This window comes from Dromaius novaehollandiae, chromosome 5 (genome assembly GCF_036370855.1).
Source record: "Dromaius novaehollandiae isolate bDroNov1 chromosome 5, bDroNov1.hap1, whole genome shotgun sequence".
In the NCBI taxonomy this organism is placed as follows: Eukaryota; Metazoa; Chordata; class Aves; order Casuariiformes; family Dromaiidae; genus Dromaius; species Dromaius novaehollandiae.
The window spans coordinates 71,797,234-72,035,852 of NC_088102.1; the positions used below are offsets into that span (position 1 = coordinate 71,797,234).

Sequence of the window (238,619 nt, forward strand, 5' to 3'; positions counted from 1 at the left end):
ATGATGCACTGATGCAGAAGTCCAGGAGCAGAAAAAGTCACCAAAAAAGAGCAACAGAGCTTAAATAAGTCACCAGCAGGTAAAAGCTGAAGCCAGATATCCATAGCATGCCTGTGGGGTGCATATGTGTGTGTGTGTGTGTGTGTGTGTGTGTGCGCGCGCATGTGTGTGAGTAAGGGAATCTGTACCAGCAGCTGGAATGGGGCTGCAGCCTTGCGGCTCATATGTCCAGGGGCCAGCAACTGGGGAGACTGGGAATCCGGGGGAAAGCTACTGGGAATACTGAATATATAAGCTCAGCTACTGGAGGGACCCACATTGTACAAATGTGTATATATAGATGTGCCACTAATAGACCTTCCTGCTGATCAGCCAGTGAGGGGAACAGGGTGAGGCTGTAGGCACTGTTTGTTTTTGTGTGAATGATGAGTGTTTCTGTCTGTGTTGCTCTGTGTGTACCAGACTGTGTATATGTGTGTACCATATGTGTGTGTTTGTGTGCGTGCCTGTTGGGAATACATGCACGGCCTTGCTACCAGTAGGACCTGAGGACATGGAGCTGTAGCAGCCTTGCCTCCACTGGACTAACGGATTTGACAACTCCTAGCACACACAGCCCCAAACTCGCACGGCAAAATAGCTGCCTCTACCTGGCATCAGTGCCCAAAGCAGGTCCCCATCCTCACTCGCTCTGCCCCCAACTCCCCTGGCCCCAGCACAGCCACAGCACAGCACCTACCCCCAGCAACCCTGTGGGCTCCCACAGAAAAGTCCCTTGCATGGACCGCAGCCAAAGATTCCTTGGGAAATACAGAGATTAGGGGAAGATGGGGAATGGATGCTGGAAAGCATCTTAAAGCCAGGGAATTCGTGAGCAGATGGCCTGTCAGGAACACAGGCATCAGCAACCTGCTGCAGGGCCCTGAGCAGAGCTTGCAGGTGAGGCAGGACAAACAGGCCACAGGTGACACCTGATCCTTGCCAATGGCTTTGGCTCCTTTCCGAGTACTGACAGCACTGGCAAACCTCTCCGAAAATGCTGGGGGTTCAAGTTGTTGGGCATCAGAGGCTCATCAAAATCCCCTGTCAAGCAAGTCTAGTCCCTTCAGACAACCCAGCACTGCGGACAGGTTCCCCCTTCTCCCCAGTCTCTCTCTCCTAAAGAGATGCTGGGCTTCCCATGCTGTCTGCATGGCCTCCCCTCTGGCCTGTCAGGCCACACATTGCCCTCTCCTCCTTCTCTGCACAACCCAGCAGGCAGATGGAAACAGAAGACGTTTTATAGCTTTCCATTGAGGAAGTAGCTGTTGTCATCCCTAGCCTTAATGACCTTCCTGGCAGCAACGTGGCAGGCGGCACATCAGACGCTGTCCTGCTGCCCTTCCTTCTCTCCATCAGAAGGGATCAGAGGAACTGCCTTCTGCTGGAAACTGTTCAGTTCTGTCATTGCTCACAAGTATCACAAAACAGTTTTCTGGACAGGCAAAAAAAATGATTTTTTTTTCCCTCAGGTGTGTAGAAGGAGGAGTTGGAGAAGGCAGTCCACACGAAAATGGTCTTCAGGTGTAAAAGTGAGATGGAGGTTGTGCCTACAGTAATCCCAAAGCTAACAAAATGCTGCAGGGAATGAGGAGGGGAACAGTAGCTGCTTGTTTGGCGACACTGCTGGGAAAATTGCTTGGGGTACTTTTGTGGGGAGAGAGAGGAAAAGGACCCCTTCCCTGGCACATTTGGGAAGGGAATTTTCTCAAGGTCACCTGCTGCCACCCATGGCTGCTGCCACACCGAGGATTGCTGCTAAAACCAGGGCATACGGCCACTGAAGAGGAAATTGGCTAAATGCCATTGCAGAGCCCACCATCCCAGCTCTTGCAGATGCCTTACGCCTCCAATGTGAAGATGGCATATCCTGTGAGCCTGTCCCCAGGCTGACATTAGGGCAGCAGTTACAGCTGTGGGCAAATGCTTGGCCTGGCACCAAGCCCTCCAGACCCAGAGCACTTCTGTAACTGCAGCCATGGTCCCCGCAGGCCCCATGCGTGCAATCCTCCATCACTGGTGTCCACAACTGCTCTTCCAGCACCCGGGTAGGTGGAGGAGCATCTTCCCCTGCCTGGACTTTGCAGGCCTAGGTTTGCCCAGCTTTGAGCAAGGTGATTTCTGCTCCAGCATGCTAATGGGGTGGCTCTAAGGGAGTTGTGCATGCATGTATGTGTATGTGTGTGTGTCCCTTCATCACTGTGGTGGTGTCGTGTTTGGTGATGGCTGGCGGGGCAAAATTCATTGTGCTGCTATAAATACTAGACCTGCACTCCCTGGCTGCACATATCCAGCCGTGCCAGGACTGATCTGTGCCTGCCTCGTGCCCCTTGCTTTCCGTAAACACATCAGTCTGTGTCAGCCTCTCTCTCGGAGAGGTTTTTCTCGCTTCATTAAAGACAGGAGGGATCTGGCAATCAGCAGTTCTCCTTCCTGATGCCAGTCAGTTGCTTACCAAGCTGTTAGACCTTAAAAGAGTTCAAAGCTCTTTATAAACAAATTGAGGCAAGACTGGCCGGTTGCAACCTACCTAACAGAGTTGTGGATAAAAATAAGTGGGTTATGATGAATGCTGGTCCATGTTGCAGAAAACTGAGTCAAAGAGGCTGGTGAGCACCAGGTTGCTTTTATCTGCACTTTGCTCCCTCTCACATGCGTCCTCTGTCCGTTCCAGTCCCTTCCCACACCCATATGGGTTAGGAAAACACTGTGATGTGTCTGTTCCCTTTGCCTGCCTGATGGAGAGTGCTTGCTCTTGCATGAGTGTAACATCTATTTCTCAGTTCAGTTTTCTCCTTTGCTTCGACAGAGATCATCCCTTGTTCCATGCAAGCTACGTCAAGCACAGACCTGGGGCACAACCCTGCGCTGGCCAGAATGATCCCTAGAGGAGTGCCCAGCACCACTTCACACAGCACCGTCACAACTGCCAGTCCTTGGTGCACAAGGCAGCGGCCTGTGTGTTTGGACCTTTAGCCAGACAAAGTTAAGAAAAAGTTAAGAAAGCGAGTGTCTGGAGGGAGTCAAATAGAAGCTCTGCAGTTTCACCCATTGACAATCCTCCCTTGGGTAGCACCAGCTTGGAGAGCAGGCTGGGCTCTGGACCTTCGGTGATGGCTGAAGACATTGGCCCCAGCACTTACTGGAGAGTTCTCACAGTCCCATGGGAAATGTCTGCCTGGGATCATCCTGAGCTGCCAGAGGAACTGTGCTTACACAACAAACACGCGGCTCACTCCCCACCCTCTGTTATCAGACAAACTGCACTTGTAATTACTGGGAAAATAGCTTTATTGCAATAACAAGTAAAGCTTTCCACATCTCAATCTCCACTTTCAGCAAAAGTGCAGCTTCCGAAGTCCACATAGCAAGGGCAGCTCTCCACACGAAAGGACAGCATAGCTCAGCACTAGCAACACCAGGAAGGGGAGATCTACAGAAATAAAATATAGGCTGGGAGGAGCTAAGGCATCCTTGGAACTGGTTGTCCTGTGCTTTGGTGTATGTGTGGATCCCACCAGCCACATTTTGGTTTCACTTTCTCAGGGGTTTATCTGGAGTAACTCCAAGCAATATGAAGCTTGGCTTCTAGGGTAAGGGCAGTATTGTTTGTTACTGTTGCTTCTGTAGAGGGAGACTTACCTTGCTGCAGTCCTGTGCTGTTGTGCTAAGCTGAGCAAATGAGATAAACACTAGTGACCCAGACTCCTTCTGACGCATCCTTGTATTGGGCATTCCTGAGTTTCTTTATTGAACACTGAGCCCTCAGCAGCCCTTGTCAGCACTGTAGTTAGCCCCAAAATGGGAAAACCAGAAGCAGCACAAATTTTGTGCTGATAGATCATAGGGTGCAAATGCACACAGCCATATTATTGGCCAGTGGAAATCACTCCAGCTTTTGGTTGCCAGTGGGGGGATACTGATTGATAAGAGGTGTAAATCTGGACTAGAGCATCACTCGGTTTATTGTCCATGCTGCCTGGAAGTGGTGTGCCCACTTTGCTGACTTGGGGCTTCATGGTGGGACCGTAATTGAAGACGAGACTGCTGCAGGATGAGGGAGGAGAGTTCAGTCAAGCTATGGTGCTGTCATGCTGTGAAGTCAATCTGGAGACCAACAGGCTTCCTCCTAGCTCACGTACGAGCCAAGGCAAGCACAGCAGAGCTGACTTGCTCTTAATGAACCACCTCTGCTTTCCATCTCAGTTCAGCTCTAGGTGAAGCTCAGAAGGCAATATTTCACCGGCAAAAGAGCCTGCTAGGCTCCTCATGAGTGGAGCAAGGTGGGAATGCAAAGGGGTCAGTGTCCACATGAAGCGGAGGGCAACGAAATGACAATGACATCCAGCACTTGGAGGCAATGCTGACCTCCACCTTCAGTGGCAATGGTAAAGGGACATCTTGGACCCTGTCAGACATGGGGAACAATGGGTTCCCTGCTGACCCACATGCAGCACCCCCTGAAATCACCCCCATTCCTGCCAAAAGCCCAGAGAACTGGAAATACCCCTGGCACTTTGTAGGCAGGTCCTGACAGGAGCCCTTCCTTCCCCCCATAGGTAGGAATCAAATAGCCCAAGAAGTACAGGACAATTAGCAGTTTTATGGCATAGAAGAACAACTGATAAAACCCTCCAGGAAAGAAATCATGTGATCAGTTCTTGCTTATCAGTGATAGAGGAAACAGCAGCTCCTGAGCACGTAAACAAGCAGCTGGTGGCAGGATGGGGACCAGGGGCAGCGTTCCTGCAGCTTCTGTTCCCGTCAGCTGTCACGTGAGCCACTCGTGCTGGGAGCATGGCCTATGGTATGGCCGAGAGCAGAGCCTAGCCCTGAAGGAGCTCCTGGATGCAGTCCTATGAGCAACTGCAAGGCTGGGGTGACCTGTGCTGCTTTTAGTCCCAGCAGCTGGCTTCAACCTGCAACACCCTAAAGGGAACGGCCGAGCTGTCAGTGCTGGCTAATTCACCCACCAAGAAGAGATGAATACTGAGCTGCCATGAATAAACTGCAATTAGGAGCTGAGATAACTGCTTTGAAGTCAGTTCTGCTATGCCCCGCTGTACCTGCAGCCAGTTTAGGAAATGCAATGGAAGGGGGACCCAAGTGGCAATAGGCAGGAGGGTGAAGAGATGAGAGATGTGTCTGCCCACCCCAGAAGTCTTAAGTGACATTTCAAGGTATCATTAGAAGTTTGAATTAGCTCTAATCTCTTCCGGCTTTAATCTCTGCATTCAGACAGGCAGGGCAGGCACCTTTGTCCTCCTGCAGACCAGTTTTTCTCCTGAGCAGAGAGGTGGGCTCTGCCTTGGCAAAGTGGCTGAGATTACCCTGTGTTTTTTGAGTGGGTGCAGGCTTATTTCCATTATAAAAGCTCACTGACATCTTCTGTTGCTGCATCTGTGCCAGACATGTTGATTTTCACTTCCACATCTGGGGGGAGTTGGCTCTCGGGGGCAAAGGACACCTCCGGCCTTCCATGGTAACTGTCCTCATTATAATCTTGTTCCTCCTCCTCATTTTTCTCCAGGTCTTGGTCACTGTCCTCATCATCATCTGCTGCTGCATTGTCCTCAATCACTTCAACCCCATCTCCAGCATCTGGATCCACATCAGTCTTAAACCACACGGCTTTGTAGCCATTGTCTGCCGGATGCCTGTCTGTCTTGAGGATAGACTTCACCTCTTTCTCCTGGTTGCTCTCTTCTTCCACTTCCTGCTCCTTCTCCTCTTGGTCGAAGACGACGGTGGAAGCTGTGGAAGCCGTTGGGAGGCCATCAGTTTCTGCTGACTTGGAAGAGGGTGAGGGAAGCGATGGCTGCTCTAACACAGATGTCATTGACTGGACACTGCTGTTTTCTGCCGTCTCATGCTGTTTGGCACTCACATCCGGGTGTTCATCTTCCTTGTAAGCTTGGTTCTGGTAATCATCAGGGTGGCTTTTGGAGAACTGCAGGAGGAGAGACACCTTGTGATTGTAATCAAAGGAAAAGAAATGGGGGGAAAAAAAGCAAGGGGAGCTGAAGTGCCTGGACTGGTCTCTGTCTGATGTATACCAGCAACACCCTGTTGATGTTGGTGAAGGTACATTTACTTGTACCAAGTGAGTCCCATGCTGCTTACAAGGCCCAGAACAGATTTTCTTTCTGGAAGCAACTTTAATTTTTCCTTGTGTATTTTTTACACTCCCTCTCTTTCTGTAATGAAAATGAAAAATTTAACAACAACAACCCCTCCCCACCAGTCTTGAACAATGGTGTTCTTTCCTTGCAGGTAGATCAGGGTGTGACAGATTTAGCGAGTCTAGCAAATAAACGTAACAGCTTCTCTGCTATGGTCCTCCTATTCTCTGTTCCTCAGGAGAAAATCAATTTCAAAACTACTCTAAAGCCCAGATAGCATGGAAAATTATTGGGACAACTGGTGATGGAAGCACTGTCATTGCCTGTCTATGTCTAGCGGAACAATTCCTGCATTTTAGATGTTCAAGAGTGTTTGCTGGGATCCGTTTTTTCCTATTGTAACTATGACTTGGCCAATATTTTCCGTAACAGAAGTTTGCACCAACTGCTTGAGAGGCAGGTGCATACTGGAGGGCAGCCAGTCCCTGGTAGACAAGGGACCTCTATAATGAGTCATTTCCCACAGTTTGGAATTCTAGTGCTCCTTCTTCCAAGGCATGCTCCTTACAGCTGCACATAAACTCAGCCATACACAGTGCTCTTGGTCAGAAAGCTTCAGCTTCTTTTGCAGTTCAGAACTAATTGAGGCCTGGAAAAGATTAAGCTCCCCAGAAAAGCTAGTTTTTATTGTCTACATTTCTGAATCCTTTCAGATAAGCATGGGCATGTTTTCCAGGAGAGCTGAGCACCAGCAACCTTTACTAATTCACCATTCATTTGAAGTATAACCATTATTTAGGACTCTTGTCAGTGGAGTCTAGGTCCTGCAGAGTCCCATCCTAACACAGAGGCAAACATCTGGTCAGATGAATCATGCCCTGGGCTTCAGAATAACCAGATTACCATGGACTCCAGGGACTCAAGGCTGAATAGCTCAGGTGGATACAACTATATCATACATGAGTCAAATTAGATGAGACAAATCCCCTTATAGGTCCAAAACCTGGCTGTCTAAGTCCAGGCTTTAGGATAGGATATAAAGGGTCCTTTTTCTCCATTGTCTATAAAGAGGGGATGAACAGTGATTTATAGCATGGTTTTCAGAGACCACCTCTGATACCTGTCACATTTGTCTTAGATTTTGTGCTCCATGGTGGCATGGTCCTCTCCTTACCGTGTCTGCTCATCTACCACATGGCTCCAACATCAGAGGACAGAAGAGAACAGTAGCAAACAACACCATATTGATGCTACTTTTGCCAGCATTGGCTCTGATATGATTCATCACCTTTGCACAAATGTATACAGCATTTGGAGAGCCCGTCCATACTTTAACCCTCCGCAGACCTCACTTCTTACCTCTAAGAAAGTGTTAAAGTGAGTCAGGTACAAACAAAGCACGCACTTACTTTTTTTCTCACCAGATAGTTCACTGGTTTTCCATACTGTTTGTATATCATCAATCCAAGCAAGACTAAGGCAATTAATAGCAGTGCTGCTAAGGTACCACCTAAGGCACCCATATCCTGTGCAGTGTATCTCTTGTCAGAGGAAGTATCATCTACAAGAAAAACAAACGAGTGTTACGAGGTCTAAAAATGCCAGTTAGCGTTTTAACACAACATTCATTTTAACACAACTTCATTGTGGGAGAAAGTGCCAACCAATTTCTGAAGGGCAAAGAACCATCTAGTGCTGCACAGTCTGACAGTGACAAATTTAATGTCACAGAAGGCCTTTTGTTTGCTGTCCTGTAAGCAGAGGCTTTTTTTCTTAAGGTCATCACTCAAAGAATATTGTAACTTCTAGTAAGCTACATATAAAACTATATGGAAATAGCATCCATTTACAGGGCAGTGATTTTTACCCCATCACACCTTCATTCTTGACTTTGTGATTTAACTAAATGAATAAATACATGACTATATTAGGCAAGCAAGTGTTACAGGGAGTAGAGCTGGATCCTGCCTGTTCCTGCTTCATCCATTGCTACCGGCATGCAAAAATGAGGTATGTTTGTTTGTATGTGTGTGCAAATGCAAAGCTTCCTTTAATCTGGAGCTTCACCTCTGAAACTGATGGTCAAATTAAAATAGGGAAAGAAATAGGAAAAGAATAGGACTGTGCTCCTTGGGAGGGGAGGATTTGACACTGGCGTCTGTATGAACAGCCAATGCAGGTCTGACTTCCTTATGTATTAATAGATGAGGGTGTGGTAACATATCTCTGTTATGCTGATAAAGGCAAAGATAATAGCAGTGATCCTTAGGGCCAAACAGCTGCAAATTGCAAAAGAAAAGGGTTACGTCATGACGGTGTTCATCAGGTTATTTTGCAGAATTTATTTTTGTAATTTCTTTCTAGAGACTGATTCCTGCCCCCTAACCAGAACTGTCAGCCCCTTTCGGGACAGAGGGAAAGTGCCTTCCCTTCCCAAGTGGACGCAAGGCATTGCAGACCTCCCCGGGAGCTGTACTTATTCCATAGACCAACAGGAGCGAGTGATGGAGCGGCAGCAGGCAGGGCTCCCTGGCTGTGCAACCAGATGGGAGCCAGCAGCCACTCAGCATCACCTGATCTCAACGAAATCAAGGGTCTTTCATTTCCAGGCAACACCCATCTGCCCACAAAGAAATCTTTCAGCTTCATCAGCAAACGTGAAAAGTGTTACAAGGTCCAAAGGACAAGAAAAAACCTTTCCTGCCCTTTTGGTAACTCTGGCAGTATATACCAGCTTTCTCAAAGAGTAGGTTATGCTCTCTGCAACGGGTCAGTACAAAAATGTCTGTACGGAGATCAACACTATAGCTGAGAGGCAGTAACTTCCTCGGGGTTCATCAGCTTTGCTTGCTGTTGTCAGTGGCGTTCTTTATTTCTAAGTTTTCCAGCTTCATTTTGTACTGTGAATTCATCTCTTCAAAGTTTAATGATCAATGAAACATGGTTTTGTTCTCCTGCTGACCTAGCTATAACAATGGACTTTGAGTATTCCCTCCACATTTGACTGCTCCCTTGGTTTATCATTAATATGTTGGTGAGAGTTTGGAAAATCAGTGTATTTTTACTTCTTAATCATGTCTCATAGGGAGCCTCAGCCCACTGCACTGGTGTGAAACTTCACCACCCATAACTCCTCCTGTGCTGTGCAGTAAATAGTGCCTCCGTTAAAGCTAGCTCAACCTGGGGGAAAGATTCATGCAGAGATCAGATTGGGCTGGCTCCGGCAGCGATGTCCCGGAAGCCAGAGGCCAATGTACAGTTACTGCTTCACAGGAGGTGAGTATTTTAAAAAGGACTCTAATTTCTCCCTGGATATTAAGTCATTCAGTAACGTGCCCTCCAACACATTGCATGCACACTCCTTGGCACCAAATACTACACCAACCCTCCAAATACTACAGTAATCCTCCTTTGCCATGATAAGACATTCTATCTTAGTTTTGGCCCACAAAACGCAACTCTAAGTAACCCCAGACTTAGATTTGGTTTATTAAAAAGAAAAGACGCTACAATGCATGGCACTATTTAAAGCCTGGAGAGGCTGTTTGAGGCATGTGGTGACCACATCTTAAGGATGTCCTTTGAGTGCTCGGTCTGTCATAATCACCCTAGGACCTCCTGTAAACATGGAGCTGGCCTCATGCCAGGCCCACAGACTGCCGTGGGTGACCTGTCTTTGCCAGCTTGCCCACAAAACTGTAAAAGACTTCCCAGTCACTCCCGTGAAAGAGAGAGCAAAGAGATGCCCAGCCTACCTGTGGCAGAGACGACTTCCACCACAATCACAGTGCGTGCCTCCTGCAGGCTTACTGTGTCTTTTCCAAGAGCCTGTGTGAACATGGGAATGAGACAGCTTAGGGACTTCCTAGATCTCCAACTCTTTCCCAAGGGACACGATGGGCCCTTTGGGGACACAGTGTCTCGTCTGTGTCCTTGCCTATATCTGGCCACCAAGGAAGGAGAACAGCTCTCTGGAGGCCCTATCCTGGGCCAGAACTGGGTGCATCCGTCGTGACCTCTGCGTACCGCTTTGCGGCAGCTTTGCAAGGCTGCGTTCACATAGCGAGGTAGTGTAAATTAATGTCAAGCTGGTTCAGGTATCTGCCCAGGGCATGGCATGCAGGTACCAACAGCAGGACAGCACAGTTACTAGAGCTTGCTGTTGGGCACCTCTTACAAGGGAGCTCTGAGTTGCTGGATAGAGCTGTTCCTAGGAACACAAAACCAAGGACAAGCACCCACTGTTTAACTTGGCACAGGTCCATTTGAGACAGCCACTCTTGAATTTCCATCATCTCAAACAGAGCAGACCCCTCTCCCTGCCTCCCCCCCTCCCAAAATCCTGAACTGTCCCTGCTCTGTCCTATGAAGTTTGCAATGTCTCTTAGACAGTATGAGTGGGGGAAAAAAATTCCAATAGACTTCCCTTTTTAGGTGGAGATTTGGGCATGTAAACTAGATGTTATATTTTCTTGATTTTTTTTCTGATTAAATGTGGAGAGGCTCCCAAAATCTCCCCAAATGACCTTTGGCTTGTCTCCCATGATCTTTTCTACAAGAAGAGAGGACAATTTTACAGCTAGCACCAAACAATAGCCTGTGTCATACAGGATAATTTTACTATCACTTCATCTCCCTCCAACCCTATATGTTTATGATGCAAATGGTTGGGGCAAGCAATGTCTCTTCATTACGTCCCTTAGCTAATGCAATTCCACCCATGGTGTGTCTCTATTAGAAGCTCCAACTTCCTTCCACTGCCCTGGTAAGGTTATGAAGAAAGTTCTCTTACCTCCATGGTTACAATCCCTGGTGACTGTAGCATCACATTTGTCAGGATGAGTCCATCTTTGCTTGCAGTGAAATCAGTGCTGTTTGTTATGAGATACTCAATGTTTGGGTTGACTTTCTGAAAATCCAGATGAGTGAACAAGTAAACCACACTGACTGTGCTTTGCATGCATCTTTGTAACAGCCCATCGGCTGGGCTTGTATAAATATGTCTGAAGTATATGCAGGTGCATAATGCAACAAATAAATTTGGACGGGGAGGCAGGAAAGGTTGAACTCAGATGTGTTCACCCTGTTGCTCGATGTTCAAGAACGTATCCTAAAAGAGTTGCCTTCTAAGAAACCTCAAGTCTTATCCAGTTTGCCTTGGGTCTTTAATGTTTGCCCTAGCAAAATACATCTATGCAAGGGACCAGGCAAATTTCATCAGGTCTGCCTTTAATACAGTGCCAAAGTGAGATGTACATGGAGAATAATCCTTGTGCTGAGGGCTGCACATTATTTTTACTTTGTCTTTATATTGCTATTCCCCTCCTAGGTCCCTAATCCTGTTGCAGAAGCCCTGCCATCAATAAAACTGGCAGCCTCTTTCCTTTATGGAGTATAAGAAAGAAAAAAGGAAAAAAAAAGCCACATGGCTAATCAGTAAATCTCTTCCCCTTTCCTCCTCCCAGTATTTTGTACAAGAATGTTGCTCTCAGAATAAGTCATTAAAGGAAGGCCAACAATTTTCAGCCCAGACTGCAGGTCCTTGCTAGTCTGTTGTTTCTGGACTTGCTCCTCTTCCTGTGTCAGTCCACAAATAACTCTCCTGTATCCCTGAACTTTTCTCATGACCACCTCACCTGGCCCTAACTCAGGTCTGGACTCATTCACAGCATTTGCTAAACCTGGGTTTACTCAGCATGCTGTTTTGCAGTGGATCTGCTCACCTACGTAGACCTACGGCGGGGGGGAAAGACTCCTGGAAGAGAGGAGTCCAGCGCTGTCTCCAGATTACATATAAGAGGGGACACGAGAGGAAAACATGTCTCTCCCCCCTCCACCCCCCCCATTCCTCATGTTTGCCAATCCTGCTTTAACCTTGAAGTAGTGAGGAAAGATTCAGGACATTTTCATTTCCTTACATCAGTGAAATCATCATCAGCTGCTGTTATCATCAGGGGTTTGGAAGGAGTATCAGCTTCTAGGACAAAGCTTCCTGGGGCCAGACCAACAGATACTGTCCCTCTGTAGATCTCGCTGTTGAAGTATGGTGCATAGTCACTTTTATTGATGACCTTAATCTCTACACTGACTACGGAGTATTTCTGTATGTTGTTGACTTGGGAGGCCTGGAGAGAAAAAGAGACGGTGAGAGAGAGATGCTACTCTTTTTCCTGTTAGTGGTGAGACGTAAAAGGATAGGCTTGATCCAAAGCCCTTTGCAACCTATGTGGTTCTTCCCTTCAATTTCAGTGAGCTTTGGATCAGCCTATCACAGGAGGCTGGTGGTTTGAAGTTCTAGTGATTTAGCCTTGTTTCTGCTCCTGGCCCTCCACATGATCTTGGTCTAGCCCCAAAATCTAGATGTGATCCTCCATAAGGGTCACCTCTGGACAAATTGCCATGCTCAAGTGTAAAGCAGCAGGATTCCAGCACCAGCAGACAGAGTCTGATCATCTTCATTGGGGATTTTGGTCAGCCCAGTTACAGCTTGAGAGTCCAGATGCTGCTGGGCATATATGTGCAAGGAGTGCTTTTCAACACCTTGTTTCCTCTTGAGCTGAAAGAGGAGCTCCAATCCTGCCTGCAGAAAGCCTTTCAGTTATGCTCCCTAATACTTTCAACCCAGCAGGATGTCCCTCATGGGTTAACCTGATTTAATGGTGCAGCCCACACATAAGTGAAAATGCCTTTTGACAGCTGCAGGAGCTTTGCATGTAAATTGGTATAAGACACCAGTCAAATACTGGATCCTTCCAAAAGAAAGGGTGCAACCACGTTAGTCTGAATTATTAATGTAATTGACTATTGTCACATCAAGACTGATGCTTCCTAGAAAGCCAGCTCTGCTGACTTGTCATATGCAATGTCATCAGACTTACCATGACTTGCAACAGGAATGGGTCTGAGGAAGTTGCTGCTTTGTTCATAGTTAGATTCCCTGTATCTGCATCCACTGAGAACACTTCATCCGTATCCCCTAAAGAAAACAGAAAGATTATTTAATCATTGAATGCCTTGATAAAGTGACCTGGAGCTCCTGTGACTCACTCGTTTCACATGTTGGAGATGATGACATCACTACAGCATGATGCTGTTGTCCTTGCTAGCTGGCTGCTCCAAATGCTGGAGGTGCAGGCCATCATTTCAGGGGGACTCAGTAGACGGAAAGCAGTGAGAAGACATGCAAATCTGACTATACGAGGAAGGAGAGCAAAGCTTTGCATTTTTAGTGCATAGGCCCAGATACAGTCAGCTTAAATTCTACCGCAGGCCTAGAGCCATCCAGTAATAAGCACTAGGTCCAGGTCCGTAGCTGGGGCTATAAACACCTGGGTCACCAGTGGACCCCAGAACCCCACAGTGCTAGATTTCTCCTAGTTCTTCATCCATCACAGAAATGCCAGACCCCACCTCAAAGACTGGACAGCAAAGATTTCACAGAATGTTAAGCCTTGGCTCCATGCCCTCATCCTCAGCCTCTGGGCTGAGCAGGACTCTGGAGCAATTTGAGGCCTGGAGGTCTCCAGTTCCCTAAGATTAATGCCATCCTGAACCCTAACCCTGCACTACAGGAGATGCAAGGGAAGGCTTATTCCTAGTTTAAAGACAGGGAACCAAGCTACACAGTAAGTCAGGTGGGGATTCATCTAACATACTCTAGACATCTAAAGGTCAGACAGCTCTACCTAAACTAGCTACCTAAACTCTCTTTAGCCAGTAAAGAGAAGAGGGCATTTTAGCACATGATTTATCTGGCTTATTGTTGACACTGGCCTCAAAACGAGCTGAATTTAGCCCTGAAAATGCTTATTTCTCTCACCTGTCTACAAAAGGAGCCTAGACACAAAAACCTTCTTGTGTTGATATAGGGGTAGAAATCAGCCTTCTACATCGCCAACACACATTTGAATCACAAAACCGTTTTTCCTATGTTGAATATACATTGGAATATGAGCACAATATTTGGTTGTGGTTGGTCTTCCTCACTCTGAGATGCTACAGGCTGCATTTAGACAAAGACCCTCAGTCGGGGGTTCCCTATTAACCGTGGGGGATGGGAACACACTACATCCAAAATAGTGGAGGATTTTAAGGCTCTTTAATGTCTTTATTGCTATGAGGATCTTCACAGGTGTGGTGCTGTATGGAAGAAGTAAAGGAAGATGAACAATTGATCACTCTACCTGACTGCTATGATCTGCTTTGCCTTGATAGTTAATCAAAAAGACCACTGTTGTTAAAAAAAAAAAAAAGAGAGAGAGAATAAAATCTTTGAATGAAATAAACGGCCCAGTCAATGACTGGGCAATCAGTTGATTATATTCAGGTCATCTTTTTGAAATCAAGGCTAAAACAGGATAGATCAGACAGTGGCACTGCGCAGGGGAATAAGAGCATAATTCATGGCAATGAATGAAAATTATGCCGATGATGAGAATTTTTGGTTCAGCTCAAGAACTGAATGAAAGTAGCAGTGTGGCAAAAGCAAGTTTAAAGCTTAAAGATAAAGTATGTCTCACTCAAGAAAGAATAAGGTCCCTTTGCAACAGAGTTCATGGTCCTCAGCCTCTGGGAATATAATTCTCTTTTCTTTCTTTCTGTGAAGTCTGTCTCTTCTAATTAATTCATAATTTTCTGTGGACCTAATTACAGATCTGTGACAGAAACAGAGGGGCAAATCCCCTACCCCTTGACTCTACTGCTGCTGAGAATATCTCCTTTTAAGAGGTAATGTAGGGAATGTCTAAGCAATGCAGTCTGGGGAAGGCAACCACTTCTACTCACCACCAACAATGCTGTACACTATTTTTTCATTTAAAGTGTAGTCAGGATCGATAGCGTAGATGGGCCCAGGCTCCAGGGTGAGTGGTGTAGTCTGCAATTGCAAGGAAAACTGTTAGATACAACCCCAGAACACCAAACGCTAGCATTTTTCCGGCACTGTCCTCCGTGACATGCTGCAGGATCAAGGACAAATAGCGCTGCTCTGGGGAGGAACCCCCACTTGCCAGGACGATGAAGGTTCACCGTCATTCTGAGTCATCTGCTTTTATGACTGGAGACGAGCGCTAGCTCGCAGAAATTAGTAGGCACTGCCCACCAGGAAGAGGAGAGGGTCAGAGATACTGTTTGATCGCTCCTGCTTACCGACTTCTCGGAGATGTTGACCCTACCAGTGTAGGGGCTGCTGATGCAAATGTTATTGTCCGTGTTAATGAAGGTACAGGGCAGGAACCAGGGTGGTTTGGTGTCAGCTTGTTCAATAGATATGCTTATTGTTGCAGTAGCAGTGTAGGTGGTATCGGTGCTGTCCACTGGCCTGTCCTGTATCCAAAAGCAAAAAAGTACTCATTAGACAGAAGTTTGACTGCCAAAAGTGGATCCCATCTGCAAAGAAGCCAGTGGCCCAGGTCTATAAGTTGATTCTCTCTAAGGCTTAGCTGTTTTTGTGAAATTAGCTAAAGCAGCGAGTTATCTCACTCTCTGCTGACAGAAGTAGATCAAGTACAAGGCTGGGTGCAGTCACTGCGTGATTCAGCAGGGAGGAAGGACTTCATTGCCTCCAGCATTCACCCTCTCTCCCACCATCCGAGTGATCTGCCCCTTGGACTTACCCTCAGGCTAAGAGTGGCTGTGGCAAACAAGACCTTTTGTTCCTCCTGAAGAACTTACCCTTGCATACAAGAGCAAAGTTGTGAATTTGATTTTATCATAGTCCAGTGCTTTTTGCAAATAAATTTCTGGGTTATTAACTCCTTTTATGGCAAAATAACCATCTGTGTCCTGGGAAAAAAAATGGAAAAACCCTACTAGCAGACTTGATGACAGACACATGCTCTGAAATACTGTTCATTGCTGAATTTGTCATCCCAATCAGACCTTCAAGCCCAGAGAGTTATTGGGGGGGGGGGGGGGGATAGGAATGTGAGAGCTATTTAATCTTTTGGAATCATACACTGGAGTTGCCTGGCTTGTCAGAAAGGCTCATTCATGTCCCCATGAATATTGTTCTCCAAGATCCCCTGCTCGACCTGCCTACCTGCTCAGCAGGTACTGGAGGAAATCTTCTACCTCATTTCTTTCCTACACTCTACGGGTTGCCAACAATTCTTGATTTTGGGTCCGTGACAGCCAACTGATCTCACATCCATGAGCAAAAAATGATGAAGACTCCTCAGCCTATGAAAACTGGCAAGATCACTTGCTTTAGCCTAGCACAGTTGAACTTTGGAAAGAACTGTAAGGCCAAACTGGGAACAGGATTTGTTGCATTTTGGTCTATAACCTTCTGCACTTGCTTTGGTTCTCCATCACCCTTATGTCTTGACTAGTGTCCCTCCAGATTTTCACCAGTGCAAGCACAAAATCTGTTTCCAGGGCTAAAATTGAAAACCTGGTAGTTGCTGTTCACATCCTTTAAAATCCCTGAGGTTACACTAAACTGAGACCTGGAGAAAGTGGAGTCTGCCCTGAGCTTTGTGAAAGACTTTTTGTGTGATCTTGGGCAAATTGTGTTATCTTTACTCTGCCCAGACACTGCTGGCAAACAGGAGAATAATCCCTTCTTCCCCTACCCAGCTCAGTGCCACCCTGAACTCCGCAGAGTGGAAAGGTCTCTCCTGATATGCTCACAGACCAACAGGACTTCCTGGGAGCACAGGACTTAAAATATCCCTGTACAGTGTAATAAAAGTGTGAGCAGTGGAAGAATTCAATACTTGCAGTGCTGATTGCTCTCTTCTGCTAGCCAGACCATCGCTTGATTTTTGCTTTACCTTTCTGGAGAAGTCGTATTTCTTCCAGAAGCTGTCAGTGAACTAAATGCAACTCAGTGACCTCAGCCTCATTTTGGAGCTTGTCTGAATTAAACACAAAGACTTCTCTAGAGCTACCTCTTCTCTCCCAAAGAGCAAAGGTACTCACGGGCACTCTTGTTGTAAGTTCATAATAAATGGTGTCCAGGTCAGCGTCAGTAGCACTTAGATCTTCACGGGATATAATTGTAGCATTCACTTTTGTGTCCTGAAACAAAGTTGTCGCGGTTGCTCTCTCTGCGAAATGGGCTTTCCCCCGGCAACTCCTCCCTAGCCCCACAGCAGTGGGTAACCCAGTGCCCTCTTCACTTCCATAAAATGCTTACCTCAGGAACTATTTGGGTGAAATTCGTTTGCTTAAAAACCGGGCTGTTATCGTTCACGTTGACAATGGTCACAATAATTTGCAGAGAATTGCTCTGAGGAGAGGGTAAAGGCAGAAAATCACTGACACGAACTAGGACCATTAGGGGCTGGTCCCGACGTGCAGATGTGAACAGAGAGGATGGTGTGAGGAGCACAGCTGGATGGGGGCTGGATGGGGGCTGGGTTCACAGCCAGCCCACCACGGCGGGGCATTTGGGGGGTTTGCTCCCACCTCCTCCCCATTTGCAGCCCCTCGGCTGCTCTCGCTTTAACCATGAGAGGGGTTTATACGCCGGCAAAGAGGGGACGGCTCCTCACACCATGCAGTGGATGAGGAAGAGCGGGGGGAGGTACGTTCTCTTCTGCAGTACCTTTTAATAGGGCTGAGTGTTTAGAAGAGCACTCACCTGCCCAGCAGTGTCAGTGCAAAGCAGGTAGACTAACAGCAAGGTGTCCTCCTGTGTGCAGAGACAAAAACCAAGCGATTTTAGAAATAAGCCAAAATGTACAGGCACTTTCTGTGGTAAATGAGGCAAATCAACGCATTGCTAAATCAGAACTGCTGCCAGGGCTCTTGCTTGTTTTCAGGCCTCTCTCTCTCTTTCTTTCTTTGCTTTACAGCCATGTAGCAGTGTTGGGATCTCGTTTCCGCTGGAGCCAACGCGGAGTGATGCCCCGGCTTCGCTCCCTGTGATTCCCATGACATGGCAGCAGAGCTCATGGGCCATTTCCTCCCAGTTTAGGCAAGTTCAAATGGAGATTTCTTTTGAAACGGAATAAAACAGAAATGTGCCATGCAGCAAGTACAGTGTTGCCTGCGGGGCCTAACTATGTCTGCCATTCTTTGCTCAAATGTAGGTTTTTGCATTAGGAGAAAGGCAGATTAAGGAGACTCTTCACTGTGTACAGAGCCCTCCAGGAAGGTAAAATAATGTAGCAGCAACCTAGCTAAACTCACTAACCTTTTATACTGCTGTTACAGTCCACCCAAGATCACCTCACTGCTCAGGGCTGTGTTTTGTACAGGCAAAGAGGGACCATTTTACCTAGTCCTGGAGAGCTCTGTACACTGCAGTTGTCGCAATTTTGTTTTAAAGCCTTCCCCTTGCTCTAATTCCTACAGAGTCGTGGAAAGAAGGGGACAGCATGTGTACCATGCATCCCCCTCCTCCAGATCTTCTCTTGCGTGGAAGGGCAGATCTCCCCAGCAGTAAACTTAAACCCAACTGCAATAGGCTTATTTTTCAGAATTATTTCCTATATCCTTTACAAATGGGCCACGAATCCCTGGAAGTCCAAGAGCCCAGGTTGAAACCTGCTGCACCCCAGCATTCTCCATCCCACCCTTACAGCTTGCCAGCTAAAAGCTTACCTCATAGTCCACACTTTTGGTCAGCTGCAGCTGGGACCCCTGTATGGTGAAATAGCTGGCATCAGGGGAGGAAGGATCAATGCTTATGGTGAAGCCTTGTTCCAAAGTGATGGTGGCCACTACATAGGCAGGAGGGTTATTTTCATTGACACTTGGATTCTGGTTATCCACAGAACATCCTGGAAAAACATGCAAGTGAGATACAAAATCGCCCAGGGATGTATGCCATGACAGAGCTGGGTCACACCTGAGACCCCTTGAGTTGGAGAGAAGGTCCTTGAATGAAGCAGTCTTGGAGGAAGGGTGTGAAAAAGCCATCCACCAGCTTTAAAAGTGCAATCTGCTGCTGTGAAGGTTATTCCTCTGTGGCCGTGGGCTTCCTGCAACAACTTACCGTCTTGCTGGGCCAAAACGTGCGTTACGGAAGGCAGCAAAAAGAACACAGAAGTGAGGAACAAGTGAGAAAGGGCCATGGTGAGCTGCAGGCAGTTGAAGAAAGCCTTGTTTCTGACTAAGCTGATCCTCTCGTCTCCCTATTGCTCCCAGCGTCTTGTTGTGCATTCACTGCTTCAGGGAGGCAAAAAGGATTGGCTCTTCTGAGCGAATTGCTGCAGTTCAACCTTTGCCTCTTTGCCCGATTGGATGACTTATCTAAAGATACTTAGTGGTCATGGAGTGTGATAAGGAGGAAGTTGCATTTTCGATTTTCATCCTGGGTCTTTCTGATCTTTAACTCTCTCTAGGGCCAAGGAAATATTTGGAGCATTTCAGAGCTCAAAGCCAGGTCCCTGAGATGAGCATAAAGGAGGACAAGGGCTGACATTTGGGAAGCTGCCTCTATACTCCAGCCTCTCCTACCAGAGGAAAAGTGGGCAAATTTATATTTCTGATACACCAGGGATACAGTCTGTGTTGGTGAGACCATTTCCTGAAACGTGCAGTAGTGATGCTAATATACCCCCTTCCCAATGCCTGCATGGCCCTCGTTTGCCTTTATAACAGGTTTTGTTCTCCAGCCCATGACCTCTGGTTTCTCTCTTCTAGTTCCAGCATGTTATGTTGTTCCCAGAGATGGACAAGCAGAGCACGACTGGTGGTGGTGGTGGGGGGGGAGGTATCAATGCTCCTGTTTATGTTTTAGTGTTTTCCAGTGCAGAGGGGCTATTTGTGGGAGAGGACAAAAGGCTGGGGCTGCTTTGGATGACTAAGTGCTCAGCTGAGTCCTGTTGCTTGCTCAGAGGTTCTGGTTTTACGGTGAAAAAGAAGGGTTAGAAAGCAAGGTGGTGCTGTGCAGAAAGCACCAAGCTGACAACCAGTGCAGTTTAGTGCCTTACTGTGCTATCATTTCTATAGGTGGGACTTCCGTTAAACTGTTCAACCTTTGTGCCTCATTTCCCTATCCACAAATGAAGGGCCAGAACCTCCCTTTCTCTGTTTTATTTCACTGTACGGGGCACGGCTAGCCCGTTCCTGGGTAAGCAGGTAGTGGCAAGGAGAAGGGACGCCTTGTTGCCAGGTGGTCACAGAGAAGCAAATGAAATAACTTCCCCTGATCCCTCTCTTGCCTTTACTAGATGGAGACTCGCTCACGTGCGACAAGCCCTTTGGCAGAGGAACATGCCTTTGTGCCACAGGCCGGGATGTCTGCACGGCTTTCCCTGTCCCTGCTCGCTCAGCTGGCACTGGTGCTGTCAGCGCTCCCTCCTGCGACACAGATGGGGAAGGTGTGTGCCGCAGTCTTTGCGGGAGGAAGGGTTTTCCTCACTCCAGAAAGCTGCCGTTTTCTGGGGGAGGATCTGGAAGGAAGACGGCCCTGGTGTTTATCCCGTGGTGTGCTGGGCGCTGCACACACCCAGCAGCGGGAGTATCTGCTGCCAGAAAGGCTCATGTTCAGGGCAAAGAGAGGGGAAGGGGAGGCATGTCACAGTCCCACCTTAAAAATGGTTTGGGAGGAAGAGACATAGGGGTGATCTGAAAGGTCTAGGAGCATTTCCTACCGAAAGGGCAACAGGGGCCCTCCAAAAGACAAGAGTGTGCAGAAAGCATCTGCTGTCCTGAAAAGGACTTCTTTTTTTTTCAAATTAAAAAGCCAGCCCTCAAATGTCTTAACCTTATTTCTGAAAATGGCAAAGGTTTCAGTGCAGATCAAGCTGTCTTGGCTGCTCTTTCCTTTGGATAGCAAAGGAAGGAGCTACATCCTTTTTAAGTCACTGGGGCTGAGTTAGTTGGTTATCATTTCTGAGATAATCATGCTATTTCCAACCAACCAACAGTACCCAGGCAAGGTGAGTAGAGCAGATCTGGAGATGGTGACCAAGGTCAGCCACAGCCCAGTGATCACCCAGGAAGGCTGTAAGGATGAGGCAGGTCCCCTTCAGCTAGTAGCTCTTTGCTGGGATGCTCCCTTGAATCTCCATCCAGGCTCCACCTATTTGCACCTCAGCAGTTTCCTGAACCCTCAATAACATGTTATTCCATCATCTCGCCCTGCCTATTTCTGAGCCTGTGTGAGTGTTTCCAAGACAAGTATCATGCGGCAAGGCATTTGGTCACCTGCTGTGCAAAGAGACACTGTTGTTTTGAACCCGCGCCTTGTGTAGGAAGAGGAAGGTGGTAGCCATTCTCACTGTTCCTTTTAAAATCCCAGTTGCTCTGGAAAAGATCTTAGATACCGCATTTTAGCCAGGTGGCCATTATGGCTTAATAAAATACAGACCGTCCAGACTCCCTCCATACATCTTCCCAGAGGTCTCTTTCCTAGCAGAGATTTCCTATGGGCCAAAAGAGACAAATGCCGAGGCCCATGAGATGGGGGAGCAGCATTTCAGCATCACAGTAAGGGAGTGGGATGAACATTTGGGACGGGCTGATGCCTTGCAGATGTTGGGTACTTCATACATAGTGAAAACCTGGAGATGCAGAGCGGACTGAGCAGTTTCTTGGTAGGCACACATGATCGCAACTGAAGATACCTTTTGTTTAGAGCTGGTCTTCAAAATGCATTGGTTTTACAGGAAAGGTGGAGTCCCTGCTATATCAGAGTAGGGAATCTGTCAGGCAATGTGCCAAAGGGATAGTGTACAAATCTCTTTAAATGGTGGGTGAAAACTCCTTTCAGTGGTGCTTTGTCTTTACCGGCTATGAGAAGGCTGGATCGGTAAATATGAGGGCAGAAAGAAATGGGAACAATATATGCAGTGCATCTCTATATTGCTCAGCCCTCGTATTTCCTTGCAGTAAAATCAAGCACCTGGCTGAGTTTCTGCTAAATGAAAGCACTGATGCTGACTTTTTTGTATAGGTGAGTGTGCCCCTATTTTTCACCCTGGCCCAAATAAATGTGAATAATGGGCACATCTGGGTACCGCTTGCCTATCCATTTCCCAGCAATGGAACTGCACAAAGAGACAGGTTCTCAGCAGACATATATCCCAAACCCATCCTGCTGACACTGGTGGGCTGAGCCACAGCCACCAAAGATGTGGCCAGAGCCTTGCGTAGCCCTAACATGCCTCTGTACGTCAGCGGGGAAAGCATGGCAAAATCCTTCTCCCTGCCACCTGGCATTTCTAATCATCCAAAATCTAATAATCTTGGTACCACCCTCATTACTGTTCCCCAAAGATCAGCCAAAGCACAGGCATAGCTAACAAATCTTTATTAGTCTTCAGAAGCAGGCAGCCAGATGCTAACACACGGTGGAAGTGATGTGCTTCGTTCAGGCTCCATCCACTGACACCAACTCACACTAACATATATTTTACTCTTGCTTACCTAAGTGGTTTCATTGTTTTTTGGCTGCTTTCCAGAATTTAATGTTATTTATTTGTTGATCTCAAGAGCCTCCCCTAAGCAAAATTCAACAACTTCCTTGTTTATTTGCAAGGCTATGTACATGCAAAGCCGTATCTTTGGCTGTTTTTGACACCTCTAGTCAAAACTGTCTGCATCTTCCTTCATCTCTGCAACCAGCTGCTTGGAGATGGGACAAATGTACTGGCTGGTAACTGCAGCAGCTTCCCTGGCATCACTGTTTGAGTGGCTGTCAGGAGGGAAAAAGACGGGTGATAGTTTGTTATTACCAGGAGACTTCACTGTGGAAGGTGTGATGAGGTGCCTTGCAAAGCCCAGAGATGACTCTAGGGAGCAGACATTCGACAGAGGGACCCAGATTACAGCTGCCAGCTGCCAGGTACCATACAAACTCAAATGCATGGGAAAGGCTGTTGATGTTATCATCCCTGCTTATTCTCAGGGCAGTGTGGACCACAGGCACTAAGAGCTGGCTTATTCCTCCTGATTTTAGCCATTTAATAGTGAGGTGTGTAATTGATAGCAATTAGTCACTGGGAAGAGATGGACATGTCCAGATACTGGGACAGCCCATCCTGAGAGGTGTATTTAAGAGAAAGGGCCCCTTTTTCTCCTCCTGACTAGAGCAGGAGCAAAGACAGTCCCAGACTGGACACTTCATCATACACTGTTAAAGTTAGGTGGGATACGTCCCACCTTGAATATCTCCTAGAAGGGTTCTACGACCCCTCAGGAACTGTCTTCAGGTATCTCAGTTCTCAAAAACAAGCCCGTCTGTCTACTTCTGGAAGAAATTAAGTGCTAAACAGAAAAACACAATGAAATCATTACTATGGTAGTATGGATGGCTTGATAAATTTGAGTGATAGAGCAGAAAAGTAAATTCAGTGTAACTGAATCAAGACAGGGTAGCAAATGCTTTCTATTTTAACTGTTAGATCAGGTTTCCTAATGCGATGCACCATTGTTTTCATCCAGGCTGACAACTTTGCAATTAGAAAAAGATCTTGTTTCACCTCCCTGGGTTATATTATTTTTAATAACTAGCTTTTATGTGGTGCTTCTTACCTGCAAATCTTAATGTCAACTTTGCTTTAGAGAAGGCAAAACTGAATGCCAGCTGTGCTTGGCACACAGGAGTAGAGATTACCCTGAACACTGGCATGGAAATCAAAAACTGAGATTGAGCCACATGCCACCTTGCAGTCAGACTGTAGCGTTTTCTTTGCTAGCTGTGCAAGCCTGGGAGTGCGGTTGTTGGCAGAGCGTCAGTAGACACAAAACTGCCTGATGGAGAGCCACATTTCAGGAATGACAGTCCCCAACACAGCACCAGGTGATGGGGGAGGAGGCAGAAGGGATCTTAAAACATGCACAATTTTCTAAATCTTCCACCCTGGCCCTTCACTCAGCAGGGCAGATATTTTTGAGGATGCCAGCTGAGCCCTTGTGATTCCCACAGCTGTGGCGCAAGGATCTGCAGGCACCTGGAGTGCTGCATTACATAAGGCTTCTGCACTTGGGGCCAAAACTAGGCATTAACAAGTTACTAAAAGTCCTTTTCTGGCTTCAATACTGTGGCAGTGAGGGCTGTAGAGGTATGAAAGTGTCCCACCTACCTGGTGTTCAGAAAGCTCTGGTACAGCCACATAAAACAAAGATCCTCATGGCTGTTGTCCTCCTCTCTCCCCAGCACATCTGCATTGACTGGGCCTGGAGAGCTGGTTTAGACAAGGAAAAATTAAAAACAATAAATAAACCAAAGAGCGTAACCACCACAGCTGTAAAGCAGCACCGCTGTCTGGAAGGCAGGTTCACCTGCCAATGGCCTGCTCCACGGTCATATGGCCATGCTCTGTTAACTCGCTGATTGTCACTTCAGCCCTGCTGGAAGAAAAACAAGTATCCTCTTCAAATCAGGCTCAGATGCTCTTTAAGTACTTTTTTTGTTTGCATGCCCGCGAATCACTTGTGACAGCATGTGCAAGGTAAGTCATGGACTACCCTCACTGGGTTAGCTCAAGCTCAAGAAACCATCAGCTTGATTTATTCTGAAGACCCAGACTCCAAGAAAGCTCCACTTTCCCCAGGAGTCTGAGGGAAACTGCTGGCTTTTGACCTGTTGCAAATATTGAAAGCATTTTAAAAAGTTCTTCCTTCCCACTTGGCTCATGACAAAGGGACAGATTTTAATATGCACTTGCACGCTGCTTTGTTAGCCGTTATGGACATGCCCTTCAGCCCGTGGATCTACCCCTTCTTCCAGCATCTGGAAATTAAAAATCTACTGCATCTGCCAGGATTTCCTTAGTGGTGCATGTCCCAGAAAATATCAAAGCACCCTGCACAGATGGGAAGGAACCAATGTGCTACATCTCTACCTTGAAGGAAGGACCAAGCCTGAAGGAGACCTTTCCAGGCAATGTTATCCCTTCATAACAGATCAGTAGCAAGGAGAGATGTGGATAATAATATTGCAATGAGTGCCACATGATACAACTGATGCTGTGCTTGCATGTATGGCTTCTGCGGGAGCTAGTCACCCTGTACTTTGGCTGGTTGAAAGATCCAGTCTGCCATATATATAATTTTGTCTAAAGCATGACCAGTTGGGCAACAAGAACCATGGATGGGGACTATGAAACTCAGAGCTCTTATGCATTCTGCTATGGTGCCACTTTTCCCAAATGCTTTATTTGAAATGGGTAAGTCACCTGCACTTTCTCTGAAAAATTAAACCAAAATGCAAACAAAAAACCCCAATGTGTGATCTGAAGTTCCATCCCCTGCAGATAAGGCTCAGTACCACCATATACAATAGAAAATGTTGCCTTATGCTAAGAAGTAGCCTCAGTGAGAAGGTCTGTGTCCTACTGCAACGGGCAGGGCAAGCTGGTGGCACATCTCTGCTATTGCACAGCAGCTCACGGCACAGGCTGGCAGGAGGAGACCAAGCCCCAGCCCTCTTGCTCTTGCCTTGGATTTCCCAAACCACTGGCCATGCCACCCTCTTTCCCTGGAGATGAGAACTCTCTCCCTGAAGCTTGTGTGGAGGCTTTCTCAAGGGTGGAGGAAGGCTGAACAGCTCCAAGTCATGTCCCCATTTCCCAGGAGGCAAAGGTTTTACCTGCGCTTGCGGCCCATGAGATTTTGAATGAACTTCTGAACCTGAGCCTTTCCTCTCATCTTGCTGTATTCACTGGTAAACAGCCCATCTGAGTGCCTCTGGGACCTGCAGTGGGGAAAAAAAAGGGTCATAAGACCACCCAGTGGCTGCTCCCCCCAGCCATGAGATGTGGGACCTGTCCCAAGGCTCTGGTATCCCTCCCCTGCTGTCTCTTCTCATCTTGGGCATCCTCCAGATGAGGCCAGTGCTGGGGCTGGTTCTGGAGCTGGAAGCAGCTCAGCCCCATGAGCATCCCCCTTGGCTGAGGTCACATCTCCCATTGGAGGTGGCCCTGCCCTGGGAGGGTGGGTTTGGCTCCTCCTTACCTCTCCTTGAGGCCTACTAGGTGTTTGACTAGCTGCTGCACATAGGCATTGCCATTCATCTTGCTGAGCTCGCTGTGGAAGAGCCCATCAGCATGTCTCTCAGTCCTGGGAAGTTAGAAGAGGAAAAACGGATGGGCATTTAAAACTTCACCCTCAAGGAGGAGGGTCCTAAGCAAGGATTGGCAAGAACTAAGTCAATTTGGCAAAGTTTCACAGAAAAGCAAATCCTATAGAGGTTTAACCATCATATAGCAAAACCACCTGAATCTCCTCTTACTAAAGTCATTACTTTATCATGAAGATATGGGAATGTGAGGATGTCTGGTCAACAGCTGTTTGGTATAAAAACTAGGACAAGAGACAGGAGAAGTAATTAATTAAACACCCTCGGATACACAACCCTTGAGTAACAGGTAGTTAATGGTGACGGTACTGAACAGCAGCACTCTTTGGTAACTGATGGGCCATTGGAAGGAAGGCTCATAACCTTGGTGAGGTTCAACCAGAGCTAGCAAATTGCAAGTCAGACTAGCCCAAGAGTAGGATAAAAGGTCTGGGATCCAGCTATTGATCTGGATCAGCTACTCAAGAGACCCCTTGCATGCGTGTGTGTGTGTGTGTGTGTGTGTGTGTGTGTGTGTGTGTGTGTGTGTGTAGGTCTGCATGGAGAATGGGGTGAGGGCAGCCGGGCCAAGCACTGGTTGCGGCTGTGGGAGGGCTGCAAAGGAGTCTCAGCTCTGTCCTCCTCCTGCCTGACTCCTTTAGTCTCTCTGTGTTTTAATTGCTCCTGCACAAGCAGGAGGAGAAATGAATCCTGCTTAAGATTTACATTCAGCCTTGTGAGCTGGTGGACTAACAAGGTTGTCTATTCGCAGTTACTTCTTTGCAGGACTGGGCTATTTGAGACAGAAACATCCACCTCTACCAGCCTGCATAAACACCTAGTAGGAAAACAGGCTCAAAAGTATCTTTTTTTATTGTAGTCTGATCTGTTTGGTGGTCTTGTTTTTTCTCCTGGATGGAAGATAAAAAGCTGGCTTTCTAGCTAGCGGATTCTTTGAAGAGAAAGCCATGGAGAGAAAGGAAGCAGAGGCACGAGAACTGCTTACCTCTCCCAGGATGGAAGAGATGCCGAGAAGTGCGATAGGACAATCATGGGAATAATTAGCCTCCACAGACCAGTCATCACGGAAAGCATGATGTCTCCTAAATCAAAGCATGCAGTTTTATGAACAGTAAAATGAATGACCTTGCTCTTTGCCAGCTGTGGTTCATATGCCGCATAGAAGGCATGGCTAGAGAAGTAACACCAGTGTAACTAAATCAGGCAGGAATTCCTGCCAACAAAGCTAGTATTTCTTGAAAAATATAAAAGATGAGCCATTCAAATCCATCATGTTGCCATGAAGTTCTAAGTTGTTTGCAGCTGTTATCCCCTCACAACACTACCAGCCCCAGAGCATGGGCCTGAGGTCGCCTGTGTAAGATGATGTTTGTGCCGGAGTATTGCTGCAAATCAGTATAATGTGCCTCAAATATGCAGGGAGGTATCGTGTGAGTTAATCCATGAGCGGCACAATGCCATGGAATAAAGCCCATTCCACTGTAAGCCTCTGACAGCTGAGCCTTTGGGGAGAGGATTTAAACCACTCATCAAAACACCCCACACAGATAGGCTTTAATATACCTAGAAGATGCCCAAAAGAAATCTGTTCTTTTTTTTTCTCTAAACTTTCAGACAAAAAAAATTGGCATGTACCAAAAAATAATTCATCCGCACACAGGGGGAGGGCTCTTGCATGTGCTGATATCTATTTATCCTCAAACCTTATTTTCAAGAAGAAAAAAAAAAGAAATAACACACAGCTTCAGTAACAGCAAAATCTCATATTTCGTTGTTCTCTTGTTGAAATAAAAATAAAATTGCATTTTGCCTATCATAAGCCATTGCATATTTTTCACTTTTATTTCCCAAGCTCTTCTTGCTCTCTTCTTCTTGCCTGCAGAAATGCATATGTGCCCCTATAAGAGGGTGCTCACGTTCCCCCAGGAATTACACAGAGGTCATGCCTGTAATTGATCATACTCAGGTCTTCTGCTTGTGAAGAGGCAAATCTTGCTTTCTTAGTTCCCATCCTGGAAACCCCCATATTGCACTTGGTAACCCAAAATCAGGGTCCTCCCATTTTGGTTTTATTCTAGTCTGAAACCAGGCAGTTCGAAGAGCATTAAAGGACTTTCAGAGTTTACTGAACACTTTCTAGCCCTACAGGGACTGTTTTCTACCCTAGAGATACTGCAAGATAAGGAGAGAGAGGCAGAGGAATGACAAGAGTGGGGGATTTATACATAAATGACATCACTGTAAGCCATGGCACAGCTGTTTAATGGAGGCTGCAGGGCAGAGAGGAGAGAGGTTTTGCAGAGAAGTTCATGGTGAGGGAGCTGTAAGCTTCATCTAACAACCACTTCTGATGCTTTTGGTGTTGTCAGTCTTCCTGCCTGCTTTGGCTTGGAGGGGGATTAAATTAATAAAAGAAAAATAACATTTCAAAGGTCAGTTCCTTGTTGGAGTCTGGACAAAACAGGCTCCACAGTGCTGCCTCCTGCACTTGGGAGAGACGAAACCAGCCCCTGAGTCCAGAGCATGCCAAGCCTCAGAGAAGTGAAACCAGCCCACTGAGCCCGTCCCTCAGTCTATAAAGAACCTGTCACACAACGCCTTGGCCCCTGGATCTCAAACTGGTGTTTTTGGCTTTCCTTGTGCCAAGCCAGAGCTTGTGGTCCTCCTGGAGCACCATGGATCCACCTTCCCCCTGGAGATGGGCATTGGGAATCAACCTGTGTCTGCAGGGATTTCACTGTGGCCATGACAGTTTGTCCTCAGAAACTGTATTTAACATCCCATTTAACATCCCAGCCCCAGCTCTAGCCTCTCTCCTGATGGTCTCTAGCCACTGACCAAGCAGATCAACTTGTCTTTTCCCTTTCTGCACATAATCTCTTCCATGTGCAGATCAGACTTGCTTGGTGTGAGCAGTGGCTTTTGGGGAACTTCTGCGTGTCACTAACGATTGCTTTGTGCTGCATTCGTGCTGCTTTCCAGCAGACGAATCCGACTACTAAAACATCAGCTTGCACCCAAGGCCTTTGTCAGATCAAGTCTCCCAACACGCTGAAGCAACACTACTGCCAGGAGAGCTTCCTGAAACGCGTGCTGTGAGCCCGACACACCTTCTTGCTCCTGCCCATCTGTTAGGCTCTCCCTAAAACTAAGGACCATGTATTTCTGGACACACCTCTGGTCCAGCTGCTGTTTGAACTCTGTTCTTTCCTCTGGTTGCTCTAGAGGAAGAAAACCCCACATATTATCAACACTGCTGTTCAGGAGATGGATTGCCTCATGGCAATGGCTTGGCGGAGTATGACAGAGGCCCAAAATCCACCACCCAAACCTTGAACCTAGGGAGAAGGCAGCCCATCCAGGCTGACTGTGTCAGCATGGCAGTACTCACCACGCCGGGGTCACTCAGGGCTCTCAGCTGTCTCACGGCTGCGATGCGCCACTGGCCCACTCCTCTCCATGGCCCCCTATAAATCTGCAGCCCTTATCAGAAGCAATTACTTGGGTAAAGATGGTAAAACGAGTAATCATGATTAACAGCAGATAGTGCAGCCGGGTTCAAATCTCCTTTTAATTACTCAGTAAACCTGTTCAGGTCATTCGCAGCAATTCAATGGACCATATTTTTGCTGATGTGTAATAATGTCTGTGCGCATAATGACAGTAATTTGCTGGACAAACATCCCTGGACCAATTGATCCATTATGATTGTCATCATTATCTCTCTTCCTGACTTTAATTACCTCTTGATAGGAGTTTAATCTTCTGTTCTTCTTTTTTAATTCTGGCTCGGGGTTTGTTTGCAATTACCAGAAAGATTGAATGAGTGTATGTGTGTATCTCCTATTTGGCAAAACAACTTGTGGCTTTTTTAGGACAAACATTGACTGATCAGTAGGACGAGATGCAGCTCCTGCGTGAGGGGACAATGCTTTTCAAGTTGCAGTTTCATGGTGAGGTCTGGTGAGACCAGACCGAATCATAGCTTTACAGGAAGAAGCATACATAGACCTGCATGAGAAACACACTGAATATACTCCCTGCCTTCACCGGGCTTTAGAGCTGGCTGCTGTCAAGCACTTCTGCTAAAGGTGATGTACAAAGGGAGGGAGAAAATAGGATTGCACCCTTTCTCTGCTTCTTTATTTTGTATAAAGTATCTCAGAAGGATTAATCATTATAAATAAATCTGCTTATCTCCCAACTGGGGAAATAGGAGCTATATTGCACTTTTTCTTGTCTACTTATCTTTTCTCCTCATGGGAGCGAAGGGTATCTCCACGATTAGAGGGCTGGGAGTGATGTGGCTTTTCCACATCATCCTTCCCTTAGAAGAATAAAACATGCACCGATGAGTCCTGTAGAACGTTGCCCTTATAACTGTTTTCTTCAGCAGTATTAGCACTGTCATTTCTCTTGCAGACCCCTCACTAACTCTCTGATACACTTTTTTGTGTTGATATGGCCTCATTCAATGTATTTTGTCCTCTGTAAAACCAGGTGCAGATGTGTTGAGTCACATGCTTCTCCCACTGCAGCTGAAAGCTCTTCTGAGCACCCAGCCCAGCTTTGGAAGCCCCCCCATAGCGTTGGTGACGTCTGCAGTCTTTGGATTTCTATTCTTAGCATTTAAAGCCTTCCTTCATATATGACACCAGTACAGTGGTGACAGGCTTCGGCTGGGGCTCCTAGTGTTGCCCAGTGCAAACATCCGCAACTGAGAAAGGCCCTCGTTATGGAAATTAGGCTTGTCGGCCACCATAACAGGGCCCGACCCTAGGTTCCCGCAGAAAAGTCCATAGCCAAATCAAAGCAAATTAAATAATTAAATTTTAATGACGTGCATGCAGTAATTAGAGCTCGAGCTAAGTGCCTCCGAAGAGGGACCCCGAACAAAGAAATCCCTGGGCAATTATAGCTTTTCCAAATTAAGTTTCCCACCCCTCACGTGGTAGTTCAGACCAATACTAATTTTTAGGTCTGGGGTCTCCTGCTCCTTATTGGGTCTCCTCGTTGTTCCTAGGCAGGCTGTTTTTCTCCCTCACCTTCACTGTTGCGGTTTCTGCTGACAGTTGTACCTTCGTTTCTTGTTGGGTCTTACTGTTTTCTCTCAAGGTCCTGAGGAGGAGGAGGTGATTCTGCATCGTAACAATTAACACTGCCCCAGCAGTGAGCTAAGGCTTTGTCCCTCAAGGTCCTAATGCCCTGCACTGCTCTTATTTCAAAGCCTTGACGTCCTCCCTTTCGGAGCGTGAGACGCGGGAATGCAGATTGCTTGTAACTTCCTTATCTTCCCAGCTTGAACCAGCTCTCAGGCCCTTTTCTTACTGACCTAGGTAAAAGTTCATTATTTTATCTAAGTGCGGCCTAAGGCTGCAACAAGTTTAGCTACTCATGCTAAGCAAGTTTTATATAAGTTGTGCTAAGCAGCTACCTCTAGACAGTTTCAGTTCGCTATTCCTTAACACCCTGTAGGGGCAAGGCAGGGAGGAAAAAAAATTCATTAGAAAGCCAAACAACATACAGGGAGTTAAAAATGACCAACGTGATTTGCTTACCTTTACAAATAGCCTCAAAGGGGCTGCCAGACTCTTGGGGAACTCACTTTGCTGGGAATGCCTCGCTGCACCTGGTAAGCGGCTCACAGGAGAGGCTGAAAGGATGCTGGATGAAATGGCCCCACGATGGCAGCAGAGGGTGGGTTACAGGAGAGAAAAAGCATTTGGATACGGGAAGGAAAAGTGAAGTAACCTGACATATATATCTACCTCGTAACTAAAAATGGTTTTGCCTTCTAGCTGCAGCAGAGGGTGAAAAGGCTCAGGCTGGCAGGGTGGAGAGGTGGGAGGCCAGGCCTGGCATTGCTGCAACATGGCATGGACAATGACCAAGGGCTTGAGCTTAAGTGAAGCTCCTGTGGCCCCTGACGAGGAAGTTTAGAAGCATACGAGAAGACCCAAAAGCTTTTGCAAGCTGCTGTTTATACCTGAACAGGAGCTCAGAACAAATCCCCAGGCCAGAAACAAGTTTGGTTCTCCTTTAACCAGAATTAACATTAAGCTCTCATCAGCCTCAGTGAGAGCCAGTAAGCATTGAGACAGGAGTGACAAAAGATGGGACTATTTAGTAATACCAGGTGCCTGGAGCTTTGTGAATTTGCACCTTGTTTTTTTTTTTTCTTTTCATTTTCTGTTTGTGTGAGCATGCAAAGTGGGAGTGGAGACTTCCCTTGCTAGCAGCCAGCAGCAGGCACAAAGGTGTGATTAAATCATCTGTTAATCACTGTAATCTAACCCAGCATTGCTGTGCAGCATCATTGAAGAGAAAAACTCCTAGTCACTGACTGAAAGAATGACAAAGGAAACAGAAATTGTTGCCCTCACCTGATCCCTGTCTCACCCAAAGCTGCAAAATGCCAGGGCTGCACTGATCCTTGCCTTCGGTTGCCAGTGATTTACCTGGGCCTGGACCAAACCAAATGCATATTCCCCCAGGCTCAGTCTCTGGCTGGGAGAAAGGCTGGGGATCACCTGCCTGGAGGTATCACAGGGGAGTTTGTGGATGCTCTGCTTTGAGAAAGGATGGGGCCTGTCACAGGGCTAGCTCAAGCCGTGGCTATCTGCATGCTCAGGGAAAAATCTCTTTAGCCAAAAAGCAAAAGAAATGTCCCAGCTGCTCTCACTCAGCTGGGCACAAAATGAGGAGAAGATGGTTCAGGGGATGCATTTGGCTGGAGATATTTTCATGGTAGGCTAGAAACAGCCAGGGTTAGGGAGCAGGGCCAGCTTTTGTGCCTAAGGTAGAAGCAAGCCAGGTTGGGCATGAGTTCATTGAGGTTGGGACGCTCTCAGATGTGGTCCAAGCCTGGATGCTTGTTACACACCTCAGGTATTTATGATTTCTGGGAAGATATAAGTCGTAAACCGTTCGGTTGGGGGTCATCTCACATCACTGCAGGTGTCCCCAAAAAGCTGGAGACTGGAGCTCTGTCAGCAGTCAGTTCCAGGTGCTTCACCGCTTTCTAAAGCAGGAGTCCAAAGCGCTTCCTGAAATATTCCTTCCCCTTTGTCCGTAGTGTCCTGAACTCAGCAGGACCTCAAGGACACCCTGCCTCAGCACGTTGGTGAAATCCTAGAGCAGCCCAAGGCTCTGAGCAGGCAAACAGCACCAAATAGATGTGTGAGTCACTGCCCTCTCCCTACGGACCTGAGCACTACAACGCAGCAGCATCTTTGGGGCCATAGCACAGCATTTGTGGGACACAGAACAGCATTTGTGGGATGTAGAACAACATTTAAGGGCCACCTAAGGAGCTCTGAGGCCGTGCATCAACACCTCTGGAAGAGCACGGAGAGAGATGTTCTGAGGCAGGAGGAAGAAGGGGCCTGTGAATCTTGGCATCATCCCTAAGCAGAAGGTGAGCTGCCCTGAGGACGTCCCCAGGAGTAAAGCTGCTGGGAGCTTTGCGCAGTCACTTGCGCTTAGGCTTGCTGCTGACTGACACGCACAGCACGGAGAGACCTGCTGTGAGCAGCATTAAGTAAATCCACTGGCCACGGGTGCAAGGGCAGTGAGCAGAGCTATTCACGGCTCCTGCTCAGCCGTGAGTAGCTGCGTGCCACCCCTCCGCCGGGGACATCCTCGCGTACGGCGGGGAGCAAGCATTACGAAACGGGAGTCCATCCCCACTTCGACACTGAGGCTGTGCAGGACCTTGGCCAAGATGCTTAGTCTGCCTGCAGCTTGGTTTCACCATCCGTAGGACTGAGCCCCATTTCCAGAGACGACAGTGAGCAGCTGGCACAGCACTGCTTGGAGGCAACCAGCCCGTGGGGGTCCTGACCCCAGGAGAGGCAAGCTGGACCTGCGGACAACGAATAGGAGCACTAAAATCACCCGAAGGGGTACCTAAATGCTAGCGAGCACAAGCTGGACCCCCCCTCCCAAAGGTGTCAAAGCTGAGACTGGCATAGAGGAAGGTCCTTTTACTCCTCTCTACAAGGGAACCAAAGGGGCACCAAACCCTCAATGTGAAAGGCAGGATCCTATAACTATGTTAAATATGTTGATGAGATGGGCACAGACACATAAGAAAACTCTAAAAAAGCTTACGCAGCTGCAGGGAAAGGTAAAGGAGAGATTTTGCCTGAGGTGTCTTCTAAGGCTCACTGGAAAAATCATCATTTGAACAAGGTTTTAGAGGTCTTGCAGGTTTTGAAATGCTGAGCCATCATGGCCAGGCTTGGGAGCTGCAGGACAGGGAAATCAGAGAAAGAAAACAGCCGGCTGGAAATATGGGTATCACTGTCACTGGAAACGTGCAGGGCCATAGTGGTCCTGCCTCCCCACCTGTACCTGTCTTCTCTGCAGGACAGAAGGTGGGTGGTCCATCAGCAACACCATGGCCGAAGGTGAAGCCCCAGCCATGGCTCTGGCTGCAGTTATGAGGACTGTCTGCATCCCGGGGCTCGAGCTGCATCGGACATCCTCAGGAGAAAACTGCACATCGGTGAGATGGGCAACGGGATGCTTAGCTTGTACAGCTTCGGAGCAGCCCAAACTGCAAAGGCAGGGGCAGGACAGCACGTGCCTCAGGAAAGAAATTCAAAGAAATTCAGGCATCTCTGGAAAAAATCAGGCACCTGGAAATGTGACAGGGCTGGTCAGGGCTTTTGGGCTGGTATCTGAAGCTACTCCTAGGGAATTTTGGTCTACAGAGATCAAAGGGAAGCCTGTAATCATCTGTCTCCAAGGAATTATCATCTCCATGCCCATTAAATCTACTGTTGGTGGCAGTGTCTGCGGCTGCAGGAGTGCCACATATGCTAGAGCACCCATACCTACAGGAAACCTTAGAGGAACTGCCCAGCAGGGCCACATCAAAGTGAATGGGTAACACTTCCCTTGAGTGCAAACTCTTTAAGTAGTTACTGCTGGAGGACACAAGAAACGCCCTATCAGGTCAGGCCACTGGTCTCTCTAACCACAAATTTGGCAATATTTGAGGAGAGCATATGAGCCCGGCCTTTTTCTGTGGTGTGGTCCTGTAGGGCAAGGAAAAGGCAAAAAGATTTTGGAGAAGAGAGGATGTTGTCATACAGCTAGATGTGGGGCCAATCCTGACCCTGCACCCTAAGAAGGATGCAGGCGGACTATCAAAAATCACAGCTCAGTGCTCCAGGGTGTTGTCCTGAGCTGCGAAGGGGAGAAATTTCCTCTCACCTTTCAAGGAAATCTATGTGGACATCAGAAAAGACTTTTTGGCTGCAAGAGCAGTGTGGTGAGTCAGTCTCCATCCCCAGAGAGCTTTAAGGACAGGCCAGGTAAATGTTGCTCAGGAATAATGCGGACACCACCGCTCCTGCCTTGCAGCAGGAGAGCCCATCCAGCCCTCAGGTTGTTGTTTATTCGTGGCAGCCCCTGCTGGCTTCTCCGCTGCCCAGCTGTGTTTCTGCAGCGATTTTTGGACTACCAGGCTGCTCTTCTTCTCAGAGACACCTTGCTTTGCCAAAACACACACCCCAAAACGCCTCTGCAGCCTTTGTGCTGCCCTCATTGGGATCTGTGGCTTCAAGGTGGCTATGAGTCCCGAGGCCAAGACGGGCTGAGAAGGTCGGGGAAGGACCGTCTCATCCTCTCATGGGTCTAGCAAAGGCGTCACAGGTCCCGATGAAGCTGTCTAGGTGCAATGACCTGCAGGGAGCCCAGGCGCAGGCCAGGCCCCATCCGATGGTGGCACCCTGATGGCATGGGAGTTTATTGAGGTCAGATGGTACTGGGAACTGCATGGCTAAATCCTTCCTACGTAAAAGTAAAATACCCTTTAATCAGCTTATGGGGTGTTCAGGAACTTCTACCTCCCCCATTCTTTTTTTTTTCTTTTTTTAATATGTATGTGAGGCCATGTGTAGAGTGGGGGTTTTCTCTTTCGGATTTTCAAGTGAGCCTCCCTCCACATCAAGAAGTTGACGGTGATGCTGCTGTTTGCTGAGAGCAGATTGGAATCATTTTCTTGCACCACCCCCAAATCTGTAGGAGAAAGGATCCTAATTGGAATAAGGGGATTGGGGGATTTAGCCTTCCAAATGCTCCTTTCTTGCACAGGATGGTTTCAGGAATGGCTTTAATCTTTGCCACCTGATTTATAACTTTGGCTGCAAAAGGGGAGAGTGGGATGGGAAGAAGTGGAGGGACAAAGGCAGCTGCATGTGGACTTGGGAAAGGAAAATCACAGATCCGTAGGGCTAGGTGGGACCTCAGGACACCACCTAACCCACCCCAAGCCCCAAGGTGGGCTCGGTTATTCCCAGACCCTGAGCAGGGTAGGGAGTAACTCTTGCCCTGAATAAACCCCATCACAGAAGCATGCCAGCTCCTCATGGCCCTGCCAGAGGTTTGTGCTTTAAGCAGTGCACAAGACAGAGGGGGGGAAAAGCCATGTTTCTTCTGTATTTTGTTAGCTTTTCTGTGCCTCTGTGTATGCAAATGGGCTGTGTCAAAACCTAGGAGGGGTTCCAATGTGAGCAGGGAGAAAACTCCTTCCCATGCCTGGTATTACAAGATATCTGGGATTTGCTCAAGTCACAGCCTGGGAACAAGCGAGCCTCATCCTTGAGGCTATGCAGCCCTCCAAGGTAGCGTGTGATTTAGCAAGGGGGAAATTACTCTAAGCAAAGCAGGCACCTGGATCAAGGGGTCACCAGCAGAGAGGGGCAGCTCCTGCTGACCTACCTGGCAGCAGATATTTTTCAACTGGGCTTCTCCAACCTTGGTGTGTTTTGCAAGGAGCCCCAGCATGTGCTCAGAAAGGAAAAGGGGGTCTGGCTGGCATCGGAGGGACAGGCAGCGATTTCCAGGCTCCTTGACTGAGCCTGGTGGATGCAATACAGCCATCATCAATGTTTTGCTCTGCCAGTCTCCTGCCAAGGTGGCAGAGTGCTTTTCCGGTCTCCAGATGGGCTTTTCCATCCACCTGTGCTATGCATGGGTAACTCTCTGTCTGTCTGTCTATACAACATTTAGCTCCTGGACATTTAACTCCAACTCTTGGACTTGTTTAGGTTGCTTACGTCTCTCCTCTGCTTTGTTCACCAGCAGATTCCAGCAAGGTGGATTGAGGATGTGCTTGTGTACACAGCTTTGCTGCAACATTTGCCACCTTTCTGGATTTCCATCAATTTATCTCCACCAAGAAAGTTAAAAAGCAGGGGGAGACAAGGAGGAAATCCCTAGCATAAAATCTCTGATTCCTGAAAGTGTGCCTGCTTGCTCTGAAGTCCAGAAGATACTGGGCACAGTAGTTACCACCACTGCCCATGGGCACAGGCATCAAAAACTTTGTGTTAGGAGTTCTGGGCTCTGCTAGAGCAGACCTCGGCCATTCAGCTCAAAGTCGTGTCTGCCTCCTGCCAAACCCTTTGGTGAAATCTGCAGTGACATGTGGCTTTTTTGCAAGAAGTGATTAAGAAAAAAACCTGGTGTTTGGTTCACATTAGAAAATGCTGAACCCTTAAAACATTTTGCTGAGAAGCAAGAGCAGGGAAGGGAAAACCACCCAGAGTGCAAGTGCTGGCAAGAGCTCTGTGACTCCGTGAGACAGGATGAAGGAGGCACTTTGGAAGCAAGCTGCAGGGTCTCTTGCAAGGACGGGCACTAGGGTGGAGGGACAACACGTACTAGCTCAGGGACAGGTCTGGGTGACAACTTCCCCAGGGTTGCTCTGGCCCATTCTCACCTTCCTGGCCCAACCTCGCTCTCGGCCCAGCTGGAGAGGACTTTGCACCTCAATGCAGAGGTGCGCCAAGTGCCATCTGCCCGCAGCAGAGCTGTGGGCTACCGGTCCCCGCACGCCTGGCCTTTTCACAGCCCTGATTGGCATCAGCGGCTGTAATCTCAGCCTCCAGCTGTTGGCTGTGTCTGGGGAAGAGCAGAAAGCACTTTGGGGAATTAATTTTAATTATAGAGGGGACATGCTCTGCACGCTGGCCGGCAGGCGGGCCCGGCCCAGCTGTTCCAGGTGTGCGGTGCCAGCACCGTGCCTGGCAGCTACAGGCAGCTACGCAGCCCCTTGGGCTTCCTTTGGGCTGCGTCCCTCTACCACCCGTGCCAGGGACCTGAAGGGATGTCCCTTCCGGGTGAGGGACAACAGGCTTTGCAGAGATGAGCCTGGCAGGAGATCAGTTTTTAGGTGTTTGCCGCTCGCAGCCATTCACAGCTTCCCATGCGCCTCTCCACATGTGTTACCTCGCCCTTCTCCTCCTCTCCAGGAGGTTTTCTTAGCAAGTGGATCCAACAAGCTCATTGCTGTTTTAAAACCAGGAGGGACCCCTGAAGTATTTTAATGTGCTCTCACCTGTGGCGCAAGCCCTTGTATTTCACCAGGTCACTCTGTGTGAGAGCAATTATGTGGGTAAGTCTGAAGCCAGGCATCCACAAAACCGTCTGGTCTTGATTATAAGCTACAAGAGACAGCAAATCCACCCTTTATCTTTGTAGTTTCATTCCTACAGCTAATCACTATTAAAAATGCATGAATTTTCACCTCTTACATGGATTTATCTTAGCTTGCCAGGATTTTAAATGTGACATGATCTGTTCAGCGTATACATAAATCCCTGCGGCATCTTGCGAGGGGGACTTGGAGAGCCTGGAAAAGCCAAGGGAGAGTCCTGCCATCCTCTTGCCTCACTTGCAAGGGTTAACCTGAAAGGCGGGACGCTGCTTCTGTCCCTTTTCTTGGAAATGCATTACAGGCAGATTGTAAAGCAGGATGGCTTTGGGGCTTTGGATGATACGTTCACAGAGAATTGCTCAGCGAAATATGTCAAAGAAAAGGAGCAGGATTGGCCTTAAAAGCTCTTTATGTACCTCCCTTTGTTCTGAACTTGAAGATAGTGATCTTTCGCCCAGCTATCAGGACACTATTCAACAGCCGGGTTGAGGCACATCTGTGCTGAAGCTTTGGCAGGTAATTTTGTTCTCCTATTTAAAAATTCAGTGCTTCAGGCGCGGAAAAACTGTGATGATGAAAGTTCTGTCTCTTTTGGGAGACGCTGACAGATGTCTCCCTTTGCAGCCTTTCCAGTCCTTTGAACTGGCTCTCCAGCCAACCCTCCGTTAACTCAGGCCAGGCAAGTCTCGGGGGACACCTTGGGGCTCCTGAGCTGGCTGCTGGGGTCCCGCAGGTGGGTGAGTCTGGGGGCTGCCCCGTGCGAGCCAGCGCACCAGCTGGGGGGCATGCGGGCTGTGAACGATTGCCAGGGAAACTCAGGCTGCTCCGTTTTGTCGGTTTGCATCGGAAACGGGTGCTTTCCTGGTGCTGCCGTGAGCTGGTGCCAAGGTGGCCAAGCTGTGGGTGGCCGGCAGGCAGTGACCGTGGTGTCACGCTGGGGAGCAAAGCCTTTGCCTGCCACAGGCTGCACTCGCAGACGCTTGGGGTGGAAGAAAAGACCTGTCCCAGGGTCCTCCTCCCCCTCCAGTAAGTTGGCTGGGCTACTGGTTCCCACTGGTGAAACTGGGAGACAGCTACAGGCAGGGCTGGGCTGGAGAAGGGGGATGGCCAGCCCACTTGGGCAGAGGGCCAGGGAGATGCGGGGAGATGCCTCGTTTTCCCATATTTGACCAGAGCAGGTCTGGGTTTATACCGAGACTGTATCCCTGGTACAAGGGATGCTTTATTGATGGAGTGGCTGGGGAAGCAGTCTGCCAGTTTAGAAGGGGGGAAACTGAGGCATGGTCTTATGTGAGGCTGGGGGGGAGGTCCCTGCTGGCAGAAGGTGCTGCTGTTCACCCCTGTGTGTCCTTTGCAGCACCAGCCCAGGTGCAGAATAAAACATTTCTTTTTCTGTTAAAAGAGGCAACTGTAGGTGCCTTTCAGAGCCTCTACATCTAAGCCAGCAGGCTACGATGGTGCAACGGGTGAGGCAGGATCCTTCACAGCCTGTGTATCTGAGCAAAAAAAAAGGGTTGTGCAAAACCAACGGCCACCTCAGATGCTCTCCACAGGAGCTCCTAAACACTCACTGTCCATTGCTCAAACACTCACAGCCCCAGCATGTAACGCTCCCTGCTTTCCGTGGGGGTGACAAATGGCTCTGTCCCTTATCATCCTTTTTTTTTTTCTTTTTTCTTTTTAGAGCTACATGGGGTGACTTCTGTGGATGTGGTGATGTGTTACAGCCGAGGAAGAGGGTCTGAGGCTCAGACCTGCTAATGGAAAAGAGGGTGCTTCATTGCTCCCCTGGAGATGCTGTCGTGCAGCGAAGCGGCTGAAGTCAGTCAGCACATGCCGGCTTGCCTGGACCCGGCCTGGCGGGATGCGCTTTACGGATGTATCTGCCAAGGGATGCGGGTGCTCCACGGGCAGAGCGGTGGCAAGAGGCACAGAGGAACCACGCGACTCAGTGACAGAGAGAGCCAGAGAGTAGGGCTTACAGTGGGTTTGTGGTAGAAGAGCTGTCCTAATTAGTGCTTTGCGTGGCTGCTCTTTTCTGGAAGTCAAAAGCCTTATTTCACGTCAGTTTAATCCACTCCAGGATTAACTGGTCTAGGATTAAGGCACAGTTAGTCTGGAATAAGGGCTTCCACACTGAGAGTTAAGAGCCATTCTGCACTAACCCATGGGGAAAATAAAGATAATTAATACAAATTAACTGTTACAGTGGATTAGATAAATGGCATTAATCCCTGTGGGAAGGCAGAAGGCCTGTGGTCACAACTCAATCCTGATCCCTTTGCTGCTCAAGTTAATTAAACATAAATAAATTATGTATGTTCTGTCCACATAGGGGTTCAGTGCCGTTTAATTAATTCACTTCAAGTCCCTCCTTTAGCTAATCTGAGTTGATTTCTTTGAGTAAAAGGGTTATAGCAAAAACTGGTGCCACTGAAGCAGCTCTCCATTGACCAAAAGCTGTGACAGCAGTGGGTGTGTGGGCAGTCAGTTTTCAGGACTGATCACCAGATCAGAAAAACTGTGATTAGGTGATAGAAACCACCAAGCTGATGTAAATTCACTCTGTTGAGACATATGAGTTAAAAAAATACAGATGGGCTCCATATCAGAATCACAGAATGGTTGAGGTCGGAAGGCACCTCTGGAAATCGAGTCCAACCCTGCCGCTCCCACAGGGTCACCTAAAGCATGATGCCCAGGACCCTGTCCGGATGGCTTTTGAATATCTCCAAGGATGGAGACTCCACAGTCTCTCTGGGCAACCCGTTCCAGTGCTCTGTCACAGTAAAAAAAGTAAAAAAGGTTTTCACCGTAAAAAATTTTTCCTTATTATTCAGAGGGAACTTCCTGTGTTTCGGTCTGTGTCCGTTGCCTCTCGTCCTATCACTGGGCACCACTGAAAAGAGTCTGGCCCCATCCTCTTCACACCCTCCCTTCAGGTATTTATACCCATTGATATAGATCCCTCCTCAGGCTTCTCTCCTCCACCATGAACAGGCCCAGCTCTCTCAGCCTTTCCTCGCATGACACATGCTCCCGTCCCTTCAGCATCTTAGGAGCCCTTTGCTGCACTCGCTCCAGGAGCTCCATGTCTCTCTCGTCTCGAGGAGCCCAGAACTGCACACAGCACTCCAGACGTGGCCTCCCCAGGGCTCAGCAGAGGCACAGGATCACCTCCCTCCACCTGCTGACAACACTCTGCCTAATGCAGCCCAGCATACCCTTGGCCTTCTTGGCCACAAGGGCACGGTGCTGAACGTGGTGTCCACCGGGGCTCCCAGGACCTTTCCAGCAGGTCAGTCCCCAGACTGTACTTTATTGAACTTCATGAGGTTCCCCGCTGCCCCATTTCTCCAGGCTGTCAAGCTCCCTCTGCTTGGCAGCATGGCCATTCATGTTTTACTCCTCCTCCCACTAACTGTTTAATTGACACGGTGTTCCATGTCCCTTCATGAGATCCCGCTAACGTTTTGTCAGCAGCACTCACAGAGCAAGTGATATATCGTGACACAAGGCTGCTTGGGGTGGGAAGCACTGCATACTGAGCACTGACTCCTTGCTTTTGTACCTGGACCATGGCGGCTAATCAAAGAGAAGTTTTAGCTGTGTCAGAGCACCACGCAGAATTGCCCCTCTTCTCTATCCCCTGCTGAAAAAGCATCACAATGTCTGTGAGAACTAGCGTTCACCATTGGCGATGCAGGAAGTGACCAAATCCTTTGGGCAGAAAAGCAATGCACTAATTCCCGACTTTTTCAGCAAAGCACTGGACCAATCCTACTCACCTTGGCTACGGGAAGGGCTTGGTGACTTGGAGAGCTTGGTGACCTGAAGAGCTTGCTGACAAGAGAAGCTTGGTGACATGATGAGCTTGGTGACAGGGAGAGCTTGGTGACAAGAGGAGAGCTTGGTGACAAGACAGGCTTGGTGACAAGGAGAGTTTGGTGACACTGAAGAGCTTAGTGATACGGAGAACTTGGTGACAAGATGACCTTGGTGATAAGGAAAGTTTGGTGACATCGGAGAGCTTGATGACATGAGATTGGTGACAGGGAGAACTTGGTGACAAGGTTGGTGACAAGGAGAGTTTGGTGGCATGAAGAGCTTGGTGACAGGGAGAACTTGGTGACAAGGACAGTTTGGTGACATTGCAGAGCTTGGTGGTGTGGAGAGCTTGGTGACAAGAGGAGATTGGTGATAAGGAAAGTTTGGTGACATTGGAGAGCTTGGTGACAAGATGAGGTTGGTGACAAGGAGAGCATGGTGACATGAAGAGTTTGGTGATGGGGAGAGCTTGGTGACAAGAGGAGCTTGGTGACATCGGAGAGCTTGCTGACATGAGCTTGGTGACAGGGAGAGCTTGGTGACAAGGACAGTTTGGTGACATTGCAGAGCTTGGTGATATGGAGAGCTTGGTGACATGAGCTTGGTGACAGGGAGAGCTTGGTGACAAGGACAGTTTGGTGACATTGCAGAGCTTGGTGATATGGAGAGCTTGGTGACAAGAGGAGATTGGTGATAAGGAAAGTTTGGTGACATTGGCAGGCTTGGTGCCAGGGAGAGCTTGGTGACAAGATGAGGTTGGTGACAAGGAGAGAGCTTGGTGACATGAAGAGCTTGGTGATGGGGAGAGCTTGGTGACAAGAGGAGATTGGTGATAAGGAAAGTTTGGTGACATTGGCAGGCTTGGTGACAGGGAGAGCTTGGTGACAAGATGAGGTTGGTGACAAGGAGAGAGCTTGGTGACATGAAGAGCTTGGTGATGGGGAGAGCTTGGTGACAAGAGGAGATTGGTGATAAGGAAAGTTTGGTGACATTGGCAGGCTTGGTGCCAGGGAGAGCTTGGTGACAAGATGAGGTTGGTGACAAGGAGAGAGCTTGGTGACATGAAGAGCTTGGTGATGGGGAGAGCTTGGTGACAAGAGGAGATTGACGATAAGGAAAGTTTGGTGACATTGGCAGGCTTGGTGACAGGGAGAGCTTGGTGACAAGATGAGGTTGGTGACAAGGAGAGCATGGTGACATGAAGAGCTTGGTGACGGGGAGAGCTTGGTGACAGGAGGAGCCTGGTGACATCGGAGAGCTTGGTGACATGAGCTTGGTGACAGGGAGAGCTTGGTGACAAGGACAGTTTGGTGACATTGCTGGGCTTGGTGGTATGGAGAGCTTGGTGACAAGAGGAGATTGGTGATAAGGAAAGTTTGGTGACATTGGCAGGCTTGGTGACAGGGAGAGCTTGGTGACAAGATGAGGTTGGTGACAAGGAGAGAGCTTGGTGACATGAAGAGCTTGGTGATGGGGAGAGCTTGGTGACAAGAGGAGATTGGTGATAAGGAAAGTTTGGTGACATTGGCAGGCTTGGTGACAGGGAGAGCTTGGTGACAAGATGAGGTTGGTGACAAGGAGAGCATGGTGACATGAAGAGCTTGGTGACGGGGAGAGCTTGGTGACAGGAGGAGCCTGGTGACATCGGAGAGCTTGGTGACATGAGCTTGGTGACAGGGAGAGCTTGGTGACAAGGACAGTTTGGTGACATTGCAGAGCTTGGTGGTATGGAGAGCTTGGTGACAAGAGGAGATTGGTGATAAGGAAAGTTTGGTGACATTGGAGAGCTTGGTGACAAGATGAGGTTGGTGACAAGGAGAGCATGGTGACATGAAGAGCTTGGTGATGGGGAGAGCTTGGTGACAAGAGGAGCTTGGTGACATCAGAGAGCTTGGTGACAGGGAGAACTTGGTGCCAAGGACAGTTTGGTGACATTGCAGAGCTTGGTGGTGTGGAGAGCTTGGTGACAAGAGGAGATTGGTGATAAGGAAAGTTTGGCGACATTGGAGAGCTTGGTGACAAGATGAGGTTGGTGACAAGGTGAGAGCTTGGTGACATGAAGAGCTTGGTGATGGGGAGAGCTTGGTGACAAGAGGAGCTTGGTGACATCGGAGAGCTTGGTGACATGAAGAGCTTGGTGATGGGGAGAGCTTGGTGACAAGAGGAGCTTGGTGACATCGGAGAGCTTGGTGACATGAAGAGCTTGGTGACAGGGAGAGCTTGGTGACAAGGACAGTTTGGTGACATTGCAGAGCTTGGTGATACGGAGAGCTTGGTGACAAGAGGAGATTGGTGATAAGGAAAGTTTGGCGACATTGGAGAGCTTGGTGACAAGATGAGGTTGGTGACAAGGAGAGCATGGTGACATGAAGAGCTTGGTGATGGGGAGAGTTTGGTGACAAGAGAAGATTGGTGATAAGGAAAGCTTGGTGACATTGGCAGGCTTGGTGACAGGGAGAGCTTGGTGACAAGATGAGGTTGGTGACAAGGAGAGCATGGTGACATGAAGAGCTTGGTGATGGGGAGAGCTTGGTGACAAGAGGAGCTTGGTGACATCGGAGAGCTTGGTGACATGAAGAGCTTGGTGACAAGGAGAGCTTGGTGACAAGGACAGTTTGGTGACATTGCAGAGCTTGGTGATACGGAGAGCTTGGTGACAAGAGGAGATTGGTGACAAGATGAGGTTGGTGACAAGGAGAGCATGGTCACATGAAGAGCTTGGTGACAAGATGAGGTTGGTGACAGGAGGAGCCTGGTGACACCGGCGAGCTTGGTGCCAGGGAGAGTTTCCTCAGGAAGAGGCTCGGGGCAGCCTCCGTCCACCGCCGCGGCCGAGCCCCGTGCTGCGGCCAAGCTACCGCATCCCGCGGCTGCCGCGCCGGCGGTGCCCACCGGGGCCGCGCTCCGGGGGCGGCCGAGGGTCCCCCGCGGCGGGGCTGGGCGGGAGCCATCGCCCGCCGCCGGCGCCGCCCCGCGAGCCGCTCGCCGGAGGGCGGCCGTGACCCGCTCGCCGCCGCAGTGACCGCGGTCGCCGCCGGGCCGCCCGGGGCCGCCGGGGCGGGCGGCGGAGGCTCCTCCCCGCTCGCCAACTTCGGGGCCGTCCCGCGCTCGCCTGGCCGCGGGGCCGGTATGGCCGGCGGCGGCGGGGAGACCCGCGGCGGCGGGCGTTGAGCGGGGCGCGGCGGGCGCCGGCGGCGGGGGGGTCCCATGCGCCGGGCTGCCGGGGCGGCTGCCGCCGCGGCGCCATGGGGAACGGCAGCGCCGGGGCCGCGGCAGCGGACAACGGCACCGGCACCGGCACCGGCACCGCGCCGCCGCCGCCGCCGGGCCACAACGTCGCCGCCCTGGTGCTGGGCATCGTCCTCATCCTGCTCATCGTGGGCGGCAACGCGCTGGTGTGCCTCAGCGTGTGCACGGAGCGGGCGCTGAAGACCACCACCAACTACTTCATCGTCAGCCTCGCCGTGGCCGACCTGCTGCTCGCCCTCCTCGTCCTGCCGCTCTACGTCTACTCCGAGGTGAGGCCGCCGCCGGGGGCACCGGGGGCTGCGGCGGGAGCGGGCAGGGGGTGCGCGGTGGGACCGCGCTGTGCCCCGTCGCACTGGGCGTCTTTAAGGGGGCGTTTGTGCCCGGAGGTCCTGAGAGTTACAGGGTTGGGGGGGTGGTGCGATCCGCGAGAGCCCTGATATCCAGGGGTAACAACCGCCCACCTCCCTTGCTGCAGCCCCCTCGGGCAGCCTCTGCCCTCCCGCTCCCCTCTCCTGCCCTGCAAACCCCCGCGGCTTCCCTTTTTCTTTTTTTCTCTTCCTCGTGCCATCCCTGCTCATCTGCAGTGGAAAACCTCTGAAGGACAATTAGTAGCAAAAGCCAGGCTGGAAGAAGTTCTTGTTCCTGCCATCACAGCGCTGCATGGTGCCCGTGTCCATGGGCGAGGGGGCTCCCCCTCGTCCTTCTCTGAGGCGAGCCGTGATGCCGACACGACTGCCGAGGTGGCGAAGGAGAAATAGAAAACCTGTGGGCTGGGCGAGCAGCTCTGGGGAGTCCTCGGACAGGTCCCAGGCTGGGGAACAGGTTGCTGGTCAGCGAACATTTAGGAAGGAACAGAGAGCTCCCGTACTCTGCGCTGTCTGGTATGAGGTGATGGGCTTTTGGGGATAAAAGCTAGGAAACAGGTTGCCGTGCCAGGTTGAGAAGGAGAAACTGCTTTTTTAGGGAGCTAGTCGGTGCTCTCCTTGCTTTGAAGAACTACGTAAAGGCTGCTTTGGTCTGCTTGCTGCAGGACTCCGGCTGGCTGGATGTGCTCTTCTTTGCCCAGCCCTGACCCCGTGTACGCAGGTGGCTGTGCAGGGGCACTGTGGACTTTGGGGGACTTTGGGAGAGGCCTTCTCTCCACCTCAGAAACTGCTGCGGCTGAGGGAGAGGTTGGAGCCAGAAACAAGGATGTGCAATTCGGGTTCTCCTGAGGTTGGGTGGTTTTGCATCTCTTTGCCTGTTTTCTCAGCTGTGAAAAGGAGATACGTTTTTACTCCCTGGGGATTGATAATACCTTGAGGTTGCAGGGGGATTTGTTGGATCCGGGTGGGGAGGATCGCTAGAGTCTGCCTCTTCGTACCAGCCTATGGCTCTTTCCCTGGTCTTGCTGCAGCCCAACCTGCCCCCAGAGGTGAGTGGATGAAAGTCCCCGTAGGCCAAAATAGCATTTTTTTGCCTCTGTCTTCTGGGTTAGCTGGTAGTGTGGAAGAAAGAGGAGTCCTCTTTTTTTCCAGATGTGTGGAGAGCCTGGTGCAGAGGCTGAGCTGTAGCCTGGGGGGCTCAGAGGGGGAGTTCAGTCAGACTTTCCGACCCTGTATTTGGCGACAGCCACGTAGTTTGTAAGGTGGTTTATTAGGTACTTCCTCAGGGAATGAAAGGGGCTGTCCCCATTCCCTAGCAGAGTGGCGTTCCCAACGTTGATGCCTGGGCCAGGATAAAACAACAGCGTCCCAGAAGTGTTCAAGCAATAGCATTTCCCCTTCTCTCCCATGCCAGGGCTGCCGTTCATCACCTGACTGGGCCGGGCCTATATTTTCTTAAGCAAGGAAGGCTGCGGATTAGAGCTTAGAGTGCTCTTAGCCTCTCTACGTGGTCCTAGGATTTCTCAGGACATTGTGACCCCTCTGGAGACAAAGGCTTTCTAGAGGGACAGGCTCAGCTGGGGAGCCGTGAGAAGAACCAGTGAAGAACAGGAGCAGTAGATTCCCCTCTCTCTTCCCACCGCTGATAGGAGCCTCCCCCTGTTGCTTGTTTTGGGTGGTTCTGCTTGTCCCATGTTGTCTCAGTTTTGGGGTTAGAAAGCTGGAACCCGTCTTTCTCCATCATTCTTCTCGGCTACTTCTTGCTAATTGGAATTCCTTCCTTTTTGTTTTGGTTTCCTTACTCTTTCTGTTGTCTCTCCATGCCTCCTGTCCCTGACCCTGTGGGCAGATACACACAGCGAGGTGGTTTCCTCTGGCCTGCAGGCCCAGACCTTGCTGGCATCTGTAAAATGCTGGTTCCCGTACTTGGGGGTACCTCTGGAAATGCTTCCAATTGGACGTGCACGCTTTGGGGGTTTCCTTGGGTATCACAGAACATCCCACAAATACCGGATTCTCAGACAACAGGTGTCCAGCTCCGCCTAAGCCTTAAAAACCTGGGCTGCCCAGCCGGTGCTTGTGCTGCGACGATCCTTTAAGTGTGCTCCTTTCCCTAGCTGTTCAGAAACATCAGTTCTGGGGCTCAGTTCTCCAGTGTCTCTGCAGCCACGGTATTAAACAACAGGGCACGGAGGAGGCATATGGCGGAACTGTCCTTCCCTCTGAGTCCTGCGGCTCCTGCAACAAGGCAGGTTTTCAGAGCCGTGAGAGACCTCGTGAAAAGGCAGCACGCACCAGGATCTGCACCCATCTAATAGCCACTTCAGATCACCTCACAGAGTGACGGTGGAAGGTACTGTATGGGCATAGAGTGAAAGGCAGCAACGTATAGCAAGCATAAGCTCCTTGAGCAGGCATTGCGGTTTGGAAATATAGGGCAGCTTAGCCTGTTTGTCAGTGCTGAAAAACTAGTTTCCTGCCTTGCAATTTCTCTGTGGGCTCAGAGTCCACAGCGCTTGACGCTTATTTTTAATAATCTCCTATATATTGGGTGGGGATTTGCAGCTCGCTACATTGTGAAATAAGCTAAGAAAAGGTCAGAGTGGCCATTAAGTCAGTGCCAGTGGACAGAATTTTTCTGGTTTTCTCTAAGAGGCCAAAGTGAAAACAGGAGATCAGAGTCAAATGCTCAGTCTGCATGTATAAATGCAAATGCATCCCTTGTCATGAAGGCTAGGACAGAGGCAGATCATCCAGTTGTTAATGAGGACAGGAAAAGTGACCTGGGCAGGCAGGACAAGGGGCATAAGCTATAGTGACCACTACCGCTTGAAAGTAGCTTGATTTCAACTTGCACTCCGTGCCATTCCATTTAGCCACTCCAAATGTGGCCTGGACAGTCAAGAGGCAGCTCCTGAATGTTTAACATTTGTTTTTTTTTCTCTTTCTTCTCTCTCTCTTTCCTTTTAATGCCACTTCTGACAGTCCAAGTGGACTTTTACCTATAACCATAAAGTATGACCACTTCTTTCAGCAGGAAAAACCTGGTCACCTTTTGCTTTTTCCCCTGTGAGATGACTTCTTGTGTCAGATTTCTAGAATCGTCCCTCCCAATCAGGGCTTTAGAAGACAGCCAAAGGGATTTAAATTTGAGATGTGACATCTGACATCCCTACAAAACGGCAAATCTCCCATGGGCTTCCGTGGGGCCAGGCTTCCCTCCTGTGCAATGTGGATTATCTCTTGCTGTTGTTCACAAAAGCCTGAGCACAGTGGGAGAGGCCTTGATCTTGGCTGCTATTTCTAGTTGTTAAGAGAGCTTATTGCAGTGTGTTAGCAGCCGTTGTTGACACATATTGTCCTGTTCTACTTCTGAAAGAGCCAGCATAACTTTTTCTCACAGCTAAACTCTTAGTTTTAGAAGTGGCTGTGGGAGGCCAAATTGGGTGTTAGTTCTCTGTGGATGTCCCTTGCTTGTACCTGCAGGGTTGGAGGATTGCTGAAAGCACTGGAACATTGCTACGTGCAGACACAACCGTTTCCTTTCAACACTGTTGCACCATCACTGCAGTGTTGCCTGGGATAAAGGAAGGGAAATGGGGCCATGTAATGCAAACTTTCTCCAGTTTTATCCCCACTTGTGCAGCTTATGGGAGAAGCATCACAATGACGTGATGGCTTTCTGATGGTGAGCAAGAGATGGGTCTATTGTTCCTGGCCAAGTCTGGTTTTGTTGTACTAGGCTTCCTCAGCCAATAAAAAGAAATGGCCAATCCTTGTCTGCAAGAACCTGCTTTGGGAACAGGCCAGCAGTGGTAGGAAATCAATATCTCCCCCTGAACTGGTGCCATGTGGCTCTTTCCAGGCATGCAGGAAAGCATTCACGCTGGGTGTTGAGCACAGATCCCTTTAGACCTCTTCTCCCCACATTTGTGTGAGAGAAACATTTGCCCCTGAGTCCTGCCCTGTTCTAAATCTCTCCCTTGTGTTCGCTGTGCATTGATGGGAGTTCTTCAGACTGTATTTCTCTCCTCATTAATTTGCCCTGTCAAATTTATCTGCCTTAGCAGCTCAAGTTCACACTTGGGGCCTTAATGAGAAACTGGGGCCTTAATGAGAAAGAGTGCTCTAACTGATGTGAGAAGCTGCTCTTTGGTAAATCCAAATGTTGCGGTGGTTTGTGCTTTGATCTTCCACAACCTGATGTGACTAAGAAGCATCCTATGGATGGGGAAAGGAAGAAACATCAGCTTTCCACCGTATCAAAGCACCCATTTCCCAGCTAAACAGTTTCTGAGACTGTGGACGTGAAGTGAATTCTTGCCAGGGCAGTGTTTACAGCCTTCTCCTCATAGCTCTTCTGCAGAAGCACACCATGTTTAGAGAAAACCAGAAGCACTTCTTCACTCTGATGATTCTTGATTCTCTTTGGAGTGCTGGTTCAGGATGGAGATGGATCGACAAGCTGAGGGCAGAGGAGGTGGATTAGTGCTGTTTGTCATCTCTCTCCCTAGCTGCTACGCTGAGACAATGTGCAGGTAAAAGTAGGTACCTGTGCAGTCATATGTCAGATCACAGTCTAGAGATGCAGATGTGTCCAACACTTTCCACTGAACTTCTTCAAGCGCCGCAAAGAAATGTTCTAGTGTTAGCCAGCTGTTAATTACCGCACAACCATCTGCCCTGATATGCAGAAGGTATTATATTCTAACTTGCTTGGGTATCCCAAATCTTAGGTCTTTAGTCATACTGACGTCAGCAGGAGCTCTGCCTCAGTAGGCAGTATGGTGGGGAGAGGTAAGAACCCATGGGAAAGGCAGACTGCTCTTCTGCAGCATCCTTGTCTTTCTGATGGGAATGTGAGTGTTGTGCTCTCCTGGGAGTCCACTGGCAATAAGACAAGGATGATGGGAAATGAGGGGGAAGGAGATGGCCTGGGGCATTCCCAGGGCTCCAAGATAATTCCCCAGGAGCAAAGCCCAACTTTTGTGTGAAAGGAGGCAGGGGGAAGATGACATAGTCTGCCTGGAGCACTGATAGCACTGAAGATGGGGGTTATTGCTTCCCTGAAGCAGTGAGAATGCCTAGAGAAAGCAGAGCTATGAGGTGTCCTGGAGATACTGCGGAATATTGTTAGGCTCCGAGTGCTTTTGCCCACTAGAAATCTGCAGTTAGGGAACTGCATGGCTACAGACAGAGACTTGCCTTTGTGTTCAGCTGCTTCATCAGCACCAAAGCGCTCTGTGACAGCGGCAGGTACTGCAGTGGTCTTTCAGTTAAATAGTCCTGCCTCAGTTAAAATGAACGGGAGACATTCACAGCTATTAGGGCAGGAACCAGACTGGGCAACTTCCACTCTTGTACTCCACTGTAGAGCGTACGTTGTACCTGCTCCTCTCTTCAAGCTGTTTCTCTGATCGGCTCTTGCCTTAATCCATCCTGAGTGACTGAGCTGTGAAACAGATCTGATCCAGGAAGCTGCTGGCAGGCACCTTGTAGGGCATGGTTATGTAAACATCTTTGCTACTGAGATCTAATTGATTAAGAAAAAGAGGAGGCTATTTTAGCAGATCTGCCTGTTTACCCTTCTCCTTCTACAGGTCAGGAAAGAGTTTTCTGCCAGCGTGCATTTTGCCATGCAGGTCCTCAGAGCCTTGTCTTGGTGAGGATGATGCTGTAGCTTCTGCGTAAACTTTTCAGGGTGTCAGTGTAGCACTGGTACAGAAAGACATCTCTTTCTTTTTTGCAGTGCCTCTTGTATGTGTGTGCCCGTGACGCAGTTCTGGTGAGAGATGAGGTCTACTCTCCTCCAAATTTTTTGTATCTCTCTGTGAATGCAAGTCATTCTGTTTGCAAAAATATTCGAGATTAAAGTCTTGCTGGGAATCATCAGCTTCATCTGGAGTAGAAGTTCTTCTCGGCCTGAGTAATGTGTGAGCTTCGCAGTCTCTGGACAAAATAATGGGGAGGTGATATAGCCCAGCAATTATAAACCAGTGCGAAGGATTTTCAGTGACCAATACTATGAGGAGGTCTTTGTATTTTGGGCTGTTATAATGTTTCAGGGTGGATGGTCAGACTTGCTCCTTGTTTCTGAAAAACCTTGGCCTTAAAGATTTAAGGCAGGAAAGGACTTTAGAGCAGACAGTAAGGCCACCTTTGTCTGGTACCCACTCCTTCCTCTCTCCTATTGTGTCTTCTAGACAATGCAGTGGTCAGCATGGCTCACAAAAAAGGCCCAGAGTCAGCTTCTTGCAGGCATGTGGGAAATTATTTGACTCTGGTACTGGACTTTGCCCATTTGCAAGGATTATTATTCTTCTAATTAGTGCCATATCCTTCTTGGCAGGCCGGGGCTCTTAGGATTATCACTTCCAGGGTCTCCATGTTATGCACTTGAACCATGGCCTTGCTGAGGGCAGCAATGAGGTGCTCATTCAGAAATTCAGCTGGGCATCTCCTAATTCACTTGCAGGCTGTATGCTGCTGTTGCCTCGGTCTCTTATTTCTGTTGCTGTCACCACCAGAAGTTGAAGGACTGATTTGTGCTCTCTGTTTCTCAGGGAGCCCATTTGCAGGGCTGGCAAGAGAGGCAGACACAAAGTTCCCATGTGGTGCTGTAACCAGAGCTTTTTTTCCACAGGAAAGAAGACTGAAGAAACCTTTGTCACCAACCTGTCTCATGCTGTTAGGATTACCAGCAGTATAAGAGCTCTTCTGATATGAGGCTTGTTTGTAAGAAGGCAGATTTTCTCTTACAGACTGGCTGTACTTAGGAATAGGGCCATCAAGATGACCTGAGCTAGGAATGCAGTCTGCTGCAAGGGCCTCTTGAGTTGTCAAATCCACCTCCTACCAACCTATAAAATCTTTTCCATAACCTCTTTGTATTCTGTGTAAGAGGTAGTTCTGAGTTGCTCCTCCTCTGCCCTTAGTCGTTGGTCCAGACCTAAGTGCCATTTGCAGTGAGATACTAACTAGTACCTTGTACGAGACCTCAGTGGCTGCATGCAAATTTACTGGTGTTGCCAACCTTGGTCAGCTAAACTAGCATCCAGTCTGCACCTGGAATGCTGCCTTGAAAGGAGTTGGGCTTGTGTTCAGAAAGGGGATGCTTGTTGTCTTCCTATAAACCTTCTTGTCTGCCACAAAACACTGAGCTAAGGGTAGAACGTGACCCCCCCCACCAACACACACACATAGTTTTCCATCTTCTTCCAAGAAATGATGCTTGGAGGTGTCAAGTGTAGTGATTAACACACCTATCCTCATGCATTTAGCAGGCTTATCCTATATATGGTTCTTGCCAGAGCTGTGCAGACAGTGTCAGCAGTTTTATACAAGACCTGATAGGTAGGTTGGCTTGTGGGGCTTTGTTTGCAGCTTTGTTTTATTTTGTTAAGGGGAGACAGCTTGCCTGTAGAGCGTCTGTTTTGCTGTGTAACTAGCTGGCTGTGCCTTCTCAGCATCAAAGCCCCTGATCATGTGTTGCTGGAGAAAAACAAGGGGCCTTGCGCTAAGAAAGCAGAGAATGCAAAAAAGCTGATGGAAGTGGAGTTGCTCGGGAGCACTATTTAAGGGCAGCTTGAGCTGTTTATGATCCCTAAAGCTTTACGCTGTACCTTGATGGGCTAATCTTCTGCAACCTACTGTAATCAGGTACCAATTAATCACATGACCCAGCAAAGCCAGCTAGGCATCTAATCCAAAGTCACTCATGCATCGGAGAGGTTCTTGGCGCATTTTGCTAAGGTGGGCAGAAAAGCCACACGGTACAATAATAAGTCCTCTCCCAGTGCTTTCCCCCAAATGAGAGTCTTTAAAAAAAAAGAAAGAGAAAAGGGAAGGGCTTGTAATATTTTCTGAGTGCCCAACTTCAATCTTCTGACAAAGGCTGTGTCCTCTGAAGGTGCTTAGCTGCTGCAGTGTGAGAGCTCTTCTCCCTTTCAGAATCAATTAGTTCCCCAAAATCCAGTTTTGAAAATTGTGGCTCAGAGTCAAATTCTTTCTCTCATAATCTGAACTGAACTTGTCAGGATCCCAGTGAAGCTGGCAAAAATTTGATGGTTCGTTTTCTTGATTTACCTCCCAAATTCAGTTTGGAATGGCTGGTCTATGTGAAACAAAGGCTGAATGAAGCATTTAGGTCTGAATCCAGCTCTCTTTCGGAGGTTTGGGTTACCTCTCTTCTTAAGGAGATGTGTATATAAAAATAGCCAAATAGTTTCTCCAGCGTCTGCTTTGGCTTTACCGCTCCACTAATCATAATCCTGTGCATGACATCACTACTGCCTAATATTAATCCTTGGAGAGCTGCCTGCCCTGTAGACATGTACAGGGATGATCGTGAATACAGAAGACCATCAGGTTGGTGCAGGTCACTGCTGATGCCCAAAATTCAAGAGGAAAACCAAAGTGCTGGTTGGAAGTAGACTTGGAAACATTGCCCTTCAAGCTAGGGAAGATCTAATGTTCTGCTCCATGAGGCAATTGCAGCCCTTATCTCAGGGACTCTTCTTTCTGCTAGAGGACCAGACAGAGATGTGTGACAGCCTGGGCCAGAAACATGTGGCATGTAGTACCACATGGACTTCAGTCCTCAAACGCAGAAAAAACCTGTTGCATTGTGAGATTTTCTGTCCCAGTTCTACAGGTTGCTGACACTTTGACTTTGCAGAAAACTGAAGAAAGAGCAAACCTCTGTTTTCCAAGTGCAGTTACTCTTTCGTCAAAAGGACTGAAAACTGCTGGTTCTCTCCCAGTTGCTCAGTAAGATGTGCCTAATAGTTGCCACAGGGCAAATGTGATTCAGGAGGATTCTTCTCCTCCGGACCGGTCACAAACAGTTTCTGCGTTGAGGTGCTCATTTGCTTTTGCTCCTTGCTTGTCTCCTTCAGCCAGTGGGTGTTGTTGCTTTGCAAGGGCTTGTGCACGCTGGGGATTTCCAAACCACAGTACATATCTCGCTGCCTCAGAAGGTGAGGCCCAAGCTGGAAGTGATTCCACAACGCAGGGCGTCAGGAGGCAGATGGAGGAGGGGGATGGTTAATTTTCCTGTGCTGTGCGCAGTAGAGTTTGGTTCAGTGGACCTGTTCCTGACATGGAAGAGGGTTTCTGCACTTGCCCACTGTGATGCGGAGGGTGTTACCCACATGACTCCATTTTGTGTGCTAGGATGAATAAAACTAGAGCCTATTGCATTATCATTTATACATGAACGTCCAGTTCCTGAACCATGCAGAAGATCAGCAGCGTTAGATTATATGAAGGCTGCCAGCAACATTACCACAAGCTTGCTTTGGACAAAAAATGGGGAGCAGCCATGGAGTGGAAGTGGAGATGGGGGGTTTATCCCTGGCACAGCACCAGGCAAATAGGGCTACATACTGTGGGTGAACAGTGCTGTTCAGAGCCAGATGAGCACTGCTATATTGCTCCTGCAGTGCAGGCATCTCCCTGGGAGATATGCCTCCAGTTTGCTGTCCAGCCTTGGTCGTGTTACTAGCAAGGTTTGCAAATGCTGGGATGCTGCAGCTGCTCCCGGGATGGCTTTCCTTTGGGTTACTTAGACTAGACTGAACAAAAGCACTTTTCCTTGCTTTTCATGTTGGTTAAGCAAATACAACAGTCTAATTATTTCTCTTCTTGGCTTCATCCCATCACTCCTCACTTTACACTTGCAAATCAGTTGAACTTCTCTCCATCTTCCAGGCACTCCAGCCCTTGGTGTAACTGCTGCTGCTGTCTTCTAGCCAGATTCTAGGCATTTAGCTTTTTCTCCCAAGATGCTAAGTTGCTTTCTTTGGCTTCTCACCATGAGTTTTTAACAATTGCCTTCTCAAGCTGGTCAATATTTTCCTGGTAACAAAGTGCTTGCCGTGGAACTACTCCAGCAGCCACTGTGACAGAGGAGTTATGTTCCTTAGCTTTGCAGCTGTGTTTCTCCACTTGGGGGGACAAGCACAGACCCCCCCTCCACACCCCCTTCCCCAGGTTGCTTCTGTCAGCAGGGCTCCAGAAGTCTTCATCAAGCTGAGGTCTTTCCAAGGTGCCTGAAGTAGCTCATCCACTTGTGTGCCTGTGAGGGGTTGTATCATTCCCCAGGACTTTGCAAAGGGATGTGCTCTGACACAAAGGGGCAATAAATAGGTCACATGAGCAAGGTTGTTAAGCTCTGACAAGTAATTGCACAAGAATGCTCTGGTGCTAGGGTGAGAGCTCATGCAAATGCAGGCAAACAAGTCTGCACTATGCCCTGAGACATTTGTGAGTGAGCTTAACAGTCCAGGTTTGAAAGCGCGGACACCAGCAGCCAGAGAGAAGTGGTCTGGGCAGTGGTCAGCTTGAGGCAGATCTGATCACCTCTGAGGTGGGAAGCTTTTTACTAACCTTGTAAGGGGAGGGGTGTGGAAACTTCAAGTATAAAGATGAGAGAGACAGAAGACTCTTCTGGGCCGGAATGAAAACTGGGGGAGCTGGGGAACATGGTATTCAGACCAAGGTTCATACTTAAAAGCTATTAGCCTGGCACCCAAGGAAGATGCTTTGATGACCTGTGTTGCAGCTGTCAGTCTGAGCCCTTTCTGTCTAGGAAGGAATCAAATGGGGAAAAAGTGCCTGGCCAAAAAAATAAAAGCACATCTTCCATGGAGAAAAGGAAGGCAAACAGTGCTGCAGGGAGGGGAGGGGAAGGGCAGTGCTGCTGTGCAAATACAGCGCGGGTATGCTAAGCAGTTGCTGGTTCCAGGCAGAGATGTTCCGGTGAGTCAGTGTTACTTTTTGTGAAGGCTTCAGCTCTCTAAATTCTGTAGTAGGTTTGCTTAGAAGGCTAACTTGTCCACAAGCTTATCTGTTTATACGGCTTCTAAAGAGTATGAGGTAAAGCAAAGAACATACATATTTATGTGTGTGTGTGTGTGTGTATATATATTGCTGAATGACTAAGTGTCGGTGCAGTAAGGAATGGATTTGCAAGCTACTGTTAAGGCTTGTGTTTGAGTCAGGGATGGCAAGTGATCATTGCTACTGAACTTTTTGTTTTAAAGCTAAACTCATACCTCTCTATGTGACATGTTGAATAGAGGGTTTGGGTTCTTAAACTAACCTCTTTCTGCAGAGGGACCCAGAGGATTATGGAATTTGCCTTGCCATCACAGAAACTGGGAGGAAAAAGTTCTCCACTGCTTCAGTAGGAACAGCTCATTGATGGCTTTTGATTTGACTTTGTAGGTACGAGTGTGTTGACAATTGTCAGCGCTGAGCAAAAAATAATGGCATGTTGGCATCGTGCAGAAAAGGGCTTGAACTTTGCTGTATCAAATTTAAAAGTGTGCTCAAATAATAGGCTGGCTTTACAACTGGGTGAACTAGTACAGTGTTGGTGAGATCACTGCTAGATTGGGACAAACTTTCACAAATAGTTTCTGGTGGCTGTGCTGGTTTAAATTGTTGCTGCCCTTCCTCCTGTTCCCTGCCTTACGCTGTGCAAAAGTTTGTGCAGCTGGCTAAAAATGACTCAACTGAAAACCAGAAAGTCTCACTGTGGCTTTAGTGAAGTTGTAAGTAGCCTTTTATGAGCATCTGATGCCTAGCCCCTACTCAAAGGTGCTTAGTGCTCAACTGCTTTGGGAGTGGAAGCACCAGACTGTCAATGCAAGGAGAGCTTTAGATCTGGAAATACCTTTACCTCCTCTTCTAGCGAGCAAGTGTAGCTGAGATGAAACAAGTTGGTGCTTAGGAAGGACATCACCGGCTTGCTATAAGAGCTGCACAGTATGCAGCCTCTCAAAATACCATTTCTCTGAACCCCCAGGAAGGAGGATTCTTTGCCTGGCAAATGAAATGCATGTTTAGTTCCAGAAATACCTTCAAGCATCCATCAAGAGAGCTTTTGCACTTCTTGCTGAGATGATCTGGCCCACACCATGCCCTGTTCTCTCAGCCGGGACTACTGCTTCCTGCCCTGCTCCTTATAGAAACAGTACACAGGCCTAAGACATTGTAACACCTGATCCGAGAAGCTCTGTTTGTTGTGCCTGCAACTGAGTGTTTTTTGCCAGAATATAATTCGGAGTCAGCGCTTGCAGGCAAATGCACAGTGATACAGTCTTTTGAGTGCTGTGAAGATCACAGAGCATTATATGAGTTTGATACAGGGGAACAAGGGGTCTTTTCCTCCCCTCAACTCAACTGTTAAATTAGGGTGGAGAAGGGGTTCAGGTCGACCCAAGAGTGAAATGTTTTAGGTCCTTCTCTTACTGAAGGGGAAAAACAAAAAGGCACCTTCTCTTGTTATACTAAAACTGGAACTTAAAGGGCCTCTGTTTCTGGTCTTGTCCAAAAGGCAATAATCCCACATGCCAACAAAGCAATCCTGACATTCAGTTTATCAGCTTTCGATGCAAGGAAGACTGGACAAGTGTTGGTGCTATGTTCTAAAGAAGAGTTTAATGAATCCTGACTCATTTCTGTACTCCCTGAGCTTTTCCTTCCATTCCCATTTTCCAATAACCTGGTTCACAACATACCGCTGAGCAAATGTTCCTGTTCCGCAAGCCAGTTGTGATGAACTGCAATCTGTTGGGTATTCTCTTACTTCGCTGTCTTGGCCTAAAAGTGTGGAGTTAGGAGGCAGCATGGTTGGGGGAGGAAGGGATGGTAAGCAAAAGACTTACCCAACCCAGAATAACGCATCTGCCTTTTGCACTGCTGTTAAGTTCCTTGCTCAGTGATGTTACTGGCTGCCAGCTTGTGAGACTTCTTTTGATTTTGTTGTTCCTTCTCTCTAAAGAGGTGGCAGATGGGGAATAGTTTGGAGTGCACTAGCAAAGGTTTTCTTAACTGATCTCTTTTGTAGAGCCCATTCAACACTTCCAGCTAATATGGACCAACCCCACATGTCTGGTCATGTCCTCTTGCTGACAGTACTTCTGCTCTGCCCTGGGTGCCTGAAATGGTAGAGAGAGAGGACAAAAGATGCTGTAAAAGATACTTTTACCAGCTTGAACATAGTCTGAGGAGGCTGGCCTTGTGCCTAGCATGATGGACTGAAACAGTTGTGTAACACACAGGAAACTATCTGCATTCATTTGCAAACAGGACCCTGGAGCAGTTTGGAAACGAAAAATGGAAGAGGGGCTTTAGGCACTGTGAATTGTCTAGGAGGCTCTCCCGGCTTCCCCAGTGACTCGCATCTAGAGAGCGCAGACTCTGCCCAGCTAATGCTTAGCCCTACCTTACTGGGGAGATTTTGGGGGTGAGTCTGATGACTGCCACTCTGCACTGACCCAAGGCTATGGGCTGCCCTATGTCCATTATTCTGCCCAGCATGATTTGCCTGGCAATGCCGACCATCTGTGGACTCTATTCTCTAGCTAGGACATAAATGCAAAGCCTTAAGGAAGCTGTGAGCTCTCTGGCACCACTGCTTTGCTGAAAGGGAGTTGTGATGCCAAAAGGACATTACAGCTTGACTTCAGGCTTCTGATTTGATTGGAGGAAAACCTGAATGGCTGAGGTTCCTGCACATGGAGTTGCTCCTTCCTTGCATTTGAAAGGCAGTCAGACATAGCATCCACTGACCCGGGGATCTCCTCCTTCAGTTCCAGGGAGGTGTGTGGTCTCTCAGCACTGTGCTGTGTGATGCCCTGATGACCATGGACGTGATGCTCTGCACAGCCTCCATCTTCAATCTCTGCGCTATCAGTGTGGATCGGTAAGTGCCTCTCTCCTCTTCATGCCTTCCTTCCCATGCTGGAGGAAGTGGATCATGCAGGTAGTTCTGTATCCTGGCACCAAGCTGCTTCCATATGTGCCCCTGCAGGAATCACATGCAGAGTGAGAACAGGGCCAAACAAATCCTGTCCTTTCTCTGCTGCTGTGCCCTTTGGCTGCAGAGAGACTGGGTCCTATTTTCTCCCTAAGGAGGATGTTCTGCACTACCATTCTCCTTCGTTGCTGGCTTTGTGTCCCATCAGTAGCCTCACGGTGGCCAAGCTGAAAGCACAGTTGTGTGACTAGGACAGAACTATCCCTTAGGGTGCTCTTCTAATGAGGAAGACTAGTTGTAGCCCAGACCTCAGCTACGTAAGTAAATTAAAAGGGGGGCTCATTGAGCAGTGAAGGACAGTGGCAAGCAGTTTTGGGAGGAGTCCCTTATGTCCCCCGTGGTAACACCACCATCCTATCGCTGACTCACCTGGGGTCTGTGCTGGCAGGTTTATCGCTGTTTCAGTCCCACTGAACTACAACCGGCGGCAGATCGACCTGCGGCAGTTGATCCTGATCTCCACCACTTGGATCTTCGCCTTTGCTGTGGCATCCCCAGTCATATTTGGCCTCAACAATGTCCCGAACCGGGACCCCAGCTTGTGTCAGTTGGAGGATGACAACTACATTGTGTACTCCTCCATCTGTTCCTTCTTTATCCCCTGCCCTGTCATGCTGGTGCTCTACTGCGCCATGTTCCAAGGACTCAAGCGCTGGGAAGAAGCTCGGAAGTCCAAGCTGAGGGGCAGCATCTATGGGGGCAGCAGGAAGCTCTATCACCCCTCGCCCTTCATTGACAGAGAACAGGCTGGACTGGAGCCAGATGAGTGCAACCCTTTCACCCACTCCGGCCCTCCCCTGTCTGGGGACTACGTGATGAACAATGGGGTCCAGACTATCTCCTACCCGCACCTCAAATACCCACACCCGGGACATAAACAGAAACAGGCCAAGATCAACGGCCGGGAGCGAAAGGCCATGAGGGTGCTGCCTGTTGTCGTTGGTGAGTAACAGTCTGCCATGGTCAGGAAAGGGTGGGAAACATGCTGCGTTGACTTAAAACAAATTCAGTCTGACAGGACTTGCTTGAGCCTGGGTAAGTGAATACAGGTTGGGTTTCTTTGTAGACTCCCCTACCAGGAGTCAGACTTCCCAGGCATGGTTGCTTGTGCAGCAATGAGAGCTGTCACTCTAAGAACACACTGAGTTTTTTCATTGCTGGAGGAGGTGAGGGTGGGATAAAGCCACCTCCCTCTTACTCCACTGCCCAGTGCCAAGTCTTTGCTGCTGCTGCTCCTCCTCCCTTTGACACGTGGACTTGTGTTTTAACACCCATCTTCCCCTTGCTACTGTGGAACAGTCTGGCTGCAGCGTAAGGCAGGGAGACGTGCCTTACCCATCTGTTGTTGTGACAGGACAGCTACAAGTTTATCAAGTGAACATCTCAGTATCCCTTTGATCCATAGTGTCAACAAACACTACCCTTAGGAAAGAACGTATGTACGCTGCTTATAATTTGACCTTTTCTGCAAAGTAAACTTGTGCTTCCTGGTATCTTAAATGCAAATCCAAAATGATACATAACTTAGACTTATCTTTGTCAACTACTGAAAGGGCTTCTCTACACATCAGCATGTCTGCTGTTTTTTCCCCTAGCACTCTGAACTGTCTGCATTCTTGTTTGGCCCAGTTTGCATTTCTTGCTAAATTAAACCCTTTCATAATACTCATGTGACTTTTTCTCTCTTTAATATCCTTCTGGCAGGTGCTTTCCTCTTCTGCTGGACACCTTTTTTTGTCGTCCACATTACAAGGGCTCTCTGCAAGTCCTGCATCATTCCTCCTCAAGTCACCAGCATTGTCACTTGGCTGGGTTACGTCAACAGTGCTGTCAACCCCATCATTTATACAGTTTTCAATGCAGAGTTCAGGAACTTCTTCCGCAAAGTCTTGCACCTCTTCTGCTGAGTGTACTGGAACTGGACAGGAGAAGGAGAGACCTGGATATTTTTTGTATAGTTCATTAAAGTTCTATTTCTGCCTAAGGTCTGCTCATGTTGTTGGGGTGAAGGGAAGGAGGAGAGATGGCAGTTAAAGGATAATGGTTGCCAGCTCTTTGTCTCCACTACAAAGAGTTACAGGTAAGTACCAGTGGATAGAGCTTGGATACTCTCCCCATTGGATACTGCTTGTGTAGTCAAGTTTTTAAACACTTGGTGCTTGATGTAAGCAGCAGGAGATGCCACAAGAAAGCATGGATGTTCTCAAAAGAGTTCTTGCTTTGGATTCAGCTGTTTCTTCTAGTTTGGGCTCCTCTTAGCACAAGGGCAGTCACTAAGCAAAATACACACCACCCCACAAGCCACGAAGGCAGAAAAGAGCTTTGAAGCATGCACCTGCTCTGGCCCTGAGAGTCACAGACATGTTCACTGCTCTCAGCCCCTGCATGGGGGAAATCCTACCACCTGCTGTCTCAGGAAGGGTTACTGAAGAGCCATCTGGCACACAGCCCTCCCTTACTGCACTCCACCCTGGCAAGGCCCCTTTCCACGGATTCCGTAGGAATTAAACTGCGAGGAAAATCCAAGCTCGTGGCTGCAGAGCAAATTCAAGCCCTGTTGGAAGTGCGCTAGGAAACAGTCAGTGTCTCCCAGAGCTGCTCTCGGATGCTGGGCTGCCGCCTCCACCCTGGTGAAGAAGGTCCAGAGGGAGCCCAAAAGGGCGATTGCAAGTTATGGACTCCCCCTCCCCACAAGTCTATTTTAGTTCAAAACTGGCTTTGGGCAGAGCTACAGCAAACTTTTAGCCTGGCACAGGTGTTTCAGGAGGGCTAAGAGGCTGTTTCCCTTAGTTAGTCATAAGCCATGCCAACTCTGGAGCGATGTCCTGTGTGCTGTGCGAGGTGCATTCAGCTGTCGCTGAACCTGCCGTGGCCTCTTCTGGCTGCCTGGAGTGCTGTTGGGGCTCTTAACAGGGCTTGTGAGGTACCTTCTCAAGCACAGTCCATGGACAGGGCGCTATGGAGAAAAAAAAAATTAATCTGATTTCCCATATGGTCACGCTGCAGATGAGGGTGTATCTACCTGCACATCCTCCCCTCCCCCTCCCCTTAATACTTCTAAATTCAAAGGCCAATTTTACTTGTGTTTGACAAAGGGATGTTAAGGGCCTACAAAAAAAAAAAAACCTCAAGATAAGCAACAGTCAGATAAAAACCAAAGAGCACCTCTTCCATGCTGATGCTCCCTCTGAAGGAAGGGCAGCAGAGGAGCTCGGCCAGCTGGCTATTGGCCATGAGCACCCACGTGTGAGAACAAGCACCCTTCTTAGGCAGCAGAGAAGAACCACTGTCATTTGCTTTGCTGCTCCTGGAAGATGTTTTCTGATATTTATTGTTCTCCACAGCCAAATATAAATACTGGCATTTGGGGCAGTATGATAAATGTAAAGGATTGGCGGTATCAAAGACGGACAACCAAACTGTCCTCAAGGCCTGGCACGTGACAGGGAGGCTTCTTCATAGCTCAGAAAGGACATTTGCCGGGTAGGTGTGAATTTAAAGAGCAGCAGCCCCTTCTAAGCACCCAGCTTTCAATTGCAGGGAAACTCTAGCGGGCTGGAGACAGAAGCTGCATTTACATCTGCATTGGTGTTTCACATACAGACATCCCAAACTGACCTGCTCCCCCTTCTTTTCATATCACTTTGGGCAGGAATTTCAGCTTGTGCATGTAACAGTGGCTTGACCCCCAATACTCCTAACACAGCAGGAAGGCCAGCCCCTGGCAGAGAAATGCCAAAATTTGGCAAAGACCTGGAGAAATCGGATGGCAGAGGGATCGTCCAGGTCAATGCTGTGCTTCTAATACAACAGCTTTAATTGCTTTGGGGCAGCAGGCTCTTGCACACACGCACACACAGAGCTGATGTCTCCAGTGGCTTTTCCAAGCGCATTGGCAATAATACGAGAAAGACCACCTCAAGACAAGAATCATTTATGCCTCCCAGCACGCAGCAATGCGTGTCTAATTAAGACACTGACGGCTCCCAGCCACTCTCGTTACAAGCTCACGAAACAGAGCTCTTGCCTTGCTAATTGTCATGGTGTCCCGCTTGGGAATGGTGATAGCGCTCAGGCTGCTGTAGCGCAGGACCTGCAGTCCTAGCAGGGATAAGATTTACAAAGGTCCTCGTAAGAATATCTGCGACTGCCTAGTAATAGTTTTAGATACACACATGCCCAAATGCACAATTATGTTATTGCTAGGCCTCCAAAATTACTTATCAAGCTGAACAATACATGCCAGAAACCATTCCTAGCCTGCTGAAAATCCTTTCTCCCTTTTGGTAAACCTGAACACAGTGACGCCAAGGGTAGCCCAAGGGAGGGGATAATGCTTTCCTCTGAGGCTCAGGAGGGAAGAATATTATTATTGCACAAAACAACAGTCTTCCGACTAATGATTTTTAGATCTGGTTATTATCTTTCCAATGGGTAATTTGTTTGCTTGGAAACAAAGAAGAAAATTGTGCAGGGAGTTCTTAAGATTTTCTTTGACTAAGGGTAACAATTGTTCAATCAATTTATCATCTACAAATAAACACAATTCCCACAATGATTGTATTTTAAGTTTTCAAGTTCCACATTTTCAGTCCTTTGGTGGGGACAGCTGCCCAGGATACCAGGGCTCTGATGAGAAACTCTGTGACAGCTTTAAATGTAGATGATTGATGCCTACAATTTTTCAGGTACAAATTTTTCAGGCATCTGTTTGCCTAGGACCTGGAGGGAGTTTCTTTGCCTCCCTCCGAACAACCCAGAACTCCTTGCTGGTAAACATCAGCAATGGGTTTCTTTTTAACCCATTTTCAAACACAAACCATTCCCATTACACAAACATGAGACTTGGTAAGTTTGGATTCATTATCATATCCCAGCTCACTTCTTTATGTAGTTATAATCTTCCTTGAATCAACACAAAGTTCTACTTCTCAAACCAGCAGTACTGTATAAAGGCATTTCTCTTCGGAGGACACAAACCAAAGGGGTGAAGCAATGAAAGTAACTATTTTCCAACTGGAAGTAGAGTTTTACATTAAAAGTGAAGCTTTAACACTCCAGAGGTGCTACTTTTGAACCAGCCTTCCCTGCATTGTAATGCGAGATGCTGTTATCTTGCCTTATTTTGGGACTGCATCAATCCACAGACTCACTAGATTGCAGCTTCACAGCATTCTCTGAGAAAAGCACCTCTACTCAAAAGAAATCAACAGTGCGTGGAATTTGGACTGAACTGAAGAACAAAAGAAGAAAAGCACATTACTTGCTACCCTTCCTGTTCAGTATTGGTCAGGCCACACCAGCAGCCTATTGAATGACCAGCTCACTAATCTTGGGCTTAAACATGAACACATATTGCTCAACTGAAATGCATCTATGCTAAGAGCTTTTCACCTACTCAAAGGTGCTGTTGAAGCAGGTTGCTGTGAAACAAGTTTGCTTTTTATCCAAATAGCAGCATGAGGTGTCTGACATACCACAGTATTTCATTTACTCAGAAGCAAAACCTTAATGGGCATGAGATGGAGGCAAGGCACCCTGTAGATTACAGTTGCATTACTGAGGGTTCAGTTGAGACCATCTTTTCAAATATAATTAACTAATTTTCTTTAAGATTTAGAAAACAGACAAACATAATGTAACAATGTAAGAAGAAGCTATTAGAAATACGGAAGTAATGCTTCTGGGACGCTGGAGGAGGGAGTATCTTAACATGGTAATCCAAAGAACTGCGTATTCTCTCCCTCCCAGGAGTTTTACATATGTATTTTTTTGTCCTCATTCTGCCTCAGTTTGTGCTTGGTTTTCCATTAGAGAATGATTTTCTTAATAGTAGACAGGCACACTTCTACCTTTATTTTACAAACCCTAATTCTTCACCTGCAATAGGCGGCAGTCCCTCCTTTCAGCAGTACTGCCTTTGCCCATTAAGTTCTGCAGTAAGAGAAATGACTTTTCCAGTAAACAGCCAACCATCAGAAAAAAACATTAATCAACTGCCACCAACCTGTGCTGGATATCAGTAGTCATCTCTCCGTGAAGAGGTCCAATCTGGTGCTTCTCAGTAGCTGGAGCAGCAGTCAAAAAAACCCCTACTGAATGGTCTTTCTGAAGAGAGATCTCAACAGTACAAGAGACTGGCATAACGAATGATAAACCAGTTTCCACCTCCTTATAACAAAAAGATTTTGAGATTCACAGTGGAGGGAATGGATTTATTAGAAACCTTTAGTTTAAGATAAAAGATTTTCCATCACTTTTTTTCTCCATTATTACTTTCCTGTAATGCTGGATGAAAATTTTCTCCTTTTGATAACATTCATGATGCTGGATTGGGTCACTCTGTGATTCAAAGGTGGCACCTCTTATACTGTAAGATAAACAATAACTCTCCTTCCCCAACGATACTAAATTGGAATGAATAACCAGACAAGATAAGTACATCGCTCACAGTTGTTATGCCTGAGACTGAAAAAAGAACCAAGGAAGAGGTGTGGATGTTTATGAGAATCCTCAAGTTTGATGTGTTAATCTTAAAAAAGAAATAAAGGAGCACAATTAATCTAAATTATTAAAGGAATACATTAATAATTAAAGGATTTTGTTACCTTAACCACTGTAGTAAATGAAGCAAATAACTTCCTAATGGCTCATCACTTCTCTAATTAGCAGCTACTAAATAGTAATGACATGATAACACTCATTTATATATTCTTACTTTGGGTTCGATCAGATCTGATTTTGGCCAGATGGCTGCTACAAGGTGGCAGCTAAGGCAGGCCAACATCATGGAATGTCACCTCCCCTGCTGCAAAATCTACATCCAAGCCATCTTTCTATATGAAGACAAAGAGAAACACAGACAGGTGTGTGTACCATCCTGTAACCACAGCTGCATTCCAGTCATACCACTCCTAACAGCCCTGTCTGCTCAGACTTTCTGCTTTTATTAATAGACTAAAGTGCTGCAGTGGGAATTAAATAGAACAGTAGGGTGGTCGCATGCTTTCAATGCATTTTATTTAACAACACGTTATTTTTCACTTATATTCAAGTGCAGAAGCTCCAATGTGTTCCAAATTTGCCCAGCACAGAAGGAACACAGGAAAAAAAATCCTTCCAATGGTAAATTAGAGTTTATACTGTCTTTTTCAAGGCAAATAAACCAAATGAAGGATCACTCCTTTTTTCATATGAGAGGTAGGGAGGCACAGGGAGAAGGAAACACTGGCAAATCTCATTGCAGCAACTGCTTTAGATCCATCTCAAGAGAGATGATATCACTGTAATCCACATGGTGGAGATTTCAGTCTGGCAAGGTCAAAGCTTCCTTAAACTGAAGGTGGCTCCCAGCTGGTAGACTGCAGATAGTAGTTTTTTTGTTTTTTGTTTTTTTTCCCAGATCAGATTTTCTCAGTCTCTGCATTATTCAAACTTTTGGAATAGGCTTGTGAGTAGGCAAATGCTGTTGCAGTATTAAAAAGTCTTTCAAAAATGAGTTTGCTAGTGAGAAGAGTCTGCTTCCTAAATGACAGACCATTCACATTTGGCTTGCCGATCCAGCCGGCCACACTAGATTGTTCATGGAAAATGTAGAGGTAGGTTTGTTCAGACCGTGACTTTCTCCATTACACTGTCCGTGACATGCACCTCGTCTGCTTGTACCGTCACCGTGGCTGACTGACCACACATATGCTGGTGATCCTTCCAGTCCTGCAAGGGAAGTGGAAATGAAAAGGTCATGGAGGAAAAACTGGCCCAAGGAAACTATACAACCTGCAAAAGCAAACTCAACACCAACAGAAGCTGTATTTGAGAACTGCTTTCTCCAGCACAGATGGGTTGCAGCAGGTCTCTCTAGTGCTCTGCCAAACAAGACTAACTATGCATAGGAAAGAAGGAAGCACATATTGGATCAATACTAGAGGGGGAACAAGCTAAGCTGAATGCTGGTTCCTAGTCCAGAAACTTGATTCGGCAAATCAATGTCAGTTAGGGCTTAGAAAATTTAAATAAAGCAGAGTCAGAACTTAACTTAAACCTACTTCTGAAAGACAGCTCAAAATATCTCTAGCACCATGCAGGATGTCTTACTTCAGTAATGGTAAAGGAGAGGAATACAATTCCTAGTATATCACTATTACCTCCCAATACATTCTTTCTTTACACACTAGTGTGAGCTAACCAAATACTGATGTAACTAACTTGCTCAAATCAGAGGTCACAGATCATAGAACATAAATACAGGGGGAATCTCAAGGATTCAGTTATCGACAAGTGGCCCAAACTAGCCCACCATATTAATTTTCAGAGCTCTAGCTATGGGCACAGGGAGATGTTATCTTGGAATTGAAGAGCTGCCTAGTAAAAAAGGCAAAACCTGACTACTAAATGCCATTTCCCAGTATGTTTTGTATTGACAGAACAGTATGGTAGAACTACTGTCCCTGAGATCCTTGGGTAGATTTCTTAAGGTTTTTACAAGCAGCATTTGCTCTTTGGAAATTTTAATCTTTTTGCTGCACAAGCAGACAACTCACCATTACACCTTGTTACAGGAAGCAGTCGAAATTAATCGATTACTTAATACACGTGGTTTCAGCTGATGAAGACTGAACTTGGACAAACTGCAAAATCATAACCTTTGCTAAACTAAATTACCCTTGCCTCTCAGGCAAGAGGTGCCAAGAGTCTTTGTGAAGAACCTGTAGGAAACATGAAGCAACTTCCTTCAGGTAACAGGTATTTCTCCCTCCTTCAAAATCCTATAGGTTGTCTCAGTTTACCTAATTCACTCCACGGTCAATCTCTGTAGCATCACAAATAATGTAAAGCACAAGAGATTTGTGTCCTCAGTGACATGGCAGGACCATATGTACTGAGGAGTATTTAATTTACCAGGAAGTGTTAGGGAAGGGTTATAAAAAGTGTTCTATCTAATTGGTCCCTATGCTCCCCACAGTTCACTTAGTGAGATTCCCAGACCCTCATTTCTGGTTTTACTCAAATTTTCAGATGAGCTTTAAGAATGTATATTTTGAAGACCTTCCCTGCCTATTGCCATGAACAGGTATGAGGCCACATCATCAAATGTGATCAGAAACAAACTTTTCTGGTTTACATGTGTACCACCATTGATGGAGCAAGATTAAGCACGAGATTACACTTTTATCTCACACCATGACAGAGAGGTTTCCCTTGGCAATTAGGAGATAGTAGAAGTTCCTATTGTCCAAGTGGAGCTTGCTGTCAGGGCCCAGAGTGCATTTCTTCCCCTGTAGGGGTTTGACTGGCTGCACAAAGCCAGCCCTCTGGTAAGAGCTGTTTGAGAAAGAGCTAAAAGGATCTTTATCAGGTGCTTCCCCACTCCTTCACTAGGGAGCTGCTTTTAAGCTGAGGCGCTCACCCTGACCACGTACCCTGTTGATCCAGACCCTGACCATAACCTGCAGAGCTGCCTCATCACTCCGATCTTGCCTGGCAACCCCTGGACTTGTGGGCGACCCTGATTATTACCATCAGACCTGCTCTGCTGGCCATGCTTGTGTACTGTGGGACTGCATCTTTGGCCTCCATTTGCCTTGCTGTGACTCTGGGCTCCCTTTCCTTTTGGAGCAGCCTGCCCACGCTGCTGATGCTTGTCACTGACGAACAATACACAGCACAAGCAGTAGAACCAACAGAGCTCTCCCAGCTTCCCCCCTTGCTTCTTCAGGCTGACGTGCTGCTCCTTATTGCTTCCTCTCCAGTCTCCAAATGGCAGGGCACGTTCAGGATGCTGAGTGAAACTGAGGCTGTTGATTCACGCAAGACTTACAGTCTGACTACCTGCATTACGTGACAAGTTTTGCAGCCCACTCCTCTTGCCGTTCTTACTCACAACATTAGTCAGCACACTACAGGCCCCCACATTCATTTCCCTACATTCACACAACACTCTTTGGACAACTGAATCAGCAATTCATGAATAATCTTTTACCTTCCGCTGACAGAAAGTGGAGCAGTAGTTGACTTTATGGCATCCTGTGCACTCATTCGTTGCCTCACGACCACAGTTCACGCAGGACTGCTGTGAAAATGAAAGGCAAAGTGACCATGTCAGAGATGACAACAACAGGGAGATCATTAAAGAGTAATACAGGTCCTATAATGTGATGTAATGCAGGATTGGTGGCAAAGGCAGACAGACTGAACAGAGGGGCAGAACTGCTCTGAGTTTTTCTGCAGCATGTAACTGCAAATGTACTTGACTGGTGTGAAGATGAAAGCTGAGGGATTACAGCCCCCTTTGTCCCTGTTTGCCAATAAATCCTCAACACATGAACAAAAAGCAGATAGGCACAGTGGCTTCTTGGTACACTTTCAGACCTCCACTCTCCTTGCCACTGGAGCTGGGATCACTCTGGAAAAAGAAATGTACCTTTGTTTTCCTTTCTGGAGGGCAAGAAGCCCTTCAAAACCATGGGTGATACAGTGGGTTGTCACAGAAATCTGTCCACAGTGAAATACAGATGCCTCCCTCTGTACAGGCAATTTATGTCAGCCACTCCCAGCTTAATACAGACCTCAGCAGGAGTCAGTCTTAACCAACAGCAGGTGTATTCCAAACAGACAGCAGTGTATAGGCTATGTGTAGGCAATCCATACCTGAACTCTCCCTTTAATTCAAACTTAAAAATTCAAAAGACAGGTTTGTCTGGCAGCTTTTCAGGTTTACAGTCCTAAATGTGTCTGAGAACAGGGTCTGGGGAAGGAGAACAAGAGTGGGCACGAGGACAGTACCCTTCAATTTTACCTCTCCCTGTTTTTTGAGAGGGAGAAGGGATCTAACCCTTAAAAAACTATAGGTTAAGCAGGCTTGCTTCCTTTGCTAGTAAGCAGTATGATTATATAAGCAGTATGGCAGTATGCTAATGGAGAAATAGAGAACAGAGGAGTAAAATTTAAAAGACTGTAACAGAAGCACAGGACTTAGCCCTAGAAGTAAGAGAAGATGGGACAGATGGATTATGGGATAACAAATCACACTTGGCTTTTAAAGGATGTTTTTGTGTCTAGCACTTTAATCTTGTATCAGTGCCATCAGTTAACATAACCTGTATGTTTAGGTGGAAATGTCATTGAACTGTCACAGGAACAAACACTTCATAGAGCATTCAGTTTCCAACTCATTAAATTACTGACAAATCATTAGCAAGTCAGAGCAGCGTGAGGCCATGACAGGAAGCATTTCTTGGCTGTGAAGGTACTGTTAGCGTGGCACATAACACAGGCAATATTTAGTTCCATTAGCTCCCTCCTTCTTTCGAACACAACTAATCTAACAATGCCCTGATTAACACTGAGTTCATCACACCATGTGCTCTAATCTTATCGCTGTACCTACAATTAATAGTTGGTGTGACTGAACTCTATGTGTATTCCTAATGTACAGCCATAAACTCAGGCCACCAAAAGGAGGCTTAAAGCTGCTCCAGATTGCAAAATCTGTCCCATAAGGATACTAGTCTGCCCATAACTTACACAGTACTGCAAAATGTTGAAAATATACAGTATGTGCATTTGTACACAGAGATCTTAGAAAGGACTGTTGAATAAGGCATAAAGATATGAGGTCTTAAATCATGTGTCCTGAACTAGAAGTTTAACTTATATTCCCATTCTGAAAGTCAGAGGGAACCATGGGGCTTTGATAACCAGCTTGCAAGACAAATAAGAACAGAATTTCCTATCATACCTTAGTGATACAGATCAGTTAAAGCTGCAATACCATGATTCAGAAGTGACTCAGATTGATTAAACTGGCCAGATGATGATAAAAGATTGTGAAGACACAGAAGGATTGTGAAACATGGAACACAACGTGAACACGACACACTTTGCTAGAACAGAGCATTAGTACAGCTAGGGAGAGCTTGCACCTCTGCTAGAAGAAAAGGGCAGATATAAAATACATGACTTCCGTAATAATAATAGAAAACTGTATCTTTATTTGGAACAAGACAAAGAACAAGATATCCCAAAGGACTCTTCATAAAATATGAGACATCCTCAGCTTACCTTGATGATGATTTCTGTTTTCCCATCTACATCTTCTGTTTGTTGAAATAACTGGTTCTGATACTGCTACAATGAAAAATACACAAGACTTGTTATTCATAGCCAGCATATGACACAAGGAGTTGAAAAGGATGAACTACATTGAGGATCCTACCACAGAGCTTGCTTCTGTCAAGCCCAAAACTATATATGGAAGAGCACTGAAGGAATCATTGAGCTGCCTTACAACAAAGAGACACTATGCCATTATTTGGAGACAGATGAAGAAGCCTTCAAGAATAAGGTCCATTTTAGAGAAGCAAGATGACAAACCATCGGCTGAATGCACCATTCATTCAAAACCCACTCTCTCACTCCATCAGGCTGAGCACTCTAATTCTTTAAACAGGTGGCTTAATTGTGTACAAGAGGACTTCAACCCACACATGAGAGATTGAGAAGTCAGCAAAGAAAACTGGAGGAAAATTCCATGGCAACAGAGCCAAAGTGCCACCTTCTTGGGCCACTTTGGTTCAAGTCCAGTGATCCTAACCCTCTAAAAGGCAAAAGAGAGTCTGGAGGATGGAACAGCCCAACAGACATGGGATTGGATTAGGAAACAAATGGACAAAATTAACATACCCAAGACTTTTTAAAGACATCATCAACCATAACCATTATTCTTCCTTTTAATGAAAGGGTAAAAGCATACAATAAACAGTCCTCTGAAGTGAATTTTAAAGCTGAAGGAATTTAGTTTGCTCTGGAGCAGAAATACTGCCAATCAGTCAGTCAGTCAGTCCAACTTCTCTCTTCAGAGTACAGAGCACCTAGGGATTTATGCTCAATCTTCACAATTAAAACATTAGGCAAATTCAGTGGGGTTGGAAAAGCAGCAGTCTTTCAAGATAAGCCATAACTGGGATTCTGTTTCAGGAACATGTGAATTTGCCTCCAATTTATTACTGGATAGTAACTGAGTCTGTACCAGTTCACACCTCAGATATGTTGCACCTTTACTTCAAACAAGTTCACGAGTCCAATCAAGTGCTCCTCCACCATGAGTATTACCATGCTCAACAGCCAACTCTGCTGAGAAACAAAGATCATAGAACAAAGGAATTCAAAACTGTGCCCAATTTGATTACATACTAACCCTGTTCTACTGGGAAGAGTTAAAAAGGAAAAAAAAAAAAAACCAACCCACACCTTCAGGCAAAGTAGGTTGACCCAGGAGTATGACCCAACATATAAGGAGATTAAAGGCTTAATTTCAGAGTGTCTCTATGACCTGACATCACAGTATTTATTCTCCTGTGAAATCACAACCTTTGAAACCTTTATGTTACCATGACACAAAGTTAAATTAAAAAACTCTCTAGGGAGATGAAGAAGAAGGCAGAGAATACTCCTGTTGTATACAAGAGCTATGATTTGGTTCTGCCATTATTAGACTAATAGGCAAGACCAGACTAATTAGCAACACAAACACAGCATCCTCAGCTCTTCATGTATTGGGCAGGTAAAAGTTAAGTGTATATCATGTGTATTGAAATTTCAAAATTATTATTTTGACGCTACTCTTTGAAAATCAAAATTTTGTCCAAGCCAAAAGCATTCTCATTAAGACAGGAAATAGACCTGCAAGCTTGAGATGTGGCTTCTGGCAGAAGAATCAATCTTCTTATGTCTTAGGGAGAAAATGACTGTGATTCTTGAGAGGATATTACTATTAGTGAGCATCTGGAGCAGAGAAGCTGGGACTCAATGCTTTGTGCTGTAGCATCTGCCCTCTGCCACTCTTCCAGTCACTTCTCTGCATCTAGGCAGAGAATCGGGCTGGGAGAAAACAGCAAATTCTTCAGGAAAGGTTGAAATGAGCTTTCCATTAGCAAATGAAAGACAAATGACCCACACTTAGAGAACTGGATAGAAATGGTCTAGGAAAACTACAAAATGCTTCCAAACTTCTTTTTGGTGAGGAAGGTAGAAATACGGATACCAAAGCATGAGGTTAGATGGCATTTAAATACAACTAGAAAATCACTGCATACGTAGTCCCTGCCAGTAAAGTCCTTTCTGCAATAGCCTGTGCAGAGCCACATGCATGTCAATGAACACACCAAATTTTAGTTCTGAGAAAGTGCCATAGTTCCAGAATTGAAACTCTTTCCATCATCAGAATCCACTTAAACCTCTATAAACGTGGCTAATCCTGTTTTCTTGGGAGATTTCCAACAAGAAAGAGATCAAGAGGAAGTTCAGCCATCCACTATCCTTGTCTGAGCCACAATAGCTCCTCCATCTCTGCTCCCAATCCCTGAAATGTACTGGTGGAAACCACACATGTACTTAACCTTCTTCTATCTTCTTTTTATCCATCTGAGCAGTGAGTCCTCTGGTTATGCAAGACCCACAGTGTGAAGAATTCAAGGCATTCAGAAAGTAAGGAGAAGGAAAAGGTATGATCAGAGGAAGGATTAAGCCAGACATGTCCAGATCTCTCACGAAACCATCTCCAGAAAAACTCTTGCCAACATCCAATTCTCAACTGGTTTCACTGGTGCTTTTGAGAGTATAATCTGTTATTTGCCTACTGGAGCTACATTTCTTAAATGCCCAACCCTTTTTAGGTTAATTTCGTACTCTCTAGCCCTGAATTGTTTTAATCTTTCTAAAAAAGAATTCAGATGGTCCAGCTGTTAAGCGATTTAATCTTCTACCTTGTTTTCAAATGGACAGGGCCCTGTAGACACCACCGCATTAAAAAAGAAGACTATTTCAGTTTAAAAAAACTGTCAGAATTCAACACCAATTATTTTTAATTTATACAGGAACACTGTTTAACACATTTCCTGCATGTCTTTATTATCTTCCAGCAGTGTCTGCTGGCGCATGATTTGGTGAGTTTACATATTTTCCCCTTCTTAAAGTTCATCTGATATAAATGATGGCTTAATGCACTCTCAAAAAAATTACATTTTCAAAGCACATAGGCTTTTGTATAAAATACTGTCTTTAATCCATTCCTTTTGGGCCAATCCTGCAAGTGATCAAATATCTCTTGTAAGAGACACTGAGCCTTTGTTGATCTGCTCACCCTCTCCATAAATTTTTTTTTAAATCAAAAAATGTAGTAAAACTAAAATTAAGACAATACCCAAAGGATCAGATACACTCATTCACAAGTTATTTAATGAGGCTAGCAGAGAACTTTCTATGAACAGCTGAATGAAATTCTGACAGAGCAGTTACATTCAATGAAAAACATCTAAAAAGCTTTTCAGCAATATTTTTGGTAATAAGCATGATTCATTTTAAAAAGTTAGTATTATCACAGGACTGCAGGGTTTATGGTGGAGGTTTTTTTCAGCATATCACCTCCTGAGATTTCATGTAACACAAATATACGTGGTGACTCTGCAAGCAGAAAGCCATACATGGGCAGAGCACCAACTGCACTTGTGCCTAATGCTTGTATATGGAAAGCACATGGCTGATGGCCACTAAAGTTTTTTAAACAGGATTCATCTTCATATCTGGAACTACAAGGGCTCTGCTTTTTAATTAAGGAGTTCTCACCCTCTACAGGCACATGGGATACTGCACACAGTAACAAGACAGAAAAGGTCTTTTCAACCCCTGCCTTGGAATCTATGAACAATTCTGTTTCAAATGTAATTATTGAAAAACAGATTATTCTCATAAATGTTGGAACTGTAATTTTCAGATTTACAAGCTGTCCTTATTTTAAGGTCTTATATTGTTGACACTTTGTACTTTTACAAAGCCTTTTACCCAGATATCCTACCACTTTGCAAAATGGTAGACAAACCCTCTGTGAAGGAAGTGCTATTCTTAGTTTAAATAGCAGGCTCTGAGGCCCAGAGAGGCCAAGGACTTACCCGAGGGCACCTAAGTAACTTGTGGCGAAGCTGAAAACAAAATCTGGAAGAGATCCTCAGTCTTGAAGTTTGCCCACCAAACCATGATCCTTAAACAAATTTACAGAAACTAAAAGGACAAAGATGGCAACCGAGTGCATTTGAGGACTTCCAAATGACAAAATTATGTGTGAGAAAACTACGTCAGTGAAGCCTTCAGTTCCAGTGCTTGGAATTTGTGACCTACAGTTTCTTCAGGATAGGTAAGGATAACACAAAACCCTTACACAAAGCATTGTGTAACTGTAACATTCATAATACTAGTAGTGAGGCAGAGTAAACAAAAACTTCATGTCAGATATAAGAAAAGAATGAAAGACAGATGTATTTTCCAATATTTTTTCTAATTATAGATGAAGATATACATTTATATTCCATTACTTTACAGCTCAATGCTTTTTTTTTCTTTCTAAATTCTCAGTGTCTTCCAATTCAGTCATCCTGTTAATTTTGAGTACTTCGTATCCAGGTATTGCCATGTGTTTGGGACTGCAGTAAGGGATTCAATCTTCCTGCAAAATTCATATTAGACATACCACCTTAAGAAAGAAATCTGACCGTAGATGCTTCCAATTTATATTGTGCTCATTATTTTTTTTTATTTGCTCCTTTTAGCAGATCCTCTTCCTGCCAAAATTCCTCTCTAATGTTGGCATTTCCACTTTCAGAAATTCTATAAATAAGGGGAATAATATATTCCTCAGACTCCATTGAATAGTCCTGGAAAATACCATTAGCAAGCGTGACCAGAAAGTGCAATAGTGATGTCTGCTCTTTGACTTCACACATAACAAACATAAGCTTACAGTCTGTACAAATCCCTCCACTGCTCTAAGAAAACTAGAAGTAAAAGCCTGCCTCTCACAGTTAGGAGTTCTGTAGATCCCACAAGCACATAGCACTGCTCAGTACAGAGTACAACTTCTTGTATTTTAAGCTTATATTAAACCGCTGCTATATGGACGCAGTTTGCTTTGTTTGTGATGCTTAATGAGCTCCAAAGCTCATTAAATAATAAGTATAATAAAATAAGTGAAATGCAATATAATAAGTGATACACAATATACAATAAGGCATATAACTAAGTGATAAACAATTCTTAACGCTTCTTAATTTATTGTTTTCTAGGAAGACTAAGACAGAAGTAGCACATAAGGAAGTTTTCCTGCTTGCTCTTCTCACCACTTGTTCTCTACTCTGCTTAAACTTGGGGCTGCTTCAGGCACTCTCTGAAGGGCAGGTAAAGACACTGCTGTCCCAGTCTCTTTGCCTTGCTCCTCTGTTAGACCTTATAGGCTATCTCCCTCTTTAGCAGGGATGCTAGATGAACAGGGCCAGAGCTGGCAGTCACTAGATCAAAAATGCTTGAACACTAGTTCAAGAGACAAGGTGCTGAACTGGGGAAACAGTCCTGCACCACTGTAGGAAGTTAAGATACCTGTTATTTACAAACACGGCAATGAAGTTTGTGTATGCGGTTGGGAACTAGCAGATTTCTTTAATCCCGCTATGTATTAAATCATTCTTCCAGGAAGAGCTGAATCTACAGCTCTATTATAATTTAATCTGTTGTACAGCCTTTGCTCTACAGCTCTGACATAATGAAACAATCTTTCATTTCTAAATACGTAGGAACATAGAACACAGAAAATCTGCAAACTGGTAGTACTCTTACATGGAAGTGCCCACACTGCTGCATCCACTGTCCCTGTTAATGCAAAGAAAAAAGGTGGCAGGTGCCCTCCACCTGTTCATTAGCCCTTAGGAGTTCTGTGGACATAACAAATACAAAATACTGATAAAGCGCCTATTTCCTTTGTATTAAACTTGTCCAGCAAAAATCATCAACAAAAAAGGTAGGTTTATTCCTATTCCCCCTTCTCATATACCTAAAGTGTCAAAAAAGCAGTCATCATCAGAGACAAACATGGTGGGAAAGAGACTTGTGTTACAAATCACGGAAACGCTCATGAAATCAGAAAAGCACCTTTAAGCAACACAAAAGCGGACAGCCAATTATTTGACATTTATTATAGTTACTTCAAATGCCAGTCCTGTACCCAGAAACCCAGAGGTTTTTCCAAAAATTGAATTTTCAGTGGATGGTATTCAGAAATAGCTACCTGCAGTATACCCAGATGGTTGCAAATGCTGGCACAAAGCAGCATGCTTGACAATTGTTATTTGGATACAAAAAAATACCATCATCACCAAGAGAGTTTATCAAAATACTGAGCCATTGAGGAACCAAAACAGGTTTGGTACAAAATAGGAATGGTAAGAGGCATAAATCGTTTAGCTGGGGATTCAAAAGTTACTGAGAAAAGGACGTCCTCTGGAAACAAACACATGCTCATCCTTGCCTTGTAAAGCCAGCACTTTAATCAGTACACAGGAGTGATTTTAACTCCCATTCCTGGGACAAGAAGAAACTATGAGTACACTGAAGTAAGTACACTCTGCCTCAGCTGGATTTGGATCAGAGGGGGAACGGACACTGAACAGCTGTTCCAGAAACCACTGTAAGGATAAACAGAAGGGAAGACGGCATATAAACTGGAAAAGGAAGCAGAGAGCGAAGTTAAACAAAGTCAGATTTTCAGCTATAAACTGTGTCAAAGCTTCCAGTTTTTCAGTATCCCATGTTCTACACAGCTTTTTAGCAGCAAATGGCCCAAAACTGGACAGCAGCACGAATACCCATTCTGTCCAGGTGGAAGGCAGGGAAGAATTAGACTCTCAACATATCACACACCTGCACATCAAGGATGCAGCGTACAGAAGAGTTTAGCAGAGACAACGTGGCAAAGAATATCAAAGACGCTGCAAGGACTGTCATAGGGGTTCTCAGCTCTCAGCAAAGTCTTCCCACACACATTTCTTCAAGGTCTCTTGCTGCACACTCATGCCTATGAATTCAGTGGAAAGCTGACGTTAGCAATAACGCCACTGGCAACAGCAGACAGTGTGGTGTAACGGAAGGGAGTTCATCAGCTACTGACAATGGAACAAATTTACAGTAAAACTGCCCCCTCTTTCTGCCTCAAGTCCACACCAGCAGCTGTGGACCTGCAGGAGAAGGGGAATGCATTCAGCAGTGCATGGAGCTGGATTCTGGGTGCAGGCATGAACTGGTATAAAGAAGAATCCAGGGTCCCTACCACGCATTAATTTAAAAGAAGAAAAGCAAGGAGAACAGGGCAATCTCTGTAGATGATTTCTTACAGAGGAGAGAAGGGCCCCTGGGTACTAGCCTGCAGGGAATACTCTTGTAGTCCTCACCACTGCAGCCTGCCTTGCAGTCCTACCACAGGACTCATGTGAGATCAGCTTGCGCAATGCTCAGTAAGACACCTCAAAATTTTACTGCTTATCTTCCCCATAAACTCCACAGCTTGCTCTTCTTTTCATCCCTGCACGTCTTCAGGCAGTCAGAAGCCTCTGATAGCCTTGCTCACTTGACATGAAGAAAGCATCACCTCATGGCTGAACATTCAGGATCTTCCCTGTACCAGGGTTCATAAGAATTCAATGTCCATGTCTCAGAAATTTATGGATGCCTGATGCAAGAGCTCAGGACTTGTAACACCAAACTGTTCATACGACTAGCCTGCTACCCTCAGCTACTGGAATCCCAGAATGCCCTATTCCTTTCCTCATGACATGAATAACTCTGATTTGTCTAGATAGTACCGCTAGCAAGGAATTAAGAAACAATTTCTAAGGACTACCACAGTAACAGCCAGTGAAAAACAGCAAGGTACTGCTCTGCTCATCATTCAGCCAAAAAGATGGCCTTGGCTGAGTCATCTCACCTCCTCTGGCATCATTACCTCTTTCCTCTCCACATCAGCTTGAATTTTCGCCTGCGTGACAGCAGCCTCGCGGAAGGAGGAGCTGGCCTGTTTAGCCTGTTCAATGAGAGTCTTCAGTTGCTGGGCTGTGTTGAGCAATGAATTAACCATCTCTTCCAAGTACAGCCAGCTTCGCTGCTCGGTCACTTCCAGCCCATTCACCACCGAAGGGGATATGGCTTTGGTAGGGGTAGTGGGGGGCACCGCCAAGGCAGGGAGTGAGGTCAGCACTGAATATAAAGAAAGCAAAATAAAATATATAGAATTAGAGCATTCCATTTCCATAAAGTGCTTCTGTTTACAAGCTCTATCAAAACTTCCAATCCAACTAAGTTTCAGCTAAACAGACCTACCTTCTGTGAATCAGAGCTGTGCAGAGTAAGCCCATGGGTTAACATCAAATCTAGAGGACTGAAGAACACGCATCCTAACCCTATTGTTCGCTCTAGGAAGGAATTAACGCCTTCTAGCACTGCTGCAGAGAGGCACAATTAAGTAGTGAAAATAAGACCCCCAACAACTTGTCTGCCACTATCATCATGATGTTCCACCTATGTTTCCCTTAACTATCGCTAAAATAAGGTTATAATAAAACCATCAGTGACCTAAAATACCAAGTGCTCCATAGTATTTTTGAAATCAGGAGTAATCACAGTTTCCCAGCTCTCTCTTAGCTTGCATACCTATTTTATTACTCCATATATCAGACTAGAAGACAGAATACAACAGCAAATCTAGATCTGCAGCACCCACCATCTTAATTCCAAACCCAGCCGTTAACCTTGAACAAACACTTTTTTAACACTCTTCAGCCTGAAACTCTCCTGACATCACCACACAGGTATCAACTCTCAGGTTGTAAAATTACAAAAAATAGGCACCAATCCACACTATGCTCCCCTATGTTTCCCTATGGAATTCTCATCTTAACAGTAACCCTGAACCAAGACTCAAATATAAACAAGACAGTTATCATCACCTCAAAAATACGCAGATGACATAAACACACTTTCCACAAACACTCTAGAACCGCAACAATTGTTGTTTCTTTGGACCCCATCATCGTGGATTCTAACCATAAAACAAACTATAAGCATAAAAATACACATACCACACTCAAACACCAAAAGGTTTTAAAAAAGACCTTCACAGCTATCTGTATCTATTTCAAATGCACCAGCCTGGATTTTCCAAACAGCAATGTTCATTGCACCTCTGAAACCTCTCCTTTCCAAATCCCAAAGATGGGAGTGAACATACACAGTTTAGATGGAAATTTTAACATAAGACATTAACATCCACTGACATTTGTTTTACATTTACTGTGTTGCACAGTCTCTAAAAAAAAAAAAAAAGTAATTTCTTGTCTGCAGCCCTTTCCTCCAGAACCCAGCAATAGCACTTAACTTTTGTATAAACTAGAAGGCCACAGGTATGAAACTAAATAGGAAAGCACAGAAACCCAGCAACACTTTTCCTAAACACACTCCAAGGGACATTAAAAGAACAAAACCAAAACAATTGAGATGTTGCAGCCTTTACTTTTTCAAATACTAACCATAACCCTAACAGTAACTGTAGGTTTGAATATATTAAGCAGGAAGCCATCAGAACAAAGAAGTGAAAAGTCTTACCCTAGTAACCCAGCAATGCTTTCCTTGAACTTACCCCTAAATCTCCCAATTACTGTAGCTCTGTAGTCTTTCCTTTTCCAAAGCCTACACTAGAAAAATAAACTTAGGTCCTAGAAAATCAGCAATGCCTATCTTAAACTTACCTTTGCAAATGTTTCAGAAAAAATGTCAGTTATTGTGTCTCTAAAACATTTACTTTTCATAACACTGGCCATAACCCTAAGTTTGCATACACACTGGGAGGCCACAGTATGAGGAAATTAAATCTAGGTCTAGGAAGCCAACAACACACAGTGTACACTCACCTCAGGCAACATTTCCAGGAACAAACGTCATCTGGCTTTGCTGGCCTTATTTTTCCAAAATTTAACTCTAACTCTAGCTATAAATACATACTACCTGCCATAAAATTAAGCTCAAGACATTCACATCCACCAACAGCTGACCTCAAAATTCTCCACTATACTTTTTACCAAAACAAAAAACAAACAACAAAAAAAGGCAGCACTATCTTTCAGTCTGTGTAGCCTTACTGGTCGAAAAATCTACCAATAGTCTATTTCAGGAATTTTCTATGCATATTTAGGTAGGAGCTTCAAAATGATTCGGCACACAGGAAAATGAGTATGTACTGAAGGCTGAGAAAACACAATACTTTCCCAGATAGTTTGGCATTGTCAAGGGATGAGCTTTTAGTATTCAAGGCACCAAAAACCAATTAGCATTCCTTGAGTTTTTAATAGAGAATGAGACGTTCATATGATACATGCAGAACCATTCAAATTGATAGATGCTGTTGCCCACAGAGAAACTTTGAATACAGTGGGAGATATAACGTCAGAAGTGTTGAGCCTTATAAATTGTGTTCACATCCCTCCGCTGTCTGCTATCCTTTTAGATGTATTTCTCTGACACCTCTAGCCCCTCCACCCGGCACAGTCTTTTCCAGCTCCTGCACTGTTGATGCTATTGAAGATAATGCCTGCCTGCTATTAACAACATCCTCTGACAGAGCCCTCGATAACACTGTCTCTGTAAGCATCAGCCGCATGGCAAGGAAGGGAGTTTTGTGCCCTGGAGACAGATGTAGGCAACACAGCTGCCACGGTAGGGTACTAACTATTAAACTAACTATTAACTATTCCATTAAAAAGGAAAGTTACTGGAGCCAGATTTTCTTCCTGGAAACCAGAGTTAAGAAAATAAATTTACTAAGCAGGGAAGTTCTTGAACAAAGTGGAGAGGTTGGACTGCCTGAAGGCACTTAATTCTCGCTCACTTTATTGCAATCTCTCATCAGAATCCATTTTGGATATCATTACAGATATTCATAAAAATGGCTTTCTAGTCAGGCTAGTCTTCCTAAGGTGCCTCCAGAAAGAACAAAACCAGTCTCTTAAACCTCTTTCACTGTGGGACAGGGACATAGAATAGCAGACTGCACAAACTAGTTAAAAGAAACTCAGAATGATAGACCCCTCATTCAGGAAAACATCTTCAGGGCTACCCTTGAAATGATACTTAAAATTCAGACGTAAATACTGTCATGAACAGGACCAGGCCAACATGGTTTCCTGAACCAGGCTGCAATTCCAGCAGTACCACTTTCAGAGAGCCTCCTCTCCTTAGTAAAGCACCTGCAGGCAAACAGGACTTCTTGCAAAGGGAACATTGCATGGAACACTGAATATATTCTAACTCAGAAACCGATTTAAGTGTATTAACACTTCAATCTTCTTCAAATCATACCTGGTAGTTCTTCACACAAGCAGCAAAAGCTGAAAGAATACAGCACTGATTTGGATAAAGGGAACAGGTATCAAAAAACTCAGAAATTCTCAAAAAATACTGTATTCTAGGTCACTATGTATTAGATGTTTGACCTTTTCTGACAGACAGCATTTCAAGTTCATCATACAGATAGACTGACATTTTTATAATCAAAAGCCCTTAGTTAAGATACTAATTTCAGTCCATTTGCACATGAATGGCATAGAACTATTTGGACTTAGATATGAGCAAGAGACAAATCTGTCTTTTATCAATAACTGTTTGCAGAAGAACGTTTTCCACTGTCACCTTTTCAGTACAGCCTGACATTTGACATTATCTAATGGGAATTACTTCTGATTCCTCAGTTTAGCACAGGTATATCAGTCAAGATAAAACAATGACCTTTGCTTTACTGGTAAAAAAAAAATCAATAATTAATAACATCAAGATCTGACTAAGGAAAAAGAGATTTAAGACCATCACCCAGATGTCATTCTGGACAGAGCAGGAATGCATTGTATTGCTCTGACTTACGCCACAAAAAGCAAATGTAAAACATCAGCCAGCATTCAGAGGTTAAGAGAGATGAACTAACTGGAAGACAGAATACATTGCAAAAGTAGGACAAGGCATACAACCAACTAGCTAAGTAATCCTTATATTTGATAAAAAATCCCAGAGCCCTAAAAAGTATCAGTTCTGGCACTCCATTGAAAGCACTTTGACATCCAGCATCACAGTCTATACTCCAAAGCCACAGAACAGAGGCTTCCAAGTCATACTTCACACCTAGATATATAACATCACACTGTGCTAAAGCTCAGTCTTTGTCAAAACAACCAAGGCAAATATTAAGATGATGCAATGTGTGGCAGCTGTCTAATCTTCAATTCACAGCTTCAACCTCACTTTGCCTTATGAAAGCACAAATGATTAAGTAAATAAAAGGCCAGAATGGAAGGGTTCAGAAGGAGGGCTTTAAAAATGAAAGCCTTCTGAACTGACCAAAAGAACACTATGTTTACATGACCTCTTCTTGATGTCTGAGAAAACAGTAATAGGGATCAAAACCTGCCTGTCTTACAGCTCCTCAGTGTCAGTGACATCAGTGAGTAAGTACTCGAGTAACTTCAGAGAATCATAGAAATTAGAGAAGTAGAAGGCCTATAAATCACTTAATGCATCAACCAGCCAGTGTCAGACTATTCCCTACTGTAGCTCTGGCCCAGGCTCAACTGAAACTTAGAAAGCAAGAACACTCCTAGGTTTGCAATTCCGGGTTCTTCAACACTTTCAATTTCTATCAGTACATGCAACAACAAATTGCTGTTGTAGTTCACTTAATTTGTAAATCAACTCTACAAATGAAAGAGCATTAAGTTCATGTAATGCAATTTCATTTGAAGATATATTTGATAATCAATGTAACCTGCTCTATCAAACATTAAATAGCTGATTTGCATTTGTAGTCTTTCGTATCTTTTCCTTTTTACTCCAGAGTCTGTTTGACCCCAGCAGGACAGGCTCACATTGGCACTTGTTAAAAAACAACTATCATTCCAGCACAAATGTCAGTCTTAAGGGAAGAAAAACTGACTGGGGGATGAAACTGGCACACCACACCTGCCTGAAATTGCCTCCAACATTAGGGTATCAATGGATTCATAAAGAGATGTGAGAGGTTTTAGAAAAGCTTCTGTGATCTAATTTTATCTCTAAGCAAGAGGATGCTCTCCTCAGATCAAACACTAAATATTTAGCCACAGTGCCCAAGTGATGACAAAAGCCTTGAAGCCTTATGAAAGGCAGGGGCTGCAAAGAAGATTTACAAAACAGAATCACGACAGCCTCCTCTGGTAAAAAAAAAAAAAAAAAAATCAAAGTTCTCAAGATCAGAGTGAAAAACCTTTCACAAGGAGCAGAAAATCTGTTTGTCCAAATCTTAAAACCTGCACAACTATTAAGCAAAACAAAATAAAATTTATTTTCCTGTCTCAATGTTTACCTCTGCTCAGAAAGAAGAAACGAATACAAGGTAAACTCAAGCACTGCTAACTGGATCTTAACATTACAGGTAGAAAACATACCAATTTTTGGATGAGATGTTGGCAGGGCAGCTTCAGGAAAAGGTGAAATCTGACAGTTGTCCTGGTAACTTGGATAGTGAGGTTCTGGGTGACTGACCCGGCAAGGCTGCTGGACATTGGTATCCTGAACTGCAGAAGAACAATGGCATTATAAACCATCATACGCCACAGCTTTCAGACATTTGTTAGGCTTCTTTCATCAACGTTTTTTATGTTTATATGAGTTCTTAAAATCTGTGAAAATTCCAAGGGTCACAAACGAGAAACAATGGTGTGATTTTACACAGTTAGCAAGCAAGGCAACCTTGCATGGTGATTTCATCTATCTGCTTTCACTTTTAAAGGCTTTTGCAAAGATGACTGCCTGCTTCCCCTTCTAAAGCCTATATATTTACATTGATGACTCCAAATTATGATTCTCAGGGGAGGTTAATTCCTTCAGCTGCTGATCAGCCTTTCCAGCAGAGCTCATAACCCTGCATCATCTGCCAGACAAAAAGCTGGTGTGATTTTCAGACTGCTGAAGTTGAAATAAACTGGATGAACCATGACCTGAAGAAGCAGTGATCTCAGCTGGTACTGATGAGCAGCTGTGGGAAGGCTAGGAACTGCTGTATCAAGTATCGCTAAAAGTAATATATGAATTAAATTGAAAGAACAGAAAAGGAGCATTTATGTTTTGTTTGATTTACTTTGGGCATTTGGCAGCATTTTTCACACAGTTTCAATGCTCAGCTCTTTCTAGTGGTATTTCAGGACCAAAAAGGAAAGAAAAAACAAAGCCACAGAAACCAGCAAGGTGTGCTTTGGCAGCTGCAGCATCTGGAGAAACTTTTAACTTCTTTTGTGAAATTGGCAAGATTTCAAGCTGATGAAATCATTTCAAAGAAAGGAGAGTGGGTTACATATAGCCTCTGTGTAAGCTCTTGAGAAACAAATCCTTCCTGCAGCATTCCAAACAGTTCTTCCTTTAGCAGTGGGTGTTGAAACCTTTTTTTTCTATTTCTCACAGGTGTGAAGCAAACACATGCCCAAACACGTACCAGTGGCTCCAGTGAAAACATCACCTTGGGATGGACTTTCCGAGATAATTGCTGTGGCTTCCACTGTCGATGCACGGTCAAAGGTCAGAGCACCGGAGGTAGTGATCTGTCCAGAAGGAGTCACGGTGACTGGAAATAGTAGAAGTACTTTCATAATTAACACTCAGTTCTGAGGCCTTGGTTGTTTAGCTGTTGATATCCCTGTTCTGAACTGTCCTAGGTCACAGGATTCACAGATCAGTAAATGACCTGCGCTATCCAAATTTGGATACCCATAAAATTGAAAATAGGAATAAAAACCCCATTTGGATTTTGAAGGCACTGCTCGCCTTCTGCAGGCCTCTGCTTATTCTCTGAAAGCAATAATGTAACACCTACCAAAAAAAAATCCAATGGGCCTACAAAACCCACCAGTTTCTGGCTGATCCTAATTTATTATAACTTTAGCAAGAGTGGTTCTTACTACTTAAAACAACATACAAAACCTCAGAATACAACTAATTCTATGGCAGTTTGACTAGCTGGACTAGTTTAACTGTACTTCTACATGCTTGGCCAGTGCAAGGAACACGTCACAAAATCCTTTTAGATGAACATACCAGAATGGCTTCAAAATGTTTAAAACTATTTTTAAACAACACTAATTATCTGGCACCATGAATTGGTAGTGGGCTGATTCTGTGGCACAGTGCTCAGTTAGAGGGATCTTTTCACAAAAAATTTGAGTTTCAGACTCTGAGGCTATAGTTCCATGTCTGGTAAGAGATGGGATTGCTACCAAAAGCAGCAGTCCTGCTCCCTCCCCTATACCAGCATGAGCACACGTGCAACCTCAAAGCAACTGAAATTAAGGAACTGATCCAGATTAAACACCACTTAGGGTAGAGAGAAAAAAAAAAAGCTCTACAGAATCCTTGGGTATTTCCCTTCCTGCTGTTGCTAATAATCTAATCGTATTTTTGGCTCCCTGTATTCTTCTTTGGATTTTCATTGCTTTCTCCTCAATTCATTTTATAATGTTACTATCCAGATGATGTTAGTGGGTAAGACCAAGAGGACACATGAATGTGACTAGGAACATGTGAGACAGACTAGCTTGCAAATTAATTTCTATTCTCACCCAGATGGCTTGACAATCAAAAACATTAAGTAATAACGTGTGTCCTGAATGTTAGAGAGGAATCTGCAGATGAAAGTGTCATTTTCTGCCTCTTTCATTAATGAGTCTCAGGCTGTGGATATGATTTCAGCAGCTGAGAGCCTACTTTTCAATGTGTTTCAAGAGCCAGCACAAATCTTACTACATAGCTCCCGCCATCTTCTAAAGGACAAAAGCCAAGCTTAAGAGATGGAATGGGGATCTGCTGCAGAGCAGAAAGGTGCCAGCCTTCTCCTCAACCTAATTTAAACAGGGGGGGAAAGTTCCCAATTGTCATTTGTGAAAGACCTACCAAAAAGACACTACAGAAAAAAGCCAGGACTCCAAACCTTACTCTGCGCTGTCAGGCCGAGAGATTAGGTAAAGGGGGAAAGATAACCAAGACCTCTCTCAGAGCAAGATATGAAGCCTAATACTCACTGGAAAAGTATGTTAAGATGCTTAAAAACTAGTCTCCTGAAGACCGATCAGTAAACCTACAGTCACACTCCTATTTGCAATCCAGATGGTGGCAACACTGTGCTAGTTTCTAAAAATGGGAAGTGAAACTGGCTAAAGAGACTGAGCCAATAAAACTACTCAATGAAAAGGAATGGCCATGAAAACATGCAATTTTTCTCAGTTGGCTGATTCTACAGGTATACAGCATATCTACTGCATATACAGTATATCTACTGATATACATAAATATCTAGTCTGACAATTCTTCAAAAAAGGGAAGTAGTTTTTACCAGGAGAAAAGAACCTACATGTAGTAGCAGCTGTAGCAGGGAGCAGGGTTATATTTTTGGGGCAATCCTTTTTCACTGGAGTTGCAGGCATTTCATTTTCTTTTTTCCGCCTTTTGTACGGTACAAAGAGTCGTACAGGGCCACTCTACACAAAAAGACAGAAAACAGACATTAGCAGAGGCACTTCTTTGGGCCTATGGATCTGCTCCAGCCTTTCCAGATGCAGCTGAGAGTAGTGTCAAGCAGCAGCTATTCCCATGGAACAGCTGATTTGCAACAATTGACCAAAAAGCCCTTTAAACTGCAGCTCCAAACCAAAAGAACTCTGTGAAAAGAAAAGTTTAAGGCTTTAGAGTCTTCAAGACATATTGTAATGATTAACACCTGATGGAGTCCCTGCAGTGTCAGCTTTATAGATATTTGATATGGGTATCACTCACCTCAGCAAGCAGAATATTCTAAAATTATTTGTGCACTTGTCTGAATACATCGTTATAAAAACAGTTATTTTAAGTTCAAACACTCAGTTCCCTCCAGCTAAAAAGGCACAGGTTCTGCCTCTTTCCACTATTATTTTAAGGAGCAGAACTGAGCAAATAATTGTCTACTGGCCAAGATGGTGGAAGAAAAGACAACAGGAGTGAAGGGAGGACACAAAGCAATTAGTTTCAGACCTAGACAACAAGTAAGTCATCCAGTTCACAGTAGAAAAGGACCATAAAACACTACTCCAGGTCAAGCTAAATATTTCTGCTTTCAGAACTCACTCTAACCTCATTTCTGAAAAAAAAAAAATTTAATATGAAAATATGGATCCAAAGCACTACTTTCTTATATAAACTCGTTTTTTTCCAGCTCAAAATACTTGTGGAATTTGAGTCAAAAAATCACAAATAGCTCTGATATCCCAGAAATGGCATTTTATACAAATAAAGGGGGGAAAAAAAGGAAAAAAGCAGCAATCAGAATCACCTAGTTTCACTGAAGGGCAGTTATGAACACTGGAGGCTGCCTATGCAATAGCACTAGCAGGCAGTTCTTCCTTATTTTCTTTCTTTATGCAACATGGACAAAATATGCTGCAGCCACAGTACTTGTGAGCAGTTCTAGGATGCCCATGATCTGCTCCTAGATGGCTGGGCAGCTTGACTGATTAATTGTTTTTAAAGCTAATGGATATAAACCTACAACTCACCAGGGTCATGTCGTCGCAGCAGGCAGCGCAAGTACAAGAGGCAGCGTGAGGATTTAAAATCCCATCCTGAAATAGGAAGATTATAAGCTCAGCGTTAGAGCAATGGTGATTAGCAATCACCAAAACACTGCGAGCATGACTGTATTCTACTAAAAAATTCAGACAGCTCCCAGTGAGACGTATCTATTCCCCCCTGGGGACTTCATACAATAACAGAAAGCAGAGTGATGGGGTGAGGGGAAGGGAGGAGAGTGAAGGAAGAACAAACAATTTTAAAATCAGAAAGCAAGAACATGTGAATTTTTTGAGACTTTATAAATCTTTTGCCCACTAGAAATCAACTGTCAATCTAATTGCAATGCCATATTCTCTATGAGGTGCCTGAACGTTGCAGGAAATAAAGGAGCCAAAGTAATACTCAATAAATGGTGCAAGTGAAGAATATGTTTGTCAAGCAAACAAAATTAAGAAGATCAGGTTATTGAATTACAGTATCACGGGCAGAGAGCACACTTTCCAATTGCTGACATACAAAGCTGAAGGCTGGACTTCCTCCTGCATAAACTGTAACCTTTTTCAAGTACAAGTAAATTTTGTGAGATGCTATTTGAAAAAACATCTAGAAAAATTCCTCTTACACCACTGACTCTCAGTCAAATCAAACTGCCCCACTGTACCATCACACATTACTCTGCAGAGGCAGCACACATGGCTTTAGCTGCAGTGCTGGACAGACTCTGCCCCGATGCTACCTGCCCCTTCCTGCAGAAAGTAGGAGACAAGCTTAACCTTACGTGAATAAGGCACTGCAATGGCCTCCCAGCATAGCGGATACTCCTTTTCCAGTCTTTGCTGCTGGCTCTTCCTGCCATGGCTTCAAATTCAGTGGGGCTGTACCAGTTATCCCCTTGCTTAATGCACCTACCACGGCCTCCTGAATTAAGTTAGAAAAAAGAAATTGGTAATAAAAGTTAAGAATTATTCTGTAACTTCCCTGAAGAAGTATATACTGAAGCTGCTGGACAAAACAGCAGTTAATCCAAAGCAACTACCAAATAAAGCCACTCTGCTACTTGTCATCGTCTTAGGATAACCATGCCATTTATTATTGGCTGTTACAATCACTGTGCATGTTTAGGCCAACTTTCCAACTTTAGGCCTCACTAATATGTCAACAAGCTAGAAAAACTAACTCATCCACAGGAAGGATGAATGGATAAACACCATGAATTTAATTTCTTCCTTAATTTTCACTTAAATTTCTAATCCTTCTGGTTGTGAAGAAAACTCTCTGTGCATGAACCAAATGCTGTGCTGTGCGCTCAGACATGCTGACAATTTCTGCTGCTGTTTCTTCAGCTTTCCCACAGAGCTACAAAGAGAAGAGGGGCTAAGACAACTAACAAGCCCCATTAGGAGACAAGCTATCTACTTTCCAGTCCAGCAGTGATTCTGCAGACCTTTACAGAGACATGGGTCTATTACTAAGAGGTCCACAAAAAGAGCTTCAAAAAAGTCAGCCTATTATCAGGAAGACTTACTGCACAGCAGCCTGTATCTTTACAAATTAAAAAAAAAAAAGTCACAAAGCCTCCAAAGAAAGAGCAAGGAAACAAAAGGACAAAACACAGAACAACAATACCCAAAAGGACTAGGCTGTCCTTTTTTCTTCATGAAGAAGAACTTCTTAAAAGTAGCCTGAATAAAAGAAGAGTGCACCAAGTGAAGAAGGAGTCATCACACTTCTTCAGGCAAGAAGGTCATTTTTACCTGAGCCGAGCCTGTTTTTATACAGAATCCCACTGATATTCCGACACCTCACTGGGAGCTCATTGTCGTACACAGACGGGTCCCAGTTATACTTGGTTCCAGTCTTTTCTTGGGCAGACGTTAAAGGGGTGGGGGGAGACTGCGGTCCTTTGAGAAAAGAAAAGAAAGGTGACACCAACCAAAAGGCAGACCCACTATACATTCAGACTTTCAGCTTGGCTAGGCCAACAGTGTCATGCGGTTAATTCAAGCAGCTGACACCTGTCCACAGCAACACAAGTTACATGGTACACCATAAATAATTCAATTTGGAACAGATGCCCATGAGTCTGATCTGCCAGGCTCAAGAAGTCTTGATGTGATGTAACACTACAAAAGTGACTGAAAATAAAGCAAACTGCATGTTAGGAAACAGCACATTAACTGCACAGGTTGTAACCTGCACTGGTTTAAAGTGGCTGGCTGGATCTTACACTTTACAGAGGATGCTACTGTAATGCGACTGACTGTTAAAGGGTTGTCATGACATCTTGTGGGAGGAAGGAAAACTGCCAAGCAGAACAAAATCCTAGCAATAAGGACTCGAGCTATAGCGACCCTTCAATATCAGCAAAAGGCCTGAACAGAGAAACAACCACATTCAAAGACCCTTTAAAAAGAACCCATATAGAAAACTAGGAGATTCAGATTTTCATTATCAAGATTAGGATGATCAATCTCCCTTTGGGGGTGGGACGCATGTAGAAAGGTATGTGACAGCCCCGCAGGAGGCTAAGATTTTTCAAGAAGCATATTTGCAAGGGTTAGGGCAAATGAGAAAGTGAAATATATTTCCGAAAGGAAAAGAAAAAAGGGTCTTCTGCTTCCAAGAAACACAAGAGCAGCATGTCAAGAGGGGACAAATGGTCCTCATAATGCAATTTCTAGTGTTATGCACATGACGTTTTCTATTCCCAGCAACATGATCAAGGCAGAGAGAAAGCTAACCCTTCGGGAGAATGACACTTCAAAAACAGATTGCCTTATACCTGGTGTGAGAGGTGCTGATGGCCCCTTCAACCCTGTGGTTTCTACAATGCTGCCGTCTGTGTGAACCACTATGAGAGTGGCTTTTTCAGTATTCAAGCTGTCCCCAATTTGGAGGGCCGTTCTCCCAGACTATAGAAGAAATAAAGAGTTTTAACTGATAGAATTAAAATACCAGTGTATTTTAGTATTCCCCAAAATCTTCTCAAAGGTATCCTAAGCCACTAATCAGCATGGCAGTTATTAGGTTAGTTTTTGAGATTACAGCCAGCCAAACTCAAAGGTTACACATTTCATTAGCGCCATTACAGAGTGGGTCTATGGGGGTGGAAAGGTAAAGCAAAACAGTCAAAGTGATAAAGAAAAACCTGTACGTGCAACTACTGATAGTTTTGTGGCTAAATACCTTTATACTGCAATTAAAAGACATCTTTGACCTTACTACAGCTTGAATACAAACCAAGATCTTCATTTACAGAAAGGATAGACTTACCAGCACATGTCCTGAAATTGAAGCTGCATTTGCCACAGATGTAGTGAAAACATTGTCTGCAGAGGCACCCACATTAGCTACTGTCACTGTGGTGACTTCTGAAAGATAAAAGAGAAATCAACCTAATATTCTGCTTCATCCAAAGAACCTGATAAGGGCCATAAATGCAAAAAAACATAATTACATTTCCTCCCTCCTTTCTATTCAATATCAATTCTATTTTTCATAACCCCCTCAAACTGTTAGAAAACACTTTCACTCTGATTATTATCAAATTTTACTGTGTTGGGGTGATCATGCTTCACCCTCAAGACCACAAAAGTAGTTATCAACGTTTGTTGAACTAATGGAAAAATGAATATTCTATCTGTACTAGAAAAAATTGTGATGCTGAATAAAGAGAGGTGACTGACAAACATCAGGATAACAGAAGAGAGAACCACTGATTCTCCCGTAGCCACATATTAATTTCTAGGGTGCAGCTACCCATACGCTCGTTCCAGTTAAAACCATCCAAAATTATATGCAAATGTTTATATGGTGTTTAGCATAATACGTGACAGCTTAGCTAAAATTAGGGATTTTTCAGTACCACTGTTTGGGCAAAAGCAAAAACCCAACACTGAAGCTCCTATGCACACATGGAGATAAATATCCAGATATTATGGGTAGAGCGTTTTTGCTTTCCTTATCTGCATATCAGAGCTTGTCTTTAAAATTCGGTATGTGTCAGGGCACTTTTTTAAATGGGAGATCTGTGTACAGGGTCAAAATAATTTTAGATGTAAAAAGGCGGCTCTTGTTCAGGTAGTTTATAAGTAAAGATGGTGTAATCTGCAAGAGTCTGGGAGTCAGTAGACCATAAAGCCTTAGCCTGCATCTGCTCTTTCTTCACTGCATCACCTGAGGTAAATTATTTCATTTGTATGCCTGTCTCTATGCTGCAATATGAAGGAACAGGAGACCTCGCAGATCTGCTGGAAGATAAGGCCACACCACCTCCCTTTGCCCTTTACTCAGGTCACATGGATGCCGCAGCAGCAGGCAGGGAGCACTGTAGGGAAAGGGCCCACGGCTGCCGCCTGCCCTTCACCGCCACAGCCAGCTCCGGAGGAGCTAGAAGAGGCTTTGGGGACCAGGCAGGGCAAGGATCGCTCTGTAACAGGATAAGGCCCGCAGCAGCGGGGATAAAAGGGTAGTGGCCCCAACAGCCTGGCAGCCGCAGCCTGAGTGGTGGCAACCGCCGTGGCGAGGCCAGGGCTGGCAGCACGGGCTGGCGTTGCTGCACGGTACCGGGGCGTCCCAAGAAAGAGGATTCGGGCCACGTCCTACAGCTGATGTTGTCGTACACATAAAACGAGGCGCAGCGTGTTGCTGCCATGCGCTGCTCTTCGCTCCCGGGGCTCCTCCACGCCTCCCCCGGCGGCGGCCCCACCATCACCCGCTCGGGGTGCTGCCAGGCTGCCCCGGCGAGGAGGTGGCAAGCAGGGCGGAGGAGCTGCCGGCCGCGGGGGGGGGGCCGAAGCCTGAGGCGAGGCGAGGCTGCCCGAGCCCGGCCCCACACGCAGGGCGAGCAAGGGCGCAGCCCCGGGCGCAACGGCCGCCCCGCCAGGCCGCCGGGAGGGGGGAGCTGCGCATGCGCACTCCCGCCCGCCCTGACCTGCGAAGGCGGCGGCGGCGGCGGCGGCCTCGTCGGCGCTCGGCAGGGACTCGGCTCCCATCTCGATGTGTTCGGCTTCTGCCGCCATCACGGTCACTGCCGCCACCTGCGCCGCCTCTTCCTCCTCCTCCTCCTCCTCGGGCTCCGCCTCCGGTGCCGCGGCTTGTTGCTGCTGCTGCTGCTGTTGCTGCTGCTGCTCGGATGCTTCCGCGGCCGCCGCTGCAGCTGCGGCCGCCGCCGCCACTGCCGCCGCCTCCGCTAAGCCCAACTGCTTCGCCGCCGAGTCGGCGTCCTCCATGCGAGGCGGCCGGCGCCGGGGGGCGAGGGGTAGCCGGCCCCCGCCGTTCTCCCCCCGAGCGCGGCTCGAGACGGGGGGGGGGGAGGCTCCCGGGGGCGGGGGGGGCGATCCCCCGAGGTCACCCGAGCGCTCCCGGCTGGGCAGCCGAGCGGTGCCGAGCTCGCCCGAACGGTTCCGAACGTGTTCCCCGCGGCGGAATCGGGCGCTTCCGAACCGCTTCCGATCGTGCCCGAAGTCTCCCGAGTCCTGCTAGGCCTCGTCCGAAGGCAATCGGTGGCTCCCGTCGAGCTCGGCCCGCGTTTCCTCCCGGCTGGCCAATCCGAGCGCAGGACGGGAGCCGAGCTCGGCCGAGTCCGTAGTAGCGCGGCCCGAAGCGATACCTGACAGATCGGGTGGGAAACCCGAGTCCGCCCGAACAGGGCCGAGTCCCCGAGCGGTCCGGCCCGGAGGGTCGAAGAATCCCGAATCGGCTCGAGTCCTTTCCGATCCCGCCCGAAGGCGGGTGAGGCGGGCGCGAGGAAAGCCGAGCTGTGCCGAGTGCTCTCCGATCGCGCCCGAATTCCCCTTCGTAATCCCGAACGGAGACGCCCGAACGGGCACTGCCCGAGTACGCCCGAAAGCGACCGAACCGGGCCGAGCGCTCCGATCGCGCCCGAAGGGAGGGGGGTGGGGGAGGGCAGAGAGCTCCTCCCAGGCGCGCAGAGACGAACGGTCGCTGCGCACAGGCTGCCGGGATGCTGGAGGACTGGGAGGCGGCGGGGGAGGGGGGGACAAGAGGGGCGCGAGCATGGCTGCTGTGAGGAGAGGTGAGCGGGTGCGTTGCTGTCGTTACCGCTGCCGTTCCCGCCGTTGGGGCTGGGCGGGGCGGGGAGAGGCGTCGCTTCACGGCCGGGAAAAGCGGGTTTCCCGCTGTTTTCCGATCGTCTCTGGAGCCGGTTCTCCGCAGTGGCGCCATGGTGACACCTCGCCGGCTGCCGTAGTTGCGGCTGGCGGCCGTTATCGCGACAGAGGGGGCGACATGGGCGGTGCCGGGCGTCCGCACCTGGGGCACTCCGGTGCCCAGCCAGCCCGGCACTAAGTCCTCGGCACTGAGTCCAGCCGCATAGCCATATCGCGACAGGCCCGATACACTGCTCTGCCTGGCTGCCGGCCCCTCCTCGCCCGAGGCGAGGCTCTGCGCTGAGGTAAATCCCGGCCCCTCCAGGCTCTGGGTCACATAAGCAGGGTGTAACGCCATTGCGGGGGTGCGTAGCTCGTTCAAACGGGGGAGCGTCTTTTCCACAGGAAGGAACGAAATTGTTTTTCCTGAGGCCGAGGTGATGCCTTCAGAATTTTAAATCTTGGTTCCAAATTATGAAGCACTGAAATTCAAAGGAGGGGAGGGACCAGCTGTTCCAACTCATTAACGTGGTCAAAATGATTCATTTTCCTTTCTTTCAGAAATGTCTGAATTTTTTTTTTAAAAAAAAGGTAAATTCAGCCTTAGGCAGACTTACCTCCTTTAGAAACTTTCAGCTTGAGCAGTTAGCATTTGCTAAAGTCATGAGCAGCTAAAAACAAGCTTGTGTAGTGAGGGCCTGGACAATATTAACTGTAGCTGTCACTGCCAGTATGCTTTTAGTGTAGTTTTGGCATAAAAATAACTAAAACAGAGTTTTGTAGAAGATGAGCCAAATTCTCTCTCAAGTAGATGTGCACAGTCACTGACAATCACTTTTTAAATCTAAAGTGGCTAGGGTAGCTCACTTTCAAAATTAAAATCCCCCCAGAAGCAATGCAGACTTCATTAATCATAGCAGTCAGCTGATCTCATTGTTGGGATTAACAACCTGCTGTTATACCTGAAATTATATATTCAACTGGCATAATAATTACTATTTAATTGCATTATCCTTTTCACAGGCATTTTGTGAAGTTTAAATGTTTAACCCATGTGAAATGTCCTCTGACTCTCAGCAGGGAGGCATGTTCTAAATAATGCTGGGTATCAAACATGTCCATAGAACAGATGCAGGAACATGGTTAGTTCCCTCTTATGGATAATGATAAAAATTCAGTTTAAAGCTAGAACTGGGGAACTGCCATTGGGGAATTCACTAGGGGCTGCCTGTGCAAGAAAATTGGACTGCTCTAATTACACTGTTGCCAGCATAGCTGCCCAGCATGGATAAAGCTATACTAGTATGACTTAGCATTTGGTTATATATACTGTTCTTTAGAAAAACTTCCATATTCAGACACTTTTTTTTTTTGCAAAATAGCAGCATGTCTGCACATGCAGTTGTTGCATTTCAAATTAACATCCTACTTTACAGTCTAAAATAACTTTAAAATGGAGACATTTGCTTATTTCTGTGAAAGAAAGGAAATATATCATTTTGATAAAAGGCATTACTTTCACATTAGTGTTTTTATTGGAGTATAATTATAAACATCTTTAACCATTAGTTACTGCAGAACAAGATGTATAATGAAACCTTTAATTCCAGTTCTGCAAAAAGAAATAGAGCATTCAACAAAACCCATTTTGGCTAAGTGAGGTGCTTAAGTCTGTTAGGAGCCTATACTCCCTTCATAGAAAATGGAAAGGAGAATGAAGCACATCCAGAAGGCATTTCAGCTCATAGGCAGTATGAATCACCTTCTAAAATTGTTTGCCTATTTCCACTGCATTCCCAAATTGGATACCTTAATTAGATGCCTGAAGTTAGTAAAGATTAATTTGGGCCCAACTGCATAAGCCTATTGGATGATAAGGATATTAACCACAAGAAGCCCAGAGATGAAGATGGTGGGGTGACTATGTCCCATTGATTTGATGATAACGGAATGCCTTTAAGATGGACAAAAGGGCCTTAGTTTTCCTGTCTGTTAAGTAGGATTCGTAATTTTTAAATTCTTTGTGCCTCCAAAAGAGGATATCGAGAATATTAAGAATGACTTAAGAAGAACTGGTTGCTTACTGATCACACTGTACTTAAGAGGAAGTACTAGTTCAATACTATCATGTTTCAAGGGAATTTTATTCACATTTTTGCAAAAGAAAATTAAAGTTATTAAAATGTATTGTTTAACTTATAGAAAATAATTTTTTTTTGGATGATCAAAGCTATCATGCTTCGAGGTCCTTTGAGTAATCAGAGCATATTAAAGTTTTACGTAGAATGACTTTGCTTTTGAAGGGAACTTGTTTGGGAGGATATTATGTTAGAGGAACTAGGGAGCCCTGTGTTCTACATCATAATTTATAAACAAATGGTATGTTCTGGTTCCCTTGCATGTTTCTCTTGTTCCTGCATAGTTCAGAGGAGATGAAGTGTCATTTGGCTATTCATAACAAATGATATGAAAGTAAAGTATGAATCAGTTAGGTAACTATGTAGTTCTTTGTTTTGAAACAGATGCATACCTCAGCGAAAATGACTACACAATAGGGATTTCCCCAAATTACTTTAGAATTCATATATTTGAAAAAGTTATTTTGGGAACCTGGAATGCTTGATCTGAGAATATAAGAAGTCTTCCAGTGAGCTGAGAGAAAAACATTTCTAGAAGCATTTGTAACCTCTTTAGTAACATCAGTGGTTTGAACGTTTTTGCAGCACTTTTGGTTAATGTTTAGACTAATTTTCTGCTCTTTATTTTTTCCTTCTCAATGGACAGGAAGAACTTCATCGGTTGTATCCTTTTCATACCTTTCATCCCTCACATGTAGGAATCTTGAGAAAAAATGGCTGAGATGGATTAATTTCTTCCTCCCTAATAAATCTGCAGAATGCTTTTTTGGTGTTAATTTGTGAGTTTTCAATTACCAGCACCATCTGTATGAAGCAAAAACATTTCTCCCAAGGGAAAGTGTTTTTGCAGTGTTAGCTGGGGGTTTTGCTCAGATTTTGCCCCGACTTGGCTTCCATTCATGCACAAAGACCTTTAAACCAACCTGCAGCCTTGAGAGAGGGCTGGCAGACACATTTTATGATGATATAACTCATTTCCATAGGAAAAAGGCTAAAAGTTGGATTTGTGGACTGATCTGCACAAAAAACATGCAGCATACCCCACAGACCGTTGATGTTACGGAGCCAACAAGAGGTAGTAGAAACAACCGTCAATGGTACTTCCTCATCTCTAATGTTAATTTACCCTGTCTTTACTCTTGCCAAAATCTGAGTAACCTCCTAAGAAAAGACACCCTTGTCTTCAAAGGTTTCCATGTTTAGAACCTATCTAGTAATTTTTTGCTCCACCTTCCTTCAGCTGGAAAAACACAAAAACCTCGTTCTGTTTTAATATAATTAGCTTCTCTGGGAACTGGAATACATCCACTGCATGTGGGTGGGTGCTCTCATCAAAAACTGGATGGGCAGTTCTGGTAAATGACACCTGAGACTAAGTCCCTGCTTAGAGATAGTCAGAATATTTGAGATGGACTGGGGAAGGGAGGGGAGGATAAAGAATGTTTTGATTATAGCAAGGCAGAAATCTGGAAATAATGAAATCTGCACAGATAACTTCTTTATATAAATTACTTTTTATTATTTAAGACAAAGAATTTTGTTTGGTATAATTTGGTTATTAAAAATACATCAGGATGACCAAGCTTCCTGGACTCTCTGAGCCACATTCCAACTGAGCCCCAAAATGTACTGCATGTGTCTCCCATATGCTATTAATAACATGCTGCTGAGGCTGAAGAAAAAACGCGTCCTTTAGTAGCTATGTTTCTCCTTTGTAGGAGTTGTATATACAAGTGAATGTGGGTGATCTCTTTTGGACTCCTAAGTGTTAGGTATCTCCTATAAACTAGTCGTTTCAACTCCTTTTGTAGATAGCAGGATGCTGCCTTTTGACCCTAGACAGCAGTTTATCTCATCCTGACCAGGAAGCTTGGCTTCGAAGGTGCTCATCTCCAGTGACTCTAGGGGGAGCCCGGACAACTAATTTAGACCAGATGCATGTTTAAGATGACTATAATCTTAAGATGGCTACAGGTGCAATGAACTACCCTGAGACTGTAAGTAAATTCTCCCTATATGTACAACAGTGTCTGCAGTATTCCATGATCTTCCAGAGGTGTTGTGAGGATGACTATATTAAAAATTTTGAAGCTCTCAAATACCTTGGCAGAGGATCCCACATAGGAAGTATGCAGTATAGTCAGATGATTAATTAGAGCTAAATATTTTATTATACCAGAGTTAGTTCTGTGAGCAGTGAACTAAGAAAGTCTGTTTCTTGTGAATTCATGTCCCAAAATTGAGTTCTTACAGCATTTCTTAGATATATAACAAAGATTGAGCTCAGCTTTCAGTCCTTCCATCATGTGGGCAGTAATAGGGTCTGTCTGCTTCAAATAGAGACCTATTTTCATGAAACTCACAGAGATTTGATATATTGAAGTCTGCCAACCCTCTGTCAACTTGGTTAAAGCTGACTAACAGGTATAGAAGTTGTTTGGGGGAATGTATGCATGCACATGCAACTCATTTCCTTAGGGACTACAGTTAGCAAAACTCCATGACACACCAAATAAAGTTCTTTAAAACACAACTAAAATCAAACCTAAAACAGCAAACTTGTCCTAATTCCTGCTATTTGCAATCCCAGATTACTTTCTGAACCGTACACAATAGGTAGTCAAAGGTGAACCATTTAGTATAATAAGGCATAGCAGTATATTTCGAGATTATTAGGAAATGGCTTTTTCATGAAATGGATCCTGCCTCATTAGTATTAGAAATCCTTAACAACAGTTATCAGCTGTCATCTATTCCTTTACAGATTCTATTTTATGTAAATGGAATTTATTACATCTTTTACTTCTTGGCAACTCTTGCAATGATTGTTTATAAAAGTGAGTAGCATGTGTTCTAACGCAGAAATAGGCTGTGTGCTTAAAATATGCTTGTGTTTTGTCAATATGCCTACTGTATTTTTGTGGCTTATTTACCCTGTGTTATTCTACAGGTCAAGTTTTCAGTTACCCAGATAATTTTTTGGCTCCTGATCTTGCATTGCTTTTTATTATGGCCATTCTTGAAGCACTCCGATTATACTTTGGTATGTCATGTTATGAAAGTGCCATTTAAGTGAAATATTAAAATCTTTAAATGTTAATTGTTCTAAAATTGGGTTTGTGTTAAAATATGCCAGTTTAGCAGACTAACAGATTTTTGGAGATATTTGTTATTTATGTCATTAAGCATTATCTGACTGATCAATCTGTTTGGCCAGAGGGCCAAACAGAATTCACTCTTGTATGAAGTGTAATATATAATACCATTAAAAACCAGCAATTGGGGTGTCAGAAAGCAATATAACTGTGACTGCTGGAATACTGTTATGCTGTTTACAAGTGAGTGTGACTTCTGAGAAAGAACGTGTTGAAACACAGAGATCTCCATTCACTCAGGTTGTACAGCGTCTTTAAACTGCTCTAGCAGTGTGCAAAAGTAGCCAAATGGCTGGAACCTTGTGGAACAGGTACTGCTAAGGATTTCCCTGTGCAACTTAAAGCTGCTACCGTGACTACAGCTTTCCCTCTTACCCCTTCTAAAGATACACACCAATGCCGGCATCTTCATTTCACTAAGCCAGAACAGTGTGTAAAGGGACTGTATAGACACTTGTCCAGGGCTTGCTAAGACTTCTTAAAGTCCATAAAAAAAAAATAGGGTTACTATTAAAATCTGCGCCAGATGTTCCTAACACGTTTGTACAAAGTGGGTGTCTGTTGAAACCAGCTGAGTTGCTGCAGGGATGAATTTAGACTACTACCTTAAAACTCTCTGCATATGTTTGCTTGGAGCCTGGTGGATGAATAAAGTGAGATTCAAGACTATGTAGTTGATGTAGTCTAATGTAGTTAAATAGCAAAATCTGCTATGAGGCTGACTTGGAAATAAGGTGCAAGTATGAAATGAAGTGCTGTTTCTGCACAATGACATTAATTTCAAATAGGAATAGGTTACCAGGGAATATGGTAGATTCTAAATTACATAAGATTTTAGAATCAGCGTTGGGTGTCCTTAAATGTGCGCTGTAGTCACCAAGTTGTCAAGCTAGGTGCAGAGGGCTTGGGGGAAAAGTTTGATAGTCAACTAAGAGGGTCAAATCGGAGGATCTGGCTCTGGCATCTGGCTTCAAAACTGATTGTGGGGAAATAAGGTAGGTGTTGTGCCTTTGAGTATCAGCTGCTCTTTTATTTAGATTAACTTCACAATCAGCAAGAAATTGATAGTCTGTTGATCTTTCCATTTGTTCTGAAATTTACTGACAATCGCCTTGATTCAAGCCAATGTTTCAATGTGCTTTCAAATATAAGGGTATGCTTGAGCCTTTTTTGAACAGGGTTACTCAGTAGACTTTTCATAACAAATCAGAGACTTATATTAGCTTTTGTTTCCTCCAAGGTTCAAAGGGTAACCTGACAGAAGAAGAGGCTCCATTAGGGTTCAGTCTTGTGATCACAGTCGGAAGTGTCATTCTGTCTGTCTATTTCCTGGTGTGGCAGACTTACGTACTAAAAGCAGATGTCATTTTAAGTGCCATTCTTCTCTTTACGTACGGGCTTGAGTCAGTACTACAGATCATAGCCATTGCTGCTTTTGTCAGCTAAACCCCAGCTCTGTCTGGCAGAACACATTTTTCCAGCACATTTCTTCTATAAATGTTTTTTTATATTTACAGTATTTAGGTTGATTCCATATCAAAATCACGTAGAACTTTCTTCCGTTTAAATTACAAGCGTTTTTTTGGCAGAGATCTCCCTGAGTGGATAGGTAAAATATTCCATGTAGTTGCTCTGTAACACTCCCTCATCAGTTAGCTTATTTATGGGCAAAGGCCAAAGGTGATTCAGCAAAAAGCTGTGAGAATCACTCAGCTTAATGCTGTGGTATTCATTAGGGATCTATATTAAATATTCATTCCTAACGCAGACCAAATAGCAGCCAGTGTATCATCTACTTATATGCCTTTGAGATTACATTAGTTTTAATGGCATTGCAGCAACATACAACTAAAGCAACATGTAAGTGAATCAGGCTAATACAGTACGGACTCATTTCTGCCTCACAGCCTTGTGTCTGAGGCCACGGTTTTGTTTTATTATACCTCTTCTGCTCTCATTTGTGCTTCAGACCCCAGTGGTAATTTCCCTGACTTTAGTAGGGCAGTACCTGATTTATTCCAGTGGGAGACAGTTGAACTGAGTTTCGTGCATGCACTGAGAGCTGAGCTGGTGTTTGGGCAGCCGGTTCTTACGGACGCAAAGGCCAAAGGCAGTGGTGTATGTTTGTTTCAAATCGGATGGCCTTAAGATGAGCATAAACATTCACACACTTTTCTGTCCTTTTTAAAAGTCAAACTGAATGTTGTCAGACATGTTTCTGTTCAGTATTGAATGTATCTGTTTCCATGATTCTGCAAAAATTACTACATTCAAGCCTTTTCTGTTAAATGAACTGTGTGCAAATAGAGATTTTTCACTCTATCAAAAATATGTACATAATAATGTAAAGCTTGGGGAGTTTGTGGGGGTTTTGTACAAGCAGACTGTTTTACATTCAGAATTTCTTAGTTTTGAATTTATTTATTCAAATAAATAATCTATTAGACCTAGGCACCATTTGAAGCGCAGAGTGTCTTGTTCAGATCCTAGGGTACCATTAAGCTACTCAAAGGAAAACTTAGGCCAGACTGTTTGTGTGCTGCTCCTGCTGTATGTAGGCCATTCCCCTGCACTGGGAAAGAGCATTTGATTTCTGTGCTAATTTGCACTACCCAGGGGCTGAAAATGCAGTTGTATAGGTCCAGCATTGTCTCAGCCACACTGCTTTTTTTCTTCCAGTGATGGCAGAAGGGAACAAGAGGTGTAAAAGTTCCTGCAGAAGCACCCAGATTCTTACCTCAGTCATGCTCTGGGGAGCTCCTTCCAAAGCCAGGTGACACCAGCTTCTGTCTATGTTACGTCTCCCAGTAGTCAGAATTAAAACATGCACTTTGGCATGAATCTCCTTGGGTCAGATCCTCGTCCTGTTCAAATCAGTGGCACAAACCTTTTATTGATTGAGGTAGGAGCAAGACTGCACCCATGAAGACAAGGGCAAAGCAGCAGAACTGGGTGCTAAGGAGCAGCCAGGCAATTGACTAACCAAATGTTTCTGTGCTTAATCTACACAAATCAAATACCCACCCATTTGTTTTTCCAAATTTGCTTCGCATAATGGAATGTGCTCATCACGTATTTGTTATAAAGCTTGACAAACATACCAACCTATAGGTACCCTAGTCATGATGAAAGCATACCACACAAAACCCTTTTCTGTACACATAGGAATAAAAGGACACATTTTCTGATATTTAATTATACCTGCCTTGTGCAAAGGTCTGGAAATAGAAAATCCAACAGGATTTAAAGGAAAAATTGCTAAGTGGAAAAAAAATCACCTGGATGCAGGTGGCATGGCAGACGAGGGTCACACCCCTGTGTTTTATCTTCCTTTCTTCTTGTGGTGGTCAAGGACCACTACAAAAAGAATAAAAAATATTGGCACAGCCAGAGGTAGCAAAGACCGGGAGTATAGATTCAGGACAGACTAGCACAGCCAGCGGGAGGTGCTCCTTCCCCCAGCTGTTTAACCGTGTTCCCACCACAGGTCAGCAGCCCTTCAGCTATGGCCCTACAACTGTTTGTGACACTGAGCTGTAAAACCAGAGGACTAGCCTGATCTGTGCGGAAAGTAGCCCTACAAAATGGTTGTTCTGGTGAAGGTGTTGATTAGGTGGTGGCTGCCATCCATGGCACAGGAACAGGTTACGTTTCTGTTTATCCTGACAGCATGGTATGGTCAGACACTGCTTGGGACATTTTGCTGGAGTGAAGAGCACTTACCATACAAGTAAAAATAATAAGAGTGTTTTACTACTAATAATACAGTTAGAAAACATGAATTAGCAATATACATATGATAATAAAAACAAATTCTTGAATTCATTTCAGAGTACCACCTGAAGTTTTACAGACCCCTATGGTCACAGACTCCAGGATGGCTGTTAGTGCTTGCTGGGAATCAGCTGACCCCCCTCAACCTGGATTTACATCCCAAAAGGGCAGGACAGTTGCATTTCATTTTTCCAGTTCAAAATAAAATTGTCCATAAACTTTTTCTGATTGGATAATCAGATACTCAGATATTTCTGCTGCTGTCAGTCCCTCGCTGTGTGGTGAATGTAAGAGATATCTGTAATCTTCAGACAATTCCTTCTTCTCAGTTATTCCCAGGGTCTGAATGGGAATTGTGGCTTATGCTGGTGACTTGATATAATGACAGATTTGCTCCATGCTGAGCTGATACAAAAACCCAAAGTGCATCGGGCCCTGACCTCAGCGTGTTTTTTCTAATCAGTAAAACCTTTTCCAGTCTGTTTGCACTGTTTGGAGAAGCCAGGGCATGACATAGTAAAGCCATTGATGACATTTGCCAGACATAAGATTGCTGGAGCTTTTAATTATGAGGCCCAGTCCTTTTGAAACAGGATGAGCAAGGTGGATGAAAATGGCATTAAAAATTTAGAGGAACACATATTTTGAGGAGCTCAGTTAGGGTGTTGTTTACTCTGCAAGGAAGAAACCTTTGTTCTCAAGCCATCATAGGGGTGTCTGCCGCCAACCTGATTTAAAAGGCTGATCCCGAGAAGCAAGTTAGCCTCTTGGGATTTCAAACTGAGGTATTTTTACAGATAGGACTGTATTGGTCCATGGCCTTTTTTGTGTTCCTAAGCAGGCAGAAACAGTGTACAGACCAAACTGCAACCGCAGTGCTACATTCCTCAAGTGCTAGTCAGCCCTTTTAGTTGCAATGTGAACAGCTTTGAGCTGTGGGAGAGGGAGTGAGGCTTGGGATAGGGGGGACATGTTCATTTGTTTCTACGTGTGGGAACCAAGCAAACAAAGTTGGCCTACAGGAATTACCACTGTGGAGCAGGATGATTCCCCATCTAGCTTAATGCCTGTGTCCCATTTTGACCGGCATCCGCTATTGCTGGGAAGACACAATGAGCTCAGTGGTGGTTTTCTTCCTTGCCTGGAGGAAAATTTCTCTCCTCTGCTTAGCAGTTAAGAGATTTCCTACAGGACACAGCACTTCACAGCAGCCCACTGGGACTATCTTCATAATGAACATGGGGCCAAAGCTGCCAGGTAGCAAGTAATTTAGTGCCTTAAACATTAGGTATCATCTCCACACAATCCTTCCAACTATTCCTATTTGCATCCTGGGAAAGTCAGCTCGGCCCAGCATTCCCACTGAAACACCCAAGTGGTGAATGACACATTTGAGTGGGTAAGGATCTCTTACACAAAACCTTTCAACTCAAAAGGCCTGCTGGTCTCCAGCACAGCTTATGTTTCCCACCATGTTTCCCTCAATGAGAAAGGCTCTCCTTTCTGCTGAACTGATATCCCTTCCCCTCCCTGTGTTGTGGTTGCTACTCTCTAAATGCTTCTTCTCCTAGCGATGGCTGTATTTTCATGGTGCACACTGTCCTGAGCTTGTGGAGCACCTCCTGGGATCTCACTGACATTGAGGCAAGGAGGCTGATGAGGCCCTGGGTGGGTGCACAGTATCGAGTACCTGCTTGTGCCCTTCTGCGGGGGAAAAGGATGTTCTTCTATCAAAGCTGAGCTGCTAAAATTGTAACTGTCATTTGGGAAACTGGCTCTCCCTCTCCTCATCCAGCTCACCGTGCAGCATTCCTCCCATGATAACTCATCAGGGGCGTTTCCTCCACACGGCTTCCTGGACACAGGCCAAGGAGAAAGCTGAGCACTAGCCCCCACATTGTGGCACTCACTGAGAAAAACCACCGTGACAGGTAACTCTACAAGCACAGAGTTACAGAAGCCACATTTCCTCCAGACTTGTGTCCCGTGGTGAAAGCGTTTTTTTTTTTTTTATTTCTTTCTCTGGTGGGTTGCAATCACTCTGCAGCTATTTCTTGCCCCAGGCAAGGAATTGGGGGTATCTCCTCTGTTACCAGGCCTCTCTTGGGAAAACTGAATTACCTCCAAGGTCTCTTCCTTGCTGTCAGACTTGGCTCCAACTGACATGGCTTCAAAGTATGTCGTAGGGCTGGTGGGGAGACCTACTATACGCATGCACTTTAACAAAATGATCTCACAAGCTCCATTATTTTAGAGGACAGGCTGCCTAGATGGATCTCACACTACTAGTGCCATTCCTGTAAGACACATACATCCAGCTGATGTGTCCCAGCTAAATGATCAGCACCTGAACTGATTCCATCATTTAAAAAAAAAATGCTTAAAGACTAAAATCTTGAGACAAATGAAACTAGATGTTCTTTTAAAGTAATAGTCTGTCCATGCAAGAGACTTTCGGGGTTCAGTTCCCTTCTAAGCCCCAAGATACATGGTCACCAGGGCTGAGTTGGCAGCGTGGCAGATCCCAAAGCACGGTTCAGACGTCCTCTCCATATTCTGGCAGCAGAAACTCGGGAGTGTCCTAGGACCACACGGGCAATTTCCAGGTCAGGCACGCAGCACCCGCAGGAGTAAGGACAAGCGTGCCTTCTGCCATATGGTCACTATTTCCTCTGGCTTTTGAGCAGCAGGAGAGGCGCAACCGTGGACTGTGTGAAGAGCCTCAGGGGTTTCTAAAGGCATCTAAAGGGACTGGACCTATTTGCCCCCGCCCTCCCCCTCACGATGCCTTTCCCCACCGCCAACGACCAGGCTGAGGCGGCAGGCAGGAGCGAAGGCGGAGGAAAAACAACCCGCGAGCCAGCGCGGCGCTGCGGAGAAGGGCGCCGGGCTGCACAAAAGGTGCCTTGTTCCCCCACCGGGCAGTCGGGGCCCCGCGTCCCCTCCCTCGGCGGCGATGGAAAACCCAGCTCAGCGCGCTCCTTAGCCGCACGGCCCGGCGCTGCCCCGAGCCCTCCCTCGCCTCGGCTCGGGCGCCCCGCGGCCCGGAGGCGGCCGAGGCCCCAGGTCCCCAGCGCCTCGCAGGGATGCGGCCGCCCGCCGGGGCCGCGGGCTCCTAGTTACACAGTAACCTGTTACTCCGGGTCCCAGCTCCACCTCTCGCAGCCTCCACATCCCTCCCCTCCTCTGCTCCGCTCTCCTCTGCCAAGAAACCTCTGTCACCTGCTCTCAGACAGCCGGGCGAGCGGCACCGGGAGCGGAGCGAAGCCAAGGGCGCCGGCACCCCCGGGGCTGGGCCGGCGGGTGGGCTTTGCCTCGCTCGCTCCTCCGTCGGGGCTGCGAAAGGCGCTGGGGCGCCCAGAGTCCGGGCAGAGCGCTCGGCAGGCAGGGAGGGAGCTGGGCTGCTGGAGGATGGCAGCAGGACTTAACTAGGAGGGCACGGCTAAGCGGGAGAGGAAATACAGGCGCCCGGGACACCGCCGGAGACGGGAGAGGCTTCTCAGCACCGGTAAGTCTCTCCTCCTTTCAAACCCGAACAGCTCACACGCACACCCCCTTTTCCCCACGTTTGCCTGCTTCAAAAGCCTGGTTAATCCAGCTGCAGAGGGAGTATGCTCAGAAAGGGGAATGTGGCTGGGAGGACGTAAACTGCGTAGTTGATTTTAAAAAGGGGAGAAAAGAAGTAATTTTTCCAGTCTTTTTTTTTTTTTTTTTCTGGGTTTGTTTCCCGTTCTTGTACTTCCCAGCCGGCCCAGATCCAGTAGGTGACACTTTCTTGGCAGCAAAACGTCCGTCTGGCACAGAAGGGGATTTTTTTTTTTCCTTTTATTTAGTGAAGTCTGGAGACGGTAGTTTCAAGCAGCAGTTTGTTTGCAGACCTTGGGGTTTTCTCCTTTTGGGACGCATGCGGAAAGCATTTTTGCCGTTTCCCCGCTGAGGTCCTGCCCTAATTGCTGCTTTCAGCGAGCGCTCGCTGCCTGTGACCTTGGCAAAATTTGTTACCCTATTTCCAAATCGAGGGAGGGCTCGTTCTGAGCTGCACCATTCGCCTCCCAGGCTCCCCGTGAGCCTTAGTCCCTGTTAATGGCTTTGAGTGCAGCTCTCCTTTCCCCTTTCACTTATTTGACTGGGAAATGCCAGTGCAAATTGCACAGGGGAGAAGCCTTCGGGCCGACAGGTTTGACTGATGTTATTTTTAAATACTGGGAATAACTGTGAGACAACACAGTAGTAAAATGCAATGATTGCCTGCTGTAATTAGGGCAATGAGGAGTAACGCTTCCATTGCTGGGCCGCTTTGAAGTGCTACGTGAACCAAGCCGTATATGCAGGGACCTGATCCGTTGGTGGCTGCCTGTCCAAGAGCTCTACTGCTTTGGTGGGATCCCCCCCCAAAAAGGACTTTTTCGGAGTTAAAGAAATGTCAGCAAGAGGCTCAACCCTCAGCTGATGCGCAGCATCCTGGCTGGCTGAAGGGGAGACCCACGTGGGTTTTCACCAGCGCGGCATCACATTCCCAGCACCATTTCGTTCACTGATCAAGTTGTTTGGTTGAGAAGGGAGAAAAAATAGTCCTTCACAAATGTAAAGGGGAGGCAGCAGGATGAAATCCAGGAGCCCTTTAAAACACTGCTTTGAAGAGAGGCTTGGGATCCACGGTGGGAATGTGTCTGAGACGTGGCAGATGCAATGCCAGGCATTGCTTCGCCCTGGTTAAACAAGGTTTGAATTGGATGGCACTAACTGGTGATGGCACTAACTGGGATGACACTAACTGCTTGGCTCCCCTGCGAGGTCTGCAATCAGACCTGGCCTGAACCTGCTACTAGTTTCCGCTGCTGGAGCATTAGGAAGCAAGGCTGGTTGAAGACCTGTCACTCTTTAGGCTGGCTCCCAGCCACCCAGTATGCGCAGAAATCTGGACAGGGTCCCAGTGCAGGATCTGGTCCAGCACACTTTGCAGGGCAGGGCGGGTTTGTCATAATACAGGTTAGAGGGACTGGAGGCATCTTCTGCTACCTGAGAAAAAGTTGAACACCAGCATCATTGAAAAGAAGGAGGTAAAGTCCCGAGGAAGAGACGACAAGCTGTAAAAGACAGCAAAGCACTGCTGATGTATGTGTGTATGCAGGCACGCCTAGCTGTTTACTCGGTGTAAAACAATTTGCCGATACGAGCTTGCAGTCTTTGGCTTTCTGTCCCCATGCTGGTTACTGCCCAATGTGAGGATGGGCAAGGTGGAAAACACAGAGGCACGTAACCTGGCCACTGCACAATGTTAGGAGGAAATGTTTTCTGGGCAACAGGCTCTGGGTCACAGACATAGCCAGGCTCTCTACTTTGGTGCCCGCCGTTGTTGACTGCAAACAACTAAACATCAACTGGAGTGACAAAACCTGGCATGGAGCCCAGTGAAGCAGTTCCTACAGATAGTTGCTTCTAGGGCTTCATCTACCTGACTCTCCATGGATGTAGGTGCCCCGTCTGTACGGACCAGCTTGTCGAGTCAGGCAGTAGCTCGCTTGTGCTGCAGCACATGTGCGCCCTGGTACAGCACGGAGAAGGCACTGTTTGCACTAATGTTGACAGCAGACACCATTTTGTAGGGCTGTCCTGCTGTGGCTGTCTGCCCAACTTCAGCCAAGGGCATGAAAAGCCAGGGAGGAGTTCGGAGGAACCCAGATCAGCTAGCGCCGCTCCAGCAGAGTATCTGGGCTGTATGTCCAGCGGAGGAGACCCTGCTGATGGATGGTCTCAGGGCCAAATCTGCCAGATGTGGATGTTGATGTTAGCATCTGACCCTTGACTAGATGGCCCTTAGTGTGCTGGAAAACAGAATGCTTTTTTGCAGCATCATAGGATAATTCAGGTTGGCAGCGTAAATTCGTAGGGACAGAGATTCAGAAGACACCCTAATGCTCTAAAGGCCTCAGAAGGTTTCAGTCCTTCTGGTGGACAAAGGAAGGAGTGAAACAGAGAAAATATATGCGTTGGCTTGTGTGGGCTTGAGAAACATCCATATAAAATAAGTCCGGGTGCAATGCCTGAGTGCGTGGGGGGTATTATTCCCTGAGGGTTGGATCCTGGGGTGCTGCTTTGGAGCTGTGTCTCTGTCACACTCTCTGCTTTCTTTCTCTCTTCCATGCTGTGGTATCCCTCTAAGTGTTAAGTCTGGGAGGTTTTGCGGTTTTGATGGAGACGTAGCCATATTTTTCTTGTGCAGGGCCAAAGTTTTGATGGAGACGTAGCCGTATTTTTCTTGTGCAGGGCCAAAGTCTGGCCTTACGTTGACTTCATGTAACAGCAGTCAGCAGTACTGCTCTTACCTCCAGGGAAGCTGCTAGAGCATGGCCTTTAGTCTATGAGTTTGTTGTGACTGGCAATAAAATTAATCACTTGCTAAAGATACTCAAGCCTAGCATCTCCCAAACAGAAGTGCCAGGGAAAGTCTGCCGACTTCCCAGAGATGGTGTGCCATGCTGCAGTAAACCTGTCTCAGCAGTCCAGCCCAGAAAGGTGCCCTTCCCGGAACAGCAACTGGCATGCAGCCCCGGGCAGATCTAGCAGCACAGCATGACTTTTCCAACAAGGCCTTCTGAACCGGCCTGCTTTGGTCAAGGTTCAGCAGGTGCCCAGAAAAATAGCCACCCTCCTACCTAAGAGGTATCCAAGCCTCCCCCTCGGAGCTGGGAGGAGAGTGGTAGCTTCCAGAAACCCTCCTAGCTCATCTGACTATGCCGTGGGGCAGTCCTCTGCATGATCAGAGACGGAGCGAGGCGGTGCAGAAAGCCTGAGCAGCGGGGAGCAAGATCCAAGGAAGCCTAGCAGACCTGAGATCACCATTCAGCTCTGCTGGATCGCTGCCCTGCCTGCTAGACCACACTTTTCATTTGTCGGGGTTAGACCAGAGAGAGAGTTCAGTCTTCAGGCCCTTTCAGCCTTCAGCTTCTCCACCAAGCCTGTGATCATGGCAATGGTGTGGCCAAGGGGAAGGAGCATTAGAGATTTCATGTGCCCTGTTGTGTAGCTGGGAGGCAGTGACCAGCAGCTTACCCTACTTGCTTGCAGTGGGTTTGAACTGGCAACCTCAGGGCAAAATTGCACTGTCACTCATTCCCTAAAAATTTAGTTGCTGTGCATCAAATCACTGTCAAGAGGGGGTTTAATGGGATGTCCTAGAGCTGGTCAGGCGAATTGGTATCGTTGCACTGATCCCACAGGAACAAGGCCACCTCTGCATATGACTCGAGAGCTCTACCTCTCCAAAAAAAGCAAAAAGCTTCCCTCTGCCTGGGCTGGAGCAGGCCCCATTTGCAAGCTTGAAATGCATGATGCCAGAGGGTTTAACCAAAAAAGTCCCAATGTTTTTGTTTCCTGGTAATCCAGATAAATCAGGAAGAATCACAATTAAGAAGGGAGGGAAAGGCGTGTAGCTGAGAGCTGGAGCAGTTTGGAAGTCTTCCCCATTCACCTGCACTGCAATTCCCCAGGAGAGCCCAGCCCTCGTTCCCATTCATTCAGTGCTCCCCAGGGCGTTTCTCGCCGTCACCAAGGCTCCATTGACGAGCGGAGCCAAAGCTTCCCAACCCTTGATGTCAGTGCCTTCTGGACACTTTCTTCCTCTTGCTGACTCAGCGGCCACACTGGGCTTGTTGTGAGGATGGAGTCGGCTTCCAGTGGCTGCTGCTCTTCTCATCAGCTCCCCGGCTAGGCAAGACTGCCCTGGGGCTGTTCTCAGCTGCACTTCTGGTTGTGGGGCAGGGGTAGGAACAGCAAACCAAAGGCGGGGAGTCACATGCTCTGCCTGCTCGACTGCTCTGGACCAGGCACCAAAGAGGCCAGGCAGGCTCCTTTGGCCCCGAGTTGGTTTAAAGCACCAAATGAAGTGGTTAGGTGACTGTTGCTGCAGGTACGGTTAGATCGGGGCACTCCCCCATCTGCACAAGGCAAGAGGCTGATGGTGGAGACTGGAGTTGTTCTGTGTTGGAGTGAGGGGCAAGTGCAGTTCTGGCTGGGATCGCAGGTGTCAGGATGCTCCATGCCCTTTCGTCCAGCACTGCCTACAACAGGGTCACAAATGAACTCCCCCACCACAAGCATCTTCCGCAATGGTTTTTCCTTACCCTGTTGAGACAGGCGTCTTCATGGGCCAGACATCCTCATTTCAAGTGCCACACTGCCACATCCAGCCCATGGTGAGTGCTTCAGCCAGTTGAGGCATTAACCCACATATTTACCTCTCCTCTCCTACTCCCCAATAAGCTCATCTCAGGCATTTGAAATGGGATAGAGGAGCTATCCAAAAGCTATGGCAGGAAGGGAGCCGCTGACATGATTTTGCAACAGCCCTGGCTGTCCCATCGGGCAGGTTCAGCACAGATGTGTCCTCATGGCCCACAGGCCTCTATCCTAGCCTTGCCATAGGTGAAGGCAGCTCCTTTGATGGCCAGTGGTGTAGTCATGCTCTGCATTTGGTGGGCTGGGGTCTTTGGACATGAGTTTGGAAAGCACTAGCAAACACTGTCTTTCTTTTGGGCTCTAGCTGGAGTATGGGCCCAAAAAACCTTTTAATAATTTGAATTTGTCTGAATTTTGTTCTTCCTGCTTCCTTTTTCTTTGTTTTTCACTGTCTTATCAGTCTCAGTCTGTCCAGATTTATATCCTACAAAGGTAAAGTGCAGGCCATTTGAAGGGCAATAAACCAAAGTTCAGCCACCCAGCAGTAATGCTCACCATAGCTGAGCAATTCAGAAAGTGAAATACTGCCGCTAGCAGGACTGCGATTAAGATCAAGGGAACAGGCACAGTCCGAGTCAACATTGCCCTCCCCCAGACTGTTTATGTGCAGCTTTCCTTTTACCGAAGGTGCCACAAAGTGGGAACAATCTGGGAGCCGATCACTGTAAGAGCCCCTGCAACGCATGCTTTAGCGAGGAGCTCAGTGCTGCTCGATGCCCCTCACTGTGGTTTTCTGACAGGCGGGACAAGGGGCTTGGGCGGAAGGGAGAAGGGGCTGGAGCTACCACCCAAGTGGTAGGTTCTCCCATGTTCCCCCACTGAGGAATACTAACCAGAACCTCAGCACTGACCCACTTCATTTCTGTGGACTTGTCTTCGTCTACCAGCAATTCCTCACTGACTTCTTTGGGGGCACTTCCCATCCTACCGCTCCTGCCGGGAGACTGATGGCAGTAAGGAGGGCTCTGATGGGTGCTGCTCCTTGATCCAGGTGTTGTCACAGGGACTCAAGGAGACTTGGGGCTTAGACCAGAACTGAGACTTGTGGACACAACATCCTCCAAACCAGGTTTGAAGCTCTTACTGGTAACGGTACGGAGACATAAGCAGTGGCTCTGCCTTTGCTCTTTTTGTGCTGTAGATAAACAACGAGGCATCCATTCACCTGAGCCTGAGACACTCCTTTCACCAGTAAATTCACTTTATAAAAACACTGGGGAGAGAAGATGAGAGAAAGGCAATTGCACCCACGACAACCCTTAATAAATCACAGGCTGGAGCCTGCTCTTATTCCTGACACTGCTGCCTCTTAATTATAGCTGTGTTCATCTGAGGAGACAGAGTAGGAGAGACAGGCTTTATGCATAAGGGAGCACTAATTAAAATCTCTCTGTTCCCTAGAAGATATTCATGCTTATCCCTGGGGAAGAAGTGAATGGACTTGTCTCTGGACATTGCCACAGGTTGTTCTGTAACATTGACTTTCATACAGCAGGCAGCTCATCTTGTTTTCAGTGCCTGGTGCTTTTGGCTTTACTTCTAGCTTGAGATATGGGACTTTCAAAACTCTCTGAAGAAGGGAGAGGGATAAGATGTATCCAGATAGCCTGTGCAGATGTGAGTGGTGCTTGCTCAGTGCAAGGCTAGGTATTAGCGGATGGCTCCTTGGCTGGTGAACGCTGACCACAGTGGAGTTTTGCCAGTTGCCCCCTGCTCAGAAGCCAGCTCTTAGTATCTGACACTAGACAGGACTCCTCTGCTGGACAGGCTGTCCCAGACTGCACTCAATGCAACTCTGAGAGGACAGCCTCTGGCTAGAGTTAGATGGACCTCGGCCGACTTGATCCATGCTCAGATCCATGGGAGAACAGGCATGCCGCTCAGGCTCACAGGGGAAGGAGGCTTGTACCACCAGGCACCAGCATGCGAGCATCCCTAGCTGATCTCCGGGTGGGGTTGGTACCTGATCATGCAGGCAGGTGCGCTGCTGATTCACCCTTAGTTTTATAACACCCAAGAACACAAACCCTTCCAAATTGCAGGAGGAGGGAAGTATTTTTGAGCTATGGAAACTGCAGTTTGCTACACTGAACTCAAAGGGCTGATTCTCAGCTGGTGTAAATCAGCATTTTCCATCTGGCCTTGAAGTATTACAAAAACAGTGAACCCTGGCTGGTGAAGGGAGAGTCCAGTCCAACATCCAGGCACATGCTCACTCCAAGCAGGCAGGACTCAGATGAAGCCAGTGCTGGTTAGATGTGAATAATCTGGGGGGAGTGTTGGTTTTTTTCTTTTTGAAATAGAAGCGGTGGGAGGGAGAGTAAAAGTGACATGAAAGGCTCTGTAGGACTGTCAGGTTTGTTGCTACTGTCAGTCACTACTGCTTGAAAGAAAAGAAGGTAAAGTTTCACCAGCTGGAAAAAAAAAAATTACCAGAAAGCTGCAGCTCAGCCAGACGAGCTGCAGCACTAAACTGGGCAGGAGCAGGTTCAACAGGATAAATTGAGAGTAAATGTACCAGGGCTGTGCTCATTGCCAGTCTTTGCCAGTAAGAGCAGGTAACACCCTAGGTGTGGTTGGGCTGTCAGCTGACTGAGCAATCCTCTCACATTCCCACTGCTCTGCAGTGTCTAGTTGGATTTTAAAAATAAAGACAAAAGGATCATCTTATATATGATTAAGCTATGAAACTTCCAGTACTCTTCATTTGGAAGAGAGAGACCGCCGAGCTGCTGTTATCCTCAAGGTCTGCAATACTGCCGGTGGCATGGAGACAGTGAATGAGAACAGTTGTTTACTGATAGCAAAGCTGGGGGGCATCCCATGAAAGTGTCAGCTGGTAAGTGCAAAGCAGACAAAAGATGGTTGTACACACCATGCAGAGTCAAGCTGCAGAGTATCTTGCCGCAGGATGTTGAGGATGTCAAAAATGTACACGGGTTGGACAAAGCGTGGTCAGACAGAATTCAGGGATGAAAAAGCCTACCGGGAGTTCTTAAACCCTATTATTAGAGTCTCTATTAGAGTCTGGGAGACTGTTTGAAGAGAACGTCCCTGTGTGCTGGTCATGTTCTTGTCCTCTCCCCTGTGAGTCCACTTTCGGTCCCTCTTTGAGACAGGATGCTAAATGGACAGATCTGTGGTCTGATGTGGTACAGCCGTGCTTATGCTCTCAGCCTGCCACCTGAGCAGGAACTGAGCACAAGTGACGGGAGAGGTGACACACTAGTGCATGTCCAGGCAGCTGTCTCTGCTGCCTCCATGCCGAAAGGGAGGCTGAAAGGTAGCGGACAAGCTCCAGCCCCAGTGGCTGCTCAGTGGAAAGAAATGTCATGCAAGTTTAATTACAGCCTAGGAAGTGAGGACTGAGAGGGAGGCTGCATGAAATGAGCTGAGCAGTCGAAGCCCGTCTGCCACAGTCACATGCAAGCTGGACCAAACAGGTCCCCAGGACATCTGCTCTGCATTTGGCACAAGGCCAAAGACACTCATACTCTCTGTCCCCTCCACTAAGACCTCGTATGCAAACAGCCAAAGGTTGGAAGAACTGTCTAAGGTTAGAAGAATGATCTAAAGCACAGGGAAAGAGTGCAGGTGAGATGTAAGCTATCCCCACCCTTGGCAGTCCCTTGGATGGATTTCCCTTCCAAGACTGCTGGTGTTTTCCCTAAAGCATAGTGTGTGACTCTGACTCCAGTGTGATCTGTCCTTGGCCAGAGGAGTGCATAGAGCGGCCAAGATGCTGCAGGCAGAGGCCACTCCCCACTCCAGGGCTGGCTGGATGACTTCATTCAGATCCTCTTGTCTCTGCATCTTGTCCCCTGACAACCCAAGCTAAAAGAGGACCTTGTTAGCTGTGGAGCAGCTCATGACACCTGACTTAGTAGTAGACCCACACTAATCTTTTGCCAGTTGTTAGTCCTCCAGGGCAGGAACGATGAGGACCTGGCTGGGGAGCCCTAGGAATAGAACATGTTGTAGCCAGAGTGAGCCCCACTAACCAAGAAGCGTCAGGGCTGTGTATGCTGAAAGAGCATCTTGTTGAAATGTTGGCAACATCCTGTCTTGAAGATAGCTGTGGGCAGGAAGGCTGCTTCCCCACCAAATTCAGGCCAAACAGGGCTATTACTGAAAGGGCTAAAAATTACATGTACTTATGTATATTCATCTACAGCTGAGGAAGAGCTGTGCAGGAGGACTGGCTAGCAGGGCTGCATCCCTGCTGTCAGGAGAGCTGGTGTTTGCTGAGGTGGAGGATAGAGGACACCAGTTTCTCCATTGCTGTGCCTTTTACTCTCATGCTCCCTCTCTCTCTCAAAATCTCGTGTGTTCCTGTGCTGGTGGGGCTACCTGTCCCCTTCCTCCAAAAAGACCTTCAAGAATGTGGCAGGTCCTTAAATGTGCAAGTTTAAGCACAACCCTGCCTCTGCAAACCCTTCCTCTCTCTGGAGGTGACCCAGCAACCTGCAGCTGATTTAGGCATCAGCATGCCCTAAAGAGAGGTGATCCGGTGAGGAGGGTTCTACACTGTTTTAAACCACAGGCTGTGGTAAATGGCATTCCTAACACCTCTTTTGGCTGTAGGAGAAACCAACTGCCTTGTTTTGGCATGACTGTGTGCCATCCTCCAACGCCAACACTTGCAAACATTGGTTGTCCACTCTGGCTTAAAAGGGCTTTCTTGCTCCTTCCTTCTCTCCCCTTTGAGGATCGTAGGCTAATTCAGGTGGGAAGGGACCTCAGGAGGTCCCTTGTCCAACTTGTTGCTCAAAGCAGGGTTTGCTCTGAAATCAGACAAGTTTGCTCAGGGCTTATCCAGTCAGATCTTGAAAATCTCCAAAAACGAAGACTGCGCAGCCTCTTGGGGCAACTCGCTCCACAGTACTGGGGTTCCCATGACAGAAAGGTCTCTTCTGTGTCCACCTGTAGAGATTTAGCCAGTCAGAACTAGAAATCTGTGTGCCAAATCCCTGTGTGGGCATCCAGGAGCAGTTAGTGAAACCTCTTCTCCTCAGGCATTGCAGACAACTCTTCTATCCCCTTCCCAGCCCTGTAATCATTCCTGGCCCAACTAACTGGCTGCAGTCGCAGACTGTCATCACAGACCTCTGCTGCGGGGACCAGTTGTGCTTTTTCCTCCTTGCCCTTGCAAAAGGTTTTTTTTTTTTTCTTTTTTCTTTTCTTTTCTTTTTTCTTTTTTTGGCGGTGAGATTGTTAAAACATTTCTGCAACATAAGATTAGAAACTGCCTCTTAAATTCTTTTGATAAACCCAACCTCACACATCCTTCTATTCTAAATGAAACAAAGGGAACACATTTTTTTGTTTGTTTCTGGAAAGCTCTCTCAAGGGACTGTTCTGGTTACTGTGTAACTGGCTGTTCCCGTGCAGAACACCTCCTCCTCCTGGCCTCCTCCACAGCAGCTTCTTAGCTTTGCTGAAAGCCCAAGTGGTGGAAATCGATTCTTGAATCCAGGCCTCAGGTGATCGCTTTGTGGAGGGCCCAGGGTTCACCTGCATGCATGCAGGGGAACGCTCTGCATTTGGCAGCGATGCTGGCTTGAGGCATTCCCAGCCGCTCCTGCTCCAGTGATGCTCCTTAGTTGTGTCAGCACGCTAGTTTGTGCGGCTGGGCTGTGAATCAGATCCTGGAACTGATCTGGCTGAAAAATAAGCTGGGGAGAGGGAATGTGTGTGTAGGGGGGGGGAATGGACTTTGAGCCCCATCTGTTCCTGCTCTGAGTCATACTGCTCTTGCACACAGTTGCTGGGGATGGGGTGGTAGCCCATGACAGCTGCCACGGTGGGAAGTGCTGAAGCTGCTCCCGGAAATAAGATTGCAACTTAGTAGGATGCAAGTTGCTAGGAGAGGAACAGGACCATTCATTTGTCCTCAGCCCAGGTTTCAGAGTGAAAATCAAGCAGGAGTTTAAAAGCGGATGAGAGGAACAGCCAAGACAAGATTGCTGTGTCTAGTGGCATTCATAGGGATTAATACAAGGAACATCTCTAGCAGACTTTGCTGACAGAGGGCTCCAAATGCTATAGCTTGGTCAGGAGCCACATGCTGGACAGCATGATAGGTAGCTTAAAAAGAGGTTAAAGAAAAGTTGACAGTGAAAGAGCCCATTTGGATCAGCTGCACTTGTGCCCATCCTCTGCCGAAATGCCAGGCACTGATTGCAGCTCTTTCTCTGACATTCGGCCTCTCTTTCCAGCTTAGACACTTTGCATTGCAACTCTCCTCCAAGCCATGGCAGCCGATTCCCTTGCACTCTTCAGTGTGTTCCTCTCTGTGAGGTTGTAAAGTTTTATTATGCCATTTTACTGATGGGAGCAGAGCCCAGCAGAGTCTAAAAGACTTGCTATAGGACACACAGGAGACCTGTGTTGGATTGGTGAGCTGAAGTCAAGTCTCCAATGCGCAGTCTGTGCCTTAAGGAAAGACCACGTTTCCTGTTCTCTTGCGTAGAGGTTTTGAGAATAGCACCTGGCTCTCTTCTGTGACAGTGCATCTTGTCTTTTGATTCAGGAGACGGAGTGGGGATATGACACACTGTAACAGTGAAGGGCAGCCTTTGCAGAGACTTGTGGAAAACATAAAGGGGATTCAGGACCCTAAAAAGCAGATCCCTGTTCTGTGTAATCCCAGTCCAGTCATCAGGGAGCCAGAAACCAGCTCTGTAGAGAGATGGCTTATCCATAGCCATTCCTGCCTATGTCTCGACATAGTCATTCCTAATGATGGCCTATGGCCTTACTTTTGAGAAGGAAGTTTCTTAAACTGGCAGGTGGTGACAGAAGAAACAGAGCAACACCAGTGATGTATAACAGGGTTCTGCCACCCTGCAGCAAGGACCCTTCTACATAAATAGTTTGAAAAGTAACACCTCCATCTAAATAATTTTCACCACACTCTGCCCTCATTTCTTCATTTGCAAGCTCAGCACATAAAAGTGGCTATCCTCAGAGCTGGATGTGAAGGTTTGGACAAATATTTTCCAGCAGAACATGTTTTGCATCAGGAATCAATGTTTCATTTCCTATAGGGACTCTCTGTCGGAATCAAAAAATCTCAGCATTTAGCAGATAAAACAAGTTAATGACTGAAAATCAAAGAGCATTTTGATGACTCCTGTTTATGCCTTTCAGAAATGATTGGGAAGGGATAAATCACAATTTTTCATAAAGAATTTTATCTCCCATGACATATATTTGAGAACGCCAACAACAGAAAGAAAAAGACTAGATTAAAATACAACTGAAAAAAAAATCTAAGTATTGTTACATGGACATTTATTGTTTATTCCCACCCTCAGAAGCAGAATCCACTCCTCTGAGCCAGAAGGACAGTATAAACTTGTTGATCCTGGCTGTATCCTCAGTCAGTGTTAGTACAGTAGTTCGGCAATAAATCAGCAAAGTCTCCCCATCTGTGAACTGTGATTTGCTAACACTGATATTTATTTCTGTGGCATGGACTGTACCTGTTCTCCTATTTCAGTTTCCACCAAACAAACTGAGATTTGGGGGCAAGCTGGGACCATAGGGGTGAGGAAACCCAATGCCCATCCTTGCAAAAAACCCTGCCCATCGTCTATGCTCATAGTGCTTGTGAGAACTGGCTGTTGCCTGCACCCCTTCAGCAGCACCACAGGGAAAAACACCTGCATGAAATACTACCAGCGCAGGGCCAGGCTGGCTGCAGGAATATAACCATATGCTGCCCCTTCATTCACAGCCCAACCATCCTTCACGGTCCCCACCACTTAGCTGGGTGAACCCTGGTCAGAGCCTCAGGTGCGTTTCGAGGGGCTGAATGTACTCTGTAAGAAACACCTCTGTCCGCTGTCAGGCCTAGGGTTGACCCAAAGCCTGCACCCTCTATGGGACCATAGTTGCCACCGTGTCACTGAGCTGGTTAAATTAATGTTTGCTTGTTTTCCTGCAGTGACACTCATAGCTGAGCTCCCATGTGCCAAGTTTTAGCTCAAGTGAATTGTTAGCAAGTGGCCAAAAATACACAGACAGGATATGAGTAGGAAGCACAAAATGGGGTGGGAAGAGATGGCAACGAATATTGTCTTGATTAGCTTAAGAAGGTCGGAAAAAGCCTTAGATATCAAACGTGATTTTTGAGAGATGGATCTCCTCCCCCAAAATCTTCTCCCCCACCCTCCCAGCAAAAATCCCAGGGAGAGTTTTACAGCAGGAAATGAAATGTATTGATGCATTAGCTTCTCCAAGCCCGAGCTGCTTTAGGCAGACACGTGGAAGGGAAGCAGGGAGCAATGTGGAATAGCCACTCACTGGTATAGGCAGAGGGAGAGAGTTTGCGGTCCTGTCCCTTCCTTTGCGGAAAGATGATCATGAAGTGACCTTCCAAAACAGAGAAATAAGTATTCCTTGATTCAGATTTACCCATCACATTCTATATCCCACTGCAACCCCACAGATTTTAAAACGACCATACTGGAGACAAACTGAGGCTAATTATGGCCCCCGAAGTGGCTCTCAGCCTAGTCACACATTCTTCCCTGGTGGAGGAAAAACTCTTGACATAGTGACTGTCCTGCTGCACACCTGAATTTCTGCCAGGCAAGTGAATCAGCGTTTCAGGGAGTGACCAAAAATGCCCTTCCTTTAGGAGGAGGCAGTGCAAATGTCCCATCAATCTCAATACCTCCATCTTACTCAAGAACCAGTCATCGTGGAGGAGTCCATTTACAAGGAAACCTCCTTCTCCTTCTCCTGAGGGTTGGTCAGGGACCAGCCCTACCACCAAGCCATCTTTCCTTGAAGGATTTCAGTCTTATCTGGACTGGCACAAGCCAGGCAAGTGATGCTTAAGTTTAAGTATCGTGGTCCTCCTGGGGCGAAGGCCTTTGCTTGGAAGTAATGTGGAAAATGAATTTGTCTGACAAATTTATCTGGTAGACAAGTTTTACAGGTCATCCGTGAAAGCAATAACAAACTAACATAGCTGAGGCTAACATATTGGATGGTATTAATATGAGCTGGGGTCACAGTGTACTTATATATTAAAACAACAGTTTAACGAACTATGAATAGACTTGGATGAATAGCTTAAAACTATCATCACTGTAAAGGCTTACCAGTCTATAGGGCAACAGCTGGCAAAAAACCACTGCTCTCCATCAAGGACTATCAAGGACTACATAGATCTTAGTGTGTTATCAGTGTAGACATGGCAACCGATGGTTGGACTGGGTAGCTTTAAAGGTTCTGAAAGAAGCCAAATTGGGCTTTCATTCTGAAATCTTCTTTTATGGCAGCATCACTGGGGGCATTGACTGACACCAGTGCATTGCATTAATACAGCATCACCTTTCAAGCATGGAGGTAAGAGCCCTGAGGAAAAGAGCTTTTCTTTCTTAAGGTCCCACTGTAAGGAAGAGCAGTTTGCTATGCCCTGTCACAGAGCCTTAATGTCACTGTGTCAAGCAGCAGTGACACAACAGGGACCCTCCCACCTTCTCCTTTGCTCCAGCCTCTAGCCCACCCTGCCACACCGGTGCCAGCATTTGCCGAGTCTCCCAGCTGCTCCACAAATGCCTTCTAGCCTGGAAAAGGTGAACTAGAAACGAGAGATGGGCTCACTGTGCAGCGAGGCACATGTGGGGAGCAGCTCTGGGAGCTGGTGCTTGCAGCCAGGAGACACAAACATGCTGCCAGTTAAGCACACAGTCCTGGTGTTTTGCCTGGACACAGAGGCTCACATTCAATGCCCTCCTTCAGGCTGGGCTGGAGCAGAAAAGGGCTGTGCCGTGGGACCATTTCCTTGCTATCTGTCCTGCTCTGGGATATGACACACACATGCAGAGTCATTCCCTATTTTTACTGCCTTGACGTCTGAGTGCTGATTTGTACACCCAGAAAATAAAAAGGATTCATTTCCAAAGGCACGATGTCCAATCCTTCCCCCACTAAAAAAAATCACAGCTATAACCTCCTCCCTGCCAGTGATCGAGCCCCTGAAGTGTGGTACCAGGCTAAGGAAAGGGGGTTATTTTTAATGAGATTTTGAGTGAGGAGGCAGGAAAGGGAGAGAGAAATATTTCAGCATGAGAGCTGTCATGGCGTTTTTCCAGCAAGCTTTCTGGGTGCCAGACAGGTTACCCCCACAAGTGCCACCAGCACAGACAGATGAGGGTTTGGGCCCTATCGTCTTCCCCCTGCTTCTTGCCCAGACAAACCCATGGCCAGAACCAGGCCTGCTCCAACGGCTCTTTTCTCCCCAGGGCTCCCATCTGCTAGGAGCTGGGTGGTGCCAGTCGCAGGACAAGGGGACAGATTTTAGCAGCTTAGGGTGTGGTGACACAAAACAAAAACAGGCCAGAGGAAAAAGCTACACAATTGCCCACACCACTCTTCCCTTCCCAGGAAGCCTGAGGAACATCATGTTTCTTTTCCCAGGAAATGCAGCTGACTCACCTTTCACTTTCTCTTCTCCAGGTAGTTTTGAACTGAGATCTTTCAATTCAAACCATTGTAATGAGCTTTTATAGAGCATATGCTTACCCATCTCCTTCCATATTTCCAAAAGCAGCTATTAATACTTGGCACGCTAGTTCTGGGTCTGATTCTCAAGCTTGCCAAACCACAGCCCAAGCGTAGATAATGCTTAGCTTAGTACCTCTGGCAAGAGACAGGCTCAGCAGACACGTAACAAGCTCAAACTTGCTCTGTGTTTTTCCTCCACCTGGCTTCTGCAGGGTTCCTCTAACAGAAGAAAAGTGTAAATTCAGATGCTGTGACTCAGCACGGAGACTCTGCAGACGTGCCTTTCAGAAGGGCACTGGCATCAGCTTCCAAATTTTTCCCAAGATCTTGGAGATTGTGGCTATTTGCGCATTTTCTCTGGGTATTTATAGAACAAGGCACTGTCTAGACTTGCTTTCGGTTATGTTTCTTTAAGGAGGGTTTCACCTTCTGACAGGACTATAAAAGCTCCTAGTTTGGTTCAGCTCATATGTAGAGCCTTCCTCTCCTGCCCCAACCTCTGTGGGCACCAAGAGCCTCCACTGCTGCCTGGACTTCTGACTTGGACCTAAATCATCAGCTATGGAAGGGAAAGAGTCACATATGAGTGTGCGTGTGTGCGTGCGTGGTGGGGAGTGGGGGTTAGTTTCCCATGCTCTCGCTAGGTAGTCTGTGAATCTCACATCAGGAATTTGTAAATATTGGCACTTTCCCAGTTCTCCTGCTCTGTGCCATCAGTTTGTGTTTCCAAGGCCCGAGCAGTAACTCCCAAGCCTCCATTTCGGCCTCTGAGCCTCTTGGTGGATCAATATTAAGGACAGCAGATGCATTGCCTCCAAATCTCTAATGCAATCTGGCAGGGCTGTGTGGTGTCCCAAGGGGCCACTCATGCCAAGCCCAACCGCCGGACAAGCATGTGGGTGTTCCCCTTTCAACACTGGGAAGTTTGCCTAAACATTTTCTCAGGAAACACTTTTTTTAAGCACAAATTATTGTTTCTGAGGAGGTTAGTGAACAAGGCACTGGCTACGTGGGCGCAATCCTCAGCGCTGGGCATATGCACAGCACAGAAGGGCACAACACATAAAGAAGGGGTACATCATACAGAAAGTGGCAATCTGGGTCCATCAAAGCTTGCAGAGGGGTGACTGTAGTTCCAAGATGTCTCAGCCTAAAAGAGCTGCTCCCTGCTTCTTCCAGCTGGCTAAAGAACACTTGATTCTTCTCTACTCTGACCTATACTTTCTAACATAAATCGGTTATACATTAATTAACATACCAATCCCAACTGAACTTTGGCTAAATCCAGAACATCTTTCTACCCGTGGCCAATGTCACCAACCTGTTGGGCTGGGTTATATTTATGCAGGTGTTTGTCTTCTGGAGAATCTCTGCAATGTGAAAAATCCAGTGTGCAGAGCAGGGAGTGTTTCTTCCAAATATCTAGCAGGTTGTACCAGCCACCTGTGACTCAAACTAATGTAATGTGCTACATAACGTGCCCTGTGCCATGCATACCCTGAAACTATACATTCAATCATGCTCACCTAGCATCTTCCCAAAGTGACCTGTGGTCTTGTGTGGCTCCATCACTGTAGAGATAACTTGAAAGGGTGTCATGCGTGGGAGAGAGGAAAGAAAGAACAAAGCATTCAGCATTTTCTAAAACCCTGGGTCTCTGCAAAGACATCTCAAATAATGTGCCTAAGAAGGGGGACTCCCAGGGCCAACTAGACCCTTTGAGAAGTATCAGGTGGATGTTTTTCTCCCTTTCACAGCAGGAATCTGCAGCAGTAGGTTAAAATAGAACGCATAACCATGATTTGCAAGGCCTGATTCGAAAGACGGGATTTGGAAATTTCAGTCCTAAGATGGGACAAGATCCTTGCTTGCTTGTCTTTACAGGGCAACAGCAATATGTTCACTTGCTTCTTTGGCTGTCAGCACCTTTGCTCTGGATTTGGGTTTTCCTTGCTGCTTTCTGACTAACCTGAATAAAGCTTTTTATGCATGCGTGCTTCTGGAAGAGACCCTACAGAGCAGGTTTGAATTAGAAGGGTGGTTTCATCATTATGATGCTGGACTAGGACACGAGACCTGGGTTAAATTCTCAGATCTGCCACAGGTTTCCAGGGTGGCTCATACAAGCATTTTTAGAGAACTAAAAAAGGTCGTGTGAATTTAGATCTCTTGGGTGCCAAATGAGGAGGAACGAGCACTGACCCCAGTGCCCCACCAACAACAGGAGAAAGCTATTTTGTTTGTGGATTGCTGTGGGGGTGGAGCCTTTTCTATCTGCCAGGTCCTCCAATACTATAAAAATGGAGGGCAGGACAGTTCACGGGAGAGTGCAGGATACTCCCAGGTGCCTGGGAGGCTGTCTGGAGCAAGGAAAAGACTATAAGCCATGCAGTGCAGGATATGTATATACATCATGGTGCCTGCACTCCCTTGGCTCTCGTGGGTATGAGAAGATGTAGGTTTGCATGACAGTGTATCAAACAGCTTTCACCAGTGTGACATTCCCTTATAAAAACACCCAGCAACCCTAACAGACAGTGCTTTGTTGTCCTGGGAAGTTTAAAAGATAACATCATGTGGTCAACAGCTAATGTTTCTAGCCGAAGCTTTATGTTACTTGCCGAGGCTTTTGCTAATCTAGCATTCCTGTCTGACCCATCCAGTTGGCACTGGCTACATGCACAGCCAACAGCACCCTTGGTACGAATCTACCCCCCTCCCATCCCCAGACGGGACCCACGGGCAGTGTTTCCATCGCATATATTTCATCAGTGCCCAAGCGCCTTAATCTGATGCACTTGGTGCAGAGACTTTCCATGTCCTCGAGCACTTTGCATGTACTGCAGAACAAAGCCATTCCTGACCACCTTCTTTTCCTTGACTTGGTGGGATATAAGAGACCACATTGCATTTTGGCATAATTTCATGTGGTCCAAACCAGTCAAGAAATGCTTTAGGCAAAAGACATCAAACCTTATTTGACACCTTTTTGTGACAGATTGGTTAAACCAGCAGTATCAGCACCATGGCTCGAGGTAGGAAAACACATTTCAGTACTAGCTTGCAGGCATTTTGGAAGTCCTGTCACACCAGACAGATTTCAGCAGGATGACTGATGGAAACAAAGATAGGATCTGTTAGAAATGCTCTAGGCCATGCTAGGAAAAATAAAGTATTACTCCTACGTAACTTGTTAGTTTTTTGATTTTAGAGAATGTTCTTAAACAAACATCTGCACAGTCTTGTACTCAGGGGTAGCGAGTCCTACTGGAGAGAGCAACAGACAGAATTTAAGGTTGAGGTTTCTATTCCTTCCCCTAACACTGACATGTATACGGTCGTTGAGAAGCCCTTTTCACCTCTTTGTGTCACAGTTTTCTTGTGTGTAAAACAGGTGAAATGATGCTAATTAGAACTGTGCAGAGAAAGCAGGGGCTTTTTTTATGAAAGCTTCTGTGATTTAGTTTAATCTCCACTTGGAATTAAAACAGAAAATTTCAAAATTCTTCTTGAAAATAAGCTTAGGGGGAAAAAAAACCACCCAAAGAACTCTTTCACATTGATCTAATGTTTTGTTCTTGACAATCATCAAAAGACTTGGAGGTCAAGCTTTCTATTTGACATCAGAGTATACAGTGCTGCTGGGTTTTAGTAGATCTAAAATGAGAAGTGATTTTGGAATGAAAATATCAAACTTTCCACTCACAATTGTCAAAGTGGGACTTTAAGCTTTGCTGTATTTTTCTACTGTTGATCTGCAGTGAAGTTCCAGTAAAAGCTTTTGTGTTTTGCTCAGTATTTCTCTACTGATACAATCATATATTCCAATGGCCTGATACCAAAAAATTTTCTCCAGCCTGATCTAACTGATCTCATGCTTAAAGGTATTCTTATACCCATAATGAAAAGTATTCACAGACACTAGATACTGCTGTTGTTATTATTATTAACAGTGATGATAATAATAATAATAGCCTTAAAAATACACTAGTATTTCACAACATTTTCAAGTTGGCCAATCTTCACCCAAAGTCCAGAAGTTTTCACAGTAATTTTATATTTGCTGTGAGAACCAAAATAATGTATGACCATAGCAGAAGAGTGAGAAATATTCCTAATAAAAATAAGGTATGACCAGTAAGAGTGACTGGCCCCTGGAAAAGAGAGAGTTATTATTCTTTCCTCTCTGCCGGAGCTTCTCCACCCTTGCGACATTGTGGCTTCCTCTTCAAAGAGACTCAAAAAAGTCAAAACAATGTATGGCCCTCTTCCATTTGCTATAAGAGTAAAGAAATGTAGCAAAGGCAGCAATGACAGACTTCTACGATGACTGTGTGTGTCCCTTCAGGAGGATATTTGACCTTAAGGATAAGGATGTCCGGAAGGTCAGGGAATGAGATTTCCTTTGCTTTAAAGTACAATACAAATTTCCCCATCTTGCTGTCCTTCAGTGTTGCCTTCTGCTGGCCTCCCTGCTGGTGACAGGTGACATCTCCTGGGCAGGACACCAGCATGGGAGAGCTGCTGGGCTGAGGCTTGCAGGATGGCTGAGCGGGCTCACACCCATGACATAGCCTGGGGTGAGTCAGCGTCGTGCTTTAGCCAGGCAGGGAAGCTTCCTGGAGGATGCCTGCAAGCACCGCCTTCCCCCCCGAAGCACAGTGCTGCCACTTGTCCCCGCTCCCTGACCTGCCCCACCAGCCATCGCTGACTGTGGGGGCACCTGCTCTAGGTACCGACTTGGCTGCCAGGACGCAGGAGGCAGCCCTGGGTGTGCGAGACGCTGCCCTCGTGCTCTTCTGCCCAACCACTCGGTCCCGCTCTTGCACTGCCCTTCATCACCCCTTGGCCATGCTGGTGCAAATGTTTGTGCAAGCACCCTGTAAAGCGCCCTGGGGTATGGATCTGGTTAAAAATAGCCACCTGTGGAGTCACACAGACATGCACATGAAAAAAAAACCAACAACAGATCACTGCACAGATCTGAGTTTAAAATAACCTTATTTTGGAGGATGCCAGTGATTCAGTCCACAGAACTGCTCCACAAACTTTTGTCTCAGCACTGGTGTGGGGGGAGAGAAATGCAGAGTGGAGGGCTGTGAAACAGTAGGCAGAATCTGAGCCTGGCTTAGCTGCTGGAGCCCTTATCTCAGGAAACACTGTGCTTGGTGACCCACTGAGACCGAAAGAACGGGTACACGATCTCGACACTGGGTTTGGTGAGCCGAAGAAAAGGCAGTCTTTGTACAGCCATACATTGCACTGCTAAATTTGCCTCTTGCTTCCCTTCCATGTATGCTCACCCCTCTGGGGAAGGTGGAGAAAACAGCCACACCCGGCAGGAAGATAAGAAAGGGATCAGAAACCCCCTGATCAGGGAAGCGTGAGCCACTGCTGAAATGACAGCAGGGAGAAGACAACATGCACGTCAGACCTTGCAGAGCGCAGGAGCTCTAGCTGCTCTGCCAAGGTTGCCTCTTGTCTCTCGTGGGTTGCCTTGGGCTCCATGCATAGTTAAAGCCGACATATTCTTAATCTTATTCAAATCCAGTTTTCTCTCAATTTAGCAAAATCATTATAAAACCTCTGACCCCTCAGAAATCTGTCCCCCTCCCCCGCCAGTGAGGATTCAATTAATATCAGACAATTTAAACTGAATTAAAAGTGTTGGCACAGGCTCTGTCCTGGTTTAACTTGGCCAGCATCACACCACACCCTCGTTTCGACTAACAGAAGTTTGAACACAGACAATGTCTTTAAAGCAGTGTAAGAACCAGGCAAAGGCTAAAGAATAAAAATAGCATGAATAAATAAAAAGAATGGAAGCCAGTGGGACCGGTTAGGGTTAGGGTTGCCTTGCCAGCGACTTGGCAGGGACTCGCATTGCTTCCAGCATGGTGCCCTTCCTCAGATGCAGGCACTCTGGCAGTGAGGACAACTGTCCAGTGGTGCCGGGTGGAGGGAGGGTTGACACTAGGGTTTACTGCATTACAAACACTGAGATGCACCAGGGATCGCTCCGTGGGACGCATCAGAAAGGGCAATCTACAGCCAGCCCCCTTGCCGAAACGTCAGCGGCACTAATGCTTGTACATCCCCCACTTGACCAGAAGAAAGACGTTTGAAGCCCCAGAGCACAAATGGGTCTGCAAGCAGTACAAAGCCCTTTATGCCTATTTTATGCTGCTTCCCAGGTTATGGGTGTTCCTATTGCACATTCACGGCAGTGCGTTCAGATTAGTGGCAACTAATTCTGACTACTGCTGCGGTCCAGTGACACTTCTGCTAGCTGTGGTACATGACAGCTTATTATGTCTTCTTCTAGGGAAGTGCCTTGGGCACTTTCTTACTACCAAGCAGGAGACAAAGAGTTGGCTCATTTTATGGCTGATCCTGTTTCACCCACGAAGCTTAGCAGTGAACTCTGACATTCCCAAGGGAGGGTTGCTTCCCTGGGAACAAAAGAGGGTTTGACCATGTGGATTCTTCTGAAAGCAGGAACAGACTCCCACCATTTCTTTTTCTGTTGGAGCTTGTGAAGGAAAAAACAAAAGCTAGCACATCCTTGGCTGCAGGTCTCATCGGTGCCTCCTGTCATTTCACCGCTGCGGGCCAAGCTCAGTGCTCACTTACCTGCTGCAGCACCGCGGGTTTCAGTCCATAAAGGCACAGCCCTGGAGCAGTAAGAAGGGAGCTAGAAACATTACATTAATAAGCAGAAATGTTCCTGACTATGATCATCAGCCATGAGACTGATATGATCAAATGGTGTAAAGTAAACAGAGCAGAGCTGGGTTTATTAGAGCATGTTCCCTTTTCTAGGTATCTTATGCTAATGTACCCAGAGATCTGGGAGATAGGAACAGTTTGAGGACTGTAAAAGGAAACCAACAGGCAGCTATTAACAGAGGAAAAATTCACAGGTACCCAAGCTGGGCACTGTGACGGGTTTCATTACGCTCAGAGAGGCTGGCAGAACATCAAGGTCTCTTCTAACATGTATATGATTTTATATCTGCATATGTGTGTGTGTGTGTGTGTGTGTGTGTGTGTTTGGACTATAGTATCTACCAAAAGAGAGTGGAACGGGAGAATTTAACATCCTGTCTAGAAAATTCACTTCTCGTGCTTCAAAGTAATTTCTAACCCGGTATCAGCACCGAGGAGTATCACTGGGACACAGACCATGCTGAAAAGCATAAGGTTGGGCCCAAAACACGCCAGGGACCCTCTGTGCAAAGTCCGCATGTGCACGTGAGCGTGCATGGCTGTGCCACAGTTTTAGCAGCGTGTAACTATGAAGCATACACACAAGCGGTGTGTTTTATCTAGCGAGCTGTATCTACACCACGTATAGCCCTCTGTGACACATGTGCACTCTTGTTAAGATCAGCGAGAAGACTTTGCATCCACCTTGACCTCAGGGCAAAACACACAGAGCAAAATACTGCAAATGTGTTTCCAGCCCGAGGAGTAGAAATGGATACACAAGGAATCTAGGGCGTGACAACGCAAGCCCTGCAGCAGAGACAGTCAGCCTCCAGTGGGGAAATCCCAGATGCCAGAGATGACTCCCAAGTATTCCCCAGGAATTACAGGCCAATTTGGTCTAAGCTCAGTTTAAAAAAAAAAAAAACTTTGGAAGACGGCTCTGCCAGCTGCCAAGGATACCTCTCACAGCAGCACTGTGGTGCACGCTAACCACGTTCAAAGGTCCCACTGTGAGAAGTGCCAGTGAAGACACTGATTAATTTCTCCCTTTAGGCCAACAAGTACTTTAAAGTTTTATCTTTGAATTCTGCCAACCTTTTAATGAGATGAGCGGGGTTTCATCCAGGCAAAGGTAAAAAGAGGTGCGGAGCACCCAGCCCATATGCAGGTGGCTCCTGAGCTTTTCAAAACTGAGTACAAAAACTTGACAGCTTTGTCTTGGATTTGCTTCAGGTTGCACACGAGAGCAATGGTGAATATCCTGGATTCCTGTACAACATGTCCCCTAAGTTTTTATTATATTTTGTTTTCTTTTCCTTTATTTCCCCTTTCAGCTCCGCTCTCAGAGCAGTGCCTGGATCTACCTCAGTCTTCCCTTGGTTTAAAATTTTGATCAGAGAGAGGAGGAAACGACTGGTGAACCAAGCCATCTGCCTCTCACCAGGCAGTCAGCCATTTGCAGGAATGTCTTCTCCTTTTTTCTGCTGCCAGTGGAGCAGCATTTACAGTTACCACTTTTCTCTATGCTAGGAATACCCTGGTAAGGATACTTTAGTGGTTGGTACAGAGCTTAAAATTGCCACATAACAAAAGATAATGGCAGTATGTCCATGAAAAAATGACTCAGGACAATTAACAGCGTGAGCGCACGGGCCACAGTGATCCATATGCTCATTAATGGCCTCTGACAGACCATAAAGGCAAAGGCTACATTAGCCTGAGCTAAATTGTAGGCAGGGCTGCTTAGATAGAAAAGGATGTACTGATATCTCACAAAGTCTGCGTGTGCCTGGAAGGGACGGGTGAGAGGGGAAAGGTAAAAATAGGTTTCAGAAAAGCATTCTGAGATGTGTCGGTCTCAGCTCAGTCCTGGTCAAAGCCAGCTCTTCGGCCGTCTGCAAGAGGTGTTTGAGCCACAGGGCAGAGAGTGGTGAGAAACCTCCATCATGCCTGTCTGAATGCTCCCATCTGCCCGTGCTGCTACGTGGATACCCACAGCGGAGGTGGGGGGTACCCAGTGGACAAATCACCCGACAGCGCATGGAAACTGTTGTGTGATCGTTAACCTCGGCTCCTCTGCTTCCCTTCCAGCTGCCCGTCCTGCGAAGCGACATGAGTCTCAAGGGATCCCTCAGCAGCAGCCCTGGCTCAGCAAAGTAAGGATCTCCCTGGTGGGGCAACACTGGCTCCCTCCGGCTCAGGGTTGACACACCCATGCCTCCCCACCACCTGGGGGAGGCTCTCAGGGGTCTCCACTTGCCCCCCAAGTCCCCAGTGTTCACTTTGCCCAGCTTTGGCATCTCTCTGGCTTTGGTTGTACCTAGCGCTGCTTGCTCCCGCCTCTGGGGTCTTGCATGTCACAGCTCGGTAACGCCACCCTGGACAAGCTGCCTGGAGGAGAGCCTTGGCGGGCCATGGCAGCTTCCCAGCCGAGCTAGAGCCACTACCTCTCTCCCTCCCTCCTGCATGCTCTCAGTCTCCGGAGAGCGCGGGGTATGTGTACAAGCACCACGAACTACCACCTGCCCTCCGGGGACCATCACGATAGAGCAGAAAGGAGCCGCCTGCCACCCACTGACTCACTGCACCATGCAGGGCAACCTGACCACAGGGCCTGAAACCCAGAGATCCTGCTTTGATCTTTCCCTGCCAGGCCTGAGCTGGAGAAAACATCGTTATCTCCTGGCTGTGCACTCCTACACACAAGCTAAGCATGGACAGGGTGGGGTGGGATAGCGTTACTGGGGAGGTAATCCATGCTTAGAGGCTTGACACTCCACAACTCAGGTATTTTACACATAATTATGTCCTTGCACGTTTTGAAATGTTTTATATCTGAGCATCTGCCTTCAAGGAGTATGTTTCAAAAGGATTCCTTAATAAGGGCCCTTAATCTAGGCATTCACACTGCCTCAGGTTTAGGTGGACTCAGGTCTTATGTGGAGGGGTCTCCATTTACCTAGGTTACTGCCAGTAACAGCCCAGGTTTATCATTCATTGTGAGCCACTGTCCTTAAAACAGCAGCTCCAGAAGCTCTGTTCTTCCAGGGGATGCTGCAAGTGAAGGTACCTCCAGTGAGGATGGGCCCAGATGGGCTACCCTGTCTCCTGCTTCCATCTTTTGGGTTTGGCATCCTGGGGCTGGTGGCATGGACAGCAGTTGGGGTGGCAGATGGAGCCTCGGGCACCACCAGATGAGCCAGTTGCTATGCTGTTGAGTAAGAAACAAGAACTGGTTACATCTTCTCAAAAAAAAAAAAAAAAAAAAAAAAAAAAAAAGCTAAGCTTCAGATGAGTGGGAATACAGCAGCTTTTTAGCAGCTCAGAAGGACTGGACAATTTGGGTGGGTGGATGCAAAAGCTAACCTTCTCCAGGCCTGGTGGGGGAAGACCAGCATTGCCCCACATTATTCAATGGCCAAAAAGCCATAGACAAATACCATGCTATCGCATTAGTGTATGAGTTGCATTGTAAAGGCAGATGTTAAAAAGAACCAGGAACTGATGGTTTATTTGTACCTTCTTTCTTTTACAGTGGCAGCATGGGCAAAGCGGACGGAGCCTCCAAGCTGAGCGCAAAGGACCTGTATGGTAAGTTGTGCCTACAAATACACTAGGCTGTTGGTGGAGTTTGCCAAGTCAGGATTGCCAGAGAAGAACTAGCTGATGGGAAACTCAAGGCACAGCCTGTGCCTATTGGACATATCAATGTCTTCTCACTTATCTTTAAAGCCTCTTTCAGGCTATACCAGTGTGAAGGATCTAGGCAAGCTACTCATCTGTTCCAGTATTAGGTAGTTTTTCACACTCTTCTCTCGTTACAACTGTGTAACAAAGCCCAGATCCACCCAGGCAAAATTCCTGCACATCTAGGATTTCCTATTGCAAAGACACCTCTGAAGATCTGGACCAAGCTGTTAGGGAGTTTTAGGCACTACGACTCAATCAAAGCCACGTGAACCTGAACCTCGGTACAGAAGAGGATGGCCTGGCAGGGGAGCAAAAATGCATCTTGCCTCTGTGCTACTGTCTCCTGTGCTTGGCCATAGACACAGCTGTGATTTTGTGAGAACACACAAGCCTCTGCAGAACAGTTTCCTCTCTCTCCACCATCACCCAGATCCTCTTCTGTTATGTTAGCGAGATAACCCGATAAAGGGTCTAACAAAAGAAAGATTGTCCTCAGCAGGTTAATGATTATACGCTTTAACTACTCAGTGAACCATGAAAACTCCAATGCCCTTTGGCTCTTTGGAAGTAAAGGGAATCTGTAGGATCGGTGCTTTCACAGAACCTGATCTGCAGCTTGTCTAAACTACCACAGCCCCAGAAGAGTCAATGAATCACTCGATGAGGAGCAGTAGAAAACACTTAGGTATCAATAACAGTTAATCCTGATCTTAGCAGCTCTCTTAATGTATTCCAGGTGAAGGCCTGGCCCGTGGGGCATGCAGGGATGGGCTGAACAAGCAGAAAGTCAGGTGAGAAGTCATCTCCCTCAGTCAGCTTTTAGATAAGAAGATAGGGGTTTTCTCTGGGGAAATGCTGGTAGCTTTTAAGGTACCTTAGCCTGCAAGCTCTCCCAGCAGAGCACTTTTCCCAGCTTAGATTATGAGCCTACGATGGCGTTTCATAAGTTCCCCCACACTTGGTGCAGGTACGCGAACCAGAAAAGAGGAGAGCTGGGCTCTGCTTTCATAACTTTCCTTTCTGGCAGAAAAATCACTTCACTACATCTTTCAAAAGCTGTCAATTTGCCTGGTTTGGGCTTTCATTAGGTGCAAAAAGTCTGTGATAGCTCCTTGCTGGAGTGCTTATACTTATCAGAAATCTCCCTTGGTTGCTACAAGGTGATGGTGCTTGCATTGTCCCTAGAAAGCGAAGGTGGCTGCTGGATGTTTTTGCCTGGAGGTTTGTCATTGTAGAGTGGCCTGGAACAGTGTCCCCACAGTGACCTATTTTGCCTCGGGAGAAGTGGGTCCTGATGGGTAGGCGGGTGGTGTACTTAGTGGATAAAATGTTAAACAAAGTAATTGTTAACCTAGATTAGCTGCAAAGAAGTGATAGCTGAGAATACAGGTAGAAGAGAAATCTGGTGTTACTGGCCAGGGCTATTTGTGGCCTCAATTCTGCACGACGAGCAGCTGCCAAGCGGAAGCTCACTTGTCTGGAGGCAAAATGATACGTGTAAAGCCTAGAAAGAAGTGAGAGGCTGAGGCATGGAAATGTTTGGGTGCTACTTCACTCTGCATGTAGGACTGCCAGAGGAGCTCCTGCCTCTGGCAGCATCGTTTGCTTTGCTGTGTGTTGAAATCTTCAGCAGCATTGACTGAGGGCAGAAAGATTTTGGTTGCAAAGGAAAATAAAGAACCATATAGAGCCATGTAAAAAATTAAACTGAGAGTTAAAAACAACATGTTTGAAACACAGCACGTGCTCGGGCTAGCACGCACTGACAGAGGCAGTCCAGGGCTTTGAATTATCGGGGTTCAGGATGACCTCGTTTGTGACCACAAGACTGACTTGATACCTAGTCACAGAGAGCAGTGACCACCCTGCAATACTTTTCCTGCAAAAGCTATCAAAAGGAAAAGGATGGCAAACTGATTTAAAAATAAACACAGTTTCTCAAATAAGTAAATATCAGCATCGATTTTTTTTTTCATGGGCGCACCCCCCAAAGCAAATTTCACTGGGAACCGGACCTCTCCCATTTATTTCCAGCAAACCTTAAATGAGAGCTCTAAGTCCGTGGGTCAAGTGCTCAAGAAGGGTAAATCAGCATTGCTCCTCAGGCTGCTGTAAATCAGCTGCCCGTTCTTTCCCTCCCACCTCTGAAAGGCAGGATGAGGTCTGCACTAATTAACAGCATAAATCAGTGGCAGTTGGCTGGACCAGCCCAGTGTTGCATGCGTACACCCCTGGAGTTTACGCCTGGCAGAACCTGAAACTTGCCCAGCTAATTCAGCATGCCTTTTGCAAAGGACACTCAGCATGTGTTGGTTTCCCAGCATTTAAATGTTTGGGTTCCCTTTTTCACTTGGATCCTCCCTCCCCCAACATTAATTTCTGCTCTGAGCTGGCACATTTGGGGGCGGAGGGTAGGCAAGAACTAAAATTCCAGGGAGAATTATTTTATAATGAAACAAATCACACAAAGCTGAGCTGGCCTTGATTATGTGATTATGATGCCGCTAAAGGACATTTGGAGCTTAGAAGACTTTTTATATTTCCATGTTTCTCCTTTTTAACCAGGCTGGATCCTCAGCCTGTGTAAAGTGCCAGATCTCCAAAGAAATGAGCACAGTGATTCCCAAATTCACACCACACAATCATCTGTTCCAGTTAAAGCTGGCTGGTTGATGTCCTTCCATCATCTGTGGATCCAATACTCACAGATGTCTAAATATTAACTCTAGGTGAATGAGGCCTTGGGTTTAGGCCTCTTCCAAGAATGTTTTCCATAATATACTACCCTTTCAACACAAAGCAGATATGGGAGGAAGGAGGGTATGTGCTGAACCATTAGCTCAGGTACTTGGGCTCTCTTGGGTAGTCTCCATCCAAATGCTAACACAGCCTGCGCCATAATTGCTTGCCTGACACAACAGGAGTGCAACTTGCAGTGATGTGACTGTTATCTGAGGGCCAAGATGGCCTCAGTAGGAATAGGCACTTAATGGCAGTATTAAAGCCAACTTAGGTGAGATCCAACAGATTTGAACCCAGTGACATGTAAGAGCATTGTGATCAGACTGAAGCAGAGCAGCAGCTCCAGGCTGTACACAAAAAGCCAGCTGGATGACAGAGGTTCATACTGGTGGGGGATCTGGCTCTGTGGGGTGCAAGGACATAGCATGAAACTCACAGCACAAGTCCCAGCCACTGGACCATGTACGGCCACACGGGACGCAGCTTCACAGCTGGTTATGGGCGGAGAAGGTGGCTGCCCTGGTGTCACACTTGGAATTTCCTTGATCTCTGTTGGAATTGCCTTGATCTTTGGGTATCTAGCATAATACCATGTTTTTTTTCATTGTGGTGAAAACAGAAGGGTACAAAGAGATGTCCATAGTCACCAAGAAAATCTTCAGAGAAACTGGCTTAAAGCCCTCAGATATCCCGCGTTTTGGTCAGAGCTGGGTATATTTTCTAGGTGCTCAGCTGCCTGTTGAAAATGCCTCAGTGGCTGAAGGATGTCCATCTGTCCTTCCTCCTTGGTCACTTTGTGGTCTAGTGCACCATCTGAGGCTCTGCTCAGCAGTATGGGGCTGTGCACGGAGCACCCAGCTGGAATGGGGGAGATCCCAGTTCTGAATTATCAGGGTATCACTCAACTATCAGGGTATCAGCCTCCTTGTACGGACAGGTCAGTTGCCCTAAGTTTCCCATGAGAGATAAAAACACTGATCTTCTTTGTAGCTTGATTTTCCACCAGTAGGTCTCAAAAACACCTTACAAATGAAGTAAATGCTTCTCTGCTCTCTGTAGTGGCAGGGACTGACTCAAGTCCACTAGAGATAAGGGAAAGCTTTGACACGTCTTCATCCTTCCCTCATCCAGTGATGGGCTAAGTAAAAATACGAAAAGCGGCAGAGCAAAACTAAATAGGATTCAAGAAAACACTAGACACTGGATTCACTAGAACAGCCCTGCATTTTTGTATTGCTGGATAACCAAAATGTATTGGCTATATATAAACTAGTGTGGGGTGTGGGTACATATGTATATAGGTGCACACTCATCTTTGTCAACCTATTTGTTTTAGTTGTGGACAATATATGATTAGCATCGTCCTCAGATTAAGCTATTCTAGTAGGAGCAAGAGCAAATGGATGATGCCTCCTCTGTGTGCAGGCACAGAGGGTGAAAGCGTTGTCCCCAGCTATCCTCCAGGGAGTTTTCTGGCTGTTAAGAGAGCAGGATACCTATCCTTCACACACCCCCCTCTAACGAAATGGCATTGCATTTGATCAGCTCCATATTCTGGAAGAGTCTGTGGCTGCTCATAGGGAGAGAGCCCTGGCTCCGTGGGCAGCAGGGAGAATGGCTAGCACCTATCATGTTGCCACCTTACTCAATGCACAGCAACCAGCTGAATAAATGTTAATGCATACCATAAATAAATAAAGCTCCTTCTCCACTTACTGGCTTCTGTTCTGAACCTAGATGAAAGGCTATGTGGGGGGGGAGGGGGGGAAACCTTTGTGTCTCTGGCAGAAGCCAAGAGAAAGGCTAGAAAGGAAGTGTTTTTGCATAGTGCTTTCTACAGCAGGCTTCTACCACTCTTTTCTGTGGTGGTAACTAGGTGGACTTCTCAGGTGTTTGCCTAAACTGTTGTCATGGTTTAACAGCTAGTCCTGTCTCTAGTGAAGGATTTGTCACTGTAACCAGGAGGAGATGCATATAGTCAAAGGGAGTTCAACGAGTATAGTGGGTTTTGCATAGGGCTGGAAGAAGGACATGGCTCTGCAGCAGTGTTCGGAGCAGCCTGTTCTGTTCTTCTACTGTGTCTGTCTCTGTGATGCTCAAATGCCTGCCAGCACCCTGCCAGGAGTCATGCCTGATCGACTCCTCAGGTATCTTTGCCTCTCACACACAAGACGGAGCAGCGTCACTTCAGGTGCTGGGACACACACAGGCACAGCAGGAAAGGTCAAAGAGCGGCTGGGCACATGCTCCCGGTTGGGCTTCATGGTGCAGGGGTGGCATGGTGGGGCACATGGAAGGACACAGCGGAAGTGAGAGATGCTGGCCTGGCAGGAGGGCAGTGCTCGTCTTGCACGGAAACTCTTGAGATGCAGCCAGTTGGTTGCAACCTGCCTGGCTTCCTGCTTGCTACACTTGTCTCTGGGGAAAGACCAAAATTCACTGGGGCAAAAGGCTAGAAAATGGATTTCACTGCCTATAGCATGAGTGAGGCTGACGAAACGTGTAGTTGAAAATCAGCAGCCTGCAAGGCATGATCGCTTGACACTGCACACCTCTTGTAACCCAAGAAACGCTTTGGTGCTGTAACAGGACACGGGGCTCTAGCACAAAGACAACAGCCATTCCTGTCGGCCTGGTGTGGCCCAGGGACAGGTATCATCTGCACAGAGAGCTGAGCTGGGAAGTGGGGAGCAGGGGACTCCATCGAGCAGGCTGCATCCAGATGGTACCCACTGGTCTGTCTCCATGGAGAAGCCACTGGTAGATGCTTGGCAGAGGATGCTGGCCCTAACTAGGCAGAATGCACTGATGGCAAAGCAGTAAACTGCTTTTAATGCTCACGAACCAGTGCTATGCTCCCATCTCCTAGGGTTCTCCATGGAGCTCCCTTATCTCCTAATGGGGCCTTCATCCCCCAGCCATATGAGGAGGCCTCTGAGATAAGACTTGACAGACCCCTGTATGGGCCTCAGACTGTAATTCCTTGATCTCCGCTCTCCCCCATCCTCACAAGCTTGCACCCTGCGTGGACATAGCTTGAAACAGGGCCTTGGGGTTGTTTTTGTGAGAAAACCATTACAGACAAGGCATAGGGACAAGAATCACAGGTCAACAGCCAGAAGAAACCATCCAAGAACTAAATTTATCTTTTCTAACCTCAAAGAGCATCTAACAGAGCAGTATGAACCAAAACAAAACCCTTCTCAATGGCATAAATGAGCATGGATCTTCTGATGTCTAGAGCCTTGGACTGGCTTGTGCCAACTCAGGAATGGCCCCAAAAGCAGAAAGGCAGAAAAATTGACTCAAGACAGTCTTTCTTTTCTTAAAGCTGCACTATAAATATGCATTTTCTATTGATGGCTTGGCACAAGGACCAACAAAAGGATCATTATTTAGCATTAGTTAATGGTTCTTGCCTGCCCAAACCATGAGCTTGTTAATTATTTCAGCTGAAGACCATGTGGCAGTCACACAGTTTTCAGTGAAAGCACAGTGGTGCTGCTTCTTCCCCACAACCCTCTAGAAGAGGGCTTAGTACATGGATTTAACACACACAGATTTTGTCTGCACTATATGACCATGTAAAGAGTGCTGACTAGAAATCAAGCTCAGTCAGCTACACAGTTCAGTAGGAGAGCACCTCGCACATGCATGAACCCAAATGGGTCTGGGCAGCAGCTGAACTGTGCCACACAGACATAAACTCACATTTCACACCACCATGCCACTTCCCTCTCACCATTGTGTCTGTAAGAAATGAAGTCCCTGAGGACATGGGTGGTCTTGTCCATCCTGTACAACAGACACTTGTTCTAGCTTTGCTGCTTTGCCCATGGCCTTGTGGCCTTGCTTGGGAGTCCCTGGTGTACCCTTGCTCATCTGTGAGGTCTGTACCTCACTCAGCTGCAGACATCCTCTGTGTCTTTTAACAAGGTTAAAGATGGAAAGCACTGGCATCCGCTGAGACAATTTCTGAGATTCAGTAGCATGGCAGGAAGGCCAGGTATTTGCTTTTAGTCACTGTAGATCTTACTTCTCACTCCCGTGAGAAGTCAGCAAATGCCCTAATGCAGAATTCTGTTACTATCAGTAAAGCAGCGAGGCTTCACCGTTAAAGCCATTGTTTTATAGGGAAGTAAAGTCTGGGATCCAGCAAAGAGCAACAGCCCTTGCTGTAGAGAGGAAGTACCACTTCTCTCAGACTCCCCTGCAGGTTCCCATTTGAGACATGACAGTGTGACTGAGGGAGCTGGTGCTGACCACGGTGATAGCAACCTAACAGGGATTTACTGGACCGAGTTCTTCTCGTATGTAACACTCTTCCTGAGAGACTCCGTCTCAAAAGACTTTGTTGCGTGTCCTTAGCATGGGACTTTCTCCCTGCCCGAGTACCTGGGGGCAAATCCCAGGTGTCCCTCCCCATCTGCTGGAGGTAGGGAGGGACAGGGATGTCACACATTTCCTCTGGCAGACCAGCCTCACGCTTTGGCAGCAAGAGCATGGTACAAAGGTGAATTGCTGCTTGCTCTCTGCTTGCCCAGGATCTCAAGAGCACAGGGCAGAGCACATGGACACATAGCTGTGTCTGCCTCCAACCAGCTGCATGACTGTGGCCGACTCACTTCACCTCTGGGTATTACTCTTTCCCCTCCCCTGCCCATTGCCAGGACAGACTGAAAGCTGCTCAGAGGTGGGACTGTCCCTTGATGTCTTTGCACAGTGCAGCGGGGCGCTGTCCCAAGAACGGGCAGCTAATGTGCTCCTGCAGTGGGTGGAGCACTGCAAGTGAAAGGCCCAGCTTCTAAAGTGGTGCAATTTTCCCATGTGCTACTGCTGTTTGCTTCCCCAGCCCACTGCAAGAAAGCCCTTGACAGCACCGATCTGCTCTCACAGGTCAGAGCAGTGCCTGAGACAGTAATTCCTCATCTTCCCTGTCACCCAGCCTTGAATAACTCCATTGTCCTCTGCCAAGGCTCCCTCCCTGCCATTTCAGCTTCTTTCTTCATGACCCCTTTCCCATCAGATTCCAGCTTCAGATTACCCCTGCTTCCCTCTGATGTTGCCTTGTGGGTGATCCTTTCATTTAGAGTCTCAGACATTTAATAGTCTGGCAGGAAACAGGGCTGGAAGGAAAAAAGGAAATCAGCATTTCTCTTAGTTCCTGCAGATCGAAATCCAGTAGTGGGAAAGCCTGGAGATGCACAGGCTCAGCTCAGTACTGACTAGAGCTACTGCTAGGAGCAGGCTTTGCTCTGTGTGCTGCTGGCTGGAAGCCTGACTGCTTTGCTTGGCCCAAGATTACATTAATCTCTAGAAGCACATGCTCCCCAAGCCTGACGAGAGAGCTTTCTCCTGTCCAGAAGCAACCAAGTCCTTCTTGCTCCTCATCTCACCCAGCTTGACTACCCAGAGATTCCCATCCCATAAACCAAACTCCTTTCTCAGATACAGGTGCCGATACAGAGCAGAGCACAGCCTGCTCTTAAGATATGCCACAGGGAGAAAGGTTTCTGTGCTGGGCTGCTGTTTCTGCTGGCCTGTGACCAGCTCCTCTCCCCAGACCTTAAGGCTGCCATGCAACTGCTTTACCCTCCCACAGGCAAGCCTCATGCCTCCCCTGCAATGCCTTTGAGATGATAGTTAGTGACAGGGGATCTGCAAAGAGGGTTTTTACACCTCTGACTCTGCAGTGCCCACCCTTCATCTCCAGACCCTTTTTCCTTGCTACTTTGAGACTGCTGTGCACAATTTCTCTCCTTGCAAGTAGGGACTGCTCAGGGTTTACTGAGAGAAACATTTTCTTAAATGAAAACTGGTTGTTGGATAGGCCCGAATACACTGGAAACAAAAGCTGTATTATTTAATAACAGCAAAAAAAAAAAAAAAAAAAAAAGGAAACTTTCCATTATGCACTTTTTTGGTTCTCAGGTAAAGCCAATTCCTCAGTTTCTTTACTTAAATCAAGATCCTCCAAATACTAAATACTAGCATATTATCTTCTAAACATATTCTGAAGTTCAAAAATACTGTTACTGGCCATGAGAAATTCAGAAGAACATTTTTGAATTGTTTGGTGAAAAATAATTTGTCATCCAGCTCTGATTATAAAAGAAAAGGGAATAGCTCTGCCCATGAGCTTCCCCTGCATTTTCTCAATAGTCTGATTATCTTCTGCTGAGTACCCCCTGGGTTTTTGCCCACTGGACAGCATGCTACTGTACATATTGCTTTACATCCCTGCATTCCTTGGCAAGCTGGATACAAACACACAGTGTTACTCGATGTACACAGTCCTTGCACAACCTGGGAGGTGGGTCGGGTTTTTATTTGCTCTCCTGGAGTGGGTTGTGTCTCCAGCTAATAAAAAAGGAATGTGAGCGCTTGGGTTTGAGCTAGTGGCAAATGTTAAGCATGCCGAGGAGGAACTTAGCCTCGTGACATCTACTAATGGCTGCTGACACGCTATCAACAAAGCAGCTGACCCAAAGTCAATGAGAGCCTTTTCATTCATTTCAAGAGCTTCTAGGTCATGCACTAAAGCACCCCTACTAAAGCACCACCAGGTCATGCACTAAAGCATGCACTAAAGCATCACCAAGTGAGAGCTGCGCCACGTACAAATTCTCAGCATCACTGCAACCTTTACAGACAATTTCCAGTGGTTCTTAGGACCAAAAAAAAGTGCCATGGTGGTAACAGGAAAAACAGGGAGCCTGATGCTTTGAAGGAAGCTGCAGAGATGCTTCCAAACTGGAGCCTGGGCAGCTGCTACAAAGCATTTGGTGGTGCATTGTTCCTGCTGCTTCTCTCCTTTCACTGGTTAGCAGATATTCTGGCAATGATACAGATTTACTTGTCTTTTCAGGCTAATTTCTGCCTTACAGGAAAGCAGCAGTCAGGTCCAAGCATATAAGCAAGCCACAGGCCATGCAGCTAAGGTCAAAGGCAGACTCTTTGGCAGGCCTTTGGCATGGCATTCCTGCTACCAGCAAAACTTTTCTGTGGCGTTGCTTATTCCAGCTCCTTCATGCAAAACCAGTTGTGTTGGCCCAAGGGCTATTAGCCAGCACAACACGGCACCTTTGCGGGCAATATTATTCCAGCTTCTTGCAGTCTTTCCTTCCCTGTAATAGTTGTGCATTGTGGAGGAGAGTAGGGCAATGGGTGGCACAGGGCAGGCAGGAGAGGGGGGGGTGGCAGTCAGTATATCCCACAAGTCCTCCCCAGCGCTGAGGGTCTGCCAGGCAGTCATGGTAAGCAAGGAAGCTTCTGCCACAACACAAGCAAGATACAGACCTGCAAATGCCTCGCTGCTAGGAGCTCAGACACAGCAGGTCTGTGCAATGCCACAAATCAGATCCTTGACTAACCCTGCAGCGCCTGGAGCATCCGCCTACCCTATAAGAAAGCAGGAACCTGTCAGATTGGCAAAGCTATACTACCAAAGATAAGTGATCAGCTTGCCAGATCAGATCTGGCCTAGTACTCAGATCCTGGGAACGGATGCCATTTCATAAGTCTGCTTCGCAACTCAGGCCCAGCAAAGCTGCATGATTTTCATTAGCACACAGAGACATTTGCTGCTTTGTTTCTCCTTCGGAGGGCTGTGTCCTGACCTGTTTGTTTGGCACAAGGACCAGTTCACACTACACTGGCAGGTTACTATAAAGAGTGTGTGCACTAATATATAGTATATAGATAGTATATAAAATTGGTAAGCTCCAGAAGGCAATAATTAAGGCTTTCCCCAGGCTGTTCTAATGGACATGGAGACCAGAAAGGGCTCTAGTGGGATACAGGGAATCAGGGAGAGGTCCTTGACCTGGTATTGTCAATGAGATAAACATAATCCTTCATTTCACCTCATTTTTGCTGTGGGCAGGGTTTGAGCCCCAGTTCTTAGAACAGCATGATTTTGCAAGAAGTTCAGTTGCGTTTTAACAGAAAGATGAGAAATTGTCAGAGACATGGAGAACAGCTTGAAATGTGCCACCATACAGGCTCACAAAGGCTGACAAAAGCACAAAGACTCTGATATCAAAAAGAAAATTCTAATTTTCAAGCCAATTCATGGAATTTGGGTCCCAATTCATGACTGAAATGGGGCAGCTAATCATGTTCCTACCTATTCTGTTCCTGCAGCTCAATTGGGATGGCAAGCTAGGGCCTTTCTTTGTTAAACACTCCAGTTGTTGCTGGGAGGGAGAGCATGGTCATTCCCAACTGACTGCTGTTGTTTATGTTGGTGCAAAGGAACATAAATACTATCAGACAGGAATGGCAGGGCCATACCTGCTCATGCTCACACCAATTTTACACCGGCATCTCAGCCCTGAATTGCACAGCACTGATTTCCTAGCTATGCCCTGCAAAGCATCTCAGCTTTGTGTCTGTGTCTTTCACCAGAGCTTTCACCAGGAGCTCAGCACCCAAGCAATAGTTCTGACTCTTGGGCCCCTTTTAAATCCTTCTAGGATAACCAGGTATTTAGGTCTGTGGCCGCTGTTATCCTGCAGCTACAGGTGCACAGCAGAGGACATGCTCTTGCCTTGCCGGTACAAGGCATCTGAAATCTGCCTGCAAGGCTGTTTGCCAGCCTGTCTTCCAAACCTAACCAGACAGACAGGGACAGAGGCTAAGACTTTCCCTCCTTATATTCACTATATCCAGTCTCCTTCCTGCAACCCACACCAGAGACGGCTGTGTCCCACAAACGTTGTGCAGCTATCATTTGGAGGTATTACAGGAGCAAATGCACTACCAAGATATTATGGATATACTACATCATGTGTATTACCAGGCTGATATTATTCTTAGGTTCATTACAGACTGCTTCACATACTACTTGTCTATCCCCCACATTTTCTACTGTGCCTTCTGCCCAGCAACAGCAAAACACAAATATGGGAGGATCAGGGAGGATCCTATGTGATAAAACATCCTAATTAATCAGAGGAGGGGATCTCAGGGCCCTTGCAACTCTGGTGTAACTGGCTGCATTTGTCAGAGGCACCTGTTTACACCACAACTGATTTTGGCCCCGGTGCAGATTAAGAGCATAAGTGAGTTTTGTCTAGAGCAGTAACAAGAATGCAAATGGAACGGAAAGAGATGCTATCTTGGGACTGAGCACTGGGATCCTGCCTGGAAGTGGTCTGTGAGCCCCCTGGGCTGCTCAGCATAGTACCACCGGCACTCCCTCCACCAACACCCAAATTCCCCGAAACTCCAGGAACGCTTAGCATCACGGCAGTCCTGAGGCCGTTCTTCTGCCCTCTCACAGGCACTTAACAAAAGGCAAAAAGAGCAGAAAGAAAACTCTATAACCCATTAACAATCTGGGGAAAGCAGAGCCCACCCTGTTCTGCCCGTGCACCCTGCATACCGAGGCACAAGCATCTTCTGCACGCAGCTGTCCAGGGTCACTGCAGTACAGTCAGTAACCACAGGTGCTTTTGGTACATCATTCAGCTAACTTATTTCATATATCCACTTCACGATCAGATGAGCTGGACCCCAGAAAAGCCTGTTTCTCTTCTTCCTACACTGACATTCGCCCCTGTGAATACTCACAGGCCACTTGGGAAATTGGCAGCAGGTGGTAGGCACCAAGACCAGTCCCCCCTCTGGGTGTCATACCCCTAGGACCATCCTTTCTTCCATGTTTGAGCCCAGCTGGTCCATTTTATTGGGGATGCTCTGCCCTGTTTGCTTAGTAGAGGCCATGCATTAAAGTTCACAGGCTTAGTCCTGCCCTCCTTTACATCACTACAAACCCTGAGTGACTTTAACAAAGCTACTTCAGCTCTAAACCGGGTCCCAGAGGGCAGAATTTATCCCACTAGCTGATATCTTGTGCACACACTCTGCCAGGGTGAAGGGAGTGTTTACAGTCGTGTCCTAACTCCCTGGAAAAAAAAGGGCGTTGCATGGAAATGGGGAGAAAACTTGGCACTGAAGATGTGTTTTGGCTTCCTGGACCAAACTGATAACCATGTCTCTCCAGGATGTGAATTGATCCTACTTTTTTTCTCAGTTATTATTATCTTTTATTCTTTCCAATCCCTAACATAAAGCCAAATAGGACACTCTTCCCTTCCAGCCAGAATTTTAGCCTGCTATCATGGAAGTTCATCTCAACACGCAGTTTGGAGCCAGTGGGTAAAACCTACCTTGCTACCTCTGCAGTGGTCTGAACTTTTTCTGTTTCCTCATGTGGCTGCTGGTGCCAGTGGAAAATGTCATTTCCACAGTGCTGTTTATCCATAAGATATTGGTGACGGATAACATTCTTCAGAGAATGGCTTTGCTGTTTTTCTTACGCCTCTGGGTACTGGGCAAGAAGAAAGCCAACTGGTTAGGAAAGGACTGAACAACTGAACTGAACTCAGTTACAGAATCTTTTACAGATTTTTTTTCTCCTGAAAGGGGTGTCTTAGGGCTTACTGGGCCGAATGCTCAGAGGCAATAGATGAGATGGTTCCCCCCTAAGAGATCTGGTTCTACGTGTGTGAATGTGCTGCATGGCATCTTGTGCTCGGGTCATTCAAAACTTGCTGGATGATCCATGCTAGTCAAACACTGAGCATTTAGGTTCAGCAACGGAGTGACTGTGCCCTTGCTCGTGCTGGCCCTTGCTCTTGAGGCCAGAGCAGCGGATCATACCAGCCACCTCCATCCTGACAATCCAGGATCCTCACGCCCTGTGTTTTATTTGTTACCTGACACCAAAAGCAAGGGACAAAGCTCTGTTGTTTTCCTGTCTCTTGGGCTATCTTGGCAGACAAAAGGGAAAAAAGTATAGTAGTGGTCACTGTGGGATCATGCCAGCTTTTATCACCTTCAGATGTTTGCTGTACTAGTGCCAGAGCCCTGCAGCAATCCTGCCCTTTGCAATCCAGTCTTCCACAACTACAGCCTCTCAAGACACAGAACAGATAATTTACATAAACAGCAGTGCAGTGGTGTTGCAGGTACTGATATGTGGGGCAAAATGACTATGTACTGATATGTGGGGCAAAATGACTTACTCCACGGTACTCCAGGATTCTTTGTGCAGGGGTTTACAGCAGTGGGGAGGAGGGTTAGAGACAAGACCTGAACAAGAGTTCAGGCTAGCTCTACCCTGGCTTCACGCCGTGATCTAAGCTCTGACAGTGGCTGCCACCCGATCACAGGAAAGTCATCTTTATATTCCTGCAGCTCCATTTATCACATGGGGATTATACAAATTCTTTGCCTCCTGGGGACATAGTATAGATTAGATAACATGTTACAGCACTTGGGTCTTCTCCATTGCAAGATGCCGTAGAAATGCAAAGTGCAAGAGGTGTCAGATAAACCAGGAGGGAAATTAGTTAATGCTGCTAACGTGCCAGTGTTCATTCATATGAAATTAAGCAGATGGAGGACAGAGCTGTGCAGAAGGGCAGTGAAGGAGCCACTCAGGAGAAGTGCCCTGTCTTCTGAAGTCTTTTCTGAAGAAGGAAGTTAACCTGTTTAACATAAAGGATCCCATTTGAACCGTAGGGTTAAACAGGCGCAGATCTCCATGCAGGCATTATTCTAAGTAAGTGTGGCATATTCAGTTCAGCCCAGAATGGCCAGGGCTAGATTTAAGCTAAGGCAAATAATTATGCATCCACAGAAATGTTTGTAACATTTCATAACCTCGCTTTAAAGTAAACAGAAAAAAACCCCTTCTTTCTTTTTAAAGCATCCACACTTCTCAGATAGACATGACTTGAGATTGCCATAGTGATTTGCAGCCTGGATCCTTAAAATTCTTTCTAGATATAAATCAAAACTAAGCACTAGGCAAGAAGGAGACCATTTGTTTGGCACCCTGCTGTCCCCAGAAAGCCCAGGTGTCTTCAGGCAGCTGGGCTACTTTTGAGGATGCCAAGGGGAGACAGAGAAAGGAGAGGTTTCAATGGGGGCCAGGTAGAAGCCAACAAGATGGAAGAGATTTCAGGAAGAAGAACAAGCAGACATCTTAAAGAAAGGGACAGGAAAGACAATATGCAGAAACACTCCCTTCCTTGGCCTGGGCAGCTTCTGGGACGTCACTTGAATGGCATCCTGAGACAAAAAAAGGCACATTGTTCTACTTCTGTGGCTCTTAAAAATAACGCAGAAATGCCCTCAAGGAGAATCAACAAAGGAACCTGGGAACCTCTGCATTTTCACCCCCCTTCCTTTATTTCATTTGTTACTGTTAGGTTTGTGAGGAGAGGGCTGGAGAAACAAAACGGATTAGTTGTAGATGTTTTACAGGGATCTGAGAACCTTCTTAAGTGATTGGAGTGACTACTTACAAACAGGAACAGGCTGAAGAGAGGGAAAAGTCTGTCTCCGTCCTCCTCATCTCATACTCACTCCATCCTCACTGCAGCACATCCCACTGGGCAACAGGACCCTCATCCAGGGCTTGCTTCTCATGCTGGAAAAGGCTACTGATAACTACAGGGGCCTAAGCACTGAGTGAGCTTATCAGCAAGTGCAGATGTTGAGAAATGAGGCCATGAAGAAGTCTGAAGTTTCAACAAGTTCTCAAGATCTTCAAGGGCATTTCTTCCAAACATTTTCTTAAAGGTGCATGCTGAGCTCTCCACTGTCCATGACACATGCAGCTTCTCTGAGCTTAGAGGATAGGGCAAGGGCAGCAAAGAGGACCCCAGAAGCCAGCCTGGAGGCAACCAGACACATTGCCAACCACTACTGTGGCCTCTGTGACCTCTTCTCCTAGCATTAAGCCAGCCTGGCTGCAGAAACACAGATCGTTCCCACGTTGCTGCTCAGTGTGACCCCTTCAAGACAGCAGGGCTGACTGCTGACCCCTGAGGCAGGCATAAAGCTGTCTGGAGGGCTGCTGACCTTTGCAATGAGGGGAGGAAGAGGAGGAGTGTGGTCGTTTCTCGAGAACTGAGTGGGGATGGAGCTGAGCACAACACATGTGCAAGCCTTCCCACTGAGCTCTGCCCAGTTCAGCATGATCCCACACTAACTCTCCTGGCAATCCTGTCTCCCCAGTATACCTTCCCTTCCTCAGGGACTACTAGCTCACAGTGCTCAATGCCCTTCCTGTCAGGACTGGAGACATTTGCTTGTCCTAATGTAAAAAAACTGTGTTTCCAGGCTGACCACTTTGGCCTTTTCCACTCCCTTTTAAAAAGGAAGGGATGGAATGGCTTTAATATCCAAATTTGTCTCCATTCCGCACAAATGTGGTGTTCCCATTTCCATCAGTGTCATCTATTTACATGTGAAATGTTCAGTGAGGAAATTGAGGTTAGTGAGAGAGAAAAAGGTTACTCACATTAGACATGAATCCCAACGGATATGTGTTGCCATGTGCCCTTCTGTTCCAGACCTTGCCCCACATCGGAAATAGGGCACACTGCAATTAAAACACAGCAAACAGAAAATGCCACTGACTCTTTAATGGGAGTCTAATGTGAAAAATAGCCATGCTGATATATTGATGAATTTACTTAAGGTCACTCCGGAAGCTAATGGCTGAGTGGGAAGCTGTGCTGGCTGTCTGAGGTCTTTCCCCAGGAAACTGTCTTCCCTCCACCTCTGATTCAGTGCTTGCAGTATAAAAGACGCTGGCTCAGAGACTTGCAGTCTTAGATAATGCTTCTGCCAGTGTGTCCACCAATAAATCATTTCTACTTGTGAACAGCAGCCACTTTGGTGCTACCAGGAATTAGCCCTCGAGGTGAAGCATACTACTATGTTTTCAGTCATAGAGATACAAGGTGCAAAGTACATGGGTGTCCTGCCAAGCTAAAGCTACCTCTCAGGCTTTAAAATAAAAGGCATTAGTAATCCAGTTCTAACAACCCTCGCTGGGCTCTGAATGAATGCTGCAGTGTCCCTTTTCATCTCCATCGTCTCTAAGCCCCGTTTTTATATGGTTAGGATGCTCCTTCATCTGCAAGCCGGTTTGCCACCAGTGCCCACCCCTCTCTCTCCAGAGAAGTACCAAGAGAGGCATGGTTTGAAAACTCTTCTCTGCTGGCAAAGGAGATAAGGCGAAAATCCCCAGCAAAATCACAGAGAAAGCAATCCTTGAGTCCATGCTAGTTCTGGAGAGACACCTGCTGGCAATGCTTGAAGGGTCCTAACCAGGCTCCGAAATGCACTCTGTCCTCCCTGGCAGCTTGACTAATAAAGCCTAATAAACATAAAAGTAGACCAGAGGTGAGAAAGGAGGCTAGGGGAAAAGGTTCATACTAAAGCCGTGGAATCAAAACCAAAAGCACGCTGCAAATCTGCACGTGATCCAAGCACTAATCCCAGTTTCACCATCTCTCATGCCAGACCAGCATATCACAGCCTGAGCTCAGGTCAGGGACAGCTCACTGGGGTAAGCACTTGACAGAAACTTAGCAAGAAAACATTGAGGAAGACCTACAGTCTAATATACCTGAGAGATTTCTACTTGTTTAAGTATAACCAGTTTTTAACCACCCTCCCAGCCAGCACTCTCATTTCAGGACAGCCAGAGAAACCCCAAATTCCCACTTGGTGTGAGCTAAATCAAAGTAAGCTGAAATAAGAGCACTCACATGGGCTAGAGGGGCTGGTTCAGAATCGTATCTATTTTTATACAGACACCATCGAGGCATGTAGCTGCATGTTACATGAAGGGGCACACACACAGATGAGGAAGAAAATGACTTACTTGCAGAAATCCTGGTGATTAGTACCAAGGAAGCAGGTGCCTCTGAGATATTTTAATTCCTGTCAACTTTCTGATAAAGATCAGTAGCAGATTCAGGCCGACTTCTCCTCCCTTTGCACAGGATTTGAAGGCAGACATCTTAATTAACAGCTATTTAGGTGAGAAGTGAATGCAAAGAGGCCCCAGAACTAAGCTAAAGCCCCAGGCTGGTGCTTTTGAGTTTTTCTGCTCTTGTAACAGCAGCTCGCTCTGTTCACTGCAATTATTCCTTGCTTACAGCTCTTATGTATACAAGGCTTAGAGGAGAACAGCGCTGGCAAATTACTTCCCAGCCAACACTCAGGCTGTAATTCAGTGTTGCATTTTCTCCATCATTAACGCCAGTCTAAGGAACTGCCATCTTTCCAAGACTGTCCCCTGTTTCTCTGTCCCATTGCTGCAGTCCACTGACCCCTCCGCTGCCTCTGCACAAGATCACTCAGATGAGCTCAGGTAAAGAGAGTGGACACATGGTCTTAGCTGGGCATGTGTGCCGTAGGAGCAGGTAGCAACATCTGAAACTGGCCCTAGTGCTGGAGAAAATGTCACCCATTCACAGAAGTTTTTGCAGTTCCTGGTGGCATTGAAGAAGATGCAAATAAAGGACAGGCTTGGTAGATCTGATCGCAAACAACCCTATGGTTTGTTTGCTGTGACCAGGGGGACTGTGCTTTCTTGGTGTTGTCCGAAAAGCGGATTCGTTGCCCGGTGTGCAATAAGCCAATAATTACACACTCAGGAGAGACATTTGTTTATTTATTTCGGAGTTGCGCAAGCCTGGGTGCTCAGTGGTTTCCCACAAATCGAGCACACCCTCCAACTTTTCAAGTAGCATTTATCCAAACAAATTGCCAGATTTGCGACTTTCCCTTTTACACTGATTGGTTAGTAATTTCTGCATTCCCTGGGTCCCACCCCTGCCTCTCAAGGTGCTGATGAGGGGAGATAGTGATTTCAGCAATTAACACTGCCCCAGCTAGGTCAGTAGGTGTTATCTCCCAAGGTCCTGACGAAGAGGATATAATCCAGACCCCTGAATTAACACTGTTTCAACAGTGAGAGGAGGTTTTGCTTCCCAAGGTCCTGACGCCCAAGCAGGCCTTATTTCAAAGCCTTGACATCCTCCCTTTCGGAGTGTGGGGCACAGGAATGCAGACTGCTTGTAACTCCTTTATCTTTCCAGCCTGCACCAGCTCTGGGGCCCTTTCTTACCAAACTAGGAGTGCGGCCTAAGGCTTCAGCAAATTTAGCTACTCATGCTAAGCAAGTGTGCGGCTACTCATGCTAAGCAAATTTTATCTAAGCAGCTTTTTAGAAAAGAGAGATAGAAGTTATCCAAATCTACCTACTTCAAACATTCTTTCTGAGCTTCTCAGGGTTGTCTTGTAACACTGGGGTGAAGTGGCTGGAGAGCATTTCTCCTGGGACGTTTCAGTCAGAAGGAAAGGGACAGGCTTGCAGGGAGCACTGCTTCAGTCACTGCTTGTGTTGGCCTTCCCTTACGTGGGCTCCCTGCTATTCCCTCTACCCTTCTGTTCCCCCTTGGTAGACCTCTTCCCTCTCTTTCATACAGAGGAGAGAGGTCTCCAAGGCAGGAGAGAGGTTTCCAAGGCAGCAGACCCAGAAGTGGGGCAGGTGTCTGCACCAAGCACCTTTCCCTCCTTCTCTGCACACCCCTCTCCCTGAATGGCAGCTTGAGAGTCTCCACAGTGACACTCACTCCCATGTCAACCACGATAAGATACGCTTGTGCACACAGGTGAGGAAAGAAAAGAATCTGTTAACAAACGTGCAAACAGGGCGAAAGCAGACCATGTGCTGTTCCCTTTCCTTCTCCCTTTGTCCCTGCCTTTATCACTTACACTCAATTTTCCTTCTTTTGTGGCAATGTGCACTCCTCCAGCAACAGATTTACTGTCTGGTTCTGTCCCCACTGAAGGCAACTGGGACATAGGGAGAACCTGGCTGACTTCCCTAAGAGCAAGCCTCCCACATTGCTCCCTCCTCGGGGCTAGAGCTTGCTTTCTTCTCGCTCTGCAAAGCAGCATGTGCCCAGCAAAACCTCACAACCCAGAGCAGGAAAGCAATGTGGAGGCAGACCAGGTTTGGTCTAGATTTGGCACTGAGATGCCACTTCACTAGTGGAAAGAAAAGGAATAGTAATTCCATACAATAGTAACAGCAGCAGATAGGAAATAGTCACTTCTGTGCTTTACACAAAGGACAGAGGAAAAGAAATGCAAGACACAAGCAGGGGGAAAGCCAAAACTACCGCTTGAACTCCTTCTACTCTTTGAGTTGAGCTCATTTACCCAGAAGGGAAACAATTTACAGCAAAAGCAACCCGGGGAACACATGAGTGCGTGTACAGGTATTTCTCCCGCTGAACAAACTGAAAGGATGCATAAACACCCACAGCTCAGTTTCTGAGGATGGCAACAAGAAAAATCAAGTGAAACTCCATGTCCCTAGGGATGTGCTATGTCCTCAGAACCTTTGTTAGCTTGCTATCCCATTTCTCAAGCTATCACCTAAAGGAGTGAGTAGATGGAGCTCTGGTTGCCCCTAGACTGCCCACACTGGCAGGGGCCTTCTAGGGACAGCGAAGGATGGTAATTACGGTAGCAGACCCTGCCCCTTCCCACAGCTCTTTTCCACCTCCAGGAGTCCAGTTCTTTCCAGTTATATGCCCCTATCCTTGCTGTGCTTTATATTCACTTTGTTTCCCTGTTCACAGTTCAAAATAGAGTATTTTCAGCTTTCCAACTTTTTAATTGAAAAAAAATCAATATTTTCATTACAAGGAAAACTCCAATATTCAGCAAACAAAAGTATTACCAATATTTTCAATGAGGATGTGGGGAATGTTTTTTTCAATCAAAATGTGACATGCTACTAAAAATATAAACCAAAAAAATATTTTGGGAAGTTCTGCATGGGTGCTGGGCCACTTCACATAAAGATCCTTTTTTTAAAAAAATTGGAAACTGTCCATTGGCTGCATTACTGACTGACTTTATACTGGAATATCCATTTTCTAGGTACCAAACTCTTTAATGTGAAATTTGTTAAATAAGACCACATGTTCCATGTTTGAGGAAAGGGGGAAAAAATAGAGAAGCTAACATCCCAGAGAAGGTGTTAAAGAGAGCTTTGAAGTAAACCACAAATACGCTAGGAATAATATATACTTCTCTAAAACACAAGGAGCCCTAACATTTGCTGTACTATGGAACTCCCTTGGTTGTGACCTAAGACAGGATATTCTAACACAGGTTATTTTCAGCTTAAGAAAGGTGAAAATATTTTCTACATTTACTAAGCAAACCAGAGATCACAGGATGTCCTCTGCTGCTAAGGACGATGCTTGGAGTTCAGACAGTCCCAAATCACTCTGAGGCTGGGTATTTATTCCTCTCCTATTCATGCAAAGTATTTTGCAACAAATCACTGGAAACTTGACAATTAAATAAAGGGTAAATTCTTATAGGATTGTATTCAATAGCCTCATGAAAATCCAAATATTTTTTTCCAATTACTCCTTACTGCTGCTTTTTAGTAAGAAATGCAGGAAGTAATAAAGATTCGTTGCCTCATAAAATCTTGTTCAAGAAACTCAAGTTCTGACTGTCTGGCCTTGACCCCTACAACCCTTCTTATTTGTACACGGCAGCCCTATACTGCAGCCTGCCAGTAACTGCAAGAAACCAAACTAAAAGAGTCACAATAGTTCAGAAAGTTTTTTTTCTGGAGGACAGTTTAAAAGTGCTGTTATAACCAAACTGGTGGGTAGCAGTTGGATATTTTTTTTTTTTGCCACATGCACATCCCACCGCTATGCCAGACTTCTCAAGATGCTCCTTGCCTCCCCAGCCCTCCTTTGAGAGCTTTCTAATTATTTATTGTGTGTGGCTTTCCTTTGTATTAGGTTTAATTTCCTCCACAAATGGTGCTGACCTCCAGGAATCAAATTTTCAGCAGCATTAAATAAAGGCAAGACACCTAATTTGCCAATCCTTGTGACAAAGGTTAATATGTTCTATTATTCCCAACAGTCTGGCTAAAGCAGGAGGCTCAGAGACTGCACCGCATCATGAAAGCTGTAATTCTTAGATCCTAATTTACCAATAAACAGCCATTAAACAGAAGGCTTGTTTTCTTCTTTTTGCAGAGCAAAGGAAGAAATACTCCAATTCCAACGTCATTATGCACGAGACTTCACAGTACCACATACAGGTGAGTCTGCAATGAAACTTTATGGGACTGAGCAGAGACTTACGTCAATGATAGAGGCCGGTAATGAAATGTGTTTTGTTTTCCTGGGACTTCATTAGGTCAAAGATCAGTTAGGAACCTTCTTATAATAATCGTGTCATTCTCCACACCCCGGGGAGAAGCAAACAGCAAAGCTGCTTGAAACTTTCATTTCTGCAGGAATGTGGGACTTCTCCACTCCTTACTGAATAATCAAGACTCAGGAAACTAAAATGTTGAGTATTTGGGGAGTAGAGAACGGGGAAAATATTATGTTAAAAAGATAAAGATAATTCCGTGAAAGCAAACAGGAAATTGAGACGCTGTTGTTCTCTTTCCCTCTTCTGCATTTGAAGATGAGCAATGGGAGCTGTTCTGCCTCTTGTCACTCCATGCTTCAAACCCTTCTTGATCAGCATGGACAAACAGGTTAAAATGGGGGTTTCCATGGTGGCTACAGGAACTCATCTGCCCAAACCAGAGACCACATTGTTAATCATCTTTCACTGCGCAGCTCTCTCTCACTTGCTGTGTCCTCTCAAGTAATTCAAAACTGTTCCACCATGAAAGGCATTAAGTCAAACCCATCTTCCAGTGTCACAGACCTCCACTTAAAAATGACGAGCCACTCTGGCTGTTCCAGGCCTGGCAATTCCTGGAACGTAACATGTTGGAGCAAGCCAGCAGCCTCCATACCACAGGAAAAGGCATGCCTGTCCAAAGCTGGCTGCACTATTCATCACCGAGAACTGGACAAGACAAGAAAGACAAGAATTTCAGAAAGGAAAGTGCTTCATGAGGTCCATATTGTAGTAAATAGGGCCTTCTTTACTCTGGTTGGCTCCAATTCAGCAAAGAGTTTAAGTACACACTTAACTTTAAAATAAAAAAGCCTGCTCATTTGCTTAAAATGAAATTTAGATTTTAAGACATGCTTGTTTGGAGAGAGGCTCTGGTTCCCATCTGAGAAACTAACTAGACAACTAACCACCCCACTTTTAGCACTGGCCCACAGACATGCTTTCCATGGCAGGTAAATGTCCCTGATGACACCAAGGAAGAAACTACTGCACCATGCATCATGCAGCCCTTACAACAGAAATCAACTGTGGCTATATGCCAGTAGCTAAAAGGCCAGGGATCCCTTTTTCTTCATGTGATCTCTCTTTGATTTCAACTACAAGAAGGTCAGCTTGCCTTTTGTTTCAAGCTGTCATGAAGAACCCCAGAGTGAGCTCTATCTAATGAAGTCACTTGTGGAGGCAGAGAGGGGACTTTAAACAGTGACATGTACACAAATCCTTCATTAATTATGCCATACACCATTCATTTGTAAGTCTCTACTTTGAACTTTGACCAAGGCAAACAGGATTTCAGTGGCAGGCAGCAAGGCAGGAGGAGGTTTTCTCATAAAAGGTATTTTACACCCTCTGAGTAATCTATAAGCTGATCAAAGTTTAATAGTAGAGGGGGTCATTGCCTGTTGTTACAGGAATTACTATATTTGAAGGTCCCGCTGGATGAAAGGGATTTTTAATGAGATATAAAAAAACCCAGCAAGTTTCTCTCCTCTTCACTCTACCTAAAACTCTAAACAAAACAGAAAGGAAAAAATGTTCTAATAAATCTGAGCTAGACATGTAGCTTTACCCTCCATGAAAATTAACTTACGTAACAGTAAATAACAAAGGAATTTATGAAGATTGTAAACCTGGCAGTTAAAATAATAGAGCAGATAAGAATGCCAGTCATCAGGTATAAACTAATTCAGTTCATTGCTCGGGAAGCAGAGGATTTGTCACCTCTGCATAGGTAATATTGACTTTGCAAATACCTTTCATGCAGCATTTTACAATTACAGTAACACATACCTGAACGTGTTCTTCATATTTGATTGCATGACCAATCCCAGCTTTCAGTATACCTGTTCAAATAACTGCCAGGAGTTTTTAGATATTGCCTCACGCAATACCTTTGCTTTATGAACACAGATTTGGGTCTTCACTTAAAATCTGAAGTGTTTTAGCCTCTGCTATATTCAGTCCCTCACCTCTCTTATTTCCTCATGAATTATCCAACTACCACCTTAACAACAGCATAAAGCAGTCACCACATTCTCTCCCTTCCTAATTCCCACCATCCAAGTCCCATCACAGTCCTCCTGGGGATCCTCTCTCTAGCGCACTGAACTTGACTGGGATGTTGCTCTGTCTTTGACCATCATGTTCAAAGACTCTGGCTTCTCTGCCTGTCAGGGCTTTAAACTAGAGCTTTTCCCTCTGCAACCACTTCTTTGGAAACAACTGTGATTCTGGATCTTGCTTATAGGTCCCCAAGCCCATTCAAGGTTCAGATGCCTCATTCTGAGCACACGGATCCCCTCAAGTCCATCTGGTCCATAACAGACACGATGTGCTAAGCCTCTCTGAGGCCCTTTCACTACTTTCTCCAAGGCAGGATAGTGCAAAGCAAGGCCAGCTTTTGCTACGCAATAGCCACCTCCCAGTCCACATCCTCTGGTTTTTTTTACAGGTAGAAAGGACTTCCTTCATAAAGCAACTCTCTCAACCTCCTTCAAGGCACATATCTATCATGAGTTCCAGAGGACACTGCCCACTGGTGTTGGTTTTGGTTAACCAGCTCATGAGCTGAGACTGATAGTGGGAGCAGACTGATTCTCCCCCAGTCCTTTTCTGTTCTTCTCTTGCATTTTGCATCTCTTGCTTGCCAGTCCTCTAAGACAAAGACTGTCTTTTTGTGCTGTGTCTGGAACAGTGGGGCCTGATCCCAATACAGCACCACCATAGCAAGGAGTCAGCACCAGAAAGAAAACTGACTGTTCCCTAAAGTGGGTATGATCTCTGGGATAAATCATGAAGACAAGGGATCAGAGGGAGAAAAGCCAGGCAAAACTCTCCCTGCAAAAGAGTCAGCAAAGGGCCTCTCCAAATTTTATATCCCAATTTGTTGCTTGCTTTAAATGCACCCCATTTTTTCCAGCTCCTGCTCTGAAATCAGGCTGCAGGATTTGTGTGTCTATCAGAGACAAGCAGGAGTTTCCACTGCTACCATCAACACAAACACTAAGTGCCTGGCAGGACTGTTTCTGGAGTTGTTGCACTGTTGTCCCCATCCTCTGCGTGACTGTGTAACGCATCTGCTGTACCTGCAGTAGCGCAGGTAGAGGCCTGCAGTACCCAGCTACCACTGCCAGCAACGTTAAGCATCTCCATGGCTCTTCAGCTGAGCCATGCGTGCCCATCCAATTTAGCAGCAACATGTCATTCAGCCTAATCAAGTCAGGGAAGCGACACTCAGAGTGTCATGTTGGTAGATGAGTCATAGATATTCCAGGGAAAGGAGAAGGAGCTGGGACCTGTCCGGATAAGGTCTCCTGGCAGCAGGTCCTAGGACCAGCTGCAGCACAGACTGCACTGATCAGGCCTATAGCATGCCCATCCAAAAACCTCCTGCCTACCTCTTCTGGAGAATGTTGCTTAAGACAGGGACAGGGAAAACATTCAGCCACTTCCCCAGCTGGGCACATTCTCCTTCCCTTTTCATCACAGCGGGGCAGTAGAGGGAACAAGGCAAAACAGGACCATCTCCTTTTGTTTCCCTAATTTTTTCCCTCCCTTGCTGTCACCTGAACATGTGGCCTGACTGTGCAGTCAGTCACACAAGGACAACTCCACAGAAAACAGCCTGGCTGTTCTCATACAAAAGTACTGCAAAAGCACTGCTGCTTTGAAGAGACAAAGCTCCCAGCTTATCCTGCCTTGCGGTCTCCTCTGCTGGCAGATGCACGTGTGCTGCTGTGAGTGCCGTTTGTTCTCACTGGCTGAACAGCAGCGGGAGGATCTGGAGATCAGAGAGGAGAGAAATAAGTTACCAGATTTCGGAAGTGGACATCACCCATTGATGGGGAGGACACAGCACTCGGATACAGCACGTGCTTGTCCTTTCTATAACTGCCTCCCATCTAGCATTCACCTCCCTTGGAGCCCCAGGAGCAGCTGAAAGCCTGCAGGTGCAGTTGGATTACACAAATGCTCCCTAAATACAATTAGTGCCAAGTGCAATGCCTGGATCACGGCACGCTTCAGGACACAGAGCAGGGCTGGGAAAGCATGCAAGTGCAGTCATGTTTGGGACATTACCACCTCATCAGAGCTGCTCCCAACCCAAGTACACACCACCCAGTGCAAGAGAGGAGGACAGCATGGAAACCAGTTTGGTCATGGGAAGAGCCCTAAGCTGAGTTTACAGGACAGGTAGTGGGAGGCAGGAAAACCAGGGAAATCTAGCAGGGCCACAGTGCAGGACAGAGGCAGGTAGCAAAAAATCCCTTCTTATAGTCAGAGAGGCTGATTTTCACTACTATGAGGGCTGATTTGGTGATTTTGGTAGGAAGGTACATAGGGGGATTTAAAGGCCGAAGCAGAGTCAGGTGTCGGGGTTGGAGCTGTCTTGCAGACTGGGAAGCTTAGCTCTGCAGTGCAGAAAACTCTCTGGTGCAGCTGTGGTGTGTGCTGAACACTCCAAGCAGTAAGCCTGGCCAAAGCCCACACCTGGATCCCACCTCAGTCCAGAGCACTAACATCTGCCCATGCTTCGTGTGAGTTCTTTGCCTGGAACAAATTTCACACAGATTCTGCTATGTGAATCAAGCAAAATGCAAGTGCTTTTAGCTTGGAGAGTTAAGCTTAAATAGTGTACCTAAATTTCCAACCCAGTTTTAAAAATCCAGGGGCCCAACCTGTGTGTATAAAGCACTTGCAAACACACGCTGCTGGATGGGAGCCAGAGCTGCTAGGATTGACATTTGATGAGATAAGTATGCAAGTGGTGAAACTTGTTATGAAAACCCTTGCTGTGTTACGAAACTCTAATCTTTCACCACTATGGACAGACCAGTACGGACCGGTACTAACAATCAGAACATACACCTTCAGCAGTGACTCCTTCATGCCCATGCTGTGAAAAACAGACAAACAATAATCCAAACTTTTGGACATGGTGTCACCAATGATTTATGGTACACATACCATCAAAGCTTTTTCACTTGTTTTCTCTTCCTTTCCTCCCAACTTCAGCACTTGGCCACCTTCATCATGGACAAGAGTGAATCCATTGTGACGGTGGACGATGCCATCCGAAAACTCATGTTGCTCAGTTCAAAAGAGAAGATCTGGACCCAGGAGATGCTGCTGCAAGTGAATGACAAGTCCATCCGCCTGCTGGACTGCGAGTCACAGGTACCTAGAGGGCTCCAGGGAAAGTTACCTGCAGCTTACTGAGTTTGGTGTGTGCCCTCTCCGTTCTGCTTGGGATGGCAATTTCTCAGGAACCTGAATGAGGCACATCACTACCAGACTCCACTCCTGGATGTGCAGGGGCTGGCTGATTTTAACTCAGATGCAGGCAGGTGTGGGATGATTTGTTCATGGATCCAGAGCACAGATACTACCCAGATGGAAGATGCCTTGAGCTGTGCTCCAGGCCAGCAGTAAAACTGCTTTCTGTGGGAGTGATGCAGGTCCATGGAGATCTGCATATAGCATAAGAAGAGAGGGAAGGACCTATTACTTGCATTATAGTAACACGCAGAATCCCCTACCCAAGAGGGGTGTCCCATTTTGACAGGCAATACATGCACATGCACACAGGACACCCAATCTGACAGGACAGAACAGCCAGAGAGTGGGAAAAGGGTAGCACTGCCTGCACTTTAGCAATGAGAAACTAAAAAATACTAGTCAAAGGTTAGTGCCAGGGAGTCGGTGGGAGGGCAAGTTCTATTACTGCTATTATCTGAAAAGCATCTTCCCAGTGCTCTGCTAGGACACGTGACAAGTGCGGTTAAAGCACAGTAAGACGATGGCAAACACTGAGCTCAGCTTGTTGAAGCCTCATGCTGGGCCCCCCCATATTCAGGACTCAGAGAAGAACAAGGGTTCACCTCCATTTGCCATCCACCTCTTCTATTTCTCCTGGGTCCCAAGCACAGATTGCCCCTCTGCAAACCTTGACATGCATCTTTAAAGAGCCCAGCAAATCAATGCTGAGAAACACAACTCTGTCAGGTCTCTCCTTTCCTTAAACAGGGATCCCAGGACTTCATACACAGGACTAGTCCCTGTTAGTTTAATAGAGCTGTCCCTTGCCTGACCCCATCCTCCTTCTTTTTTAGGAGGAGCTGGAGGAATTCCCTCTGCCAACAGTCCAGCACTGCCAAACGGTGCTGAATCAGATGCACTATTCGTCCATCCTCCTCCTGGTGTGCCAGGATTCAGAGCAGCACAAACCAGACATTCACTTCTTCAACTGTGACGAGGTGGAGGTGAGCAGAGCACCTCCGTGCTGGTGGGATGAGAGTGGGGTATGCTGGGAGATGGGGTACTGTGGCTTGCAGCCAGAAGCCCTTCTGCACCACTGGGCCATGTGAGACCTGGAGAGAGGAACCAGCACCGTGTGTACAAAGGAAACTGCAAAGCACAGTGTGTGTGTAGGAATGACTGCTGGCTGCATGGATGTATTGATATGCCAGCAAGGCTTTGTTCTCGCCTGTGGACTGGGCAGAGCTACAAGTGTCCTCATAGAGAGAGCATTTGCGATCCACCTGTAAGGTCCTTCCTAGCCCACCCCTCCCACCCGTGGCACCAGGGCTCTCACCAGCACACCCATCCCAGCAGCCCAGCATCCGATCCCACCGCAGCGCGTTGTGCGCACACCCTGCTTGCCTGATTGGCAGAGTTTTCCAGGAATTACGTCAGTGGAAGTTGTGAGCGGCCCTAGAGGTTTGCCCAGACATTGATGCCTTCACATTAACCTCCCTAGGCTCCCAGCCCTCCTAAATTGACGCTCTCACCTACCCCACATACTCTCGCACTGTGAACAGTCAGAAATGTTTGGCTGCAGCCTACCCCAAGGCCAAGCAAGCTGGTGACAAGAGCAAATATGCTTCCTGGCTCCCAGCTCTCTGCCAGCCACTTCTTCCCTTGCCCACTTGGAGCTGTCAACCCGCTCCCAAGCAAAGCCCTTAGTAAAACATCCCTGTTTTGTCTTTGAGGCGGAGATGGTTCATGAGGACATAGAAAGTGCCCTGGCAGACCACAAGCATGGAAAGAAGATACGGCCACAGACGCTCAAGTAAGTACTGCAGGGCTGCAAGATATAGCTGGGAGTAAAAAAAAGCCCCGTAATCATATCTCCTGCAGAGAAAACCCAGAGTGCAGAGGCTGCCACGCCAGCCCCAGACCCCATGTGGATCCAGACACCATGTAAGATTTTAGCCAGTCTGAGCTCAGGGTTTAAAGCTCAGGGTTTGAAGCTAGATCTGATGGCATGAAACTCTCACATACCCTTCTGGGCAGTTTTGTCCAAGGAAGCTGGAAAACAAGCCCTTCCTCGCTTGCCTCATTGCTGTGGCAGAGCCCAGACGGAGAGGTTCAAATTCCCCATCAAATATTATAAAGGCTGCAAATCAGACTCTCCTATAATTGCCATCTTCATGAGGACACAGATAAAAAGCTCACTTAGGCCTGCTAGTTGAGTCCCATGGCAATTTACAGTGGATCTGAATTTTGGCTGTCATTTTTTTTCCTTGCTCGAAACATATTCTTTACATGCCTGAGAATGGAGTCTCAATCTCCCATGAGTCACCCCTCAGGGATTTTATACCCTGAAATGAAACACTCTAGAGGAACTCTCCTGCTTACTGATTTCATAGAAGGGTTCTTGAATGTTGTGATAGAGCCAGGAAAAAATGGTTCGGGCTGTCAACTCCGTGCAAGGCATCTCACCAGCCTCACAGACAGCCTCTGCTCCGAAGGACCAGCCAAAACAGCCCTGTACCACTACCAAATGATGTTTACTGAAAGTACAGGTCTTCCAGACCAAACATAGCAAGCCTCACTTAAATCAGTCAACTGCTGGAGCTCTTCTTTGCCAAAGATGCGGGCTTTCTGCTTGCAGCCACCTCTCTTGAACCTGCAAGCCTCTGGGCAAAGGGGGAAATTCAGCCAATGCAAATAGCATCCCCTGGAGTGTCCCGTCCTTGCTCCCGCTGCTGCTTTCTCACACTTGGGAACAGGATCAGCAGCCACTGATGCTGGCTCTGCTGTTTGCCTTGCAGAGCAAACCAAGAAAAGATAAAGCAGAGACAGTCCATCCTTCCACCACCTCAAGGGCCGGCTCCCATCCCTATTCAGCATGACATGCGAGGCTCACCGATGAACCGGAACCGGGTGGCACCTCCTTCCCAGCACAATCCAGGTACTGGGGGTGATCAGCAAGTCTGTCCTGGGAGTGGGTGACTTGCGCAAAAAAATCAGCCAGGACAGCCAACCCTCCTGAAAGGGTCTGTGACGGTTTCAGGCCCTGTATTGCTGGAGCACAGTGTCTTTTTGCAGTGTTATAAAGTAACACAGACACTATAAACACAACATTTTGTTACATCTCTGACTGTGCTTTATAAATGACTAAAACTTGGGGAGCAGCAGACATTTCAACCCTCTAGGCTAGCAGCAGGCATCTTCTGCTAAATGACAGCTCAATAAATCAAAGCTTCTCAAAACTCCTTTTAATGACATCTGTATTTTGGGGACACTGAAATTCTCAAGAGAGATGAAAGCTCTTCATGAAACTGAGCAAACACATGAAGCTTGGACGAGATACCGGTGATCTTAAAATGTACAGACAAGATAGACCTGGGTCAGGAAGGCAAATTCCTGGCCCTGCTGACTACACAGGAGCCAAAATTTCACCTACATAAATTAAGTGGTTTGCACTAATTTTCCTAGAATCAAGAGTGAAAATGCAGATTTGAACTCATCTCTCTCATGTGTTAATCTAAAATCTTATTTCAAAAGCATCCTGACTTCAGTCCAGTTTTAGCTGTCTTGAAAAAAACTTGTATTCTTCACTGGAGGAGGAAGTAACAGAAACAAGCTCCCAGATTCTTTCTCTGATGAAAGCTCAAATTGACTAACATGACCAACAAATGCTGAGCCTTTCCTACCAATGCCTATTTTACCAGTTTCTCTTGGGATGTCTGCACTCTTAATTTCTAGTTTCAAGGAAAACATATAATCAAGATACAATATGAAATATTCCAAATAGTAGCAGAGCAGAGAAAATACTCTTTTCCCTGCAATGGGATCTGAAGTCAAGCAACTGATCTAGCCTCCTGAATGAAGAACCTATTTTAGATCCAGCTTTGCATAATAAGATATATAATAAAATAAGATATGGCTGAGCAGAAGAGACAAATATGCTGGTTGCTTTTTTTTTAAAATAATTCATATGCATATAATACAGATTGCCATAAAAATCTTTCAGTTCTTCAGGGCTCCATGTTCCTAGACAGGTCTAGAACCGGGCTTTTCTTCAAACGTACAAGCCTGTCCCATTGAACACTGAACAGTTGTCACAAGGTTTTTAGCATATGCAGGCTGTAGCCATTGCAAGGCAACAAAGTCCCCCTGCAAGGAGGTCTGCCACCGTGTTCACTCAAGGACACTGCTCCATGGGCTCCCAGCAGTCCACTACAGACCTCTCTACAAGCACTCTTATGTGCATGAGGAGCAGCTTTCCAGGCCCAGCCAAGGTCTGAAATTCACATTTGATATTTCAGAGCTAGACCATCTATAAACCCTTATAATCTGATACCCAGCAGCTTTTCATGAAATGGCCGCCCTTAACTCTTCCCTTCCCAATATGCTTAACACAAAGTTTTAAGTCCATTGCTTACATCAACAGGACTGGGCACTTATCCAGGTAGAATTTCTGAACCTGAGAAAATGGAGGCTGGCATGAAAGCGGCTGGCAGAAGAAAGTCTTGAGTGATGTCTGTTTGCTGGGATTGCTTCTCCCTTCAAACAAATCTTATTGCTTTTCTGCAAAGCCTGTCAAAACTAATCACCTAATCTTAACACTTAAAGATGACGTACATTTTTCACAGTCTTCTGCCAAAAACTGCTTCCCCAGTTCTCCCACTTTGTATGTTCTGGTGTCTGAACACCTTCTGTCCTGGCCCCTTCAAATCTCATTTCACTCAGTTGATACATCACTCTTTTCACAAGAGGCTACCTGAGCAATTGCTCACATCTCACCCTGGGTTAGTCTTCTGAAACCTGGGAGGCACTTGTACATTTACTTATTGCAAGAGGATGTTTTCTATACCCATTAAAAACACTTGAGAGACTACACACGAGTTTGTACAAAAACGCTGATTTTTGCATGGGCCTGCCTAAATGTCAGTCATGCAGAATTCCTGCCCTGATGCAGTCTAGCAACTGACAGTAGTATTTATTTCCAGGTTTTATTTCTTCATGCTCATCCACTAACTAGTTAAACTCATATGCACGGGACAAGCAAGGCTCCGGTGGAGAGCTGGAGGTTGGAAGAGCGGGTATGAGTTATTCCCATCGCACTTCACATACATGTAGAGTGCTCAGCAATGGGAGCAGGGGCCATTCAGCTCCTCAGTGGGTGTAAGCTTAGCTCAAAGGCAGAGGAGTTAGTGACTCACAACAGCTGGAGATCTGGGCTTGCAGGTTGCTGCCTGTAGCTAGCAGCTGGTTGCTCTTTGTGATTCACTCACTGCTTATATTTGAAAACAGGCAATGTATTGACATGGAGGGTTGGCAGGTAGGTGCTGTGACCCCTGGAAGATTGAATCGGCAACTTTGATCACCTCCTGCATGAACTGCTCTTTGTGAGCTCCTGAGGTGCTCTCATAGCCCAGAATAAATGACTAAATAACCCAAGTCAAAAGTTACCATCCCACGGGCCACAGTTCCTGTATTAAATGGAGCCCGTCCTCAGTCTGTGACAGTAAACATCTTTTTCTCTCCTCTCCCTTGTTTGGCAGACTATGAACGACGAGGCTCCAGCTCCCAGGACCACGAAGAGTCCCGAGCCATCTTAGCACAGAAAATTGAAAAAGAAACGGTTGGTAACAAGAACGGTGCACAGTCAACAGACAGAAGGGGGGGGGAAGAGAAGAAGGAAGCAGGGGGACTCCTCCATGAAAAGACATTTTATGCATAGTTTAATCATTGCTAAACTGACACCGACTACCTATAAAGATGAAGTAAGCAAAACCAAAACTCCATCGCTGGGTCAGCTGCAATCTCTTTCTGTCCTCAAGTAGCTCTTCTAATTTCAGAAGGACTGCTCCTCCCCAGCCCACAGCTGAGTCTTAATTTTCCTGACATCCATTAGCAGGGGACAGTTATAGCATTGACAAATACAGCAGACTAACCCAGGAAGAGCTTTGCGACTGAAAAGTGATGAATTCAGCTTAATTTCATACCTGGATTCCCCACTCCTGTCCATTCTTGCAGGAGAGGATGTAGGCAGGCACAGATAGGCACAGTCTGGGATTTGGGCTTCCCAGACGCGTGCAGTCCTGATTCTCTTTCACCTTGGTTCGTCATGTTTCTGTCCTCACAGCAAACTCTGAACTGCACTCTGGATGACATTGAAGTGTTCGTTGCCAGGCTTCAGAAGGCTGCAGAGGCATTCAAACAGCTCAACCAAAGGAAGAAAGGGAAGAAGAACAAGAAGAAAGGGCCAGCAGGTATATTGCATCAGCTAGAACAAATGGGCAACATGGGGCACGGGTGAAGGTTGGGAGGAAACCTAAGCAGGCTCACACCCTAGCAAGGCCAGGTCAGTGCAGCAGTATGTCTATGGATTCAACAACAGATACATCAGATCTGTAGGTCCTGCTGTTCCTTGCGAACCTATTCCAGAGCACACAGAGCCTCCAGCACAGAGAGAGATGATTTGACTTTCTTCATCTCTTGATTTTGAGTTGTTCTAGTCACAGCACCATCACTGCTGTCTTGTGCATGCCAGCGAGCCGAACCTCTCCTGGAAAGGGACATTAACTAAAGTGTCTTTCTCTCCACCTTCTCATAAAAGAGGGAGTACTGACTCTTCGAGCAAGACCCCCAAGCGAGGCTGAGTTCATCGACTGCTTCCAGAAAACCAAACTGGCTTTTAACCTCTTGGTAAGACACAGAGGGATATTTCGGTCCCATTCAGTGACAGGGCTGTTTCCCTATATATCGCAATTACTAAACATTTAAAATGAAATCTGAACAAAAACCACTATCAAAGTACAAAGGTATGAATTCCAGATTTCTCTACCATAAACAACCACAAAACAAACATTGTTTCAGGCTTGTGTAGGTTTCTCTGGTCAAGTTGTTAAACTGAAAATAAAGGCATAAAGTCTAAGTTCAAAAAATGCACAAACCTTCCTGCCTGCCTGTGCAAACACCAGCATCATGCTCCCATGCACCAGGAACTAGGAGCCCTGTTTCACAAACACTTTGTGCTGATGTGCATCAGCTTTGCCACGAAAAGGAACAACCTTTTCTTCTCCATCTCTCCATACCTTCCTTCTCTGTAGGACAGCACAAGCATTTGTGCCCCTGGATGGGACTGGGGATAGCACACACTTTAAAACAAACCAAATTCTTTTTGCTATGCAAATTTTAAACCAGATCAGTTCCCTTACTAGATTCATCCTGTGACTGCAGAGATGCTAGTCCAGCCCAAACTGAGTGGTGACACAGGATGAGACTGAACAGCCAGGGGCCCAGCAATGCCGGGATCTCTTTTCAGATGCAGTGCTGACTTAAAGCATTTATGAAGCCATGACCTTAGAGATCTAAGAATTGTCATGCCCACCTTGCTGATAGCTGTGCCAACGCTTATATAGACACCCTTTCTGTTCATATTCAACTTTGTTTGCATGCTTTAAAAATCTGGGTGATTTTATGAGAGCTCTAGTCTTTGTTATTCTTCCAAGGCATAGAATTTAGGACTTAAATATATATACACACACACATATATATATAAAAGATAACTTATGTTCCTGTTTGATTCTGTTGACTGAGCAGCTGTAAAGCTGCCTCAGCCAGGGGCCTGGGAAGTCTCCAGTTACAACTGATCACACTGATGTGCCCTATTGCCCTGACATTTCTAGCTCCTCCTTCATTTCTCCTCTGGAGGAGATGCCTTATTAAGAAGGGGATGAAGAGCAGGAGCATAAAGATGTTCCCAATGCTGCCAATTCTGCTTAATTAGGCATGTGAGCCCATCAGGGTAATGAGCCAGAAGGAAGTTCTGTCAGTTCTGACCAAGCTTGCCCACTGAACAAAGCCTAACAAGATCATTCCTGAGAAGTTATTAGTAAGGCTGCCCTGAGGAAGCAGCTGAGGTTTTTCCAAGCAGAAAGAAATCCAGGCTGGGTTATTGCATCCCAGCCCTTTCTGGCTGCTCACACAGCTGAGATAAATAAAGTACAGCCAGAATGGTCAACCAAACCCTCAGTCACAGCCTGTGTCTACACTGGAGTTAGCGTCCTATCCAGTACTAACCAACTTGACCACTGCCAATAGTGTGATGCAGTTGCAAGCACTCATTACAGACTGCAAATCTGGTAAATACTCTGGCACACATACCCACTGAGCTCTGCATTGCTGCTGTTCCCCATCAGCAGCACGTGAGCTAACGTGCAGGAAACTTATTCACGCGTCTGAGCTCTCTCTGCACTCAGGCCTTGGACTTTCTTGTCCATGGGTACACAAACCCACTAAGAGCAGCTGTTCTCCAGCAAGAGGCCAGGGGCAAGTAACAAGGAAGGTGGGGAATCCAGGTGGAGCGGCACTGTCGTGTCTGCCCCCAAGACTTTGTCACATGCCACACGGCTGTGCACTCCTTGTGAAGTGCCCTGTCACTCAGTTGCCCTGTTGCCATCAATTATTTCTCACTTTCCCCTCCACATTACTGTTTAATCGCCACCATTTAAAATGACTGGGCCTTGCATTTCGTTACGGAAGGGGTCTGTTTTCCATTGCAGCAATGGCAGCAGCCAGAGACATGAGAAAAGAATAGAAAGGAAGCACAAGCTCAAGTGGTTTCTCACCAAGCTTAGCTGATTACTGTTAATGAAATGCAATTCTTACTGTAAAGTAATCCTAAGCATTTGCTCCTCCATTCCACCACAGTCTATTCCAAAAACCAAGCATTTCACTGGACTGGGCAGCTCTGTGTGCACTACACAGGCAAGACTTTGGTGAAGATTTTTCCCTGCAGCAATTTGCCAAGGGACCCTGCAGAACCCTCGATCTGTTGTTTTCATTCATGGGAACTGATGCGATTTTCAGCTTTGCAAGAATCAGAAGCAATAGCCCTTCAATTCTTCACTAAGGCTTCCAGAATAAACCAAGGCTTTCAGTTTCCTCTCAAAACATTAAAGGGCCTGATTTTTACAGAGCAGATGCTTCATCCCTTCCGAAAGTCAAGGCCCTTAGGAATGGACACCAAATAGAAATGATCTAAAACAGATTGATTCCTGCTCCCCAACCACTTAATCTTCTTCCCTAATTTGAAGTGGACTATTAAGAGTTTCCTTACTTTTCAGGCTGTGTTGTTAATTGTAGCCAGATATCAGTCAACAACAATTCCTCCGTGTCACAGAACAGAGGAGTCAAAAACAAGTTAGGATTAAACGAGGTTTCCTTTCTCTTTTCAGGCCAAACTGAGAAAGCACATCCAGAACCCAAGTGCTTCAGAGTTGGTTCATTTCTTATTTGGGCCGCTGGAACTGGTAAACCTTCTTCATAGGCCTTTTTATTTCTAGTGATGCTGATTATTGAATAGACAGGACACTACAGTGAATTAGGTAAAAATTTCTATGCCGCAAGAGGAGTCATATTGTGCCATTACCCTGCAATGAAAAGAAGTAGGGATGAGTGATCTAACTAGTTTTAAGAGGGAGCGTGGTCATTTTCTCTTCATGTGACACAGTTGCTACAAGCTGCAGGGGATTAAATTTAATGACCAAAGAGGTCTGTGTTAATCCGTCATCCTAGGATTAGGGTATATAAGTGCAAGTAAGACATTACTAGCAGTCAGAAGGAATTTGACCTGCAGTAACTACTGCTACATCTGCCATGGCAAAAATGCATGGGTCAGCACCAAGTTACTACAGCCAACTGCCAGATGCAAATGAAATCAGAAGGTTGGTGAATATTGTGTGGTCCTCTTTGGGCCAACTCCCCAGTCAGACATAGCTTTCTACCAGTATGACTTAGTCCTTTCAGCCTGGAGAGATTCATACTTCAGTAAAGAAGTCTACAATTTAGTCTGAGATCGTGATCACAGTGGCTACTATGACGGCAGGGGAGAGGGCACAACCAGCCCACCAAGTGAACTGTCTCAGGGAAACCCAGCAGCCACTGCCTTTGCATTCATAGTCAGCTAAATTATGCAGAAGACTTAGGAGACTGCTCAGAGCTGTCTAAAGCATTCACAGCACAGTCTAGAAACAACACCAGCACTTCTGGGCTCAGATTTGATTTTCAGCTTGAACTAAATGCATCAACACAAACCCTGGCAAATACGAGTCGTTTTGCCGCATTAATAAAAACTTAGTGTAAACAACAGTGTGAGCACTCTGTGGTTCCTATTTGGAATCAGCCTAGTCCCACCTTCAAGCAAACACAGCTCAATATTTGCAGGTAGGAAGCAGGTATCCCAACTTGAAAAAGAAGCCACAGGTGATACAGAAACCCCAAGTGATTCCATTTTTTAATGTAGCAGCTTGTGATGTATCCTATCTCCAACAATGGCTAATTTTCGGTTCAGATGTTGCTTTGACTCCAATAGAAAAATTCTTGTTTTCCTCTGAGCTGTCCCCTCTTCTTCAAAGATTTAGGTTGATGCTTCTTGAGACAACTGAGCTGATCTAAGGATTACCTGTTGTCAACAGGAGTCATGCAATCCCTTGGCATGAAAGTTTGCCCTTTGACTATCGTTTTATCCCTTGGAGAACTCAGTCAGATCACAAAGTTGGCAAGGGAACTATTTGCCTTATTTGTTTTCTTTTTCTTAAGCAAAACTGCCTGTTGAATGACTATCAGGACAGTGCAAGGATAACAAGAGGATGCTGGGGGAGCACAGCATCCCTTTTAGGTAGCAGAAGCATCCCTTTTAGGTAGCAGAAAACCATTTGTTTAGTTCAACTGTGTTGTGAAACCTCAGCCTCACATATGAAGGCACAGAAGGAGCTTTAGAACTGCTAGTCTAATATGAAGTAGTGTGGTTTCAGAGGTACTCACCGTAGAGGGTAGATTGGCTTCCTTTGGAGTGGGCATGCAGAGAGACTCCAAAAGATCAGAGCCACTGATCTTTCTGTCTTTGATTTCTGTTCCTTTGTGTGTGCTGCTTTGACATTTTGAACCCCTGCAGAATCTCTCGTATTTGTGTGTGTTTGTGTGTAATCCAGATTGTCAATAGCTGTGGTGGCCCTGAGCTTGCCAGGTCTGTCCTCAGTCCGCTTCTTTCTAAAGATGCCACAGATTTCCTCAGAGGACACCTGACACCAAAAGAGATGAGCCTCTGGGACTCCCTGGGAGAGACATGGACCAGATCCAGGTGAGGACAGGGCTGCCAGCTCACAAGGCTTCCCAAGCACTTGAGAAAGACAGTAGGGATGCTTAGTTTTATGGCTATGTCAGAGGGTCAAGGATAAAGGAGGATGCGGGTCTGTTTTACCCTAACCCTACAATTTTAATGGTTGCTTACACCTGGTGACCTTGCCTCTGCCTGACACACCGTAATGGAGGCTCTCAGGCCATGCTGCTTGTGACCATCACTGAATATTCCTGCTTCATGTCCTAGAGCTGAGTGGCCTCGAGAAGCAAACATCCCGAGCTACATTCCCAAATTCCGCAACGGCTGGGAACCACCCATGGAAATCTTCCGTGGAGCTCCCTGGGAAATAGACATTGGACACTTGCAAGAAGAGGTTAGTTTTGTGCTCCCAGTCATCCTCTCTTTTCCTTTCCCCCTTCCTCCCTCTTTCTCAGAGTGAGAAATGTCTTCTGCTGAAGCCCATAAAGCTTTACAAGCTGGAAAGCAAAACTCATCCTGCCTACAGCAGCAAGGCCCTTGCTGGGTTTTATCACGAGATACTGAGACATCAGTTCTCTGATTTACCTGAGGGAATGCAATGAACTGCAGCACAGGGCTCAATTCTGTTATTGGAGTGAAGTTCCAAACAACAGGGTATACTAGCATTAAAACAGAGGAGCAGAGATCTGGGTGGAGTCTGCTGCTTGGCCGATACTCCAAGTGCATGGGATTTTGCTGCCAGTACCAAATCTCATAGCCTAAAATACCCATGCAGCAGAGGCACACACAAATAGGCTAGTAGCTGTTGGGTTTCCCTTTCAAGAAGTCAGCCCTAGGCCTTCCTAAAAGTGAGAAGCTCTGGCAAGGTAACATGGAGCTGTCAAATCAACCATAAAGGATGAGTAACCATCAACTGTATATAAGCTCAGCCTGCAGCTATTTTCTCTAGCCTCTGGATTTGGCACAGAGGAAACCAGCAGTATTCTAGGGAGAGCAAAGCTGTCAGGTGCTTCTAACATCTCAAATTCTGGTTTGACCTATCTGTGCTACCATGGAGTTTGTGGTGGTGTTTAACAAGTAGTCAGCTTAAAACTCAGTTGGATCTGCTCACCCCACTTAAATATGGAAAGAAAATAAGGCCAAAAAAGGGCAAGAAATAATCAGCCTCAGCTCCTGAAAAACGAGAAACAGAATATCTGGAATTAAGTAAGCCTTTAATGAACCCCATGGATACCGGTTTCCCTGAAGAACACCTTTTTCTTTGGTGTGTGCCTCATCTTGACCAAAAGCTTCCAGGGCATGATTCATCTACCATTATCACCTTCCTCATCTCTGACAGAGCTTTCACCTTCCCTGGTAATACTGACTCCGTTTTACCTTTCCAGCTGTCATCAGCCAATGGATATCCTTACCGTAACTCCTCACTCAAGCATGGCCAGTCAGCTGATCAGACGCAAGCTGTGGATGCCTTTAAGCAGAATGTAACTCAACATGTAAATAGGTAAATATCAGCACTGCCCTGGAAAGTAGTGCCTTGGCTCCCAGCTGGTAACCTCAGAAAAACTCACCACAACATATCATGACACCAATATGTTTTGGCTTTTAGATAACTCTCTGCTATTATTAATTCAGACTTGTTAATGAGATCAAGAGAACTCAAAGATCCGACAAGCAATTATTCATGTAAACACTGTCTGCTATTTAATCACCAGCTGGTCTGCAAGGAAATAGGTTACATGTGTTTTCCACCACAAGAGGCAAAAGTATTGACTGATTTCTTTAGTCCATCACTATGTTTTGTTTCATAACGTCAGTCCACCAAATTAATACTAAGGATCATGTGCAGAAGATAGCATGCTGCACTCTTTGTTCACTGACCATTTAGAGAAGTTAGTAGCTCTCCATTCAGCCTGAAGCCACAATAGCTTGCGTGCAAGGAACCTTTTTATGAGGAGGAATCCATACTAAGGCACAAGCACATACAAGTTTTCTGCCATTGAAAAATGTAGTGCTTAGAAAGAACAGTTTGATCTCAGCAGCATTGCACGGAAAACATTTTAACTGAGGAAATGCTGTTTTGTTTCACTGGAGGCACAAGTTCTTCCTTTTGCTTGTGGTCGCAACCAAAAGGAAAAACATTTACTAGAGGCTGGATAAAATGATAATTTGTTTCCAGTCTTGCCCATATCTCCATCAAGAGACTGCCATGGAGTTGACTTCAGACAACTCTTCTTAATGAGATAAACCCACAAAATGGAAATAACCCTCCTCAAAAAAACCACCCTCCTGGGTGAAGACCAGGCCTTCCCTTTGCCTCAGGCGTTTTCCAAAAGATGTCTCTTTCATAATTTAACCAAACACTGTATCCTGCTGTTTTCTATCACCAGTTACTCAACGGTAAAAAATCTTTATGAAATTATTATTGGTTCAAAGTTTAGGGACTTTTCATTTGTTTGTTTGTTTACATGGGCTTATGCCTTTCAATTTTTCATGAGATCTCTGAGTTTCAACAAACTCTTCCCAAATTACAAATGAATTCTCAGCCATACTCACCTGGCTTTGCAGTAATTTGACATAAGTTATGAACTGTCTTCTGTTTTGCCTAAGCACAAGCCTCGATTACACTGAAGGTCCATGAAATCATTTAATACTAGAAGTCCAGCCCCAGCAAAACACTTAACCATGCACTTTTTTGGAGCCAGCTCTAGACTGGAAAAAAGCTTCAAGCCAGAATGGCTTCTCATGGTTTTATGTTCTATTCTAAAACCTTTATGAGCTCTACTACTATTACCAAAAGCTCAGTTTTGTAGCAAAATACCTCACATCCACTTATATCAGCGTAATAATAATTCACTCCATCAAATGTTCTGCTGGGACCATAAAACACTACAGACACAGTTTGTTCAGTGGGGAGAGAATTATGGTAACAAATTCTGTTTTCCAATTCTATCTTCCTCAATGAAGTTATGAAAAATGAGGAAAAGTTAGTTTACAGGCGAATGTTTAAGTCCATCTTAAATGACTGACAGATAAATGCACTTAAACAAACATGCTCATGTGTTAGTCTCAACACAGATAAACTACAAAAATTAGTACTGAGTCCTGGAATACAAATTAGCAGTGTGCCACTTCACAAAGGTGACTGTTTCCCTGAGACACCAGCCAGTCTAACTACGGTGGGGACTTACTGAAGAGTAGATGAGGGTCTCCCTTTTTCCTGGGATGGGTGTCATTGATTTTGGATGGGCAGAGCTATTTGAGTTGGCTGAGATGGGAATTCCAGTTATAAAGCAATTATTTTTACTTTGGAATATTGTTTATTGATGTGACAAAAATTTATGACAGATCTCTTTCTAAAAGAAAAGCTAGGAGTTGAAAGAGCAGAAAAGAATTCAGCCAGAGGGTTTCACTAGCTTTTTGTTTCTCTGGCTTCACCTTTCACCCATCTTTCAGACTGTCAACAACAACTTTTCCCTGTGGATAACATTTAAGGAAAAAAAACACTGAAGTCAATGGTGCTGAAGCAGATACTGAAATTGAGAATGGGCTTAGATGCCTTCTTCAGTTCAGACCAGACTTGAGCCAAGTCTGCCTGGATGTTTGCCAGGATCACAGTCCTGGGACAGCCATATCTCCTGGTATACCCATGCTTTTTTCAAGGTACTTTAGTTCTCTTACCAAAAGACACAGTATTAACAAAAATACCCATGCATCAGTATTATTATTTATGCCATGGCTTTTGGCTGCAGAGAGGTGTCATGAAAGCCCCAAGCAATGTTCAGCAAAGGTCTCTCATTTAAAATCTAGGTGTGTACAAAGTGCTCCTTAGCTTTAAACTCCTCTGGCCTTCGCTCCTTTTCTCATGAGTCATTTACCTTCTGGAAGGCTACAAAAGAAATGATTTCTACGTAACACAGGCATTCCTCCCTCTCCCTGCCTTCAGGGCATTGCTGCGTAAGGCCACCACTCCCTTCTTGACTGGCAGACTCAATCTGCCTGCAAGTCTGCTCCAATCTCTCCCCAGCTACAGACTTACAACTTATATATTGCATGTGGCTGCAACGAGACCAAGAGCTGTCTCAAATCAAGCAAACTAAAGACAATGCTACAGCCATGGGCATGCTATAAAACCACTAGACCAGTGGTTTCAACCTTCTTCAGAACACCAAAAGCCATCTAATGAAGACAGTAAAATGAACTGATACCTAAACATAATGGACTTACTTTTTAAAGTCGTTTTACAGATGCCTCAGCAGACAGATGAGGGTCCACAGACTATAGATTTAAAGTCACTGATCAAAACCAAGAACTCGGGAATGGGCAAACATAATAATAAAAACTGTAGTCATTAGCAGCACTGGAACCACTGCTTCATTGAGTTACACCAGCCTTGACATAAATTGGTGTAGCTCTACCGGAATAGTATCTGACCTCCTGTTGGTATGCCCACTATGAATATAAGCACTTGGGAACTGCACTGTGTAGCTGCACTGGTCACAAGTCATAAACAGAAAGATCCAGAGAAAGTGTGTCAAAATAGTTCTTACCCTTGCAGGACTAGGTACAACAGGTTTCCCACACTGCAAACATTTTTGGAATTAAAAATGTAACACTATACCCATCATAACTGGAGAACAAGAATATGGAAAACTTTCCTAAGCGAGGCTTAAAAACCATGAAAAATAAAAGATTTCATTTTGGGTCAGAGAAACACAATCTTTTGTTCCACTTTTCACCGATTTTCATTTTTAAAGATCTTTTATATTTATTCCGCATCTCCCTCCGAAAGAAAAGCTAGTTTAACATTGAAAACCATATATTCTTGTGTCAAAAAAACTCCCAAGCAAAATACCTAAACACATTCCCCTTCCCCTAAATGCATTTTAGAATAGAAAAACATTCAAGCTCACTTTTCCTGTGAACCTGCAGAATTCTGCTTCAGTGGATCAGCATTGCCTGGTTAAAAAAACAAAACAAAAACAAACAAACAAACAAACAACAGACAGATTTCCAGTCACTTCTACTTGCACTCATTTTTGATAGCCAGTAGCATCCCTTGGTCCCAGCTTCAGAGCCTGCTTATCCCCTGCTTTGGCACATGGGGCAGTTTCCCAACTATCAGGACGTGAGTGCTTCACACTTATTTTTCACAAGCAGTGGAATCAGGGCGTTTTATTTTTGCTTTGTCAGTCTCCCCAGTCTTTGCTGCAGCAAAAATGGGGATGGAGAAAACGGTCTTTTGTCCCACTCCGAAGGCAGCAGCCTCACCATCGCACAAAAAGGCCACTGTCCGAAGAGCCTTTTTTCTTTTCAACACAGAGTGTTTTTCAACACAGAGTGTTTTACAAAAACAAGGGATCAAAATCTTCTGCACTGCCTCCTTCTAACACAGGCACACAGTCATGACCACTTGTCTTTCACCAGTAGACCTATATGTCCTAGCTATTGAAGGGGCCTCCACTCTAATTCCATTTTTTCACTCTCTTAAAGGAATTTTGAGGCACAGGGAATGGCCCCGCCGAAGAGATATGCCAAAATCCGCTACGATTTCACTGCGCGAAATGCCAATGAACTCTCAGTGCTTAAGGATGAAATCTTGGAGGTAGGTGAAGGTGCTCAGGAACAAGGTGTACCCTTCTCCCCTTTCTAGGAAAAGGAGAGAGATCTCAAGACTGGCAAGTGTCATTTTTGCTTGGTATTTTCTGAGCGGCAACACAAAGCTTTGTTCAAATTGAAAGCTTTAAGCCTGAGCTGGAGCAGGCTGATAGCATGCTTCAGGTCATATGCTCAGCTGAAATGTGTCAGTCATATCTTTTCTTAAGTAACAATGAGGAGGAAGGAAATATATCCCTGTAGCACACTGCTCACCCACTTACTGGGCCTATGTTCATTGCTACCACAAAAAAAGGGGGACTTATTTTCCAGGAAAACATCCTTTCTCTTAACCTCTCTCTTACTGCAACACTGTTGGTAGCTGGGGAATGTAGGACACGACTCAGGTCTACACACTAACCATGACAGATGGGTGACATGAGGCAATGTAGGTAGAATAAGAAATGTGTGTGGCACCTTGCTAGCAAAGTTCAACCTGGATAAACTGATTAATTTCCAAACCAGAGTTTCTCAGCTATAGATCTCTCCAGAGCTAAAGAGAATTAAACATCAAGGCAGTGCAGTAGTCCTGGCACTCGGAGAAGTTTCCTCACCATGCAGTGATTTTTTAAAATCACAGTTCTGGGTGAAAACAAACCTGCTAAAAGGAGCAAGGGGGAGAGTGCAATAGCAGATATCTCAGTGATGGGGCTCCTTCCTTGCCACATCATGGTTATGATGCAATTATGCTATGTTATGATTATATTGTGTGTTGTGATGGGACTTACTGTGATCAAGTTATATGACAATCCTGTAGCTATTTTGTTTTGGGGTTTTTTTCCCATCTCTGGCAGGAATTACTTTTCATGTTTTTTAATGCAAAAAGACAAAGTACACTCAGTCACTGTGGGAAAAGAGAGAGAGAGAGAGAGAAACAGGCAAATTAAGTAATTAAGTAGGAACTATGAGTTTGTCAGCACCCTGCATCTATATTTTCCCCCAGAGATGCTTTCCTATAGGCCAGTATGATGTTTTTGATGGTTTTCAGGAAATACTTCAGTCCTGAACTGGAAATAGTGTAACACAGGTCTGTTTGCCAGTTCCTGGCCTCTATGATGTTATTCTGACAACTTCACATTACTGTGTGTTTTCTTTCCTCTATATGCCATTCTCTATGCCATAAATCCAATGTTCTCACTAGCAAAGGTATTTTTCTCCTTTTCTCAGGTGTTGGAAGATAATAAGCAGTGGTGGAAGTTGCTCAACCGGAGCGGGCAGGCTGGTTATGTCCCGTATAACATCCTGGATGTGGTGAAACTGGAAGAGCTCGAACAGGTCTATAGTCAGGTGATATTTAACTGGTAATTAGCTACAGCACATAATTAGCCACTGAGAATAATCTTGTAATTAGACCTCCCTGGATTTCTTAGGAACTGCACACAGGTCTGCATGAGCTGGACCCCCCCAACAAGTAAATGAAACAGGGTCCTGGAGGTTCCTGAGTCCCCTATGCTAAAACTCTCACATTTTGCCACCATCTTGCCTTCCCTCTCCCCAAACCAGGCATATTGATCCCATCTGCCCCACAGGCTCACATTTCTCTCCCTCTCTACAATGCTAAGCACACTGCCCACTGCTAAGGGCACCTGGCAAGCAGGGTTATGGGGCAGGTGAAGGCTGGGGCCCTGTGCTATAGAGAGCAGCCTGGTATCGAGAGGGACCCTAGCAAAAAGGGATGCTCACTCCAAGCCTCGCACCATGACCAGGCATGCCAATAGAAAAGGTCTCATGCTGAGGTTTCACGTTGCTAAATATCTGGTGGCCCCACTGGCTTGAAATAGTTCCACCTTTTGCCTCTCCAAACCAACATGCTTCTCAGCCTATGGTTTACCATCTCCTCTTGTGAAACCCTGCTGCTTTCAGGGCTGAGCTGTGAACAGGATGAAGGAGCTAATGCAGCTGCAAAAGCAAACTTTGTCCCCAAAAGCTGAGGTTTTTTATTGGGGATTAAATTAAAAACAAACAGTTCTCTCATCCAGTTCAGTTCAGCACCAGGACGTATTAGAGGGGTAGGAACAAGTTATTGGAGTGGAGGTAAATGGTAATACCATCTAAGTGAATATTAACTGAGTATTACTCTCAAGCACCTTTTATCGCAAAAATGTGGAGGCAGAAAGTTCTAAATGCCCTAAGGAAGCACAGAATTGCTTCCCACTTCGGTATTTCACAGCTTGGGCAAAGGACAAAGTGCTCCAGCGGACCTCTAGACAAAAGCCCTCTTAGTCTAATCAAGAAGATGTCAAAAAACTCTCTCCATTGTAGCTCTGGGCATTTGGCAATGCTCCCATTCTGCACCCAGTTATTAGAGCATTGAAGTTTTAGCTTCAAACGGCATTTCTGTTTTTCTCTCTTTATATAACAATATTTTGCTTCCCGTGCTCTCCATCTTTAGGGAAGTCCTATGAGCAGTAATGGTTGCATAACCAAAGGCTACAGGGCTGAGTCATGCTTGCTCTGAACTCTGAGAGCAGTCACCCACAGCAGTACACACTGCATATAAAACACCATGCCTCTCCATGTGGTGAGCGTGGCACAGGCTTTCCCAGAGTGTAAATGCCTTAATGCAGCAACAGGCCTTTGGTTTGGTCTGTGTCCTTACTCACGAGACCCCCCCAGAGGGAACCTGTTCCACACAGCTCCACCTGAGTGCATGTGAACCTCAGCTGAGTGCTGCTACATCACCACACAGGGAGGACAAGACAATTTGCCCCTCCACTTGTTTCTCTGAGAGGGAAGCAAGAAGTTTGAGAGAATGAAAAGTGAAACAAAAACAAAACCTTACATGCTTTTTCTCTCTTATCGTCTAGTCTAATCAGAGGTACAAAGGAGATCTGAGCTCCAGAGGATACGGACCATCCAGCCCAACTCACAAGCTACCTGCCAGCTATGCTGGTGATAAATGGGGAAGTGAAATGTTAGCGCGCAACTCTCCCCAGGATGCCAAAGAACGTATGTTTCCCGTATCGCGTTCCTAGCATCAGGGCACCTCTCACATCAGATAGAGCGAGCTCAGGCAGCCAGAGAGCTTAGCACCACAGTCTTGCATTTCAGGACTTTATTGAAAAGTTTCTGTGGGCATATGCCTTTGCTGTCTGTCTGTCCTAGAGGTTTTATTTCTCTCTCTCTTTACTTTCATAGTAATGGTCTCTCTGCTATTTTGGTTGCTATGTGCATGTATCCAGCGCTACCTGTCCAAGTGCATGTTCTCTCACACAAGGCTCTGCACAAGGAGTGCCCTGCACCTTTTAAATAATGATAAGCAATAGACTACCAGTGATTTTAGAGATGTACAAAAGACCAGGCCCTGAGACTTTAGAGAAGTATTATAGGAAGGGGCATGGGAACACAACACAGGAGACCCTGGCTATTGCATAAACAAATATGGTGGACACACAAAAATTACATGTTAGCTTAAAAAACAATGGAGGAGTGGAGCTTTTGGAGCAAGGTTAGAATCACTTTATTTCCTGTAAAAGAACAGGGATGAGTACCCAGGAACTGAGCAAGGCCTAGTTCCGGTCAGGGCAGGACTTCTCCAGTGCAGACACCTTAAGACACTGTCAAGGAGCTGGCTTTTGAGATGTTCTTCACACCCTCTGTTCCCCTCGGGATGGCAAAGCCACACAGGGCTCTTTCTCCAAGGAGGGACCAACAGATCAGTCCTTAGTTCACTGACTCACAGTATGGGCTGTCAAGCGGCTTGAGACAAGGAGGGTAAAAAGGTGATTTAATGTCACCTTGACCCTCCTTCCATCTTAATATACCTCCTCTTCCCACTTCTGCTGAATGTCCTGTGGTAACCAAGGTCTTTAGGACACTAAAAGTAATCTGTACCACTGGCACAGAAATCAGCATCACTCACCTCCCTCATCACACCCTGGATACACTTTTAACAAGCTGTCTCCCAAAGGCCACAGCCAGGGTTCATCCCCTCTTCAGCTCCTGCAGACTCTCCAAAGCAGGAGCCCTTCGGGGATAATAGAAGGCCCCATAATTTAAGCATCATGGTCAAGAATCTATTAATAGCACTGTGTTATTCCCCACAGTCTTAAGGAGTTTCATGGAAAAAGTGATGCTGGGTGATGTATCACGGAAGTTTTATGAGTGTGTGGCTCCCTCTCCAGTTCATGCTTCCTGCCAGTTCTATTTACTTGCACAGCAAACGCCAGAGCCCTGAGGATTTGGATCAGCAAATTACTTATTAGGAGCAATGAGTACTGAAAAGTATAGGGAGCAGGGCTACAGCTTAAAAACAAAGCTCAAATTGTAGGTGCTCCCAGGGTCTTGCCTTCCACACCAGGAGAAAATGAAGAGGCAATAGGAAGAATATAAATGGCAAAACAAGGGGATGGGAGAATGGGAACCCATTCTCAAAGACAGACAGTCAGGCCTCCCTCCTGTTTGTGCTCTCATGTAGTCTGAGTTTTTTTCCTCCCTGCTGCTAAGTTTGCGGGGCAGTTTCCTTATTTTAATAGCCTGAACGGAACTAAGTAACTCAAAAACAGGAAGATGACGAATTAAAGCAAAAACACATCAGCAACGAAAGACTTTAGGAGAAAGGGATCCTGTCTTTTGCTAACCAGGTAGCAGGGAGCACCAGCGGGAGCAAAGAGACTGCCAGGTCTGATATTTTACACTGCTGAGCAAACTTCTGCTAGGAGGTGTTGAAGGTTTTTGTGTCCTTTGGATGAGGTGTGATAAACAGGAAAGGTTAGCAAGAAACAAGGCATAGGTCAGAATATAAATTTTTATACAGATTAGGTCTAAATACAGGTCCCTACTAACACCTGCCATAGATACCAGTCACCCCAAATTAACATGTTCTCAAAACATCCTCTGATTATTCTGTCAAATATGACACACTTTTTCCCCAATAAGTGCTTTTCAACAGAAGTTTTCCAGTCAGTCTAGCTCCTGCAGACTAAAAGCAAGTACAACTATGGATGTGAGCTCTCTTTTTTCATACCAGACCAGTCTCTACTCAAATATTGACTGGAGAATATGCCTTTATTAAATGAGATGGTTTAGAGTCTGCTGATAAATACCATGACAGAGAATACATTCTCCTCTAGAAATTATACAGCTGAATCAGTGATGATCAACAGAGATTTCATTTCTCCTGGAAGCAGTAGCAGTTGTACCAAGACTCTTCAATTAGCCTAATGAACGTGACTGAAGGAGTGAGGCCAGAATCTTGGACATGCAGTGCTTGTACCAAACCATGTGCTTGTCCTGGGGGACAGTCACACTGTAAGAAACCCATAAGCAGCTTTTCAGATTCAGCAATTGCTGTGTGGACTAGGAGCATTTGGCTGTTATTTTACAATTCTCCATCACTTTGGAGAGGAATTGCAGAAATCTAGGTTTCTCCCAAAGAGAAAGTGAGGTTTCAAAAGCTCAAAAAAGCTAAGAATATTGGCTTGGGAGCACAGGACAGGGAAATTCCTGCAGTTTGCTCTGGCTGTCTGTGAGCTCTCCAAAACTGTGGAGGTCTCCCTTTACACATTTGTTCTTGACAGAAATTTGAAGATCAAAATGTCATTGCTCAACCTATTGCTCTAACAAAGAATGCTCTTTAAAACTAAAATACAAAACTAAGCATTCCCCTGCCTTCGGTGTGAGTGTTTACAGAGTTAATAAAAATGCTAAGCTGCATTCTGACATTCCTTACAATTTCAGTGCCACCACAGTAACTTTACAGGATATGTAACTGGAGACTTAATTTTTCTCACGACTCTCTACTTGTCCTCTAAAAGGTGTGCCTTGTTTCCCCAGAACTCATGCATCAAATGGATGAGCTGAATGATGAGTTGCTAAAGAAGATAACAAACAGTAAAATTCAGCCTCCCCAGAGGAATTTCAAAGTGGAAAAACCTCAGCAAGTTCTTGTGCCCCTTACCTTTGAATCCAGTGCTGAAGAAGTCAAAGCTTGGCTGGAGGCAAAATCATTCAGCAAAGGGTAAAATCTGCATTGCTACTGTATCAAGTGCTGGTCCTTCATTTAAAAAGGAGTGGGGGAGGCAGCTTGCAACATTTCAACTAGATTACAAGTTATTTTTATTTACTTACAACAAATGTGTTGCAAATTATATTTCAGTCATATTAAATATGGTCTATATGACCAGTAGAGTATACAGCCCAAACTTACTCCTTTTCATTGTCCTATGTTATCAAATGTTGTCTTACACTACAGCAAAGCAGATCTAAGGAGTAGCTGCAAATAAAGGAATGGTCTTGCTAATCCGCACAACCTACAGGCAAGTGCTCCACAACCTCCTAGCATGGGCGCTTATTTGGACCCACAGTCAGTTCAGAGTGCTGAACTTACGGAAAAATAACTAACTAAACATGACCCGAGAGAGACTCTGAAATACCAGTTCCAGACCACTGACTGTCCCCAGAGGAACTGTCTGTCCTAAAGGATCTCTAGCCAGACCCTCAACCAGGGCTCACAATCTTGGCAAACACATGGGCCAAAAAGCTGCATATAGCTGAGGGTCAAGAGTTATACTCCTCACCTGCTCACCCTGCACAACTAACTAAGAGGGGAAGCCCCTGGATTGCTTCCCAGATGAGACACAAGTTGGGGTAAAATCGCTGTGTTACCCATGGGGCTGGGCACACACTGGATGCCAGGGCGACACTGGCTTCACCCTGATGACTTGCTGTTGTCCTCACCAGTGACTTGGATTACCCAAGAGCTGCCACATGGGCACAGCCCCAGTGCCTCCCATGTGATATGGTCCTGGTGCAGGGGCCGTACTTCAACTGCTCCTGACCCTTTTATCTCTGATGTCTCACCTTTGGGGAGACATGTAGCACAATTATCTCCTCTCTTTATGTCTTCCAGGACAGTGGATCACCTTGGCATCCTTACTGGAGCTCAGCTTTTCTCCCTGAACAGAGATGAGCTAAAGAAAGTGTGTGGTGATGAGGGAAACAGAGTGTACAGTAAAATCACAGTGGAAAAAAACCAACTAGAGGTAAGTAGCTTTCTGGATAATTCCTACCTGAATGGATGCCTCTACCACCAGTGTCAGGGTGTCCCACTAAACAGGCAGTTTCAAAAAACAAACTAAAAATGCAGAGAAGTCTTTTAAGCATAAAGGCCCAAAATCTGTAAGGCAGATTACCCTGGCTCTACTAAGGAATCTGCCTTCTCACTGGTGTCACTCATACTAGCTCTACTTTTATGGCATTAGTTAAATATTATGATTTAACTACAGCTTTAAGTTAAAATTCAAACATGCTGTTTTGTTTCCATTCTAGAAAAACAGAGGGGAGTCAGAGCTCCAAGAAATTATGAAGCGCCGCCAGGAGAGGATTGATTCTGCTAATTAAAATTCTTTCTGCTTTTTTCAGCTATTAGTCATAGTAGTACAGAAAAAGGGAATGAAAGCAATGATCCCCAGTTCAGACAAGAGACAGAAGCGTTCCACGCTTAGCAGTGTAATTGCCATCAAAGTGACAATTCCTTGAACACTGTTGATAAGGATAGACATTAAGACCATGTCCCACTGGGAAAGCTGTTTTAGTATTGCATGAAGTATTTTTTTTTTATATCTATATATTTTATACTGAAATTTTATGTGCATGCGGTCAGAGCAGACCAGAATTCACACAAATTTGAATGTATGACAATGGCTAGACTCAAGCAAAAAGGACCCCGCAAAGCTTTTAACATAGGGTTATACGTGCTCCCAGCCCCCACCCCAGCATTGCTCTGGAAGAGAGAGCATGGCACACTGCACAGAACAAGCCAGCCTGAACGCTTAGTCTGGACCATGGAAATAAGTCTTTTCTCCTTCACCTTTCATTTCCTTCTGTGTGGCAGATATCCCTGGTATCCCACTAGCAAAGGCTGGTGACAGTTTACTGTCCTTCTGCTGTCCTCCCATGCCCTCTTGTTAGATGAGGTTAGAATTGCAACACACATTATCTAAGACTAGGCTGCTTCTTTAAATATATGTATCAATTCCTGCCATCTTTGAACAGCTGAAATGTGTTTTCATTGCATAATAAAGAGTAGGATCTGAGCAAAGACTGAAGTGATTTCAGTCTGCAAATAAGAGGGCTCAGCCTGATCATTCCTGCTTACGCAGAAGCCAGCAGCAGCTCAGGCTCAGGGCAGCTGTGCAGCAGCTTGCCTTGGCACTGATCCTGTATTGGGAAGCTGAAGTATTGCCAAACCCAGGCCTCAAACAATGAGAAAATAAGCCCCTAACATTTGCTCCCACCTTTAGTCACACCCAAAGCCATTCCCAGGGTCATGATTCATCCTCATCTTCATATTTGATTTGTAAAGAGCACTCTGAGAGGCTTCCTAAACATCTAAGAAACTAAATAGCACTTGGAATGGCTGTTTTAATACAAAATAAACAGCTACATTACAAACATGGAAAATATTATCTAATTTAGTAGATGCTGTTGTTCCTCATTTCCTGTTTTTATTAATAATGTTATGTGCATGTGTATATATCTTTCTAGTAAATATCCCTTTGGACTCTTACAATCTATAAATAAACATGAGGAGAAACTCCCTAAAGAGCAACTGTGCATAAGCCATTTACACAAAGCTTTAAACGCTCAAGCAAGCATATAGTAGATTTCTTGTCTACATCAACATTGGCACTCACTGTATTTACATAATATCTATATTTTCCTTATAGACTCACTTGATAAGAACACACTAAAGCAAATTCATTTCTAGGAACCACGCACAAACTGCAAAGTCTTTGTCTTTCTCATTCCCATGTTAACTTTGATTAACTTGAATGGAAATTCTGGCCCAGACTCCACAAGGACTTACACATGCATTTTCCTTTACATGCTGTGAATCGTCCCACCTCCATTGGAGAACATAGTCACCCCCTTAAAAAGTTAAGCATGTGCCTGAGTCTTCACACAACTAAGGCCAGTGCTCACACATTTAATGAAGAAAGCTGTGCAACTATAAAGCAGTGACTGGGGAACAGGTGTTTTAATTAGAGAACATTGATGCATCTCTTGATTTTGGCCAGGTCTTCCAGAAATGCTTCTAATGGATAATGTATTTTCTTAAACTTTAAAGAGACCATTGTTAGCACCAGCAAAATTAGGGTGCAGGAAGGGAACTTGTAGAAGAGGATCATGTTTTTAGTCACATCCCTGCTGGCTTGTCACACTGGCTGGAATTTGCAAAGGACACTGGTTTTGCTCAGGGAGAAATGAAGAGGACAATCCTCCTGAAAAGCCCTGGCTCTGGATTAGGTAGAGAGGGGAAGCAGGTGTGGACACTGGGAAATCATTGTTGCTATAAGCACAGGAGGCTAAATCATTTCTAAAATTAAAATAAAAGCAAATGGTGAGCGAGGAAGTATGACACCATCCTTGTCTTTGTGTATAAAGGAAAATAAATCACATAGAATTATAGCTACTTGGGATTATAATAGCAGCATATATGACAGTTCTGTAAAGCTGGGAGCCACGGGAGCATTTCGTAAAACAAAAATGTAAGTAAACCTTATTGCAGAAGTCACTTTTAAAACTTCCATATGACTGAGCTGTGCATCTGTTATATTTATACTGCCTGCAGATAATGCTATAACGTACTGTACATTAATGTAATTGAACAAAGGATAAATTGATATAACCATGCACTGTATAAGACTTATTAAAATAGTTAAGTTATACTTATAACTCCATCTTTGTCTCTCTTTCCTGGGTATGAGTGAAAATAAGAGGACACAAAAACAGTTGTTAAGGCCTGGCTTTTCATGAGTTGCTGCTATGAGTCTGTGAAAATACACAACAGAAGATGAAACAGCATGTTTCCTTTTGTTTTGGGGGACTAACATTCAAGAAGAAGGATGTTATGGACTTGATAATTATTCGTATCTAAAAATAGGGCTAGGTGAAAATCCCATATACGATAGCAAACAAGTGCTGGGAAAGTTATGAGCTGAATCCCAAACTTCCACTTTCTTGGCATGTTGAAGCATACATCTCTCTCACCCCTAGGTGATGCAACCCAGACAACACACCAGCATTTACACATAGAGACACGGTCCAATACTACATTTTGTACTAGCATTCTAAAAATGCCCAATCCTGGTCACTGACAGCTAATGGAGGGCTGAGAAAAAAAGGGAAGGGATTTACAAAGAAAGCATTCTTGTATGAGCTTTGCAAGTCTTGGCAAGGTCTTTGGAGACGATGAGAACGTTTCCTACAGTAGTCATACAATTCAGCCAAGCCTCAAAACTAATGCTTCTTTCCATCATCCTTTCTCTGGGTTGGACAAAGTATGAGAAGTTTCTACAAAGCTATGTTCTAGTCTGCCAGGCAGCTAAAGGGAAAGCACCGTCACAGCTTCCACAAGTGAAACAAGACCAAATCAGGGGGACAGCATGATGCAAACAGCCCCTGTTCAAAGGCCAATTGACACATTCTGCAACATCCCCAAGTCCCATTCCCTATTTCAGAAGCACGACCACACTAACCGGGCCTCTAAATAGCTAATGTAGAAGATCACCTCTAAAACTTGAACGAAGTGGAGGAGAACTAACAGCCTCACGTGCCTAAAGTTGCTCTGGTCAGGGGGTGCTGCCCAGAACAGCAGCACAAGCTGGAGCCGAGGTGTCCAAGCCATACGTATCCTTGTCGCAACAGCAGGGAAGGAAATGCATCACCACACAGAGTGCCGTGAGCGGGCTAAAACCTGAGGTACAGCTGCAGCCTTTCCTCAAGGTTGTGAAACAGCGCAGCTGCTCGCCGGATGAGGAGCAGCCCTGCTGAAGCCATCTTATCTCACCAGCAACACGGTGGGCTCGCCGAGGCCACCCCGCCAAAGGGAGGCCCGCGCAGCCGGCGGCCCAACCCGAGGAGACCCCACAGTGCCTCGTGGGAGCTCCTGCGGACGTGACGGGGAGCTGCGGCTCCCTCGAGCCCCCCTCCCGCCGCAGCCCCGCGGGACACCGGCCTCCCCCCAGGGGCAATGGCGGCGCAGGGGCAGCCGCATCCCCCTGTCGCCCTGGTGACGGGGTCCCCAACTCCCCTCCTCCGGCCGACCCGCACCGCCCGCGAATTCAGCCAATCGGAAGCTTTCTTCCTTTCCCCGCCCTCTCGCGGCTCCTACTGGCCGGGTCCTTCTTGCCACGGCGCTCTTGATTGGCTCACCCTCTCTCTTTCTGTCTCTCTCCCCGCCCCTTCCGCCTTGCTCGGAGGGTGACTGGCTGCGGAGGAGAGGGGGCGGGCGGGGAGGTGCGCCCCGCCCTCGGGGGGCAGGCGGTGTCGACGCCGCGGGTGTCGCGAGCGAGCGCGAAGGTCGGTTCCCCTCGGGGCATCCAGGGCTCCTTAAAGGCGGCGCGCGAGCCCCCCCTGCCCCCGCTACGGACTATGTCGGTGTCGCCCGTGAAGCGGCAGAAGATGGAGTCGGTGCTGGACCAGCTTAAACACCACACCACCGTGGTGGCTGACACCGGGGACTTCAACGGTGAGGAGAGGCGAAGGGTGTGTGTGTGTGGGGGGGGGCACCCCCGGATTCACCCGGGGGGCGGGAAGGGGCCCGAGTCGGTGGTCCGACTCGTCACCGCACCCCAGCCCCCTTCCCCAGGCAGTGGGCGCGCCCGGCCGAGGGAGCGAACCACCGCAGCCGGCGGGAGGGGAGGGACGAACCACTGCGGGGGAGGGGGAGCGCTCCCCGCGCGCCCCGGCCGTTAGGCGGGCGGTTGGGGCGGGGCGGGGGGGGGGGGGGGCGGCCGCGGCGCGTTGCGCAAGGTCGGCGTTGAGAAAGGCGCCGTTGCCCAAGGCGGTGCACGGACAGCACCCGCCGCGGACACCTCTGCTCGGGGGCGCCCCCGCCCCGAGCTGAAGGCTGCAGAGGACCCCTGGAGCAACTCGTATTGCACACCTCCGAAAACCGTAACTTTTTAACCTAGTGACGTTGCGTTGCAGCCGGTAACTTTCCCGGCTGCAGCATTACTGCTGCCAAGGGTAGTCAGGCCTCTTGAAGGTCCCAAGACCTAGAAAGGCACGACTTTTTGGCGCTGATAACTTATTCCAGTGATCGACTGTTGTGGCTACTGGACTCCTGGTCTTTGCAAAGTCTGCCTTTGTAAGAAACCATGAACCACATAATATATTCAAAACTGAGATCCGAGGAGATCACTCACATTAATGTGTTGTCTCTCTACGCGTTGCAAACCACTGGTAGTAACACCACTTCTGCAGTTACAGCGTAAGTGGTTCTTACACTGTTTATTTTTAAATTGAGATTGAAAACTGATGAGCAAAGCTCTGTGCTAGTTAAGTTTGCAGGTACTTGTTTCTTCTTGTGCCATAGGTTACATTTAAATCTAAACCTTTGTAACTGGCAGGTTGTAGGTTGGATCCAGTTCAAATACATTTGCCAGAATCTCCAATGATTTTTTTTTTCCCCAGGGTTTGACCGGGTGCCTTATAGAAAGCATGTACAATCCCAGACATTCAGCACCATGTGCTGTTGCTAAGATGTCAAGCCTGCATGAGTCACTGTAAGAGGAATTCACATTTGCTGGTATTTTAACACACTTATTCACTTGTCCAGTTCAAATGTGGGTTTGGCAGACTTTAGCTGAAGGTCCATACGAAGAGGCAGACTTGACAAGAGAAGTTCTGTGGGGCTAATGAAGTTGATTTTTCCAAAAGCCAATGCATTTTTTTTCCTATATATATTTACATATAAATAGCAGAAGCAAAGAAAATAACGCAAGAGTGCTTTTGTTTTTTGTTTTTTGTTTTTTTTTTTATTTCATGAGAATGAGCAAGCACTCCCCTTCCTTATGAAGGGAGGTGGAGTTAGATTATGAAGCTGCTTGTTCCTGAACTGTCAGTGCTTGAAGTCCTGTACAGACAGGCAACTTTCTCAGTTTATTAGAGCTGAAAAATCCCTTCACTGAATTTTGCTGGATTGTGTAGAGCAACGTGTTTTGAGACCTGTTCTGCCATCATTCAGAACTGCAATAATCTGTCTCCTACATTGTTTATTCATCACCTATAGGATTAACTATCTTAAATGGCTACTATCAAATGTCTTTCTATATTAGTAAATTTAAGACTGTAAAGAAGTAGCAGCAGCTCAGGCATGTGTCCCAAACATGAAGTTCTATGTTTATGTATATACATGTGTATACACTGACACTAGATAACACATACCTGCTACATATTTTGGACTACCTGATTTGAAGAATCAGGCTGAGAGCGACATGGAGAAACTGTTGCTTGCCTTGAAGAGTTGGTCTTGCGTGACAGGGAACCACAGCCTCTGAAAGGTGTAGAGCATTGATGCCATTTTGTCAAGCATTAAATCCAGAGTTAGATAAGTTTACGCCTGTAAGATTTGTGTGCCTTCAAGTAAAATGTGTGCTGAAGTTGCGTGGATCTAAAACACTCCCTTGCCTACAGTAGGGAAAAGTCATAATAATGGCAGAGGGTGTGTGGTAGGAAGGGGGCTGAATGCTGTCTACTGGAAGTTTTAACATGCCCTTCCAAACACTTTTGCAGTTGATCTCTAGCTACCAGTTGTTGAAAACTGGCACAAGAAGAGGTGCACCTCTTGTCACAAATATAGCAAACAAGGCTATAGTCAACATCTGACTCCCAGTTCAGGTTAAACACTGATTAAGGTGCAGTTGTTGCTAACACTCTATGCCAATTCTTGTGTAGATATAAAGCTCATCTGTATCATGCTCCATAGAAAGATGCTAGTTGAAACTGCTCCTGAAGCAAAAGACAAACTGCCTCCTTCACTTGCATTTGTGGAAGTGGTGATTTCTTTTGTAGCTGAACTAGATTGTTTTGCTTTCTGTCTAAGCCAGATGAATATATGCTTACTCTTCTCACCAGTTCTCCTTGTGGTCACGAGCCAAATGTGGCCCAGCAGTGGATGGGATTCACAGACCTCCCACTGAAAGCTTGTGCTGAACAGCTGAAATACAGGCTGGATTTTTTGTTTTTGAAAGAGCTATTTCTGAATTACACCATCAGCCCTATTCACCTCACATTGAATTAGCATCTGGAAAATACTGAATAACTATCATCTGAGTGTCTACAGGAATACCTACCTAACCTTTTATAGAGAAAAGGAAATCAAAGAGTTTGTCTTAAACACTTGCTTTTGACCTTTAGGAAAACTGGGTAAAAGACTTAATGAGATTACTAATACTTCTTGCCAGAGACCTGTAAGTTCTTCACAAATCCTGTAGTTCTGGAGAGAATTAATAAGCTCTGTCAAAATATACCTCTCAAGTTGTTTACTGTGCTTCAGAACTGTGTTTTGCTTATGTACTTCATTTTAAGCAATATCCATATAAATTAGTATTTTGAAGGACCTGTTAGTATGGAATGGAGCTCTCTCTTCAAGGACCAGAATCATTGCCTAGAGGAACTCATTGGGGGAAAAAAAAATTTTCTTCTATCACTGCAGAAACAAAATAGTACTTTATCAACTTGGATCTTCATCCCTGACTGCAATATGCTGAGGAAAATGTATGGGTAATAAATATCTTTTTTGACATTCAGCTGTGTTACCAAGAGAGTTTGTAAGCAGAAATTGCTGAAGGGCCTGTAGAGGCTCTCATGCATGTGCTGAGTCAGACACTGCATGCCAGGCAGCTCAACTGTGATTAGGGCCAGAGAATGCACAGTAACAGCCTACTTTGATAAACAACTAGTATCACCTGAAATAGGTGTTGTACAGGGCTTAAGATAAGCTAAAGTTTCAAATATCATATATAAGGAAGTAGGCCTGGTAGTACAAGGAAGTTACAAGACCAGAAACTAAGAAACTGTGTGCAACTACTTGGAAAAAAAAAGTCATTACTTACTGCATTTTAAAACTTAGATGAATCTTTCTTTTGTTCTGGTTTCAACAGGTATATACAAATAAACCCAAACATAACTGCTAGAAGGGAAGAAAGATTTTTTTTTTTCCTTTCCTTCTACGCTATGATTCTTGGAATTCAGCTACATTGAGAACATAAGGATATATGTAAGAAATTTCAGATTAGTGCGACTTTATGATGTCATTTCCACAAGTTTATTTCCTTTGGGTAATGCCTAAAGTACTGGGTAAACTTTACCTGATCTTGTTACTGTAGCCTTATGAACTGGAACATCTGGCAAATCTGCCAGTTTTCAGGTAATGTATTTAAACAACATTTTGCACTGATTTGCTCTGTCATGAATGTTACTGTCCTACAGCCGTAAGCATTTACATTCTTACATATCTGAGTAAAATCCTTCTTCTTACTCAGGCCTGCTCATTATTTTAAGCAGGCTATTTTTATTTTCCCAGCAATTGATGAGTACAAGCCCCTAGATGCAACAACAAACCCATCTCTGATACTAGCTGCTGCTCAGATGCCAGCTTACCAGGAACTTGTGGATGATGCAGTTGAGTATGGAAAAAAACTTGGTGGGTAAGTAAAGTTTTCTTTTTATCTCAGTAGAGCTATATTTAAGATATTTTGTTTATGTAAATAGCATTTAATATTATTAGCAATGTTCTAGACTTTTCCTCACATGCTCGTGGGCATTTCCCTTGTCCCAGAAAGCTTCAATCCCGAAAAGAAAAATTCTTATTGCCAGTTTCAGGTGTGCTTTTTAGAGTGCATCTCCATTTAACCATTCTGACATAACAGTCTAGGACTGCTCAGGAGAACAGTCCGACTTGATAGCATTATAGGAGATAGTGTATGAAGGCTAATATTATTGGTGATATATGGAAGAGAGAGAGGGCAGAACATCTACCCAGAGCAGAAGTAGTTACTTGACCAGTGGAACAATGTTAAATGGGTTGCAAAATTCTGATCTTCAAATCTATGGCAAAACTTGACATTACTATTCCCACTAGCCCTACAGAAGTAAGTACATTCTTTTTTTCAGGTCAGAAGATGAGCAGATCAAAAATGCTTGTGACAAACTTTTTGTATTATTTGGAGCGGAAATATTGAAGAGGATACCTGGCCGTGTGTCAACAGAAGTAGATGCAAGGTTAGCTTTTTTCCTCTGGGTTACTGTGTCTATATGTACATACAAAAAAAGACATTATGCAAGTTGGAGAAAAATATTCTTGAATAGATAGCTCATTGTTATAGGACTAGCAAAAATTTGTATTGCTACTATTTGTTCAATTGGAGAACTGGTTTCACCTGGTTTGCTTGACCAAGACTTGTTCTCATGAAGTTTTGTCACCAAGTTATAATCAATAATACAGAGTTTGAATTTTGGTCATCCTCCTGTAGTTCCTTAACCAAAGGAAATCTTATGCTTCCAGTATATTTAAAACTTTGCTCATTCTCTTCTGTGTGGTATTGTCTTATCCTCAAAAGTTACCAAAAAAAATCTGTTTTTAGCAATTTATTGCAAGACTTGCATAGGATTTGTCTTTGCTAATTCATTTCTAATTTTCAGATTCTACATTTGTTATGAAATGCTTATTGAAAATTTTAGTCTATCACTCTCTAAGAGATCTCAAGTTCTGGATCCTCTTAATCAAAGAGTAGCAGTGCTGTCATAACTGCTCGATGGGATTACAAGGGAGCATCTTCAACTAAGAAGAAAAAGCTATTGGAACAGAAATGCTAATGAAATAGGACACAGGACAATTGTCCTGAATGTTTTTTTTTTTTTTTTTTGGGGGGGGGGGGAGGGAGGGACAGGGAAATCAGCAAAAGCTCTTGATTTTAAGCAGTCCTGCTCTTATTTCAAAGGTTGTCCTTTGATAAGGAAGGAATGATTCAGAGGGCCAGGTGCCTCATCGACCTTTATAAGGAAGCAGGAATTGGTAAAGATCGTATTCTCATAAAGCTCTCTTCAACATGGGAAGGGATCCAGGCTGGCAAGTAAGTATTTATGTACCTGGTACACTGATTCATAGCATGTTTTTGGCTGTTCACAGGCATTTGACAAATACGTTCTACACTTAAAATAAACAATTGTTTTGAAAACATTGCTCCAGGAAATCTGTTACTAGGGCTACAGCTAACAAGCAAGGTGCTATACTAGAGCTATTAGTTGAAATAGGAAAAGTTTGTTCCTATGAGAGCCAGACTGTTCCTAAACAGAATTTCCTGAGATAACATGTTAAGTGGTCTGCATTTTATGCAAGGGAGAACATTGAACAGATCACGTGTTTGACAACATGCATAGTAGTCTGAAACTTAGGGTCCATCAGTGCAAAACATGGGGTCTGTTACCTTAAAGCTTATACACTGTAGCACACCTCTAATTTAAGGTTTTAAGCCAAGAACTTCAGTAGTTCAACCTACTAGTTTATTATGAGAATGCAAAGTCAGTAGGTGAGAAAATCACCATTAAGTCAGCCTTTGTCTACAGGGTTCTGGAAGAGGAGTATGGGATTCACTGCAATATGACCTTGCTGTTCTCCTTTGCTCAGGCAGTTGCCTGTGCTGAAGCTGGAGTTACTCTGATTTCCCCATTTGTAGGACGTATCCTGGATTGGTATGTTGCAAATGGGGATAAGAAAACCTATGAGCCTTCAGAGGATCCAGGTAAATTTGCCTGTGACACACTGCTAAAAACACATTAGCTACTCATCCAAACGACAAATTACTTTTATAAATCCAAACACATGACAGTGTGTGTGTGTTATAAGTAATCTTTGAGCTTCCAGTGAATTACTCTGAAAGTCACTAATTTCTCCTCTTTAGGTGTGAAGAGTGTCACTAAGATCTATAATTACTACAAAAAGTTTGGCTACAAAACTATTGTGATGGGTGCTTCATTTCGAAATACAGGAGAAATAAAAGCGCTTGCAGGCTGCGACTATCTCACTATTTCACCCAAGCTTTTGGCAGAGCTCAGCAAAGAGTATGTCAAGTTAACTCCCACACTCAGTGTTAAAGATGGTAAGTCCATTTTTATGTAATACAGCCTTGTTCAGTCTCCCTTTAATACCAAGCACTAACAATGTATGCTCCCATCTAATTCTGTGCTGCTTGCTTCCATTCTGTTTTAGAATAAAGCTTGAACCCCTCTCTAAAAAGGGTATTACTGTTGCATTACAACTGTAGTGCAGTTGCTTACACATAGTCACTTCCTTAGGGTCTTGGTTTCTGTTGATCACACTATCCAGAGTTAAGATTTTGAGTGTGCTTAAGTAATGTGCCCTCCCTGTGGGTCCTCCTCACCCCCCAGAAGACAGGGAGGACAGAAGAAGGAATTTTATACTTCATATGCTTGGGATGAAACTTTGCTAAGTATTAGCAAAGATGACAAAATTGGTTTAATCCTTATGTTAACAGTATATTAGTGAATGTTCTGTTAGCCCTAGATGTGTGTGTGTTTAAAAAAAAAAAAAAAAAAAAGTCTCCCCTTCCCCCAAAATTGTAGAAGTGAATCATATACAAGACTAAGTGACTTGTTCTAGTGATATTTTGCTGTCATGGTTTTGAATATGTTCCCACTGCACCACTTTTGCTTTTCCTTAGTCCTACTAGAATTTTACTGCAGAATTTAGAAGATCAGATTTGTGCACAGTCATAGCTATGGGTTGCTACATACAGTGTGCTAAATAGCTGGTAGGCATATTATCGGTTGGACTTTTGTTAGGCACTTGCCAAATAATCAAAGACCTAATTGTTGAGTATGTTTGCTTAGATTGTCTCATTGCCTTAGGACTTTTGCATAATTCTTGCTAGTGAGCACGAAAGTAGCATGCCATTGAGAAGCAGATACAAAGTACAAATGCAATACAAATGATTATTGTATTGTAAGATAAACTGAATATCTAAATTTCTTAACATACTGAAGTAATCATACAGAGCAGTAACTTTTACATCTTTTACATCTGAAAGCATGCTGATATAGCAAGTCACGTTGAAAGTGGTGCTTGGAATTTTTCAATTGTTAGAGATGGTCAGAAACTTGACATTTTTAAGAAGTTTGTGAAATTTGAATCAATACCAAGCTGATGATTTTTTTTTTTCCTCTTTTAATTCTACTTATACAGCTCAGGCATGTGCTCTTGAGAAGATCCACCTGGATGAGAAAGCATTCCGCTGGCACCATAATGAAGATCAAATGGCTGTGGAAAAGCTGTCAGATGGGATCAGAAAATTTGCTGCTGATGCAGTTAAACTGGAGAGAATGTTAAAGGTAGATGCTATATTGTGCTGCATCTTTCTGTCTCTCAGGTTTCCCCAAATAAGCAGCAGTGGGTTAGCTGAAGTAAGACTAGGAACCTGCGAGCAAGTCTGATAAAGTTTTATACAAGTGGTATAACAAGCAGCAAACTGACCACCTAGATGGAATGAACTTGGTGTCTGCATTTGAAGTAAGCTTTGCTTTACTGCATGTCAAAAAGGAATTCATTCCAGGTGTATGCAGACACACCTGTCAGAAGCTCAAGGCAGTACTTAAAATGGAAGCTAATCCAAATAACACTTGTCTCTAAGTGAAAAGCCCCTTAAGTCTAATTCTAAACATGTTGGTTTGTTAGCAGTGATACAAGACAAAGTTAATACTCTTCAGATAGTGAGTTGGAAATAAATCATACTTCTACTCATTGCAGAAGGCATTAGTTCTTGTTGACAACTTTTATTGACTAAAGCCTGCATTATTAAAGCACAGTGCACTTCCCAAACTTTTGCTAAACTACAGTTTGTTCACTTGTTTTTCTAGGAGCGAATGTTCAGTGCTGAAAATGGAAAATAGGAAAATCATCGTTTTCCTGGCTGGTCAAGGTTGAATGAGTGGATCATTTGAAGTTAAATGGATGTACAAATGTCTTACCTGTAAAAGTCTTATGCTATATATGGATAGATTTTCTGTATTATGCTTTTTTAATCAATTTGCAAAGGGACAAATAGAAATTCAATTTTTGTGGCACTCTTGTCAATACATTCAAATTAACACATACTTTCCTTGTAATGTGATCATTTCACTGTTGCAGGGGATTCAGTTGATTGGAATATTGATACTGTGTCAGCCCAATAAAAGTTATAATGCTGCAGTTTGTAAGTATAAAAAAATTTTTTTAAAATCTGCTTTCCTAACAAGTTAAGGCAGTTTCTTTTCATAACCTTAGCATGACTAAAAGGAAGAAAAATTTTAGCCTCAAAGAGAATCTGATTAGTTATTAGGCTTTTTCTGATGATCACTGCCTAAAGCTGGTTAGAAAAGTAGCTAACTTCTTAGGTAGTGACACTTAATCATTGTAATACCAGAGAGTTGGACACAGAGGTGGCCCTGCATGTATGTGAAAGAAGAAGTAAATGAGACTGAATGTAAGAGGCTAGTCCATGATTTCTTAAGATCTCTAAACATGAATTCTCTGCTGTCTTGCCTGTTCAGCACTGTGCAATGAACCCACACTCCTGCTTCATCAAAGGAGGGAGTTTTACCAAGTTAGTCTTTTTCTTTATTTACCTTGGGGTGTCCTTTCTAACAGTTCAGATTTGGAGCAATCCTGGATGATCCAAGTACCAAGTTAGGGGAAAAAAACACAGGTTCAAAAAGCCCCCTATGGTAGAAAACCCACAAGTATTCTTAAGTCTTGCTCTGGAAGCCACCATAGTAATGCAGTTTTTCCCTCCCATTGAAGTGCTGTTTGCAGCAAGGCACTTCTGATGCCATTTATGGGTCTCATCTGAAGAACTTGCTGTTAAGAGCATCAGCTTCATTACAGTAGTGAATCAACAGCTAATCAGGCTTGTCCTATCCCTTCTTCCTTGAAGGAAGACAGTTGGGAAATGATACAGTGAACTGCTTCCAGTGCAGCTTTACATCTGTACAGTAAGACAGCCATGTTCCAGACTTTTCTGGTCATCTTTTCTCTGCAACCAAGGTGACAGAAGCAGCAAGTTACTGAATGATAGACCTGGACTCTGACCACACCTGGTGAATGCTATCAGAAGTAGCACTTCAGTGTTTTTGACAGAAGCAAGCAGCATAATTACAACAAGCACATTTTAGCAATTCTGTCAAGTATCAGTTTCACTTACCACATGTCTAACAGCCCAGAATCAATTAAGCTTGAAATAGCAGTACTGTTTCAACACAGACATAGGCTGCAGCTACCCTTAATGTCAGTGAAGGTTAGGTGCATTTCAAGTTAGGTGCATTTCAAAATTAGAGAAATCTAAGTCTCTAGGGCAGTTAATAGATTAAACAATTGTCAGTTATTTGAGTTGATAGAATGAGCATGTGAATATGATTCAGGATAGTAAGTTACAGCTTTGTATATTGTCTTGGAACAAGTTACTACATTGCTTTAAGGCACAGTCACAAAACTGCTGCCAACCATACCATATCAAAGTTCCTTTTTTAAACTCTGTATTACCCCCTTTCTCTTTGTCCTTAAGCTTCCCCTTTTTGTAAAGGAATAAGCTGTGGGGCAGTCATCTTCTGAGGAATGACCTAATCCTAATGCAGCACTTACCAATTAGCAGTATTTCTATTAAGTAGGGATGCATCCAATTACCTTTCATACTGTATTTGGTTAACACTAATTAAATCCATCTCTCACTGGTTTATATAGGTCCAGTGCCATCAAGAGTAGACAAGAGGTTCCTGTTTATACGTAGACACAGTTACCTGTTTCCTGATAAAGTTGTCTGAATTTAGCCTCCTTTACAGAAAGGCAGCTCTAAGGCTATGTATTTACACTCTCGCACGCACACTCCAGCTTGATTAATACAAAAAAAACCCAAGGAAACAAATCAGTAACATTAGAGAGCCCTCAAAATTAGTTACCTTCTACTGCAGTTAGATGAAAATCTCTGGTGGTATATGCCCTCTTATGAGTAAAATCAAGGAGTAAAACACTACAAGACTGCTGGAATACTGTATCATCATCTCCCACAGGCCTGACAGTAGCTGTCTTAAAAATTCATGTACTATTGCACTTTCTAGTACTTCCCTACAGGTGAGTGACATGGACAAGAAAGCAATTTCAAAACAAAGTTCAAATTTCAAAGCACGTTCGAAGCAATCATCAGTGCGGCTCAAGCAGAAACAGTGTTAGAAATTCCTCAGGAGCAGCTCTGGAAAGCTGTTTCCATTTTCTGAAGTGGAAGGGATTTATTTCTCCTCTAGAGAAGTAGCCCTCAAATGGCACAAGCAGTACTGTTAAAAAGATTGCTGTAAAGAAGTGGGAGCTATCACTTCAGCCAAAGTGACAGATGTCCATGAAGAGCTGGTACAGAATCTTATCAGAAGTGTGCCTACATAGCGCTGTATCTTCCTAGCCTTGCCCTGGAGCTATCCCAGACTGGGTTGGGAATATTGCCTCATGAAGCTGCTTCACAGGATGGGGCCAGATCCCTCTGCTTTACAGCAATAGACAACTGCAAGAAACAGTTCACTGCAGAATACAAGCTCTTAAGGGAGGGGTGGGGTGGGGGGAGAGGGAAGTCACCTCCCACTAAAAGGTCAAGCTAGCATTAAAAGCTCTATCCAGCCCACACCTCCCTACAATGTGTCACAACCATCTGACCTACCAGTAGAAGTCATGAACTTCAAGAGCCAGCACAATGGTTTAGGCCCCCATGATAATTAAAAACTAACAGAGTATTTTGTATTGTGCTGAAGAGGAAGTTGAACCGAAAATACAGCAGAGATACCACTGCACAAGCTAGTAAGGCTCTCTGCTTCAGCTCTAACTTTCTCAGTCTTCTTCCTAATTTCAGCTCCAGAGCATGAGATGAGGAGAGAGGTTCTAGCTTCACAGCAGATCACAATTCCCAAAATAGGCAAGCTTGGTTCCAGCTGTTAACTCCTATAAGAAGTATTAAGTCAACTTCCTCAGGCAAGAGAATGAGGCTTATGTCCAGTGAAGAGTTAAACTTCCACAGGTGACTTAAATAAAGCTGCAAGATACCACAGTGGAGACTGACAGCTTCAGACACAACAGAGCAGTGACCCCCAGCAAGCCAGAATAACTGAAGATGACTTCTGAAAGGTAATGCAAGCCAGAAGCAGTCACTTAAACATGTTCTCTAATAACTGCTGTTACAATAATCCTTCTTAATTGACAGAACCGATTACAGGGTAGGACAGGGTTCCTCAGCCACACAAAGCCTTTCCCCCCCCACAGCCAGCCTAGCTAATCTAGTATATAGCATTGTTCACAATTTGCAACATGCTAGAAGATGGCTCTCCGTTAACTACTGATAGATGAAAAGCTCAAATATTTCCATGTTCTGAAGATGATCTGGGTCTGCAGAGGTGGCAAAATATGATGACACTGCTGTATAGAGATCTGTGCAGTTGTCACTTGTCTCTCCATGAAAGAACAGGGAACATTCCTCACATTCTCCAACAGGTGATAAACCTCTCTTAAAGGCTATTACTTCACCTAGATAGCTGGATGATATTCAGCCTGCCATGGCTTGTCTTACATCAAGGCAAGCACCTCCTAATGCCAGATCTATTCGCAAAGGAATTAGGAGGTATTTTAGGCAATGATCACATTCTTACAGGTAGAAGGGTTCAGACATGATTATACTGCAGAGTGCTGCATGAAGCAGAGCTTCCCAAGTATCACTGATCCTGGCTGGTCAACCCTGGTACTAGCTTGATTCCAGAAGCAACACAGTAGAAGTACCTGTCTGAACTTTCCTTTTTAAGCCCACTGGTGTCAACAGTTAATCTTTTCACATATTCCTTTGGCTCAGTCATTCCCCTGGGCCATACCTGGTGAGCACTGTCAGGGCTCCACTGAAATCAGTGGAGTGGCATCAGTTTAAACTCCCTAAAAATCCAGTCAGGTCTTTACCATACTATGCATAGCTCTTGACAAATAGAAGCATTCATTGTCACTGAAAAATTGGTGGGGAAGCCAGAAGTTTATGAAGATGCTCTCCTTTCAAACAGAATTAGGAATTAGACACTGAACAGAGGAATTCAAAGTTCTCCTCTGACTCACAGTCTACAGATGGACTATTACTGCTGTCCCTTCAGACTGCCTGAAAAGTTTTGGGTTTTTTCCCCCATTACCAGCATATTTGCTTTTGCACAGCAACAGCATCACAGCCCAGGTCAGCAAGGGACTGATACTCACCAGATGCCAGTCTCTTACACAGATAAGCATGACCTACATGTCTGGGTGCAGTGTCACATTGCTAGGCTTGGAGCTGCCTCTGGCAAGCTACTTTTTTCCTTATTAAAAAAAAAAAAAAAAGTCCAAACTCATGTAACCTTCTCCCCAGTTCTACCATGTGCCCTATAGAGTTTTTAAGTGTTTAGCTTTGACGATGCTGCCTGTCTCGTAGCCCTCTCTTGCATCATGAAGATGCCTGGAAGTGACCGCTAAATGAACCACATTCATCACCCATGAATCTTTAGCCTGCCTTTTGATAATGACCATAGACAGGTCTATGACTCTTCTGCTGGCCTGCAATGCAAAGTACAGCTGTCTGGATTATCTCTCATTTACAATTTAACATCATCACAATCCTGGCGAGCTGCCAGCATCCTTTCCCCACTTCCTGCAGTTGTGCAAGTTGCTCCAATCGGAGCCCAAAGACCTCCACATAAAGGCCGACTCCAAGCTCTTAAATAGCCTGGAGGGGAAGAAGCAGCAGTTCTGGTCCATGGATTGGAGCCATCAACATAAGATCACCTGCCAGACCCTTCCATCCTGTCCTGCACTTCACTCTGCAATCAAGTCATTTACATCTGAAAGCTGCGTCCCTGATCTCTGTGGCTATCAAACAGCGCAGTGCAAGGAAATGCCTGGAAGATGCCTGGTGTTTCCTCTGTGGATAATCCTGCTGCCCTTGGGAAGTGCATTTTCTATGCACCTCTCATATCTGGGATCCTCTTTTAGCCTGGAGTCCTCCTCTCGTGAGAACACAACCCAGGTGGGTCCCTTCTCATTTAACTTATTTTGCATCTTTCCCTCTTAGTATGAGGCAGAAATCCAAGAGAGATTCCTTAGACTTCTCTATGTGACCTATTGCTTAACCAAAGTCCCTCTGAAGGTTGTTGGTACATGCTGATAGACTTTGAAATGCAAATGCTGTTGTATGTATATAGCATATTTTATCTCATGAATCACATCCTAGATTTTGGTTTATGATTCCCAGGACAAAAAAACCTGTCAGTGACTGGGATGAATTACGATGGGATCAGAATGCAGTGAAGTCTTAGAAGAGGGTACCCACCAACTTACCATCTCCCTCCCCCCACCCCTTTCCAAGGCATGTGTAACATGGGAGAACTGTACACCTGTTAATGGTGTAGATCTAAGTGATAAATGTGCTGGACTGATCTTTTCTAGGCAAGGTGTCAGACACAAATTGCAGGCAAAGGTCCGTCAGAGAGAAACTGCTACCCCTTCTCTTCCCCAAAGCTTCTTTGCTCTGCAGCTTCCTCAGTTAGAAAGATTTTTTTTCTAAAGACACAAACACAGACACACTCCTCCCTCTCAGCCTTGAAATACTGACAGATCCAAATGAGCTACTTGGGGAATGAGGAGCCCAGTAAAGCTTTCTGCCCTGGAATTGTGTCCAGAGCCCTGCTGGGCTGCTAACATCACCCCACAGCTCTGTAAGCAACCAGCATTGCATCATGGCAGGGCAGGAACTCAGGCTGCAGAATCTGGGGCAGCTGCTGGGCAGCCAGGAGCTCCAAGCCAGGGAATGCAGTGGGGACCCCTATCCTAACCACCCCACCCCCACCTCCCCTTTCCTCATTTTCATATCCCAGCAGTCAAGCCCCTCCAGAACATGGATCCTAGAGTCTGCACTTTCTCTGACAACACCTTGGCCATCTCCCAGAATTCAGTCTCATAAGGAGAGCCTAGCAACTCAGCGGTGTGCATCAGGCCCTCATCTTTGCAGACTATCTCACCCAGCTATAGCTGCCTCACTTCAGCCTCAGCCAGTTTCTGTTATGACCACGAATTCAGCTTCTTAGGAGTCTATCTTCAACCCATTTGTTACTGTATTGAATCAGAATTGCCCATCTGCTCTGTTTCTGCCCTGTATTGCATCTTCACCCTAACCTATTACCAGGAAATAGCTCCCTTACTCCAACTAAAAGCCTCTCCTTGGGATTGCAGCACAGGGCAGTGTGCCTGTGCCCACATGGGGGTGGTGTGTGTACCCACACAACTCCAGCAGTCTCCAACAAGGCTAAACTGATGCATCATCCAGCTGGGGACGTTTGAACACTAGCCTGATATTCCCAACTGATTCAAGGGTGTTTGTTTCTTGTTGCTCCATTCGGGATGAGGCAAAGCTGTCATCCTAACAGTGAGAAAACAGCTCACAAGCCACAAACGTACTGAATAATCAAACACTAGCATTACCAGTCACAAGCTAGAAACCAGAGCTGGACAAAGCACATTCAGCAGATCTATGCCTGTTTCAGTCTCTAAAGATTTGGGCCCATTTTAAGTTGCTCTGAAACTTTCTGTGCTGCAACACATTGATATGCCAAGGCCTATTTGCTCTGGAAGAGCAGAAACCAAGACCATCAGGGTCACAGGCAATGAGACTCACTAAGTGGGGATCTGGTCCAGCATAAGATGAACAGCTCCACTGATCCCAGTAGATCCCTGCCAGTTTGCACAGTGGTGGTTTACAAACCCTGATGCTCAGGCTCAGTGGCCTAATAGATCTGAAACACTCCAGACTCCTGCCAAATACAGCTGTATTTCCCCAGGGCTGGAGTTTCAGCAGGAAATGTGCATAAATGTAACAAGCACAGGAGGCTCACATTTGTCTTCAAGCTTTCACAGTAGGTTCCAGCTGTTCTCCAGCTGTTCAGGTTTGCACACTGCTGAAAGTAGCCAGCTCAGAGCAGAGAAAGTTCTTATATGGGGAACAATCTGGGAAAACCAGAAGAAAGCTTTCCAGTGACTCATTGTAGGACCCTACAAATTACTCACCAATATTGGTTAGGTTTCTGAAAGGCAAAAATCTCCTTATGCATGCAGTTTACACCTCACATCTTAGAGCAGTTCTGTGAAAAGCAGCAAGGTAGAATTAAGAGCAGCCCAGCACCTTGAAGGCTCTGTGCTGTTTTCTCAATACTGCCTCAACATAAGTGAGCTGTTTGCACTGCAGTCAGGGAAAGCCATTCTGTGTTTACAATCCACCTGCTAGGCAAAACTCAGCTGCACTGCCCATAGCAGATTTCTTCCACTTCCCCAGCTAGGCATGGATACCCAGAAGCAGAAAGCCCTAGGTCCAAAGCAAAGCCATGAAGAACTGCTAGATTCTCTCCTGCTGTTGGGGAACATCACATTAATTCTTCATATGCCACTGTCAGGTGCTTTTATATTACCGAGGGATTGCTTCTCCCTGTTCCAGTACCGAAGATGGTATTTGCAAGGCTGTAAACTGCACTTCCAGGCTCCCAGCAGCAGAATTGGAAAACAACTCCACAGCTCCATGCCAGTGGGAAGGAGAGGCCAATCTTTCCCCTACCTCCTCCAAAACCTTCCACCTGAGGTAAGGGAAGCTCTGTAGCTTTCAGCACTATTGCCCAAGATTTTATTTGAAGCAAGAAAGAAGCTGGGTTTTTTGCCTTTGTTGCTTCCGAGGTAGCCCTGAAGCAGCTTACAAACAGCTTACAAACAGGAACCTTTAAGAGCAGGAAACAGTATCTCATCACTGCTTTCCTCTGTGGCCTCAGGCCAGTCTGCCCGCTGCTGCACATCCCCGTGGAGGTGGATGAGGGAGTGTTGGATTATCTACTCTGCTACTTGGGAGATTCGGATTCAATTCCTGGTTCTGCTGTAGCTTTCCAGGTGACTTGACACAAGGAGTTGCCCAGCTCTGTGCTGCAGTTCTTTGTCTATAAAATGGCAGCAGTACTAACTTTCCAAAGCTCTCACAGACTTGGGTTGAAGGATTGACAGCTTAAATAGACAAGACCAGACACATGCATGCAGTGCATGGGATCACTGATTAAAAACCCTGTCATACAGCACTCAGTCAGACACGAGAACAGACAGCATCCTGAAACTTTATGTGATCCCAGACACTCAGACCAAGACTCTCAGCAAACAGCTCAACAGGGGCCTTAGCAATTGTTAAGATGTCACACTTACTACACCTTTTTCCACTAGTTCAAGTTTCCAGCTCAAGTCCTTTTTAGAGCCTGATTAAAATAAAAAAACACAAAAACAAAACAAAAACAAACAAGAAAAAACCACCATACACATTGCAGATCAGACAGAAAAAACATTCTCCTTGCTATTCTATGTAAAAAGAAAGGCAAATTTTTACAGCTAATCTTGAAGATTTCTTCCTGTACATCTATGTAGCACAAACAAATATAGTTTATAGGGTGCCTGGATCTATCCTGTCCCTGACATGTTCTAAAGTGAAAGCCAGGATTTATGCCAAAACGCATACAAGTCAAATCAAAACAGGAAGATCTCCAATGGCAGGATGCATCCTTGATAGGAGGGACGAAGAAGAGCAGAGCCTCTGCCACACAACCTCAGAGCAAACACAGACATCACCAGAGCACAGATTTTGCACATGAGACTCACCTGCAGCCTACCCACTAGGAGACAAGCAAACTGGTCTAAGTTGGGTAAATAAGCTTCACTCACTGAGATAAGAGCTACGACATTCAAGCAAAGCCCCTTGTTACTTCTGTACATGCACTGGAAGCACAGTTTCCTTTCTAACGGGAAATGGAGGGGTCTTCAGGTGGCTCTGGGTCTACCAGGCCCTTGCCTGGGATCACACAGAGACACTTGATCATTCTATGCCCCAGTTGTCCACAACCAAAACCGCGACACTCCCTGAATTGAGCTTGCACTTGCTCATACCATCTCTTCCAAACATATAAGGGACCAAGGTATCAGGTACTCTCAGAGCACAGCAAATTCCTGTGGCCTCACAAGAGGCAGAACGTGCTGTTCCTCCACTAACCCCACAGGCACCTTCTGAGGTTTCAACTGTTGCTCACTTCCACAGGTCTTGCAATAACAGAGTAACAGCAATCCAATAAATATCAGTATCACACTACTTTCCTACAGGGATATTTGCATTTAATTCTGCAGAGAACAGCAATGACAGGGTATGTGTTAGGTGTCACAGGTCCTCCAGCAGACTTGTTCTCATCCCTGTATCTGTCCAAAGGTGCATACATTATCATTGCTTCAGTGGCTATTTCTTGAACCAGTTTATATTTCAGCTGCTTTTTGTGGCTGCTCCGCTTCACGTGTTGATGTTTCCCATCACATAGGTTTGAAGTATGGTTTAAGTCACTGTCATTAACATCTGCTTCAGGGGAAGCCAGAGCAGAGTGTTTTTATGGAAAAGTGAGGATTAAAGTCAACTATGGCCTGCTTTTCCTGGGCAACACTATGACGCAGGAGTAAAAGGAAAGCTGAACTCCCCTGCAATCACCCAAAACAGACCTGAGGAAAAAGGCTGCCTCTAGCTCATGCAAATGGGCCTGTTTTCACTGAATACAAGGTGTTTCTAACATACAGAAGCCTTAGGCCTAATCCAAGCTCCTGGAGAACGGTGATCAGTCTCAGGAAATGCAGGCTGGAGAAGAGCTCACCTCCAAGTCCAGGTACTCAGGCCAGGCAGTAGCCCAGCAGGTATTCAAGGCATAGTTGTGAAACCACTGAGAGGGTACTGGAGCAGTAACACATCCTTTTGTAAACTTTTCAGTATAGACAAGGAGCTCCAGAGCTGCCAGCTCTCATTAGCACAATCATTATTTAAAACAATCAGATAAGATGACAGCATCATCCACAGACTCTTCCAAATAATTGATTCCAGAAGGTGCCTCAGCAAGGCATACAGAATGTCCCTTCCCTAAACAGATATTTCCTCTCACAGTCCTGAAATCAAATTGACTGTTAATTAATAGCACACAGCCCCTGGCACTTCCTGGCAGCTGGAAGAGAGGATGGCTTGAGAAACTACTATGAACTCTCACAAATCCACTGCACATCAGCTATACAAGGAACTGTATTAAGGGCTGTGATAAGCTGGAGACAGGATGCTGCACAGCACTGACTTCAGACCACCCACTACATGGAGAGAGAAATAAATTTAAAAACCTGATTATCACCTTTCCATTTGTCAAAAGCACCCATTTCCTTCTTCTTTAACAAACAAACCACAGCCACACAATGAAGCAACAAGCTTTGAGATCTCTCACCAATACATATAGAGCTTTTTAGCACAAGTGCAAGCTATTTGTTTACTCCCTGCTGCCCTTCTGTAGCAGGGAGGGTGATTTCTGCTGAACCACCAAATTGTTGCCCCACCACCAAAGCAGGGCATGCAGAAGCAAGAAAACAGATCAGCACTGGAGAAATCCATATGAGGTCAAATAGCTGGAAGTTGGAGCTTGACAAATTCAAACTGCAAATAAGGTCTTAACAGTGGCAGTTACAGAGAACAGTAATAATTGCTCCCCCTTCCCCCACCTGAAAGTTTTACTCAGGACAACAGTTTATATTTATTTTTATCCTTTGTAACTCAGGTTAGGTCATAGGACCCTCATTAACATGCATCCAGCAGTATCAAGAGCAGACATCTCCAGTTCAGTGACAGGTAAGATTTTGATTGCCACCACAAAAAATAAGGCAGGGGGGACCCCAAGGAAATAGATTTTATGCTTTTCCTCTAGTCCAGTGGGCCTTGTACATGACTCAAGAGCCTGGAGTTAAAACACATGACTGTTCTGCAGAAACTGGATGAATCTCTCAGACTAGTTCAGCCAACCACGGGTCCCTTCGGGTATCCTCTCTTGTGTTTCCTCAGGCTCTCCAGCTGCTGCTGGTCCCAGGAGGTACTTTCTCCCCAGAAGGATAACACCACCAGCATCCCATTTAAGATGGCAATGACCTACATACTGGGCACTCGCTCTGACACAGGACTGGAAAACTGCTCGCCGCAGATGCCGCTGCTGCCTGCACTCAGGTAGCTCCTTTGACCAAGCAAATGGGCATCAGCCAGCCAGAAAATAGCACAGTTGGCTAAGTACAACTTTGCTTGGCCAAAAAAGCAGAACACAACAGCCACCCGGGGGTGCTTGTCACCACTGGCCACAGGGACATGCTAGCACCATGCAGTGGTGCTTTTGCAGAGCAGCACTGGGATATACATCTTTTGAAGCACGCAGTGGCTAGATGTCCCCAAGTCCACAAAGCAGAGTTTAGCCAGTGACTTTAAAAGATGGCATGTGAAACATCTAGAGTAGTAGCCCATGCAAAACAGGAAGCTAAACCACAGAATGGAACTGTGGCATTTTCCATAGGCAGCTCTGATTATTTTACAGTTGCTTCTTTCACCCATTTCTGATGAGTTTTACTAAGTTTCTCCCCAGTTTAACTGTGGAAATATCCATTGCTTCTTTCACAACAGAAGTAATGCTACTTTTGGGAGGGTATGTGGAAAAGGCAGATATTTAACAGCACACAACCTCACATGCACTTAAGACACATTAAACGAGAACTAGAAAACCATGAGCAATTTTTTTAAGCAATAAAATACTTAAAATAATCATATATATATATATACACACACAGAATTTTTTAAAATATATTTTTCTTTTTCTAATCCTCTACTCTTAAAACACTTCAAGATTTCTACATCCTTTCTCCACGTTTGTTTAGTCTGTAGGCTAACCTCCCCCCCATATACACACACAAATCACAGGTATCAGAATTCAAGAAAAGAAGGGTTTACCATAAAAACAAAACCCAAAAAACTCTGTAGAGAGAAAGGACTGCCTGTCAGCCCCCCTCTAACTGCTGCTTTTGTTCCTGCCTCATAGAGTTCCCCAGAACTGCCCGACCACATACAACTTGAGTGCCTGGGACCGAGACGGGGACACAGTGAGGTGCCGCTACATGCTTGGAGAGGAACTTGGCTGTGCTTTCTGCAGGAAATACCCTTTCCTCCTCCTCAATGAGGCAAGTGCCTGCACCCAAACACCACCAGCAGAGCCATGGGATCAGTCACCTCATGTAACCGGGATGGAGCCAGCTGGGGTCATTAACAACGTGGGGTTCAAAGGTGACCTTGAGGCACCCAAAACTTTGTTGAAGAGCCAGTAAAATTTTGCAGTAGCAGGGGAAGGCAAGGCAGGAAAGGGGTGCCTCAGTAACAGTCAGACCCTACTCCACTCACCTATAAACATGTGGTTCCCCTCAAGAGCTGAGGGAGCAGGAGAGAAGCAGGCTCTGCTTTGGATGCTTACTTTCACAGGAGCCCTTACCTGCTTTTGTAGCAGCTGCAGTTTCCCCAGCCAGCACTAGGGCTATTTCTCTTCAGCGCAGGATAGACACTTTGAGGTCACTGCCATACATGACCAAATCACAAAATCCACACCATTCTGAAATGGAGCAAGAAACCCAGCAACCAAATGAAACTTCAGCATATGCATCTGTTTACCCAGCCACGCAGAGCACTCTTACTCCCTATACCTCTTCCTTAGCTTTATTCATCTCCCCTAGGGTTCTTCCAGATTCAGCCTATGAACTCCTTCTAGTGGCTCCCCAGACCTCCTCAGATGAAGAATTTGGGAGTAGGAGATATCTGTTTTCCCCAAAGAGGTTTTTAAGCTATCACAGACATAGAAACAAGCTTGGAAATACTGAAACATACCCTTCAGACTCTCCAAGTAGGAGCAAATAAATTTGGGAAACAAAAAAATTTCAAAGACCTAATAAACATACTGAAAACTTGATTTCAAAATGCCCTTGCACTTCCTTAAACTCACCCAGTGCCAGTAATACATCCCAGGCACAAAAGCAAGCCTCCCCAAGCCCTTAAGGGGGGGGGGGGGGGTCGGTGAGCAAGGCTCCTTTTACCACAGGTGGGCTTGCTTTAGCACCTGACCCCAAACACCAGGCCCTCCCCACGACAGGGGCTTCACTTTGGTTTCCACAGCCAAGGGAACAGTAGGCATAGATGGCTGCAACTGATCCTTCCTTCCTGCTGGAGCAAACTTTGGCAGTGCCTTTCCTCTAAGCAGTTCTAGTCTAAGTGCTAGAGTGTACTTAGAAAGCCCCAAAGTGCTAGGAACTGCACATACACCTAAAATGGAAATTTGTCCTCCGAGGTGGCCATGGAGAGAAGTCTCATGCTTTGAATGAAGCAGGAACTTCTCAGGGTTGGGCTGAGCAGGCCCAGCCCTGTCTCGAGTGGGGACTGGCTCAGCCAGCATGTCCCTAACACATGGGCAAGCGGTCGTGGGGAGACCACCCTCTGGCAAATCCGCATCTCTCTTTGAGTTTCTGGACACCTCCTGCAATCATAGGGAGAACACAAACACACCCCAAGAGTCTGCTGCTGTATCAGGCTTTTTTTCTATCCTTCATTCATATACTGCAAGAGGAAACAGCTGTATTTTCCCATACTCATGGGCCTTGCCTAAGCAGTGGGATCCTGGAAGTTTCTGTGCATGTAAGTACGGCCTCCCATCAAAGATCCTGGTGCACATCAGAGTCCCTGATGTGAGGGACTCCACATCAGAGTGCAGATGCACTAGTGAAAGAGAAAAGTACTCTTTAAAATAAAAAGTATTATTTAAATAATACAGCCCCCAACAGCAGCAGACTATTCAAAGCTAAGTGAGTGATCTAAATTTTATTTTCATTGTAATTCTCAGGCAGGGAAACAAGTGGTAGAAATACCATTAAAAAACATTTAATTAAAATGAAAAAAAACAACCCCTCCAAAACCCCAAGAGAAAACAAACTTTTCATATAATCTGGACCTAGTTTAGGTTGGCAGTCCAGAATAGTGCTGGCAAGTACCTCATTTCTGATTTGCTTGAAAAATCGAAAATAAAATACACACACAAAAAAAGTACAAATCATGAAAGAAATAAATTTAGGATTCACAAGAAGCAGGCCAAATGGAAGTGAAAAACCAAAATACCTTTGATTCAGAGTCAAGTGAAACATTTTGTCTCCTGTTTTTTTCTGTAGCCTTTAAAAATACATATTAGGTGGACTTCCAAGAGAAAATGTGAAATATTCAATTTGAATGGTTTTTTTTTTTCTTGGCTAAAAAGCTTGTCATATTCAGTTGCAGAAAGTGTGTTCAGCACAAAATTGCAATTCGCAGCAAATGAATTTAAAAAATAAAAGAAAGAGAATCACAAGCTCACCTCTGGTCTCCCTAAGGCACATTTTATTATTCATTCCTTGCATTGTTCATTTTATTATTCATTTCCTTAACGAGGAAAGAGCTAAGAGCTCTGCTGTAAGCACTCCTGGCACCCAAAACATATAACAAAAGCAGTCCTCACACTGAGGAGTTGTCTAACTGCAGGCACCCGGCACTTCAGCTGTATGTTAGGCTTTCCCTCGGCTGGAGCTAACCAGGCTTGGGGCCTCCCGCTCTCATCCTGCCACCAAATGGTGCTGAGCCCCACAAACCACTGCTCCAGCCTGCTGCCTGCCTGGAGGCATTGGAGGGTTAAAACCAAAGCACATAGCTCACAGTTTCACACCCATCATGCAGTCTGAACAGACATATATAGTATTTAGCACAAGATAATATAGAAAGTGGTGTATGATAACTGTTAGAATAGGGTAAGAATATGATTAGTAGTTTAAACCTATACAAATAACCATTAATTCATTGCAGCTCAGGTCAGCTTAGCTTTACTTAATCTATATGGAAGTTAAAGGAACAGAAAGTTTTGGAGGGACAAGCCAGGTGAAGCAGCCTTTCCAAGGGCGACAGGTGAGAAGAAACAACTGAGTTCTGAGAAGCCACAGGACATAACTTTAACCTTACGATGATATGATTCTGCCCAACCATTTTATACGGATTTAACTACTTTTATATTATAAAATAATAGAACGCAGAATTGGCAGCCCAACTGTGTTTCTCTCTCCTTGAACGAATGTTCACGCAGAGGTTTTCCCCAAGGACACCCAAACCCTTCTTGAAACTTAGGTACATTGGATGGGGTTCTGCCCTCCTAGATACTTTTCCTTAGAATTGGCACCAAATATTGTTTCAAATAACACTACGTATTCTCATTTTAACTTTTGTTTCTCTTTTCATTCTGTGTTCATGAGATCATTATTGCATAAATCAACTTTCATACAGCTCATGAATTTGCTATATCTGTATTGCATTATTATTTATTTGCTTTCTGTGTTGCATACCTTAGCTGGCAAGTAAAATCCTTTTCATCTGTTATCATGAAAGCTTACTCTCTTTGGGCAGGTTCCTGCCTCATGATTTCCCAGCTGATGTCTAGAGGCCAAGCCAGTGCTTCAGATCTGTCTTTTTGGTTCTTTTTCGTTCAGGAAGCATGCACTCTAACATATGATGGTATGGGCTTGGAAGGGACCTACCCCTTGGAACTGACAGCTGAGGATTTCCCAAGGCAAACAGTGATCCTGACAGCTGGGGCTTGGATGCAGGAGATCCATCCATACAGTGCTTCAAATGCAGAATGGAACCAGGCTCTGAGCTCTGTTCCTCTGCAGTTCACTTTAACAGGTAATTGTGTCCCCAAGGACATGCAATTGCTACGTCACACATTTTGACTATCTCAGGTCTTTAAGCAAGAGGAAAAAAGCTGTGCATACAGGCAAAAAAAAAATCACACAGCCTGCTTTTGTATAAGAAAGTATTGCCACGGCTTTGGGGAAAGAAAAATTCAACCCTCTACTAAATTAGCTACAGAATCTTGGAAAAGTTACTGATTAGAATAGCTGAAAAAGAAATATCTTTGCTATGATCATTAATAGCTATGTACAACAGCTCAGACGTCAATGTAACTTAACAGATATATATATCTGATGTTCTTTCGTAAGAACAATCAAACCAGTCAGATTGTAGATCCATTTAGCATAGTATCCTGCCTCCAACCATGGCCAGTATCTGTTGAGGAAGATCTCAACAGAGCAAAGGAAACAGCCCTAACAAAACACTTTTTCCCTTCTTTCCAGTGGAAAAGCCAGTGGAGGACTGTTCTTTTGGGATCAGAAGGCCTACATTTCCCAGACCAACCCCAGACAACGGAGAAAGGATCAGCATCCTGCCATATGAAGAGGTTTCCTTTACAGTGATAGCTGCCAACACAAGAGAAAGGTGACTGAACCCAGCTCCTTGCAGGATGCTCAGACTAAGCCCAGGCAGAACTGATTGTGCACCTCTCACCACCTGCACAATGTCTGGCCCTGAGCTGCAATGTACCCTGAAACAGCTATCAGAAAATGCAGAATCAGCACCAAATGTCTTCAAGGGCAACAGGAGTCTTTCCTCAAATACCCATGGGCCTAACAGCCGCTAACTGTATATGCATTGTGCATTATATATGCATTATATGTGCATTGGCCGTGCTGTTAACCCTTCATCAGTTTGGCAACCTTCTGCTAGGTCTCTGCCTCTTTTGCTCTTTCAAACACATCATTTGTGGCAACAAATAGGTTTAGTTTGATGGCATTTCCCACCCCAGGGAACTGGTATCTGACCCAAGCAGGGCTGAGGTGACTACAATCACTGTTGCTTCCTGGAACGCAGGCAGGGTCATGCTCCACCTTTTCTAGCTGCTCTCTCCAGGGCTCCTGGGCTTTGTAACATTAGTCTGGAAGCCCTGGAAAGCCTATACAGAAATCATATGGGCCAGCATTTGTATCTGAAAAGCAAACCTCTCTGTTGCTAGAAAAATGCACAGAGACCCTCCGCTACCCCGAAAGCAAAGAAATAGCAAGCAATTCATGAGTCTGTCCCAGCAGCAGGGTTGTTTTTCTGTCTGTGCAGGAATCTAGCTCTGACATGACCATTCCCTGATCCTCACCATCTGACACTGTATTTTCTTGACCTTCTGCAGGATAAGTGATGTGCAGGTCCTGGGTCCCTCTGGGTTGCACACATGGGTGCTCACTGAGGAGAGTACCAGCACTGCATCTGTGAACATCACCTGGGAAAACAGCAACAGCAGGAGGCCCGGCCAGGCTTCTGTGTGTTTCGTGGCCACTACGCTGTCAGGGTGAGGACTGTCAAAGGCCATCGTGGGCTCTGTTGCTCAATTTTGATTTCAGTGTAATGGAGAGAAGCCTACAGTCTGACCTATACAACTTTATTCTTACTTTACCCCTGGGGTCTAGGTTACAGTCTGAGCTCAGATGCATTTGGATCATTCAGGGTGAGTACCTGCAAAGGGGTCTCCCATTTGTTGTGTAAAGTCCACACAATCACAACACCCTCCAGACACAATTTCGCCTAGGGAAATGCAGAATTTCTAGAAAGCAGAAGGGACTCTTGTCTTGCCACAGTCTGTTTCACCCAGATGCAGTCTGATAGCCAGTCTGACATTATGTTGTCCTAATGAACAGGGACATCGGTCTGAGCTAGGAATTCAGCTTCGTTTCTGCAGCACCCTAGCAGCTCAAGGCTTGAAGTTCTGTCCCTTTATTCCCAGGTATATGTTTCTCCAGTTCATATTGCTGGTGTTTGGTCTAGGAGATCAAGAAACCTGAGCAACCCTGCAGGCAGATTGCAGGAACTCCTCAAACTCACTTTAGGTGGCATCACAACTAATTACATTTCACTTCGTTTCTCAGGATTAGAAATGAACAACCTGTACAGAACTGGCTACAATTCAGGGTTGACCTTTGACTTCACACAAAGAAAAACTGCAAGATGTGGACCATGGGAGAGCAAGAGGGTTTAATAACACTACTAGGTATGCTGAGTTGGGATAATTATTATTAAGGAAAGCATGCAAGGTAACAGTAGCGTATGGGGTACGAAGAGATGACAAAGGACTGAGGTTTTCATTACAAGAAAGAATTCACAGCTAACTAGGCTGCCCTCATCCTCCTAAGAAAAGAAAGGAAGACACATTAGGCAGCAAACCCTGTGGCCACAGGTTACTGGGAAGCCATGAGCACAGCTTGCTGTACACAGCAGTTTAATATGCAACCCTGTGTCAATATGCGTTTTGTACTATTTTAACACTGTGTGGTGTCATAGATTTTTTCCTCTCTTTCAGTTGCAGGCCACCCACAGGGCAAAGGTAAGCAGAAGTGGCAGGCTGTTCTTCAGGAATTTACTTTTACAAGAGGAAAGTAGCATTTTTGCACTTGGCTTGGGAGATGGAGTTTGCTGGTGGATAAGAATGAATGGGAAAGTCTGTATAGAGCAGTACCACCATCTTGTGGGAAGGCTGCAACCTCCCTGAGCAGGTCTTCCTTTCCATTTTCCAGGATACATAGAGCAGCAACTAACCGATGAGCAAAAATGCAAAGCATCAACTTTCCCTTGTGTTCACAGGTCTTTAATCTCAGCCAGCTCTGTGTGAACACAGAAAGCTTGGAAAAAGCTTTTCCACCCTCTTTCAGCTCCCTCTTGCATCCCAGGACTCAGTCAGCTGAGGGAGACATGCTGCTGCTCCTGCTGATTGCTCTCAGTACTCTTGTGTATGTACTCAAGTGTTCTTGAAACAAGGGTGCAAGGAGAGAGGTACACGAGAGTGGACCTGTTGGGAAAACAGCCACTAGGGCACACAGATGGGACACCATGAGTCAATTCATTTATTTTCAGTGTCTGCTCCCAAGGCAGAATTTCACTAGCTTATCTATCGAGATGAATTAGACTATCCTATTTCTGATCACCTTAAAAAGAGATACTATCAAAAATGTCAGAGAAGTGTTTCCATTTCTTCTAAACAAGGAACACCTCTGCAAAAATTTAATAGTCTCAGGGCTTAGACAGTAGTCAGTCCTTAACTCTTTCCATTGGCTTTTGAGATAAATGAAGTGGGAAAAAATTCAAACATTAAGGAAGAAAAAGTAGCGTGCCTTTAGGTTGCAGAAACTGGCACAATCCAAGTGACTATACTAAAGCAGTGCTGATGCTGAAGGAGAAACCAGTTGCATCTGCCTGAGCATGATGGAGCAGAGAAAGGCATGATCCAAGTTGCTCCACCTTTTGCTGCCAGGTTTTTGGATTTTGGTTGGTTAACACATACAAAAAGCAGACAGCTTTGCCTGTTCTCCTTGCTCAGTAACAGCTATTATCCATTTTCAGATCTGTCCCCTTGTTTGATGCCTCCTTTTTGCAGCTCTACTCTGTCTCCAGGACCGAATGCAGCTGTCTGTCCCCAGGCTGAGCATAGGAGACATGCAGGAGGATGATCTTCAGAGGAGCAACCCCGAGTGTCTAGTAAACAGCAATAGCACGCACGTGCAGGTGGAAATTCCTCTTGAGAGGTGCGGCACCAGAAGGAAGGTATTGCCCCGAAGTTGCTGCAGTGGGCTGCAAATGTCCAGGGCTGTAGCTGCCCAGGGGAATCCAGCAATAGTCCAAGCGGATAGACCCATTGCATTGCTACAAGACTGAAATCCTGTCTTTAGCCAGGCCTTCAGGCACTGAGAGGAGAAAGCATGGAGAGGGAGACACACAGGCAAATCAACTTTTTCTTTCTTGTGCTACAAAAGCATACAGATCCCCATGCTAAGTCCCAGATTGTGTCTGGTGCCACATACATACAGTCTGTGTGAGCGTGTAAGGCAAACCCTACAGCAAACACGCAGTAAACAGGAAAGGCAGCCCCCAGGAGGGCTGTCCCCCTTCAACAGAGGCCTAGAACAGGGTATTCATGCTATTTCACTATGGGCCTTTACTACAGGTGTGTGGCTGAGACATGTGGCCTCCCAGTGTAGCCAGTAGAGACAGGAGGTGCTGCTAGTGCATAAATCCTGTTATGGGCCCAGCTAGACCAAATTTAGGTACTCTGGGCTGAGGAACAGGCAATAGGTTCCTAATGCAGACACCTGAGTTAACAGCCTGTTAGGAAACAGGTTCTTCCAGAGGATTTGACTTACCTGTGGTGTCACACATGACATGGGGATAAAAGATTTTCAAAGTCTTCTATAGTGCTTTATCCCTAAGACTGACCCTGCCTCATCAGCCTTTACCTCTTATACCCCAAATATATGGGAGAATTTTTTGCTTAAGCAGAGCTCCCTCCTCCCTAGGTAGAACACAGCCTTCCTAGTCTGAACTGTCAGCATCCAAGCACAAACCATTACACTGCTGCTTCTTCCCCTGCACTTTTCTCCAGGAAAATCCCTCTTTCTTCATCTTCACCAACAAAATTACTGGCCACTACAGTAGAGCATCACCAAGTGCATTCAGAAAATCCCTGGCTATCCCAGTGACGTGCAAATACAGACAGGAAGACGACAGTAACAACTATTGCCCCTCTGTGAGCCAAGATGACAAAGGCTTTGGCAATTTCAGCTTTGACATTAGGTTCATCAAACCGACTACAGAGGAGATGACATGGCTAAAGCAAGGGGATTCCCTTAATGCCAGCGTCAATGACCAGGTGTTGATCAGCATCTCAGCCAAAAGTGACTTGGCCCGTGCCCGCTTGGTGGTGCAGTCCTGCCAAGTGCTGGGCAACAAGGATGCTGTTAATGCTTCCACCTTCATCATACAAAAACGGTAAGAGCAGTTCACCTTCAATTCACCCATTCAAATCCAACCTTGTCTAGGAAAGGCTGAGTCATCTTGAACCTGTTGGTCTTTCAGCAGTTCCCACAATAACATTTAGGGAAAAGGGAGTTCTTAACCTAATTATTTGCTGCTTGCCCTTCAGTGGTAGCGAGGCAGCTTCATTGTCTTGGTTGAAGATATGTCAGGGCACTGACAGTGTGACTACGTGCCTGGGCTCCTGTTACCAACTCACAGTTCTGGTAGCTCACAGACAGCCACCAAATCCTTGTGGCATATGCGGGATACACAAAGCCAGAGATGAGGGATCCTTGAAAGATGATTATCCTCTCTGCACAGCAGCAGACATAGGCCTGAATCTGTACCAGTAGCTGTTGCCCAAGTCTATGCAAATATGAAGGATGAGGAATTAACTGCAGGTATCACTGCACCTAGGGACTGCAGGTTGTCTACTATCACTTCTCCACCCCGCTCCTTCTCTTTTCAGTTGCTTGAATTTAAAGGCAGCCAAAGAAGTGATTTTAGAAGACTCCAAAGACAAGTTGTACAGCTTCCGGCTCTCCTCTGTAGCCAGCACTATTCCTGAGGTACTTTCTTGCTCCTGTTTTTTAATCCCACTGAATCTGCGTTCTTAGGCAATCACCTACACTGTCTTTGGGAGGCCTTTTAGAACTACAGATATAGCAAACTGGACATGAAGGCTGCTCTCCTCCCCTCTTCCTCATGTAGACATTTTCCAAGTATCAGACATGCCTCCTCCATGCATTCTTCCCATTTAATCTTCCACTGGAGCAGAGGAAAAGATACATCACATACTTCTCCCTGGATGCATAGAAAGTTCCTGGATGGAAAGAGAGCTCCCACAGACATGCATCCTTGCAGCCAAGAGCACCCTGGATGATCTCACATCCCTTCCATGAAACACATGCGGCCTTGTTTTCCTATCCTATGGGACATGCTAGATGTGTAACCAAGAAACTCCATCATATACTCCACGAAGATTAATATAAACTCTTATTCATACATGAAACAGCAAATTCCATTTCATGCTAATAGTCTCCTTTTGACCACTAAATCATGTATTTCAAGAATATAAAGCAGGGATCAACAGTTAGCAAATCAACAGCATATAGCTCAGGGAACGTCGTGTCACCAAAGCCTTCAAAGGTACTGATAGGGGAAGCAGAGAGGGAGGAAAAAACACAAAAGATGCCGGAAAATAAAACCCATCATCCTTGTTTCCAGGTGTTCGTCACCTGTGATGTGAAACTGTGCTGCAGTCCAAGCAGGTTCAATCTCTGTCCTGGGTGCCAGTCCCCTCACAGCCATAGAACATCAAAGCAGATCTTGGAGACAAAGCTGTATCGGATCAGCACAGGACCCCTTCGGATCACCAAGAACCCCACCAGTGGTAAGAAATTTGGGATCTCTCTACAAGGGTGCTGGATGGGAACTTCTAGAACACAACAGGAGATGAAAGCTTGCAAAGCATTAAGTTTGGGCACTAAGGTAAACAGCTGTCCCACTTCCCCAAAAGAGATGGTCAAGTATTTGATACTTTTAAATTAGTCCTTTGAAACTCATTTATAAGGAATGTCGAATACAGTCATCATAGGCTATTATAGACTACATTAAGCAAAGCCAGACTGTATCCAATAGGCACCATTCAATGTTTTAAACAAAATTAGGACCACTTTCATTTAATTTGATACTTATTTTCATGCATTGGCATTGCAGAGAAGGTAGCACTCCAGTGTTCCCAGCTGCCTAATCCTATCAAGATGACAGGTCAGCCTCTGACATGGTCTTCTACATCCCAAGGGACAACACAGAGATCCCAGATGGGCCTGCAAAGGCCTGAGAGAACCCACTCTGAGCCCTGAGCAGAGATGCCCTACAAAACTCATTAAAAGCCTGCCTTTGACAAAAGGCTCCTTTTGTCTCTGGCTAGTATTAAATGCTTTCTTGTAGAAAACTCTAACACTATAGAGAATACATATACACTGGGTGAAGCTCCCTAGGACACTGGTGTGACAGTCAGTTGCAGCAGCAAGCCAGTTCTTTACAGGGGTCCTACCTTAAGACCAGCGGGCCTCATCTGTCCTACCGGAATTACCCCATTTGGCTCGCTGCCATTGTCTAGGGCACCACACAAGCAAAGCCCCAACATTGCACTCACTAAAGCTGTTAATTATCACTGCTGTGATGGCAACAGCCTATGAGGGAGCTCATCAAAGCTGACAGCGGCCCACAGTGATTAGAAAAGTGGACGTCCCTGTACAAAGACACTCACAGAGACCCACAATACAGCTGTAACTCACAGAGCTGAAAAGGCTGTTCTATCAGCAACTGAAAAGAAGTCAGGTTAAACAGAAAAGCACTCAGGCACAGAATCAAATGGCAGAACTTATCACATGGCAACTAAGAGAAAGAAGTAAGGCAGAAGGTTCAGTTTTTTAAGATTATACTTTGGATGCTCTAGGAAAAAAATTCCTTCAAACACATCAAACACTACTATGACTATATCACAACCATTAGTTGCAGACATCAACAAGGACTGAGTTCAAACAGCTTCTAGGGAATCCCTTAAAATAAGCAAATGCTTTATTAAGCATTCAGCATAAGCCAAAGAAGCAACGCTTCCTCTTGCCAGAAAAAACAAGTCTGCCCAAGCTGTCTCTCCATGTCACCTTCTCTGAATTTTGAGAATCTGCTTTTAAGCTACCTGTAGTGACTGCAGTTACATTATTAAGCCATGGGAGAGATCTGGTAGCAGAGGATTCATGACGAAGGCCCAAACTGTTAGGGATTTAGCCCTTTCCCATCACCTTTCATGTCCCTTGTTCACATTTACTGGGTGAATAGGATTAAGTTAGTTAAATTTGAAATATTATCTTTTTGTTACTCTTACAGCCAAAATTTAAATTCAGCTAAAATTTAGAAAGTATCAAAATTCAGATCAAACCACAAGCAGGTCTTGGCTCACTCCAGCTGTTGCATCAGCTTGCAAATACTTTGTGTTTCTGTTTTTAAATGGCTTTGAGCATCCCTCCTTACAACATAAGTGTAAAGCTGCTGCTGATGGTTCCTATTTCCTTAGATATTCTTTACCTTTCCTTTCTTCCCTGCAGGGACCAACTATACAGCTTTGGTGGTGGGTGTAGTGCTGGGATGCACAGTGATCTGTGTTGTCTTCTTGCTGGTGAAGAAATCCTTTGTGGGGGTTCAATACAGGAATGTTTCTCTACAGCTATAAGGCAACTGCTGCAAAGATCATCCTAGGGATAAAATAGCTGAGAAAGCCCCTTTTCTCTTTGAATTCACCCCATAAAAGTTTCTGCTCTGCACACTGTGGAAGCGCTCTGATGCTTCTAGAAGACACTTCAGCAGGCTGCCCACATGAACACCAGAGCAAAACTTAGAGTATGTTCCCATTTGTTAAGTCCATTTATAATTCATAAGTTGAACTACAACTCTTACTCTCACACAGGTGTGGAAAGCAGACAAGTTGCATACTTCAGAAACCTAAGCTCACTGAATGCACCAGGGGACCCTTGCTTACTTCCTGGCCCTCCCCCAGTATTTCAAACCCATTTCCTTCTGCCTGCACCTCTTTCCCATGCCAAGGACTCAGCATGCCCTCCCTCTTTCTCCTTTTCCCTAAATCAGACTTTCCATTCTTCCAGGCAACAAGGGAACCGAATGCTCCCTTGTCCACATTCAGATAACTCTAGTTATAGTTAGGATCTCTGCCACACACACCCTTTTCCCCCAACTCCAACCCTTTCCCCAGTATTTTTCTGCTTTGGCTCTGGAGTAAGGCACCCATCTCTACTGGGAGAACAGGCAGATAGAAGACATCATTTTTATAGGGGCAGACAACAGTAGCTGCTTTAAACAGTTTGCTCTATAAGCTCTATTCAACCAATGAGAAAGGTGTAATATGTCCCATGCTCTTGTCCATCCACTTTCAAGCTTCTGTCCACTGATGCCCAGAAAATTCCTGGAAATCATGGAGCTGACTGTTGTACATAGGTTACTGCAATACTTCCAGCCAAAGAAATACAATCAGATTGCATATAGTGCTCTATGAGCTCAGCCAGAAAGATGGCACCCCTGGTTTGTGTGCGACTCCCAGAAAAATCAGCACCTTGCAGAGAATGGACGGATTTTGAAGGAAATAAGCCTTGCTCATAACATCCCTAAGACCGAAGTACCAAGCACTCCAGAGTACGATGCTGAATCAAACAGTGTGGGTTTAAAATCTCCAGAATTTGAAGCTCTCAATTTGTTTGAGCAGCAGTTTCTGACTTTGGGACAAAAGGACCTGTCATGTGATTTAAATGCCAGAATCCTCTATAAACAACTGATTACAAAGAAGACAGTGAAACATTATGTATTTGCAAGCATTGCTAAAAGTTTGTTCTCACTGCAAAATTAAGAGTTGCTACACTCAAGTTGCTTCACGCGAGCTAGGTAAAGGGAGGACTAGCACATCACAGAACACGTGCTAAACAAGTATGTCAAGAGCTGGTGTGATGTAAGGAATTCTGATACTCTCTCTAGCTGATCTCTCACTAGGTCAAGTCAGCTATACATGATTTTTAACCCGTACTACCAAATGGATCATAAATATAGACCTTTAAATTCAAATTAACTTTAAGCTAAAGATTTGAATGAATAATGGTGAATTAGAGGAAACAATAATTATATCTCAAGCTAAGGAACCGGTAAGGATAGGTTTTTCACTCAAAGGTTGAGAGTTACAAGGTAACAGGAAGCAACATTTCCCATGTAAACTAGTGGCCCAGGAAAAAAAAACAACAACATTTGGCATTATTTGCCACAGCCCTGTTGTACATTCTTGGGTAAGAAAAGTATTTTAAGTAGGACTGCTGAACGATTTTATCATACTGTATTCTCACAATTAGAGGGAGGAGAATACATACCATTTTAAGGCATGGAGCAATTTTAATCAATTGCTAGAAAACTGAAACCCAGGATAAATATCATGTCTTCGATGCATGAGATGTGATACTTTATAGGCTGGCTTCTCAGTTTGAGAAGGATCAAAGCACAGAACACAAGGTACAAAGGATACAAAATGGGGGACTCAAATTCTTCACATAGGAAGTTTAAAAATATGAGGTTTATCCAAAAACCATAACTTTTTCCTGTAACCTCACTTCATGATTTTAGCTGAGGTAGATATATTCTAGGCAAAAAAAATCAAAGTGTTACATTTGTAGAACATGATTAACATGGAACTAAAGCAGGGAAGTATGCTACAATACTCAAAACCAAATATGCTGTTACCTTTTGGAGGCCTGTATTTCAACTCTGCTGCTTTTAACTAGCCTCAAAATAAACAGGAGTTATAGATGTAGCCCAGTGTGTAATTTTTTTATGGAGTCAAGAGACTTACTGCTGTGTTGAAAGCTCTCTCATAATCTAAGAATTGCATGAAATCTGTTACCATGAAAGGTCACCAACTCTCCATAATCATTCTTGATAAAGTTGAATTAACTCTGTATGCACATGGAAAAGAAAAGTCAAAAAACAGCAAGCAAAAATTATGGATACTAGTGCCTTCACATTTTAATCCAGTGACATAATACTCCCTCCTACCACCCCAGAAAAATGGAATAAGACTTTCCTGAATGCATATGGCATGACACAGAACAGCTTCACATATTTTCTACTTTAATTCGATGTTATTTAGAACCATTTTTTCCCCAATCCTTGGCTAAAATCACTCATACTGTATGAGAACTTAGAAGAACTATCATCACTAATTGTTCGCAATTTGTCAATGTAAATTCTAAGGCCGACACAATGCTAGTCCACAATTTACATGAGAAGGGGTTGTCTTCTTAAAGTCCTTTGCTTGGTTTGTTACTAGAAGCTAGACCACAGCCATACAGCCAGCATCCTTCCCTCCCCACAGTCCCCCATTAAAATTTGTAGACACATGCACATGCACACATCACCTCTCCAGCCACTTTCTGACAAATCATACAATTCTTCCTCTCTGTTTTGCAATAGCAGCTTCAACACTGGGTACTGTTTAGATTACTAATAAGATAAAAACGGACACTTGATATGAAAGAATGAAAATACAGCAGCTCCTCTTTATCTGCTCCTATATGGCAAGAACAAGGAAGCGTTGCAAAAAATCAAAAGGCGGTGTACCTTGTACATCAGTGAACTTCCTTATATCACAAACAAAACAGTTCTAACAGATACTGGCTGGGACAAAATAAGGGCAAGTAGCAGAATAAGGACTTAGATCAAAGCCTATGGTTGTCTTAGCACTGTAAGTTCATCTGACAGCTTCTTGAGGAGACCTAGATAAAACTTCACAGCCAAGGAATGAAATCTGGCCACATGGTAGACACAAATATTGGCTTTTTTCAGATGCGTAATAAATGGCCTAATGATTGTCACAAAATCACAAGGAAACACAGTTTGAAAGGTAATGCAGACTTGTAGTCTCTCAGACTCCTACTTCAGAAATGAGACTGCGCTTTGTAGCTGCAGTCAGGAGTTCATTCAGGTATGGCAAAGCTCCCTTACCTTAGGAGCCACATAAGTTGCATCCACCTCCAGGGCCTTGGATACTTACTCTATCCCTTCTAAGCCCCCCACAGCCCACTAGAAATGCAGATGAAACGTATGCAGAGGTTAACAAGTCCCTAAGAAGAGCTGTCAGGAACAAGGATTTAAACTAGTATCTCTGTCAGGCCAAAACTCTGTAAGCAGGGCTCCAGATATAACAGTAAGAAAAAAAATCCCATAGCAGATTATATTTAAAACTCACACTGAATTCTTGAGAAAAGACAGAAGTAATAAAATATCAAATCTCTACAGAAAAGACATAAAATTACCCTACCTCATGACTGGTCATAACATCTGATTATCTTATCAAGAAAAAAATTTACACAACCGTAAAGGTCCTTCTTCCTACAGAGCACTGCTGAAATGTTGCTCTCAATTCCAAAAGTGAAAGAAAACTGTTAATCCATCTACTTTCCTATAGCCTTAATATGTTTGCACCTGCAACAGAGGAAAATATTCTTGGTCTGATAATCCCTTTCCCTGTTCAAATTCAAGTCACATCTGCTGCTCAAAAAGAAACAGAGAAAATCAATCAGATTTCATTTTAAATTGATTCCTCAGTTGATCTATTTGATACACATTAACTGCCTACATTTTTACTTTTCACCATAAAATTCCAGCCAGAGACAATGGCAATGTACTTGTCAGAGACAGATATTTCAAACATATCAAACAGAATAAAAATTGTAACATATGCACCACAAGAGAACAGAACAAATAAGCAATTAGAAGACCATTTAAAATCAGCTGAGCAAACATAATATTGTTTTTTAAACAGAAGTCTATTAATGTGAACAGGCAAAGAAGAAAACATTATGCCAAGAGCATCACTACAGTGAACTGCCTTCAAACACTTGGTTCTGCTTTATTCAGACAGTTTACTATGCATTTTCCATCATATTCCAAGCATATCCAAATGTTCAAGACAGACATGGAGTCGGACGGTAACTCTGTGACTCACCAAAAGGTGGGTAAGAACAGACCTCAAATTGCATGTCAATGAAGTATTAAGGGTAGATTTTGATATTTGATCCGCAAACTCCAAATGATTCACAAACAGAGCTTGAAGGTTTTTTAAGGGTGTAGAGAGAGATGCAGTGAAAAAAATGTAGTAACAGAAATTCAAGATGGATTCATAATCACATCTGAAGTGTTATGTACTTTAAAGTTTTCTTATTCACAACTTTCATGCATTCTGTTTATGCAAAACCTGACATTGCCACTTCATTGTCATAGTCATTCCATAGGCCATGCCAGAAATTTAAAGAGATGTTTCTATCCAGTTAATAGACCATAAAATCCTTAGCCTGCTGGCTCTTCATCCATCCTAGCTGCAAAGAGACCTGCTCTTTCATTTCCTGCTGAATGAAACACATCCAAACATGGCACGACCTGTTAGTCCACAGCCAGGAAAGGACTTTTAACACATTCACCTAAACAAAAGAAGATTTTTATGGTTATTTACGTTTGTTCTTCTATTTGACAAAATGAAAGACAATCAAAGCACCAGGCCATTACCAAAGAAACGAAACCTGGTCATTCCCAGAATCCTAACATGTAGCTGACGAAATGGTAACTTGCCAAAGCACAAAGAATTATACAGAAGAGATGCTTCTCTTAACAGAAACTTGTAGTGAAGCCTGTTCTACATTTTAATTCAACAGCCTTAATAAATAGCTGTGCATTTCCAACCCCCGCTTCTTCTAGACAATCACAAATGCTTTTTACCAAAAGGCTTAACAGACTGAATAGCCGCATCAAACAAAGATGACGTGTGCTTTAGCAGCTAAACTAGGAAAAACTTTCTTTTGGGGGACAATATTCCTAAAGCTGAAAAATGCTTAGCGACCGTATCTATTCTAAGTACTTACTCCCCTATAGCCTCACCTGCTATTGCAAAGAAGAATAAGGTTTTGGACTGACAGAACAGTGGAATTCTCATTCTGTCCTGTCACCAGGTGCCTGTCCAGCACGACATGCACAGCATCCGGCTTGCTGGCTAAACACAGGGGAAAAAGAACAAAAAACAACAAATATTGTGTGAGTGGACACTACTTCACAGTTTCAGTATCAGGTCTCTGATGAAACTCTAATACATAAGATAACTACTTAAAACAAACGTATCTGATGGGTGACTGACATGCTGATCTAGAACCCCAACAGACAGGGACAATGTCAAGTCCCTAATCCTGAAACAATTTCACTATGAAGTCCTTCTCTAGAAGGACAGCAGGACTGGTCCCTTAATTCAGTTGATGCCAAATGGACGAAGTGTGTATTTCAAGAGATTTTCCTAAAAAAACCTCTCCGAACTATATTCCTATAAGTTTAATCACCCTGCAATACAGTATAAACTCTCCTTATGTAAGACATCAACATTGTAACCACCCTGCTACAAAGAGCCTGCAGAAAGTTACTTATTTTTTGGCCAGTTATAATACCCTGACATGTTAATACCTGCCAGCAATAGTTCAGTACTCCACCTAGTATTTTTAATTCCAGATAGAAACATTATTTTGCCAGTAATGACAAACTCACATTTTTCTCCCCCTCTCCCAACTCCTTACCAACCATCTAAATATAGGATCAGGGCCTTCACACATGCTTCTCCTCCTCTTGCTTTATCTGCTCAGTACCACTTCAGCCAAAATATATGACATAACAACTACCACTAGGCAAGTGAGTATGACATTAGCTTTTAAACTGTCACCACTGAAACAATTATGCAGAAGGAGGTGGCAGTAGCTCACTCAAAAAGCACAAAGATGCCATTTAAACACACTGCCATTTAAATACGCTGATAGCACAGGGATGGAAGAGTATAAAACAAAGAATATACAGCACTTCGATAAGACAGTGGCATTTCTTTTGTCGTTACAGAAAACATCTGCATGGCCTTAGGAGCCTGGTTCTGTTTCCTGTCTATTCCATGTGTATGATTTCTATTCTAGCCATTTCAAACAGTATCAGCTTATTGTTTGGCACTAGTCTGTTAAACAAAGGATTAATGACTTAAATACCATGGGCACCTCATTACTCTCTTTAAGCACGCAATCTAAAAAATTTTCCTAACAAAATAAGAGACTGAAAGACAATCATAACTGAAAAATAGAGTCATTTACAGTATATTATTTAATTCTCCCTGTAGCTCTTCAGTATTGCAAGAAAGCAGCATGTACAGGAAAATGATACTTTTCCCTGAGCCTCCAGAAATAATCTAGCATCAAAAAATGACATTTCTGTATTTTAATGGATTTAGTTTCTCACACAACATAGAAGTTGAGGTTTTACAGTTTGACAGTCAAACCATTAACATTTGTGACTACTAATAATGTATATATAGTGCTTGATTAAAAAAAAAAAAAACACAACAAAACCAGATTTATCACAGAAGTATTTTATTCACAGCTATTAGGCAATTAATTGAAGCAACCACAACCATTCAGCATACTCCCTCCAAATTTAAATGATAAACCACATTTATCTGAATAAAAAACAATTCCCAAATCTGAAAGTTAACTTCTCTCGGCACAACTCACGCTCCCTGCTATGGGGCAAGGGACCAACTGCAGCACACCACCTACATATACACGTGTACTTCCCTGCAGGTATGGAGGCAGTAACATGTCACTGTGAATCAGCAGATCCATGGTAACTCCTGCACATGTTCTTCCTTCACTGCAGGATACGCTACCTCATGTTTACTACAGGGTAAAAGAGTTCATGGACAACCACAGAGTAGTGTATTGCCCTGCTTCTGCACATACGGTATTTCATGGCACTCATTCTTAAAACACTAATCTTTGTTAACCTGCTAGGCTATCTGTTTACACCCGTGAAATGAGAATGCAAGACAAGAGATATCCTGTCAGAATCCTGTTCACCTGTGTAAAAATGACATTCATCTTCAGCACTCAGCCACAAAGACAACGAGACCGTGACATACCGCTAAATGTAGCTCCAGAATCTTTCACAAAATCCTCCACAATAATGGACAAACTGGCAAAATTAGGCTGCCTTATTAGTTCATACACAGAGGGCTGAAAAAGAATGAAAGAAAATAAATGTTTTGCTTTTTACAAAAAATACCCAAAACCAAAAAAGACTTCCCTCCACAATTTATTTTTCTATACCCACCATCATTCTCTCAACTGTATACAGAAAATGAAACAGAAACAAAACATAAAACTAAGTGACCATAGACAGCTTCTACGCATACCTGTAAGGAGTAAACTGAAAATTCTTATGTGAGCCAAATAAAGAGACAGAGAAAGAATGATACCAAGTGTATTTTGGAATATCAACTCAAGGAAGCGCTCCTGAATTCGGACCGCAAAGAATATCTGCATTTTATATTATCAACATTCAAACATTTCCTATTTAATGAGGATGACTAAGCAACATTCCTAATGGATGTCACGTCTATGATTCTCTTTTCCCTGAACTACAAAGCTTTCCAGGGATTAACACAACATCATGCCTTGCAATTCTATTTATAGTTCCACTTAATTAAATTTCCAAATGACTAGTTTTCGAGATGTTTTAAAATATGCTTTCTGCACTACAAAGTGTAAGGGAATATAAAGCTACTGGCTGCCATCCGAATTAAATCCAGTGTAATTACCATTATAGAGAGAGGAAACAACATCTTGTACCCACAGAGCAGACAGAATTATAGCTTAGTTTTGACAAAGAACTTAAAGCACTTCACTGCTTAGCTGTAATAAAACACACACCACAGTGAGTCTGGTGGGGTACACTAAATCTAGATATCAAGAGGCATTCAATTTCTATCTCAAGATCAGTGCCCCAGTAAGGTGTTACTGCAACTGGATATTCTCACTGTTGTATTTGCTCACCTAACCAGATGGACTATTTTAAAATAGAAACAATTAAAAATATAGCCCTATTATATATTTTGAAAGTGCTCCATTGTGTGACTAAAGAGAAAGTATCCCAGCAAAGTCAAGTGCGTATACTAAAAACGCTCACATTGTGACCCCAGAAATAACTTAAGACTTTAATGTAAATGTAAGGGAAGCCTCCTTTCCGGTAGCACACAGCTTGACCTGCAATTTATCACGGTCTAAAGGTGCTGGTATTCAGATGTTCATAGTCCTCAAATCCAAAACATGATCACTCTTAAATAAAAGCCTATATTGAAGCACTGTTTTTTTATCTTCAAGCCATGAATGAACTGCAGGTTTTTACCCATGTAGCAGCACCTCTAGCCAACATTTCTAGTAGAAGTAGATCGTTTTCACTGAGCTACTCTGTGGATAAACTATTCACAACAGAGTATAAAAGAATATTGTGCATCTGCACTCACAGATGAGCAAGGTATAGACCAGTAACTGAACTAGGTAGAGAATGCAGGTCTGGACCCTGAACAGCGCCTATGTGATTAACTTCATGTAAGCTGTCTTTCAGATTCAATCCCCAGTAAATAGCACTCTTATTTAGACTCTGTGTGTGACACAGCATTTGCATTCAAATGTGCATTTCAAAGTCCAACAGCTAACCAGGTCTGCACTTTCATGAAGAGAGAAAAATTAGTGAGTACTTTCAATATAATAGTTTAGATTTCACATGCAGAGAACGAACATGAATTTTATGGTTTCCACAGCAACTATAACTAGGCCATATTATGCATCTTATTACAAAAATTTTATCGTAGATTGCAATACCAAATATAAGCACACCAGGACTCTCTTTGATAGCTTTTGAGAGTGCCACAAACTTCATTTCCTAACTTTGTGTGTCAATTCTCAAATCTAAAAGTTGTACTATGTAAGTCTGCACTACCTTGGTGAATAGGTATAGGTCCTATATAAATGCAGTATTTGTGAGGTCAGAGACAAGCCAGTACTATTAACAAAACATCAACAGTATCTACCCACATTTTGAATTAGAAGCCAGTTTGTACAAATAGTTTTTTCCCTGAAACTTTCTCTATATTTTAAAAGCAAAAAGAACTTTGAGAAATAACAGTTACCTCCAGCATTCATGAAACTCAACAAGGTAACTCTTAAAAGCCTGCAACTATGAATCCAAAGAGCTCTGGCAGTCAGTTCAGGCATTCTATGGAATCTATTTAGAGTTTAAGAAACAATGAGAAGAACACTCTCCAAACAACAGTTTGAATGTATGTAGTGAGATAATCCCTTTATACATACATTGTTGGGCCCCCTGTGAAGGACAATTCTCCCTCCCTTAAAGGCAAGTCTAGCGTACCAAACTAATGATTTATAGTTGAAGGCAATTCTAGGATAAGATCAGAAACACTGGGCAGCATCACCTCAAGTCGCAGCCCTCTGTACAGAAAAAGTCTCATTAGAGCAAAAAAAGTCTTGAAACAGCAAAAGTTACCTACCCCTGTCAGGCTGTATTCCTGAAACACCCAGGATTTATCCTCATTGGTGGCACAACACAAAGCTGCAACTCCATGTCCCACTGCACAGATAGGTTCTATTAAAATAAATAAATAAATAAATAAAGTGTATTTCAGAAACGGTATCTTTAAATAGCCAAAACAAGATTCTTCATGTCACATTGCATTGCATATCTGAAATAAAATTATACCATACTGTTTACACACTCTTAAGGTGTAGTGTTATTTTCTGCACACCACATAAGAATTTCCCCAGTGTTGCAAAGAGTTACTGGTAGTTGGCTTTAAGGCCAGAGACAGTCCCATTTAGCCCAAGGGAAATACACATGCTCAAATGATAACTGCATACAAATCTTAATCAGTCAGGACTTCAGTGAGGATTCTGGAACATTCTGTATCTGCATCTGAAATTCAATTTCTATCTGACCTGAAGAGAGTAACTCCTGTATCACTGTAAGGCAGAGAACTAACTCTCTTCTTACAAATATACTCAAAAGCTACTGATATTATTCCTATACATTCACCGAAAGAGGATACTTTCTTTTTTTTTTTTTTTTTTTAAAGAGAGCACACATTTATCCAAAGAAGCTGTTTCCATTTCTGCATGCTGCAACATTCTTCAATTACGTAAACAATTTTAAATCTTTGAGACCTCTGTGATGATGCCTAAAAGCAGCTACTGCAAGGTAACAGTCTTGCATGAACAGTGATGTAGTATGGACTATTTTATTCAACACGGATATCTAATGAAGTTCACCTACTGTTCTCAGTGCTGAAGTGCTGCAATATCCTAGCTAGGTATCCACTGTTTGCAAGGTCAGTCATAGCCCCAGGACAGTTAGGAATCAACAATGCGTGATATCTAGCACCTAGTAAGGAAAAAAGGATAAACAAATTGTCATACAAATAACAAGCAAAATGAGCCTAATCATAATTCCATTTCAGATTTGACAGAATTAAGACAATACCACATAGTTCAGTCAAATACTACATAAACTTAATGAACTAAAGAAACTACCAGATCTATGTGGGGAAAAGAGTTATAAGATGCAGAACACACATTTCCAATGAGAGAGTCTAATCTAGACAAAGCTTAAAACTGTTGTGTTTGCTGGCTTCTACTTTAGGAAAATGTTTATGCATTTCCAAAATTAACACCATGTAATACACTATACAATTACCATTCAATGATAAATTTAAAAAAATAGCAACTGTAGTTGTCAGGGCTTTGTCTTAAAATGCAAGTTTTATTTCTTTCCTGCATCCTACTTCCCTAAAAACCTAACATTAAGAAGCATCTGTTTTCCTGATAAATGGAGATGACACACGGGCCAATTGCAAGGACTCTTACCATCAATTGATTCCAGTTTGGCAGGGCTTGCATACGATTTCATACGGAAGTCCTGTATCCAACGCATGTTGCTTTCATTCACATCCACAAAATCAATTGATTTCCCCTGGTAGAAACATGTTTCAAAGACTGTGGTTAGTATCGCTAGAGACTTCTGTTTTGTTTCTGGAAGGATAAGCATGTAAGATTTTGTGAGACTTTAGCTATCAAAGTAGTGAAGTTTCCCAATTTTTCTACTGAAGAGGTTCTTTAAGATTCATCTCTTCACTCTGTGGAAAACAGATATTGGACAGTGAAGTTCAGAACGACAAGAAGCACCTCTTCATGTCTTCAGGTCAATATTAAGAAAACGGAAGTTTAAAAAAATGAGTAACTTAATCAGTAAAGATAATAAAACATCTCTCAAAAATAGTTAGTATGCTACTTCTCTGATCAACTGGTTTCACACTAAATCACAGTAACCTCCCATTTTTACTTACCCCAGGAGTAGCAACTTGCAGATTAAAAGCAGAGCTAGTCAGTGTAAAGCAATGAAGGAAGGACTGGGCTGACACCCCTGCAAAACAGAGTCCAACAATTTAAGGAAAGAATCATTACATTTTAAACCAAATCATACTGGTACATTTTACCTTGCAAGGTACACAAACTTGTTTTTTTGCTCATCTTAAAAACTCCCAAGAATTTCAGAGGGTTACTTTTAAATTTAATAAATACACTGGCCCTCATTATCACTGTGTATTGAGAGATACATGACGAAGATATTGTTTGTCTGGGCTGGAGGTGACTGGAAGGAAAGAGGGGAAAAAAGGCAGCTCTTCCAGGTATACCTGTGAGCGTAGCACAGCTCAAAACCAGGTATATGTACGAGGTGCAAGACAGCATGCAGGCATGTATTCACATAGCACTACTGTGCATACAGGGACACACAAGCATGTGTGCATGCCTGTGCACATCACAGTAGCGCATGTATGAGCTTGGTTTTCATGCATGCACAACACAGGTGCACGTGCAGGGGCAGCAAGCGTGTGCAGAGAGCAGGTACACATCTGCACAGCTCAGCGGCACACGCGGGGACTCTCATCCACATGCTGCTAAGATGCAGGTTTACAGACACACTGCATGGCTGTGTATGCTGGGGTGTACGTACATGCACGGCAGGACTGTGCACGCAAGGTAAGAAGGGGATGCCAGTGCATGGCATGGCTGAGGACGCAGAAGGCGTGAACTCAGCACAGCTGTGCACGCAGGGGGGCACAGGCCGGACACAGCCGTGCACGGGAAACGCTCGGCACGCTTTTGCAGCAGCGCACGCACGGGGGCGCGGGCACAGCACCGTCTACGTGCCCAGGGGCGTGCACAGCTGGGGGTGCATGCCGGGGGGTGCACACAGCACAGCTGGGCATGCCTGGGGTGGGGGCAAAGGCCTGAAGGACGCCGCAGGCCGGAGGCAGCACACACTGCCGGGCCGGAGCGCACCGTATTGAAGGGACAAACGGGGCCCGGCGGGACGGGGGTGCCTGCCGGGAGCGTCTCACCCGCGGCGGCGGCGCTGGCGACGATGAGGCAGGTGGGCTTGCCGAGCCGGTCCGACATGGCGCCGGGAGCGGCAGGGCCCGACGGCGGCGGCTGTCTCCTCATGCGGCCCCGCCGCCTCACGCCGCACCGCCGCGCTGCGCATGCGCGCGCCGTTGGGCGGGCGGCCGTTGGGCGAAGTGCGCAGCGCCTGAGGGGGCGGGGGGGGGGAGGGGCGGAGCGGCAGCCGCGGGCCCGCTAGGAGCGTCTGGGGTTTCGTGGGGGTGTGAGGGCGTCGCGTTGCCTGTTCACCCGCCTCGGTGAACGGGAGCGTGAATTCACCTGCCCGTGGACGAGCATGATAGTCCTGTCCTCGGATCCCTGCCTCGTACGCGCACGGCCCCTACCCCAGTCAGTGTCTGGGGCCTTGCCGTGTCGTGAGGGTGTTAATGTTTTATTTGCTCCGCAGAGGAGGGTGATGTTTCCGTTAGAGACCCACTCGCCAAGGTCTGCTCTGATAGTAAGCCTTTTTTCCCCGTCGGATTTCATATTGGTACTGCCGTAGGACTGAAGCATTGAACGCTGTCCTGCTCCCCGTCGGCGAAGGGGAAGTTAGTGACACTGTGGTGTGGGCAGTCAAAGAAAAAGCAGACATTCATGTCAAAATGGCAGCTAGTTTTCATTGCCCTGTTGGAGAAGCTACAGCTGACCAACGAGCGCTGATGAGTTAGGTTTCAAACTGCCTTGCTCTAACCACATAAAGTCCCTCTAAATACTAAAACCTCTCCCATGAAGTCCAAGCCACCACTAATCACAGTTTATTGTGCTAGTGATGTGATGTGCCTCTGTTGCATGAGATAACACCTTGAAACCAAAGCTGTTTTTAAGTTACTGGCGTTTGATATATCTCTCATAATTTGCTCTGGATGTCTTTCACCCTTGGAATGTATAGTCTCAGGATGTTGGGGGGGGGCAGAGGAAATGCATTCTGCTCTTTTTGCATCCTTTAAGAAGTCGCAGCTACTCAAAATATGTGGGATCATAAGAGGGAACCAAGAATCTGTCAGAATGCTTTGCTGAAAAAGTGAAGAATGAAATACACGGATGCAGAACTGGGTGATTTCCTGGAGCCACTGAAATGAATATGAGAATTGCAAACTAAATAAGATCATCCAAATGTTCTTGAAACTGTCTCTCCCATCCCTCATATCTGCTCCAGATTGTCTTTCTTGTGTATACTTGTAATTGTTAATAACTCATTAGTCTTCTAAAAAAATGTTCATCTATTGCAGGTGTCATTACTCTTGGCTCTATAGTTCACCAGAGGAGATGTAATTTTTGTAAACCTTCTTCAGTTTCTGAATTTGCATTTTTCATCTCTATGCTAATTTAATAGATTTATATCTTGATGGTTGCTAGTGTATTATAAAGAAACAATGCCACTATAAAATGGTAGATAGAAAGCAAAGACAGCGCAATTCTGACATTATTTTGCTTTATTTATTTGAAGGGACCTGATTTTTTTCCTAAAGGAAATGTAGCTTTTGCCATCATGCTGTTTGTCCATCTGTTCAATCATCTGTCTGTCTGTATCTTTTCCTCGCCAAAGGTGTGTTCTTAAACCACTTTCTGCTGACTGGAGAGGTCTGGATGTTCTTTTTTTACTCCAGCTTAGCTACCAGAAAACGATAAAAAACACAGAAGGGTGCCATTCACTGTCCAGTTTAGCTACCTTGCAGGGGACTTAATGGCACTCGAGCAGTCTGAAGCTTTTATGTTACTGAGAATGGGATTTATGCTCACTCCTTACTTGTGAATCCCGTGGGGGTTTTTTTTTCTGAACCGAAAAGCAGAAGGCAAGCTGCTATCTCGAATCCTGTCCAGCTCTTCCCATCCTCCCTAGACTGCCCAAAATACAAAGCATTAAATGATTTGGCAACAGTTCGAAGTCAAAACTGAGCAAGAAAAAAAGTGCAGGCAAGAGAGCCCCAGTTGCTAAGAGGTTAAACTGTACGCTGATGGCTTGATACATGATGTCCCACTACTCAGTAGATGGCAATGTCTCAGTTTTACCAGAACGCATGAGTGGTAGATTTTGTAAATGATCTTGTGCTGAATTCTCTTCTAGCAAGCACTAGTGAAGCTTTGTGGTCTCTGTGCTTAATCTGTGTGGTTAGCAAGTGTGAGAAGTAACCAGTACAGTAGTAATATCATGAGGACTGTAAAAATTATTTGCTACTTCTTGTTAACTGTTCTTTTTGATAGAGCCTGACTGTTAATGGTTATGTTACATTAGCTGAGTGTTTCCCCTTCAAGTCTAGTCTAGTAAAATAGCAGTGCTTATCTTTTCAAGTGTTTTCAAGTTTTCTTTGTCTAAATGATGGCTGGAAAAATAATACATAGTTAAAAAGATAATTGTAAACATAGCCTCTGCCTTTCATAATATTTTAATTTCAGGAAATAATTTAGGGAGTTTCTAGCCCTCCTACATTTATTCTCTGTGTTCTGTGCAAGTCTTATGAAGTGTAATAGTAAAGAATATTTTCCTGAAGCATTTTATACAGTACCTACATTTCACAAGCATGTGTTGAAACCTTCCCTTCCTGCCACAAACACCCACGCACATAAACACTGGTTAAAATGCACTAATATGAAAAGGTAGACCATACTTGTTTTTCTCTCAAAACACATATGCTGCCAGATACCAGGACTTAAATTTCCTTTCGAGCAGTGTATTTCCTGTGTGATATTTTTGCAACTGATCATTTCAGAATACTTAATTAAAGCAATTCAACTAGAAAAAGGAAACTTGCTTAAGTAGTTTTTCTTTCAGGTTCCTACCAGGCAGTTAATTGCAAAGTTCAGTCCAGCCACAAAACTAGAGCTGAACAAAAACTAATTCTTTCCCCAAAGATGAAAGCTTGTTTTGCCCATCCTACGTGCTAGCCAAAAGGTATGAAGACACAGAGGATGGCACTCAGACTAACTGCAGGGATCACTGCTTGCTTCTCAGTGCTGCGCTAATGTCTCCATGCAGGTCACAGCCAGAGCTGATGCGTGTCTGACTCATCTGAAAGAAGCAAGCACCTTCTGCAGAATACAGGGTGGACTTGCCAGCTGATAGAGAAAGTGTGGCTAATTAACTCTTGCATGCCTTGGCGAGGTCAAAATCTTGTAGAAATCAGCCTAACTGCCCAGTGAAGCTTATCATCAATGAAGGGAAAGATTAATTTAATCCTCCCCCCCCCCCCTTCTCCAGAGAGCTGTCCAGTCTTCCTAAGGCAGTTGCACAGTGGCCTAGAACATGCACTGATAATTACAGCTGTCCCATCTGATAAAGTAATTGAACTCTCTGTGAGATACATAGCAGAGCTGATATTGATGGAATGATAAGGATACTGATTAATGCATCTGCCTTTAGTGTATAATGAGCCTCATCTCTTCCAGTCAGTAAGTGGGCATGGATAAACTGGCAAGGTCATACTGGTAAAAAGACATTACTGTGGTTATAAAATAAGTGGTTTTCCAGTTACAAAATAGTTCATAAGAAAGTGTCTGCATATTCAGTCCACTCTTCTCAAGCTGGCTTTCTACTCTGTAGCATGTATTGCCCAAGAGAGTCTTTAAAAACATTTCTACAGCTAAAACCGAGAACCTAGATCATTCCTCAGAAAAAAGTGAGAAAGAGGAAGAATCAAGAACTGTAGTATGCTGTGTGTTTGGTGGTTGCTGTCTCACACTGGGCTGCTGACACACCCTAGAGACTGGATAAGAAAGCTGTGGAGCTAAAAGCACATGCTGCAAATTGCTATTTGGGAGGAGACAGGGATGGAGAAAGGGAGGAATCAAGGTGGATGGAGGAAACACAAGCATGGGAAAATGGAGAAAAAGGAGTATAAAAGGGGCCAGGTGAGTGTAAGCAAGCTGTTGGTTAGTACCCTTGTATGGCCCTGTGCTTGATCACCATCTGAACTAGCTGGTGAGTAGGAGAAGACCTGCAGCTGGAAAAACCCCATCTGATCAAGTCTGAGCAGATGACTAGGTAATGGGCCCAGGATCCGGGCAAGGATATTAGACAGACTGAAAGCCAGTGGTAATATTTGAGTGATCCATGAGGGTGGGTGTGTTTATGAATCAAGAGTGTGATGGTGTATGCATTAGTGAACCTCAATCCTGATCAGCTGGAGGGGGGGAATGCTATCAGGCTGTGTTGTTCCTGTTTATGTAAGTGCTCTTTGTGTTTCTGTGGGTGCCAGTAAATGCTCTGCGGTCTGGTTGTGTTGGCTCTGTGTGCACATGCACACGTGTGTGTGTATGTATTGAGAGCATGTGCTCAGCTTCAGTATTGGCTGGACCTGCAAATGGAAACCACAGCACCTTTCATCTATCACTGGTACGGGAGGAACCCCCGGGTCTCAGAGTCTGCCAGATTCAGCTTTGCTTCACCTTGCTGGTGCCTGGCAGCAACAGGTTTTTAAACAAAAGGAGGCAATGGTATCCTTGTTTGTTTGTTACTTAGTCCTTTTTAGAAATAGTGAAAAAGAGACACTGTGAAAACAAAATAACAGGACATGATTTCTTTGAACCAACCTTTCCCCCACACTACTTTTTTTTTCAGTGATTGCAATGGAGATAAGGCACAGAGACATTGATGCAGTTGTGGTGAGAATAAACAGCAAAGCTAGCACTAGTTAAGTGCTCTTGAGCACTGTTTTGGATAGTCCTTAACCCATTCCATCTTTCATCTACCTTTTTGCCTCCACATCGTGTAACAGCTTGCACAGGATGTCCTCTGTTCAGCAAAGTCATCAAGGTTTCAGTCACAGGTATGA

At 45.4% G+C, this 238,619-nt stretch overlaps 7 protein-coding genes, 2 long non-coding RNA genes and 1 other non-coding gene across 14 annotated transcripts; 5 read left to right on the forward strand and 5 right to left on the reverse strand.

The window, feature by feature from the left end:
- Positions 1 to 3,312: 3,312 nt before the first annotated feature.
- CDHR5 (cadherin related family member 5) lies at positions 3,313 to 19,277 on the reverse strand. The gene is made up of 14 exons (XM_026110712.2): positions 19,108 to 19,277; positions 18,714 to 18,892; positions 17,749 to 17,799; positions 17,302 to 17,394; positions 17,085 to 17,183; positions 15,834 to 15,944; positions 15,309 to 15,485; positions 14,946 to 15,036; positions 13,040 to 13,137; positions 12,080 to 12,286; positions 10,954 to 11,070; positions 9,917 to 9,989; positions 7,571 to 7,722; positions 3,313 to 5,989 (listed from the first exon to the last, which is right to left on the reverse strand). The coding sequence occupies exons 1-14, from the start codon at positions 19,184 to 19,186 to the stop codon at positions 5,405 to 5,407; spliced, it is 2,112 nt and encodes a 703-aa protein (XP_025966497.2). The 5' UTR covers positions 19,187 to 19,277; the 3' UTR covers positions 3,313 to 5,404.
- A 3,077-nt stretch (positions 19,278 to 22,354) lies between these two features.
- Positions 22,355 to 29,581, reverse strand: LOC112989514 (glucagon family neuropeptides-like). Its single transcript, XM_026110710.2, has 6 exons — positions 29,534 to 29,581; positions 27,128 to 27,224; positions 26,019 to 26,123; positions 25,654 to 25,758; positions 24,146 to 24,247; positions 22,355 to 22,755 (listed from the first exon to the last, which is right to left on the reverse strand). The coding sequence occupies exons 2-6, from the start codon at positions 27,214 to 27,216 to the stop codon at positions 22,644 to 22,646; spliced, it is 513 nt and encodes a 170-aa protein (XP_025966495.1). The 5' UTR covers positions 27,217 to 27,224; positions 29,534 to 29,581; the 3' UTR covers positions 22,355 to 22,643.
- Positions 29,582 to 45,610: 16,029 nt separating this feature from the next.
- On the forward strand, positions 45,611 to 61,847 carry DRD4 (dopamine receptor D4). Its single transcript, XM_026110697.2, has 4 exons — positions 45,611 to 45,939; positions 59,637 to 59,749; positions 60,252 to 60,805; positions 61,568 to 61,847. The coding sequence occupies exons 1-4, from the start codon at positions 45,667 to 45,669 to the stop codon at positions 61,768 to 61,770; spliced, it is 1,143 nt and encodes a 380-aa protein (XP_025966482.2). The 5' UTR covers positions 45,611 to 45,666; the 3' UTR covers positions 61,771 to 61,847.
- Positions 61,848 to 66,866: 5,019 nt separating this feature from the next.
- DEAF1 (DEAF1 transcription factor) lies at positions 66,867 to 95,254 on the reverse strand. Of its 3 annotated transcripts, none has more exons than XM_026110708.2 (13): positions 94,272 to 95,254; positions 92,612 to 92,709; positions 92,121 to 92,250; positions 91,093 to 91,239; positions 90,117 to 90,256; positions 89,323 to 89,388; positions 88,146 to 88,272; positions 86,238 to 86,366; positions 85,195 to 85,323; positions 79,680 to 79,930; positions 71,924 to 71,989; positions 69,843 to 69,929; positions 66,867 to 67,576 (listed from the first exon to the last, which is right to left on the reverse strand). In XM_026110708.2, the coding sequence occupies exons 1-13, from the start codon at positions 94,567 to 94,569 to the stop codon at positions 67,472 to 67,474; spliced, it is 1,773 nt and encodes a 590-aa protein (XP_025966493.2). In that variant the 5' UTR covers positions 94,570 to 95,254; the 3' UTR covers positions 66,867 to 67,471. The 3 variants fall into 3 exon arrangements, 2 of the variants coding, with proteins under 2 accessions (XP_025966493.2, XP_025966492.2); XM_026110707.2 differs by having other exon boundaries at positions 69,843 to 69,932; XR_003260840.2 differs by lacking the exons at positions 66,867 to 67,576; positions 69,843 to 69,929; positions 71,924 to 71,989 and adding exons at positions 71,996 to 78,366; positions 78,602 to 78,755.
- Positions 95,255 to 95,391: 137 nt separating this feature from the next.
- Positions 95,392 to 102,113, forward strand: LOC112989510 (uncharacterized). Of its 2 annotated transcripts, XR_010389564.1 has the most exons (4): positions 95,399 to 95,753; positions 98,233 to 98,249; positions 100,330 to 100,629; positions 101,982 to 102,113. It is a non-coding gene; the product is annotated as an uncharacterized LOC112989510 (transcript). The 2 variants fall into 2 exon arrangements; XR_010389563.1 differs by lacking the exon at positions 101,982 to 102,113 and having other exon boundaries at positions 95,392 to 95,753; positions 100,330 to 100,686.
- Positions 102,114 to 107,350: 5,237 nt separating this feature from the next.
- Positions 107,351 to 187,178, forward strand: EPS8L2 (EPS8 signaling adaptor L2). The gene is made up of 21 exons (XM_026110691.2): positions 107,351 to 108,023; positions 132,080 to 132,144; positions 133,524 to 133,579; positions 155,326 to 155,390; positions 160,505 to 160,666; positions 161,602 to 161,751; positions 162,481 to 162,560; positions 163,546 to 163,685; positions 166,285 to 166,364; positions 166,869 to 166,995; positions 167,343 to 167,431; positions 169,966 to 170,040; positions 171,721 to 171,869; positions 172,116 to 172,242; positions 173,234 to 173,349; positions 177,339 to 177,450; positions 178,668 to 178,775; positions 180,308 to 180,449; positions 183,276 to 183,459; positions 184,351 to 184,483; positions 184,770 to 187,178. Exons 2-21 carry the CDS (start codon positions 132,101 to 132,103, stop codon positions 184,839 to 184,841), a joined length of 2,211 nt encoding a protein of 736 aa, XP_025966476.1. The 5' UTR covers positions 107,351 to 108,023; positions 132,080 to 132,100; the 3' UTR covers positions 184,842 to 187,178.
- On the reverse strand, positions 124,117 to 178,340 carry LOC135328558 (uncharacterized). 2 transcript variants are annotated; one of them, XR_010389566.1, is made up of 8 exons: positions 178,229 to 178,340; positions 176,759 to 176,804; positions 160,457 to 160,959; positions 159,055 to 159,269; positions 149,742 to 149,822; positions 146,596 to 146,756; positions 133,059 to 133,199; positions 124,117 to 129,951 (listed from the first exon to the last, which is right to left on the reverse strand). It is a non-coding gene; the product is annotated as an uncharacterized LOC135328558 (long non-coding RNA). The 2 variants fall into 2 exon arrangements; XR_010389565.1 differs by lacking the exons at positions 124,117 to 129,951; positions 176,759 to 176,804; positions 178,229 to 178,340 and adding an exon at positions 166,729 to 166,905 and having other exon boundaries at positions 132,799 to 133,199.
- Positions 187,179 to 188,720: 1,542 nt separating the features above from the next.
- Positions 188,721 to 197,493, forward strand: TALDO1 (transaldolase 1). The gene is made up of 8 exons (XM_026110702.2): positions 188,721 to 188,973; positions 192,814 to 192,937; positions 193,404 to 193,511; positions 194,231 to 194,362; positions 194,856 to 195,031; positions 195,191 to 195,388; positions 196,492 to 196,637; positions 197,163 to 197,493. The coding sequence occupies exons 1-8, from the start codon at positions 188,877 to 188,879 to the stop codon at positions 197,193 to 197,195; spliced, it is 1,014 nt and encodes a 337-aa protein (XP_025966487.2). The 5' UTR covers positions 188,721 to 188,876; the 3' UTR covers positions 197,196 to 197,493.
- A 15,262-nt stretch (positions 197,494 to 212,755) lies between these two features.
- Positions 212,756 to 214,531, forward strand: LOC135328559 (uncharacterized). Its single transcript, XR_010389567.1, has 3 exons — positions 212,756 to 212,947; positions 213,400 to 213,541; positions 214,284 to 214,531. It is a non-coding gene; the product is annotated as an uncharacterized LOC135328559 (long non-coding RNA).
- A 9,487-nt stretch (positions 214,532 to 224,018) lies between these two features.
- GATD1 (glutamine amidotransferase class 1 domain containing 1) lies at positions 224,019 to 233,978 on the reverse strand. Its single transcript, XM_026110700.2, has 8 exons — positions 233,811 to 233,978; positions 232,755 to 232,831; positions 232,276 to 232,381; positions 231,686 to 231,793; positions 230,907 to 231,001; positions 228,480 to 228,573; positions 226,421 to 226,532; positions 224,019 to 225,966 (listed from the first exon to the last, which is right to left on the reverse strand). Exons 1-8 carry the CDS (start codon positions 233,911 to 233,913, stop codon positions 225,963 to 225,965), a joined length of 699 nt encoding a protein of 232 aa, XP_025966485.2. The 5' UTR covers positions 233,914 to 233,978; the 3' UTR covers positions 224,019 to 225,962.
- Positions 233,979 to 238,619: the final 4,641 nt, after the last annotated feature.

Coding starts and splice junctions, on each gene's coding strand:
- EPS8L2 (XM_026110691.2), top strand. CDS start 132,101: ATGAGTCTCAAGGGATCCCTCAGCAGCAGCCCTGGCTCAGCAAA. Junction 167,432..169,965: donor AACTGGCTTTTAACCTCTTG/GTAAGACACAGA, acceptor TTCTCTTTTCAG/GCCAAACTGAGAAAGCACAT. Junction 183,460..184,350: donor GCAAAATCATTCAGCAAAGG/GTAAAATCTGCA, acceptor TATGTCTTCCAG/GACAGTGGATCACCTTGGCA.
- TALDO1 (XM_026110702.2), top strand. CDS start 188,877: ATGTCGGTGTCGCCCGTGAAGCGGCAGAAGATGGAGTCGGTGCTGGAC. Junction 188,974..192,813: donor TGACACCGGGGACTTCAACG/GTGAGGAGAGGC, acceptor TTATTTTCCCAG/CAATTGATGAGTACAAGCCC. Junction 195,389..196,491: donor CACACTCAGTGTTAAAGATG/GTAAGTCCATTT, acceptor CTACTTATACAG/CTCAGGCATGTGCTCTTGAG.
- CDHR5 (XM_026110712.2), bottom strand. CDS start 19,186: ATGGCCCTTTCTCACTTGTTCCTCACTTCTGTGTTCTTTTTGCTGCCT. Junction 18,893..19,107: donor CGTTTTGGCCCAGCAAGACG/GTAAGTTGTTGC, acceptor ATGTTTTTCCAG/GATGTTCTGTGGATAACCAG. Junction 9,990..10,953: donor CAGGGATTGTAACCATGGAG/GTAAGAGAACTT, acceptor ATGTTCACACAG/GCTCTTGGAAAAGACACAGT.
- LOC112989514 (XM_026110710.2), bottom strand. CDS start 27,216: ATGCTTTCCGTGATGACTGGTCTGTGGAGGCTAATTATTCCCATGATT. Junction 25,759..26,018: donor CTAGTAGGCCTCAAGGAGAG/GTAAGGAGGAGC, acceptor TCCCCACTGCAG/GTCCCAGAGGCACTCAGATG. Junction 22,756..24,145: donor CAGAGCTTTCTGAACACCAG/GTAGGTGGGACA, acceptor CCCTCCTGACAG/CCACTCAAACAGTGATGCCA.
- DEAF1 (XM_026110707.2), bottom strand. CDS start 94,569: ATGGAGGACGCCGACTCGGCGGCGAAGCAGTTGGGCTTAGCGGAGGCG. Junction 91,240..92,120: donor ATCAGCACCTCTCACACCAG/GTATAAGGCAAT, acceptor CTTTTCTCAAAG/GACCGCAGTCTCCCCCCACC. Junction 90,257..91,092: donor TAAAAACAGGCTCGGCTCAG/GTAAAAATGACC, acceptor AACTTAATTCAG/GAGGCCGTGGTAGGTGCATT.
- DRD4 (XM_026110697.2), top strand. CDS start 45,667: ATGGGGAACGGCAGCGCCGGGGCCGCGGCAGCGGACAACGGCACCGGC. Junction 59,750..60,251: donor TGCGCTATCAGTGTGGATCG/GTAAGTGCCTCT, acceptor CTGTGCTGGCAG/GTTTATCGCTGTTTCAGTCC. Junction 60,806..61,567: donor GGTGCTGCCTGTTGTCGTTG/GTGAGTAACAGT, acceptor TCCTTCTGGCAG/GTGCTTTCCTCTTCTGCTGG.
- GATD1 (XM_026110700.2), bottom strand. CDS start 233,913: ATGAGGAGACAGCCGCCGCCGTCGGGCCCTGCCGCTCCCGGCGCCATG. Junction 232,382..232,754: donor TGCAAGTTGCTACTCCTGGG/GTAAGTAAAAAT, acceptor TGTTTCTACCAG/GGGAAATCAATTGATTTTGT. Junction 226,533..228,479: donor TTCTGGAGCTACATTTAGCG/GTATGTCACGGT, acceptor CCCTGTGTTTAG/CCAGCAAGCCGGATGCTGTG.